Here is a 288,358-nt window from a genome sequence, read left to right as displayed (position 1 = left end):
GACCTTCATTATGTAAATGTGTAGAAATGGGAATTTTAGGCAGTGCAGTTTCTGCACTCACCCTGTGTAACAGGCCACATTTGTGAACATTCCCTTTCCTACACAAAGCTTAAAGAGTCCGTTGACTTCTGATTATCATAATGCAGGACATTGTCTATTGAGCAGCCAACTACTATTCTACCTGCAGTTGTTGGGTCCAAATCCTGAGAGAGCTCATGCCAGTTTGCAGTCATTTTGCTAGTCTTGGAAAGGCTTCATGATGAGAGGAACCCTGCCTTAGAGAGCTTGCCTGCCTGTTCTGCTTGACAACCAGTACCAGCCTCTGAAAATGCCAGTAAACGTCCGAGGCAGCCTCACACACAGGAGGTTTCCCCATTGCTTAACACCCAACCTGGAAATGCTTCACCTTCTAACTTTCCGCTAGTTTTTGTTTCAGCAAGCTTTCCCAGCTGGCTACGACTCTGGTGTTCATCTGCATTGTTTTAAAACTGACTTTATGTTGCTTTTATTGTGTGGTTGTAAATTGTCTTGGAATTAGCATGCAAGGCAATTCATAAATCAATAAAACAAACAAATAATATAGTGAGCCTGAATGAGGGCCAAATCACATTTGCTGTGCTGCTTCCCATTCTAAAGTTCCCATTCAAATTTTCCGTCTTAGGCTAAAATCCCATGCAGGTAAGAACTTTGGGGTAAGGCCTGTTGAAATTCTTAGGAATTGCTTTCAAGTAAACATGAGTGTGACTGGATTTCAAGACTAAAAGACTTTACAACCCTCATATGGTGAGGAGCGCAACAAAGCCTCTCACTTAGGCTGTCCAAATCTCACAAAGGAAAGTTTCCATGGGCTTTTATTCCACTCAGATGATGCTTGTTGTAGCGCAAGAAGCTGAAACTAGGTACAAGAGCTTAGCTGTCCCATGCAATTGGTCGCTCCGTCCTTGCTAAGATACCATCTAAACTTAGCAAGTATAACCCCAGCCCTGCAAAGACCCATCCTTCTACCCCGTTCTATTCATTTGACAAAGTCAGTTTTATGAGTAGGCTGAGCTTGTAAATGCAATTTAAAAATGCATGGAATGTTCCCCTTGTTCTTACTTGCCTGGCGTTGTTACAAGAAACAGATGGAATAGCAATAGGCCACCTTTTGCCACTTCCCAAATGAAGCCAGAGTGCAGCAGCAAAAGGTGGTTTTAAACCAGCGGTTCCGTGTGACACAGCCAGGAAAAGATGTGGCGTGTGTGTATGTGTAAACATAAAAGGTTAAAATGGCAGCCCCGTTGATGGGTTGTTAAGGGGACACTTTGCCTCCCAATGTGCCCTCTACCAGGGAGATCTCTCGTTAAATGGTAATAGAGTTAAATGGAGCAGCATTAGGAGCTGGTCCTGAAACAGATACCGAGAGCCTCCAGGGAGAGGTTGAGAATACACTGTTAAGCTATTTGCTGCTGAAGAGCATTTTGGAGCACTGGAAATTGTCCCTGTAGACAATGTGCGAAGCTACACATGTGGTGTAGTTATCCAAGTGATAAATTGCATTTATCATGTACTTTTGATCGACTCACCTGCATCTTGCCCATTAATCTATATGCGACGGGAGTATTTTTTTAATGCAGCCTCAGAGGGATTGTGGTTTCAGATAAACATGAAAATGCCTCCGAGATGTCAAATTCTTTTCTTGTGTTGTGGATTATATATATATATTCATTTATCCACATTAATGCAGGTCAGAGGTTTGTTAGGAAAATGTGAAGCATAAGAGGAAGAAATGGATGCACTCTGCATTCTTCATTCATTTTTCTAGGAAGTTGGAAATAAAGGCTGGGATTCATGAAACGTGTCTGACAAGGGGCACCGTATTTAAGATTAGGACAATAAAAAGAGACTCCTTTTACTGTTCAAAGGGCAGTCAAATCTTGCTCCTGGCTTTGCCACCCCCCCCCCCGCATGAAAAGGAAGTGTAGAATGGAATTCTGCAATAGGACTGGGGGAGTTTTCCATGTGAATTTTTAAAAAAATTTTGCCCCTCTTCCCTACCCCCCCCACCCCCAGCTCAAGGTGGCCTACATGATCTCCTCCCCTATTCCATTTTATCCCCAAAATAACTCTGTGAGGTGAGTTAGGCTGCAAGTCAAAGAGCTTCATGGGTAAGTGGGGATGTGAACCCAGGTCTCCCTAGTCCTTCTTTGACTACACGCTCTTGGTTAAATTGGGGAAATCCATTTCATTTCATTGACTGAAAAGGCATAGACTAAACCTGAGCAAAGTGAATGAGGGCTGCATGGGTGCTCTGACTGGCAGTGGCTCTCCTGGGTTTCAGGCACGAGTCCCTGCCAGCTCTACCCAGATGCCCTGGGGATTGAACCTGGAACATTCTGCACGTGAAGGATAAGCTCTACCATCAAGCTACAGCCACTTCTCATTAGGGAGGGTGGGAGGCAGCTGTCCCCATCACCCCCTTGGTTCAGATAATAACTGTTATTATTATTATTAAAATTATTTGTATACCACTACCTGTACATCTCAGGGCAGTTCACAACATAAAAATACAACAGAATAAACACAAAACACATAATAAAAATAAGAGCAAAATCAAACGAATAATCCCCTCCCTCCCACAACACGTTTAAAAAAGATACTGGATTTTAATCAGCCAAAGGCCAAAGGCTTGAAGAGGAACGTTTTCACCTGCTGCTGAAAGGTGTATAATGAAGGTGCCGGCATGTTGAATAAGCATGTCTATGGGACCCAGGTGGCACTGTGGGTTAAACCACAGAGTCCAGGGCTTGCTGATCAGAAGGTCGGTGGTTCAAATCCCTGCAACGGGATGAGCATAGCTGCCAAGTTCTCCCTTTTTAAAGGGAAATTCCCTTATGCTGAATAGGCTTCCTCGCGAGAAAAGGGAAAACTTGGCAGCTATGGGGATGAGCTCCCATTGCTCGGTCCCTGCTCCTGCCCACCTAGCAGTTCGAAAGCACATCAAAGTGCAAGTAGATAAATGGGGATCGCTCCGGTGGGAAGGTAAACAGTGTTTCCGTGCGTTGCTCTGGTTCGCCAGAAGCAGCTTTGTCATGCTAGCCACATGACCTGGAAGCTGTCTGCGGACAAACGCCGGCTCCCTCAGCCTATAGAGCGAGATGAGTGCCGCAACTCCAGAGTCGGACACGACTGGACCTGATGGTCAGGGGCAACTTTACCTTTTACCTATATAGCCTTTTAGTTCTCTCTGGTTATTATTTCCCTCCCACATCAACTCTTCCCTCATGCAGATTTTTGGCCCTCTTTTAGCCCTATTCCAATAGGCACTACAGTACATGAGTTTATTATTATTTATTTTAGGCATGGGAGAGAAAGAGATCTCAGAATGCATTTTCTATACGTAAGGACTAGCACCTTGCCGTTCTGATGCAAGGCAGCTAATGGAAGCGTTGCAAAAAGCAGCCAGGAAAGCACAACACATGAAAGCAATCGATTAAAATACCCCAGCAGTACGAAAAGGCAAAGTTCTGACCTTGCATGGCCTTGCCTTTCCCGCAGATCAACAGGGACATCTCATGGGTTTCTCCCTTTCCTCTTCCTTTCGCACGGTTCACAACAGTCAATAGAGACGTGCGCAACAGCGTCTGGGCCATTTTAACACACGGCTGGCTAACCTGGAGCCTGTATCCAACACCCCAACATTTGTGTATGTGTGCCTCCAAGACACCCTAACTCCAATTCCCTCCCACCCCTTTTAAAGGAGTAATTATTTTCTGTTTGCTTGTCTACCAGACACACTTTGGGATATTTTTTGGGGCTGTGTGTGTGTCTAAAACAGTTCCAGTTCCCATATCAGGCACTTCTTCTTACCTTTTAAGACCATGACAAGAAGATCTTAGAGCTCAGGAAGTGATGTGGAACTCCCCTTCCTGTTTCCCCAATACCTCCTGGCAATGGCAGTGCCACAGAGGGGGGGAAACATCCCTTTCAAAGTTAGAAGGCAGCTTCCTTCCCACTTCTCCACTTTGTTTCAGCACTGGTGTAGGAGGAAAGCTTCCTACTCTACTGTTGCCGGTTGGCCGGAGGGGCTTCTCTCTGAATGTGAGTGTACGGCTCGCTCCCTAACAGTGGCATGCAGTGAAATTTTCCATAAGGGAACATTTAGGGCCGGAGGGTGATGGGCAGGGGGCGGCGTTGTGATGTCCTGACACCGCCCACGTGAGCCTTGTGCCTCCCGCCCTAAGCTGGGCAGAAGCTTCCTGGGCTTTGGGAAGGAGGTGCTAGACTTTTATACTTTAATTCTGTACTCTAATTTGTCGGGAACATTTGGGGCACTAGCCTAGTCCCCTTAGTCCACTGACCACAGACCACTGCTGCCTAAATATGCGTGCCCTGTCCATGTGCCTGTGTGCCTGAATGTGTATATTTGTGGCTAATGTGTGTTGTGTATATGGGTTATGTGTAGAGCTGTATGTGCCCACTAAATGTGCTGGGGGGGGCAGGTGGTGGTGGAATAATAATAATAATAATAATAATAATAATAATAATAATAATTGGCCTTCTCGGTAGTGGCACCCACCCTGTGGAATGCCCTCCCACTAGAGGTCAAAGAGAACAACAATTACCAGACCTTTAGAAGGCATCTCAAGGCAGCCCTGTTTAGGGAAGCTTTTAATGTTTGATGGATTTCTGTATTTTAGTGTTTTGTTGGAAGCCGCCCAGAGTGGCTGGGGGAACCCGGCCAGATGGGCGGGGTATAAATAATAATAATAATAATAATAATAATAATAATAATAATATATTTATACCCCACCCATCTGGCTGGGCTTCCCCTGCCACTCTGGGCGGCTTCCAACATACATTAAAATACATCAAATATCACAGATTAAAAACTTCCCTAAACAGGGCTGCCTTTAGGTATTTTCGAAATGTCAGGTAGTTGTTTATCTCTCTGACCTCTGATGGGAGGGTGTTCCACAGGGCGGGTGCCACTACCGAGAAGACCCTCTGTCTGGTCCCCTGTAGCTTTGCTTCTCGCAGTGAGGGAACCGCCAGAAGGCCCTCGGCGCTGGACCTCAGTGTACGGGCAGAACGATGGGGGTGGAGACGCTCCTTCAGGTATACTGGACCGAGGCCGTTTAGGGCTTTAAAGGTCAGCACCAACACTTTGAACTGTGCTCGGAAACGTACTGGGAGCCAATGTAGGTCTTTCAAGACCGGTGTTATGTGGTCTCGGTGGCCGCTCCCAGTCACCAGTCTAGCTGCCGCATTCTGGATTAGTTGTAGTTTCCGGGTCACCTTCAAAGGTAGCCCCACATAGAGTGCATTACAGTAATCCAAGCGGGAGATAACCAGAGCATGCACCACTCTGGCGAGGCAGTCCACAGGCAGGTGGGGTCTCAGCCTGCGTACCAGAGGTACCTAAGAGGTAGAGCACCAGTCTCAATCCTAGGTAGAGCCCTGCCTGAAACTTTGGAGAGGTACTTGCCAACCATTGTAGACAATATTGAGCCAGGTGGTCTGACTTGGGGCAGCTTCTTAAGTGTGTGGCACTGCAAACTCCCAATAAACAGCAAAGCAGCAAATGCTAGAGACAGACTATAGTTTTAAGGACAGTGGAAGGTGCTATGATCAACCTGCCACTGACCCTAATATCACCCGTCTTGCTTTCTTCCCTAACAGATTTTTAAAGCACTGAAAAAGCTTGTGAAAATAGATGATGGCGGCATGATGAATGCATGTACCACGTCTCTATATCTTCAGCATGTTGGGAGGAGAGAACTCCCTCCAGCCAAGAAAGAAAGAAAGAAAGAAAGAAAGAAAGAAAGAAAGAAAGAAAGAAAGAAAGAAAGAAAGAACAGAAACTGCAGCAGAGGAGCTGTTGTTTGGACGTACCATTCTGGAAGCTGCTAAACTTTACAGATTTGACTGTGGAGTCTTAGCTGCCTTGCACTTGGTGGGATGAAGACAGCTCAGGGGAGAAAAGCAAAAACAATGTTACTGAGCAGTCCAACAAAATCATGTAGTGAATATTCCTGCCAGGCATCTTTATTTACACTTGTCGTTTCAATCTATAATTATTTTTTAAAGTTTTCTTCCCTTTTGGCTCCAGTTACTTATCACCTTGTTCTATATTTTGCAGCTGTCAAGTTTGTTAAGCTGGCTGCTGAGGCAACTGCACCTTAAGAAAGTGCTGAGGTAAGCTTTTCTCTTTCTTTCTCTCTTTTGTAGTTTAAAAGTTTATTTTAAAAAAACCATGCATTTTCCTATTGAAATTTGCCTTGTGCTTTGATAAAACTGAAGACGTGCATATTATAGGTGACCCCCCCCCCCCTTTTGGTGCACCTACCAAAAGCCCATCAGCTCAACTTCAGTTTAAATAAATAAATAGCAGCAATAATATTGGGTTGTATCCAAGTAAATTCCAGCTCAGAATAGACCCACTGAAATATATTTATTTATTTATTCATCTCACAAGACCTATATACCACCTGATTGTAATAAAAAGTATAAAACAGTAAGATTATCGGTATATAAAACCCCCGTTTAAGAATAATTTTTTAAAAACACAAATAAGATAAAAACCAGATTAAAATATGTGTCAGCATTCTAAATGTCTGGACAGATTTGCCTAAACAAAAATGTTTTTCAGCAGGTGCTGGAAAAAGTACAGTGAAGGTGCCTGCCTGACGTTAGTAGAGAAGGAATCCCAACTTGTGGATTTCTTACAAATGTGGAACAAGTATTGTATGACACCTGTAAAATTGCCAGTTTTGTAGATGGGAGCAGTAGAAAGTGGGCATATGTGGGGTAACACAATGTCACAAGTAAATGGAACTGTTAGTTATGCCCCTTAATTTTAGTGGGTCTTCTCTGAGTAGGCCTAACATTCAGTAGTAGTCGGTGGGCTGGCTGAGCTCACCTGACCTCATATTGGCATATTGCTGCTGCTTCCTGGGAAGTGGAAGGAAGAGGTTGATATGATGCAAGTGTATCCATGGGAGCACTGGATTGGATCCGCCAGGGCGATGAAAGGTCAGGTGAGTCCTGCTGATTGCTACCATTGGATACAACCCATTATCTTTAGAACCTTCACAATGCAAGAAGGGAACTAGGATCGATACATTGCAACGCAGTACATTTCAAAACAAGCAATATTAAAAAGCGGTAAACAAAAAATAAAATCTGTCAGAATAATAATTTCAAAATCAGAGATTTTGAAAATCAGAGAGGGATGTGTGACGTTCTTGAAGTAGGTCGTTCCAAATGTGTGTGTGTGTGTGTGTGTGTGTGTGTGTGTGTGTGTGTGTGGAAATGTACATTCCAGTTTTGGACTTTAAATAGTCATTGGAAACTGCCCTGGAGTAAATGTTCATAAAGGGTGGTTTAGAAATGCCTTAAGTAAAACCAATTAAAACCTTTCCAGCTGAACCTGGGGAGAAGGTGCAGGTCAAAAACAAATTTGCGAAACACCCTTATTGCGCTCAGATAAGCTTCCACTCAACATGTGTTTTCAGGAAAGTAAACCAGCAATGAATGATGACAAAGCAACAGAACTGAGCTCCCCCGCTGATGAGTATTGACAGTAGCTGCTGCTGACAGCTTTTGGCTGTTTCCAACCAACATGTTTCATTCCCTCAACCTCCATTGTCATGGGGAATAGGGCTATGCCAAACTGTTCGGCAGAGACAAGTGTAATGGCAAGTATTTGTTGTCTCGGTCTCTCTTGATTTGAAAAGGTTTTGACTGAAAGCATGCCTGGAGACTTAAGGCCAAGATTCCTCCCTGTGTTGCAGGCCCTTTAAATGAAGAATTTATATATTTACAAGCTTCTTTGCTCAAGGAAAAAAAATCACAGCATTTTTTTTGGAGGAACATTTATTCTGAATATGATTTTTAGTTACATTATTTAACCAACTTTGCAGGGCTGTCCCTACCATTAGGTAGAGCGAGGCAACTACCCCAGGCAGCAAATTTGGGAATAGCAGCAGGGCAACCTCCCAGCTGTTCCTCCTGAGCCTCCTGGCTGTGTTGTTCTGTGTGTCCCTCAGAACTAACCTACTGCCCTCTGGTGTGGTGGAGGACACTTATCTGCTGCTAGTGTTAGATGAGATTCAACAATCAGTCCATTCAGCTTCTGCATGTGGAATGGAGAGGGGAGCCATATTGTCTGTTGCCTCAGGCAACAAAATATCTTAGGCTGGACCTGCTACCTTGGCCATGTTCAAATGGCATCTGCATGCACTCACAGCTGAGCACTGTTGTTTTCCAAACTTGGAGAGCAGGAACACCCAAGAAAAAGACAGACACTTCTTCTCTACCCTAGTAGGGTGTGGCCAAACATGCAATTTGCCCAGCCTATGCTAATCCCAGTTGTTCACACTAACCATATGGAGCATCAGAACAGTAGGAAGCACTCTCCTTTTATGTGGCCTCTAATCATATGTAATAAGCCACCAAAGTCCACATTGGTCTCAATGAGTCTGTACTAGCCTCACTGAGATGGGTGATGCTGTTCCAGGGTCAACTGCTGCATGATCCAGTTGATATAGTAATTCCTGTGTTGGACGAGTCCTAGCACCTAACTAGTTCAGCAAGTTGTGAATTAGATGCCTTTTTAATGCTCATAAGAAGACCATTCTTGAAGCAGTCATCTCCTCTTCTTGTCTCCATCACCTTCTACCCAACATGGAGATTATATTATTAAAAAGGCCCATAAAATGGAGGGACTCTCTGTAGCACTGCATAGAGACACTGCAGTAAAGTTAGTTCCTACTTATGAGGAATGTGGAATCTGCCTCATATTGTGTCACACCTTTGGTCCAGATAGCTCAGATTAATTGTCTACATTGACTGGCAGCAGCTCTTCAGAGTTTTAAGCATCTTTCCTAGTGCTACCTTGGGATTGAAACTGGGACCTTCTGTGTGCAAAGCAGGTGCTCTGCTGTGGATCTGCTGCTCTTCCCTCATACAGCCAGGACTAGCTCCAGTGCTTAAAAGCCAGAAGTGGAGAACAAAACTCAACAGAACAAAGAGCTAGGTACAGAATGCACACGCTGCTTGCCTTATTTGCTAGTACAAATCCCATGAAAATATTTCAGACTCGACATGCCCTAAAAATGCTAACAAAGCCCCATGAATGGAACACTGAAATTTCATGTTCACACATTGGTAATGTGACTTTCCTCTGGGATTTGCGATTGAACTGCCAGGCAACACTTTCAAAACCTATTACGTGGTAATGGCAAAACTGCTTGATATCTCCAAAAGCTAGTCAGATTTGTCATGTTTACATTGCACTTGAATAATAGTTAGTGTGTAATTTTTGTTTAATTTTCTAGAGATTGTGGCGGCTTCTTCTTGTTTCGTTTCCCCCCGTGTAGCTGGCATTGCTGCATTTTCTGCATTTCACCACTTACCTTATTAATAGCTTTCTTTGTGTACAGATTCTGATTACAGAGTCTACTTTAAAAGTCCACATTAAAAAGCACAGCCAATTTAAATGGAAAACAAGAAATGAGCTGTCGTCACTTTCTTCCGCTAATAGGGTCAGCTGTGGTGGGTGGAATTTACATATCACTGCTGTGACTAACACAGATCCTGGCATGGGAGAGTGACAGTTTGGTTGGGGAAGGGAGGCTGAGCTAGAGGGCAAGGATATATAGGCCTTCCTGAAACATCAGGTTCCCTCATTGCGAGAAGTGAGGTTACAGGGAATCAGGCAGAGGGCCTTATTGGTGGTGGTGCCTGCCCTGTGGAACGCCCTCCCATCAGATGTCAAAGAGAAAACCAGTTATACAACCTTCTGTAGACACCTGACCGCAGCCCTGTATCAAGAACCTTTTAATCTTTGAGGCATCATGTGTTCTTTTATACTCTGTTGGAAGCCACCTAGAGTGACTGGGGCAACCCAGTCGGACAGGCAGGGCATGGGTATGCTGCATTTTGGACCAATTGGAATTTCTGTCAAGGGCAGCCCCACATAGAGCACATTGCAGTAATCCAGCCTGGAAGTTACTAGAGCATGGAGTTCAGTTGCCAGGTCATTTCTGTCCAAAAGGGGCCACAATTGGTGAACCAGTTGCAGCTGGAAAAAGGCAATTCTTAGCCTCAGATGCCACCTGAGCCTCCAATGACAGTGTTGAATCCAGGAGCAGCCGTGGATTTGCTACTTCTAAGGGACTGCAGCCCCATCTAAAACTGGCTGCTCCCCACTTCCCAGAGGTGACAATTCAGGACACTTAGCACACCTGCGTTTTCAGAGTTCAGCTTCAGTTTATTGGCCAACGTCCATCCCATCACTACCTCCACACCAGTCAACACCTCTCTGGAGAGAGAGCTATCCATCTCACATTGCCTCCTTCTGCAACTGCCATGGGCCTAAGATGATGGGCACAAGCTCTGGGTAGGCTCATGTGCAGAGAGGCAGTCCCCAAGATATTGGAGCATGGAAGCACAAAAACCTTTCTAAATCGTGACAGCAAAAAACGCAGGCACTGTTTGTCATGAACTGGCAGGACAGCAGGGACGAGGATCCCAGTGAGGGGCGTAGCCAGGACTGCGAGACACCAGGGCAAGCTGGGGATGGGGATGGAGAGGTTGGTGTAAGAAGCACTTATGGGGTGAGTGGATGGGGGTCAGTGTACAGGAACCAGAGCAGCAGGACCCATCTCCAGGTCCAGAGGGGCCTCTATCTCTCCAAACACGGTGGAGGGAGCAGCAGGAGAGGCCCTCTAGGAGGCTGAGGCAAGCAAGGGCCCACAGCTCAGCTCCCTAGCTGGCCAGGTGGGGCTTGCTAGCTCTGGGAGGAGGTGTGTGATTTCTCAGCTGGAGCAGGGGAGGGTCACATGCCCAGATGCTGCAATCAGCGCACAAAGTACAAAAGGGAAGCAGAGCTGAGGTGCTGTGTCTGCTCAGCTGCTCGAGCTTAGATACTCCAGGACCTCAACAAGACTTTGGACTTGTGGATTGACCCTAGGCTGTGTTTCTTGATTGACCATCTTTTGGACTCGACATACTGACTTGCTACCAGGTAGGCCATGAGTTCAGGACACTATTTTGTAAAGTAATAATGAGGTCCCATAAGTCTCATGTGTTTGGTTCTGTTTTGCCCATGGAAGAGGGGTTTTGCATTTCAATGGCTTCATATTGTTTACATTGGCTGGCAGTGTCCAGGATTTCAAGTATCTCCTAGCCCTATCTGGGGATGCTGGGGATTGAAGCTAGAACCTTCTGGATGCAAAGCAGATGTTCTACCACTGAGCCAAGACCCTTTCCTGGTTAGTGGCTGAACATATGCTCTGCATGCAGAAGGTCCCAGGTTCCACCCCTGGCTTCTTGACTAAAGCTGGAAAAAGGATTCCTGTCTGAAACCCTGGAGGAGCCACTGCCTGTTGGTGTGTAAGCAAGACGGACCAATGGTCTGCCTTTGTATAAGGCAGCATTTGGTGTTCCCATGTCAGTAGCCCTCCAAAAGTAAACATTACACTCATACACTCTTCCAATTGTAGAATTGGAAGAGACCCCGAGGATTGTCTAGTACACCCCCCCCCCCCGGCAAGGCAGGAATCTTCTGCCCAATATGGGGCTTGGCCCTGAGGTTAAGAGCTTCATGCTCTGACTGAGCCATCCCAGCAAAAGCTACTGGCAGGAATGGAAGGCTAGATCTTCTGCTGAGAAGACAGCTAATAAAAACCATAGCCTCATTTGGGCATAGGCTATTTGTTGTTGTTTTTTGCTAAGATTCTGAAGACAGTTGTTTGTGACAGGGTGTGCAAACAATTCCCAGTGACTATTTATAATAAGATGTTCATTGACTGATGTCCCTAAACCACAAACTTTTCCAAGAAGGGGGGGGGGAGGAACTATTCTTATCTTAATGCAAATCTTTATCACATCATGCACTTTGCTGCTTTTATCGTACTGTTATCCTACTACTGTATAAACATCAGCTTTCATACTGCATTTGCCAGACCATGTATCAAAACGTTTGCTTATCTATCATAGATAGATTAAACTTGAATGTATCAACAGCTCAGTTTTGAGGCTCGCTAAACTCAGGCGTTGCAGCAAGCAATTCCCACACTTCTTTGTTTGTGAGTGTATCATTGAGGTGGAAAAACACATGGTTTCTCCCTATATTTTTGAGATTGTATGCAATTTAGTGGGATGCTTAAAGAACATTTGATGGAGCAAGTAATAAATTCTTCTTCCCCATGTCACTGTTGTGGTGCAAGCAAATACAGCAGATCTGTACATGCTTCCTTGGAAATGCTTCCCCGTTGAGTTCAATGAGGCTTATTCCCAAGTTAGGTCCCATCTGCACTATATATTTGAAGCAGTGTTACCCCACTATAAGCAGCCATGTATTCCCCCAAAGAATACTGGGAACTGTAGTTCGTTAATGGTGCTGAGAGTTATTAGAAATCCTCTAGTCTTCTCACTGAGCTACAATTTTCAGAGTTCCCTGGGAAGAGGGACTGATTGCTAAACTATTTTTGGAATTGTAGCTCAATGGGTCTACTCTGAGTAAAACTCAGTTGAAAGGACCCCTGGACAGTTAAGTTCAGTCAAAGGCAACTATGGGATGCGGCTCTCATCTTACTTTTCAGGCCAGGGAGCCAGTGTTTGTCCACAGACAGCTTTCCAGGTCATGGGCCAGCATGACTAAACCGCTTCTGGCACACAGAGGACTGTGACGAGTGCCATTGAATTGCCGTTTACCTTCCTGCTGCAGCGGTACCTATCTATCTACTTGCACCGGCATGCTTTTGAACTGCTAGGTTGGCAGGAGCTGGGACGGAGCAACCCTGTCGTGTGGATTTGAACCACCAACCTTCTGATCAGCAGGCCCAAGAGGCTCAGTGGTTTAGACCACAGAGCTACCAGTGTCCTCAGTTCAATGCTACCTATTGAACCTTAGCATGTGATATATAATACCACTGCATGTATAATACCACTGCATGTGGTATTATGTTATTGAATTGAAGGATCACCCTATGGATTTGAACCTGCACATCCTCCAAGTGTTCCTATTTTTCAGGGACAGTCCCAGATTTACAGAAGCCATCCCAGTTTCTGATATGATCCTGGAATGTCCCACTTTCCTTACTTAGGACACCCTCATTTTCATTGGAGAAATGTTGGAGGGTATGGTAGGACGTTCCTGTTTTTGTTGGAGAAATGTTGGAGGGTATGGCGTTATGCAACCCCCAAACCAAGGCGACAAGTAACCATGCAACCTTTAGAAGACATCTGAAGGCAGCCATATATAGGGAAAACTAACAAAACATTAGTTTTATTATGTTTTTATATATGTTGGAAGACCCTCAGAGTAAGCTGGAGCAACCCAGTCAGATGGGTGGGGTATAAATAATAAAATTATTATTTACAGGTAGGTAGCCATGTTGGTCTGACGCAGTCAAAAAATAAATAAAAAAATCCTTCCAGTAGCACCTTAGAGACCAACTAAGTTTGTCAGGGCCGGCTCTAAGGCAATGCTGGGTGGCGCAAGGCGCCAGGGCGCCGGGCCGCCAGGGGAGCACCGCGTTGCTGCGTCTGCGGGAGCCACGCTGTGCGCTGTGCCCACAAATATGGCCGCGCTGGGAAACGGGTGTGTGTGTGTGTGTGTGTGTCGGAGGGATCTTCGCACCACAGCGCCAGGGTGCCATACCTATGACAAACATAGTTGGTCTCTAAGGTGCGACTGGAAGATTTTTTATTTATTTATTTTTTGAAAATTATTATTATTATTGTGGAATAGGATGTCCGTTTTTTCCTTGGAGAAATTTTGGAGGGTATGAACCTGGTACCCTTCTGCATGCAGACCTGAGCTAGATCCCAATGGTACCACCAAATGTTTGATTGCTTATCAAAGCTTCAACAGTATCACTGCATTTTTGTGCAACAGCCCAATGGAAGGGCTCTGACAGCCCTACCTGAAACTTTAATCAAATGCTGCTTTTTATTTGATATTATTGTCATTCTGGCATTTGCTGCACTCTGAGCAGCAGTGAGCTGAGAGGCTACAGAACAGTAGTCAGAATTTCAGATACGGTCAAAGTAATACTAATGGCTGTAGCAGATTTCCTCAGCTCGAGCTAAGAAGGGATGACTGCTTGAAGCCAGATTTTTGAAAGCCCATCTCAGCTGCATGAGATGGAAAAGCAGCCTCTGTGACACATTGATAGCTCTGGATGACAGACGTGATATTTATTGCCAAGGACAGCAAAATTTATATATGTATTAAAACAAATGCAGACACTGGAGAACGATTGAAAGCCGTGACAGGAAGTGCCAGAGAACAAATTTCTGCATGGAAAGGTTGCCCCAGGAAGTGACTTCAGTGAAATCCTGTTTTATCTGTTTTGATCTGAGGGCGATCTATGAGGACACTGGGGGAATTAATTTTGGAAGTGTCATTCCTTTGCTTCCTGGCCAAGGTTTCCAAAACTTTTAAAGGCAATGTCAAAATGACCTGATTGGAATGTGCATAGTTATTCAGGCACTGTAAGGTGCCTTTAGCCCAAATAGTGAAAAGAATATGGATCCCCCCATTTGTACTAATTTTCACCAAGAAGTAAAAATTGGAGATGTTTAGTCTCAGAAAAAAATGTGAATCGGTATATTTGCAGCATTATAAATGGGTAGCTGTATTTATGCCTATCTCCTAATATTTCCTTTAGCAAACAGCTGTAAAAAATTTATTTCGTTTTCCAGCCTAAACATTGCAGAACAGCCAAAAACAAATGAAAATGAAAGCAAATGGATGCGATCTTTAAATTTAAATGCTTTCAGAGGATCATTAATAAATACGCCACACATGGAAGGCAAGGAACAAACGTTTCAATAAGAGGAAAGAGGTGTTGATTGAAATGTGGAGCCACGCTCCTGTATTTGTTTCTCCAAGACAGTAATCTTAGCCCAGTGGTTTTCCACTGGCTTTCTGGAGAAGTTTGGGTTTCCTGGGATGCTTGGACATCTTTTCCCCATCACCTAGACTCTCCTGCAATACATGTTCTAGGGCAGTAATCTTCAACCTTTTCAGATCCTGGACCCACTTTTAACTCTTATCATGCATTGGGGGACCCATTTTTAAACCTTTTTACCACATATTTGCATGGTGGTAGTGCTCCTGTTGTGACTTGCTAGCAGGCCTCGACCCATCAGTTGAAGACCAGTGTTCTAGGGCATTCTCTTGGTTCACAAAGTGCAGTGCTGAGACCCAGGACCAGAGCTACCATTAGGTAGAGTAGTGTGGCTTAGGGTAGAGTAGATGCTGGTAGACCTGGGAGTGGTGAATGAGGCATTTGTGCGCCCCATGGCTTGTAGCCGTGCCTCCTAAAGTAGCCTACTATCCTTAGATGTGGAGGAAGACAGGGTCAACGTCATCATGTCGAAGTAATATTCAACTGCCAGCTCAGTTAGCTTCTGCAAATGATCATAGTATCGTAGAGTTGGAAGGGACCCTGAAATTCATCTAGTCCAGGCATCCTCAAACTTCGGCCCTCCAGATGTTTTGGACTACAATTCCCATCTTCACCGACCACTGGTCCTATTAGCTAGGGATCATGGGAGTGGTAGGCCAAAACATCTGGAGGGCCACAGTTTGGGGATGCCTGATCTAGTCCAACCCCCTGCAATGCAGGAATCTCAGCCAAAGCACCCATGGCATACGGAGTGTTCTGCTCTCCAATGGAGTGTGTGGCATACAAGGCTACCCAGAATCCTCCACAACACACATGGCTCCCTTGGCAAGACAGGACAATGTGGAATGAGTTTCTTGAAGCTAGAAAGCAACTTAGGTATTACACACCTCTTCTATGGCTTACTGCATAGCTACTCTTTGTCAGCAGGGCTATTTTGCTGTTTCCCCTTGTTTTCCTTTCCTAAAATGAACTCCCATTTGCCTTGCAATATGCATAATTATTTGTTGCAGCCATTAAAGTGTATGCTCAAACATGCTAAGAGGTTCAAAGTGCTGTGGTTCTTTTTTATGTGTTTCATGCAGTACTTTATTAGCAATTCCATGAGAAAGTTCTAAAATAACTACACACACACACACACACACACACACAGAGAGAGAGAGAGAGAGAGAGAGAGAGAGAGAGAGAGAGAGAGAGAGAGAGAGAGAGAGAGCTTTTATTCAAATTTTGGCATGTACCGGTACTCAAAAGGCAGATATCAAAAGTTGCTCTATACAGCCAAGTGATTATATCTATATCCATTGTTTGAATTATCAGCAATAGCGAGTGGTAATATTTCTGTTTTATTATACAGTTATAGCACAACTATTGGTACCCATGATATTCCAGACTCAGGATATCCACAACATTTGGATGTGTATGCCAGCTGGCATTGAACCCTTCATCATTAGTAAATGAGCCTCATCCAAAGCACATGTTTAGTTTCATAATGTCAGTGCACAGATGATGATGATGATGCATGGGTGACCAGGAATGGCAACGTACAACAGACTTACTGAGTCAGGGAAATGAGATGTCATCACATCCATAGGAGTTTTCAAGGAATGCAGTATCATGTATGTCAAGTAATTGAAACTGGAGTTTAGAGCAGAGGATTTTATACAGAGGCAATACATACAGTTTAATTACAAATGTTGCAGTGAAATCCAGGTTGATCCTGTTTCTCCCAAATGAGTTGACCACAATTTTCAGCTTGGCGTGGCCTGAAAGCTTGAGGAATGTATTTCCAGTAATTGCCAAGCCACTCCATTGTTCCTGTGTATGCATAAACACCAGGCTGTGATCATAGTGGTCATGCTTGAGTTGCCATCTGATATTCACTTCTGCTATAAGAATTGACTAATCTGGTTCATGGTGACGGAAAATTACCATTTATTCTGTTAGCCTTTTGTTGACTCCAGTGCCCTCATGCAGCTCCAGCTAGAATGTGAAAACAAAATCAACCTGTTAAGAGCTCTGGACACACAAATCACCACGCCTCTCCTTACACAGCAGGAAATCTTGTTGCTCCCTCCCGTAAATTTGGACAAGACTCAAATTTTGTTTGGTTTTTGGCATAATTTAGGCCACAACTTTATTGATTACATCAGGTGAGTGGTTGCATAGGCTAGCTCCCTGCACCGTTGCAGGTAGCGCTGACCCAGGGCTCTACCATAGGTCAGCCTAGGGTGATCACCTGGAATGGCGGAAAGCCGGGGACATGCTGTGTCCACCACCCAGATGTGCCCCTGGACTCGGGCACAACCCCTCTCAGGGTTGACCAAACCATTGAGTCCCTGGATTCCTTTAATGGAATACCCTTCACATAGGGATGGCGAGAGCGTTCCCACATCCCTATCACCTGAACCAGAGCCTATCTGCCATGAGAACACCCGTTATCTCTTACAACCACCCACACCTGTAACCAATCCCTTAACCCCGCTGACACGGAGGTCAGCCACAAATCATTCCCAATCACAGAAAGATGAATCCCATCAAGCCTGTAAAGGGATGCATCATGGAAGGTAATGCCTGAGTGACGGATCACCGTCCCGCCCAAGGCCAGAACCTTCTTGGCCACTGTGCTGTGGACATGCCTCCTGGCCCTCTTGGTGGCAGCTGGGCAGCAACTTCCTCTCCCTTCGCGTTGTGACAGAAGTTGTGACCAGAATATTTTGAGTCCAGGAACAGCTGCTTTCAACTCCTCCAGTCCTCCTGCATGCAGGTCCACAGGCTTAAGCTGGGAGCTTCCGGCAGGTTGTTCTCACCCAGCTGTACCACCATCGCCGCAGGCGTGGCTTCCGCAGACACCTTCCCTACACCATTGGAAGAAGCTCCTCCCAACGCATTCCTCGTCTGGATATCCAGCACAGTCTGACATGGTCAGGGAGCCTGAGCTTACATCCAAATCCAGACTCCGTCGCCCTCTTGCTGGCCCAGTGGACAATGCTGTGCCCAACTATCCAAATGTGCAAGGAAGGCGGACCTAGGAATGAACAAAATAAAGGTAGCAACTGCACCTCAATGCCGTTTCCAAACATAAACCTTGTATACTCCAGATTCCCAATGGCCCATATCCATGATCCTGTCTACGGACAGGCCCCAATGCACAGCAGTGGTAGCTGCCCCAGTACGGAAGGAATGAGGTGCAAACTCGCTGGCCGACAGGCCGCATGCTGCGATTGCTTTACGCATTACTGCAGCAAATTGATGCCTCTTTAAGAAGGACTCATCCTCGTGAACTAGGAAGGGACCATCTCCAGGCAGGCAAAGCAACAGATATCTCTTGGCATCCTTCACTGGACAAGGGCCAAGCTTACCAGTGGCAGGCAACCTCATCAAGGCACCTCTGCCCAACTGGTCAGTTTTTGAATTGCAAATAGTGAGCACAAGCTCATCATCAGCCAATTGAACGCCCTGCAAAAGTAAGCCCCTGGAAACCTTGTCCTGTGCTGACTCCAGCACCACTTCACCCACACGCAATGCACCAAAGAAAGCAATTGAGAATGCTGCTGAACAGAGTCTCGCCTCAAAAGTAGACCAGCAAATTAGCCTCAGCTTGCTGCGCATAGCGCATAACATGTCAAATGTGACTGGCCTCCTACCTGGCGCCCTGGATGGCTGCAATCTGGCCCAACCCTCAAGGGTCTTACGCACTAGATGACTTTAGGCCCCAATGCTGCATCTAATCTGATTTCCTCCCTGTAGTTTTGTTAAGGTTGCTGGCTCTGTGAGGGGTAAACTACAGTTCCCAGGATTCTTTGGGGGAAGTTGTTTGCTTTAAGTGGCGGAGATGACCTGAAAGCTTCCTTGGACCCCTCATTATCTGGGGATATACACAGGCAGTACAACCCAGGACACCCCAGTGGCTTTTCTTTTGATACTGTACTTTCAAACTATCCATCTGGCTGATGAGAATCGGGGATGCTGTTTAGAACAATGTTTCCTATTTACAGTGTGTATATTATCAAAGAGATCCTTGCAAGCATGCCCCATTATTCCATGCTAGTCTCCATTTTCTGTTTTGTGAAAAATTTCTTCATTTTTTTTAACCTAGTGTACTGATAGTAATTTAATGTGTCTGAGCTGTGGAAAGCTGTTATGACAGTTTCACAGGCTATTGCATATTTTTTTTCCTTCCCTATTTACAGACAAAAATAGAACAAAAATTGTTGATTGTAAGCGCAATGCATTATTCCGCTATCACATCCCCACTGTCAATAAACAGATCCTGTATAATTCTCATTGTCTAAATCATTATCCCTTTTAGATCTGCAATTGGACTGGTCTTCATTACTTTCCTTTCATGAATTAAATTGGATAATATTTCAAGTAGTTGAAGCATATGGTAGCAACACTTGAGGTTTTAGATTTCAGTTATGTCAACTATGGTATAGTGAAAGAGGTTTCTCTAAGCTATTATTTAGAAAACATTTCAAACATTTGCTTACATATTAACCATCTAAGAATCTCCTAATCAGCACAGCTATTGATCCGTAATACTTACAGAGCACACGTAGATTGACATGCCTAGAAAATATCTGCATGATTATCAGTGAGGAAAATTAGATGCCTATGAATGTGTCATTGGGTCAGAGTTACTCAATATACCTATGGATGTGCCATTCATCTAGAGATATTTAAGGGGCAGTCTTAGCTCTCAGAAGGAGAGAAGCACTAAGAGAAGAGGAAGAGCAGCTCTTGCTTCTGTTAACACTCATAGCCCAAAATATTTTGTTGTTTGAGGTAAAGGACAAGATGGCACCCTCCCCAATTCAATATACAGAAATGATCAACAAAAGAGGTTTAAAGACTGTCTCAAGGAAAATCTTTAAAAATGTAGTATAAACACTGACAACTGGGAAACACTGGCCTGTGAGCGCTCCAGTTGGAGAACAGCCTTTACCAAAGGTGTCATGGGCTTTGAAGAAACTCAATCTCAGGACGCAAGGGAGAAACGTGCTAAGAGGAAGGCACGCTTGGCAAATCCACACCGTGATCAACTCCCGCATGGAAACCAATGTCCCCACTGTGGAAGGACGTGTGGATCCAAAATTGGCCTCCACAGTCACTTACGGATCCTTTGTTAAAATCATGTTTATGGAAGACAATCTTACTCGGCTACGAGTGACATAGCTGCCAAGTTTTCCCTTTTCTCGCGAGGAAGGCTATTCAGCATAAGGGAAAATCCCTTAAAAAAAGGAATAACTTGGCAGCTATGACGAGTGATCACCAAAGAAAGATGAAGATACAGAAGTGAATTGGACTGGCAGTTTAAACGCTGGTGATGGGATGTTGGCCTCCACTTTACCTGAGAAGAGCAAGCTAGCCACTGCTTCCTGGCCTCCAGCATCTGCCACCTGAGGCAGCTGTCTCAGTCTGCCTAATGGCAGGGCTGGACCTAGGAAGAATAATTGTTTAACCACGCTGGGAATTGTAGCTCTGTGAGGGGAATAGGGGTCTCATAATAACTCCTAGCTCCCATAACGAGCTACAGTTCCCCAAATTCTTTGCGGGAAGCCATAACTGTTAAAATGGTATCATACTGCTTTAAATGTGTGGTATGAATGTGGTCTTAGCTCAGGCATGCCCAAACTGCGGCCCTCCAGATGTTTTGGCCTACAACTCCCATGATCCCTAGGTAACAGGACCAGTGGCCGGGGAAGATGGGAATTGTTAAAATTGCAGAAAATAATAGTATGCAACTATTATTGCTCTACATAAAACCTAAAAATTATGTTTATTAGTTCACAATTTAGCATACTGAGAATAAATGAGTCAAATTCCTATGTTTTCATCACTCGTAGTGAGGCAAAATTTCAATCTGTAGGAGCAGGGTCTAAATATTAACCGATTTGTCCCAAATTTGAAATTTGACTATGTTTATACCATACGCCTGATATAAGATCAAGGGAGGAAACATTTTCCAAAAAAAGTTTTTTATGACCCACCCTACCCTATACGCCAGGCACCCCCAAACTGCGGCCCTCCGGATGTTTTGGCCTACAACTCCCATGATCCCTAGCTATCAGGACCAGTGGTCGGGGAAGATGGGAATTGTAGTCCAAAACATCTGGAGGGCTGAAGTTTGGGGGTGCCTGCTATACGCTCTTACTCTGGAGCAGAGTCCATGGGAATCAGTGGGACTTACTTCTGAGTAGGCATGTACTGGATTGTTTTGTCGGGGTATTTTTTAAAACTGAACCCATATGAATATTGCCTCAGTTTGAAATGCAACAAATAATATGAAATGGGGTAAGAGTTGGGAGTCCATACTGTTTTGTATTTTAAATAGAATTGAGAAAGGCTATCGTTAAAGAAGTGGGGGCTCACACAGATTGAATCTTATACCCCTAGAAAATAATCAAAATGGCTGATTTGTCCTACTGCCTAAGATTATATAGTGGTAAATGCATTACTTTATTACTTCAAATAGAAAGGGGCTTAATGTCGTCTTGCTGAACTGCTGGCTCAAAGCAAATATAACACAAAAGTAGAGATTAGATTGCGGCACCCAGAACAAAGTTTATTTTTCTCCTCATTAGTAAGATTCCTGTGAATTTTCACTGAAAAATCAGACAGTTTTAGTTAAGCCGTATTAAACATAACAGAGAAAAATAGGGAAATGGTGAGATCAGAATCCTGCCCATTTCCTTTTTTCCTTCCCCCTTTCTCCGTGTGTGCATGTCTGTTTTCAAATCTAGATATGTTTTACGCAAGCAAGCTCAACCAATGAAAAAGTCTTCCCAGAGTCAAGCTCACATTCCAAATGCAGAGAAAGCAATTTCCATGCATGTTATCAAAAATGTGTTAAATGAACTAACATTGATATAACTTAAAGCAATTAGGAGCATGCTAATAACAATAAGGAAGCTTCAGCTGTAAATAATTACACTTGCCTCAAGGCTATTCTTTAATTCTTGGGTTGCTGAATCTATAAGCAATAATCAAACTGCAAAGCCAGTTGCATCGCTGATTTTGGGACAAGAGAGGGAGCAGGGAGGTTTGCTCATAATTTTATGAAATTTATAAATACATGTTTCCACCCTGTGCTGACACTGATGGTAATTTTGACCTTCAGGAGCGTTGGCCTGGGAGGCTAACAGCTAGCGTGTACTTCCATCGATCTGGCTTAGAGGCACCCAGCAGTTACAGAGATGTGTTTTTTTCATAAGCACAAAAGCTGCTCTCATCAGTGTGTGTGTGTATGAGAGAGAGAGGGAGAGGGAATGTGATGTAATATAAGAAGGGGGTTGCTGCTGTGACTCAATAAACAGGGACATTAAGAGGAAATGCTATAATTGCTGCTACCCACAATCTTGTTAATGAGTAATGTACAGTTCGGCCCCCATGCAATTGTGGCTAAATTGTTTGTACAATTTATTCAAGATGTCACAACTAACATTGAACAAAATGAAGTATTGTAATTGCAGCTATTACAGCCAGGATTAAGATTTCTTTAATTAGAATTAAGAAAATGGAGATAAGGGCCTTGGGATTGTTGGGTTGACAGCGTTAGTGCGGATGAAGCTGGTGGGTGGGAATGAAAGCAGCTTGATTTTGTAAAAGGAAGAAGGAGTCTTGTTCTTCCCTTTGATGCTTTAGGGCAGTGGTTCCCAACAGGTGGTCCGCGGACCCCCAGGGGTCCATGAGCTATGCCAGAGGGGTCCGCAAGATGCTATTAGAATAAAAAATATATTAAATATATTTCGTATGATAACAGATTTTTTGTTTTGGCCGCTTCCTGCATGAGCAGAGTCTAGCGCAAAACAAGAATTAGATAGAGGCAGTAGTTCTGCTGTATGCCGTTAGGTGGCACTTTACAAACACTACTGTTTTGCAAAGAGGCAGCGCGCGCATTCTACTAATGCTCACCTCCCCAAGATGCTTTGCATGCGTCGACTTCATTTGTGCGCTACTGCGCAGGTACCCTGTCTTCTCCATTCCCCTCCCTCCTCCCTGGCGCGCGCTGCCTCTTTGCAAAACAGTAGTGTTTGTAAACAAAGCGTTGTTTTTCGTGGAAGCTACAGTTCACGTAGTTAAAAATGGTAAGGTAAAGGGACCCCTGACCATTAGGTCCAGTCGTGACCGACTCTGGGGTTGCGCGCTCATCTCGCATTATTGGCCGAGGGAGCCGGCATATAGCTTCCAGGTCATGTGGCCAGCATGACAAAGTCGCTTCTGGCGAACCAGAGCAGCACATGGAAATGCCGTTTACCTTCCCGCTGTAGCGGTTCCTATTTATCTACTTGCATTTTGACGTGCTTTCGAACTGCTAGGTTGGCAGGAGCTGGAACCAAGCAACGGGAGCTCACCCCGTCACAGGGATTCGTCACAGGGGTTAAAAATGGACTGTTGGTTAAAAAATGGTTCATCTCATTAAGAACTTCAAATTAAAACTAACTGTATACTGATGGAGTACTCTGTTGTAACTGTAAAAAACGTATAAATATAAAATATAAAAAGACTCTTAATTTGGCTCTCACTTTTTAATTTTAGGATTAGGAATTAATGGGGGTCCTTGTCACAATAGCGGCTCGATGAGGGGTCCTCGAGAAAATTTTGTTGGGAACCCCTGCTTTAGGGCAAAACCACACACCTTGTGGAAAACAGGGTTCAAGTCCATACTCGGCTATGAAGCTCACTTGGGCTAACCTTGGGCCAGTTATTGCCTCTCAGTTTAATTTATCTCACAGGGTGATTGTGAGGATTAAACGAGGAGGCAGAGAACCAGGAGTTCCTTGGACGAAAAAGTGGGATACAAATGCAACGAACGAACAAATAAAACCTCCACAGTTTTTCTTATTTTCTTTTAAATAAGAAAACAGGGTTTCCCCCACCCCTGCATTTGGTCTGAATGGTGGTGCTGGAGTAGGAATTCTTTAGCCTTTTCCTCTGTGCTGTCTCCCTGATCTAAATGACCCCTGAAGCTTTTATACTGGCTGACTCACCCCACCCCACCCTGCAGGTATTTGGTCAACATTGGGGAAACTATAGTTTAGATCACAGCTTCCACCATCCCTAACCAGCAGGGCCAGTGGTCATGGACGATGGGAATTGTAGTCCAAAAACAGCTGGAGACTTAAATTTAGGAACCCCTGGCTTAGATGAAGAAGACAGTATACAGTGGTACCTTGGGTTACAAACGCTTCGGGTTACAAACGCTTCGGGTTATTAACTCTGCTAACCCAGGAGTAGTACCTCGGGTTAAGAACTTTACCTCAGGATGAGAACAGAAATCGCATGGCGGCTGCATGGCGGCAGCAGGAGGCCCCATTAGCTAAAGTGGTACCTCAGGTTAAGAACGGTTTCAGGTTAAGAACGGACCTCCGGAACGAATTAAGTTCGTAACCAGAGGTACCACTGTAGTTGGGAAATACTGTAGTTAAACATAATTCTGGGCATGGGTGCCAACTCCCTGGTGCCCTGGTTGCCTGAGCACCCACAAAATTCCCCATGAAGGGGCCGGGTACCCACAAATTTCAGTGCCAGAGCCATGCACGCTGCATGGCACCCCCAGCCACGGGGCCAAGCTGGCACTCCTGATTCTGGACCGTCTATGACTGTTGTTATGGTATATTTACATGCAAAAGCCAGGGAGATCTAATCATCCATGCCGGCAATTTTTAGGAAAATCCACGGGTTAGGTAAAATTGTGCATAAAAATGAGAGTAACATATGAAAATGCCCTGGGAGTCAGGAGGTGATGCTTTTAAAAAGAAAGAAAAAAGGTGGCTATCACACTGCCCTCTGCTTGCTTTGTTTTTCATTTGTGTTTACATGACTGGCCTGAAAAATCTATTGCCTCTCTTCTGCTATCAGGCACATGTTATTGGAAAAGATATTGTTTTGCGGCTGTTAAGCAATTAATTTTGAAACTGAATGAAAATTAGAAAGTCAGAGGCACGGAAATTAACCCTCCTGAACTTTTTAAGCCCAAAGTTCGAAAGGAGGAGTAGGGAACCTATAGTCTTGCATCTTTTGTTGGACTCCAACTCCCATCAGCCCCACCCTACTTGGCTGATTAGGGACAATGGGAATTCTAATCCAGCCACATCTTGAGGGTCACAGGTTCCAGACCCCTAACCATGCCTGCCTAATACATTCAAAATTTCTGAGCGCAGGTAGAAATAGGGTAATGCTCAATACGAGCGGAGAAATATTTTAAACTGCGCTTCTCAGACAAGACTCACTTGCTAATCTAATTTGGAGCAGTTTCCTGCCAAATCAATATGTGCCTTCTGACAAATATTATTAAATATCTGTTTGATATACCTATTTACAACTAGGGTTAATAATTTCACTGCTGCGAGATTGTAAATGCACAAACCAAACAACACGGGGGTTGGGGTTGGGGGGGGGGAGCTTGTACTGATGGGTTCCTTCACTCCCGGCGTCTGTGTGCCAAAGTTGGAAGACTAAGATGAAGAACATAATTAAGGAAACATATGAAGGCTAGCACGGGGTTTGAGATTAATTAGCTGTGCGTCAATAATCTCATCAATATCCGATTAACAAATGACACATTGCCCAATGAAACATATTGATTCATTCACACTCCACACTGTTAATAAATTGAAGCTGCTTTGCTAAATGAGAGAGCTGACAAAATAATAACTTCCTAAAACTTTCCCTGTTATTTGTACTTAAAAATATAAAGTTAGCCCGAAGTAAACAGAATTTAGCAGCCCTGTCAATTAGTCTTTACAACTCCTTAATGGAAATGAAGTGATTTTATCTCTTGGGCTAATATTAGCATCACAAATGTAACGCGTGGAAATGTCAAAATTATAATGTGGGTATTCCTGGATTTCTGATCCTAGGTTATGTATTCTTTATGAGTGGATTAAACTTAGAAGAATGCAAAGCTATTTTTATTTAAATTGATGCAATACACTTGTAAGGCAGGCAGAGGCTTTTTAATGCAATCCACATAGTATAGGATAGAAGGAACCATTCCTTTAAAACAGGCATCCCCAAACTTCGGCCCTCCAGATGTTTTGGACTACAATTCCCATCTTCCCTGACCACTGGTCCTGTTAGCTAGGGATCATGGGAGTTGTAGGCCAAAACATCTGGAGGGCCGCAGTTTGGGGATGCCTGCTTTAAAAAGTCAAGCCCTCTTAGTTAGGAATGGGAAGCTTCCAGCCCTAATTAGAACCATCAGGCCATTTTGGCCAAGCCATGCCCACCTGCCATTTGCCCAATGAGGGTAAGAGCTGTTTGACAGCAGAATGGTCTCCCTCGGGAGGTTGTGGACTTTCCTTGCTTGGAGGCTTTTAAGCAGAGGTTGAGGGGCCAGCTGTCATGGATACTTTAGCTGAAATTCCTGAATTGCAGGGGGTTGGACTAGATGACCCTTGGAGTCCCATCCAACTCTACAATTCTAGGATTCTAAGTTTCTCAGCAGTTGGTAACCAGCCCCGAGAGACAATTGTTCACACTGTCCTGCTGATGGTGGCCTGCTCCCCTTTGGCAGACTGCTTTCTCCAGTGCTATTTGAAATGGAAGACGCAGCAGTTTGGTCCATCTGCATTTTGCATTTAACTAACTCTCATTAGCTTTTTAGGGTCCTGTGATATGCTGAATAACTGGGAACACCTAATGATTTTATTACCCGTCTTAATATTTAGAGTTCCCAGTAGAGTCATGTAGGGTTCTTAATGGAACCATTATTTACGGGATTAAAATCTCCTGGCAAATTCCTTTCCTTCCACCTCTGAACTCCAATTAGTACACATTCAAAACCCTCGCTTGGAAGAAAAAGAGCTTTATATACTGTTCAACATTTATTGATGCTTTATGTAACGTGGCTTTAAAAAGTGTGCAATAAAATAAAAATAACACCGTTTAGCACTTTCTACCCTGGCTGATTTTGCAAAAGCTCCACTCTTTCATCCAAGCAGCCTTCCATAGGATTAATGCTTTCTAATAATTATGTCAGGGACCAAAATAAGGGTAGGTACTGTCTCAACATTTGCTACTAATAAACTTCTGGCTGGTACTACTTGATCCTGGACAGCTGCACTGACGAAGCCTCGGCTTTCTCTTTTTCACATTTTTGGCTTAGCAAAAGCATTTCTCAGCCAGAAGCCTTGGGAACCAGATAGTTGCATTCAGGTGCAACATTAAACCATGGTTTAACATTGTAGGAATATGCCTAAGCCATGTCATTGACCCGACACGCCTCCCTCCCATCTGTAATGGCCATGAGGAGATTGGAAGATTTCACTTCCATTTAAGATCAACAACAGTTTAGCGTGTCATCTGAACACTAAACTGTGTTTAATCTTAACTATGATTAGTGAAAGCTGGTAGTGGATGTTGTGGAGGTGCTTACTAGGAGGGAAGAGGCGGTGGGAAAGGTGGCATGGTGAAAACGCAAAGGCAATGGATTGGTGCCAGTGGTGCATTTTCAATGTGCTCACCTTACTGCAGGCTTCCTCAACCTCGGCCCTCCAGATGTTTTGAGACTACAATTCCCATCACCCCTGGCCACTGGTCCTGCTAGCTAGGGATCATGGGAGTTGTAGGCCAAAAACATCAGGAGGGCCAAGGTTGAGGAAGCCTGCCTTACCACCAGCACTACCATTTTTAGTTTTTCTCCTAGCTACATACCCACCGCCCACATTTGTCCCTGGAAAATGGGAACACTTGAAGGGTAGGCAAATTGTAGAAAAGCAATGCTTCAGCAGCACTAAAGAGACCAACTGAGGGATGCAACCGAATTTTCAGTCATTTGTTCTGGTTTGATAATGTCTGGTTCTATCAACCCACAGTGCAAATCTCATCAAAATCACCCTTGTGATGACTTTACTGTAATGTGAGAATTGACATTTCCCTTTGTGTATGGTTTTCACTTTTATTTTTATGTATTTATTTTGTTCATTTTGAGACTTTATTTGCTCTTGTTTTGAAGCATCGATGGCTAAACTTTCACACTCTCTATCCCACACGCTGGGTGTTATTTGCACCCCACAGCCTTTTGAGTGCTGTTAACTCATTCTCAGCCAAGATGGCTGACTTTGTGGGTGAGTGCTTGTCACAGTTCACCTAGGCGCAAATCCTTGGAGATCCCAAGTGCTAAATGCTGAATTGAAGTCATTAGGCACTTTGGGTGTTTCTCACCTGTAAGGTTTTGGCTTTTCACAACCTTTTGGCCAATTGCTGTTTAATCAGACCGGGAGACCTCAGAGGTTTTTTGCTAGAGAGAACATATAACTGAAGTATACACTTCTGCAGGAACAGCTCAGTCAACAGCACAGTTACTGACATGAGTCGCAATATTTTGAAAGCAGTTAACAAGGGCAAGGACACACATTTGCCTTTAGGGAATTGTCCTCAGAAAACCAGCAGCAAGAAAACCTAATTAGAAATGTTGTGGGGCGGGGGAAGAGAGAAAATACTGCTGTTATTAAAACTCCACACAGCAATTCCTGGAGAAAGAGAGAACTTTGTGAGCTTCAGCTGGTGAGTTGCTTTTCCTATCAGTTACCCAATAAGATTCCCACAAATAACACCAGGGTAAGTATGGAGGCTTACAGATAATTCACTCCATGATGAATTGGGGTTTGGGCTGGATGTTCAAGCTGCGAATCACAACTCAGAGGCCCAAATCCTGAAATGCTCTGTGATTGGGCATCCTGTATCGAATCAGAACACAGGAGCTCAGAATCCTTAGTCCAGACTCAAGCTCAAGCAAACACAGATCACTCAATAAATAACAACACCCATCTCCTTTGAATGAGTGAAGGTGGTGAAGGTCCTGTGTGAGTGCCTAGAGGCAGTTGGAGGATGTATGGTGGCTAACAGATTGAGGTTGGATCCTGAGAAGACAGAAGTACTGTTTTGGGGGGACAGAAGGTGGTGGGTGTGGAGGTCTCCCTGGTCCTGAATGGGGTAACTGTGCCCCTGAAGGACCAGGTGCGCAGCCTGGGAGTCATTTTCGACTCACCGCTGTCCATGGAGGCGCAGGTCAATTCTATGTCCAGGGCAGCTGTCTAGCAGCTCCATTTGGTACGCAGATCCATTGCCGCATACCCAGTTTCCTTTTTTCATTTATTTTTGACCCATGTTTATTATGCCCCCACTTGGTTCATATGCAACAGTAATGAGGGGCCAGTTCAGACAACCCCTGTGCTCATGGCCAACTGCCCAGATTACCCTACAGTTGCGGAGCACAGGTCCTCCAAATTCATTGCAATGTCAACCGTTGGTCAATTCACACTGGACAGAACTGTGGTAGCATGATCTATTTTGCCCCACATATGGTGCAGTGTGGACTAGAAACACTTCACCACAGCAACGCAATTGTCATGTGAATTCCTCCTAGCCATACTCAGTTTAAATGGACTGATATGGCACAGAGGTGACCTTCAGGTTCTGCTTTCAGGTTTTCCATAGCTATTTGATTGGCCAATGTGAGAACAGGTGGGTGGATGAGATGGGCCAATGGCTGAAACCAGCAGGCTCTTCCAATGCCCTTGGAGGGAGAAGCTTAATATGAGAAGCCTTCCTAATTAGGGCATAAGAATTGCCTTGCTAGGCCAGATCAGTCGAATACAGCAAATGATATCTCTGGAAACCTGCATACAGGTATACTGCCTGTATTCATGTGCATTCAGTTGAACTAGTATACTGCCTGTATACTAATATTGTTTTCAGGTCTTCTAGTGTTCCCCAAAGTGCACCAACCCCACACAAGAAGCAGGTTTCAGCAGAACCAAGGTACTTCTGATGTTTGCAGAAGTACAATTTTTTTGGGGTGTGGTGCTGGTTTGGAAACTCGGCAGGAAATCCTCACAAATAGTTCAATGAGGACTGAGCATGCTAAATGGATCCAGAATGCTGACTGATTCTGGAACATAGGAGCCAACCCTTCGCCGCCCCCAATAAAATATTTGTGGGTAACTCCCCCCAATGTTGATGGACATTGCCATTTAAATGGTGTGTGCGCGCTGCATCATATGATTGATGATGCAGGATGGGGCTTACCTAGCTCCCCCAATATTATATTCAATTTAGCACCCCTGTTCTGGAAGAGGGTGGCAGAGATGGAAGGCCAGTAGGGAATGGAAATGCAATAGAGTATCATCAGTGGGAGAGCTCCACACAATCCGGGTTCCACTTGTCAAGGCAAACATCCATAGACTGACCCAACTTGAATTACTCTAATTTTTTTTTATATAGATCATGTAGTCTAAAAGTGGCTCCCCCTTCCCCCATTTAGGTTTATTCCATGCATATCATTGCAGTTGCTTCCCCCACCCCTTTGTTGAGCACACGCAAAGGGAGAGCAAACATTTTGTTGTGGTTGTTGTCAGAACGCTTTCCAGCACCTGTCACTGTTGTTCCTGGGTTTGTAACTGATGTGCCTCCCCCTAATCCCTTTTCCGAGTACAGTATGTTCTGTGTTATAAAAACTCCAGTAAATAATTCATGTAAAAAAAAACACACCTCTGTAAATATTGTCAAACTGCAGAATAAATGATTTACTAAAAGGTCTCTTGGCTGAGCACAACAGCTTTATTATTATTACTTGTTCTGCAAAGCAATCCCTATCCCCCCCTTCCACCCTTCTCCCCCCCCCAAATGTCTCTGTTGGGTAAATGCAATTGTTAAAAACCACTTAGGTATATTTGAATCGACATAAATAATGAAAGAATCCTTTACAATATTACTAATTAAGCCACCTGGATGCTAGATTAAGAGTTGAGCCAAAGGTGCAATCGTTCTCCTCCCTTGAACTGAAAGGCCAGATCCTCTTGGGATGTAAAATAGCCATGCTTTGATGTTTTCAGTGGGGTTTTACAGAGGTTTGAGGACTGGGGCCTTTGCTTAGAGTAAAAAGCACAATTAAAGCTAAATATAAGACTAAGAGAGGCACAATCCTACATCCAGATCAGGTTGATTGGAGTGCTGCAGGATTTGATGTAACCCACTCACCTACCTGGATGATGCCACCAGGTTGCAATGAATTGTGGGCCCATCCAACCTTGCATGCTCTGGGGCTGCAGTCAGGGTCTGCAACAGGCCTTTGGGGCCAGCACTCTTCTTCACAGTCACAGGTTCTCATGCAACCCCCCCCATCCCATCCTGGTGTACATGTGTGTCCCTGGGGGATGAAAAAAAGGTCCAATGCTGTCTCTACAATTCCTATGGGTTTGCCACCCTTACCGGCAGGCCATATAGATATATTATTGTTTGTATTTCAACCTAGCCTTTCTCCCTTCCTCTAAAATTCCACGCGGTTGCTTTTTCCAGGCTGTGACTGTTAGTGCATGCTGCCTTTTCCTTCTCTAGTGTGAGGGACAGGGGATATCGCGAAGTCCCTCCCCTCCTGAGTTCAAGCCCATCCCCGAGCACAGGGGAAAGCAGAGAGAGTTCCGATTCCAGTGGAGAAGCAGGAAGTCGTGTCCGAGGCTCAGGCAAGGTAGAGGAGCCAGGGTCCCAGGTGGGACAGGAAGGGGCAAATAAGGGGGGGAGACCCATCCCCCCAACTCCGGAATTACGCAGAAAGAGGAGGGGAAAGAGGATGGGTCTGCCAAAGCTTTTGTGTTGGAGAAAGACGCGCCAAAAGCCATTCGGAGGTTCTGAACCTGACTGAACACATAGCTCCGTGTATATAGCAATGACTTCAGCACTGTAAATATGCAGCACCAATAAAAGAATAAAATGCAGAGCTGTGTAGAGTCGTTACTCTGAAGTAGCCCGCTCCGGCCACTGTGACAGCAACCTCCGAATCTTTTTTTTGGGCTACTTTGGAGTTGCCGGGATGAGTGCGTCAGAGGCGGAGAAATGGCGGCAGATCGCGGAGAAAGCCCAACAGGACCTGCAGCAACTGGCGCTGCAGGCACAGGGGGAATTAAAGGCAGCTAAAGAAGAAACCAAGAAGGTCCAGGAGGACCGGCTACAACTTGCGGAACAGGTGAGAGCGCTTCAGGAAAAAGAGCAGCAATTAAGGGCGGTGGCGGTAGAGCTCCAAAACAAGCTGGATGCCGAGAAAAACAAGGCGGGAGGGGCCCCCCAACTCCAAGTGCTGCCAGGAAGGAGAGCAGGGACCCTAGTAAGCAAGTTCAATGGAGACCCGAGGGAATATCATGGCTTTGAGACTGAGATCGTGTATGCTCTTGAGCTGCACCATGATGAGTTCCCTGATGATGAGCACAGGGTAGCGTTTATTGTGGAACACCTTACAGGGGCAGCCAGGGAGTGGCTAAGACCGTTAATCGCGACAAAAAATCCTTGCATGAAGAATGTCAAACTATTTCTAGAGGCTTTAAAAACTATGTATGCGTCCGATAGTCATATGGACCAGACCAAGGAGGAACTGCATAATTTAAGGCAAAGAACAATGACAGTTCGCGAATATTGGGCGAGATTCACCATGCTAGTGCACAGACTGGGGTGGGAACTGCACTCGCCTCCGATGGAAGCGGCGTTCTACCTGGGGTTGAATGAGGATGTGAAAGATGAGCTCTCGAGAGGTCCAAAGCCCAGTAATATGGATCAGCTGAGCAAAGCGGCTCTGGCGGTGGGGGTGAGACAGGAATCCCGGTGGAACGACAAGCAAGCAACGCGCGCAAAGCGGGCTTGGTTCCCATGGTCGCAGGAGAAGCCACTCCCCCAACAACCCTTCCAAGCCATGCCTGGGACCAGCCAGGACCAGGAACCCATGCAAATTGATAGCGCGCGCGGGGGGGGGCTTTTCAAACCCCAGCGGCGACAAGACGCAAGGAGGGAAGGGGCGGGAATTGCTTTCTCTGCAACTCCCCCCAGCATCTCGTCAGAGACTGCCCACATCGCAGAGAGTGGCAAGGAAAGGCGGGAACGGTTGTGCCCTCCCCCACTGACGTAGCACCACAGCAGGGAAACGGGAAAGCCTGGTTGCAGGAGACAAGGGGCAGCAGCCAGGCGCAGTCAGCAGACAACAGCCCCAGCCCGCCCACCCGCACAGCGCGGAGCAGAGCCAGCCCACCCCTCCCAGAGCAGGAGTGGTTCTAGAAGTGACGTTAACGCTCCCAAATGGCTATCCCCTGACAGTCCTCGCCTTAATTGACAGTGGTGCATCTGCCAACTTCTTCTCGAGAAACTTTGCAGAAGAGCACCAAATACAGCTTCTGCAGCTGGACTTTCCCTTGCACGTAGCCACCATTGACGGCAGGGAGCTGCTGGGAGGGGCCATCACTCATCAACCCCCCCCCATGAGAATGACGGTGGGAAGGCACTCTGAGACACTGGCATTCAACGTCACCACCATCTCAGACCCCCCCATCGTCTTGGGCATGAGCTGGCTGGCGCGCCACGACCCCTCCATCAGTTGGCACCAGAGATGCATCACGTTTGGGTCGGACTTTTGTCTGGAACATTGCATGCAGCGCCAACCAGGGGAGGGGCCTCCAATAGCCACGGTGGCCACCATGCACGTCAAGGGGGGTGAGGCGATACCCAAGCCGTACTGGGACCTGCAGGAGGTCTTCAGCGAAGCGGAGTCCGACCACCTACCCCCACACAGGCCTTTCGACTGCCAGATCAACCTGGTGCCAGGGGCAACTATACCCCCAGCCAAGCTGTACGCCATGTCAGATCAGGAACTGGAGGATCTGCGCGCTTTTATCGACAAGAACCTCAAGCGGGGGTTCATCAGAGAAAGCAAGGCAGCAGGGGGCAGCCCGGTCTTCTGGGTGGACAAGAAAGACACGCAACAGCGCCGTCTTGTGGTGGATTTCAGACGACTGAATTCAGTGACAGAGCCAGTGGCTTTCCCCATGCCCAGAGTGGATGATCTCCTGACAGCGGCACGCAGGGGCAAGATTTTCACCAAGCTAGACCTAAGGGGGGCGTACAACTTGATCAGGATCCGGGAAGGCGATGAATGGAAAACCACGATGTTCACGCCTCTGGGCTCTTTTGAATATCTGGTGATGCCCTTCGGGTTGCAAGGAGGCTCAGCATGCTTCCAGGCCTTCATGCACCACGTCCTGGGGTCCCTCCTCTTCAAGAACTGCTTGGTCTTCCTAGATGACATCCTTATCTATTCCAATGACCCAGTGCAGCATGTGAAGGATGTCAGGGAGGTGTTGCAGCGCCTGAAGGAGAACCACCTGTATGTGAAGCTGGAGAAGTGCAAGTTTCACACCAAAGAGGTGGACTTCCTAGGCTACAAGCTGTCAGACAAGGGGCTGGCGATGGACAAGGACAAGGTGCAGGCCATCCTGGACTGGCACAGCCCCAGGACGCGCAAAGATGCCCAACGCCTACTAGGCTTCGCTAACTTCTACAGGAAGTTCATCAAGAACTTCTCTCGTGTCACGGCTCCTATCACCGACTGCCTGAGAGGCAAGCAGAAGTTCCGGTGGACACCGGAGGCGCAAGCAGCGTTCGAAAGCCTCAAGAGGGTGTTCGCTTCAGACCAGCACCTGTTCCACGTGGTGCAGGATGCGCCCCTACGCCTGGAGACAGATGCTTCAGACAAGGCTTTGGGAGCGATTCTGTTGCAACTGGACGCCAACAGAGAGTGGAGACCCTGTGCCTTCTTCTCCAGGAAGCTGACCCAGCCAGAACGCAACTACACAGTGTTTGATAGGGAACTTCTCGCGATCCACGCTGCGTTCCAGCACTGGCGACACTTCCTGGTGGGCGCCAAGCACCCCATCCAGGTGTGCACAGACCACAAGAACCTGGAGTTCTGGAGAACTGCCAGGGTGCTCAACCAGCGGCAGATACGGTGGGCAGAGTTCTTCTCGAACTTCAACTTCTCCATCCACTACATCCCGGGGGAGCAGAATGTCAGGGCGGATGCCCTATCCCGCAAGCCAGAGTACATGGAGGAGGAGTTGCCACCAGCACCCAGGCACATTTCCCCCCCATCAGCATGGTCCTGCGGAGCAGCAGTGGTGAGCGAGGCAGAACTCACAGCACTGACAGCAGCTGATGAATTTGCCACCCGCATCTTCAGAGAACTGAGAGGGGGGAGGGAGCAGGCAAAAGACTTCACAGACCGCAGGGGGCTGCTTTTCTACAAGGGTGCACTGTACCTGCCCACCACCCAGCTTAGACGTAAGGTCCTCAAGCAGATGCACGACAACCCAACGGCGGGTCATTTTGGAAGGGACAAAACCGCTCACCTAGTCATGAGACACTTCTGGTGGCCAGGGGTGCGGGAAGATGTTAGAGACTATGTACGGGGCTGTGACACCTGCCAACGAGCAAAGGTGGTCAGAGCAGCACCAGCAGGGTTGCTGGAGCCATTAGCCACCCCGCACAGGCCGTGGGAAGTAGTGTCAATGGACTTCATCACAGACCTGCCGTCGTCCAGAGGCAAGACCGCAGTGTTGGTGGTGGTGGACCTTATGTCCAAAATGTGCCATTTTATACCGTGTGCCAGAGCGGTCTCTGCAGAAGAGACAGCCAAACTGTTTGTTGACCACGTATTCAGATTGCATGGATTACCTTTAAGGGTTATTTCGGATAGAGGCCGCCAATTTGTTTCCAGGTTCTGGAGGCGGCTCATGAACCTCCTGCAGGTGGAGGTCAGCTTGTCGACGGCCCGGCACCCGCAGACCAATGGACAGGCGGAGAGGGTCAACGCCATTTTGCAGCAGTACCTGAGATGCTACGTCAGCCAGAGGCAAACGGACTGGGTGGATCGCCTGCCACTGGCAGAATTTGCCTACAACAATGCGGTGCACGTCTCCACAGGGGTGTCGCCCTTTAAGGCCAACTACGGGCGCGACCTCAGATCTTTCCCTGAGAGGGAGGGGGAGGAGGAGGGCCCACAGGCAGAGGATTGGGCAGAGGAGCTGGAGACGGTGCACCAGCAGCTCAGAGAACACTTGGAGAGGGCCAAGGAAGCGTACAAAAAGGGGGCAGATCGCCACAGGCGACCGGGGGAGGTCATCAGGGTGGGGGACAAGGTTTGGTTGTCCTCGGAGGGCCTTCCCACCAGAGGGAGGTGCAAGAAGCTGGCACCCAGAAGGTTGGGCCCTTTCACGGTCACGCAGCAGGTAAACCCGGTGGCATACAGGCTGGCACTGCCAGAGAACATGAGGGTGCATCCAGTGTTTCATAGATCGCTGCTGTCGCCGTACAGGGAAAGCAGCAGGCTCCGAGACAGCGAACAAACCCCCGAGGGAGGGGGGGAGAGGGAAGGCAGGGAGCAACTCAATGAGGCCACGGCCATCCTTGATTCACGGAGAGGGGTGGGGGGCCTGGAGTACCTCATGGCATGGGAGGATGCTCCACCGTCACAGAATGAATGGGTCCCAGCCACTCAGATACAGGAGGAATTCCTGGTAGAAGAATTTCACGCCCTCTTTCCCCACAGACCCAAGCCCTGGCACATGGAAAGGGAGGGGGAGGGGGAGGAAGCACGGGAGAGCAGTTCACCATGGCGCTGGGAAGCGGAGTTTGAGGAACCAGAGGACGAGGTATGGGCGTCACCGAGATCCACCCAGTCAGAGGAAGAAGCAGATTGGCAGAACATTTTTACCCCCACCAGCTCTGACGCCACGGACTTTTTAGGATTCCCGTCCTCCCAGGCGGAAGGGGGGGGCTCGCAGGACTGGGGGGAGGTGTTCACACCAACGGGCTCGGAAAGTACTGAGTTCTTAGGCTTCCAGTCGTCACCGACACCTGGGGGGGACCTGGGGAGGGGAGAAGGAGAGCTTGGGAGGGGGTGGATGTGAGGGACAGGGGATATCGCAAAGTCCCTCCCCTCCCGAGTTCAAGCCCATCCCCGAGCACAGGGGAAAGCAGAGAGAGTTCCGATTCCAGTGGAGAAGCAGGAAGTCGTGTCCGAGGCTCAGGCAAGGTAGAGGAGCCAGGGTCCCAGGTGGGACAGGAAGGGGCAAATAAGGGGGGGAGACCCATCCCCCCAACTCCGGAATTACGCAGAAAGAGGAGGGGAAAGAGGATGGGTCTGCCAAAGCTTTTGTGTTGGAGAAAGACGCGCCAAAAGCCATTCGGAGGTTCTGAACCTGACTGAACACATAGCTCCGTGTATATAGCAATGACTTCAGCACTGTAAATATGCAGCACCAATAAAAGAATAAAATGCAGAGCTGTGTAGAGTCGTTACTCTGAAGTAGCCCGCTCCGGCCACTGTGACATCTAGCATAGAAAAGGAACGAAAGACTGGCTTTTCTACTCTCTGTCTTGTGTGGTGACACTTGGAATGTTCTTAGACTGAACTATGCTGATGGAGGGGGTTGGGATTCAGTGGGTGATGCCGTCCGCTGGTTTTCACCAGCCTTTGCTGCTATCACAGAAAATGGTCTACGTTAGTGGCCATGGGAGACAAATCTTAGGGGCCGTCGGGGCTTTGGCCCCCACAATAAAATATTTGAGGGGGCTGGGTCCCCACAAAGTTGATGGGCATTGCCATTCAAATGGTGTGTGTGCATTGTGTCATGTGATCAATTATGTGGGGTGGGGCTTACCTGGGTCCCCACAATATTTTATTCAAGTTGGAACCCTGTTAGTGGCCGTGTTGTCACCACCAACAACCAGAGCAGAGCCTTGAAAAAGGTTGTTACCTAAGATGGAGCAGGGATAGCCATGAATCCATTGCACCCTGAGCCAGCTGAGTCCCTAATCTGGAGCTGATGTAGAAAAATGTGGGTGGGTGGAGGGACCTATTCCCTTTCTACCTTGGTTGGCATGAGATGGCAGGGCTTCCGACGCTGCAGTTGCTTTGCCACTCACCACCTTCCCAGCTCCTGGTAGGACTGTTCTGCCCTTTTCTGACGCAGGAAAATGTTAAGTAGGTGGATTTTCCAAGTGAGAGGCAGCAGAAATGCTACCCTATGATTTGCCTGATGCAACCAGACAATGCAATGATCAAGTGCATGAAGCAATGTCACAGTGTTGAGTTTGCAAACATTATGATTTATGTGGAAATATATTACTCTGTGTTAAATAACTTATTAACATGCATATTTCAAAAGCTCATAGTCTGTTGTTGGATAAGTTGAAAGAAGAATGATTTGTTGTGTTGGTTAGCCTTAGGGTTGGTCATGTGTCAGAGCAGAAATTATGGTTTTGTCATGGTAAAAAAAAAAAAGAGCATAAAATTTTATGAAGTCATAAGAGTCATAATTTTTGTTCCAAAGAGTTATGGCTCTGTTAAAATTACTGCCTTCAGAAATTTAGTATATATTAGCTAAACAAATACTTTATAATAACATACCACGAATCACAACTGTATTCACACTTACAGCTTATTCCTAAACAAAGGAACTACCACACTTGTTGTGTGAACATACCTACTCATTGACAATCCACAGCAGTTTTTACATTCCTATAGCATCCTGGACTGTAACACTTTGGGCAGCAGGTAGGATATATACACCTTTTTTATTTTTGAAAAATACAATAAGCCCTTGGCTCAGGTACCTTTAACGTGCACATTTTCAGCTTGTAGATACATTAAAAAAATAAAAATGAGGCGGAAAGGGGGCAGCCATCTAGGAAAAATGACTTTGGCATTTCTGCCCGCCATTGTACCAAATGTGTTCCGACTATACACAATTCTGGCTTAAGGCGCAATTCCTGGAACATAACCCCTCCATAAGTTGTGGTCTTAGTGTAACCCTTAGCGCACAGATAAACCAAGTATGGCAAAATGAATGGGTAAGCCTGTTCCTCCCTGCAGGGGGGTGGCCCATCCTGTTTCGCCACCTGAGGCAAAATGGCAAGGTGCCGCCCTCATTCCTGCCCACCAAAGTCTTCCTTTACTGGAATTCCTTTACTGGAATTCCCAGGCATTTGTGGCATGCTGGAGGGCACCATTTTATCCCCAGTGCTGCTCAATGTCTATGCGAAGCCTCTGGGAACAGTCTTCAGGACATCTGCATGCTGATGACACCCAGCTCTATTGCTCCATAGCATCTTAATCAGGAGAGGCTGTGACTGTTTTGATTTGGTGCTTGGATGCAGAGGTGGGCTGGATGAGGGCCAACAAACTTGAGATTTCATCCTGGTATGACAAACTCTGTGGGTGAGCAGTCCATCCCTTGATGACAGCAGCTTCAAGTGAGGATCTGCGCACATGTGAGCAGACTATCACAGTGATTACATTGACGACAGAACTTCAAGTCTTCTCACATCGTCACAAACTACTTTTCAGGTGGAGTCTCTTCATACACTATGCAGCTCCCGGTGTTGCTGAACTGAAATTCCAGCAGCCTCAGCAAGCACAGCCAATGGCCGGGGATGCTGGGAGTTGTAGTTCACATCTAGAGGGCCAAAGGTTCCCTACACTTGGTGTACAGTTACAGGATGATAAGGAATGAAGAGATGATGCTGGCAGGCCCCACCCTTCTCAGGCCTCATCAGTACCCAGTCATACTGGGGGTCTGCAGTACGAGAAAGATATAAAGATATAAAGAGACAGCAGGGCCTTCAGTTTGCTCTCTTGTGACCCATTTGTAATTTACCCCTTTTTGTGATAACTCTTCTTAAAAGACAGGTGGGTACATCTTCTCCAGCTGACACATCCTCTAGAGGTTAGGCACCCCCAAACTCGGCCCTCCAGATGTTTTGGGACTACAACTCCCATCATCCCTAGCTAACAGGACCAGTGCCCTGGTTTCTAAAGAAGCAACAAAATATGATTTTAGTATTGCTAGGTTTTGTTTAGTTTAAGGACACAGCTGGGGAAGATTTTCAGCACGCACACACACAAAAATCCTGTCATCGTAAGTTGAAGTTTAACCTTTCTCTTTGGAATTTTCTTGATGAGACAACAGTGGCAACAATGGTCTTCCCTGAGGTAAATTTCCCACTTCAGCATAGAGCATTAGAGAGGTATGTGTGGAATAACGTAATGTGTGTGGGTCTGAGCGCTGTGCCAAAGTTATTGCTGCATTTGGTTACTGCTGTTGTGTAATTAACTCTCTGACTCAGATAAATCTTTCCCCATGAGAGAAAGTCATATGGGGCAACTCCCATAGTCAGTGTGACTGCAAAGGTGTGCCTCCCATATTGCACACCTGCTACTCATCAGTTAACAGCTGATAAAATCTGCCCTGTTCTCTCCTCACCAGAGTGAAGTGGTGAAGCATCCTTCTGTCACCGCATGTTCATCATACCAGGTCGATGGATGCTCAAGGGGGAAAAAATGGTTTATCAGCTTGGTTATCAGCTGCCTTTAGCATATTGTGCAAGGGTCTTCCTGGGGAGAAAGAATATATACCAGTATATATATACCGTATATTCCAGCGTATAAGACGACTGGGCATATAAGACGACCTCCAACTTTTCCAGTTAAAATATAGAGTTTGGGATATATGCGCCATATAAGAAATACAACCTGGCGTATAAGACGACCCCCGACTTTTGAGAAGATTTTCCTGGATTAAAAAGTAGTCTTATATGCAGGAATATACAGTGTGTGTATGTGCATGTGTGTGTGTGTGAGAGAGAGAGAGAGCGAGCGAGAGCGAGAGAGAGCGCAATAGCTTTATATGACAATAGCTTTATAACTAACTTAACCTGTTGGTCTTGACCCAGTTATATCTGGAAGGCAATTTTTTTTAAAAAAAAATGGTGGCTAGTTCCCCCCTCCCCCCTCAGAGAACAGGAGAGTGTTGTTTCACTCGCATTCCACTTATGGGCTTCCTATAGATATTTGGCTGACCACTGGGAGAATCAAATGCTTGGTCTGTGGCATAGCTGTCCAGTTCTCCCCCCCCCCTTTTAAAGGGAAATTCCCTTATGCTGAATAGGCTTCCTCACGAGAAAAGGGAAAACTTGACAGCTATGGTCCGTGGTATGAATGCAGCAGGTCTTTTCCTTTTACACACTCAGTGACCTACGGGAGGGACTTTGTGTGATAGAAAAGTGAATAATGGAGATTTCATATGACCTGACTTGCTACATAAGTATCTTACTCTTGTATTCTTGGTTAGAATACTGACCTTCACTATCTCAGTTGGTATTTAGCCTTCATTTTAGTACAGTTTTCCTATGCTGTCAGAGTTTTAGAGCATAGGCTACATCTGGGGTTCAAATTTCAGCACATGAGTGATTTGAGACAAACCTCAATTGCTTAGGCTCAGAATCAGTTCTGCAATATAATGATAAGATCACAGGTTCTTTCTTTCTTTCTTTCTTTCGAAAATTTCAGGACCAAAAACAAATGCATAAAAACAGTTCATGCACCATATAGAGATACACTATATTTCAGCAAGCAGCAAAACAAAAATCAGGCTAAAAACAGAGAGCTAAAGAACAGAAATAGCTCTGGCTAAAATCTCACCTAAAATGCATGATCAAATAGTCTTCACCTGGTGCCAAAACGACTGTTAACTTGAGAGCTTTTATTTCTATTCATTTTAATGTGGATGTTAAATTTGTAGGCGTTATTTGAACTCAAACCGAACTGGTGGCATAGGAATGCTTTAATAAATAGATACATTTTGTAAGGTCTACTGGCCTAAGAATTTATTTAATTTTTCAGTTTACTGGAGGTGTGTATACCTCCAAATGCTCCCTCAGTCGATCTGTCTCTCGGACTTCTAATTTTAATCAGCTCTCAAAAGCGAGTACATCTCACAACCTATTTGGGGGCCTGTCTGTGATGGAGTTCCCCTTTCCCCCCCTGATCAACATAGGATTGTTGCTTCAGGGATCCTGCACTCTGCCTCACAGCAAATGAGCAATATCCACAATGCCTCTCAGTTTACAAGCAGAACTGGCTTCTCTTCAGAGGTCTGTTGCTTTTTAAGTGACAAGGGCTTGCCCACCTATTCATATGGTTTTAGCCACGAAACTAGTTCACTTCTGAAGAAATGTTGTTGTGAGCTACTAGGCTAAATTGAAACCTGAGACAAATGAGACTTCTCATAGTGACAGAGGTTACTCTCACCTATGGCAGACACCAAAGATGCTGTCCTGAAAGTAACTTCCACGTCACGATTGCTATAGAGACCAAAACAGGGATAAAGTTTCAAAGAGGAGTCAGTAGCCGCGGCTCAGGTAAGGTCTTCTGATGATTCTTTAAAGCATTAAAAAACTGGGTTATGAATGCTAGACCTTAAAAAAAGCAAGCAAACAAAAAACAAAACCCTGGACGTTGCTTTCGGTGAATATGATACTGGTACTTTTAATTTATGTGCAAAAAACAATATGTGAACTTGCTGGAATTGAATATTTCAAATGCAGGTTGAAAGCTTTTCTATATTAACTGAGGAAGAGTGTCTGACATAAAACTGTTTCACATCCTCCTTTCAGTTCAGCAAAGGTTTTCTAATGAAACAGAGGTGATAATTGACTGGCAGAACGAACGGCGACATCTTCGTCAAATGTTGTGGTTTCTTAAAGGATGGTTCTGTATTGATCACTGTGTTTCGCAGAAAGGCCATCGTCTATGCTGTTTAGAAAACAAAATTGACAGATCTCAGTCAGCATGATCCATGCCTCTACACAAAACAAGTGTCCCTTCCCTTCCCTTGACTTACCCTTAAATCCTCAAATGGAATGGAAATAAATGCTAAAGGTTTTTCTACAGTTGTTTCCATGAATTTGCAAAGAGGGGAAAAATAGATAAATTGATTATTAAGTGTTTCTCAGCTATTGCTTAAGGGGACATTAAGCTTGATAAAAGTCCTTGGTTCCTGTTCCTCAGCTGGGCTCGATGTTCATCTGGGTATAGTTGGAAGTGTCAGGACTGCATTGCAGCTCTTGGGCCTAAGGCTAGAATTGCACACATGCCAACTGCTTTGAACAATCAGCAACCGATTTTACATATGGCTAAAAAAAAAAAGCAAAGGGGAGAGGAAGAGGAAAGTTGTAGCAGAGATGAGTTTTCATCATTATCTTGTATGTAAACTACAAAGGAAATCAGTTGGCGTGAAAGGATTGCAAAAGCATGAAGAGTAGAGGGCTTTACATATCCGAGGTCAGAGCCTCCGTAGAATCTCGGGATTCTTCATTTTATGGTTAAACTACAAGTTATGAGCAGTTCCTTGATTCTGCGGAGGATCTCAGTTGTATAATGTAGCTACGGAGGCTGCAGTTTCAAGTGGAAGAGTTATATGGGCGGGGGAGCAGACCCTCCAAGTGTCCGTATTTTCCAGGGACGCCCCTGATTTAGTGAAGGCATCCTGGTTTCTGATTTGATCCGGGCATGTCCCACTTTTTCTTAGAATGTCTTTATTTTCATTGGAGAAATGTTGGAGGGTATGGAATTATCCAACCCCCCCCCAAGCCGTCTGAGGGCAAGCCTGTATAGGGATTTTAAAAAAACATTTAATGTTTTGTTATGTTTTTATATATGTTGGAAGCTGCCCAGAGTGGCTGGGGCAACCCAGTAAGATGTGTGGGGTATACATAGTAAAATTATCATTATAGTCTGGGACGTCCCTATTTTCGTCGGAGAAATGTTGTAGGGTATGGGGGAGAAGGGATTGTTGACTCTTTCCTCTTACCCTGGTTTCCTACTGAAAATTGCCCTCAAGCTGTCTCTCACCTATTTGGTATGTTAGGCAGGTGGGGATGTGGCCGGAGCATTTTCAACCATGGCACCTGCCCTCTCGATTCCCCCGCCCCCAGCATGCCCACTTTTGTAAATACATTTAAAAAATGTGAAATTGTGGGAGACATGCACAAGCTTTTCTTCCCAGACTAAAATCTACTGTAAGTTGATATGCATTTTTTGTACTGCTGAATTGGTTTTATGACATTGCATTTTTAGTCTACCTGGTTTCAAGGGTTTAGCTTCACTTTTGAAAAACCTCTGATAAAATGTTTAAAACAAATGTTTTTAATGCAACTTGTGGCCAATATAACACAGTGCGAAGTTAGGCACAGGAGGTATTACAGTAGCTCTTCTATACCTTGCTATAACTCATTATACTCCTGTGTGATTCCCCCACCCACCCCCAGTGTATGAATATTCTGTTAATTACTGCAAAAGCTGTTGTGGTTAACACAGTTCTGAAGTGGGGTGTGTCACGTGTGTCATTTGCTTTGGTTGTTATACATGATAACAAAGGGTGACTTAAAACTATAGATTTGCATAGGAAGCGATTGCTTATCAGATTGTACCTGGTGAGTCTGACATTAATGCACCCACCCATAATTTAGTCACCTCCCTTGTGAACTGTGCACTCTCCGTTATCCTAATGTTCATCTTTGTGACTATGACAGTTTAGCTGGCTCGCTTCCAGGAATGATTCATCACCTGTTACCTCTTAGGACCGTATCAGTGGTGGTATATTTGTTGATAATAATTTCCTGTTCTCCCTACTCAGATGGCATGGGAATGATTAGATGTTGGAGCAGACAAATTTGCAATCTACCTATCTTGTTTCTGATCTTAGCATCTGAACTGCAGAAAATCTCCAGGGTTAAAGATGGTGTGAAACAAGGAAGCATAAATGTTTTCATCTCTTAAAAAAACCATGTTGCTATTACAGGTTTTCAGACTGTTTGTTTATTGTGTAATGCAGGGAGGGGGAATCTGCGGCTTTCCAAATACCGGACTCCCATCAGCCACCATGGTCAACGACCAGTGGTAATGGAAGTTCTAGCCTATCTCAGATTCCCCATCTTTGATGGAGAGTATTAGAATTCCTATGTCCGCTGTGTAGTGTCAAGTGTTTTTGAGCTATGGATGGACAAATCCATCCATCTTGGTTTCTCTCATTATCTCATTCCCCCTAGTCTTGAATTCCCTGCTGTAGGCCACCAGCCACCAAGTGGCATGAGCAGCAATTGTGTGAAGGCCACCTGCTTATGCCACTAAGTCAGGATAGAACTGCCTGCCTGCCTCTGCCATGCATTGTTGTGGATTGTTCTCCATCTCAGTAGATTAGAGGCAAAACCAGACCAAGACAGGTGGAGTAGGAAGAACTTTGCTGCAGTACTACATTGTACCTTGGACATAACGTGGCACAGTCGCTGTAAAGGTTGACCTCTAGTGCCGTGGACATTATATACATAATAACCAAGCGATTGGGAAAATTGATAGGTGGGAGTTTGTGTGAACCACAATGCAGTGATAAAACTATATCGCTGAAACTCTTATGGACTGAAACTACTTGGTTTCATAGAGTCTCGTGTAGGGTTCATACCCATAGGCGAGTAATATCCTGCCTTACAGCGCCTGTGATCTCTGGAAAACTGCATCATGACTCTGATGGTGAAATACACTGTTAAATTTAGGTCAGTGATTATGTATTGTACAGTACAATATCCTTGCCAACCACAGACATAAATTTTTATGGTTACAGGTAGGTAGCCGTGTTGGTCTGGATCGAAGTAAAATAAAAAAATTCCTTCAGTAGCACCTTAAAGACCAACTAAGTTTTTATTTTGGTATGAGCTTTCGTGTGCATCTGAAGAATCTGAAGAAGTGTGCATGCACACGAAAGCTCATACCAAAATAAAAACTTAGTTGGTCTTTAAGGTGCTACTGAAGGAATTTTTTTATAAATTTTTATGTTGGGGGTAGTAGTTAAGAGAGAAGTCAAAACGATCATGAATAAAACTCACAATTCACTTGTCATTCCTGAAATTTCACTTTTGGATTTTTTTTTTTAAAAGCTAACATGGACAAAAAGAAATGTGGTGTAATTGCATTTCCACGATTACAAATGTATTCATCTATACTGTAGAATCTACTGGGTCTTAAATGTAGCAGCCTTCTGAGAGTGTTTCCTTAGCACAGGTATGGGCAAAAGAGACCCTGCATATAGATTGTGTTATGTTGACCAGAACACTTTCATTGGTCTACATATATACTGAGGCTACAATCCTACCAGTAAGTGTGAATGCAGGGACTTGCTTTCTTCATGCACAGAACTAGGCTGTGTGTGATTTAAACTAGTTTGGAACTGTCATGACTGTTGCAATTCCTACTGAGGACTGTAATTATATGGAGATTCTGCAAGTGGCCTGTTAGGAATCTCTCTCCATTAAGGAACTAAAATAACCCGGGCTCTTTGGTGGCAGGGCAGCAGAGTTATGGCAATTAAAACACTTTAAATTTATTGTATAGAAAAGCTTTAAGATTCCTGAGTTATGCAGCTTCCATTTCTTCAAAGCAACTGAGCAGTTTTTGTGTAAGGCTTTGAAAATATGGCAGTGTCTCTTCACCAAGACTTGATTCTCCTTTGTGCCCACTTTCAAGTGTCCTTGTGGTGTCTTCAGACATCTAGTAATGTTCTGCCCCTGTAGTTCTGCTGTCTTGGGGGCAGGGAGATAGTTTCCCCGCTCCCCCCCTCTGACTGGCATGTTAAGTGTGCCCCAGAGCTGAGTGCCTGAAAGTGTGAAAGGAAGTAAGTGCTTTTAACAGGCACAATCTGATTTGTCTCCGTCAAGCTCTGGAGAATAAGCAGCAGGTGAACATAGGCAGTTCTTTCCAAACCATGATTTTTAACCCACCTGCCTCTATTGTCTCTGAGTGCAAAAAAAGCTGTTTGTTATCTGGGTGAATAAGGCACAGAATGTAAATCTCACACACATGTGACGCGTGTTTCCCCCATGTCTTATCTAGTGAACCTTCGCATTTTACCCAGTAATCTTTATTTAAGAATATTACTATAAAGATGATGTTTCTGGAATTACTACACACTTTTGCAGTAAGTAAATAAATGTCAAAAGGCCCAATTTTGATATATCAGAACAGTGATTTTTTCCCCAATAAAACACTAACATTACATGTCATATAAATGCTAGATTTAAAAGGGTTGTATGTATTGGAAAAAAAATTCACAGGAGCATAAGAAGTTACCCTACACCAGGAATCCCCAAACTCGGCCCTCCAGATGTTTTGGGACTACAATTCCCATCATCCCTGACCACTGGCCCTGTTAGCTAGGGATGATGGGAGTTGTAGTCCCCAAACATCTGAAGGGCCGAGTTTGGGGCTGCCTACCCTACACCAAATCAGACTGTTTCTTCATTTATCTCAATAGGATGAGTAGCAGTTTCCCACGGTTTGAGACAGCCTTTCCTGACACGACCAGGAGATGCTGAGAATTGAACCTGAGATCACAAACATGTGGTTTACATTGAGCTATAGCTTTTCCCTTATGGGAGAGTTTCATAACACAAATAGTCTGCACCACACCTTGAGAGACCCAACCTATATCCAAATAATACCTACATTACACTAATGTAAGTTTTCAACCATATGCAAAAGTAATAGTAATAAATGCCACACCAGTAAAACCAGGGTGCTCCCCAGGGGGAACTCACAGGGACTCAGTTCTGGCATATCTCAGGTGGGAACAAGGGAGGTGTTCATGGTGAGCTCTGGCACCTCTTTTTCCAGAAAACACCCACCTCGAATAATCTTTTTCAGGTTTCTGTAGATGAAAGGTAAAAACTTTGTTCACATGAGGTTTCCAGCAGACTGGAACTATGGAGAATCTGCAACAATGGGACCAGTGAATGAAACTATGCTGTAACATAACAAGCCAAGGTTTGAACGAGGGCCTGTGAGAAGATTTGGTGTTAACCATGGTTTACAAACTCTGGTTAACATGAACTCTGGTTAATGGTAATTATGGCTTAGTGCTACATGCAAATGAGATTAAACTCTAATGCTTAGGGTGGGAAAAAGAGTTTATCAGATTCTAGCTTGGAGTATTACTGTGAACTTAAATTAGTACGATACATGTACTATTGGATGTAATTTGGGTCTCTGTAGGTGCTTTAGGGAATGGGGCAGGCAAAGTTAAGCTCTTAATGTCAACTAGTTTCAATAGATAATTACTCATACATTTCTATCCAAAGCAATGGTTTCTAAAAGGGATTCACTTTGGCTGGATTGTGCCCAAACTCTTTGCAATACATTTTCTGAAGATCACATTGCTATGTTATTTAACATGTGGCATATGTTATATGCAAGTATTCTTTTGCTTATCATAGTGTAATGTGTTTCTTTGCAGGCTGGAGGGAAATGTGGCATCTTGGGTCAGGACAGGAGAACTATTGCCCCCCGCCCATTTCTTCCCTTCTCTCATCAAGCCTGCACATGTATAACTTGTAAAAATAAAAGTTTTCCACAGCCTTTTATGTGTTATACAGAGCAAGAGAAGGGTGCAGACCCCCATTGTCTTTCTCGGTTTTCAGGTCACCTTTAAGGGAAATCAAATTTTTAAGAAAGTGACTAACCTAAGCTTTCAGCTAAACCTAGAGGCAAATCAGTAACTTGATATGGAAATGTCATTCTGTTGCGTGTTCAGGAGAGTGAAGTGAATAATAGGAGAGAATTAATCCACCCACCCTCAGTCAGGCATCCATCTGGAATGCAATATTCCAATTGCTATCCATTAAGATTTTGCTAAGGAAGACTACATCAGTGGGACGGGAACTTCAAGGGCATTGTAAGCGGTATGCACAACATTATACTTTTCTTGGGGCTACACTGCAAGAAAATATATGAGAAAGGGGCTAGAGGTATTGGGGATTTCACTAAGCCCTATTAAGATAATTGCATGTAATTGGTTTTAACAAAACTTTCCCGAATGACAAAAATTCAGGGATGACAACTAGTAAGACTTTTGAAGCATGGGGAAAGTATTCTACAAGATAGATACAATTTTTTTTTTATAAAAAATGTACGTGCATATATTTATCCTGAATTTGGATCAATAAAGTGACAGTAAGCATCAATAAAGGGACACAGGTGGCATAGGGACGCAGGTGGCGCTGTGGTTAAACCACAGAGCCTAGGGCTTGCTGATCAGAAGGTCGGCGGTTCGAATCCCTGCAACGGGGTGAGCTCCCATTGCTCGGTCCCAGCTCCTGCCAACCTAGCAGTTCGAAAGCACGTCAAAGTGCAAGTAGATAAATAGGGACCGCTACAGCGGGAAGGTAAACGGTGTTTCCGTGTGCTGCTCTGGTTCGCCAGAAGCGGCTTTGTCATGCTGGCCACATGACCTGGAAGCTGTACGCCGGCTCCCTTGGCCAATAATGCGAGATGAGCGCCACAACCCCAGAGTCGGTCACGACTGGACCTAATGGTCAGGGGTCCCTTTACCTTTAAGCATCAATACCTTTCCCTTGTGCTGGTATCGCTTGGCATGTTTTGCATCAGGTTTCTTGACAAGTTTGCAGAGTACACAATAAATGCACAGGAAGAGTGAGATCACTTCCTTTGAGAGTTCTGACCCCCGACCTCCATGTGTTCGTTGATACTGGGACCATGCATATATAGTTTGGTCCTCTCTCTGTGCAGTTGGGAATCCTGCATGTTACAGTACCTTCAGAGTCTCTGCACCCACAGTTTGTGTGGCTCTGGGCACACAGAGCAAAGAAGCGCGATGGGGTGGGACAGCATGTGCAACCCCACATTCCCATTCCCAAGTTCCTTGTGCAGTGCCTTTTAAACACACAAAAAGGGATGCAATGGTGCCCAACAAATGTATCAGACTATCTGCAGAACATCCCAACGATCTTATGTAAGGGGATCAGCAGTAGTGGCTGGTGAGGCAGGCGGGGGGGGGGGCAGGCTTCGTTGTTCTCCCAGGTTCCCAACACAGCAGGTTGCTGTGCTTTACCAAGAGGGAGATGGGTGGGATGAGGGGTGTGGAACTTGGCATGCGGCATGGCAACAGGAGTGTCAGATTTACTCTGCTGCCATGTGCCACACTGCTCCGAGCTCCCTGTACCTCATCCCTCTTCTCTCCCTTGTGGTAACGCTCTGTTATGTATGCAAAAACTTGTGCAGATGTTTTTGGACTATAAGTCCAATCATCCCTGACCACTGGCCCAGCTTGCTGGGGCTGATGGGAGTTGCAGGCCAAAACATCTGGTAGGCAAAAGTTTGCCTGAATTTTCTTCTTTCAATGAACTGTTCCAACTCCCCCCCCCCCCTGCTGACAATTTTCTCCTTGGACATTGCAAGGGATTTTTCAGCCTGTTCCAGGGCACACAGTCAGTTTTTGTGAAGTACTGTTCCAAAACCTGTTGAACCTCACTGTTTCCATTACTGAGAGGATACCTAGAAGACATGTAGCCAGTGATTTTTCTTCTTCTAGAAAAATAGGTGCCCAGTACTTATGGTGAAGTTGTTCCAGTAAGTGCCACACTTTTCAATAACAAAAAAAGAGGTGCTAGTACTGCGTAGCCTTGATTACCCCCTGAAAAAGCACTACATGGCTGTCATTGTGACAGTAGGGGAGCTTTCAATCAGGGGAGCTTGTCTCCTGATCTTCTTATTGAGGAACCCCCAATAAGTTTCTGGGGAACCCTAGAATTCCATGGAACACCATTTGAAAATAGCTTATCTTTTTAAATGAGAAAGAGAGAGAGAGAGAGAGAGAGAGAGAGAGAGAGAGAGAGAGAGAGAGAAAGAACTAATTAGAGTGAAATTCTTATTTTAATTTTAGTGACAAAAGTTGGTCTTGTGATTTTGAGTGGCCTGTATATCTGCTTTAAGAGAGGCAGAAAGAAAATTAAGATGAGAACCACATCAAGTATTCTTTTTGTCTCCCTTGGATCAAGCCCCATAATATTGCAGACTTCAGCTTATCCCATAAACATTCCACAAAGCTGAATAAAATCAATAATCCCCCTTCTTCCTTTTATTAACAGTATATCAAATTCCTTCCCATTTTATTTCACCAAACCCACCTGCCAGTTCCGTTTTCATTTCTCCTAAAGATGCTTCTTTCATATTGCGTTGAGTTATGAATTCTTTGTGTAGAAAAGTCTACTCAACTGACTTACTGATTTGGATTTATGGCAGTGTCCCCTTATCTTTAGGCATATTTTGTATTGCAAAAGTTGATCAATGCAGCAGACCAGTCATGCCTCTACAATGGGTCCAGTCTACACAGAAACTTTCATATTGGATTAGGCTACTTTAGGCATTCACAGGAGTATTTAACCCCCTGGGATTTCTCTTGTGGGTAACTTTCTTTCTGAGCCTACATCATTGATCAGTAGATTAAACTTCATTATTTTCAGCCATTTCCCATTATTTTTGACGTCTTGGGATTTCAAAGAAGTGACTGGCAATAGGCTCTTCCGGATTAGCCCCATTATCATGGAACTTTATCATGCTGTCTAAATTTTGAAAAAAAACAAAACTAAATCCTAAGTACATTACTTAAGTTGTTTAACCTCTGAGTAAACAGCATGCTTTGCACTTAGAAGATTTCATGCTTTTCTTTCATAAAAGAAGAAATTCATGTAAATGAAGAGATGCCTCTATTGCAGAGATGCCTCTATTATGCAACAGGAACAACACACACGGTAGTTTAGGATGTTAAAACTGAATGGCAGATTTTTGAGGATTCTGTGGGTTAAGTTGTTCTGATCAGCTTTGTTCACTGTAAACACCAGGATTGATTTGATGAAAACAATGACAAAGTTTTGCCTTCGTTTGGCTCCCGACACAAAGCTCATCTTGAGCAGGTGAATGACAAATGCTTAAAAGCAAAGAGCAGAATGCCAGTACATTAAAAAAAAAAAACCAACCCCAAAAACTAGCTCAGGCAAGACTCTGCCCCATGAAAGAGCACTGGCGGAATAATAAAGTAGCTGAGCTATAGGCAGCTGTTGATGGGAAGGATATGAAGTCATCCATTTGCAGGAATGGTTGTGTGGATTGGCGTTAATTTCTCAAAGGCAATAGGGCACAAGAGGAGCATGAGTTGTAGCAGTCACACACACACACAGGTCAAAATACATTATCTGAGAATATTCAAATTAAAATGTTAATATGGATACAAATACAGATATCTAGAAATAAAGGGTTTTTTTTTAAAAAAAAGAAATCCAGTACAGTAATAAGAAAATCCAAGGTTGAGTAACCCACCAAATAGTCACACAAGAGAGTCCCCATAGTCGTCTTTCCCGCATCAAAATGAAGTCCCTTTCCTCCCATGCAGAAATGTGCATAGAGCAATTTTACTTAGAGACCTTTAACCCTGTGGTTGTTCTACACATAGCAAGTACAGGAGCTACGGGTGTGGACTGCAAACATGGCACATAAAAACTTTGCCTCTGATTTACTCTCCCAGTTTCTTCACTGAATTGTCTACCTGGGCAAGAAATACAGGAAGCTGCCTTATATTGTGTCAATCTACCTTAGTCTTACCTACACTATGGTGACTTCCAGATGTGGCTGGACTACAACTCCCATCACCCCTGGCCATTCGTCCTGCTAGCTGGGGCTGATGGGAGCTGGAGTCCAACATTTGAAAGGTGCCATGTTGGCTGCTCCTGGTCTGCAGCGACAGGCAAATGCTCTCAAGGGTTTCAGAGATAAGGCGTTACCTGCCCTACCTGGAGATTCCAGGGGTTGTTGACATGTGACCTTTTGCATGCATGCCTCTGTCATTATACCTCTCCCCAAATACTATGGTATTAAAAATGTCCCTCAGATATCATAGCTTAGAGCAGTGATCTCCCGATGTTGGCATTTTTCCAGAAATGTAATTTTCGGCTGGAGGTTTGAGAGGGCAACCATCTCTTGATATATTGCTTTCCTGGAGCAGGTTTTTGTAGCCAACATCCTGAAGAAGAGAGTTTCATATACTTGTATACCAAGTTTAACGATGGGCAAATTGGCCAGTTTAGGTTTCTGTTTCTCTTTTTTCCAGTCTTAAATTCAGTTCTCTGCATTTCCATGTGTCTGCATTAAAAAAAACACCTCACCCTGAAAATTCATAAGCATTTTAGTATAAATTTCCTATTTTTTTGCCTAATTTACATTTTTGGTAGAGCAATTTACTTTTGTATGTATGTTTATGCACACTTTACTCGAGTCCCCCCCCCATGTACCCATTACTTGACTAGAGAACTACTTCGCAAAATTCAGAGAAGTGCGAATTCTGAAGGATAGCTTTCAGTGGATTTATTGTTTCAGAAAGGGCAAATTAGGTTGGTCCATCTTTAAATAGCTCTCCCATCCTTAATCAAGGTTGTATATCAACATTTCCATAAGTATTTGCTTATAGGCAAGTGGCATATATTGCTCCAGATTTCAGTGGGAATTCTGAATTCTGACTCAAGTGGGGGACCCCCTGTCTTTTCAGTCGCAGTTTGTCATAACGGGAGAAAGCAGCATCTAGCAAATTGCTGCTACCCACAGGAGGCACTTGGCTAATTTCAATTATGCCCCAGATGACTGTAATGTTTTATGTTTCCTTCCAGTGAGAATGGATGGAAATAATTGCAGTATAAGATGTTTCAGTTATATGTATCCAGGCTTTCTCAATTAATTAAACATTATAATGTAAAGTGGATTTTCCTCCCTGCTAACAGTAACTGTGTATGAAATTGCCAGATGCCTTTTATGGTTCTAATTAGTGCCATGCAAAAACTGCCACAGCAGCATGTGGACAGTGCCATTAGGAAACCCAGTTTACTTGTGGGCTCCCGGTGCTGATGGCAGGACCCCAGCCATTCCCCTCCCCTGGCCATTCAGTGCGTGCAGCAGCCAAATGCAAACTAGTCATCGCAATGTGTGTATTGATATATACAGTCAATGTCAACTAGGATATAGAGTAAAATAACTGGGAGTAATGAGAATGTATAAACAAATAGTCTATGTTGTTTCATACTGACACATATATGACACTAATCCAGGAGCCAATGCCAGAGGCAAGGGGAGTACGTTATGAACTACTTGAGGTATTCCTTCTGGGACTGCTCATATGGTATGATTTCTGTCTCATTGCTTTCAGACAGACTGATCTATTACCAACAGTAGCTGTGTTTGTGGAGGTAGATGTGGAAAGAGGAGACCAGTGCAGAAGATTAAGCTTCTCCCACCAGGATTTACCCCCCCTTCAGATTTGTTTAATCAAAGGCCATTATGAAATAGGAGAATAAAGTATTGGTGGTGTGTTGCACAAAATTTGGTGTGTGTGTGTGTGTGTGTGAGAGAGAGAGAGAGAGAGAGAGAGAGATTACTCTTTTAAAAACATAATGTCCAGCAGCAATGCGATTTTAATGCCCTCATCCTAAACTTTCAGTTGTGAATTGTAAAATGCATGATTTCAGACTTCTAGCCATACTTGAAATGGAAGTTTTATTGCATTACAATAATTATATTTGATTTCAAGTCTGTTTGGACAGGATCTAGTTAATTTTCCATACGGAACTTTATTTTTCAAACAACAAATAATTTAATGCATACAATAATATATGTTACAGGATGTGAAATTCTAATTACTGCATATGTGCATGGGAAATCCATGTGTGTGTTTTTTTTAACAGTTCCTTTTCCTCCTGGATTTTTATAGTTCTGGATTATATTCATGGTGTGTTCCAGTTTTAGATGTGAGCTTGACTTTATGTTCCAGATATGGAGCAGACTCACTGGTAGCCTTAGGCAAGTCACCATTTCTCAGAGTTGGTTCCTCATCTTTTAAATTGCATTGAGAATGATCTGAAAGGATGGATGAGAAAAAGACTGAAAACTTTGTGCAGTAATAATAATAAAGAAGTTATTTTGCACTTTTGCTATTAATAGCAGTAAAAAACTACTCTCAGTTCCTTTGCTAGTTCCATTTGCAATTTCACCAACATACTAATTCTAAGTAGGAAATCCATGACTGAGACTGCATCCATACAAATGAATTATCCGAACATTGTATTTTCCCCTCTTGAAATCTGAGGGGAGCATTTGAACTGTTGAGAAAATGAGAAATGGGGGGAGCGGGAGCCAAGGTATAATTCCAGTGCACTTGTTCATGGTACCCATGGTTTGCACAATGAGCTCATTTTGTCCAATTTTTATTCTTTCCCCAACCTGGGTACACTCCAGATATTCTGAACCACTACCCCCATCATCACTAGCCAGCCTGGCTAGTGGTCAGAGATGCCAGGAGTTGTAGCCCAACAATTTCCAAGAAACCTGGATTGAGGAAGGGTGTTCTAGCTAGCATATAGTTAAGACATTCCTGTGGCTAAGAATGCACAGGAATGATGCAGGTGGCGCTGTGGGTTAAACCACAGAGCCTAGGACTTGCTGATCAGAAGGTCGGCGGTTCGAATCCCTGCAACGGGGTGAGCTCCCGTTGCTTGGTCCCAGCTCCTGCCAACCTAGCAGTTCGAAAGCATGTCAAAGTGCAAGTAGATAAATAGGTACTGCTCCAAGCGGGAAGGTAAACGGTGTTTCTGTGTGCTGCTCTGGTTCGCCAGAAGCGGCTTTGTCATGCTGGCCACATGACCTGGAAGCTGTACGCCGGCTCCCTCGGCCAATAACGCGAGATGAGCGCCGCAACCCCAGAGTCGGTCATGACTGGACCTAATGGTCAGGGGTCCCTTTATCTAAGATATTGAACGATGTATCAGGAAGTACCCAGTTTAAACCTTCCCTCCGCCATGAACTCACAACTTAAGCTCTTTCTGCCTCAGTCGTCCTTCCCCACATCTGCAGCATGGGGGAATAATATTGCCTTACCTAACAGGGCTCTTGTAATATATCAAATGAATGCATGTGAACACTTTTAAGTTTGCTATTATTGTGCTTTCCAGCTGTCATACTTGGAGTAGACTTATTGAAATCCATGAACATAGGATCTATGCCAATTAGTTGCATATCTACTACTACTACTACTACTACTACTACTACTACTACTACTACTAACCAATATAATATAGAGCCCCCAAATCACCATTCTCCTAATGATTTGCAGTTAGCACATCTGAGAAGCTTTGCAATCGCTGTCCATGTGGCACAGCCTCTCTGTTGCTTGATTTTCAAACAGCCACCTATTGATTAGTGTGCATCATGCACCAGTCTTGGGTCTCATCAGGAGTGTAGCATGGCTGCCTTCAGGCAGTCTGTTTATTGAACATTCATTCTGATTTATTTGCACACAGGTTATTCAGCACCTGCTGTTCCTTGAGCATCCATCCTGATCTGTTTGTGCAGAGATTATAGCTTCTTGTCAATCGTTACCCTACACTTTCTAACACCCTCCCCGTCACTTTCCTTACTGCAAACAGTTTACATTTGGGGAGGAAATAGTTTTGTTGCGCAAGAACTCTAGAATGCTTTAATCCACTTCAATCATGCAAACCTTCATTTGCCGGAGGAATGTCGTGGATCGCTGTCCCAAAGTCGTTTCCCACTCAAAGTCAAAATTTTGCTGTCTGGGTGTTTTGATAGCCATTCATCCACATGCATGTTAAATTCACAGTCATAGCACTGTGTGGGAGAGCAGTGCAGGAGGTATGGCGAGTAGTGTGGGCAAGCGCGCGCGGGCGGGGGGGGGGAGATCCGAGAGCCAAAGCAGCAGGGTAACTTTGAGTCTTTTTTTTTAATTAATATTTTATTAATTTTTCAACAAAAGATTAACAAGATTTTGAGACAATAAGAATAAAGAGAAATACAAAAATAGAAAATAGAAAAATACAAGAAGGAAACAAAGAACAAAAACATATAAACCAGTACATCTTATCTTCATCACAGTGTAAATTGGGACCTCCTCGGGTTCCCGTCCCATCCCTGTGTTTCTTATACACATTTCTAAATAGCAAATTCTACCTTCAAATAATCACCTTTGATAATACATCTCTTATTTTCCTGTTCTAAATAACCTCTTCAACTATTCCACAGTTTTATTTACCACTTAATTTCTAATCTAAAATATTACTTTAGCATACTTTTTAAAATACAATTTAAAATCTTTCCACTCCTCTTCAATCGCTTGTTCTCCCTGGTTGCGGATTCGTCCGGTCATCTCAGCCAGTTCCATAAATTCCATCATCTTCATCTGCCATTCGTCAATCGTTGGTAATGTTTGCTGCTTCCAATATTTAGCAATCAAAAGTCTCGCTGCTGTAGTGGCATACATAAAAAAAGATACCTTCTTCTTAGGGATCTCCTTTCCTACGATGCCCACTAGGAATGCCTCTGGTTTCTTAACAAATGTGCTTTTCAGCACATTCTTAAGTTCATTATAAATCTTATAACTTTGAGTCTTAACTAAGAATGCACAATGACCAGGCCTAAATTATGGCCACCATTGCATCTGCATCTGCTCTGGGGGATTTCTCCTCCTCCTCCTCACCCTCAAAAAGGAAAAAGGAAAAAAAAGTGTGCTACTTCTTATGGCAAATCATAAATAGTTTTTCTTTAAGTCCCCTAAGTTTTACTATATTTTATTCTGTTTTTCTGAAATGCTATTGGCCTGTGACAATAACAAATCCATTCAATGAGGGAATAGCTTTCCAAGGAAGACAAGCCCAAAGCAGCATTGCATGTGCAGAACTAGTTGTGAAGCATTTTTTCATCTTGGTTTCTGTGTTTCCAGAGCATCCATATGCTGAAAATTCACTTTCTAATGGTAATGCAAGTGGATGCCACTTGCTGTGCCTGTCAGTGTTGCCACATATTCCTTGGTATTCCCGATAGTGCCAACTTTCACTCTTGCTTAACTATTTCTCTCCTGATGAGATTGTGCCCCCACCCCAAGAACGAAGAAATGGCACTATCTCAGCTACGGCTTTGTTAGGACTGCTTGGAAGAAAGACACCCCCACCCCCACCCCTGGTACTGTTGCTGCCTTTGGCGATATCTTTCTCAAGTATTCTCTGCAAACAGAACTGCTTAACTTAAATTAGGACGAGGTCAAATGTGTGCAAGCTGAATGATCATTTATTTATCTAGGCTTTTTTTGTGTATGTTTTCTCTTGTAGGCAGAAGGACTTCTTTGTTTCTGTTTGTGCATCTCTGAGCAGGGGGAAAGCCATGGATAAGGAGGTAAGTGATTTCATTTCGGGGGGATATTTAAGATAATGTTTCTCCGTAATATTTTTTTGCTTCATAATATTATTCATAAGAGTGACAGAGAGGAAGCAGGCAGGCAGGCAGGCAGTTCCCCTTTTTCTGTTACTGCCAAGTGAAGGGGATGATTAACGAGAGTTGTAGACAATGTACTAGTAATAGAGAGAGAGGGGGCCCATAGAAGTTAAACAAAAGTGCCTTCAAGAATTTAGAGTATTCCCAGGGATCTATAGTAGAACCTCATTGTGCCTGTCTACTGTTTCTATTTTTGATTAGATTTATAAACACAGCACCACATATTTTCATGTGGTTTTGTAGCCCAGGGGCAGAACGAGATTGACTGCACTGAAACTGTGAGGCTTGTGAATTTCGGGCAAGGGACGGAGTGAAATAAGTAGTGTAATTGTTTTTGTGGAGTGACCGTGGGACCTCCTCTGTTCTGAATTACACATGGTTCAACCCTTTGACCTAACCAACCTCGGCAGAGCCTGGTAGATCTCCTAAAGCTGTGCTGAAAGGTCCTATCAGTGACATGTTGGAACATTATCTGTCATGCGAGATGTGTGCCAACAACCATATTAAACTACATTAATTACTACCGAGGCCCACATTTGTGACAGTCTCAACTTCGCTTACCCCCATCGTCATGTTGCTTATTGTTCAAAAAGGACGTACAAATGGGCCGTTTGTTGAATCAGAATATGGCGACAGGGTTTTATTTTAAATTGCACTTTTGGAGAACATTCATATTGGTTGCTCCCTTGTTCTTTTACACAAGTGATGATTTTTGTGATGGGGTGGGGGAGGGGGAAGAAAAAATGTCGGTAATAGGTTAAATAACTCTCAGGATAAGAACAGCAGTAGCATAGAAAGCGTTACATATTCTGTTGCCTGCATTTTTTTTGTGCATCAGAAGTTTGTTTGTTTTTTAAAGTGGGAAAATTGTACTGTATAGTTTTACAATGGACATGCTAGTTCATTATGACTGTTTCTTTAAAAGTTTTTTTTATGCCAGTTTCCTTAGAACACAGTGCCAGGAACTCAGTTTAATTACTTAGCATATTCATTAAGCCTGATAATTTTATATATGTACGTGAACGTGTGGCCCTACATCCTAGCAGGGCAATGCATTAAAAATATCCAGTGTAAGTATATAAGTTGAAAGCCTTAGCTTGAAATGGGTTTATAGGTTTAATTTGGACAGGTAATTTTATGATGAAGCTTAATTGTTTAACACTACACTGTATACAGGAATGTATAGATCACCTAAATCTAAGCATATATGTATTATATTCTGTGATACAGGACCACCAACATTTTTAATAGGATATAGCTGTAGCTCTTTTGTCATATAAACTTTTTTATATATATAAAAACTGATGTTGCCTTTTATTTTCCACTTGAGATGGTGCTAGCAAGCCAGCTACAAAAAAGAGAACAGCGAAACTACGTTTGACCCCACCAAGTGTCATTCTCATGAGCAGTAAACAGTTTGCTCTTCTTAAAGCAGGCAGGTGCAAATTGCAAGCTGTTTCACTCTGGCTGTTCTTCCTTAAATAGATGGAGTAATAAGGCGAGGATTGGCAGGCTGGTGGGAGGTTCTGTCTCCACCTGCACATAAAGGAAAGTCTTAATACTGTTGGACCAGGAAACTGCAGGAATTAAATACAGCAGTTGATGTACTGATACAATTGAGCTGGTTTACAGAAGGGATATGCACAGTGTTGTAAGAGATTGTCCATATTTATCTAGGGCGAGTTCTGGAAGCAGAGCTCTGTTTTATGTTTAAAGGCGAATGCTCTCACTGAAGTGAATGAAAACAGAAGCCAGCATACCTGTTCCTGTTTACCATCATTACACTCCTTAGAGCATTTCAGGCATTATTAAGTTCCTGGAATCCTACCAGATTGACAATATATTTTCCAGCTACCATAACTCTTTTGGCTGTATTCAGACAAGATCCCAAAGGCGAGGAAGACTGTGGGGCCGGGGGAGGAGGAGGAGGAGGAGGAGGAGGAGGAGGAGGAGGAGGAGGAGGAGGGAGTCCACGGATGAATCTGCTGAGCTAGTTTGCTGATGCTTCAAACAGTTGTTCATTTTAAGGACACCTCATTTAATTTCATGGAAGAGACATAGCATGCCAGCCTGTGTCTCAATCTAAGGTATGCATTTCCTAAAAGGAACTAAAACTCTGTCATTCCAAAGGCACCCTTCTTTTTGACTCCCAGCCTGCATAGGGACTGCTGTCTGGAAGTGGTAACTTTAACTTTAACTCTAAGCCTGCTGATGAGGTCTGTCTGTATGATCTTCGCCAAGCAGATAAGGGTAGGGAGACAGCTCAGAGCACAGCTTGTTTACAGCGGGACAGGAGAAAACAGCAAGACACAAATGTGGGCTGACGTTTTCATGAAGCACAATGGGTTGATCACAGATTCAATCTGACTGCCCTGAACTGAGCGATGATCCGTACAGTATGCAAAATTCACTTTCTGGCTGGTCTGTGCCCACCAGCTTTGCAGCAGCTTTTGCAGAACCCCTGAGCCATGGCTTTGAGTGGAACCAGAACTGAACACGGCTTTGTTGTGCCCAATTCCTTCTGACAACAATCACATTCTTTTAAAAACTTCATAGGTTTTAGTTGTCACTGGTTATAAATGAGGATTGTTGTTGTTGTTGTTGCTGCTGCTGCTGCTGCTGCTGCTGCTGCAATACTGGCTGTGTTCGCACATAGACATTATTACCGTGTTCCAGAATCAGTTTTACGAAAGCGTTCCATTTGTTTCAGTGACACAAGATCCCCAACAGAAATGACATTGGGTTGCTTTCTTTGCTGATTAAACTGTGCAGAGACAGTCTCGCCCTTCGAAAGGATTTCTCTCTCCTTTAAAAAAACAATTTCTAACACAGTGAGTGGGAAAGATGTCAGAGTGTCCCCTTAAAATATATATGCTGTTAATTTAAGGAGGGAGAAAATGGAAATAATCATTACATTAAAAAAGAAGACTTGAAAAGTGTCATACAGCTGCATTAGACCTATAAGACCCAGAGAAATGGGTCACTGAGTCAACATCTCTGCAGCAACCACATGCACGTGTTTTTGTGTGTGCTTTTTTAAAGGATAATTTTTTTTAAATGTTGAATCAAATTGCTGGGAGGGGGCAAGAGTAACATCAAGCTGAAGCCCTCTGCTTCTCCTGCCACCATATTTCTCTTCCTTATTCCCACCAGATGTAAAATCCACAGAATACTACAAGCAAAGACCAGAATATAATAAAAGTGTTCCGCACCAAACCGATAGTTTCAGGTGATTCAGCCAGCAGTGAAAATTTTAAAAAAGAAAAGTGTGGGAGGTTTTCACCAAATATTCTTGAAGGTGGGATGAAATTCTGAAATAGAACTCCCTGCAACTTTAATTTAGATTTCATCAACATGAACATTGCCACCAATTCCCTTAGAATGCCATTAAATCTTCCTAGTAAAGGTAAAGGTAAAGGGACCCCTGACCATTAGGTCCCGTCGTGACCGACTCTGGGGTTGCGGCGCTCACCTCGCATTATTGGCCGAGGGAGCTGGCGTACAGCTTCCAGCTCATGTGGCCAGCATGACAAAGCCGCTTCTGGCGAACCAGAGCAGCGCATGGAAACACCGTTTACCTTCCTACTGTAGCAGTACCTATTTATCTACTTGCACTTTGACGTGCTTACGAACTGCTAGGCTGGCAGGAGCTGGGACTGAGCAACGGGAGCTCACCCTGTCGTGGGGATTCGAACCGCCGACCTTCTGATCAGCAAGCCCTAGGCTCTGTGGTTTAACCCACAGCGCCACCCGTGTCCCAAATCCGAGTAGCTTAGCAGAATTGGCTTAGGTTTGAGATTGACACGGACACTGAGGATCAAACATTCTGCCTCTGCCACCCAAGCTCATCTGGCTGTATTTCTAGATGCTTGGATAGTTCAGCTGATTTTTAAAACCTGATTATATAACCTCCTTCTGGCAAGACATTTGCACACAATCACTGGCTCTCTCTTTTTCGAGCTTCACCAGCTAAGTACTGTTGTTGTTTTTTTAAAAAAATATTTTTTATTGTTACAAAATTGTACACACATAAATGATAAAATATGACATGACTAACAAAAAAATGGGTCACTAGGGGTGTAGAAAAAATACTAAACATATTATTTTATAGTACATAACGATGAGGCGGTTACAGTAAGCCAGTAAAATGAATTCTTCAATAAATCAACTTGGAAAACAGAGTACAGTGGTACCTCGGGTTAAGAACTTAATTCGTTCTGGAGGTCCATTCTTAACCTGAAACCGTTCTTAACCTGAGGTACCACTTTAGCTAATGGGGCCTCCTGAGCACCTGCTGCGCTGCCACCGCACGGTTTCTGTTCTCATCCTGAAGCAAAGTTCTTAACCCGAGGTACTATTTCTGGATTAGCACAGTCTGTAACCTGAAGCATTTGTCACCTGAAGCGTTTGTAACCGGAGGTATCACTGTAATAGGAGTGAGCTAATGAGTAGCGTCTGCTTATCTACACCACACTGCAATATTTGTTGTATTTCTCATCCATGTGCTGCTACATTTGTATATTTAATAAAACCACACCATGCAGTGTAAAAAATTTCTTGTTTTTTCTTTCTCCTCACCATCTTCAATTTTTGCGACAGCTCTCCCCTCATGGCTGTTTACCAGAATACATTATACCAGTGATCCATATTCATTAATCGCAATGTTTTTCCAAGCTCTGGCTATTACCATTTTAGCTGCTGTCGATAAATATGTTATTAATTCCTTACTTCTTAATTGGTCCATATCTGAAGCATATAAATTAAGTAAGGCTAACAAGAGTTTGGGGGATTGTTCGAGCTGTAATCTGAGATACTTCCTTCCAAAATTGTTCAACTTGAGGACATTCCCACCACATATGTTGGTATGTACCTGTAGTTTGGCATCCTCTCCAACATAACGGAGAGCTATTGGGTTTTCTATAAGATAAGCACCTTGGTGCTAAATACCATGTTATGTACTGAGCTGAATCCTAGAACAATAGGATTCAGAATCAGCGGGAGCTACCCAATCCAACTCCAGGTGGAAGTGAATCCGCAACCTGATTGGCCTGCTGGAGCAGCCAATCAGGCGGCTGGCAGAAGTGAATCCGCTACCTGATTGGCCTGTAGGAGCAGCCAATCAGGCTGCAGGCAGAAGTCAATCCACAATATAATTGGCCCACAGGTGTAGCCCTGAAGTAGCCAATCACGCAAGGCCCATTGTGTAAATAATGTATATAAGCAGATGGTTTTGGGAAAAGAGCCATTCGTCTTCTCTTCTTCTCCTTGATGACTATGAGCTGAATAAAGAGCATGAAATTCACTCTCGACTCCGAGTATATTTCACTGGCGACGAAGGTGGGATCCTGCTGAGCTGACCGCCACCACGCACTGCACCGCAGCACCGCCACCTGCTGCACCGCTGCATCGCACCGTGCATCCAGGCTTCAGCTCCAGGACCCAAGGAACCCAGAATGGCAACCGACAGCAGCTTCTTGCCATTCAAACCAGCATCAGGAGACTGGGAAGGGTACGCCGCCCGTTTCAACTTCCTCCTGCAAGCGAAAGAAGTCACCAACGATGCCATGAAGAGGGCGACATTCTTCAGCGTCTGTGGAGAGGAGACGTTTGAAATCGCCCGGGCTCTCCTTGCACCTAGAGATGTCGCTACCGTCTCTTACAAAACAATAATGGAACGGCTGAAGGAGCACTTTTCACCACAGCCCTCGGTGGTAGCTTGCCGAAATGCCTTCTACGCAAAGCGGCAAGCCCCGGGGGAAACCATAACTGGGTTTGTGACCTCCCTCCGCCAAGCCGCCCGGTTATGCAACTTCTCAGAGTTGGAGAACATGCTTCGTGACCGCCTCGTCGGTGGCCTGAGGGACGAGATGTTGCAACGACGCCTCTACGCCAAGAAAGACCTCACGTTCCAGATTGCTCTGGAGGAAGCCCTGGCAACCGAAGCCGCCGAGAGGTCAACGCAAGAGGCACGACCGGCCCCGCCATCCCAACCGAGGGTCTACCACGAAGACCTCACCGACGAATCCGAATCTGACAGGGAGGAAGTACACCGAGTACAGCGGCGCACTCAAGCCGCACACACACCACAGCAGCCTCGACGAGAAGGAGGGAACTGTGCAAGCTGCGGGGAGAACCACGAGAGGAGGACCTGTCGTTTCCGCAACGCAGAGTGCAGGCAGTGCAGAAAATTGGGACACATCGCCCGGGTGTGTCGGGCTCGACTCACCCGTCGACAAGCATCAGATGACCGACCCAGGAGCCCCAGGGCACACGGCACCATGCACCAAGGCAACTCGACGGAGATCACGGACTACCAGGTATTCCAGTTGCCCCATCCCAGCACAGAGAAAATTTATATAGAGGTACAGATAGAGGGAGCCCCATGCCGCATGGAGCTGGACACGGGTTCAACTCTATCCATAATCTCGGCCCGAACATTAAGGGAACTGTGCCCTAATGGGGGTCCCAAACTAAGGCCGGCCCCATTCACCCTCCGGGACTTCCAGAAACGTAAGGTCCCTACAATGGGGGTGGGGACCTTCAGGGTGCAATATCGAGGGCGAAAGCAACAATTGGACTTGCTGGTAGTTAAGGGCCCCTACGTTAGCTTACTGGGACTGGCATGGTTTGGACCTCTGGGGCTAGCCGTTACCGGGGTGAACCGCACTAGCTTACAAGTGGACGTGGACGCCATATGCAAAGAGTTTCCAGGGGTTTTCGATGGGGCATTGGGACGATATACAGGACCCCCCATTGCCCTACAGCTAGACCCCGCTGTACGACCCATCAGGCACAAGGCCCGCCGGGTCCCGTTCGCCCTGAAACCCCGCATAGACGAGGAATTGGACCGGCTCGTGGAGCAAGGAGTGCTGGAGCCGGTGCCCAACGCCCCCTGGGAAACTCCAATTGTCACACCCGTCAAGCCTAACGGTTCGGTCCGCATCTGTGCAGACTACAAATGCACCATAAACAAGGCTCTCACGGCCCATGCATACCCAGTGCCAGTGGTCAGCCATGTCCTCGCCACCCTGGCTGGGTCAAAAATCTTTGGCAAACTGGACTTGGCCCAAGCGTATCAACAGTTGCCTGTGGACGAAGCCACAGCAGAGGCTCAGACGATTGTGACGCACAGAGGGGCATTCAGAGTAAAGCGGCTGCAATTTGGCGTTAGCGTGGCACCAGGCATATTCCAGAATCTAATGGACTCTCTCCTTAAAGGGATTCCTGGCGTCACCCCCTTCTTCGATGATGTACTGATCGCCGGGCCCACACCAGAGGAATTTGAGGACCGCCTCCGCTCCGTCCTGCACCGTTTCCAGACGGCGGGCCTCAAGGTGAAGCGGGAAAAGTGTTTACTGGGAGTGCCGCAGGTGGACTTTCTGGGATTTAAGGTGGACGCAGAAGGGGTCCATCCAACCGGTGACAAGGTACGGGCCATTTGTGAGGCCCCAGCGCCCAAGAGCAAGCCCGAACTTCAGTCATTCTTGGGACTATTGAACTTTTACCATGCCTTCCTTCCCCATAAGGCAGCGGTAGCGGAGCCCCTACACAGACTCCTAGATAAAAGGGCCCCTTGGGTGTGGGGCCAGCGACAAAGGGCCGCATTCCAGGCAGTCAAGGACTTGCTCGTCTCGAACTCGGTCTTGGCACACTTCGACGAGAGGCTGCCAGTGGTGCTGGCATGCGACGCCTCTCCCTATGGCATCGGCGCTGTCCTGGGACACCAACTCCCGGATGGAAGAGAGGTGCCGGTGGCATACTTCTCCCAGACGCTTGCTGCAGCCGAACGAAACTACTCACAGATTGACAAGGAGGGTCTGGCAATCGTGAAGGGCGTAAAAAAATTCCATGATTTCTTGTACGGGCGGCCCTTTACCATAGTGACTGACCACAAGCCGTTGCTTGGCCTGTTTGCCCCCGAGAAGCAGACCCCCCAAGTGTTGTCTCCACGTGTCCTCAGGTGGTCAATTTTCCTTGCCGGCTACCAGTATGCACTAATCCACCGCCCTGGGAAGGCGATGGGCCACGCAGACGCACTCAGCAGGCTACCACTACCAGAAACAGGCCCCGACCCAGCGCCTGCGCAAGAGGTTATGACCCTGGAGCTGCTTCCCGACCGACCCATTCAGGCACAAGAAGTTGCGCACCATTCCACAAAAGATAGGGTCATCTCCCGGGTCCTGGACTGGGTGTGGCGAGGATGGCCCAGCAGCAGCCCCGGGCCAGAATTCGCTGGCTACACAAACCGCAAACATGAACTGTCGGCCCACAAGGGGTGCCTGTTATGGGGAAGCAGGGTTGTTGTTCCCCAGCCCCTCCGCAAAAGGGTCCTCACAGCCCTACACGAGACACACCCAGGGGTAGTGAGGATGAAGGCCCTTGCCAGGAGTTATGTGGGGTGGCCGGGGATTGACAGAGAGATAGAGGCCTGGGTCCAACACTGCCAGACCTGCCAAGAATCCCGCCCGGATCCCCCAAGGGCCCCAGTCCAGCCCTGGGAGTCCGCCCGACATCCATGGTCACGCTTACACGTGGACTTCGCTGGCCCCTTCCAGGGAAAAACATTCTTCATAGTGGTGGATTCCTACACCAAATGGCTGGAGGTCGCACTGGTACCGTCCACTTCTACGGCGGCAGCCATCCGGGTACTACGTAAGCTGTTTGCAACCCACGGGCTCCCTGACACCCTCGTCTCGGACAATGGAACCGCATTCACGTCAGAGGAGTTCCAGACCTTCACAGCGCAGAACGCCATCCGCCACATCCGTTCAGCACCATTCCACCCTGCCACCAATGGCCAAGCGGAGCGCATGGTGCGGACCACCAAGGACAGCCTCCGCCGCATAACACAAGGGGACTGGGAATACCGCCTTGCCGCATTTCTTCTAGCACAGCACAGCACCCCAAGCACAACGACGGGCCGGAGCCCAGCTGAACTACTCATGGGCCGGCGCCTTGCAACTAGACTGGACCGACTTCACCCCGACAGAGCTCAGGATGAGGTAGTGGTGGGGAAAGGCAGGAACCCCCGGACATTTGTGGCCCAGGACCCAGTGTATGCAAAGAATTTTGGGGCAGGCCCAGCATGGGTACCCGCCACAGTCACCAAGGTGACCGGTCCCGTGTCGTACGAGGTACTAACGGAAGGGGGGCAATGTTGGCGCCGCCACTGCGACCAGCTACGGCGACGATTCCCAGGAGGAACCCGGGAGGAGAGCGGGACAGAGGGGTCCCAAGGGGACAGCAGGGCAGTGAGGCCTGTAGAGCGAGAGGGGTGGGCAGGGGAAGCAGAAGCAGTAGGCACAGAGGGGCGCCCCGAGGCTGGAAGGACACCGGAACCAGAGTCACAACCTAGTGGTTCAGTGGCGCCAGACCAGACAGCCCCGGCACAGCCAGCAGCCTCGGAACACGAGCCAGAACCAGAACCCCTGACCAAGGAACACCCCAGGCCACAACGCACACGGAGGCGGCCAGCAGACCTTGGGGACTACGAATGCAACTTCCTGGGCAGGACTGGAACTTAGAGGGGAGGGGTGTTATGTACTGAGCTGAATCCTAGAACAATAGGATTCAGAATCAGCAGGAGCTACCCAATCCAACTCCAGGTGGAAGTGAATCCGCAACCTGATTGGCCTGCTGGAGCAGCCAATCAGGCGGCTGGCAGAAGTGAATCTGCTACCTGATTGGCCTGTAGGAGCAGCCAATCAGGCTGCAGGCAGAAGTCAATCCACAATATAATTGGCCCACAGGTGTAGCCCTGAAGTAGCCAATCACGCAAGGCCCATTGTGTAAATAATGTATATAAGCAGATGGTTTTGGGAAAAGAGCCATTCGTCTTCTCTTCTTCTCCTTGATGAATATGAGCTGAATAAAGAGCATGAAATTCACTCTCGACTCCGAGTATATTTCAGAGGCAGTGAGAGATTTTACTTTCTTGGGCTCCTTGATCACTGCAGATGGTGACAGCAGTCACGAAATTAAAAGACGCCTGCTTCTTGGGAGAAAAGCAATGACAAACCTAGACAGCATCTTAAAAAGCAGAGACATCACCTTGCCGACAAAGGTCCGTATAGTTAAAGCTATGGTTTTCCCAGTAGTGATGCATGGAAGTGAGAGCTGGACCATAAAGAAGGCTGATCGCCGAAGAATTGATGCTTTTGAATTATGGTGCTGGAGGAGACTCTTGAGAGTCCCATGGACTGCAAGAAGATCAAACCTATCCATTCTTAAGAAAATCAGTCCTGAGTGCTCCCTGGAAGGACAGATCGTGAAGCTGAGGCTCCAATACTTTGGCCACCTCATGAGAAGAGAAGAATCCTTGGAAAAGACCCTGATGTTGGGAAAGATTGAGGGCACTAGGAGAAGGGGACGACAGAGGACAAGATGGTTGGACAGTGTTCTCGAAGCTACGAACATGAGTTTGACCAAACTGCGGGAGGCAGTGCAAGATAGGAGTGCCTGGCGTGCTATGGTCCATGGGGTCACAAAGAGTCGGAAACGACTAAACGACTAAACAACAACAACAACAACCAGAGATGCTTGCTTTTGACCCCCAAGGATCTGATGAGGGAGGAGACCCCACCTCCCAATGGCAGAAGGCACTATGCCTGAGACCTCCCACCCTACAAACCTGGAGACAAAGGACTTATCCACACTTACCTTTGCTCTGCTCTTTACACGCACAGCCTACAAACTGTGTCTGAGCACCCCTTTTTTTTTTTGCTCCAGAGCTTTCCCCAGGAAAACCCTCTCATTAGTGATGAATCATATCAAGCATCAATCCAAGGAAAGCCCAAATTGACATTTGCTCTGGTTGAGTGCTAAAGAGAGGGTGTTGTTGTTTTTTGCAAGGAAAGCTTGGGGGCGAAAAACAAAAATTCTCAGACAAGGAGCTTTTTAAAGCACGGATCTGTTTCTGGAAAGAGTGGGGCAAAAAGTAGGCATGGATAGGCCCAAAGAGGATTCCTTGTCCAATCCTCCTGCATGGCCCAGTCTAGCAATGATGACATGGTATTCAATCCACACATAATAAATGCAGGCGGAAACAGCTGTGCTGCTGTTTACCACCTGCCTTATCTGGAAATAGAACTGGTCCTCTCACTAGGTAAAATGAGGTGAAAACTTCAGGTAGCAGATTCGGGGGGGGGGGGAGGCAACAAGATTTTTGGATGGCAGGGCTGAATATGACCATTCACACCCTCCCATGAAACAAAACCAAGCTGACTTGGTAAGGGTGTTTAATTTTGGTAGACAGGTGAAAGTTTTATTCACAGTGAATCTTTTACATGGGGTGGGGATTAAAAACTGCAACCCCCAAAAATCCATGGGGGTGGTGTGGGGAGAAGATAATTGCTTGGAGAGTAATATTTTCCCCACCCCACTCTTTGCTGGGAGCTTTCCTACCACATCCTTCCCACACGTAAATCAAGAGAGATTCTTTTCTCCCAGGAGAGAAGGTTGCACTTCCAAAAATCCATGGGGCATGCTACACCCACCACAACCAGCCCTTGGAGTAAAGGGGTCTTTGCTGGGGAGGGGGCCTGACATTTCTCCCACACGAAGCTCTCCTGGACACTCATGCTCTTCCCCATTTCCCTCTCCAAATTGGTAACAATGAAAGTTATCATTATGCAGTTTGCAGGTTTTCTCCCTTTAAAAGAGGTTATAATGCCTCCCAAGTTCTGGTGACATTTTTTGTGCCTGAAACGAAAGGTCAGAAGGATTCCCTCTCCCTCCACCCCCCCCCCCACAAACACAACACCTGGGGCTTGTTTCCTAATGACACAAGAGACAGGTAAATGGTGACCCTTGCTGTGGTGTTTGGGTAAACACGTGGAGAGGGGTGTGCATGCAAGCAAGCCTGAGTGCAAGGGCTTCGCTTGTCACCTTGGTGTGTTGAGTTCAAAGGTCTGAATGGCGATTCTAACCATGTTCAGCTCAACCTACAAAGATCAGAAGTTGAGTGGCCTGCACAGGGACATTAGGGGAGCAGAGGCTGTCCCTACCCTATCACTGCAGCCAACTCCCCATTTATGCGCATTGAAGGCATGTGCAACTGCACACGTGTGCATCACCACAAACCCAGAAGTGGCACAAAAACAGAAAAAAATGGCACGAAAATAGCATCTAGCCCAGGCACCCCCTAACTGCGGCCCTCCAGATGTTTTGGCCTACAATTCCCACGATCCCTAGCTAACAAGACCAGTGGTCAGGGATGATGGGAATTGTAGTCCAAAACATCTGGAGGGCCAAAGTTTGGAGATGCCTGATCTAACCACTCCACAAGCCTTTGCACAATTTTTAGTGAACATTTCCTAGTAGTTGCTGGCAGAGGTTTATATGGTGCTTTTGTCCATACATCGTTCCATTTATCCTCTTCAATGTTTATATCCCAATTTAATTCCCACCAGCTTTTTAGATGGCAGTCTGGGGGGGGGCTAAAACTTTTGCCTATCCCCCCCCCCAATGATCTAAATGACGCGATTGTATAAGGGTTAATAAGCCAACTCAGAAATTGAAACTGATAATGCTAATACCCCTACAGGAACACCAGTGGAGGTTGGTACATTAAAGCAAGTGGGGAAGTGCCCCTCCAAGCTCATTCTGTCCTCGGCAGCCCCCACCTGCCTCCATTCTTACTTCTATCCAGTCCAAAGGATGCCACTGGCTGCCAGCAAATGGAGCCAAGCTAGTTGGCTCTGCCTTTCATTTGTTGTAGCGCCATCTACTGTTGGTCTTCCAGCCTTCTTCCCTACCAGTCACAATCGGCACCAGCCCCTGTTGGAGTGAATCCTGCTCCTCCAGTACCAGAGGCCTATTCCATTGCCCCAGCAGCAGCTATTAATTCCTTTTAAAACAATAACAACCCAGATACCTTATTTATGGGTCTCCTACAGGACACTGAATCTGCCCCTTCCTGGTTGCTTCACCTCTGGATAACTTCTCGGCCTGGGAGGAACCTCAAATGCTGATGATATTTAAAAGTCTCATGCTGTAAATCTAGGCTAATGTTCAGTGTGATATGTAAGGCATTAAGAATGCAAGTCAAGTATCAGTATTAGTTAATTGTATTTGAATAGGTTCTTTATGACAGATCATAACTGTGAAATGCAATGAAACAGAGTCTATTTGTATAAAAATTAGCAGTATCCTGAACTTTTATTTTTTTTAAAGCAGGGATTTAAAGCCATGTAAACAAAATTTGGCAACTGAAGCTGATTTAAGACATTAAATGCCACAAGGTTAATGACACCCCCAAAGCATTTGGAAATATTAATCTTTCTTTTTTTGGAATGACTAAAATAATCAGAGAAGCCAACTATTTTTCTCTGTCTCTTATTTGCTTTATTGAATACTTATTTAGTGTTCATTAAAGAAAATGTATGCCTTAACCTGCCTGTACTATTATTTACTCTCACTTGGATTATAGTTTCATTATTTTGACAGAGTATTATTTGTGACTATGACATACATCATTTTATGCCTTTTCTCTCTACCATTCAGAGAGAAAGACAGAAAATGATAAATGATAATAAATATTTTAATTGTTCCATTCATGGCGGCAATTTTGAGGATGCATAGGATGTCGTTTTGTCACAATCTGACATTGAAAAATAAGCACTGCACTGAAAAGTATAATAGCCCTAGCAGTTTGTGAGTTAAACTTTTCTATTTAGTTACAAACATCATACAATTTATTCTGGAGTGAACTCATGAAGTTTGTAATGTGTCTGTGGAGAGGATAGTTGCAAAGCCTGTCCACATACAATAAATCATTGGTGGGGAGATGGAGGGGAAGGGTCTATTGGCAGCTCTTGGGCAAGAAAACCTCCATGGATCCTCTTTCCTGAATGTGTCACCCTCTACCTTACTGCCGTTGATGCTGCCCATTTGTTTTCTCTCTTCCTCTTGTCCCAAGCTGCCCAGAAAATGAGGGCAGGGAGCTCTTAGCTGCTGCCTGACAGGAGCAGGAGTCAGGAGCATGCCAACAATAAATCACACGAGTAGTGAAGAAACAAGGGCTGTTCAGGAGTGCCAGGCCTAATGGCTGTAGCAACTCTTCTCTGTTGATCTTGCCTCTTTGAGCCAGTTGTGGAGACTAAATGTTCCTCTCTTCCCACAGCTGCCCAAGTCTCCTCCCCCAGGTACTTCCTAAGCAATCTGAGACTCCACCGGTGCACCTGTCTTTGTTCCTCCCTCTTCATACCTCTTCTGGTTCTGGGAGACTAGTAGGAATGGAAGCTTGTCGCACCAGGAGGGGGAGATGCCCTGGCTTCTTCACCAGCTTCACACATCTCTGCCTCTTGCCCCCACCCTCTTCTCCTGCATCTGCATCTGCTTCTGCTTCTGGACTTCTCTCTGCCACAGAATCTCCCTGCTCACCAAACCCTGTTATCTCTTTAGCTTCCAATGCTTCCTTCTCAGTCTTCTCTCTCTTCTCCCTCTGACCATCCATTGCCATCCCACCACCAATCCCTGGGCTCTGAGCCTTTTTTCCCTTGGGTATTCCCCAGCTGAAGTCTCCCACCATTCCCCTGCATCCAACCAGTCCATGACATTGCCCCTCCATCTTCTTGCTCCCATCTAGCAGAGATGGCAGGAAAGCAAGCAACATCAGCAAGGAGCAGGAAGAAGACCAGAAAGCTAATTGGGCTGACAGTTGAGACATGGGTCTTGGCAGGTGTCTGAAGCTGCCCACCCCTGATGCTGGCCTTTAGTTTGTGTGGATAAATATGAAATTTCCAACTTGCTACAATCTATGATTGCCACCTTTAAGCTAGTAAATTATCCATGCAGCTCAGTGGATCAAGATAAGGAGGACCTATGGAATCCCTTTGCACCTTCCTTCTTTCCTTATAAGGTACTAGCAGCTTTGTACTCAGTATTGCTCAAGAAGTCTAAGAAACAAACAAACAAAAAGAGAACCAGTGCAGTTTTGAAAGGCTCAGTCCACCATCGAAATGATTCGAAATGGGGATGGTGGGGCTTGTACTTTGGCCAACATATTTTCCAGCTGATGGAGAAGTTTGAGATGACTCCTGTGTCTGACGGAATCTCCCACCTTGGAGAGAGGAAGATGCCATAGAAGAGGACTGGGTAACCAGAGTCTCAAGACACCTCACTCCTGCCTTCAGCTCACCACCAGTTGGAACACACATTCTCTGCCCACTACACAAAGGCTTTAAAATGCAGCAAATGTGTGTCCAAACCACTTCCATCACTCTATAGAATTGGTGACGATTTTTCCTCTGAGTGTTGACCTGCAAATGCCATTCTGAACACCTATAAAGCCCTTCAGAATGTTCAAAATGAATCACATACTTTATCTCAGCAATCTGTGCAAGAACTCTATAAGGTAGGCCAGTAACATTATCCCTATATTTTCAGGTTGAGACATGGGGGCTGGCTGAAAGTTCTCAAGTGAATTCTTTGGTTCAGGGCTATTCTTCATGGTAGCCCACTTTTGGTACTCAGATACTTATTATTGAGAAAGTTTTGCACACATACATTTTCCCCAGCTTTTGAAGCTTTGTCCTGAAACAATTTAAGTATGTGTTTTTAATGCATGATTTAAGATGAAGCTAGCTTTTGGGCTCCAAGTACTAGTGATGACAGCGAGCCCATTCATTTGCTTAAACCCAGATTTCGCCCAGTCATATATTAAGCAGAGGTGGGGGTACACTCTTGAGAGCAAAAATGATGCAGGTGAATGTTCCTGTGCCCTCTGCCCTTGGGATTGCATATATGTATTGAATAGTTCCTAGACAGATGGGTGACTATAAATGATGAAAGCCAAACAAACATATCCACCCTCACCGTGTGGTAAATGGTTAGATCCAACAATGAGACATGAGACAAGGCTGAGTTCCACAAAGACCAACCCCAGGCAGAGCTCAGGGGTCTGTATTTATTAGCAGCAGCTTTGACAGGTAAACATTAACTCACGATGTAACTTCCAGCCAATCACAGAGCAAACCTCATGCATAAACATGTACAGGTACAGGTCACTTCCTGCCAACACCCCAAACTTTCCGCCATAGAGGAAGTGGTGGACTGCACATCCCACACATCAAGTACCTGTCACATGTCTTGCTCTCTAAACACCCCCCTCCTCTCAATCTTGTGACTTTTCAGTACTTTTCCAAGCACTCTGCCTGTTTCCATTGTTTCTACCTAACCCTAGTTTGACCCAACCTGGTCTCCTCCTGTAAAACCTGCTTCAGCCAGATCTATCCCAATCTTTCCAGACCCACCAAGCCTCACCCAGTACAGCAGAATCCATACCTTCACCTCCTGACCTGTCACTGTACTGGCTTGCCAGTATTACTCTTCCTAACGTAGAGGATTGGCGGGTATGCCGCGCCATGTTTCTAAATTAACCCCCCACACAGCTTCTCTCTAAGACACTTTTCTTCCAGCTGGGCTCACTTTTGATAGTGGAGAGCAACAGGGTTGGTGGTTGAGAAAGAGAAATGGCATTAAGGGATACACTGTGCAGAAGCCAGCCACGAGCAGAGGGAGGATTGCCCATTCTCATCTGCACACTGTTTTATATGCCATTGGAGCTGCTTCTAAGTACAGTTCATTGGCAATAAATCTGGTCCTCTAGACAAGTCTTGTCCTCTGGTTTTTCATTGTTTGGGGTAAAGTGTCCAAAAAACCAGCATGTCAGTTGCTGGTGTAGTGGTTAAGAGTGGTGGACTCGTAATCTGGTGAACCGGGTTCGCTTCCCCGCGCCTCCACATGCAGCTGCTGGGTGACCTTGGGCTAGTCACACTTCTCTGATGTCTCTTAGCCTCACTCACCTCACAGAGTGTTTGTTGTGGGGGAGGAAGGGAAAGGAGTTTGCCAGCCACTTTGAGACTCCTTAAGTGGAGTGAAAGGCAAGATATCAAGTCCAAACTCTTCTTTTTCTTTTGCTAATTTTTACAAACACTGTGAGGACACAAGTGATAACCTTCTTTGGCACTGGCAACAGGAATCTGAAGAAATAAAAATGCATTTACCATTATAAACAACACTTGATGCTGCTTTCCCCCTATATCCAGTTCAGTTCACCGAATAGTGAATCCAAGGTCAAATTTTCCTTTGATGAAGAGTCTTTGTCTCAATTATAATACAAAATAATACAAAAGGAAGTATTTTAATGTGACCTTCATTTGGCATTTGTCTTAACTTTCCTTCTCCTGTTTTTATTTAATTCTTCCACTCTGTTGTTCAATTAGTGTTTGACCCCTTAGCGGAGATGTAAATTAAATGACATTTCAATGCCATCCCATATTTAAAATACTGTGTTAGTTGTGGATCATAAAGGGTAATCTTCGTTCTTAAGCTAATTTATTCATTTAACAATTTCCCTCCAGAAGTTCCAGCAGAAGGCTCTGAAACAAACTAAGCAGAAGAAATCCAAGTCGGCTGAATTTCTGATGGGTGAGCCTTGCTTGATGAGTTATTGCTCATAATTTGTGTAAGGATTAATTAACTAATTACAGACAAATGGCTGTGGGCAAAATTTTGCTCTTGCTTGTCAGGGTGCAATTTGTAATTATTTTAATCATTTATTCTCCCCCTCTCCTTTTTATATAAAGAGTTAATTTTAACCTAATTCTGTTTTGGTGCCGTTTGATGCTGATAACTCTCAAGTCTTTTCAGTAGAAGGAATTATTAGAAGGAATTTTCTGCTTGTCACTGTTTCGGGCGCTCCCCTGACCTTGCTGCTTCCCCTCCCCCCACCCCTGCTTTCCAATAGGAAAAGATGGGAGAGTTGCAGCAGAAGGCATTGCAAATCCAGCTTTTAACATCAGCAGCACAGATCTTTCAGCATATCAGACTTCAGAGGAGGAAGTTATTAGACGTGACAAGCCGGGTAGCACCCTTGCAGCTCACCAACAAAAACTCAGGCTGCAAGCCCGAGCTGAACCAAGAGGTGAGCTTTCACTCTTGATCACCGTCAGATTGAGTGACAGTGGTTATGCTCTTGATCTAACCTGTGCATTCCATGGTGTGTACAAGACATTCCATCCTGATGCGTTCCAATAGAAACCTGGGGTGCTAAAACTGGGAGGGCAAAATGATTGCTGAAAACATCTGACATATACATGTTTGAAGATCTTTTCCCCCTCTCTTCCTTTTATATTCACATCCTGTTCATAATTATTAGGGAAATGCATGGCGATCAGTGCCAGAATAAGCTTCATTGAAAGTTGCACTCTTCTGTCTTGCCTTAATATTTATGTTGCACTGAATTCAAGAATGCTGGCTCCAAGATTAGAGGGAATGCTTTTTCATTAGGTAACAACCACATATTATCCTTTCCCAGCTATCAACTGAATGCTGTCTGTCAACCAATATTTCCCCCTTAATTTATTCTGTTGTTTTTTTTACCTGTGTGTCTACAAAAGCTTATCACCAGTCATCTAATATAATAATAGAAAGCCAACAATCTTTTTTCAATTCGTCATACCTTGTGTTATGTTTGCTTCACGTTACGGCTTTTCAGGTTATGAACTTCCGGGATCGCCATGCTTGCATGTGCAGAAGTGATCTGCGCGCTTTGCACATGCGCAGAAGTGCTCTATCATGCTTCGCGCACACGCAGTACTGGCGCTCTACTTATGGACTTTTCAGGGTGCGAATGGCACACTGAAATGGATTGCATTCGTAAGTAGAGTTACTACTGTATAGTTTACTAAGTTTCAATATTTTTAACATATACAATCAAACCACCGTTTCAATGTTTCTCTTATTTTTATCAACTTCCCACCCCGTTTTCCATGGAGTTTTTGCTTCTCCCCTTCTGCTTCACTCTTATCTATTAAATCATAACCACAGTGTTATAATCCAAGAAAGCCAACAATCTTTTGTTGTTGTGACAACAGTGGCATCTCCTTTAGTATGAGGCCCTTGTATTTAACTTTGCAAGTTTGTTTAATGCCTAGCATTGCCTTACCTCTGTAATTTAGGCTTGCCATACGTCAGGAAAACTCCTGACGTGTCCTGGTTCCTGGGTGTAAAAATTGCGTCATGGCGGAATTTTGCTGAAACGGCAATATGTCAGGGAAAACCCGGATGTATGGCAATGCGATGGAAAAAGCAACGGAAACAGCTCAAAAAGCTTAAAATCACTACTTTGGGGGGAGGTTTCTCCCGAAAAAGCTAAACAATTTGGGGTTTTCCCCAAAAAACTCAACAACTTTGTGGGTGTCAGGAATTTTACTTTTTGAAATAAGGCAACCCTACTGTGATTGCCAACCTAGCAGTTCGAAAGCACGTCAAAGTGCAAGTAGATAAATAGGTACCGCTCCAGCGGGAAGGTAAACAGCGTTTCCGTGTGCTGCTCTGGTTCACCAGAAGCGGCTTTGTCATGCTGGCCACATGACCTGGAAGCTGTATGCCGGCTCCCTCGGCCAATAACGCGAGATGAGCGCCGCAAGCCCAGAGTCGGTCACAACTGTACCTAATGGTCAGGGGGTCCCTTTACCTTTACTGTGATTGCCATATTGTTTGCTTGTTATTTTCTTTAGCCTTCTTTAGCCTTACCTTTCTTCCCTCAAGGAACAGCTTGCATAGGGTTCACAGGTAGTCTACATCCTGGTACTGATCAAACCCAGCCCCACTTAGCAGCAGCAGCAGCAGCACAGTGGCTGGGTCATCTGCCCTTAGGCCAAGGGTGGGAAACCTGTGGCCTTCCAGGTGTTGCTGGACTTCATTCCCCATCATCCCTAGTCAGCAGGCCATCTGTCAAAGCTGATGAGAGTCCAGCAAGACCTAGAGCAGTGTTTCTCAACCAGTGTGCCTCCAGATGTTTTGGTACTACAACTCCCACTGGTCTTGCTAGCTAGGGATGATGGGAGTTGTAGTCCCAAAACATCTGGAGGCACACTGGTTGAGAAACACTGACCTAGAGGGCTATGGGTTCCCCCATCTCTGCTTCCAGCCACGACCTGAATTTCAGCATGCCTGATGAGATTTGTGCATTAATATGTCTATTTCATAGGGAGAAGCACCTGGAAAGAGTTGCATAATAGCTTTGAATTGACAGGTACTATATTCCACCCCCACCACCCCCGTATGCATTTCCTGATTGGACTTGCATTCTAAGAATTAATTTGTTTTGAAATGATGTGTTTTTAAAACTATAAGAATTCCCATGGGGAAGTAGAGCACTAGAAAATGAAAGTGCTAGACAAGTGGACCCAATGCAATTTTTGCTTGTTGGGGGGGGGGGAGCGGTGATTGAGTGAGAGTGGAGGTGAGGTACCAAGTGCATTGCTGGCGCCAAACATATTGCACTACTTTCCTTTGAACCACATCAGTGAGAATGAGAGGGGGAGGATCTCGTTGTCTGGGCAGCCCAGGACCTCCATACACACTGCCCAGGCTTGGGGCCCAGGGAGGCCACTTCAATGCTGCTAATGCAATGGTTTCTCTTCAGCCCTGGAGGTGCAATCGATTGTCTCTCAAGACAGACGGATGCAAGCAACAATTCCCGGGAAAGCGTATATTCAATAGTAGCCTTAGCCATTGCACCTCTATCATCTTCTCTGCTGAGTGAGAGAAGCCGTCCCACTTTCTGATTTGATCCCAGAATGTCCCACTTTTCCATAGGACACCCCTATTTTCATTGGAGAAATGTTGGAGGGTATGGAGTTATCCGACCTCCAAGCCGTCTGAAGGCAATCCTGTGTAGGGAAGGTTTTTAAAAAATGTTTTATTATGTTTTTATGTATGTTGGAAGCTGCCCAGAGTGGCTGGGGCAACCCAGTAAGATGTGTGGGGTATAAATAGTAAAATTATCATTATGGAATGGGACGTTCCTATTTTCATTAGAGAAATGTTGGAAGGTATGACATCCACACACCCTCCATCAATTTGGTACTGTGTTACAGTCACACACCCCCCCCCCAAAGTTCTGGCACCTATCAGGTGGGCGCAATTGCCAGTATAAGAGAACAAGGGGGGTGTTAATGGTGAGTTCCGACACCTCTTTTTCTAGAAAAATAGCACTGGTTACAGGGATTCCTTGCCCTTAAGCATGTCTCATGTTCTGTCTGGTTCCTTATGGATTGAAATTCCAATAGTTAAAACAGCTGAATCAAAACCGTATTATTGAATGGTGCTTATTAACAGGCTCAGTTAACACCAGCAAGTGTTTTCTGAGCCATTCAACACACAGCATTTCCCCAGGAAAGCCAGCAGGTCTCACACTGGCACAATGCCCTCTGCTGCCTGCAGTAAAAAAGAATTGCCAGCTAAATGACACTGTGCGTGCAGCATCGCATGTGCAAACAGGAGCAGATGCAGTCAGTTTTCCAAGGAGAGGGAAGGGAGGGCAGAAGCATGGATAGGGAAGGAATGTTCAAACCGTCCTAGACAGGAGGGAATTGAATCTGCTTAATGCTCATGAACATTATCCGGGACCTGTCAACAGTGACAGTTTTAAAGCAGAGCTAAATGTGGAGATAGGCACATAGCACTGAGACAGTACCACTCCCAGTTGCATCTGGGGAATAACCTGTCTAAAAGCTGCCTCACACCAGAATTTGCCTGCATATGGAAAACCAGCAGGCCAGGTAAAAGGTGAGGTGCAAAGCCTTCTTCTGCCTGATTCACAAGCCTTCCAAGCCGAAGAATTATGAGGCATTAGGTGCATTCAACAAAGTGATTTCCCTCCTTCAACAAATTCATTGGTCTATTCCCAGGTTTTATGAGGGAAGTCAATTAGCCTTTGCACACCTACAAACACTGGATGTTGGGTTCATAAGCCCTCTCAAATGTTATGGCCATGCATGGATGTCCAATGGGACAGGCATGCCTAGTGCATAGCTGCCAAGTTATCCCTTTTTTAAAGGGATTTTCCCTTATGCTGAATAGGCTTCCTCGTGAGAAAAGGGAAAACTTGGCAGCTATGGCCTAGTGGGCAAGGGGAGCCAATGTGGTGTGGTGCTTATAGCGTTGGGCTAGGACCTGGGAGACCAGGGTTCAAATCTCCACTTGGCCATGAAGGCCACCAGGTGACTTTGGGTCAGTCACTGTGTCTCAACCTAACCTACCTTGCAGGGTTGTTGTGAGGATTAAATAAGGAGGGCCAGGATCATATACATCACATTGAGCTCCTTGGAGAGAAAGGTGGGATGTAAATACAATAAATAAGCAAATAAATAAATTGGATCAGTTGGTATCTGGATTGGAATGTGGTTATTGTTATGCTTCTCCCAACACAATGGAATGGTTTTATTGAGCTTCTTCTTCTTCTTCTTCTTCTTCTTCTTCTTCTTCTTCTTCTTCTTCTTCTTCTTCTTCCTCCTCCTCCTCCTCCTCCTCCTCCTCCTCCTCCTCCTCCTGTCTTCTGCGAGGTACACTAGATTTTAAAATGAGATTCAAAAACACAATCTGGTTAACTTTGGCACAAATCAGAACTTAAATCTTACATGCTTAAAACTTGACGAATCTCCATGGAATCTCCTTCTATGGAAGAAGGATCTTTGCCAGATCAGTGTGTGAACTGATTGGAATAACTACCAGTACAGTAAGGCTGCAATCCTAACCCCACTTACCTGGAGTAAGCCCTATTGAATTAGGGAAAGCCGTCTTGAAAATATTATTGATGAAAGCAACTCCTGCCTTTCATGGAAATTGTCTTAAGATGTTTTCACAGTCTTTCTCGACAGCTTGCTCCATGCAAATAGAAAAGCTTAGCTTGTTGATCCTTAGACCTTGTCAAGTAACACCAGAGATAACTAGCCCCGTTACATGTATCCAGCCATCATATGAAAGGAGATAGCAAGAATAAGCAGTTTATATATTTTTTCCTAAATTAATCAACTCAGAAGACCATTATAAAGTTTGTAAGCTTCTTCTCAATCATGAAGGGTTTTTGACAGAAAAAAACTGCTTGGTTTTTAGCACATTTTAGGTCGAGGCTCTGGTTTTCTTTCTTCCGAGCCAACAAGAAGTACAGGAAGTGCCAAATAGCTCAGGTCTAAATCAAAGAAAATGTTTGCAAGTGTTCCTAAAGCTGCTTCTGTGTAATGTTAATGCTGTATTAGCATTTAGCTTAACTGCCTGATTATATGTGTTGTGTAAAGAAGCAGAACACAAATTTCTCAGTGGACCTCTTCATTTGCATGTTATATGCTTTCGCATATTTCCAAAAGCAAGTGAGTAATTAGTTCCCAATCTATTCATGAATTCACATAATTAGCAAAATGCTTTTGGTGCTTGCTTAATAGAGATGTTAGTGTATTTAAAATTTTTAAGGAAACAAACAACAAATCAAAACGGCTTCATTTGCTGATCCATTGCTTGGGTTCCATAGCATTTCCTTAAAATAAGGGGACCTTTGGCAATCAACATATAATCAATAGTTGTTTGTTTGTTTTTTAATGTAGGTGTTGAAGCCAAGCCTTTCTAGCATAAAATATCTGGGTCTGAAAGCTGTCTTCTCTCAACTCAAATGCATATGGATATCCTATGATTACTCAGTAAGAAGGCAAAGGTGCTTTGCACATACTCAAGAGTTTTTCCCCTCTCCACATGTTGGAGGAGAAAAAGAGGTTCTGGAGCTGAGCAACTGCTCTAATAAAACCATCTGACAAACAGTTTAAAGCTTCCCTAAAATGTGTGGTACCCAAGAGTTTTCTCAGTCCCTGCCTAAAACACAATCCTAAGTCATATACCTAAGTCATACCTGTGAGGTATGAGTGTCACCAAAAATGGCTGTCTCCATTATCAAGGCTCCAAGTTACAACTGATATAAGCAAGCAGTGCTCATAGGAGAGCCAATGTGGTGTAGTGGTTAAGAGCGGTAGACTCGTAATCTGGTGAACTGGGTTCGCTTCCCCGCTCCTCCACATGCAGCTGCTGGGTGACCTTGGGCTAGTCACACTTCTTTGAAGTCTCTCAGCCTCACTCACCTCACAGAGTGTTTGTTGTGGGAGAGGAAGGGAAAGGAGAATGTTAGCCGCTTTGAGACTCCTTCGGGTAGTGATAAAGCGGGATATCAAATCCAAACTCTTCTATAGGAGCTTCCTAGTTCAATGGTTACTTCCCAAGTCAACACTGGACTGTTCCCCCTTAACACAGTGTTGCCGGCGTTGATATAACTATCCCAAACATAAACTAAATCAATAAACACTGGGTAATGCATGCTAAAATGTATTCTGCTTTATTTTATTTATCCCCTTATACCAAAAGTCTCAAGGTGACTTACAATAAAACAAACACTACAAATCAAATACAACAGATGTTTTCAAAATATATATTATGTCAACAGTAGCTAAAACACGCCAGTGATCATATAATAATTCTCAATATATTAATCAACCCTACCTCTGGCTAGCTACCAGAATAACTAGAAACTGACACAGGAAGCTGCCTTACTCTGAGTGAGACCCATTGGTTCATCTACCTCAGAATTGTCTACGCTGACCGACAGTGGCTCTCCAGGGAGGAAGAGACAGGGAGTCTCTCTCAACCCTTCTTTGAGATGTTGGGGATTGAACTTGCGACCTTCTGTATGCCAAGCGGATGTTCTGTCACTGAGCCGTGACTCAGTAGAATAATGCAAGAAGAGCGATGCAGGCTTTCTTTGAGTTTCAGTGAGGCAAGACATGAGGTTTTGTCTAATTTTGCATTGCATCTAATATTCTGTGAGAAAGCACATCACTGACGTTGGTTATGGATTCTGCTGCCCATTGCATTCCAGTACAATCGGTGAAATGCTTTAGAAGCCCTTGAACGTGTAAATAGACATTCTGCACATGGATCTGGTGAGATGTGCTCAGGAGCAGTTTTCCAGATGAACATGTGGCGCTGGATAAGGAAGAGGAAGTGCAAAAGAATGGTGCTCACATGGTTCTTGGTGCTGAACAAAGAAACCCAGTGCTAGGAACCAGTCAACCCAAGTATCCCACCCATGATAGAAGAAACATACATGCAATGATATACAATAAAAAAACATAAATCTCAATTTAGCAGGAAACATGCGCACAACTCACAGCTTGGGAGCTCCCACGTAGGCAACTATTTATTTGGGAAAATAATAATATTAAGGAAGCAGTTCCTACAAAATAATTTCAATGCCTATCTTTCATTTTAATTCAGATTGTTACTATTTTTTTAACCACTATAGGTTAAAAAGCATACTATAGTTCAACATGATTGGCTGAGGGTGGATCCTAGGCCTGTTTCTTATGCAGCATTTGCAAGTCCATGTATAGGGATGGAGGACTCGCCCATAGATATGCATTCACCATTTCCTCTTCTAACACCCAAGTGAATTATTCTGCCAACCTCTGAAAAAGAGCATGTTCTCACAGTGGTTTGTGCTAGAGGAAAACAATTACGCTGAATAAGGTAGACTAGCTCTGTTATTGCGGTACATAAGACTTTGATTACATACTGCCAAGATTCATACCAGCCTAGTAGTTGTTGACAGATAAAGTAACAAAAATGAAACTCATTTATTTTTTCTTTATTGAGACCTCAAGGTAAAGCAAATTTTCAGGTCTTGTACTTACTGCATGGAAAGAACAGAGCCTGACAGTCAAAGTGTGCTGGTCCAGAAATCTAAATTAAACCTAGTTTCATATCAAAGTTTCATTTAGTCTCTGAAAAGGAGCTGCTGCCTGGATTACTTTTTTAAAAAAGATCTAAAACAAATATACTGTGGATTGCTGCAGTATGCCTTGGATATGTTATCCTTGTCACATGTTTGATTCTTGGAATCCCCCACCCCCTTAAAAATATAATTGCAGTGTAGTGTACACTGTTTTCATACATCCGTTTTCCAAAAGTTTGTTCAATATGCGGACATTGTTTTTATTTCATTCTCATAATAAAAACCATCAACAATAAATGTATTATTAATTATAAATTGCCAAACACATTAATGGCGTTCTACGGAGTAACATAAACCAAAAAACGCCAGCTTCCTGCTGCACATAACTTACAATTGCAACAAGTTTATGTGACAAGGGGCTCAGAACCATTTATGAGACTTGAAGATCAAATGTGATCCTTTACCAAGGCTGAATTTTTTAAGGGAGGGAGATTCGGGCCTCCCAGTTCTTCACAGGTATATCCACTGCTATCAATATAGGTAGTTCTTAAGCAGGTACACCTACTGATGTCCGAACCCAGCACTAGGATTGGAGGAGAAATTAGATCCAGTTTGCATTTAAAGATGGACCTATCAAATCCGCACTTTCCTGAACTATACATGAACCAAAACGCAGCCATCCTTCACCCAATTCACTTTTCTCTGAATTTTGCAATGCAGTTCTCCAACCCAATTGCCATCTGTCCGTCTCGGGAGACAATGGAGGGGTGCTCCTTTGAGGGTGAATTCAAACTGCTGTAGGGTTACAGCACCTGCTGTGGCTGTAGAGACCAATATGAGAGAGACGTGTTTTGTTGCAGCTGGGACAGATGAAGGCATCCGGTTTCTTCTCTCTGTGCTCCTCCCAGTCAGTGGTCATTCCTTCTCATGTCACTGCTATAGATACAAGCCTGACTGTATGTTTCCAGGCACTTCAGTTGTCTGCAAGGAATTTTCACAGGGGGGGGGGGTTATGTTACCAGCCTTCCTGTCACATCTTTGTAGCACAGACATGGTCTGCCAGTGGACTTGGTGACTGAAGCTCTCCCCATAGAACACGTTCTTGGGGATCCTGCCATCTTCCATTCTGTGGCATGACCAAAGCAGCGTAGACAGGAGTGCAGGAGGCAGGAGTGCGCTGAGAATGTGGGAGAGCACATCTTTGTTTGAGACTCGGCCCTAGTAATGTGTTATGAAAACATTGGGGTATTTTGGGGGTGTTTTCTGCAAAGCAATGCATGTATTCGCGCAAAAATGCGTTATTTTAGAGGAAATTGCTTTGCATAAATATTTATTAGGCAAATTTGCTTTACAAACAACGTGCATATAAGGAAATATGCACACTAAGCTGTTGATGACGTTCCATGAGGATTTTTAGTTATTTATCTAAAGATTGCAAACTGATGTGGAAATGTGGAGAACTGAATTTAAGATTGGAAAAATTAGAAATTGAGGGCAACTGACATCAGATTTGCCCATCCCTGTTCTACACTAATGGGGGCTCCTGCATGGGGGTCAGCACTGAAAGCTACTAGGAGTTTAGTACAAATATGACCTGCCACAATCACTTCTTAATGGCCAGTATCCCTGTATACCAGTGGTAGCCCCTCTCTGTGACTGGATCAGGTGCAGCTCTCCACTTGCGCCACAAAAAAACCCCTCTGGGCCAAGGAGCCCTCTTGCAGGACTAGAGTATGGAAGCCCATAAAGATAATATTGTGTGCCAGCAGCTGTATTTCCTTTTATCAATTTCATTAGTTCCTGCAGCACTCTGTATGGCTAGCTATGGAAATTGAAACTGCTAAATGAGTACTTTTATTTCATCAAAATCATTCTGCGGATGCTGAGCCCAAGTTAATACAATTGCTGTTCAGATTAATGAGGCAGCGTTTGCAGCTTCTCCTCTGTAATTAAACACTTCCATGGCTGGCAATAGCATTAAAGATGCGCCAGATGTTGAAAGCTCAGTGGTGAAACTTAAAACTGTTAAAATTGAAGGGGGTCACCTGTGAAACACAATCTCCTTAACAGTCACTTTCAGAGCCCATCTCAAGAATAATTTTGGTTTAGGATTAGGTTTTAGGTAGCTTGTTTCTTTCTTTCTTTTTATCAACCTATCATCTACATTTGAGAATTTTCTCATTAGGTTCTGAGCAAAAGTAACATAAACTGAACTTGTTTCCAAAATTACCTTTTCTGACCTTTCCCTAGATGATAATTATGAAACCAGTCAGCTTAGAAGACTTGTTTTTAAAGAAATCTTATAAAGTAGTAGCAGAAATGTCCCTCTTGTGTGCCGGTGTCAAATTTCAAAATTAACATTTTGGTTCATGTGCTTCTAATAATCACTGACCCTTACTTCATGTACTTTCCACAGGAAATGAATGCAGCAGAAATTACTTTGACCCTCTGATGGATGAGGAAATAAACCCAAGGCAGTGTGGGATGGAGGTCAGCAAAGAAGGTGAGGTGGAATTAAGTATGTAATTTTTGTGTCAGAATATTCTTTCCCATTCATGGAAATGAGGTGACAAAGATCACAAATTCGGTTCCATTTAAATATCCAGCTTACAATTTAAATTATAAGTATTAGCCGCTCTAAATGTGATGGAAAGCCTTGGTAGTCTTTGATGAAGGACAGTGTGTTAGCGGGCAGATACAAGCAACTCAATGTGGCCTGGCATTTTGCTTACAGGTTGTGTTTAAAACTGAGTTTCATGAGTGCAGGCATAGAGTGGAAAAACACCCACCTAAGCATATGAGTTAATTAAAAATGTTTAAAATACCTGGTCAAGACTAGCATAGCAAATTGTATAATTTCTGCAGGCCTGGCTTTGAATAACGCTACCGCAGAACTAAATTATTTTGACTGTGCGGGTTCACGATCAGGATTTTGTTGAGAAAAGACAACAATCAAGCATTTTCCTAGATTTTAAATCTCACAGTGGGGGATGTTATGTAGAACAGGTAGAATAAGTGTCTTAATTTTTCTCTTTTGGAAATTTCCTTTCGCCAATGTAATTTCAGCTAGGTTGCCAGGTCACATGACTCAGTGGAAAGGAGTTAGGATAAGTCCTGCCCCGACTAATCACTGACCAATCACTCCCCAAGAATGCCCATTTTCCAGTGTGTGTTCTGCCATTCCTGGCTCAGCTGGCTTTCCCCAGCTCAGCTGGGATAAGGTAGTTACACTGAGCTGGGATTGAGGGCTTATACTGGTGTAGCCTGGCTGACCTAGGAAGCTGCTGGTTGAGCCAGACTTCTGCCACATCCTAACTTGTTCATTCTGGAGGATCTAGGTTTGGATTGTACCGCTAGATTGAATTGCTACCTATATGAGAAAAGCCATAAGAAAATCTCTTCCCATTCCAAACTCAATAACTCACTTCTATGGTCAACCAAAGGACACACAATTAAGATGTGTGTATCTGAAGAAGTGTGCATGCACACGAAAGCTCATACCAAAATAAAAACTTAGTTGGTCTTTAAGGTGCTACTGAAGGAATTTTTTTATTTTACAATTAAGATGGATAATGCAAAAAGTGGGTGTGAAACCTGGGCCTTGCATATGGACTTCCATCATTGACTGTCTTGTTGGAGGCCCACCCTTGTTATAGAGGTACTACTTCTTGATTTCCACCAGTTGCTGCCCTTATACATTAGTTTGCAACAAGAGAACCTTCCTTCATCACACCCCAAACTTCCCTGTAGTCAGTCTTCAAATCCATCAGTCAAGGATGTGCCTGATAACTTACATGCAGACACACAAGCACACAGTATTTCCATTACTTGGGCATATAATAAAGGGTGATGTGAAACAGAAGGAACAACATGGCCAGTGTTTTCAAGTTGACATGCATAGAGGCTTAGGCTAATTTGTTCTTGTGAACAGGTTCCATGTGACGTTTCCTTGCTATTCCAAGACATCATTCAATTATCAATTTAAATCCAGCTGAACCATATCTCTACCAGCTTAACAGAGAGCAAGAAATGCCACCCTAAAGTTGTTCAGAACTTGCCATTTATAAACCTCCAAGGGCGGGAATTTCCCTTGTTGTGGTATAACTCAAGGCCACCACTGTATGTGCCCTTGATATCTGAATGTGACAGATGGACCTTTGAAAGCCATGATCTTCCCTCGCAGTGAAGCAAGCCATATGGTTCAAAGGTCTGTCAGTCTATCTTGCCATAAAATGTGTAAATACACAGAGACTTAATACAACAAACACCCTAAATCTTCCAGGAATGTTATCAAAGACCCATTCAAATATTATCAACTCGGTGTCCGCAGCCTGTTGGAACGGGAGACTGAACAACGTAAGATGAATATTAAACATTCCCTTGGGTTGTTATGTGGAACAGACAAAAGCCCTTAGAAAAGTCCGTCCAATTTGTTCCTTTTGTTTGACTTAATATATTAGGTCTCCCTGTGTCTCGGGGAGCCATATCTAAATGGCTGTCTTTTTGAATTTCTCTTACCATGTCTCTGGCACAACTGTCACTTGAAAGCCATGTGAAAGTCCAATTTACTAAGGGTATGTCAGCCATGGCAGGCAGCCCCAGGTTGGTTAAGATCTACAGAACCACAGCACAAGACTGAGCTTTTCTTTATTCCAGACGTAATTACTTTGATCAGCATGAGGCCACAGATTGGAAAAGAGAGCTTTGCATAAGATGTGTCCAGAAGACACAGTTTTATTTTTGAAGAGCCCAATTTATGATACATGTTTCCTCCTTCCATCACCCCTGCTTCTCTTCTCCCTCTCTCTCTCCTCCCTCCCTCCCTCTGGAAGTTTAAACATGTGAAAAGATATGCGGGGGGGGGGGGGGGTTAGCCTTTTTAACCTTAGTGTTTCTTTTTAAAACATATCCTTTGCTCATAACCCATTTATATATTGCACTGCTTCTGGGATGTAGCAAACAAAAAGCCAAATGGGATTCCCCCAGGGAGTCAAGTCTATAGCAGATCTTACTCTCAGAAGTGGAGTGGTCAGCCTGTGCATCTCCACCCAGTTCTGCCCAAGAAAGGAAATGGCAAGGTGACCAGATGAAAAAGCACCTCCTATCAGGGAAAGCCAATCTGGAGCTGTCAGGATGTTGTTCCACTGGATGGCATTAAACCTTGCTGGCACGGCCAATAATCGAAGAGGATGGTTGCCCAGCAACATTGGGAGAGCACCACATTGGCTACCCATACTTTATACCTAACATTTATAAAACTCCCACATCTGGCTTGCTTATGGGTCTGATCAGCTAGTAAACCTGACCCTGTCACCTCCACCTTGGTCTAATGATGATGATAATGACAATAATAAGAATTTTATTATTTATACCCCGCCCATCTGGCTGGGTTGCCTAAGCCACTCTGGGTGGCTTCCAACACATATAAAAACACAATAAAAGATCAAACATTAAAAACTTCCTGATACAAGGCTGCCTTCAGATGTCTTCTAAAGGTTGTGTAACTTTTAATCTCCTTGACATCTGATGGGAGGGCATTCCACAGGGAGGGCGTCACTACAGAGAAGGCCCTCTACCTGGTTCCCTGTAACTTCTTCTCGCAGTGAGGGAACCGTGAGAAGGCCCTCAGAGCTGGATCTCAGTGTCCGGGCTGAACAATGGGGGTAGAGATGCTCCTTGAGGTATACAGGCTGTTTAGGGCTTTAAAGGTCAGCACCAAAACTTGAAATGTACTTGGAAATGTACTGGATCCCAGTGGATCCTCTCAGAGTGGTGTTATATGGTCCCAGCGGCCACTCCAAGTCACCAGTTTAGTTGCCACATTCTGGATTAGCTATAATTTCTGAGTCAACTTCAAAAGTAGCCCCACATAGAGTGCATTGGAGTAGTCCAAGCTGGTCTGAGAGAGCAAAGGTTTTCTGTGACTGTAAGTGCTCTGCTTCTTAAGGATTACTGATTCCTGCCCTACTCCATATCCCAGCAATAGACTGTTATTGGGAGTGGCCATTCTGTCTCACTTCCAATATTGCTGTTGCCCTTCCCAGCCTTGTGGAAGTTGCTGGTGTCCAGGAGAGTTGTTAAAGGTGTAACTCTAGCTACACTTACAAGGGAACAAGCTCCACTGACCACAGTGGGACTTAAATCTCAGAAAACATTCATTAGTTTGCACTCTAAATGCTTATTACGTGCTGTAAGGGTGACTCCCTACAGGGAGCCAGCACCCATCATCTTGACGTCCACCTTGCCAAGTACAGAGAGCACCAGTGGTTCTGAAGCAGCCAGAGGGGGAGGAAGAGACTTGGAGGAGGAGAGAAATCAGAGGGAGGAACAATGGGAAAGCTCAGGGATGCAGGCAGATGCTCAGGGATGTTGCAGAGCCAGGGCACCGACCACTCAGGGAGGAAGCTGAAAGGGCATCGCTCCTTCTGGCGCAAGAAGTAAGAGTGCCGCAACGCAGGTGAAGGGGGTGGCATTTTGGGGTGCCCAGACTACTTTGCTGGCATAGGAACAGACGTACGCCATTGACGAATTCTGATTCGGGATGAGAGGTCATGTTTTAAGCTGTCTCTACACTGTAAATAAATAGCACAATAAACGTCTTTGAAGACAAACTGGACTCGGGCAGAGTTACTCTAGAGTAGCCACGACAACCCTCTGACACGTGCCATGTTATATACCCACTTAAAGGGTTTTTGAAATTATCCAGACTTATCTGACCTCCATTACTTCTCTTGTTTTAGTGCCTGTGAAGTTGGATGAGAAACTCCTCTATGACAAACTGATGACACTTCTAGATGAAGAGAATAGAATTCTGGTGTCACATGGTAAATGTCTTTCATTCACATATTTGAACTGTGTTTGTTTTTTGGCTCATTCATGTATAATAAAGGACTAAGAGTTGGCTCACAACTTCCCGACCATCATTTAGTTTCTCGTGCCGATGTAGGAAGAAGTTATGGTCCTACAGATGTTGCAGACCTTTAACTGCCATTAGTCCTGTCTGTTGACCATGGTGGCTGGAGCTGAAGGGAGCTAAAGTCTGAAAAGATCTGGAGGGCCAAATGCTCCCCATCTTTGCTCTGTCCAACTTCTCTGCATTTGATACCTGAGAGGTGAAGTGTGAATGGTCCCTGCCAAAAAGAACTGTGTGCTTGAGATGCTCCACAAAATTGGTCTGTGGTGGTCCACCTTCAACAGCAAATAATGTTTTGCTGTTGTAGTCAACAAGAAATGAACATATGTGTGTGAGACCAAGCCCTATGTCTAGGTGAATTTTCATGACTTCTACATAGAAATCATTAACCATACATTGGTCACAAAATAATTGCAAGCAGGCACATGAATCCATATTTACAAGCTATTCAACAAATGCATCAGGCCCCTAAACCATACTGAAAACTAAGACGATGCAATACTGTGTTAAAGCCAAAGGCCAAGCAATTTTTTGTGTGTTTTGCTTTTTTGCCAGCCTCTTAATTTTGCACCCTCAGACAATTCCATTTTTAAAAAAATCATAAAATGGTAGTTGTTGCTGCCACCACTCAAAATTATCACTTAATAATGAATATTTAATATTTTATTTCTGCCCTCCAGGCATCTGTCCTATATTACCAATATATCCATTTACCAATCGTGTATAGCACAAAATAATGTCCAAACTACAAGCCTATACATCATAATCAAACTAAATTTCACTGAGTTCAGCGGAAATTACTCCCAGGTAAGGGGCTACAGGACAACAGTCCTAAGTGCATAGGCAGTTACAGAGTGTACAAATTTGGAGGTAAATTAGTGTAGCTGACAAAACTGGTTTATTCACGAGAAATCAGAACACTTGGAATTCAAAATATACCAGATTAAAAAGCTCTGTATCCCTTGGTGGTAGGGTTTCAGCACAGCTTTGGTACTCAGAAATTGCTGAACAATGTTAACTGGGCAAAAGTTAAAATGTACATAAGATGTAGATATTGGAGTCAGTTCTGTGTCTGAACGTATGTAAGGCAAATAACTTAGATGTGACGTTTTCCCACAAAGTGGGGGGGGGGGAGGGAGTAGACAAATCTAAAAACATGGATTTCTTTTCATGTAACCCAGATGAAGTGAGATGTGAACAAACTGGTTGCTGTCATCTTTTAGTGATCCTAATATGGGAAAATGAGCAAAAGAATCCTTTTGATTATTTGTGACTTAAACTTCTGTAAGTATCAGAGCAAAAGTCATGTTATGGTTTGCAGAAGAGTATGTAGTGTTGTAATCCAAAAGTCCTGCAAAATGCAAGCATATGCTTGTAACAGTGAGAAGAATCTATATATATTAATGCTGGAATGAAACAAGACTATTTTGTTTCATTTCTAATTTTACTATTGCCCAAAAGGACTCCAATTTTTGCCTATTGTTTTGGTCCAAGCACAGGACTTTAATGACCTTGCAGGCAAGAATTCTGCATCAGCCTGCATTTAAAGGTGAAACAAGTAATATGTGCAAACAAAAGAACCTCGGGTTAAGTACGCTTCAGGTTGAGTACTTTCAGTTTAAGTACTCCACGGACCGTCTGGAACGGATTAATCCACTTTCCATTACTTTCAATGGGAAAGTTCGCTTCAGGTCCGCTCTGGTCAGACCTCACCTGGAATACTGTGTCCAGTTCTGGGCACCACAGTTAAAGAAGGATATTGACAAGCTGGAACGTGTCCAGAGGAGGGCAACCAAAATGGTCAAAGGCCTGGAAACGATGCCTTATGAGGAACGGCTTAGGGAGCTGGCAGGGCTGTCTTAAGCGGGTCGGGCGCCGTGGTGCGCGGATCGCTCCGGTGCCCCCGCCCCGTTTCTTCCCGCGGCTGGTGGGCGGGCGCAGCGTGCAGCGTGGTTTCCATGCGGCTTTGCTGTGCAGCGCCCCCCTGCCGACCCGGCGCCCCACGCCACCCAGCCTATCCCTAGAGCCGGCCCTGGGAGCTGGGTATGTTTAGCCTGGAGAAGAGAAGGTTAAGGGGTGATATGATAGCCATGTTCAAATATATAAAAGGAGAGGAGGGTGAAAGGTTGTTTTCTGCTGCTCCAGAGAAGTGGACACGGAGCAATGGATTCAAACTACAAGAAAGAAGATTCCACCTAAACATTAGGAAGAACTTCCTGACAGTAAGAGCTGTTTGGCAGTGGAATTTGCTACCAAGGAGTGTGGTGGAGTCTCCTTCTTTGGAGGTCTTTAAGCAGAGGCTTGACAGGCATATGTCAAGAATGCTTTGATGGTGTTTCCTGTTTGGCAGGGGGTTGGACTGGATGGCCCTTGTGGTCTCTTCCAACTCTATGATTCTAGGTTAAGTACGTTTCAGGTTAAGTACGGACTTCCAGAACCAATTAAGTACTTAACCTGAGGTACCACTGTACTAGGGTCAAGTGTGCATATAAAGGCATCTATTGGTGAAAACAGTGCTTTTTTTTCCTAACAAAATGTTTAGAGGTACTCTTATTATCCTATTCATATTGAAATACTTAGATTCACAAAACGTTTATGGGTATGTCCCCCCAGAAAAAAAGCACTGGGTGAAAATAACATACAGAAATGAATTCTGTTATGGGAAATTGTATACAAAAATGTGTATATTGATGTGGAATGTGGAGAGCCAAATTTAAGATTGGAAAAAAAATGAGAAACAGAGAGAAACTGAAATTGACAGATTCACTCATCCATCGCTGAAAGGCATGCTGAAGCTTCATCGTTCCACTCCACATGTTTATGTGCCCTTTTCTTGTCTTTGCTGGTTGCTTGAAAGTTTGAGTCAAATGACTTTGCCAGGCATGATACTAATCAGTCAACGCGGCAAGGTGTTACCGTTCTTTTTGCTGCACCACTGTATACATCCATAACATTCCTACAGCGACATTTTAAAATTAAACTTATTTTGTCGTGTATTGCATCTTGTTGGATGTGAACAGTATCTTAGAACTACAAATTGCGAGAGAGAGAATTTCTCCCGGCAAAAAGAATCTACTGCATTCTTTCTTTTTCTAGAAAAACCAGATGAAGACGCTTTAGATTCTGTGTGGCCTGCTGGCTTTACCAAGACAAGTGGACTTTGTGAGGAAGGTGATGATGAAGACACACTCCCTTACATCGAGCAGTTTGAGAAGAGTGTCCAAGACGAGATTATTCTCCTTGACAACTTTCCACTGAAACAGGTGAGCGCCGAGTACCAACACCCCTAAGGGAGAGTACACCCAACGGGCTCTTAAACATGCTCTGTGGCGACAGAAAAATGAACATCTTTTGGCAGAGAGCCGAGGGGGATGGGTTGGATGAGAGCCAATAAACTGAAAAAGACAAAAAAAGACAAAAAAAGAGAAGAAGACAGAGATGCTGTTTGCAGGGGTTCCTTCCCTTGGATCATGGGATTGCTCTGGACAGGAAAAGCATGGAGGAATGGGGCACCCAGTTATGGTGGTCATGGTTGGGGAAAGCCTGACAAAGATGGGTCATGTAGCAGAGGATGAAGGGGCAAAGTGAAGTCATAGCAGCGAAGCCAACCCACCACTCCCACCGCTGTGTCCTTCTGCTGCCTTACTCCTCTCTCTCTTGGTTACTGGCAGTGACGTCCCCATTAGGAAGCCACTTAAGTAACACTGCTCCATTCTTCTCTTGCCCTACGAGCTGCTACTGAGAGGGGCTGCTTTATCCATGAACAAGGGCTCTGTGGAGCCATACTGGGGTGAGGCTGTCTTCTTCTATTTGTCCCCGTGTCAGTTTCAGCTTATTGGTTAATTTTTCTAGTAAGGCTGTTTCCCATATTATTTGGTGCCATTGGTCCATGCTTACTCCTGACAGGTATCTCCCATACCTGCCAAGTCTCCCGCTGAAAAATGCAGGATCAGCAGCGCGTAGAAGCGACTTCCGGTGCTGCTCTGCTCGATTTCCGGTGCCCACACATGGGAAGAGTGGCACCCAAAATGGAGGCTCCCTGGCAGGTAGCAAATCCAGGGGATTTCCGGGATTTTTCTCCATTTGGGAGAACAGCAGGAAACAGATTAAAATCCGGGGGTTTCCCGCGAAAAACGGGATACTTGGCAGCTAAGGTCTCTCCAGTGTCTGGTCATGGTGTTTCTGGCTACTGAGATTAAATGGGTTATGAGTTCTTTGTGGTGTAAGTGGGCATTATTGTCTTGGAAGATGTTTAGTAAGGCCAGTTCTGGGGTTATTTCTAATGTTTGCTTGGTTATTTTACATATTTCTCGTATGGTTGTCGTCCAAAACACCCACCCACCCCACTCACACACGAAACAAAGATCACCACAGCCAACCACAAATGAACAACCATACCCTAGGCCAACCCCAACGTTTCTTACCTCCAAAGGGAACACAAGCGAACAGCAGAGAACCTGCACAAGCAACGCTGACAAAAAACCCCACATAAATTAAGTAAAATAGAAACATCGTCACCCACCCTCACCCCACCCCCACCCATCTTTTCCCCATCTACCTCTTTTCCCCTTTTCTTCCCAATGTCTCAACAAATGAAACTGATTTGTAAAAATGTTATGAGAGACATTGCACATATTTTTGTAAATCAAGAAAATCTTTAATAAACAAACAAACAAACAAAGGCTCTGTGAGTTATACAATTCTGAGCTCCAAGAGAGGTTTGGTTATTAAGGGTTTAGGTGATTGCAATGTTTAACTGATGCATTTAAAATTTTTACATTGTAATATTGCATGCTTTTAAAATGTTTATATCGTTTTATCATTTGATGCTTACCATCCTGAGCTCCTTTAGGAGAAAAGGAGAGAGGAACATTTAATAATCAGTAAAATAAAATAAACAAATGTCTATAATTGTGAGTTGCCTGGGGGACCTTGTATAAGCATCACATAAAATCATATAACAACAACAGAACAACAATATAATACCGTAATGTTGTGAAATAAAATTCTGTCCCTTAAATATAACACTAAAAATCTTTAAACTTTTCAAGAGCATCATCATGTTATGAAAAATAATAATTATGATACTACGGTACACAGTCTAACAAATACATAGAAGCAATAAATTCTCAGTCTAATGCCTTTTTATGCCATGAGATATACACGGGTTTGATTTAATTTTTTTTTTTAAATGCAGCCATCAGTAAAAGCTAATTTTTACCACAAAGTCCCATGCCGTAGCCTATCACAATAGGCATTTGAATGTTTATGAAGTCTCATCTGTAACCATTGAATACCTTTCCTTAACTGGCAAGGGAGGGTTTGAATCCACATGTAATAGAACATATAGAATTTAATTAGCTCTTAATAGTCGCAAGTGGAAGAGATAATTATTTAATTGGGTTTTTACCTTTTTATGGTAGTCTTAATTGATTTGTCACTTGCCTTCAGGTACTGACTCAAAGGTATTACATTACTTAACATGATACCTTGGGGGTTTCTACCTCCTGCCACGATTGTCTGCAATCTTCTCCACTTGGACATACCACTACCCCTTAAAATAGAAAGATATGCAAAGATAGAACAATCTAAAAATAAGCTAGTGGTAAAATATATATTGCTCTGGTTTTGACAGTGGGAAACACCAGAGATGCATAATGTTAGCGCCTTTATCTCTCCCTGAACCAAACAATTTTGCCTCTACTGTACAGTAGTATTCAAAGATCCCCAAACTGTTTTATATTCAGATAATCAGATAGTCAAGCAGATATATCCTCTGTGTTTTGTTTTGTAGTTTTGAGAAGAACCTGTATTCCACCAGCCCTTTGATGTAGTTTCCCATCTGAATTCATTTTCAAAACCCTGCCTTTTTATTCGCAAATATCACACAAATAAAACAGACATAAATAAACATCTAGAAATATCTATATATGTGAAAAATAATACTTCTAATTATGCTTTCATGTCATTAATGAGTTTGATAGCATGATTTGACAGTGTAGTTATTGAGAAGTTCTGTTCAATTCAATGAGACTTAAACCCAGGTAAGTATGTTTGCAACCTAAGAGTACACTCTAATCCAGGGGGTCAGCAAACTTTTTCAGCAGGGGGCCAGGCCACTGTCCCTCAGACCTTGTGGGGGGGCGGACTATATTTTGGGGAAAAATATGAACGAATTCCTATGCCCCACAAATAACCCAGAGATGCATTTAAAATAAAAGGACACATTCTACTCATGTAAAAACATGCTGATTTCTGAACCGTCCGCGAGCCGGATTTAGAAGGCGATTGGGCCGCATCTGGCCCCCGGGCCTTAGTTTGGGAAGCCCTGCTCTAATCCTAATTACCTGGGTTTAAGCCCACAGAATTGCCTAATGTCTGAGTAGACATGGTGTAAGGTATCCACCATTTTTCTGTCCATTTTGGTTTAACTCTGAGCTTATTCACACTTCCTCTTATCATAGAATCATAGAGTTGGAAAGGACCCTAAGAGTCATCTAGTCCAACCCCTTGCAATGCAGGAATCTCAACTAAAATAATAACAATAATTCATTAAATTTGTATACTGCCCTGTACCCGCAGGTCTCAGGGCGGTTCACAGGATAAAATCATGATATAAAAACACAGAATACATAATCAAAATAAAAACAAGAACAACCCAATGACACTCTCCAAAACAGATGGCTACCCAATCTCTACTTAAAAACCTCCAATGAAGGAGAGTCCACAGCCTTGCCCTGTTGCTTTTTCCAAGGGAAATTATTTATTTATTTATTTATACCCTGCACATCTGGCTAGGTTTCCCCGGCCACTCTGGGCGGCTTCCAACAAATAACAAAATACATTAAAATATCACAGATTAAAAACTTCCCTCAGCAGGGCTGCCTTTAGGAAAACCACTCTTTAGTGTTCAAGCAGGCAAAATGGCAATTCAGGTTTTCTCTGGATTGACCTTTGCTCTGATAAAGAGTGGGATTTCCCTGGCAAAGGAGTAGGGCAAGCGGAAAACCACTTTTTTATTGCGAATTTATTAAAAAAAGAATTTGAATAAAGGGGGGGGACCCATCGGCTCGCGTTAATAATAATAAAATGGTCATCCATCTTAGTTTACACTTATGGCTTGATATATTCTTGCCAAATGTCCAAACCAAGTTGAGTTTATAAAAAGTACATTAAAATGTAGCATGGGTTCTACATTTTAAGGAAGTGGTGGGTGTTTATCCTTCCAGCCTCAGTCTAAGTCTCTTGGTGACCACAAAGGCTCCCCAAACCCATTTTTGTTATCCTTCCATTAACACCCATACTACAGGAATATAATTTCAACATACACAAACATCCTCAGATATCAAGGGTTTTGCCAATTTAAAATTAATACAGACAACAGCTTCAGACCACAAAGAAAAAAATAACTGCATATGCTCACATCTTATGCCTCAGCAGTTATTTCCAACAACATATCTCCAGCAACTATCTGTATTAGAAAATGGCTTCCTATAAAGACATTGTAGAGTTCAATATGCAGTGCCCAAAGCATGCTTTTATTAATATTAATGCTGTTAATATTAGTATATGGAAGACATGAAGATTTCCTCAGAAAGTTTCTTCCTAAGTGTTGACGAGCAACGTAACAACATGTACAGAACATCAGCACAATAGCTTCACACACACACACACAAAACACACACACAACCCCCCCACAAGTCTGCATGCTGTATTCTAGTGAATATTCTGACTACAGAAATTGCTTTCTCGTGAGGGAAATATTAGTATTTTTAAACTACTTGCATCTTCTTTATCTTGTACAAGCCCGAAACGAACAGTTTTATATTGCAATTTACATAACTGAATTGGGGATTTGTTGAAGAGAAGTGATAGAAATGTGTACATGCTGATTTTCTTTTTCTGAAGACAGAAGTGTTGTTTTTTGTAAATTTTTATGATCACTCAATAGCTATACTATATGTACCAAAAAGATTCAATTGAAATCAATGTAAGGTTGTTCCCAGGGCAAATAATAGCTGTTGGGGTTTAATCAGGATAACAGTACATATACAGTAAGGGTTTAAACCTTCCCAATGCGCCGGTCTCAGTTCTGGTCCACCCACCCTGCCCTAGTCACAGTTACTATTTCAGTTAAGAACTAGACACATTAACTGTACTCACACAATTATCATAATGCCCCGTTTGGGTGTGTAAGAGAACTATATCAAAAACATGCATATTATAGGTGGAAGGGAAGATAGTCTTTTAAAATTATGTCAATGTCTTTATGAAAATGTGCAAAAAATTGTTATACTAAAAAAATATGCTTATTAGAATTCTAAAAGTTCAAATGTTTTTTTGTATAGGGTTTAAAACATAAAGGCATTTTCCAGCGCACACAAGAGTTCAGAAGGCGGCTTCCTAAAATCTTTCAAAGGTATGTATTAGTAACAGAAGTCTTTACCCCTTCCATTGCTTTCTACCTGAGAATCTTCCTATATATACCACTGCTATTAACGTAAAACCTTTGCTAGCAACTGTCAAGTATGGGAGTTCCTCTCTCCCTTCTGGTAGCTCAACTATAAGAATTAACGGAGCGTTTGGTAGATTTATAGTCCTTTTACTACAGCATTATTTTGCAACCACAGACAGGCAACCCTTCACAAGGCTATCAGTTGCTTACTCTGACTCCTCCCCACTTCCACAGCAAGAAGCGTGCCAACGGAAGTTCCTCCCCCCTGTGTCTCCTTTGTGCTGTGACATGCTTGGACCTCCAAGTTCAGGGGGAAGGGAGGGGTTCCCCCCCCCACTCTCTATTGATGTATCGCCCAGCTGCTCCCTTCCTTCTGGTTGCTTAGCTACTATCTCATAGCTGGGTAGCTCCTCTCTCAACTGAGCAGCTTCTGTGTCTGCCTGTCTCTCTGCTTCTGGAAATGCTGGAAGCAGGGGTGGGTGGGCGGGCGAATATCCCCCCTCCTCTTCTGTTAGGAGCTGATCTCCCTGTGATTGCATTCCCCAATCTTCTGATCCAGACCAGCCCCTGACATCAACTTTAGTATTTAACTTTTGTTAAAACTTGAGTGCAGTTGACCGTGGCTTAAACCATGAGAAATTGTAATGCTGGTTTCTATGGGCCCTAGTGCAGGGCAGTAATGCTTGGTGTGGTGAGGCAGAGCTATGGGGCCCACCTCCCATCCCTGGGTGACACTGCAGCTTGTCTGGGTGGGGTGGGACAATGGCGAAGCTGAAGCTGTATTGGGGTTCCACAGACACATTGGCAGAACCAATCAAACACTCCCACTGGTCCATCCATGCAGTCTCAGGGCAGTCTTGACTCCAACACAGCCTTGCCCCATCTCCATCCTGATTATCTGCTGTGTAACTGGTACCAGGATTGTGGCTCTACTGGTAATAGAGGCGGCTGCTGATACAGAGGAATATAGGTGGTGTGACATGGCTTGCTTCTTTGAAAGATTAGGGTTTTCATTATTAAACATACCACTTGCTTTAGTGGTTTTTGTTCTGTATTACCGTGTCAAAAGCCTCATCTTTCCCACCTAAACTAGCATGCTGCGGTATACTCTCTCCTGTACTTGCAGTGCTTAATGAATTGGAGAGCACAATCCAATTAGGAATGGGACAAGGTTTCTTAGGCTAAGGAATCACTCTCCAGATGATTCTGTGATTGTGAATTCAGCTAGAACAACATAGTAGCAGCAGTGCCTCATTTACAGAAACCTAAATGGCTGGGTACATTTTTAGCCTTCCTTATAGGCCTTAGATACTTCTGTGTTCAAAATTAGAAAATGTCTTCTACTATGTTTCAGAACAGTAGGTCACCTCACCTCCTTTATCTAGCCTGTCTTCCCCATAATTGTTGTAAGTCGCTTTGGGTTGCCTTGGACAAGATAGAGCAACTTAACAAAATAAATAATAGCAATGGTTGACATTTTATAGAAAATAAGCACAATCTAGTACCACAGAACTGGACAGGTTTCTTCGCTCTTTACCAGAGAGATGAGTGGAAGACCATCTGTATTCCTGGGCTGTTTCCTCCTTTATTTTTGCCACTCAGTGCTCTAGCATGGTACTCTTAGCTGTGCAAATAGGACTATAGTGACACCTACTGATGAGAAAGCCAGTTCTGAAACGTAGTTAACCCTCAGCAAACAAAAAGTGGGGAGGCAAATATTTAAATCCAAATCTGCACCCTCATAACCCTCACTTAACCTACAGCTGAAAGATAATCAGTTATGCTGACCCTGTAATCTCCATTGTCTTTCCAATAATAGAACTGGCAAAATTTGAGAAGATAGCCAAAATGTATTACTATGGCAATTCAAAATGCGTATGAGGTTTCACCGGTAGGAAAAGAGGCTAAATTGATTGCTATTCACCAGAATTCAACTTCTGGCTATGTGAAAGAAAAAGGAGAAAAATGTTGCACCCCTAAAAGAGATCAAACAGTGTAATGAAAACTGTTTACCTTCATAATTGTGTATTAGCTGCTAATAAAGGCAATAGATACAGTAGTTTAAAAGTAATAAAATCCACAACAAAGTGTATTTAATTTTAAATTGAATTGCAAGCAAATGGGTGTCCTAATGAACCCCTGTGTCAATGTAGCTCTAACCAAATTAAGTGAAATAATTTCCATCATGAGGAAACTAAATAAGTACAAAGTTTCAAACAGACCATTCTTCCTAGGAAAAGAGATTTTCTCTTTTAAATAGTAAAGTTCACAATACAAGTTGACTCAATTCCACTTTTAGGGCAAATTAGGTTAAGCTTTGTCTAACCTTCAGGTCAAGCTAGAAAGGGATGCCGAAAAAATCCTGAGGTGTTTATTTAGGACTGTGTTTCCCATACTCTCGATGGCTGAAGCATTTTCTCTCTCCATCCCCTGCAATTAAAATTTGAGGCACACTTTACTATTACATTTGTAAATGCTTACTTGTGGAATATGTACTTGTGATATACCAGGCAGCTTCTTCTGAGGTCATGCTTCATCTAACCCAGGGCCGGCTCTTCATAGACCCCTGGTGGTGCAGTGCACCATGGCGCGGGGCTGGTAAGCTGGGCGCTGGCCTGGGAAGGAAACCAATTGCGCCCTGCGAGGGCGGGGCGGGCGGCGGAGCGATCTCCGCCCCTCAGCACCAGGGCGCGCGATCTGCTCAAGATGGCCCTGATCTAAGCTAGAGGTTAGATTACTGCAATATATTAAATGTGGGGCTGCCTCTGAAGACAATTCGGAAACTTCAAGTGGTACAGAATCCAGCGGCCAGGTTGCTCATCGCGGTTAAGGCAATTTGAGCATATAATGACAAACCTGGCCCAACTGCCAATTAGTTTCCGGGCCCAGTTAAAAGTTCTGGTTTTGATCTATAAAGCTTTAAATGGTTCAGGACCACAATCCCTCAAGGACTGCCTCTCCCCATATGAACTGACCCAGACCCTGTGATAGTCATCTGAAGCCACAGACTGATTTTAGGAACACAGATACTTGGTTTATCTTGTGCCAGCTTTAGGGAAGCTTTTTAGTTGGGTCAGTGTGCAGAAAAAAACGGCTGCAAGATTTCCCCTTGTTCATTATTAGTCTTTGGAGATGATTCACACAATCATTTTAAAATAAATAAATAAAAACAGTCAGCCCTTTTTGGTCAAACTAGGTTGAGTGTGAGGCTTTACAATCTTCCAAGTAACTGCTTATAGGAATATATATTGCTGGTTTGCAGGTTTCCAGCAAGAGTTTGGATGAGAAATTGTCTGAAACTGAACACAGTCATCTCTTTCTGTAATATATATATACTATACTCTTGCTGTCTCTCTCTCAAAAAGGTGATGTCCTGCCCCTTGTGGGAATGTTGTGGGTAACAGGAGATGATATACGATATTGATTAATATTATCCTTCCTAACTCACGCTAGCAAGTTTCTTCACACAGCAGAGTGCATTTTTACACACCAAGAAAGCTGGTTGCAGACTCGTGCAAGTCTCTTAAGAGTCTCCTAAAAGAATAAAGAAACAACAGTCTTATTCATAAGTAACAAAAAGTAGTTTTACTCGCGATCAGGCAGAGCACAGTGTGATTCCTGAAGGCAGGCTTTAGGCTTAAAGTTACAAATATGTACAAACAAGTTTACCCCATATGGGAGATAACCTAGGGACTGCTGGCTGACAGCCAGCAGTGCAGTCCAGGTGAAGCAGGAAGCAGGCAGGATGAAAAAGAAGGAAGGTGGCTACGTGACTTGGCCTTTTACCAGGTCTGGAAAGGTCACGCCCACCTACTAGTCACATGCAAAAGGAAGGATGCTCCAGCCAGGTGTAACAGGAAGTTCAGCAGGCTGGACCAACATTCCCCATGCAAGTTCATTCTAAGCAAACAGGAAGTGTTGTACTTGACTGCTCCAGTGGATTACATCCCACACCCCTCTTGTTTGATCTATTCTTAGTGACTGATATCCAGAGGTAAACAGCTCCTGAACACGGAGGGTTCATTTCAGAATCCTTTCAAATATTCTTAAACCCCTCCTCTAAGCCCCCTCCTCCACCACCACCATATATCAAGTATTTATGATGTGAGAAGAAGTGTTTCATAGCTTGACGCTACTTCTTCTCAATGGAAGTGGATGGTCACACTCTAGTTTGGCCGTGAAGATAGCTGGCCTGTTTCTATGCACATGTGGGTGGTATCTCCATTCATGCTGTGCTGTTGTTCCAGCACCAGTTCACTGGTGGCTTCTCTTTCCAAGTTGTGATGTTGCCGCAGCACCAGTTGACTGGTGGTTCCTCTGTCCATGCTCTGCTGTCGCTCCAGCACCAATTTCCTGCTCTGTCTGGTGTACAAGCCTGTTTTGGCTCCCTGGGTCCTGTAAGCGAAACCTCATGGCCATGGGCCAGTAAATATGAGCTTAAAGTGCTTGCTGGATTGTGGCCCATTGTGTTTTTGGCACCAGTCTAGACTGACAAATGGAAGTTGTGCCATTACCAAAGTCATCCCATTTTATTCCTTCTCTACCTGTCAAAAGCTAAATATCCATCTGCCCTGAACAGCAATACTCCCTTCACTGCCGCATTCTTTAAAAAAAAAAACATATTTAAGGAATGCATTAAAATGCATGTAGGATTCAAGGGTCAACACTTTCTTTAATTTATGCATTCTATTAAATTTCCTACCCTCACTTTCCCTTTGCCACTGAAGCAAGGAAGAAAGTCGGGCATTGAAAGCAGCACCGAATGAAGGAACTGCAGCCAAGTCTAGTAACCTTGCAGGACTGAATAATGGATCTAATGGAGCAGCAGGTCTTTGCTGGGAGGTGAGTCTTTGTGTGTGTCTACTCTTTTTCCTGGGACACAGGTGGTGCTGTGGGTTAAACCACAGAGCCTGGAGCTTGCCGAGCAGAAGGTCAGCGGTTCGAATCCCTGCGACGGGGTGTGCTCCCGTTGCTCGGTCCCAGCTCCTGCCAACCTAGCAGTTCAAAAGAACGTCAAAGTGCAAGTAGATAAATAGGTACCGCTGCAGCAGGAAGGTAAACGGAGTTTCCATGTGCTGCTCTGGTTCGCCAGAAGCGGCTTTGTCATGCTGGCCACATGACTTGGAAGCTGTACGCCGGCTCCCTCGGCCAATAATGCGAGATGAGCACCGCAACCCCAGAGTCGGTCACGACTGGACCTAATGGTCAGGGGTCCCTTTACCTTTACCTTTACTCTTTTTCCTAATGTAAATTGCAAACTGACTAGATCAATTATATTCACTCCCTCATATGAAATCCCTTCCCTTCCCATTTTTAAAAATAAACGTATTAGTTTTTCATCAGGATTAAACGTATGCATCCCAGCAGATGCAACTGGATGCTTAAATAGAATGTCTAAAAGCATTAACGATGAATCATTTGGGCAAGGCTGGAGTTCTTCAAAACACTTCCTCGGCACTGGCCAAGCAAAGTCTTTCTGGGGGAGATGAGGGAAGGCGGCGTTGCGCCACCATGTAAATGAGACAAGCTTGAGATATGATGAATCTCCTATCTCCTTTTCCTACTCAACTGACACTCGCTTTGAGGGAAGGTTGTAAATGCAAGAGAGATTGTGGTATAATTCCTCAGACTGGCGTTTTTGCCCCCCAGTCACTATTCGATTATCTTCCAAATTGCTGTGTTTCAGAGAGATAAAGATTTTTTATGGCTTGCTGACTTGAAACAACTAGGAGAGCCAGAAAGAGAGAGGGCTAACTGGCCATGCATAGTAATTCCATTGGTAAATGACAAAATCTTTGTTTGTATGACATTTCCAAAATTACTACAGAGGATGAATCTGAAATATAAAATGTCACATTTGGCATGCAAAACTATCAAAATATATTTCAGTATAAAATTCATAGAGGCGTTTAATTTAGAATGTGTTTAATAACTCAGACTGCCTGCATCAGTAATCCTGCCTTGAGGTTTTAGAAAGATTGTCTTATTTCTTCATTCACATAATGTTAATTTTTCTCATGTGTGTGTGTGTATATATATATATAGTCAAAAATATTAAGGTTAAATCTCCATTGTTAATTATTATTTTTCTCATTTAAATTAAAATAATTGTCATTCAGATTAGTTTGTTAAGTACGGTTTGCGTTGAGGAAAAAAAAAACCCAGAAGAGGTTTAACTGCTTCATGTGTTTATTTAACTGCTTAATTTAAACTCCACAAGCTTTCTATCTATATGGAAATATGTTGTCTCTTTCAGTATAAATCCAAGGTTGAATTAAAAAAAAAGGAGGGAGATTATTGGCCACTATGGGCTTGGATCATGAGGCTTTGAAACACTTTGGCAAGTGAAGCATATTAAAATAATATGCTGTGTACTGTGTGGTACCTTCTCTCACAACTGGTTGCTTTACCTTGGAATGAGCAAGGAAACGCTCCAAATGGCTACTGTGGTGATTTGTGGTGGAGTCCTAACCCCAGCTGCTACCCAGTGAACTTAATAGTGGGGCTGCTGCCACATCCATAGCTTCACTGAGCCTCCTGGTCAGGAGAGTTCATGTGCAGAAGGCAGATTGCTGCACCTGCAATTGTACTTGGTTGCCACCATGTGATGGCATTGGGCCAGCTCAGGATCCAAGCGATACTGGATTGGCCCGGGCCCTCCCCTTCCTCCTCTTGAATGTCCTGCATGAAGGCTGCAAGGAACCTACTGGAGGCCCACCTGCCTGCTGCCTATTCAAAGGGAATGCAGTGTGTGAGAAATTCAATGTGACCCCAGGGCTTTCTTGAAACTTCCCCCACTTCTAGCCATCATAGCCATAGAACAAATTGTGAAAAGCTGCCAGCAGTATGCCTTCATGTCAGGAAAAGTGTGCTGTTGCCCATTGCTTGTGGGTAGCGGAGAAATGCAGATGTGATGATATCATTTCACCCTCCCGCAACTGCATGCTCTCAGGCAGGTGTGGCACAGGGGTGTATAAACCTGACCCCATAACACAAACCCGGGACCATAATCAACTCACAAATCCCCTGCAAGATTAGGGTGCCTCTTGACCCAACTCTTTAATTTCAGAATCAGTGAAATGATTGTGTAAGAGACAGGCCAGCATTGTTTCTGGGCACAATTCAAAGTGTTGGTGCTGACCTTTAAAGCCCTAAACGGCCTCGGTCCAGTATACCTGAAGGAGCATCTCCACCCCCATCGTTCTGCCTTGACACTTAGGTCCAGCACCGAAGGCCTTCTGGCGGTTCCCTCGTTGTGAGAAGCCAAGTTGCAGGGAACCAGGCAGAGGGCCTTCTTGGTAGTGCCGCCCACCCTGCGGAACGCCCTCCCATCAGATGTCAAAGAGAAAAACAGCTACCAGATTTTTAGAAGACATCTGAAGGCAGCCCTGTTTAGGGAGGCTTTTAATGTTTAATAGATTACTGTAATTTATTTTTCTGTTGCAAGCCGCCCAGAGTGGCTGGGGAAACCCAGCCAGATAGGCGGGGTATAAATAATAAATTATTATTATTATTATTATTATTATTATTATTATTATTTAGTAGATGGAATTTGTAGTTTTACAGAAAAACACCATGGGGTATGTATGATCCAAAGCGGTGAATGAGGAGATACAAATATCATCTAGAATTCCTTACCTGTGCAGACAGAGTTTGCTGACTGTAGCTTTATTCAAACGCTGACAAGAAGAATTTGGTGGCTTAAAGTGGGGAGGGTCTGAATTTGCACACACAAGTCTTCAACATCCCTACATGCACTGGGCACATGCATTTGAAAACCCCAGAAGATCTGAATGGCATTCATAAGCATGTGCAGCTCATTGCTCATACAAAACCTGGTAAGGCCATGGGAAGAGCAGGCACGACCTGACTAGAACCAGATCGCTTTTGATTATGTGCTCTTACTTTTGCAAGCCAAGTGTGTTCCTCTTCTATTTTCTCCCCACTAACACCCATCTATTCTTCCGTTAGATTGACTGGTCTCAAAAACCTCAGCCCATTCAGATCCAGCTGAAATGCTTACGTGGTGTTAAAGACAAAGTGCCACAAGGCAGCTATGTTCTCAAGGTTTCCCTCCGCGGACAGCTTGGTGGTAAAGTGCTTGACTGGTCTAAAGCAGAGGGTCAGCAGTGGGCTGGAACCACACTGCCCGTCAGACACCATGGGAATTTCTATGATGTGGAGATCTGTTTTCACCAAAGTGTACACACAGTAAGCAAAGTTTCTTCAATGTGCTCTCTTTTGCTTTGATGGTTGAGCATTTAGAAAAAAAAAACACTCAGTGATTTCTCCTTTGGGCTACATATACGTATATTGAATACAGTCCGTTATGTTCCTGTTAAAGGTACAGTTTAGGTACTTGCAGGCTCGTCTTTCCTGCCCCATCCACCCCAATGCAACCTCCTCCACTCATTTGAAAAATGCCAAATGAGATAATGTACTATATCATGCAGCGTTGTCAGCCGAGTTTAGATTTCGTCTGCATTTTTCTTATCTATGCAGCTTGTCAGCTATGTAATTCGATTTGGGTAAAGTAGCTTTAGAATAATAAATGAATGAGTGGGTGTATATATAATCCTTGTCTGAGTTTTGAGCTTCATTGACCCCCATTTGCTAAAAAAGCAGCATTTGGATTATTTTGGAATAAACCCAAGCACACTTGAGGCTCTGTTTTGCGACTGAAGTATACATAGATATTCTGATCCCCGTTGCATGCTGCGTGGGGCAGAATTGTTATGTGCCATTTGCTCTGGCGGCATTGAGACAAATGTCTGCAACTGGTTGAATCATTTGATTTGGAAGAAATTTGTCTGATAAGCATGAGCTTCCTCCCTGCTCCTGAATGATTTTGATTCCTGCGGAAAGAGCCTCGTGCGATTGCTGTTATTTAAAGCCATATACAGTGCTTTAGTGAATAAATTCATGGATAGGGAATTTGTGACCCTCCAGATGTTGTTGGACTACAACTTCTAACATGCCTCACCATTGTCCCTAATGTTGTAGTCCAACAACATCTGGAAAGTCAGTGGTTCCTCACAACTGGAATAACTGTTGCTCATTTGTTGATCGGAGAGGAGAGCAGAGCAGAACAGCCACTGTGAGCTGATGCATTGATACATGTTATGATTTTGTGTGTTTAGACCCAGAGACCTCCCCCCTAAATAAATTCACACTTGACTCAAATTTTTGTTTTGGTTTTTGGCAGAATTTAGGCCACAACTTTATTGATTACAGAAAGTGAGTGGTTGCATAGGCACTGGTTCGACTAGCTCCTGGCACCCTTGCAGGTAGTGCTGACCCAGGGCACCAGCATAGGTCAGCCAAGGATAGGCGAAAAGCTGGGAACATATCATGTTCGCCACCCAGATGTCCCCCTGCACTCAGGCATGCACACAACCCCCTCTCAGGGGTTGACCAAACCATTTGAGTCCCTGGATTCCTTTAACAGAATACCCTTCACATAGGGATGGCAAGACCGTTCTCCCATCCCTATCAACTGAACCAGAGCCTATCCGCCACACGTGCACCCGTGCTCGCCGCCAACCACTCACACCTATAACCAATCCCTTAACCCCGTTGACACAGCGATCAGCCACAAATCACGGAAGGTAATTTGTGGCCCAAGGCCATAACGTTCTTGGCCACTGCGCTCTGGATACGCCTCCTGGCCCTCTCTGTGGCACCTGGGAATCGCTACCACGCCACACACCTCGCTGCAACAGCTGCGACCAAAAAAATTTGAGTCCAGAAAGAGCTGCCTTCAACTCTTTGAAGTCCTCCTGCATGAGGGTCCACAGGCTCAAGCCGGGAGCTTCCGGCAAGTCGTTCTCACCCAGCTGCACCACCATTGCCGCAGGCGTGCCTTCCACAGACACCTTCGCTTGCACTATCAGGAGAAGCTTCTCCCAACGCATTCCTTGTCTGGACACCCAGGAGACACACATGTGGTCGGGGAGTCCGAGCCTGCGTCTGAATCCAGACTCCACCGCCCTCCTGCTGGCCCAGTGGACAATGTTGTGCCCGACTATTCAGATGTGCAGGGTAGGCGGACCTAGGAATGAACAAAACAACATTAGCAACTGCATCTGAACATAACCCCTGCATGCTTCAGATTTCCAGTGGCCCAGATCCTTAATCCTGTCAACGGACAGGCCCCAATGCAAGGTACCACTGTAATGGGATAGTCTTATGATCATAATTTGCTTTTCTGGTCTCAGTGTAATAACAGTTTTATAGCTTTAGTGCATGTAAATTTTGTTTTCATCATTTCCCTGTCAAAAGTATTGTATTCTTTCTATTTATTTATTTACATTTATAGGCCACAGTGTTTGGTGCAATCTACATTAGGCAGTTTGCATATCCTGAAAACACAATGCAATTCAAAACAAATCTAGACAACTTAAATAACAGCAGCACACAATTATTTAAAAAAGAAGGGCCAGTTAAAAATAAATAAAACAGCAGTATAGATCCCAGCTGCTAAAAAAAGAGCTATACATTCTAAAACAGCTCTCTAATTTAAGCTCATCAAATAAAGGTCTAAATTAGGAAAAGCAGCTTAAAATAAATAGGTTTTAAAAACCCGCTTAAAGATTTTGCTGAGTTTTGCTCTTCCTGAGCCTTTTTGCTGTGCTTCAGATGTGTAATCTTTACCTGTTCCATGCTTGTTCTAGCTGTGTAATTTCTCTGCTTTTTTTGCTGAAATAGTTAAATTACAGTAAAAGAGTGGATTACTGTACACACTGTAAGTATCGGATAGCAAAACTATTGTGCATTTTGTAGCTATGATCCCTATAAAATAGTGGGGTTGGGGCCACTTGGCTTGGTGTTTCAGCTGTGAGCAAAATGCACCCTACATATGTTCAGAAGTACCGTACTTTCCTTTCTGGAAAAGGTTCCAGGGAAGACTAGTTCCCTATCATAGATATCCCTGGTTTGGTAGATATGCCTGGTAAAGGCAAAGGTAAAGGGACCCCTGACCATTAGGTCCATTCGTGACCGACTCTGGGGTTGCGGCGCTCATCTCACTTTATTGGCCGAGGGAGCCGGTGTACAGCTTCCAGGTCATGTGGCCAGCATGACAAAGCCACTTCTGGCGAACCAGAGCAGCGCACGGAAACGCCGTTTACCTTTCCGCTCTAGCGGTACCTATTTATCTACTTGCACTTTGATGTGCTTTTGAACTGCTAAGTTGGCAGGAGCTGGGACCGAGCAACGGGAGCTCACCCTGCCGCAGGGATTCGAACCGCCGACCTTCTGATCGGCAAGCCCTAGGCTCTGTGGTTTAACCCACAGCGCTACCTGCATCCCAGATATGCCTGGTAGAGACCCCATTAAGCTAAGATTATTCGGTGGGTAATGGAGGCTAGGAGAGCCTATGAGCATGCAATCTGCTTTGGGGAATAAATACTAGGAATAAAGGAATCTGTCAACTGTGATTTTTCTGTTCCTATTTTTTCAGTCTTAAGTTCAGTTCTTCACGTTTCCAGATCAGTTTCATAAATGTGTGTGTGTGTGTGTGTGTGTGTGTGTGTGTCCTTATAAAAGTTCAGCCGTATTTTAGTGTGCATTTTTGTTTGCAATTTTGCCTAGTGTGTACAATTTTTGCAATTTGTCCTAACATGATGAACATTTGTATGTTACTTTAGTTAATGTGTGTATTTTATGCATATAGGTGGAGACCATTTTGTGCATGTCCAATTGGCGCAAGACCACCAATGCATGTACTGTTTTGGCCCCGGGAGGTCCTTATAGCTTCATATTTTTGTACACTCCCCCCCCCCCCCCGGTTGGAGGAATGCACTGCTAAATTTGAAAAAATGTGGCTCTCCAAGGACAGCTGCATTTTGGCTCATTTATTGTTTTCAGAAGTACAAATTAGGCAAGTTCACATTAAAATGCGAACTGAACTGAATTTCTCATCCATCTCTAATATTCAGATTTATTTATTTAAAATTTATATACTGCCCTTCATCCAAAATCAACCTCCCCCTCCTATTACTAAATTACAATAAAGGAACTTCAGGGAAAACATTCATGTGACAAAGAATGTACTTTCACTCTTAAACAGCAAATTCTTTGGGACAAGGACGTACCTTTTGCCTATTCCATTCTGTAATGAGCCTCAAAATTGATGGTGCCGTAGAGATAAGAAATAAAAATAAAGCATAAAAGCAATCCTTAGACTAGAATGGAGACATGGGTAGTCTGTACCGAAAGGTATATGTGTGTATATTCCAAAATGTATTTGGGACGCCTGTTCTTGGTGGATTAAAGTTGGTTTGCAGCTTAAACTCATATTGCCAAGTTACGATTGACCCTTAGAGAAGAAGTTCACCTGAGCAAATGGGAGTTTAGTTTTTTCCCTTCTTTAAAATGTTGTCCAGCAAGTGCAGAAAGACTAAGATAGGTGAAATGTAGTGCTCGTTCCTTGGGATTTGTTACAGGAGAAAATACCAGACGGCTAATGTGAAGGGTAGAGTTTTGTTTTCATTGGCTATAATGCAGAAACTGGGGTACAAGACAAATAAGGTGAAAAATAAAACATGCATGCCTGATGTTGAAAGACAGCATGCTTGTAACTAATACATTAGAGATATTGTTCCAGAGCGCTACATCCTTCCAAAAATAATAGTTCTCTCATGTCGACAAAGTTTGTGTCGGCATGGGTTACCTGCTGCATACAGAAAGTGCTGGTCATGTAAGCTAGAACTGCCTGGGGGCTAGTCTGACTTGAACGTCCGACCTTTCCCCCAAAATATTTTTTGTTCATTAATCAGTGCTTCTTGCCTAAGCTTGTTAGTTTCCTTTCCTTCTCCCTCTCCCTTTCACCATCCCCTTGGCTTAAATTGTCAGGTTCCCTTAACTCTTGAGTGATAGCAGCGAGGTTTCATTTGAATGGTTTCCTGTAATCTTCTACAAAGGCATGACGGTTGGCTGTCTTTAAAGTAAAATGTCGGGTATACATACATGTACAGCAGCATACAGCATAAGGGGGATGGGAGGGAAACTTGATTTGCAGTTGATCACGAAAGCTTGCAAGGGAGGATCAGTTGGATTGGGGATTTGGGGGGTCACTGGGGTGGTGTAAGCTTCACGGGAGTGGGGGGATCAGAACTCAGTTTCTTCTTCCAAGAGATTAATGCTCTTGAACCCATGTGGATTCCTCCTTGGTCATACAACCTGTGGTTTTATATGGCCACACAAGGGACTCAGCTACAGTAGTCAAGAAACAGCATTTTGGATGCAACACCAGATAGGGGGGATTATAAGTGATTTTCCATAACGTTTTTTCTTCTGTTACAGTATAGTGATTTAATTTCTGACTTATTTATAGCATGTTCTTCCCCCTGTGTGTAGATCCAACCAAGGTGTACATGCCTGTGATTAATCATTGTGGCAGTTCATTTCCTGGGAGGGGGTTTATGAAGACCCAATCATGGGGGAAGGGAGAGACTGTTCTCATATGGTTTTGGATCTCATGCTAATGGAAAGAGATTTTTAAAAAATTTCAATGGAAGAGGGTGTGTCCCCCAATTCCAGTCACACCTACCACACAGCATTATAGCTCTTTCATAGGTTGACGTTCTGTGGTTTACCATACCCATTCATCCTTTCTCAAACTTAGCAAAAGTACTGGTATGTATAAAAAAAGTTCCCAGACAGCTATGAACATAGCAACAACTATCCAACAGTAGATACCCATGACAACCACTCCAAAATGTACAGTTGTCTAAAATCAGGCATAGGCAAACTCAGCCCTCCAGATGTTTGGAGACTACAATTCCCATCATCCCTGACCACTGGTACTGTTATCTAGGGATGTAGTCCCAAAACATCTGGAGGGCCGAGTTTGCCTATGCCTGAGTCTAAAATAGCAGAAGGGATTGCCATTCTTTTGGGAGCTTGTTTTAGCTATTCTGCTAATAGGCCATTTTCTAGTAAATGGAAATCCAATTCAATGCACTGTTGCATACTGTGAAATCAGTTAAATATTATATATATATATATATATATATATATATATATATATATATATATAATCTATATATATAATCTATATATATATATATATATATATATATATATATATATATATATATATATATGTATGTTGTGGTTTTCGTTCATAAGCAGCACAGCTTTACTAATAATGTAGGGCACTGTTATTAGGCTTGGTTGGCTTGATTGCCATAAGCTAAACAACTCTGAGATATATTTATTCATTCTGAATTATGGGCCTAACATTTGGTTTGACACCAGGAAGTGATTATTATGCTTGCTAGTTAACTGACTGCTCTTTTTTGGGGGAGGGGGCGTATTGTATATTTACTGATTCATAAAAATTCTTAGTCACCTGTCCTAAAAATAGCCCAAGGAGGTATGCAACATTTTTAAAATAAAAAAAAATCCAATATCCAATATATAGCCAATAAAAATGCAAAATAACAATAAAACGCAGTTATGTTATTGCTAATATTGTATTTGGTGTAGTAGATAGGTGGCAAATTCTATAATATACACCATGGTCCATAATATACATCAAGGTCCCAATTTTTTAATAGCATATTTTTTGGACAAGAAGAATAGAAGGTGTATCACAGACAATGTACAGCTTTATGTTGCTATCTTCTCTTTGAAAACCTATAACATGTTCACAGCACTGGCCATTTCATATGCCTATAAAGTTCGCAGCCACTGATGGGGAGGGATTTATATATCTTTAGATTTTTAAAAAGGTATATCACCAGAGTTAATATTAATGTGCCAATGTGGCAAGGTAGCAGTGCTCTAAGTGTAGCAGTGCACCATTTTTGCTTTACTTAAGGGAAATCCAGGGTGAATAAAACGGCAACTTTTCAAACATGACATTTAATCCATGCATGTAAATCAAACTGTGGGAGGAATCTATTATTCATTATTAAAAGGGCACCATATTTTTATTATACTGAAAATGAAACCCAAATGCTGTGAAAAATTTAGTGGCTTCTCTTGAAGTTTCAAGACACTTATCATCCAGTCATTGAACTGGTGCTGGCACTCATTTTAAATTATAGCTACCAAAATAATAAAGTTTTAGGCCTTGGAAGGAGTTGGAGAGAAGCCTGATCAATTTCACTGCAAAAGGTAAATTTATTTTTTTTAATGTAAGGCTCTTTAAATCCATATCACGGTACAGGTCCTCGGTTATGCTCAGAATTAGATCAGTATGAGAAATATAGTTCAAATCCATGTCATTATTAGTCACACCCACAATTTCCCCCCTGAAGTACTCCGTGAAAGCTACATATATCAGAAACTGATTAACATGACCCAAGGTATTAATTCTTAAAATATGATGAGACCAACATTTCCTGAGCCTCTATTTTCTCTATGTCAGCATCTAAATAGGAGCTAAGGTGCTTTTAATAGCAGCACAATGAAGTATTATTAGTTAAGCTAGAGGTTTTTTATTATTATTATTAATAATAATATTCCTGCACTATACTCTTAACACAGCTTACACAATACGGGTGAAGGAAATGTTTAGTGCAACTGAAACGAAGCAAGATAGGAAGGACTTTTAAAACTCAGAAATACTTAGGCTGCAGTCCTGGACTCACTTACCTTGGAGTAAGTCCCATTAAACTCAAAGGGATTTACAGTCAACGCTCGGGTTGCGAATGTGATCCATGTGGGAGGCATGTTCGCAACACGCAGTGTTTGCAACCTGCAGCGCTGCATCTGCACACATGCAGGTCGTGATTCTGCGCTTCTGCGCATGCACAAAGTGCGATTTAGTGCTTCTGCGCCTGCGCGAGCACCGAAACCCGGAAGTAACCCATTCCGGTACTTCCGGGTTCGGCGCGGTGTGCAACCCGAAAACGCACAACCTGAAGCGTCTGTGACCCCAAGGTATGACTGTACCTCTGAATAGACATGCATAGGATTGTGTTGTAAAGACTGGGTTGAGTGATGTGCAGTTTCACATTTTGTTCTGGTGAAGTAAAATATTACTCCTGACAGAGTAGAGTATATTTAGGAAATCCATAAAATTACACGAAGCAAAAATATTTACCTCTAGTTCAAGCTTTGTTTTTTTCAATATTCAGAATGTCATGAGTATTAAGTAGAATTCAGTTCTCCCTTTTGCATTTTCTGCAGTGTCGAAAAATGACTCTATTTTTTGGCAAGAAATTCAGGTCTCAGGAAAACGTTGCCCCCACTTACCCTCAGTGATGTCACATGGCCAAAGCAGACATCACATAGTGTTGTGATGTCATTCTTCTCATTATTCATCCCCTCTCTCAGATTCTAATCCTTAGCAGCAGGTACAAAGCATCTGAAGAACATAACAACTTACAATAACTAACCTCTTTGACCAAATATACCTAAGCCAGAGAACGAATTTCTCAATAATAATCTGTTCACTGCATAACCTCTGAATGGGTGGGACCATTCATATCACTAATCCAAGAAATGGCAGCCAAAGAAATATAGAAGTAGATGATTAATAGACCTGAGTTCTCAACCTTTGAGAGATATTCAAGCTTTTAACATATTGCATATGTAACTCATGCTCTAGTTAGAAATAAAAACATGCTTTGATCTTTGTTCTTTTCCCAGTTTTGTTCCTGTCTCCTCCTTTCCAGTGAGGCCAGGCTAGCACCTAGATATAAAAGTTCAGGAGAAACCGAGGCCAGTGATATGAAGGCCAAAATGTATGCAGTCAGGGTTAACAATAGCCATGCCTTGCAATGCTACTCCCTGCTGGTCATAGAAGAGAGACAAAAATATTGGCAGCAGATGTTTTGAGGGCAAGGCAATTGCCACCAGATGTGGAGGCTAAAGCACACAGGATGCAACAATTATTTTCCTTTATCTAAAAAAGACAAGGGGTTATATTTTTATGGTGCTCTTGCCCATTTCCATTGCACTGCCTGTGAGATTACAACAAATTCTGCTTTAATGACCCTAATACTTTGTGAGAATAAAGCAGAAGCAATGTTGGGACCTATGAGGCATTGTCCCCACTGCTGAGAAGAGGGTTGGCTCTTATGCCATGATGGTCTTGAGAATGTTTCTGCACCTGCAGCTGTGCCAGAGTTGATCTAGATGTGATGTGGGAGATGCTTCTGCAACAAGGAAGGGTTGTACTGTTGAAGTAAGGGTAGCAAAATCGTAGCTAAGAAGCTCACATCATATATATGAGGGACACCCTTCTTTGGAAATCAAACCGATGTCCAGACTTTAACATTCAAAAACTTTACTTGCAGATGAATTGATGAATTAAAACATAATATTTACAGTCAATATTTATTTGACCAAACTGTTCGAGGCAGTAGAAGACAGAAGTGCCTGGCGTGCTCTGGTCCATGGGGTAACGATATGTCGGACATGACTAAACGACTAAACCAACAAACAACAATTTACAGTCATATGCTTACCCAAGCATGGGCCTACAGTTTCTTCTTCTAACCTCAAAATTTCCAAACAACTGTATTTTCCTCCCTTTTCAGAGCTCATCACTCAGCCTTCTGTATCTCAGTTAGGCCATACCTTGCAGCTCCTATGAGAGATTTCCACTTTCGCCTTCTCCTGCAGTTTTGCTCTCTTTCTTCCAAACAGAGAAGCAGCACTCCAACACTCCATTCCACTTAGCAGTGTTCACAGTGGGTTATAAAACACAGCCATCTTGCTTCACATAAAATGGAGTCTCTCCTTCACTAGATACCTCCCAAGTGACCAACGTTAGTGAGTCACATGAGAACTACTAGAGAACTCTCTGGGATTCAGTTACCAGCCAATCAAATTTCAACACATAGTAATGCCTACAAGCATTTACAATTTCAGTGAATAAAATTACCATACTGAATATGTACCTCAGTCAGCTTTGGGTGTAGAAGGTCTCAGATTTCATTCCTGGTGCCTGAAGATAGCACTTGGAGGGCCCCTACCTAAAACCCTGGACAATTGCTACCCAAGCTTTCCTTCCATCCTATATGCTTGGATCTATTTGGTGAATTGAATTCATGTTTGATTTCACCCATGCTTACTTCTTCTTTTTCCTTTGCCTTTTCCTACCATTTAACTCTTATTCTTTAGCATTTCCCTCATGCAATAAGGTCTGGACAGAGCTTTGTTCAATAATCCCTTAGTGCCATGTTCATGGAAATTATAGCTACCTCATCTTGTTTCTTCGCGTTCATTTGCACTTGACTTACGAAGAATATGGTCTCACAAAGATGATTTTTAGAGGCATTAAAATGAAGATTTTATTGACAAGGAACAATTGGCCACAGATTCAGTAATATTGAAATTTGATTGTATTGTTATGCTATATAGTTTTGGGACTTGGTAGATGCTGATCTAATTGTATGGCAGATGTTCAAAAAAAATCACCTCATTATGTGTGCTGGGGCTTTGTCATTTTGGGACTCTAAAAATAATGGGCTTTGTGCAGTACTCTCTGAAGTTCAGCTCCTTTGGGGGGTGGGGAGAAAACAAAGAAAAAAAGTATAGATTTATCTCTCTTTTAGCCACAAAAAACCCAAGAGCAAGTTGGACTTCTTGGTGGCACACTTTATAGAAAAATCCCCCAACTGAACCTGCTAATTTGAAATATTCAAATAGATCTCATTCTCTCTCTTGAGCATTTCCATGTTGTAATGCAGTGGCATATGGGGAAGTAAAATATATTTTGACAACAGAATTAATATAAAGCTGTTGATTTTGGAAATAGTATCAAGAGATGATTCTTAGCTCAATATCTTTTAATTCAATTAAACGCAGCGCTATTCGGTACAACGCAAGGAAGGAATTGCATGTCTTTATTCTCAGTTGCTGGTGCATAATTTGAGGAGACTTTTGAACATGAATAAATGGAGCATAAACTGGCATTTGGGGTTAAAAAAATACTTCAGGCTAATTTAATCCAGGTTTCTGTAACTACATAGGAGAAGTTAGTAAGGCAGACAAGAAAGATGAACTAGGGGAAGGATGATAGTTCTGAGTGGCGGAGCACGTGCTTAGAATGAGCTCACTACCTCTCCTTATCTCCTCCCCTTACTCCCAGAAATATAAGGAAATATCTTTGCTAACTTTATTTGAGAAGAGGGAATCTGCGATCCATTCCTCCATTGAATTCAACAAAGAAGCGCATGCGGAATTTAAATAGAACTTGTTGCACGCACGAGTCTAGGACCCAAGTAGCCAAATGCCTTGATAAGGGACATATTCTGTTAGTAATTTGATAACTAATGTTTTTAACCTCCCCATGGGTTATTTATTGAAAAATGGTAAATCTGGTTTAAATGAAACTCGATCCTGTCAATGGCTTAGGAGCAGCTGCTACGGGGTTATGGCATTGTTCTGCGGGTGCTTCTGTTTCATCTTAAGCGTTCACAAACCATTCATGTAAAGTATGCCTATACACAGGAGTGACACTATGTATACACTTTGAAAAGAAAGGAACCTTGAAATGTTGTTCTCCCCTGTTATCAGTGCTTAGTTGCATTTTTTTTCAGCTGAAGCAATGCAAGTATAACCATTTGATTATCTGAAAATGCTGTTTCTGCTGCTCTGTCAAATGGCTGGAATCCAAAGCTCAATGAGGGAGCTTCAATGTGTAGGGGGGGTACCTAGGGGTTGGGTAGATTAGCCTCCACCAAGGGTGCAGACCCGAGGGTGGGGAGGGCACAAATTTTGTGCTTCTCCACTCTGGCTTGAAGTGGCTAGGAGCCTGTCCACAATCTCCCTGGGACACTCCTCTGCTTTTCTGGGTGCTAACATCTCCTTGCCACAGGAACAAGGGAGCCTAGTGACAGAAAGAAGCCAGCAGTACAGTGGTACCTCTGGACATGAATTTAATTCGTTCTAGGGGTCCGTTCTTACCCCCCCCCAAACATTCACATCCAGAAGTGCCTGTTCTGCGCATGTGTGCATGGCAGTAGCCCACTTCTGCGCATGCGTGTGCGGCGGAAACCTTTCTGTTACTTCTGGGTTTGCCGCATGCGTAGCCTGAAGCATTCGTATCCAGAGGTGTTCGCAACTAGAGGTACCACTGTAATCACACTAAGCACACGTTGGAGTTAACTCTTTATTAGCAAAAACAACAACAACAACAACAACAACAACAACCCCAGAATCTGCATGGGAGTGTCACGCCTAAGGAGTACAGCAGCTCACCTCTGGCAGGTCTTGCCCCCATAGTGCAGTTGCTGAGAGTATAGGTCCTCACCTTCCCACAGAAATCTACGTACCTGCCTCTCCAGGGTTTTCCCCAAGCAATCTGAGACCGCTCCTGCATGAAGCTAACCTCCTCCACCCTCTGCATGCCTCTTCTGGTTCTGGGAGACTAAGGAGGAGGGGAGCTTGTCGCAGCAGGACAGGGAGACACACATGCTTCTTCACCAGACAGACTCATCTCTCCCTCTCAAATTTATGTCTGCTATTATCTGACATTGTTTTCAAAACCTTTCTTAAACTATGTTGGCATTCTTCCAAATATGCATATAGTTGATTCTTCCTCTTTCCAATAGGATGTTCCAGCCAGAAAGGATGGGAAGCCTGGGGAGATACTTCTGTTTGAACTCTTTCTCCTTCGTGGGACCAATACTTGCATTGACCGAGTTGTGGGCTGGGGAGCATTTCCTTTGTGTAATAATAATTTGGATACAGTGGATGGGAAGTTTAAATGTCCTTTCCTCAGAGGCCACTACAACTCTCAAATTGATAGGTTCCAAAAAATTGAAAAATGGATTTCTTCTGACTTGGATCACTGGTTGTGCAACCTCTATTTCCAGGTTTGTAGGAAGCAGCATTCCTAATCTGCATCCACCTTAAGGATGCAATTTTTATGTTTACAGCAAATCTACCTACCTATTTGTTATAATATATCTTTAATGTTATTTTAAGGTTGAAAAGCAACATTCATGTGAAACAGTTTCCTTCTTACAGCAATAATGGAAGGGATATGCTTCAGCAGTGCAACTTGATGAAAGTCCATCTTTCTCAGTCTTTAAACCAGGGGCAGCCAAGTTGTTCAGAAACCAAAGCCCTGTTGAAAATATGTTGTGGCTATATTAGGCTGTAATGCAGTATTTAAAACAGTAAGACTTGGAAATTGCTTTCATATTTGAACTTCAAAGTCAGTTTTAAAGGACCCATTGAGGCTTGTGGCTGTGGGGGAATAATTGGATCATTGGATTCACAAATTGACGGACAGTTGTGTCTTTAAATTATTGCACTGCACACTGAGAGCATTTAGAACAGGAATTATGTGAATTAAGAAGAAACTAATGAGTGGCGGACCCCTGCAGTGGGCGTTTCCACAGAATTGTAGATCAACCTTTTTGATTGAAAGTTTGAGAATATTAGAAGAATAATTTTGCATATGGCTGACCTATTCATATAACAGGGTTTTCTCTTATCAGATAATTAAACTACCGCGGTATTCAGATGAGCAGAAAAAATACGAGGCAGCCCTACAGCTCTCTTCAGACCTTGTATATTCAAGCATTGCTGAGAAGGATAGAGTCTTGAAGAAGGAAACAACAGGCGGACTACAAGATAATGGACTAAAAAGTTCATGCCTACCATACTGCCAATCAAGATCTTCTTTGGCCTCACTTCAAGGTTAGATACTCTTTGTTTTTTGTTTTTAAATAAATCAGTATCCACCAGGAAACAGGAAACATATCGGGTATCATTTATTGTGAGGGATACGTCACCTTGGTTTTCATATTTTAAAAATTCTCTTCCACCTTCACTCAATGCTGGATATTAGAAAGTTTGACCGACTCAAGCTTTTCACTTATTTAGTGCTCAGAGAGTAAGGAAGACATGGATAACTGCCTGCACTATAAAGACAGTTATAATGTAGTCCCTCCTTTTCCATGGATAGCGCCTCAGCCATGCAAAGAAGGGAGCCACATCTGCTGTGGTAGAAAGCACCATTCTCAGTTGAGTGACAAGCTCCATCCAAGTGGTAAGATGATCAAGGATGGGAATGGGGAACCTGATGTCCTCTAGATGTTGCCAAAGTCCATCTACTATCAACCCAGCCAGTGCAGGCAGTGGCAGATGAAAATTCTAGGCCAGCAACATCTGGAGGGCACCAGGTTCCCTTTCATGATCGAGGTCAGCCTTCCTCAACCTGGTTCCTTCCAGGGACTACAACTTCCCTCAGCTCCCACCAGCATGGTCAATGGTCAGGGATGATGGGAGTTGTAGTCCAAAACATCTGGAGGACATCAAGTTGGGGAAATCATTGGACATGAAGGCCATGATGTGTCCATGGATTTGAGCGGGGGGGGGGGGGCAATTGCCACCATAAAATACCCAAGGGCAGTTTCAGTAGGCATCAAGGTCTTCATGCTTTCTTATGTCTACATTAGCCCATAAATGCCCTGGTTTTGAAACTCATGTACTTATGCCATATGAGTGTCAGCTCTCAGCATCCCAACTGTCACTCTGAATGCTCATGCTCAGAGTGTGCCACCAGGAACCAGACAGGGATAGTCGGAAATGAGGCTGTGTGTGTGAGAGAGAGGGGGTTCTTGCTGTTTTCTACTCTAACCCAGGAGCTGGCTTTCAAAGACCTTTAAGCAGTATATTTTCCCAGTTAGATATATAATCCTTCCCTGAAAGTACATGTGTATGTATTGCATATGTCATGCTACACCATGTAAATGTACAGATATAGATGCACAGCACTGTAAGATAATTCTGCGACTGGCATCCATGTGCAGTTGTGCATAACAAAAGGTAAGATGTGTTGAACATCAAAGCCTTACACACACACACACACACACACACACACACACACACACACACAAGTTTGCAACCACTGACAACAGAAATCCTTCAGAATAATTTTCTTTATCATTTGTTTTTATTTATTTACTTGGAGCCTTCTTTATAGATATTATTAGCTGTTAATATCTCCCTGTGGGTTTGTTTTCTAATATATAACAGTGCCGTGCTACAATATGCTGTTTCTGCTGGTGATATGTTGCTAAGAGATTTAATAATGGGCAAACAAACACAACATGTGGTAATCCATTTCAAATTAAAAGTTTATTAAACACCAGCTTGATGACTTTCTGGCTATTTACAATTAAAAGACCAAACCTTAGGGAACTGGGGACCATGTGACGAAATGTACAGCGTTGCCATTTCCAACAGAACAAATGCATTTATGATCTGCAGCAAGCTGTTGCCCATTGATATATCTTATAAATACTGTATTTAATCTATTAGGACACAACATAAAACTTTGCTAATGCTGAGATGCAAGTCAGAAAACGTAAGGAAAGGCTCTTGCGAATGAGGAGGGTGCTTACAGTCTTTAACATTCGCTGAGGTATTAGAACAGTCCAGTGCTTTTTTTCTTAAAAAGTTTAGGGGTACTCTCATTTTCCTACTCATATTGAAATACTGCCCCTCAATGAGGCCAAACTTAGATTCACAAAATGTTTAGGGGTATGCGTACCCCTGTGTCCCCCCTAGAAAAAAAAGCACTGGAATAGTCTTATAAGAGACTAATCACTATATAATATGCTTCATAATGCTGGCAGAAAACATATGCTGCCTTTCCATAGTTCAAACCATGCTCAAGGAGGCTTACAACGTGAAAAAAGTACATAACAAAATAGCCATAAACAATAAATAAAACATCAGAAAGCTATCATGTTTAAAGAGAAGAGAAGCAGATCATTCAGGAAAATGATTTTTTAAAAAACAACAACAACAATAACACAGGGTAATGTTTAATGTAAGGAGTGGGGTGGTGATTATTCATTTCTTATCAAGACACAACACAATCTGAAGGCAGCCTTTTTGTGAAATTCAACATGGGCCCCAGACTAGATTCTAATAGCAGGTGTCTTGGTTGTGAAAAAGACATTGACAACTCATTCACACTTGAAAGTTGGCAGTGGGGGGTGGAGAGAGATTCTATACCTGGAAAGTAATGTGGTGTTTTGCAAGGAGGAAGATGTTCGGATAATCCACTTTGCTGTGTGTTCTCAAGTCTGAGCACCTTTTGATCTCTGATCCAAATTCCGTCAGGTGATGCATTTATCATAACATGAGTTGAGCCATCTCATGTTGAGCATCTCCCTGCTGTTCCTTCCTGTTGAAATCTGAAAGCATGTCTATCCAATTAAACTGCAAGCAAGTACCGTGTTTCTCATATTATAAGACATGTCTTATATTTATTTTTTCCTCAAAAAAACACACTATGGCTTATTTTCAAGGGATGTCTTATTTTTTCCTCCTCCTCCTGCCGCGGCCGGCATTGCTGCTGCGCCTATCACTATGTCTTATTTTCGGGGTATGGCTTATATTCCTTGAATGCTTAAAAATCCTGCTATGGCTTATTTTATGGGTATGTCTTAAAATATGAGAAACAGGGTAGCAGGGGAAATAGAGAACCAACACAAAAGCAAGGAAGTGATTTAGCAGAAGTTGATTTCTCTCACCACATGTTTAATAAACTAACAGACACAAATCCAGCCCAACAATTTATGCTGGAGAAATATATGTCATTAGGTTGAGTGTGACATGTGTAGAAAATAGGAGCGGACACAGTTTCAGTCTGTTTCTGTTTGGTACAGCTTCTCTGTCTCTCTTTTTTCAGTCTTTTGTTCTGCACTTTTTATTTCCTGGTACCTTTTCCACCCCACCCCCCTTGCTACTTTCCATAGGAAAACCTGATCTTTATTGCTGAGTTGGAGCAAACAGCAATTTGGGTTTTCTGCAGCGGGTTTTCATGGGGAAAGTGGTGGCGAACCCCCCGCCCCCAGTTTTTAGAACTGGACTGGAAACCCCAGACGTGTGCCTAGAAATGAGGGATGTAAGGGTGGATGTATTCAGCTCTCCACGTTTCTGCAGCAATTTGCAGATTTTAGTGATTAAAATCCTCAGGAATTTCCCTCCAGCCTTTTAGTGCAAATTTCTCCCAATAAACACATATTTGCATATGGTTTTGACTAATGTGCACATTTTATAAGCAGTTTCTCCCAATTTAATGAATCGGTTATTTTCACTGATGTCTAATATTTGCATTTTTGTAAACGTTGCTCAGGTGGAGAACTGCATTGCAAAATTTGGGTAAGTCTGAATTACTAGTAATTATGCTGCGTATGGCAAGTGTAGAAGCTAAGAGTTCTTCCAGGTTCTTGTTTTTCTAATTTGAAACTCAGTGTGCCACATTTTTGCATCAGCTTGCAACATCTGTCGGCATTTTACCGCACATTTCTACTAATACACACATTTTCAATGCAATTTGTACGCAATTTCACCAATACATGCAAGAATGCATACACTCTAGTACACATTACTGGACATATTTTTTTGGATGGAGAACCACATCACACCATTGGGAGACTTGCTGATTTCAAAGACTATCTGTGTTGTGGGTTCACATATTGCTTCATGATGCATGTATTAGGTAGATCCGTCTTTAAACGCGGGTTGAACCTAATTTCCCTCCCACCCCTTGATTTTTTTGTTGCAAGGACCTGCTAATGTAGAAGTCCTGTCATTTTAAAATGATAATAGGAACAAAACAATAACAGTAAAATATTTTTTATTGTTTATACCCCACCCATCTAGTTTGGTTTCCCCAGCCACTCTGTGTGGCTTCTAGCACATATAAAACATAATAAAACATTTAAAACTTCCCTATACGGCACGGTGGCACTGTGAGTTAAACCACAGAGCCTAGGGCTTGCCGATCAGAAGGTCAGCGGTTCGAATCCCCGCGATGGGGTGAGCTCCCATTGCTTGGTCCCAGCTCCTGCCAACCTAGCAGTTCGAAAGCACAAAGTGCAAGTAGATAAATAGGTACCGCTCTGGCAGGAGGGTAAACGGCGTTTCCGTGTGCTGTTCTGGTTCACCAGAAGCGGCTTTGTTATGCTGGGCACATGACCCGGAAGCTGTACACCGGCTCCCTTGGCCAATAAAGTGACATGAGCGCTGCGACCCCAGAGTCGTCCGCGACTGGACCTAATGGTCAGGGGTCCCTTTACCTTTATATAGGGCTGCCTTCCAATGTGTTCTAAAGGTTATATAGTTCCTCGTCTCCCTGACATCTGATGGGAGGGTGTTCCACAGGGTGGGTGCCACTACTGAGAAAGCCCTGTGGCTGGTTCCCTGTAACCTCACTTCTCACAGTGAAGGCCCTCGGAGCTGGACTTCGGTGTCCAGGCTGGAATGTGTCTTGGATTGCAGAACTGACAGAAATAGACTGGTAGCATTTGTTATTGTGATCTTGGGCACTTCTGGTGATTTTTATTATTATTATTATTATTTGTAAAGGTGTGTGCATAAAAGTGCAGAAACACCAACATGCATGCTGAAAATGGGAGAAGGAAGTGGAAGGTGTGAGAGGAGCGACTATGGGAAAGGGAAGACAAACACAGCATGGATACAACTGGAGAGTATGGCAAGTGGCAAGAATAGCAACGAAGATCCATGATGGGGGGAAATGGAAACTATGGAAGCTAATCAGATACACAGCTAATCAGATACATTGGATCTGAACAACCCTTTTGTGGGATAAAGCCCCCACGTGGAAACTTCCTATGATATGTCATTGTTTTTTGAGCAAACAAACCAGCCAAAGTGTTCCATTTTAAGGGAAGCACATGCTGCCCGCTGCAAATTAAAACAATGCATTCACATCCATGTGTACACACACCTCATTCGCTTTAGCTGGACCATGCCATGGCTCGTCTTTCTCTGGTGGCCTCACTTTTAATGCACCCCATTTGGTTTCAGCGAACAATGTTCTCATCTACTGGAGGGGCAGTAAAAAGCTTTAAACAGTTGCGCGGGGCTTTTAATGGTAAATTTGTTTTGACAGAGCTGTTTTGCAAGGGCCTGGGCCATCCCGAAGTGATGGTGGCTGACAGTGCTTTGCTGTTCTCAGAGCAAAGGAACATGTGGAAGGAATTGTTCTTTTACATTTCACAGCTTGTTATTTCCTGCGCAGGGCAACCTTTGACCTCTCCGAGAGATTCTGACACCCATAAGGGAAGTATTCCCACTGTTGAAAAGGAAGTGGGAAAGCAGTTTAATGCTGCAGAAGGTTGGGAACAGTGCGTGTCAAAAGAAACTCGGACGAAAAGAAAGGACCAGCTCTTGAAATGTTTCCAGCAGGTCAGAGCTTTTATCGCTCCGGATAATTTGCTAACACTTTGAAAATAGATTTGCTTTGCATATGTCTTTCGATTACGAAAACACACATCTCTCCCCCCCCCAAATGATATCGTCTGTCAATTATTTCACTAGGCAGGCGAAGCCACGGACAAGTTTAAATCAAATGTGAAGGATCAAACAGAGCCCTGCAGAAAAGGTACAGAAAGGCCATGCCGCTCTCTCTCTCTCTCTCTCTCTCTCTCTCTGTGTGTGTGTGTGTGTGTGTGTGTGTCTAGGCTCAATGTGTTTGCAATTACAAGGTGTGTGTGGAGTGTACTGACAACATCAGATTAGAGGTGGTGTTTCTATGACATTTTTACACCCCTTTGCATTTTATTTGCCGGTTTATATTTGCAGATCATGATGTCTCCCGCTCTCTCCTTTCTCTCTTTACACCAGTATTATTAGCAGCATCTCTTTGCTCGAAGAGGTCTCTCTCCTTCCCCAAATGGCTTGCCTTCTTCATGATCTGAAAATCATTTTGCAGCTCAGATGAACAGAATAAACTCTCATCTTCCAGCAGCCACCGGAAAATACTTTTTTAAAACTATTGTACTGTTTCTGTGTGTGTGGATTAGAACACAAATTTGCAGATTATGCCACCTAATCCATAATAAACTGAGCCATGCCTTTAGGCCTGTCCTGTACTTAGGAGGAGTGGTCCAAGGGCTTCCTTCTGCTAACCTTTTACAGCTGCTTAGAGCAGCTAATACTTCCTCTGTGGCTTTTAAAAAATATGCTCCCAGGAAGTGACACTCCACATTATGATGTATGGTTACTTCCATGGAGCATTTTTTTTATTAAAAAGTTTCTTTTAATTGTGCGACCATGGTGGATTTACTAGCTATTCCAAGCAGCTGTAAAATGTTGAAAGAAAGAAAGAAAGAAAGAAAGAGGCACAACTCAGACCGCCTTGTGATTTTTTGGGGGGGAAGTGAGTGAGGGAGGGAAATGAGGGTAAAACCCAGTGGATTTTTGAGGACCCCCCTCCCAAAAAAACCCCCATTCACCCACAAATGGAACAAGACAGAGCTGGTTTTATGCACATACGTGAAATTAGCATGGGACTGAAATACAGTGGTACCTCTACTTACGAATAACTCTACTTACGAATGTTTCTACTTACGAATGGAGCTCCGTCCGCCATCTTGGATGCGGTTTAGATAGGATTTTTTTCTACTTACGAATTTTTAGATAGGATTTTTTCTACTTATGATTTTTTTGCTCCCAATGCATTCCTATGGGATTCGACTTACAATTTTTTTCTACTTGCAAATGTGCGTTTGGAACGCATTAAATTCGTAAGTAGAGGTACCACTGTAGGTTGACAACTGATCCACTCCGTACTCCAGTGAGCCACCAGACATGGCTTGTGGACTTCATTCAGGACGTTGGGCCACATTGCTGGTTCTGGAATGGATCTCATGTTCAAAGGGAGCTAAGAGGGGAGTGTGAAGCTTGTATCAGCTGGAAAGGCCCTAGGAGAAATGACATTTATGCTCACTAGCTGACTTATGAAGCAATTGCTGTGGAAATGCAGCAGGCTTTTCCTTATTCCACTTCCCATTCTATACAACTTCAAGGGGGCTATGGCTTCCAGCATGCAGCATGCTTCTTTGTCTCTGCTGTATATATAGGATGTAAACGTAATTACTTGATAAAACGCCAGAAGCTGGCCCTATCAATAATTCCTTATAGGCAGTGTTTCAAAGGGGTCAGTGACATTTGCTGAAATAAAGGAGTTTGTGTCCTCCATTTCCCCATGCCTAGATAGATTGTGCATGGGTAGGGTCTTGGGTTCGGGCAGATAATATCATTTTACTTATGTCACAAAAGAAATTGGTGTCTTGTCATTTCAGTTGCTCTAGCCTGTTTCCTAGAAACTGTTCTCTAATAAGAGCCTGGAGTACACATCACATAACAAGATCCCCACCACAGGAAACAACAACAGAAGCAGCAGCAACAATTATTGTTATTATTTTAAAGTGTGTGTGTGTGTCACCTTGAGCTCCTAGGCGAATTGCAACATACAAAATAGGAAATACAATAAAAACAATCCATAAACAAAATTACATAAGAACACCAGTGGTTCGGCTGGTGCCTTCATTATATATTTTTAGGCGCCAGGCGAAAAAGTCCTTCAACCAGGCCTTTGGCTGATTAATATTCTACAGCCTTTTAAATGTGTCTGTGGGAAGGAGGGGGGCGTACTGCTTTGCTGTTTCGTTTTACTTAGTGAATTCCATGCAACATAGGCCACTTTTGCCTCCAGGGACAATGGTGGATGTAGCTCCAGACGTGATCCTCCCGGGTGAGTGCAACCCTCTCTAGATCCAATCTGGACCAAGGAACCATCTACAAACAGCATCTTCATCTTGTTTGGCCTCAGCTTGTTGGCACTCAACCAGTCCATTTCTGTAGACAGGCACCTGGCTTAGAACATCCACCACTGTATCTGATGAAGAAGAAAAAGGGAGAAATAGAGTTGTGTGTCATCCACATATTGATGACAGCATGCTTCAAACTCCAGATGTCCCCACTCAGCATGTTCTTGGGGATATTAAATAGGATGGAGAATAAGATTGTCCTCATGGAACCCCAAGGGGCCAAACACAAATCCCCCAGCACCATATTCTGGGGCCAACTGTTCAGGTAAGAATGGAGCCACCACAAAGCAGTCTCCCAACTCCCAACTTGGATAGCTGTTCCAGAAGGATACCATGGGTCAATTGTATCAAAAGACACTGAGATGTCCAGGAGAACCAATAAAGCGTCCCTCCCTTGTCTCCCATCATAGCTCAAGATGAAGTCCCTTAGCTGCATTCTGGAATGGTACAGTCCTCAGAGGACTGTACCATGCCCTTTTACCTGATAATCTGAAATCTGCCTTTAATCTTGTAAAATCTGTGGGTTTAAGAAAATGCAGGAGGCCAAAGAATGTAATGATTTTGGAGCTGACTTACTAAAATGATTACAGCAAAGTGGCAATGTTGGATCTCCCCTCCCCCCCCATTGTTTTTCTAAGAAAGCAGAAATATTTATGTTTGGGTATGGTTTATAATTGTCCCTAGACTTGTCAGTGGGGTTTTCATTTTAATTACAATTTCTAGTGCAGCTGTTCTACTCCTTCCATCATCTCATAGTTGATAGGGCATCTAATTAGCACTTTATAGCATTTTGCGGTCAATTATAAAATGTTATAAAAAAGAGAGAATGCAGTTTAGCAGAGATGAAATGTGCAATTCTCATTTTTTTCATGGGGCTAATTTGCTGAGTAGTAGTGTGTATATGAGAGGGAATTTTTACATAGAATTTTATAAGCCACATTTCCTCTCTAGCAACTATGAAAAACTCCTATGATAAAAAAAAAGTAGTCTGGAGCCGTTAGATGTCTTTCTGATTGCTGGCCCTATTAAAATCTTCTTAAAGTAATAGATAGGTTTAATTCCTCAAGCCAAAGAAAAATTATAGCATCTTAAGTATTTTCCACATTTATTATACTGATGTGCCTGTAGAAAGAACAGAAAGAAAAATCCAAGAAAGAAGCAAAATCTCTTGTATTGCAAGTTTTAAATGTACGAAGCTAAGGTTTACTTAATTAGAACCTCCAGGCAATAAAGGAAGCCTTTTTTAAATTCTGTGAATCTTAATATGCTAAATAATGCAAAGCTTCAACTCTTCAAGCATGAGACACACATCTGGCCGCTTAACATTTAAATTACGTGGGGAGGGGGAGGGGAAGAGAAATCCCTTCCACTTCTGAGGTAATTTTCTTGAAGAAAAGAATGGGAAATGTATTACAACAAAATTTAATTTCATTTCAGATTTTCATTGTGTTTAATTGCACAGCATTTTTTTTAGAGCATCTCTTTTTTATTTATGACACATTTTCTTTTCTCCTCCTGTAATTTTTTTATTGATCTTTAATTTAAGCAGCTCCTCACAGTTTATGGCTGCTGAAGAAGTACATTGTGTTTTACCAGGAAATCTATCTAGAGATAAAAGTAATGAGCTCAGTGATACAGAAAATAAAGGGAAGAATACAAGCTCAAAAAAGCCTCCACCAACCAAAGCACAACCGCCCACAGGAAAATCGTTCAGCAACAGTATATTCAATTTGTTTCCCTCTCCAACGTCTCACTCAGGCATACCAATCCTTCCTTTCCCCCTTTCCCCTTCATCTCCAGGCTCTCTGTATTTTGTGGGAACTCATATGAGAAATTTAGGTATACTCAATGAATACGGATTAAACCACCCTATCAAGCTGGTGCCACAAATACATATTTTTTTTATTAAAAAAATGTATTTGTGGTTGGGAAGGTGATGGAGAAACCCATTGAACAAATGATTAACAGGAAGATGTACAACAACCACTGCAAAACAAATCAGGATGAATTCAGGATCAATGCTGGTTGTCATATAACGTCCCTGCAAACAAATGAGAATGAATGTTCAGTAAAGACCATAGCCCAACCCTCACGTAAGCATTGTGCAAGCAAATCAGATTATTTATTTATTGCATTTATACCCCACCTTTTCCTCAAAAGAGCTCAAGGTGGCATACATGGAGTGGCTGGGGCAACAAATATTATTTTTGTCCTCCTCAGTGAATCCCCACAGCTACACTGTGAGGTAGGTTAGACTGAAAGACAGTAACTGGCCAAAGGTCACCCAATGAGCTTCATGTCAAGTGGAGATTTGAACCCTGGTTTCCCAGGTCCTAGTCCAACATGCTAACCAGTACACCACACTGGCTCAATAAATAGGTCATCTGGAAGAGTTTCCCCTCTCCCTCCCTCCCTCTGTTCTGTTGCTAGAGAGGCAGAAGCACACAACAATGGTTACTAACCATGGAAGCTATGTTCTACCTCACTGTCCGAGACATTATGCCATTGGCCTGATCCAGCAGACTGGTCTTAGGTTCTTAAGTTCTCTAACACCTAGCTTTTTAATTAATATTTTACAGACTGACCTAATTTCCTTTGAAGAAGGAAGAAAGTGTTATAAAATGGTGGCACAACAGCACAGGTGGTGAAGGGCTTTCCCTCCTGTCAGTTGCCTCCGCCACCAGTGTAGTCCGGCAATGGTTTCTCAGCTTCTAAAACAGAAAAAATAAAGCGGGGGGAAGGAAACTCTCAAACAAAAAGGCCCCTTTTCCGGGTTCTGACCTGTAGGTTTGCCTTTAAGAACTTGGGAGCCTCTTTTAGAAATCCTTATTGAAGTAACCCGGCGGTGAACAGTAATGGTGGGTGACTACTAGGCCTTTTCTGTTGTGTGGTCTCAGTTATGGAAAACTCTCCTCAAGGAAGCTTGCCCACCCAAGACATTTCACTACCTAAGGCAAAGCAGTAACTGGCACCCCCCCCTTTAAAATCAAGGTGTTAGTACCTGTTACCCATCCAGTAATTCTGTCACCTGAGGCAATAAATCAATAAATATGACACAATGGAAATATGGCAATAATAGACTAAATGACTAACAATTGACTGTCCTTTCACGATACCCATGATACTTAGATGTGCACTCAGAGCTGCTTATGATGTGCACTGAAAGGTTCTGCCCAGCGCTGGATTTGGAGCCCCAAAAATTAAAAAAAGAAAGAAAGACTGGATATACATGAAAAAAAATCATTTTAAGTTTGAGTTTAATAATTATTTCACTCTTTAATATACTCCTTAATTGTATTTCACTATTAATGTACTTCTTAATTGTATTTCAGTTCAACAATTACTTTGATAAAATACATATTTTGTTATGTGCAAATGACTTTACATACCTATTAGATCCATAAATTACCATATAGCATATATATTCAACACAAAAAACAGTGACAATTTGTTGCTGACAAAGGACAGGTAGACATATAAAGGGTCAAATTACCTTCAGTAGCTTAGGGCCTCATCAAACCTAAATCTGGCCCTGCATCTGCCCTGGGTTCGGTGGGCCTACACAGCCTACACAGCCTCACCGTTCCCCTCATGTGTACTTTGAATGCATCAGAGGGGAGTTATCTGAGTTCTACTTATTCATCATCAGCAATGTCATGGACACCAGAAACAAAACAGAAGAGAAACAAAACAGAACAGACACATGAATTTTACTACTGAAATTTGGGTCCCTTGCTAACCCTATGCCTTTGAAAAAGCATCTCATGCAACAGTTGGTTAAGTGCTGCATGTTTCTTTCCAAAACAAACAAGCACATAATTTTGATGGGTTTAATACCTGAATCTCTTTTCTTGCATTTGTTCCAGCTCATGGACATTGGCGATGGTAGGCTGCTGTGCCTGTTCGTATTTTTGTTGTTGTTGTTGTTACTTGTTTCAGTTTGTGAACATTATAAGCAAGTTCTTGAGATATACAGCAAAACAGGCAGCATACTTGAGGCTGAAGATATAAATCTTAAATTATTTAAAATTTAAAATTTACTAATGGAAACAAGTATATTTTCAGTCATTTGAATTACATATTTCTTGTGCTTTCTCTGCTTAGGAAATGAGCCATATCCAATCAACTCTGGTTCATCTGATAAGAATTGTGATCTGGTCCCAGTGAAGGAAGCTCATGGTATATATAGCAAGGTAAGGATATCTCTATCATATCTATCTATCTATCTATCTATCTATCTATCTATCTATCTATCTATCATCTATCATCTATCATCTATCATCTATCATCTATCTATCATCTCCAATTGCCTTATGAATTGCAGTTATTTCAAAAGGCACCCTTGGCTTTCAGTGGAGGTCTTTTTGCGCATCTGGAGGAAAACTGCTGACATTTTGTGAACCCAGCAATGCCAGTAAAACTTTTTTATGGCTCAGAACACACCTTTTCCCCGCTCTGCCAAAGACTTTGGCTAAATAAATCCCTTAACAGCTCACCAATACCTGCCAATCTTTGAAGTGGTAATTAGCTGGTTATTTTCTTTGCTGAACTTTTACGGTTTATTGGGTATTCTCACTTCTGTTTCTACCTGCTCCCTTCAAAAGGGTGTTTGGGTTTTAGAGTCCATCATACGATGACAGTGAAACTGAGCAATTCTCTTCTGGAAAAGGACCAACCCATCAAAAACCATTTTTAAATTCTTGTACTTTTTGCATTCTTTTTGCATCCCCCCCCCCAAAAAAAAATCTCTCTGGAATTTCATCACTAGACAAATACTTATAGGCATGGTTTTCCTCCTCCTCCTCCTCCTCCTCCTCCTCCTCCTCCTCCTCCTCCTCCTCCTCCTCCTCCTCTTTGGCAATCACTCATAGTCAAGTAAGATTGGCTTCCATAAAAGCCTCTCCCCTTTAAGGGTATTCCGTTAAATGAATCCGGTGGTCGTGGTTCCTGTCCGATGCCCAGGTGGTGGCTAGGACCGTGGCTCAACCCCCGGTGACTCTAGGGGAAAGCTTCCAGTTGATTTGCATCAACAAGCTCCCCCTACAGGTTGTTAACCCTTGTGTGACTCCCGACAGAGCGGGCAGGAGTCAAGTATAGTCTGTTCAATCCAATGCCTAAGCCAATACCACTCACATTCTGTAACCAATAAAGTTGTGACCTTTTTTTTAGCCCATTAACCTAAATACTTGCGTCCATGTGTCTTATTTTATCTCCAAGCGGGGGTGGGGCCTCGACTCACAACATGGTCTTAACAATGAGTCCGTACGTGACCGTGGAGGCCAATTCTGGATCTACACGTCCTTCCATGGTGGGGACATAGGTTTCCGGGTGGGAGTTGATCACGGTGAGCGTTTGCAAATGTGCCTTCCTCTTAGCTCATTTCTCCTTTTCGCCCTGAGTTCATGCTTCTTAAAAGTCTGTAGGCATGGTACCAAACACCTAATATTTAATATGCTACTAGATCAAACACAAGGTGCTAGGGATGACCTGTGAAGTCCTATGAAGCTCAGGAAGTTAATATTTGAAGGGCTAACTTCATAAGAACATAAGACTGTTCTGCTGGATCAAGTCAATGGCCCATTTTGTCCAACATCTTGTTCTCACAATGGCCAACCAGATGCCTATGAGAACCTGATAAGAACGCCCCCTTCTTCTCTATTAGGGAAGTTCATCCAATACAACTCTCAAACCAACCCACTGCTTGTATGAGCAATAAATCCATTATTTATGATAATGCAGTATGGTTTCATGAAGCGAAATAGTTCCAGAGCAATAGTAGTAAGTGGATGTATACTACATTATTTTTCTTTTGTTAGCTGCTCCAGGAATATGATTGAAGGGTGGTATAAACTTAAAATGAATTAATAAGTTGGTCTAAGTTAACTAATTAAATTTGGATTGTTTATATTGGCATTTGTTAGGTACCTCAAGCATTTGGAGGGAAAGCTTCATAAATAAGTATGCACATAGCTAAGCAGTTAAGTGGTGTTTATTTCAATGGGGTTTAAGTGCACCTCATTTTTTTCTCTGAGTCATGTCCACTGTACTTTTAAAACAAAACCCAGAAAACAAAAGTACCCTTGCTGGAGGAAAATGTAAGAAGTTACATTTGGAGAAGGAGAGATGTTCAGAGCCTTCTAAGGGACTTCCATGCCTCAGCCTAATTACTGCTATTTTTGTTCTTCTGATGTTTTGTTGGCCTAAAGAGCAATGCAGTGACATCTTATTTGATGTTGTTCAGAGCATTGCGCTGTGTGTAATTAAGTTATTAACGTATTGTTATTAAAGGGCACAAAGTGCTTATGCCCATGCGATCATTGTGAGAAAGTAAAAGCTTCCTGGAGCCACACCTTCATGCCTTTGACATAAGATCTGGTTCTGAGTCATGTGCATGATCAAACACAACCCAGTGAAGTTCACGTATAATCTGTTTTAATGCCTTTTTGCTTTGCATCTTCAACGTTATAATTCTGACTCATAGGTTTGCAGAGAGTGTGTCAACGCTTTGCACAGGCAACTCGTTTTGAAATCTCAGACTTCTTGCAGACCTGCATGTGCAACACTATGCTGCGTTCAGATGACTTTGCCGAAACCCCTGATTGCCGCAGGCTCACACACTCCCTCCCATAGGCACCAACTCCCTGGGGCCCTGGGGCCCTGGATGCCTGAGCACCCACAAAATTCCCCATTAAGGGGCCGGGCACCCACAAAATTTCAGTGCTAGGGCCATGCACTCTGCATGGCACCCACGACCCCGGTCACCCACGGTTGCGATACCAAGTTGGCACTCCTGTGCCCTCTTCCCCTTCCCTCTTCCTCTGCATACTGTTTTCCTTGTATGTGGATGATATCCCTTTCAAGAGGCAAAAAGGGGCAGTAGTAACTGGGAACACCTAAAACAGGAGGAGTGAGGCTAGAAAACCAAGAGTACCTCACAGAGGGTACCACTTTCCTATTTAAATACCGCCCAGCAGTGGTACGTCCAGCATGGGTGTAGCCAGGACTTTTTTGGGGGGGGGACTTTTTTGGGGGGGAGAACTGATGTGATTGGTCAGTTAAGTATTTCTATGGTTCTACTTGATCTAAAGGGGGGCAGCTGTCCCCCGTTAGCTATGCCCATGGTAGGTTGCGGTGGTAGGGGAGCAGAGGCCCTGGTTTACTCCAAGTTGTGACAATGCTGTGCTTGTTAGGGCAGAGATGGGGTGAGTTGGGATGGCGGCAGCCCCACAGGTGCACCTGCAGGGTCACCGCTGCCTAACCAAAGCTCCCCTGGCCTCACTTCTGCCTCACCCCAACCACATGGCAGCAAATGAGAGAACATTGACTGCCTCCACTCCCTGCTCCCAAATGAGCCGCCACTGTTGTCTAGAACCAATCCCCAAACATTGCTGGACTACAACTCCAAGCAACCCTGAGCATTGCCCAGGCTGGCTGGGGGATGATGGGCTTGCAGTTCAAGAATATTAAGACATTATTAACCAACTCCAGGGTTGCAGGTGGTTGCACTGTGGCCTAGACCAATGCCTATTTTTCTCTGTAATTATGTTATATGCCAATCATTTTGCAGAGAAAAATCAAGTTTCATCACTGTGCAAGGCCACTTTGTATCACATCTGCTCTAAAGATATATTGCCCGGGCTGAACATTTAGGGTTTTATTCCCCATTTCTTAAGCAATCCTTGCACCAAGTGACGAATTGGGTGCACTTACAAAGACAAAGAAGCAAGTGTGTGAGTGAATGCTAATCCAAATTCCTTTGCTATTTGTGTGTTAAAACCATGGTGCTGCACTGCAGAGTTCGCTAGATTATTTCAAATCTATAGAGTAGTTCCCCAACAAGGCCATTCAAACAAGAGTTGTAAAATCTCTAGTGCATTGTTGTGGCCACTTAATCTCCCTTATTTATGACTGTTATTTTTAGATGAACCAGAATGATCCGAGCAACGTGTGTGGCCAAGGAAGTCCTGGGACTGGACTAGACGAACCAGCTTTCCGTGTAACATCTTATCTGGAGGAGTTAGAGAAACACAGATTCTCCGTATGGTGAGCAAACTGATTTTTTCAGTTTGTTTTTGGTTTACTCCTGTAGAACTATGCAAAACACGTCGTTGTTTTTCTCTTTAGGTCAGGGTGGGACGGGGGGAATAGAAGCAAAACTATCTAAGGTAACATGACAGTTGAAATAAGTGGTGGTTTAGTACCGGGACTGTTCATTATTTCTGGAATCAGAAAATACATTTCATTTCTTCTGTTGCTGGAAGTGATGCCGTTTGAACCAGCCATAAAAATGAGTTCCTGGCCATTTGTGGTTATTAAAGACCCCCTGGGCATTTCTTTTTAAAAGAGTAGCTGCACAAGTAGCTGCTCTAACCACAAGATTCTTGCCAAATCCTTATTTTATATTCTGCCAGCCTCAGTATTTTCCCTGGAGTTTTCAGTTAGACAAAACATGCTGCCTCCTCTCTCTCTCTCTCTCTCTCTCTCTCTCTCTCTCTCTCTCTCTCTCTCTCTCTCCCTCCTTCCCTCCCTCTTTCCTCCTGGCCTTGGAGTGGCTGCTTCACCTTATGAGAAGCATCTTACAAGAACTCCTAATCTCTTCAAAGCTAACAATTTGTGCAGAAACATTTCCTAGACACTTATTTTTTCAAAGAGAGAGAGAGTGAAAGAGAGGAAAGGACCACTATGAGTACGTGATGACATGTCCTGCATAATAAGGCATGCATATCTTATTTCCCCAACCCAAATCCATGTTGCAAATTTCAAAACAGAAGCGACTGAAGTGGCAAAATGCTGCCAGCCCCCTTTTCTGCCTGATTTATTAGACATGAGGTACATGCCCGCCTTGGCAGTTAGGATTTCAAACAATCCCCACTGGCCCCATGTGGAGCACTTAAGAGCACAATTAAGGCTATTGCTTTCGGAATCTGATTATGAAATGATGAGCGGGCAGGAAGAAGTTTAATAAGGAAGTAGGAGTGGGCGAATCTGTCAATTCCTGTTTCTCATTTTGTTCCAATCTTAAATTCAGTTCTCCACATTTCTACATCATTATTTGCAAAAAAATATTAATTTAAAAAGATCCCCGTGAAAATTTGGCAGCATTTTAGTGCAAATTTATCCTGATACACACAATCCCTAATATTTACAAATCCGTTTCCCCTGATAGAATGCATTTTTGTACACATGACTTGCCTGGAAAACTGCATTGCAAAATTCGGTGTGAATGTCAAAGGATGGCTTTGTTTCAGTTTGCGTATTGAAAGTGCTAATTATGTACATTCACCTTTAGATTTGAATGGAATCAAATCTCTGTTCCATCCCCTATGAGAAGGATTGATCTTTGCAAATAATATTTGTTTGATAATCAAATATTATTATTTCTTATTTATGCGATTCACCCTGCCCTGCCCAGCTCTACCCCTCTCTTACTTGCTCTACCCTAAATCCCACTGCTTGCCTATTGACTACTGGCCTACCTTAGATTCACCAGCTGCCAGGAAGGTTGCTATCAAATCAAAAATTGGGAACTATAGTCAGTGGCCCACCCATACCATGCCCCAGCAGAGTGGCTTGTTGAATTGTCACTCAGAGCTGTTGCTTGTGGAGCAGGAAGTTTCCAGTTCTATCCCTAGCAGAAAAGCAGGGACTAGTGGCTTTGTGGGGAGGGAATGATAGCTTAGTGACAGAGCAGTACTGCATGTGTCACATGTGGAAAGCCCAGGTTTGGTCCCTGGCATCTCCAGTTACCAAAAGTTTGGGCAGCATGTGATAGCCAAATGCTTCTCTGTCAAAGACCCTGGGGAGCTACTGAGAGTAGATAATGATGGGTTATATCAGGGTTTCTCAAACTTGGCTTTCCAGCTTTTTTTTGGACTACAACTCCAATCATCCCTAGCTAGCAGGACCAGTGGTCAGGGATGATGGAATTGTAGTGCAATAAGAGCTGGAGACCCAAGTTTGGGAAACGCTGGGCTATATGGACAAACAACCCTGTATAAGGCAGTTTCCTATGCACCCCATCCCTTAAAGGCTCATATCTAACATCCCTGTACCCTAGAGGCAGAGGCTTACCAAATCGGTGTGTTGCCGCACAAAAATTCTACACAATCAACAAAGGGCTGTCTATTATTTGTCTTCTTCATTTCTCTGCTCCCTCACTGTCTCCCCAACTTGTCTCTGAAGGGTTGCTCCCTTTCTCTGATCCCAGACCTTCCTCTACTAGTTCTTTAACAATATATTATGTTAGATGATTAGAGACAAAAATAAAAATAAAAAATAATGGGGCTCTAGGTCTAGGAGCTTTTTAGGTTTCCATAAACATCAGAGTTTTAGATACTCTGAGATGCAATCTGAGCAATTTCCTTGATCTTTTACTGGAGCTGGTAAATCATTTATTGGGGTAGCCTTTTTACAAAATCCTGCTTTAAAAAAACAAACCCCATAAAGTCTATTTATCATAAAATGCTGTACTACCAGCCATCTTCAAAGTGATACATGTACTGCATTAATTATCAGCTTACAATGCCTTGAAAATGGTTTGGGCTTTTTCAGTATCCTGGCGCCCCACTATCTTTGCCTTGTAAAAAAATAAAATTGAAAATAACATAAAATTGGAATACAGGAGCCAAGAAGTGTGTATTTTAAGACAGGGTTTTCCTGAAACTCTTTTTTTTTTTGAAGTGATTGCAAAAACTACTACTCTTATCACTGCCAATATTTGTCTCCATAAAGCTATAATTCATAGCATACTTCAATAATATGTGAATCCCTAAGTGGACAGGCCTTTATAATCTTTATAAAATGAGTCTGCAAACCCCAAAGGACATACAGAGCCCAATCTATTGCTCACTTACTTCAGAGGCACTAAGACATTGAGCTGGATCTGAAGATGGGCTCAGTGGAGTTCAGGGCCGGCACAACCATGAGGTAGATGAAGCAACCACCTCGGGTGGCAGGAACAGGGGCAGCAGATTCCAGTGTATATATTTACTCCCCCCTTGTTCCTGGTGTCATTCTTCCCACCCCTTTTTGTCCCTAATGGTGAAGAGGGCCACCATTTTGTGGTTTGCCTTAGGTACCAAAATGTATTGGGCTGCCCCTGGGGAGTTCCACTCGCAGGGAAGAAGAGGGCGGGGTGATATATTTTTTATTTTTTGCCAATTCTGCCTTCCCTCTGCAGCCCCCTGAAAAAGTGCACCAGATGACTGAGGAATTTTCCAGAACAGGGCAGGAGGTGGCTGTGGACAGTGGTGGAGGAAGGGGGTGCAGGGGATGCGGGCCGTCGCGGGTGTCATCACTGAGGGGGTGTGTGACAAAATGACAAAAATATGAGTTTAAAAAGATGATAATAAAAAAATTGGCTCACCAAACTTTTTAGTTCAGTCAACAAACAGAACGAAACACAGCTGGCACTAGTCGCCTCACCATGGGGGCCGGCACTTACTGCGGGGCCTGTAGTGTTCCCAAGCCACGTGTCTCTCCTGGGAGTGTTGTGGTGGCTTGGGCACCTGCAGGTTCCGCGCTCCCTGAAATAGCAGCATGAGACTTGCGTCTGCTCTCCGCCTCTCCAGCTGCCCTACAGCTGAGGGGGAGGCGGCAGAGAGGCTCCATGCAGCCCACCCTGCCCCTGGCTGCAGGACGCACGGGCCACACCTGCATAGGTGCCAACTTCCAGACTGAAAAATCTGGGATCGGCAGCTGCACGGAACCAGAAGTAGCACTGCGGCCATTTTGGAACTGGGCAGAGCGACACTGGAAGTTGCTTCTACGCATGCTCTGCCCATTTCCAAAATGGCCACAGTGCCAGAAATCACTTCTGCGCATGTCCAGAGACTCCAGACATGCACAGAAGGAGCCTCCCCGGGCCGGTAAGAATCCGGGGGATTTATGGGGGTTTGTTAAATCTGGGCTGCCAGCGGGAAACGGCTGGAAAAACGAGGGTTTCCCAGGGAATACGGGAGACTTTGCAGCTATGCACACCTGGCACCCGAGCGTCTAGCTACACTGCTGGCTGTGGAGGAGGCTGCAGGGGAGTGGGGAACTGGTGAAAATTGCTGAACTATCCCTATCCTCCAGTGAGGAACCTCTGCTGGGTTCCAGTTCGCTCCGTGAGCAGGAGCCCTTATGCTGATGTAGGAGACAAGAGTCTTCAGTGCCCAGAAAACATTTCATTTGATGACTGCAGAAAACTCTCACCTTCTCTGTTTTTTGCCTAGAAACTCAATTCTTTCCCCATTCTCAATAATACAGTACACAGTATGTTTAAAGAGGTAAAAATACAGTTCAGCTACGATTGCCCCCTATATTTTCCCGGTCGCAATATTTTTCTTGCATTTTGTTCAATTGTGTTTCTCTTGTATGCTGCCTGTGGCCAATGGGAATTGTTAGCTTGGAGCTCCGTAGCAGGTTGTAGTGGCAGCAAAACGTACCTGACCTCCCATCACTGGTGCAAGAGGGCAGGGAGGTCCGCACAGTGCCAATGCATATATGGCACCTCCTATGGGTGCATTTGCACTGTGCCAACCTTGCTGCAGTCATATCCCTCTCCCTCTCCCTCTCCCTCTCCCTCTCCCTCTCCCTCTCCCTCTCCCTCTCCCTCTCCTTCTCAATAAGCCACAGTGACGTGGGTGATGGTTAGCTCTGCCTACTGCTACTGCCACAACCTCCAGGGGGTGCCAGCTTGGGGAGGCTGGATTAGCCATTGTCAGTGACGCAGTTCCATTAAACCATATTGTACTTGGCAGTGTACAAAATCAGTCTTAAAACTGGCACTGAAATCACAGTGTTTAAAAACCATCAGGTTTATTTCCACCTGCTTCCCATAGGGGACACATGAATCTGAGAGCTTGAAGGAAAGCAAGAGTTAATTGTAAGCGCTGCAGTGCCATGGTGACATTGTTTTTAACAAAAACAATAAACTTTCATTTTTTATAACACACAAGTGATTTGACATTGAAATAAATGCAGATGCTTCTTTGCACAGTGTATTCCCTGTTGTGCTTTCTTAAACACCTTCACATATGGTTTGCCTCATTCTTGTGAAACTGCTTGTTGTTTCTGTCATACAAACAGAACAGATTGATTTTACACTGAGTAAGTAGGGAGCAGAATGATTTATCCATTGGAAGCAAATGATTGCCTGCGTGTTCAAAATATTTGAAATTAATCTTGGCTGCTTGAAAAAAATTTTCTTCGGATTCTTCCTGAGATCTATTTTACATTTTATTTAGACTATATGGTGTTTTGTTTTATTCTTTAAAAGGGGGAAAGTTTCAGTGTTTCAGCTTCACTTCTGGTCAAAATGCTACCATTTCTACAGATGTCCGAATCATAGGTAAAACTGCCTGAACAAGAATAAGCAGTCAGATTTTGTTTTGGTTTTGTGTAAATGCCTGTAAAGCATGTCACACTCTTAAAGAACTTTCCCCCTGGCTTCCATACAAAATTCATTCATTTTTTCATTCATTCACCTATAAACAATTCTTCCCTTGCCTTAACTTTGCTTCTCACCTCTATATGCATGTAAACTTTATAGATGATCTCATACACATGATATGTTAAGGTAGTTTGTCAGCAATCTTAGGTTTGTAGGATAGTGATAAGAATGGTGATGATCACTTTTCCCCCTGGCATGCATACCTAAACTTTCTTTTCTGGAAACTGCCTACACAGGACAAGTGCCCTGTTCCCTATCTGCTTTATGAAGCTCTCACGTGTAAAACACATTTTGATAAAAGAGCTTTTTTTAAAGAGAAAAAAGGGTGGAAAATAGTGTTTCCCATTGAAAAATGGCCTTATACCACAACTCCTTTCTGCCCTTTGTTGTTGTTGTTTATTCGTTTAGTCATGTCCGACTCTTTGTGACCCCATGGACCAGAGCACGCCAGGCACTCCTGTCTTCCACTGCCTCCCGCAGTTTGGTCAGACTCATGTTAGTAACCTTGAGAACACTGTCCAATCATCTCATCCTCTGTCGTCCCCTTCTGCTTGTGCCCTCCATCTTTCCCAACATCAGGGTCTTTTCCAGGGAGTCTTCTCTTCTCATGAGGTAGCCAAAGTATTGGAGCCTCAGCTTCAGGATCTGTCCTTCCAGTGAGCACTCAGGGCTGATTTCCTTCAGAATGGATAGGTTTGATCTTCTTGCAGTCCATGGGACTCTCAAGAATCTCCTCCAGCACCATACTTCAAAAGCATCAATTCTTCGGCGATCAGCCTTCTTTATGGTCCAGCTCTCACTTCCATACATCACTACTGGGGAAACCATAGTTTAACTATACGGACCTTTGTCGGCAAGGTGATGTCTCTGCTTCTTAAGATGCTGTCTAGGTTTGTCATTGCTTTTCTTCCATAAATAAATGGGTTTTTTTTTGTTTTTTTTTACACCAGTTAATGAAGATATTCAGGTCTGTTGGAGTATGTTATTCAAACAGAGGTGCCTAAACTAGGTTCATGATGTTATGAACCTGGTTTAGTTTATGAGTTGAGTTTCTGCCATATGAACCTGGTTTATTTGCCTCTGTTTAAATAATATGCCTCAATGTACCTGTAGTGTATATTCTCCTTCTCCCTCTCCTTCTCCCTCTCCCTCTCCCTCTCCCTCTCCCTCTCCTTCAATAAACAAAAAAGGGGGCACCCCCATGTATTCCATTGAAATGAAAGCTCTGAGTAGAGGTGATCTTGGTGAGAACACAATCAAACTCAGCCTGAGTATCTTACCAAGGCAGCTGGGGAGATGAAGATTGAGATGACCAAAATTTATAGAACTGACTGTCTGTAATCCAACATGACACAACAGATAAGGTTTCAGATATCTTGCAACTGGGAGAGATGGAGGGAGAGTGATTCTGCTGTGCAGATGCCATATATATAATTTATATGATGAAAGGACACATGTACCAATCTGGAGTTAAAGGAGATCCACAATTTTCAAATAAACAATAAAGCAGATAAGTGTCATATTTTAGTTGTGGTTCACTTTCATGGCTGAAACTATCGCTTGGGTAGTTTCGCAAGGAAACAAACGAATGGAACTAAGTGCCATAATTATTGTTAATGCTTGTTGCTTTAATATGTAGACAAAGCATACTGGGAAATAATTTGGTACCTAAAACTTTCTGCTATTCATCCCTTTGGTGGCTTCCCCCCCCCCAAATTCAAATTTTAACAAATAAATATATACACTGAGTCAACCTCAAACCACAGTTGAAGTATTGATGAACATGCTCCAGAGTTACCTAGACTCTCATTTCATTTCAGCTATGGACATTCTTATGGGCCATCGCTTTGAGATCCTATGGATTTAAGGGGAGGGTTGTTCCTCAAGTGCATCTATGTGACCATGGAGTAAGGAGCTGTCTTAGAGATGGTAGTGTCTGTCCTTAGGATGCCCCAAATACACAGCCTGTCTTGCCAGTATGACAACAGATCATTTTGTTTACCAAAGCTAGTTCTCTGCAGTTTGTTAATGAATAACTATCCAGATTCAATGACTTCTGGTATCCCTGTAGGTTGACTTCACTCTCAGATCCACCAGTTAGCCACAACTCTCGGTGGTACACAGGATGACCAATGGCAGAGCAAGCCTGTAGGAAGCTGCCGTATACCAAGTCAGAACATTGGTCCACCTAGTGCAGTATAGTCTGTCTACACTGACTGGTGGCAGCTCTCCAGGGTTTCAAGCAGTGTCCTCGCAAAGCCTTACCTGAAGATGCTGGGGATTGAACCTGGGACCTTCATGCAAAGCAGATGCTCTACTACTGAGCTATGGCCCTTCGCCAATTTCCTGAAGTCAGTGGATGGGACTGTAACCATCTTCAGGTGCATGGGGTGGGGTTAGACCTCACAAGTCCCATCCAGGTAAGTGAATCGTTGTAATGAATAAATTGCTGCGTGTCATCCTCAGCTTTTCATCCCCAAATTGGCAACAACTATCTGCTTCAAAGGCCCGCCGAGAGGATGGTTGACATGAAGGTTGTGATGCATTTCATGTGAAACCAAATAAGTGATGCAAATAAACAAAAAGGAACAAGAAAAATCATGTTAAGCCCAACATTTCCCTTTTAAGAGAACTACAAAACAAAAGTGCTGCAAGGAGCTTCTGGCTCTTATTAAGGGGTACAAGATTAAGCTACAGCACTGCAAATATTTGGGGAATATTAATTTGCATGTGAGTCAGAGTTGTAGCTCAGAGTCTATTCATTATGAAGAAATCCCATTTACTGTAATAGGATTATTCCAGAGGATATGCTAGTACCTGTAGAATCATAGAACAACAGAGATGAAAGAGGCTTCAAAGTCATTTATTCCAGCTTGAGGGAGGTTTCTATTAGTACAAACATTCCTATCGGTTCAATATCATCCAGATGTTCTGTAAGGTCCCATTTCACCAGGTTAGTATGAGCTGTAAGAAGAGAGACCATGAGGAGCGTGGGGTTGCACTGCTCAACAGCAGATCACACAGTTTGTATGCAGATGGCTCCTGGCATCTCTATTCAAGAAGAACACAGATAGTAGATTTGGCCAGGCTATCTAGATGAGATCTTGGAGACCTGCTGGGAAGACAGCTAGATGAACCAATGGCTTATTTCAGTATAAGAGAATTTCATATATTCATGAATGCTAGAAGTGCCTCCAGGACAAGTGTCTTAGAATTCAATTCCCATCAACCACCCAGACAATAGCCCAATGGTCAGTTCAAGCAAGCAAGCAAACATTCACATGCTACAATGAAAGGCGAGAAGGTCTGCGGAATCATCAAAGAGAACCCCTTCTTCACCTTAAATATGGCAGTGTGTTGGCATAGGATAGGGATCCATCAAGCTGTGCTCCCCCACCAAACAGCCCCATTTGTGGTGCAGCGGGTCATTGCACCTGCCAGTTAACCGGAAGGTTGGTGGTTCAAGCCCACCCAGGGACAGCTATGGGCAGGATTCCTACATTGCAGGGTGTTGGACCAGAGGATCCCTGGGGTCCCTTTCAGCTCTACCATTCTATGATTACAAGGGATGTGCTTCTGTACATTATCATTAGTATATCTCATACAGCACCATCAGCACTCAGAGCCATCTATATAATCTTGCAGGATCAATAAACACCTTAGGGGTTTCTAGCTTATATTGGTTGTACACCATCAAAAGCTCTAGGGTTTCCTTAGAGGATGATGGACATTTCCTGAGACCAGCTGCTCTGGGCCATGGGTCCTGTGGGCTGGATATGGAACATCCACTTGATCAGAGTTGTGGACCCCCAGGAGAGGAGGGGCTTCACTACAACCCTTAATTGTGTGTCGTGGGTAAAGGGGCAATAATGTATCATGGGGGCAGGGGGATTGGCTCTTGAAGTACAAGTCAACAGATTTCCTTTACATTAGCTACTCATCCCATATGGATATTTCCCCCTCTGCAGAGAGTCTTGCAATTCCTAAATGTGCCCCAAGTTCAACCCATACCTCACTCCTTTCGTCTTTATTTCCAGTTCTGGTCCAAAAGTGATCTTGGAACATCTGACTACTTGGGGTTAGTGGGGAGCAGGGAATGTTTTTTTTTTTGTCTTTGTAGATCTTCCTGAAATGGCTCTGGCAGGCAGAAGAGAAACTGGGAAGAGGGCAAGAGGATAGGCAAATGGATTATACGTACAGGATGTGTTTAAAGGCCTGCTTGTTCAGTTGTGAATAAAACTATACTTTATCTGTCTCTTGATTTAACAGGAAGCCCTGCAAACTGGGAATTTGCAGCAGTTGTTCATGAATGTTACAGAGGTGTGAATTACATTCTCTAGCTGAGCTTTAAAGAGACGAGGGAGCGCACTGGTGTGATTTAGGCAGGCGGTCGGTCAGGGGGCGGGCGGGGGGGGGGGGCTCCTAGTGCTCATTCCTAGATCTTGCCCACTTTTGATTTTTAGTTTTCCACTGAGGTATAATGATTGAAAACACTCTGTGCAGTTTGCTTTTGCAGGATTTAGCTTGGCCGTGTGAGAGACAAAATCCTCTGGTTCAGTCATCCTTGCTTGCAGCATGCCTGAGTGCTGTTTTTTAAAAGTTGTTTTTTCTCTGAGAAACAACCGCTTCCCCCTTTAACTTTTCAATCAAAGTGTAAAAACTAATGTCTCCCTATCAGATATACTGTACATGGTGGAGTATTTTATAGAGCTTTAAATTAGCATCTGATGTTTATCCTAGGCATTGCTTGCCTGTAAAGCCAGTCCCCTTTGAAATTCCCTTGACATTAAGGAAGTGCAAGCACCTTGAGCAGCTATGTATACCATATGAGATGGAGATGGTTCCCTAATTTTATTTGTTTTGTCCCTCCTCTCAAAATGTATACTATCTGAGTGTTCTGTTGTGTTTTGGCACTGTTGGTTTTTTTTTCTGATTGAAGTGCCCAGATTCAAAATCTTCTAATTTGAAGAAGCATACTACCAAATGGCTTAAAAAAACACAAAACCTTTTAATACAGACTAAGGAAATAGGATGTTCGTATTGCAGTAATGACACTGGACAGAAACTAAAAGGAACTAGAAGATAAAGTTGAAGTGTGGACCCTGAGACATTGACCAAGTCCACACATAATGCTAAGCCATGTTTTATTAAACTATGGTTTATTAAACATTATGTGCTAACCTTGCCCAGCAGCTTGACTATAGCTTGTTTACTGCCCTCAAACGATGATCTGAAGCCATGGTTTGTTCAGAGACAGATTTAGAGCAGCACGACTGGTTCTGCTGACCTGACCTGAGCACGAAACCTAGGGGGTGCCTCAGGGCATCACAACTGAGCAGAACAGAAAGCAAGAGGCTGGATGAGGGTGCCAATCATTGGCCTCACACAGGGTGTTGCTGAAATTTGAAAGACCAACGTTCATCCCTGGTTTGTTGATGGCTAGTGAACCTTGACTTGTCTTAACTATTGCATGTTGTTATGTGTGAACTCAGCGCCTTTCCTTAACCAGTTTGTTTCTCTACCCAATCCCAGATGCATTCAGGCTTCCTCTTTCCCAGCACACAGTCCACTACTGTTAGGAAGGCTCCTTATGGATATGGTTAAAAGTAGGCATAGGTCTTGACCAATCTGAACAAAACCAAGAAACACAGCTTACAATCATGGGGACTGGGAGATGAGGAAAGGGAAGGGAACTAGGTAAAGCTGAAAAAGTTTGGCTCCTGCAGAAATTCAGAGGGTTGGAGCATTTGGAGGGGGTGAGTAGAGGTGGAGCTGTCCAGTGAATACAAAACCCAAGGGAATGAAGAAAGTAGGAACCAAAGGTCACAGCTATAGGGAAAAGACACTCTGGTGGGCATGATATATAATACAGAAGATGATCTCATTAAGGACAGGGCTGGGAACAGTGGGCATTACCTGAAAAAGGATTCAGGTGATGAGTTGCACTTGTTTTACCCCACCCTTCTAGTGCATTCACATTACTCAGGGCAGCTTACAGTGATTAAAATCTAAGCAACCCCACAAAAGGAATACAGCAGCAGCTTAAAAATAGAAACTGGCTCAGCAGGTAAAAGCGTTTTAAAATGTGCTGCCCACTTGATGGAGTTACAGATGTGAATTTTGGCTCCTTTGCAGACGGATCCTATGATTCAGTGCTCCAGGGGGAAGAAACATCCCAGAAATGACTCTGGGAGTCGTAAGGGAGATAGTTTTTGAACGTGGGACTGGAGGACCAGGTTTACACAACAGCCCATCCCCACTGCCACCTATGCAAAGCCTATGCACAACAGCCATTCCATTTCTTGCTTGAGAGATGCTCACACAGAATCTTTGCATAGGAGGTGCACAGTACCCACATGAGACCTGACATTTCCTCCATTCATCCCCACCCGTTTATGGAAGAACATTACTTTCGACTAAGAATGCATATTTATTCTTTTTTCTTAACCTCTGCTTCAGTGCATTCATGACAAGATCGTATGGGTATGTAGCTGCGTTTTAACAGTTTTTTAATTTCAGTTGTTGCTTGAAGCACTGTGCTGGAAATTAGACACTTTTAGTACTTCAATTATTGTTGATTTATTCCTCATTCTTGTAGATACAGTGAATGTAGTTACTCAAGGAAGGTTATCTAATTTTGAATGCCAAGCACCAAATCTCAGTGTACATCTTGGCAACAGCAAGAAAGACTTATTGACTTGAAATTTGTCATGCCAGCATGAGTGCCTTGTAGCATTTTCGTTTACTGCTTTGCATTAAATGGGAGAAGACAGGAAAGGAAAAAAGCCATTTCTTTTCCAGTCTGACACTGGACTTATCCGGGGTGCTAAATTATGTCAAGTCTTTGTTCCCAAATGGTGACCTTTGCTGAGCCCTATCTCGCCTGAGGTGAGCAGGATCTCAAGGGATCTTTCTTGAGGTGAATATGATATTTCTCTTTGTCTTTTACTTGACCTCCTTGGGTTAAATGGGTTTGAATTTAGCTCAAGTTCAAGCCTCCCAAAAAGGAAAGCAGCTTGCTTTTCACTCTGAATTAGTCCACAGAAGTTTGCATTACATTACATTACACTACATTACATTGCATTACATCCATACTTTGGCACATGATTGCATACATGACCATCACTCCCAGTTCAATTCCTATGTAGCTGCAGCTTCCTGTCACACAGCAGTCATAATGAGCTCTGGGCTTGGGCAGGTCCATGCTATGAACTGTCCAGCTGTGTGATGTAGCCTGCCTAAATAGTTTCCCCAAATTGTAGTTTTCTGTATGTCCTTTTCTTCCCCATCCTATCTCCAGGCCACAGAGGAGTGATTCAAAATGTTACACTAAACGGTGATGTGTGTGTGAGGATGGATGAATCCGCCCATTTTGGATTCCCTCAATTTCCTCCCCCGCCCCCAGTCCTTTCCACACCAGTTTGAGATTTATTTCCCCCCTTTAAATCCTCATGAAAATTAATCGGCAAATTTCTCATGATAAACATATGCTTGTATGCAATTCCTCCAAACATAGTGTATTTTAAAAGTTATTTTCTCCAATATATGCATTTCTACACACACTTTGCCCTAGTATATGCATTTTTTGGTACACACATCTTGGATGGAGGACTGCGTTGCAAAATTAAGAGAAGCACGACTTTTGAATGATGGATGTGTTTTTGCCCATGCATTGTTTTAGTCCACATTGACACTGCACATTTAAAGCACTATGATACCACTTTAAACAGTCATGGCCTTCCCTCAAAGAATTCCGGGAGCTGCCGTCTGTTAAGCATGGTGAGAGTTTTTAGGAGACCCCACATTCCACTCTCAGAGCTACAGTTCCCAGAGTTCCCTGAGAAGAGGGATTGACCATTAAACCACTATTGGAATTGCAGCTCTGTAAGTGCCAGTAGATAAATAGGTACCGCTACAGCGGGAAGGTAAACGGCGTTTCCATGTGCTGCTCTGGTTCACCAGAAGCGGCTTTGTCATGCTGGCCACATGACCTGGAACCTGTACGCCGGCTCCCTCGACCAATAATGCGAGATGAGCGCTGCAACCACAGAGTCAGTCATGGCTGGACCTAATGGTCAGGGGTCCCTTTACCTTTTAAGGGAATTGTGGCATCTCCTAACAACTCTCAGCATGCTTAACCAACTGCAGCTCCCATAATTCTTTGAGGGAAGCCATGGCAGTTCAAGGTGGTATCATAGTGCTTTAAATGTATCGTGCGAATGCAGCCTCAGAAAATGTGAATTAGAAAGGCCTGCCTCTGGATGTGAACTGGAACAATTTCCCCCTCATCCTCATATGTGTGGCAGATAGAAAATATATGTACCAAACCACCTAAATGAACACCTCTCATTTAATGGACATTTATTGCTCTCATCCTCCTGAACATATTCCAATGTCCGTTTCCTAGCAGCACATTTGTTTTCAATGACCTACCAAAACGCATCCTACAGCTTTGCTAAATCATCCCCCAACCTCCGAATCTGGCTTCTTTGTATATGCCACATGTTTTTCATTAGCTTTTTTTTTTTACTGTTTTCCCCTTCCTTTTCTGTAATAGCTGACACATATTTTTCAATTGCCTGGGAAACAACAACAACAACAACAACCCTGTAAGCTGTTGCAGGACACTATTAATAGGTTTGCCTCCAACTGAATAATATATGGGTGGCATAGCACATGTTTAGTCTTTCATCCTTATCTGTTTGATCATTACTTCCAATCTGCTGTGTGAGAAATGTGACTGGCATGTTGTCTGGAGTAAATAGATGCTGCAGGTTGAGATCATTTATGCATGGCTTGAATTTTGATGAAATTTTATACTGCCTTCTGGGCTAAATATTTAACCTAAGCGATTGTCCCAATAATTTGGATGAATCAAGCCTTTTGAGATGGAAATTTTACCTTCCATTATCTCCCGTGCTGTTTACTATAAAACCTTCTGTGAGTGTTAGGGAGCAAATTAAAAAAACAACAACAACACCTAAATTTGTTTTGGGTACTTTCCTCTCTCTTTTAGTTCTATGAGTTATGAAACATGAAGTCAAGCGGAAGTATGGAATGGAAGGCTGTTCACTGATTCCTGTTGAAACTAAGGTCTCCAGCTGTTTTTGACTACAACTCCCATCATGCCTAGCTAGCACAACCAGTGGGAATTGTAGTCCAAAACAGCTGAAGACCCAAGTTTTGGAAACCCTGCTCTACATGAAACATTCCCCACAAGGAAAAGCAGGCAAGAACCTTTCGACCTGATGTGCCCGCTTTATGTTTGCAAGGGTGTTGGTTAGTGGGAGAAGATTAAAAAGTTATAATCTCCAGCCTGAAGTGGGATCTCATTTCCACTTCATTCTGCTGCATGCACAGACCCAACCTAAGAGAATGGTACTCCTGTTCTACACCAAATGAATTTGACCCAGAACACTCTCCCCTGGCTGTATATTGCAGAGAAAACCAGGAAACAAACAGACTCTTGTGTCCACCATTCCCAAATGTCTTAGTGACGATGCTCTGATAGGTTTCTGGTGGATATTAAATCCCTGAGGAAACATTGCAATTCTTATCTGATCCATCCTCATGGTAACCCTGTGAGATAGTTCATTACCTGCCCCATTCTCTTGCTGAAGAAGTCAAGGACAGGCCTGGATCTGAGCCACAGTTTCTCATGCTTTCTCTGAGCAACACTCTGTCAATTATGCTCTCTTTTTCAAGCTGTTCTCTACATTTATTGGTTCTGCATGCAAATTGGGATTTACATAAGAAGCAAAGCCCCTTTTACATGTGTCGACACACTAACTATCAGACACAGACGTGCATGCAGGTCACTGATTTTTTCACCTACCATTCACTGCTAGAGATGCTTTTTGGAATACGTGGGCATAGTTGCTTTGCTATTTAATTAATTGGCAGTGTGTCTGCTTCTTTCCTTTCCTTTCTTTTTTTTTTAATAGGAAGTCTTTACGCCAGAAGCAATGTTTGAGATACTGGGAACATAAGCAATTAGCAAATTATGGTATGTTTAAATGAAAATAGTTTCCTGGCCTAGCACAATGAAGAAGGCTTGCAGCCATGTTGTTTCTTCATTAAACAAAATGACAAGGTAGCAATAAGTATCTCCTATAGTATAGACAAAATTAATGACACAGCAATCATATGATAAATCATCACAGTTGGTGTGTTCTGCAGCAGAAAAACACAGTTTTGTGTCCCCATCACACAACCACATATTGAATTTCACAGCAGGTGTGAAGCAAATCAATGTTGGCATTGACTACAATTAGAGTGACTTTTCTTTTTTAAAGCAGATTCCTTTTAGGAGTGTGGGGATGGGGTGGGGAAATACATTCACCATGCAATATATTTTATAAAACTTTTTCATTTCTTACCACTTTATGGAATAGGCAGTGCCCCTCGCTTATTCTGATATTCTTATTTATTCATTCCAGGGACACTTTTAATAGGAGAAACTGTGGAGTAGTTGCCCCAGGCAGCAGATTCCAAAAGGGACACAATTTTCCTGCCCCAACCTCTCCCATTTTAAAAATGAGCAGAAGCCTGGGGAGGGTTTTATTTTGGCTTTTCACTTCTTGTATTGTTGTTGTTGCTGCTGCTGCTGCTGCAGGCAACTCCCCATTTGCAAGGGGGTTGCATTCCTGGCCCCCACGCATCAGCGGAACATGCATCAACTGGCCCCACCCTGTTACGCCCCCAAACGCTTTCATAAGCCCCAGCCCCATTCTGCCCCATTTTCCAGTTACTTCAGGGTCTGTCTGTGGTCGTCAATCGGATGCACATAAAATGGTCTCTGCCTGTATTAGTAGTAGTAAAAAAGTAAAGGTAAAGGACCCCTGGACGGTTAAGTCCAGTCAAAGGCTACTATGGGGTTGTGGCACTCATCTTGCTTTCAGGCCAAGGGAGCCAGCGTTTGTCCACAGACAGTTTTCCAAGTCATGTGGCCAGTGTGACTAAACCTCTACTGGTGCACGGAGGACCGTGCCAGAGTGCCAGGAAATGCCATTTGCCTAGTCGTAGTAATAGTAGTAGTAGTAGCACCATTCTGAAGGTAATCAGCCCTGAGTGCTCACTGGAAGGACAGATCGTGAAGCTGAGGCTCCAATACTTTGGCCACCTCATGAGAAGAGAAGACTCCCTGGAAAAGACCCTGATGTTGGGAAAGATGGAGGGCACAAGGAGAAGGGGACGACAGAGGACGAGATGGTTGGACAGTGTTCTCGAAGCTACGAACATGAGTTTGAGCAAACTGCGGGAGGCAGTGCAAGACAGGAGTGCCTGGCGTGCTATGGTTCATGGGGTCACAAAGAGTTGGACACGACTAAACAACTAAACAACAACAAGTAGCAGCAGCAGCAAAAAAGTGGGGAAACATACCTAGGGCTCCTCACAGTGCCAGGTCAGAGCATTTATAGCAGGCTTCTTCGAACTCGGCCCTCTAGATGTTTTTGCCCTACAACTCCCATGATCCCTAGCTGGCAGGACCAGTGGTCAGGGATGGTGGGAATTGTAGTCTCAAAACATCTGGAAGGCCGAGTTTGAGGAAGCCTGATTTAAAGCACGAGGATGGGCAAGACAGGTGTCAGCAGTAGACCCTGACAGAGTACCTGTCCACAGTACACAGAGTACCTGTCCAACTGCACAAGGATGTCAGATGCTGACAGTAGCCCAAACAGCTGGCAGGGACTGTTGGCAGTGCCCACCTGGCCTTTTCGCACCAGCTTACCAGGAAAGGGAAAGGAACATGGCAGGGAGGTCAGTGCTGTGCAGCTGCATTGGCAGACCTAATCTTGTGTTCCCTCTGATGCATCCCCACAGCACTAACCTTTTTGCTGCCCCTTCCCTCTCTGTCCAAGTGCAGTGATTCTGGCACGGTGCTTAGATTTCCATCCTCCACTATGTGCAAGTTTGGTATTAATCAGTGCTCATAAGATTAACTTTCCTTTATATTTGTTAACTGTGATTATTCTGAGGGAGACAGCATGCCCAATTGATCATTAGTCATTTTTAGTACACTGTTCTGCCGGACTCTTTCTCTCTGCGTGAATTTTTATGTCCATTAAAACATGTCTATATGTAACTTTATTGTTTCTGACACCTAAATGTGTAGAATTTATTCTCATGAGCTGGAAGCGGTCGTTCAGCTCTGACATTTTAAGTATGACAATAATCCAAGTAATTGTCACTCATTCACTTAACTGGAGACATGTTTACTTCCTGAGAGAACTAATTAGAGTACAGTGTTACTATCTTTTAATTGCAAAAAGTGTTTCCTTTTGTTTTCAGTTTTGCATTATGCCACTGTTCTTCACAGCTCACGAACCTTAAAGAATCTTTTCATAAATGACACTCTACTGCCACCTTCTTTGTCCCCAGAACTCTTTGATATCTGGTGAAATCTCAGTATTCAGACATCGTTCATCCAATTAGCCGAGCTTCCTCTGTTTGCCAGCTAGTCTGAGATGTTTGAAAAATTCAGTCTTTCCGAATTTTTATATGAAATGACCTCATCTGCACTGCTTGCCTTAAACTGTGGATCAGAACTTCCACATCCACTGGATGTCACAATTGTGATGCAATTGTTGTCAGTTTAAATATTTCAAAATATGCATTTAAGTAAAAATGATAAGAGAGGAAAAACACATTTAGATGCTATTTTGGGAGAAAACAAATTTAAATACATATCTTGTGAGGATTTTTTTAAAAATAAAATGGCTGAATAATGAAGACCAGAATTTTGAGTAATAGGATGCAAAAAGTGATATTGACTAGAAATAGGTATAGCCACTCATCCCAGATCTAGTCTCACAGCAACATCACTCTGTGGAAGCAGTATCATAGCTCTCCTAGACAGTATCCAATGTATACTTTCTCAGTAAATCCCATTAAACCTTTCTAAGTAAATAGCACAGGCTGCTGAAATTCCTGATGTTTGGTACATTGCTCACACCCAATGCAATTTTTTCGCTTTTTTGTTGCTGTTGGTCTTAATATGTTTTAGTGATGTGCCCCTCAAATTATTATTATTATTTTGTATCCTGGAACAGAGTCTTTCATAAATCATTCAATAGGACTATGACTATTAGAGTCCAGAACTGTGGAAATAATGACACTTTGTTTATTACCACATTTTTTGGTTCCATCCTTCTTTCAAGGGAACAGTAGTGTTTACGTCCTAAATGACTTAGGCCCCAAATACCCGAAATACTTCCTTACTTTCAGACCCCCTTGGTAGTTCCTACAGCCTCAGAAGCTTGGTGTGTGTGTATGCAACCTAGAGCTGTAGCTAGGGGGTGATGAGGTGGGCACAGGCAAGGCCCGTCCCCCTCACAAAATTGGCTAAAAATATGTCTATAAATAAAAATAGCAAGGTGAAGTGCGTGAGGAATTGAATGGGTGGAGGGGGGTTGGAGGAGAGACGGAAAGAAGAGCTAATTTGTCCATGGTTAGGGGGCGCAAGATCAATCTGGGAGAGGGCATTATTTGTGCAATCTGGGAGAGGGCATTATTTGTGGCAGCCCGTAAATTGTGTAACACCCTCCCCACAGAGGGTGTCTGGCATCTTCATCACACAGTTTTCAGCAAATAGAGAAGGCACACCTCCTTACTCTGGATTTTGACACTTTTAAGATTTACACTTTTAGGTCCCACCTTATATCAGTGATTGTACGTTGTTCTAAACTGTTTTAACATTGTGTTTCAATTGTTGTCACCTGCCCTGGGACCTTAGGTTGACGGTAAATGATAATCATGGTAATATCCTCGATTTCCCCCCAAATTGCTGTGTGGTCAAGCTAGTGAGAGGCCCAGAGTTACCCAATAAGCTTTGTAGTTGAGGAGGGATTTGAAACCGAGTCTCTACAGATCATGTTCAGTTCTCTGTCCACTGCATGGCACTGGTTGCTGGAAGTTGGTGAATCTGCCCCTTGCAGGAACCTCTTAACAATGCATGCTTTTAAAAGCATCTGATGAGAATGCAAACACACTCCTGAAATGCAAGATTAATATCTTGTAATCAAGCTCAATTCTCCAATCTCAAGGAAGGTATTTTCCCAAACAAACTATGAGAGTTGCCGGCATTTATTTCACTGAGACTTGTGTGGGTGTACTGCTTGAAGAGATGGGTTGCTGGAGTGATTATTTTTACAGCCCTCTAACTCACTCTACACTTCCTCCCTACTATTAAGAGGTCAGCAATTTGGAGACAATATGAAAAGCACATGGAAAGATTCCAGCAGTCATAAATGGGTTTGCTTCAGTTTCTGTGAAACAAGCCCTTTAAAATAAAGAGAGAGAGCATGAGTAACTCGATTAAAGGCAATTGGCACATCAAAGCATGGAAGATACAGTGAATACACTATTAAACATCATGAATTAAGTTTTCTTTGTATCATTATGCATATCTAAGCTGCTTGGCTCTAGCTAATTCAATAAGGAGTCAAATGTCCTGATTTCGTTCCAAAAGCGGCCAATGAACTATCGCTAGGATAGATCCTAATGCACTAACAGGGCAATGCAATCCTATGCATGTTTATTCAGATGTAAAATCATAGCTGCCAAGTTATCCCTTTTTTTAAGGGATTTTCCCTTATGCTGAATAGGCTTCCTCGCGAGAAAAGGGAAAACTTGGCGGCTATGGTAAAGCTCACAGTGATTAATGGGCTTTACTCCCTAGAAAGTTTGTTTAGGACTGGAGTATTCCTGATTTTTAATATATAACTTTAAAGAGAAGGAAATAGGAGTGCTGGCTTCCCGTACCTGGCATCCTCAAAGATGTTACTGGATTGTGGCTCCATCTACCCTCCTGACCTGATGGCAACTGGAGTTGCAGATGGAGGAAGCAGTCAGTTTAAATTTCTCTCAGTTTCTCATTTTTTCCAGATTTAAGTTCAGTCCTCTACATTTGCAGGTGAGTTTGCAATCATCTTAAAGAAGCTCTCATGAAAATGAATTAGCATTTTATTGTGAATTTCTCCTAAGATGCACATTTACCCCAATATAATCCATTTCAGTTTCATGAATATATGCATATTTATGCACACTTTCCCTTAGTATAAGCTTGTTGGTGCATATTACTGGCTGGAGAACTGCATTACAAAATATATTTTTTAATAATATTTTTAATTAGTTTTTCCAATTTTACCAATTCTTTTAAAATACAGTCCGAACAAATCTCTCATATCTGTTGACCCTTCCATGGTGCTCTTTTAATCCCTTATAAAGCTGCTATGTTACTTATATTTTATCTGTTACAGTGGTACCTTGGTTCTCAAACGCCTTGGTACGCAAACAACTTGGTACCCAAACACTGCAAACCCAGAAGTAAATGTTCCGGTTTGCAAACTAAGTTTGGAAGCTGAACGTGCTCCATTTTTAGTGTTACGCTTCCATTTTGAGTGCCACACTTCTGTTTTGAGTGTTACGCTTCCATTTTGAGTGTTACGCTAAGGTCTGTCTGTTTTTGCTATTTATTTTGCTTTTTTGTTTTTGCAGCTTTTTTTGTTTTGTTTTTGTGACTGTGTGGAACCCAGCTCAGCCACTGATTGATTGATTGTGTGACTGCAGTACATTGTTTATTGCTTTCATTTTATGGATCAATGATCTCATTAGATAGCAAAATTCATGTCAAATTGCTGTTTTAGGGGTTGTTTTTAAAAGTCTGGAATGAATTAATTCATTTTGCATTACTTTCCCTGGGTAAAGCGCGTATTGGTTTTGGAACGCTTTGGTTTTGGAACGGACTTCCGGAATGGATTAAGTTTGAGAACCAAGGTACCACTGTGTATGCATTAATTCGAAATTATTAAACTATAAATTCTCTTCTGTTGCTATACTTCAAATCCTGCATACATTTTAACGCAACCATGATATTTTTTCCCAATTATTCCACAAAATATTTCCATTCTTCAATAATGTTTTTCTCATTTTGTTCTCTAATTCTCAGAGTTAGTCTAGTTATCTCAGCATATTCCATCGTGCATTACAAAATTCAATTTTTGCGGGCGCTGTCCTTTTGTTTGAGTATTGTTTCAGAAGGCCCAAATTTAGCTAGCTTCAGCTTTAAATGCAAACTGAATTGCACCTCTCCCCCGCATTTCTAGTTAGGAGTCCAAAGGCATCTGCAGAGCAGGAGGTTGGGAAAGGCTCTATCAGCGTATCACAATTCATAGGATTCATTCAACAGCTCTTGCCTTATTTCCCTGCAATGATTGTTTTTAGGGCAATCTGAACCTATTCTTTTCAGGTCCCTCTACTTTTCTTCTTTGCGCTGGGAAATTTGGTATCACATGTGACCTCCAATAAATGCCATGAGGAACTCTTGACAAGTGCAGTAGTACATTTCATGACCCCCAGACACAGAAAGATGTATAAATCACCAAGGGAGTGTCCCCCCCCCACTTTCCTCTGTACTGTATTTCTTCTTCCACTTCAAGAATGTGCTGAATGCCTCAAAAGCTCTGCAAGGAAAGAAAAAGTGTTCTATGGCTTTGCTGAATGAAAATGGAATGTATATTGACAGCAAAATAAAAATAAAATATGGTGCCCCCCCTTTTAAAAAAAAGGAATGCATATTAGGGGGGGGGGAGAGCTCTGGGAACCAAGTCTGAAGGGCAAGGGCAAAATGTTTTTGTAAACTCCTTAGAATCAGATTCATAGCTGAGTTTCCTTTTCATTATTTTCTTTTTGAAAGAAATATTTCAAAAAACAAACAAACTCAAAAACCCACCTCTTTTATAGGAAATTATAGCCCAGTTTGTATGATGGTATCTTAACAAATAGATATAAGAAATATCAACTCTAATATTAATAATATTACTTAATATATACTACGTATTTTAGTGTGCCATCTACATGGTCACATGTAGATGATGAAGACAAGAGTGCTGTATATCATAACCATAAAATGCATATTTCCATGAAATAATGAACAGATTGATATTTCTTGCATTTGCCGCTGCTACAATATGATAACAATTCCAGAAAATACAAGAGAATGTTCCCATAATCTTCCTATGTGCTTCCAGACCCAATTCAAGGAGGTGATGCTTGAAGTCAAATCCAGTTGAGTTCAACAAACTAGCACTTAATGTGATTATAAACCAGACTGTAGGAGAGCCAGTGTGGTGTAGTGGTTAAGAGTGGTAGACTCGTAATTTGGGGAACCGGGTTCGCGTCTCCGCTCCTCCACATGCAGCTGCTGGGTGACCTTGGGCTAGTCACACTTCTCTGAAGTCTCTCAGCCCCACTCACCTCACCTGGTGTTTGTTGTGGGGGAGGAAGGTAAAGGAGATTGTTAGCCACTTTGAGACTCCTTCGGGTAGTGATAAAGCGGGATATCAAATCCAAACTCTTCTACTTCTTCTTCTTGCTCTTTGCCACACACCAATCAGAACTCGGCTTCAGGAGATCATGCCAAGAAAAGATTGCATCTGATACCAGATGTCCCATCTGGGTAGGAAGATCTGAATTGAAGAAATGTTTTCCTAGATTAGTCATTGATGCCAGGGTCATATAAATGCAGTTAGAGGCACCAATATGGGAATGGGAAATTTTTGAACTATATTTCCCATCATCCCTGACCAGCCAAAGGGGGTGATTGGAATTAGAATTCAGCAACATCTGGAGGGCAAATGATTGTATAAATCTTTCGAAGGGAGAATGCCACAAGTGGGATCTGCAACAAACTGTTGCAGTTAGGGGTGGGGGAGAGATCTGATTCAGTTCGCATTTAAGGCCAAATTTATGAAAGCCCCACTTCCCAACACAATATAAGGACAAAAATACCGCCATCCTTTGAAATTATCTGAATTTTGTGGTGCAGTTCTCCAACGAACCAGTGTTTACAAAAATTCACATTCTAGCTAAAATGAACATATTAATGAAGACAGTATACCAAAATGTGTTATATCGGGAGCAGTTGTTTTTTAAAAATGTGTACAATAGCCGAAACTACACACAAAAATGCATTAGGGGGAATTTGCACTGAAATACTGGTGAATTTGCATGGCAGTTTTTTTGAGAATAAAATTTGCAAATTGCTGCGGAAATTGGGGAATTGAATTTAAGACTGAAAAAATGAGAAACTGGGAGAACCAAAATGGGCAGATCCTTCCATCCCTCGCCCACCTGAATTCGCTAATGAAACAAGCAGGAACTGCAACCAAATGTTGCATTCTGGAGTACGGGGGGGGGGTCAGGATTCCAACCACTCCTTTCTGTCCTCCCTGCGCTGAGTTTTCTGTTTCTTCCTCCATCACTTAGCATCACTTAGCACAATGGCCATTGTGCATATTCAGTTCAGAGTCAGCTGTTTAGGAGGGACCCCCAATAGATTCCCCAAAATCCTTTTTGTTCTTCTGCAAATCTTCGGCTTCCTCCAAGGCCACTGATACTTCCCTCTTGTGTACTGAGGTGGCATTCTAGCTACACGATCGAAAAGGCACTCGTAGTCTGAGAATTGGAAACCGAGGAAATGGTGATGCTATTCGTTTCTAAACTACCTGGGTAATATTGTATTGAAGCACAGGACAGAGTTCTGGGCTTGGGGGCTTTGTTTGTAAGGAAGCAACTCCCCAAGAGCAGTCGAGCAAGCTTGTGCATTGTCTGAATACCATAAATACAGCCAGTATCTATTGTGTCATATAACAAGCAAACAAAAAGAACACTGCATAAAGGCTTGCAGTTTCCTCCCTCTTTTCCTTTAATGCAGGAAGACCTGATTTCTGTAAACAACCCCCTAAAGGTACTCTCTACCAATCACAGCCCACTGCAAAATAGATAAGGTTCTCTTTATGTATCCACCATGTCTTGATTGTAATTTCTATCATGGGTGACATTCTGGTCCAGTTCTATCAGGTACATTCTGTGTGAGTCCTTTAGAATACTGTGATAAAACCCTGCTGAATATAGGATCATTTTGCCTTAGGGAAAGAGAGAGAGAGAGAGAGATTGTGTGTCAAAGTGCGCACAGTTCAAGGTGGATTTCTCATCAGATTTTGCAGTGCTGGGACATGTTAAAAAGAATTTTTTTTAAAAAAAAATAAGAGTGGTTCAAAAGGAATTAAATCTAGTTTTCAATGGCTGGATTTTCTTCAGAGCCATCAGCCCAAATTACACTCTGAAAGAGTTGACTAACTACAATAGCTCACTATAAAATGGAGAAGAAAAACTTAATGCTGGTATTCCATGATGCATTTTAGTTTACTGAAATTTTTCCAAGCCCATTTATCTTCCTCTTACCGATTGAACTTCCCCTGCTAAAGAGATACATTGAAAAGAGTTTTAAGTATAGCAAAATCTGTCGCAAATCAATTGATTCTTAATAACGCTTGTATCTCCTCTGATAGAAGCTCCCTCTTTACTTATTTAATGCTTCTTAATAAAATAGCACCGTTGTCTCAATTTTGAGAGACAAGTCACAATAAACATGGATAAGATTTGCATTTAAAAGCTTGCAAAATTTGCTCAGATAAATTATTCCCCCTGAACATTTGTTTCTCCCACCTACCAACAGCAAAATATTATGTTAAGCATGGGTGAAACCAGTGTTAATGTATCTGACAATGGTTAGAGTTCAATACAAGTAGAAGATAATGCCATGGACTCTAGGTTCTTTGACATTTCTCCAGTATTAGAACACCAAATCATTTAAATGTACTTGGAAAGGTGCCTGGTTTTGATTTCAAGGCTGCTAATTAGGCAGAACCAATCTCATTGAGTATTCTGTTCCAATATTTAATTGCATTCACTATTTTTGTTTTATTTTACAAACTTTTACGATCTAAACTTTACGCTTAAAAATGAGAGCTGCTGTAGCATAGTGGCCTGGAAAGTGAGCTAAGAAATGCCAGTTCAAATCTTTCATCAGCCACCAACTCATGGGGTGACTTGAAGCAAGTCAGCTTCTCAGCCTTAGCCCCTCAGTTGCAACAGAGTATTGACAATTGTGACCTATCTGATCAGGTTGTGGTGAGAATTTATCTGAGATAATATTTATCTGTTTGCTTGTTGTATTATCTGTTAAAGGAATATATATGCTGCCTTTCAAAAAGATATACCACAAACGCATAAAAGCAAAATAGCAAGTAAAACTGAATTATAAAAATATTAGGGGCTGCCGCACAAATTGCAGCATGATGGCATCCTTACAGTTTTATTATATAGTAAGCTATATTAAAAATGCTGTGAAAAGATATGCAGTCTCCAGAGTTGGAAGCAATCTTTCAGCAGCCATCTCATCAGTTCCAGATAGGATAGTAGAGACATAATTCTCTAGTAGGTTAGCAGCCTGCTGCATATCCACAAATCATGAGAACTTTTTGAAGCACCTAGGCAGCAACTACCAAAAAGAACATAGGAGGCAGGGGATAAGATTACTCTACACAAGCAATGTGGCTATATTACAGTAGAAAGGGGAATGTCGACAGTAGCGAGACTTGCTAACTTCAGTGGGTTCTTCTGCCTTTTTGCCACGTAAATAAAATAAGTATATAATTTATTTGTTTAAATTAATTTAAAAATTATTCAGAAGTTACAATGCAGCATTCTCAATGAATATATCCCTAAATAAGTATTTTATTTTATTTTTTTTAAAATGGTTTCTTTTTCCATCTCTGGAAGTTGACAAAGGTGACCAGAATCCTAGCCGCCATGGCCTAGCTAGCTATCCCAGTGATGTTTTCTTCACAGAATTGCTCTACTTTTGCTGTAAAGTTCCAACTAATACTGAGGGGGATCTTTCATGACAAGCAATTCCAGAGTCTCTTCCCCAGTGCCCTGCAAGCAAAGATGTGCTTTTACTTCAGGTTGCAGCTGGTGTTTTAGTGAATAATCATTTCAGGATTTCAAACAGTATTTAGTTTGGAGGAAGATGGAAATTTCCCCCCTCTAGTTAAAGCAAATGTCCTTGGGGAGATAGTCTGTGGCAAGGTAGGGAAGGTACAACATACCATATTCAGAGGATTCTCAGAGCAGAAGCAAGTCTCCTTATTGTTGTTCTTTCCCCCATCTTTTCTACAGAATGTTTCGCTGTAATTTTTTAAAAAATGAAAATGGGTAAATTCTGTAGATGGTTTACCCCCCTAGGATATTTCATTTTGTGTGTGTCTGGTTGCCTTAAATTGGAAATGTGTTTATTGCTTTATTGCATCTACAAGCCTCTTTCCTGGTGCTCGGTACTACTTTAATTCCCTAAATAATATGTTTAGCATTAGAGGTGTTTCCTGATCAAGGTCAAAACCATCTGGCCACTTAAGTACGTTGCATGCAACCTTCTTGCATCCCATATCTGGTGGACTGAGTCTTAAATAGAATTCAAAGAAACAGAAAAAGGAGAGAATTTTAAATGGATTCTATAACTGGTGAGTTTTTGTGCTGTGTGTGCGCACACACATACGCACATTGAAACATGGTTCATTGCATCAAACATGGGTGCAAATGTTTCAGTCTGCCATCTTTATTCAAAATGACACCCAACACCAAAACATGGAAGAAGACAGTCACCTTCACCTTGGGAACCCTCATGCTGAGTCAGGTGGCAATATTTCAAGAGGCGTTCAGGTCGGTGCACTTGAGACTCATCACACCAAATTGGTCAACAGTGTCTTCGGAACCATCCAAAGTGGAGGAGGCTGGACCCATGATGCCAAATTTAGTGAAGGCCTTTCAGATGGTGTAACAATATCTTCAGTGGCTTCCGAATCAGAACACATTGGACCTGGCATGCCGAAAGTCATGCCAAAGTCACATTTTGGTCTGCCCTCTTTATTCAAAATGGCACCCATGATTCAAACACTCCCACTGCAGAAACCCTTGTGCTGATTTTGGCAGCAATATCCTGAGAGGCAGCTGAATCTATCCAAAAATGGACAAAGCACTTTCTGAAATATATAGTAGAAGATTATACCAGGTTTTCTCCAAAGTTGGTAGGGAAATATATTTTTATGTAGACAGGCCTTCAACTCAGACCATAAGCTGATTTGAAAATGTGTTGCAATTGGTTTCTGCTGCCTATTTTACTGTTTTCGATTATGCTTTACCTGACTTGTTTTTATTGTTTTTTACTTGTCTTTTTAATGCTTTTTGAGGGAACTCCCAGGGAGGGTATGCTGACGGACTGCTGGGTGCTGAAAACTGCCCTTTCCACCTGTACAGGCCTGCCTGCTAAGACAGAAATTCACTTGTTCTCTAGGGAAGGGAGAGGAAATTGGTTCAGTTTGCATTTTAATGTAAATGTAAAGGGACCCCTGACCGTTAGGTCCAGTCGCGGACAACTCTGAGGTTGCGGCGCTCATTTCGCTTTACTGGCCGAGGGAGCCGGTGTATAGCTTCCGGGTCATGTGGCCAGCATAACAAAGCCGCTTCTGGCGAAACCAGAGCAGCACACGGAAATGCAGTTTACCTTCCCGCTGGAGCGGTACCTATTTATCTACTTGCACTTTGACATGCTTTCAAACTGCTAGGTTGGCAGGAGCTGGGACCAAGCAATGGGAGCTCACCCCATCGTGGGGATTCAAACCGCCAACCTTCAGATTGGCAAGCCCTAGGCTCAGTGGTTTAACCCACAGTGCCACCTGTGTTTTAATGAGAACCTACCTATTTTGCACTTCCGCCCAAAAATTCATGAACAATGGCTTTTCATTCAGTCTATGACTGAATTCATCACTGTTCTATGAAAATCAGGAGAGTTGTCAGCCCTCACTACCGGTATTATCTCATGTATGTTTCATGGACATCAATAATCTTCTAGGCTTTCCAGTCTTTCATTTTAGGAAAGGTGGGTAGAGAAGAGTTAGCATCATATGCCTGGCACTGCACCTTGCAAATGTTTCAGCTACAAAAATAAAAATAAAAATCTGCATTTTAGGTCCACAGGTAAGCATCCCTCCCCCACCATGTTCCGAGTTGTTCCTGTATAATTCCACTTTAAGATAATTGAGTTGCCCAAGTGTAACTGAGGGCAGAATTTCTCCTTCAGGATCTTTAACAGAGTTGATGAAATATGAGCTAGAAATAACACAGCTTGAGTTTTAGATTCCATGCTGAGTTTACATGCCTAGCATTTAGGGCGGAGGGGGGGCGTATATATACTCATAAATTGAGAAAATGCACTCTGGAACTCATTGGGATTCGGTATATATTGTGCTCCATGCTATCAGTTTTACAGGCAATTCCCCCCCCCCCCCAAGTCCATTTACACTTGAAGCATAATTTGGTGGCTCGACTCTTCTGTTTTTCAGCTCAGCTTGATTTGCATTCTAATAGGGCATCTTTAGGGTCAGATCCTTCAGCATTCTTCATGTCAACAGATGTATGCCTTTTCAAGAAATCGGGCATAGTCCATGTCATAGCAATCTCTTAGGTCATAATCAGCAATCTGCCTTGGGCAACTAAGGAATCATGCATTCCTGATACCCAGCACCAGTTCAGGAGTCTAACCACAGTGCTCTGGATCAAATGAAGTTTTCCAACACTTCTCAAAGATAACTCCATACACAGTACATTACAAAGAGGGACGCAGGTGGCGCTGCGTTCTAAACCACTGAGCCTCTTGGGCTTGCTGATTGGAAGGTCGGCGGTTCGAATCCCTGCGACGGAGTGAGCTCCCGTTGCTTTGTCCCAGCTCCTACCAATCTAGCAGTTCAAAAGCATGTCAGTGCAAGTAGATAAACAGGTATCGCTGCGGCGGGAAGGCAAACGGTGTTTCCGTGAGCTCTGGCTTCCATCACGTTGTTCTGTAGCACCAGAAGTGGTTTAGTCATGCTGGCCACATGACCCAGAAAGCTGTCTGCAGACAAACACTGGCTCCCTCGACCTGAAACTGAGATGAGCGTCACAACCCCATAGTCGCCTTTGACTGGACTTAACCATCCAGGAGTCTTTCACCTTTACCTTTTACATACAACTAAGGCATGCGGGACGCAGGTGGCGCTGTGGGTTAAACCACAGAGCCTAGGGCTTGCCGATCAGAAGGCCGGCGGTTTGAATCCCCGCAACGGGGTGAGCTCTCGTTGCTCGGTCCCAGCTCCTGCCAACCTAGCATTTCGAAAGCACATCAAAGTGCAAGTAGATAAATAGGGACCGCTCCAAGCAGGAAGGTAAACGGTGTTTCCGTGTGCTGCTCTGGTTCACCAGAAGCGGCTTTGTCATGCTGGCCACATGACCTGGAAGCTGTATGCCAGCTCCCTTGGCCAATAATGCGAGATGAGCACCGCAACCCCAGAGTTGGTCACAACTGGACCTAATGGTCAGGGGTCCCTTTCCCTTTCCCTTTTTAAGGCATGTGCTGCTGTGGGCAGATATGACGTATCAAGGGATGGACAAAGTACCCACAACAGCCTAAGCCATGCAAAGGCACCCCAGCCACAATGGCCACCTGCACCTATGCCTGTTACCACCTTGCTTCATCCAGGTAAACAGCAGTGATGCCATTATCAAGAGGATGAGTCTGGGATACTTCTATGTGCACTTAGAGGTCTCGTCTCTCTGCATCTGGTGCTTCCCTTTACCACCTCCATCTCCTTCCTCTATCATCTGACAGCTGCTGTTCTCTGGCCCATCCAGTGGTGGTGCAGGATCAGTTCCTCTCCTGACCAGCCAGTATGCGCTGGTGATGCTATCTCAGGTCAGACATAGCTAGGCTGCTTGATGGGAGTGGTGCTCATTTCCCAAGCTTGCGTTGGCAGTATTCACCCCTATGATACGTGAGAAGCTCTCTGTTATGAACCAAAGTCAGAAGGGACAGAGCACACCATTGTTCTTCTTTTTAGGGGGAAAGATTTGTGCATGTCAAGAAATTGGGTTAAATAAATAGGGATCCGTGTGTAGAAGGCACTGGTTATTGCGTTTCTTCATAGGATACTTTTAAAAACAGTAACAGCAGCAGCAGCATTCCCCGCATGCTTCAATACCAAGACCTTTAGGCTTTTTGAATGTTCAAAGTACAGCACCGATATAAAAATAATGCTACAAGTGTGTTGACATCCTGCTTGGCAGCCTGAGCTGCTTAGTCATTTTAATCAATGGAGATATGCACAACAGTTAGAAGTTTCCAAAGGTCAAAGAAGCGACTGTCTTTTCAGCTTTGAATCAGCAAAGATTTTCCAGTTTCTTGCAGACATAATGCCAAGCTTGCATCTGTGCGTCTGCCTTTTTTCTTTGCTTTGAAGAAGCAGAGTAATTAACTAAAGGGCAGATCACACCACATTGAGCAGTAAATGATTGCACAGTGCAACTTCCTTTCTGCTTTCTCTCTCCTATGACAGCCAGTTTCAGCGCAGCTCTCAGGCTGGTTTATATATAAAAATGGGCCAATGAGCATCATAGAACCATTAAACACTTAACTCATTGATTGTGAAACAAAAATCTATACAATAGCGCTGGCACAATTATTCCCTTCTGAAATGGGCCTTATTGCTAATACAGAGAACAAATAAGCTATGCAATTAAAGAGATCCTGAACTCTCCCAAAAGGTTTTTTTGTGTGCTTTTGCATCATTATCAGCATTAATTAATTTGTTCAGGGTTTTAAAACTGTGGTGGCTTAATTTTTAACCAACGGCACATTTTGTTGTAATAGTGCCATTTAGAACCTTTAAGAGACCAAACAACAGCTGACTAGCCAAAGCTTCCCAAGGATATCTCTCGTTTTATGATGAACAATCTTCTATCTACTGCTTTTTATAAGTGCCCTTTTATAACTGGCTTGCATTTGTGACATCCTCATTCATTTATTTTATTACTACCATTAATTATAGTTTTGAATGTTAGTTTTGGAGGTCTCCTGACCTGCCTCCAGCTGCATTGCTGCTGCACACCACGCTAGAACAAGCTGTATGGGCAAGGTGGCAGTGAGGTCAGCATGATGCAAGTGCACCAACAGGAACACCGGATTGGCTCTGCCAGCACACTTGCCCCATGCAGCCTTGCTGCCACCTCTCCTTCCCCTTCTCTGCCCCAGTCTGCAGCAGCATTGCAGCCAGATGGAGGTCAGGTGAGCAGCATAGCCTCACCTTGCCAGTTGTTCCTCCTCTTGGTGGTTTTCTTCTGTCCTTCTGCATACTCCTAACTTAAGTGTCACATAATGCATTTTCAGGCTTAGACTGTTTGGTTATGTACCCACTCATTCCTCACCCACTGCCATCCTTGGCAGCCACCTTTGTGAGTGGCCTCAGAACAGGCCAAGGGCGTCCCAGATGCAGAGTTTACCTTTCATGTAGGGGAGACCCTTGACACCTCTCTCTCTGTAATCAGCAACTCCTTGTTCTGTTCTGTTCCCTAAATACACCTGAATAAAATGGAGCAGACTACTTCAAATACAAAGCAGTGCTGGATTGTCAAATAGGCAGAGTTGGCACTGGCCTAGGGGCCCCATGCCGTTTAGGGGCTCCACAACAACAGATCAAAATAATATTGATTTGATCTTGAAAGAAAATTACAATTAAGCTTTCTTGGTTCAATGTTATCTCACTAGAGTGCGTGCACAAGCCCACCCCACCCCCTAAGGTTTCGACTGCCTAGGGACCTCCACAGGGTTTAATCCAGCACTGATACAAAGTATATAAGGCATTGTCAAACAATGTGCGCATTCATTTTCATGCTAAGAGTCCATTGTGTTCAACTATGATTGCATCGTCTTTCCTATCTCTGCCATTGCAGCTGCCACCCTGCGGTTGAAACAAGTGTGTCCACAAGCATCACAAAGCACCTCTACTTTGGTGTATATGCCATCTTTTCTGAACTTGGAAGGGGACACTGGTATTCCTGGGACCTGTGGTCCATTATGCTGCTAGTGGTTTTGCTCTGGTTTGCCCGACTGTATCTTCATTATTTCAGCCAGTGGGTCTTACTTCACGCTATTTCAGTTCCTGTCACGAAGTAAGTATGGAAATGAAGGTACGTTTTGGAAAACACAGCACTATGCTACATAATGTCACAAAAAGAGGCACCATAACTTTTGCATCACCTTTGGGTCTATAGGCAACCAGCCCCATTCTTATTTACTTCCCATTCATTTGGTTAATTGTGAAGATTGGAATGGTGGTGTTGACTGTCTATGAAAGCTGACAGCAGAAGTATCTTATAGCCATCTCATTCAGTCTCTGTCTTCTTCCCACACTACTGAATGAAAAACTAGCCAATAGGCAAAGAGCTTAAAACCAAGCCTTTGTGGTCTGTAAATCAATCCAGAATTCAGGCAGCAAATCCTATACTTGATGTTTTGATATCTTTCACAGTTCTGGATTTTTCCTCCCTTTGGTCTTGGCTTTTGAGAAGTGTCATGGCTTTGGGGCTGGACTCCCCTAATTCAGGGGATGAGATCAGGTATTTGGAATGAGAAAGGGAATTGCCCTCTGGTCCAGCCCTAGGTGTACATGCAAAAGTACCAGCACCTCTCCAGGAGCATAGCTGCCAAGTTTTCACTTTTCTCGTGAGGAAGCCTATTCAGCATAAGGGAAAATCCCTGTAAAAAAAGGGATAACTTGGCAGCTATGGAGCCTCTCCAGCCTGAGGACTCCAGCTTAGAAGCACTAGTGGAACCACAGTCTCCCCCACTATGTCAGAGTCAATGACTGCTAAAGTAGCTGGGTCCCTTTAGTTCCTTTCATGGAAGATGAATCTGGCTACTGAGATAAAGCTGCAGCGCCTACTTAAAGTTCAGTTTGACGATGACTGCTGCTGAAGCAGTATTTCAACTCTGCAGTCTAAGACTTGCATGGAGCTGTCCAGGGTTTCCACTGAAACCGTGCCTTGCAGGGTCACAACATATCACTGCTCAAAACAGAACAATAGGGCCACAGCTCCCATAGATCAGAATGTCTTGATGACAAGGCACGGGAGATAAATTTACTCACTCTGCTAAGAGAGGGTGAAGGACATGCCTTCTGAAAGAGCACTAGATACCTACATGGCCCTCACTGATTTCTAGGATATTTTTTTCTGAGTGTGCCTTAAGAGGCACATGCGTGCCCCCCCCCAATTCTGTTCAGTTATGAATGCATAACAAATCCAGAGTTGTATCGGTGTTCCTCCACCTATAGGAGGTTCTTTGTTCCTGAGGAGGCATGGAGTGAAAACACAGAGATCTGATTTCTGTAACATTCCCATTCTCCTGTGTCACTTACAATGTTGTTCTGAAGCTCCCCCCCCCCGCCAGCCCTCATAAGAAGATAAGGGGCCTGCAGAGGGAGAAATCACATCCCCCTTCCACTCTACTGGATCAAAGCAACCTTTCATCACTGGAGAGGCACAATGTGATAAATCTTTGGGCTGCTTTCTTTCTTATTAAAATGCACAACATAAATAATTGTGTAAGTGATGTATACCCATCAAGTAAGATAACCTACCTGTCTCTTGAACCCTCTGCTCCCTCTTTTATTTCCAGATTCCAGTTCTATCCTCATACCGTGGATTTGTGCTACCAGAACTCTTTGGTACGCACTAGTGAAGAGTTGGCCATGATTGTGGTGGGACCTTTGACCTTGAACACAGTGATGCTTCTTATGGTTCTGATGAGATGGGGCTGTCAACTGTTGTTTGGCTCATTCCCTTCTTACTTGTCAAAGCTGATCATTGCTTGGGGACTGTGGACAATGCTAGACCCTTTGGCAGTGTTTGTAGTGGATGCCTTCCTGGGGGTAAGTCACTTAAAATAACTTTGATATGAGTCCTTGATGTAAAAGTTTGTTTTCTTCAATGACTCATCAAATGATATGAAATTGAAATTCTACCCCTGGCGACAGCATACAAAAGTCTTCTTCTTTCCCCCCAAAAAATAAAAAATAGAAAATTTTATGTTATTGATCACAGTTTTGATGGTAAGACATATAATCTCCCTTCTCCCTACTGCTCCCCAATAAATAAAACAAAAACGAAAAACATAGATTTAAAAACAACAACGTTAAAGTGAAATGCTCCAATGATTGCAGCAACCTTAGAGATGATGGCAATATCACAGGAAAGCTAAGGAATATTTTCAAAGAAATGAACTAAAAATAATGTAGTATAACTTCTGTCTCCCAACCCCCTCACCCAAAGCAATAGCTGCATGGTATAAAATGTGTAGAAAAAATGTGGGGTTTTTTGTTTTTAATAAAAACTTTGACAGTTGTAATGCCAAACCTTTGCTCTCATCCATGTCTACAACTTCTTCAGGCATTATATTGGTACTGCCTTTTTGCAAGTGGGGAAGTAATGTTCTATGCACAATGCCACTGGATGGTTGTATGGAGGGGCTGGTTGTGCTATTTCTCCCCTCTCTTTTAAGGGAGAAGGAGCATAGAAGTGGGCACCAATTGCATGAGGTTGTGGGTGCATCTGCTTCTCTACTGTGCAAAAAGGAGGCACTCCCAAGGCAATCTGTGAACTGAAGCAAAAGTAGCCCTTTCCAATGCTTTCAGGAGGAAGGAAGAGAATTGGCCAGTGGCATAGCTGTCAAGTCTCCCATTTTTTTGCGAGAAACCCCCGGATTTAAATCCGTTTCCCGCTGGTCTCCCGAATTGAAAAATATCCCGTAAATCCCTCGGATTTGCAGCTCCTGTCGGCGCCCGCAGCCATGCCCCGGCTGGCTGCTTGCTCACTTGGCTTCGGAAATCACCTCTGTGCATGCCCAGAAATGATTCTGGTGCCCAGACATGTGGACACGGGCAGCCCGGCACTGGAAGTTGCTTCTGCGCATGTCTGGATATGCGCAGAAGCGACTTCCGGTGCCGCGCCACCACTGATCCCTTATTTTCCCTTATTTGCCTATCCGGAAGTTGACGCCTATGGCCAGTGGAATGGACCAAGCTTGGATGGTTTTAGCCCTAATTCACACATAACTCATGTGCAAAGCATTCACAGTTTCAAGCTGGATCAAGGCTGCTCTTTTCACATGCACAACCATTGTTGTCCTAGACACTGTTGCCCTTTGGGATCGGTATGGTGGCAGGCAAGGAGACCAACGGTAGGTGGAGGCAACTAATTCTAGTTTGGTCCCCATCCTCCTCCCTGCTCAGTTTTAAAAGGCCAACCCTGAGACTAAGAAGGAGGAAGCTGACTTGCAGTCTCACCCCTGTTGTTGTTTAGTCATTTAGTCATGTCCAACTCTTCATGACCCCATGGACCAGAGCACGCCAGGCAGTCCTGTCTTCCACTGCCTCCTGCAGTTTGGTCAAACTCACTCCCTAGTCTGGTTTTAAGTAAGAAGGCAGGCATGTGGAGGTTGGCTTGGCGCAGGCTGAGGTTGGTGGGGCAGTGATCCAGTCACCTTAATGGACCAGCACTCCATGGGCACCAACACTGCAAGTGGTACATTTATTTGCATCTTATTTCACAAAGTGACGTGAAGTATGAAGTCCATTATAAAACCAATAAAACAATAAAAAGGTTCATGCCTTCCATGTAGAATGAATCCCAAGAGCCACCAACAGCACTGTCCAAATGTCCAGGAGGATAAAAAAAATGTATCTGCATGATGGCACCTGGAAGATGCCAAAGCAGGCCTTTCTAGGGAGAGTATTCCACATGGAAAGGGCTACCATGGAAAACCCATTCTCTTGTTCAGCATGGGGACACCAGTCTTTGTGCAAGCAGTTGCTCATGCACAGATGCTCCACATGATTGGAACATCTAACCATGGCTATTTTTGAATATCTGCTGGCACAAAGGAGTTTGCATGCACCAGCAGCTACTCGAAGAGCAGAACTAGCCCGGTAGTTTGGGGTCAGGGGTGGGATGTGAGTGCAGCCCTGCTCCAGCTTGAAACTGGGTGTATTCTGCATGCAGGTAGTGTATGAATAGTGCTTTCAGGATAGGTAAGGAATCAGAAACAAAAATTTGTTTTTCTGTCAGATTTTCCCCAGGGCTCTCAGCTCAGCTTGCCAGTTGCCTCCCGCCACTAACCACCTGGGGTCTGTGGCGGAGCCTTGGCAATGCGCATCTTAAACCAGGCAGTCAGGACAAAGCAGCAGCATCCTATACCCTGGGAACCAGGTTTAACTAGAAGATTCCTGAACTGCTAAGACTTACACATGTTGGTAATAAGCGGCATCAAAAAAACCCAAAACATTATTTGCCGATTTACTCGCGGAAATATTGGGCCGCATCTTTTCAAATTGCTGTTGATGTCAACAGGCCAGGTTTCGCCCTATAGATATTGTATTTGCTCGAACATGCATTAAACACTTAGCAGAACATAAGAGCCCCTGCTTCTGGCTAAAGCGAACAAAGAGATGAATTTGGATAAATTGCCATCCTCTGCAGCAAGTTCAGGCAGAAACAGATCTGAGAATTGAATGTCTGTGACCGCTTCTAATTTGACTTTGATAGAAAAATACATTGCGTTGAAAATTGCCAATATTTTCCACCAAAACTACCCGCACAAGGAACGCATTTGACTGAATGCCACGCAAAAGGGGCATATCCCGTTTCAGAATGAAACCGAATCCCTTACATGTGTTTTCCATATTTGTACTTGCAATTTTGCTTCCCGCCGTTGGCATTCCTTCAGCTGCTATTTCAGATTTACTTGCCAATCAATTTATTTTAGATCAAGCATTTTAAAATGTTATGTTGTGGTAATGTGACATGAGTTATTTTAATGATCTAATATCTTTTTTAAAAAAATTCTAAGTGGACTTAGCGCTTATGAAAGTTGACAGATTGATAGCCCTGGAAAATAGGGACCCATGTTGACTCACTTTCATTTATTATTATTATTATTAAAGGGGAAAGTACAGATCACTTGACAGTGCACTTAAAACACAAAACAAAGAAAAGCAATGACATGTGATAATAAACAGTATAAAGCAGAAACCCCGTCCTGCAAATATCTGAGGTTCTGTTTCCTCTATAAATAATTAGGCGCCAATGTGATTATATACTATTGCTTGGCTTTCTTCTGTATATTCTGTTTTATAGATTATGTTGGAAAGCGTTTTGGGACTGCTATGTAAAATCAAGGGTGGCCCATAAATAATAAAATAACAAGAATGATTGGTTTTTGAAAATGCAGGCTCTCCAAACAGGGCCAAGGCAAAACTTGGCAGGTCAGGAATAAACCTAAGGGAGAATCCAGCTTATCAGAGGCTGAACCTGACAGAATCTGTACTGGCTTTTTAGGAGGACTGGGGCGAAGGTTCTCAAATCAATATTTGCAGTGGTTAAAGAGAGGGTGAAATTGCCTACCCCCCCCCCCTTGTAAGTTTGTAGTGTGATTTGTGACACTCACCCAGGAGTGTCTCTCCCCAGGTGGGGTGGAGCTGCAGTAACAGCCTCCCAGCAAGGATGTTGCTGCTGCTTACAGGGAGGGGGAGGCGCAAGCTCAGGGTGCACTTCCGGAGCCAACTGTGTACTCCTGTCCCTGTACCTGGACACACCTGCAGGCCACTCCTCCAGCTCCCCTGGCCTCCATTTGGCTGGTATTGACATTTCCCCTCCTGACTGCCATGCAGTGATGCTACATCACATCAGTGTGTCATTCTGGGGGTGTTCGGGGACAGTGGAATGGCACATGCCAGCAAAACGAGGCTAAAAGATGGCTGGTGGGGGTCACCGCCTGACCACACTGAAAATCACCGAAAGGGCCCTTCTTTTCATGTTCTGTAAAGTGGCCCACAGGGGTGAGAAGGGGTTGTTTTGGCCTTCGGGCCATAGTATTGCTTATCAGATGGAATATACCATAGTTTCTTTTCAAGTCAGACCATGGAAACACTGAGTGGTCAAGCTCACAGCAATTGCATGACTTCTCAGTCCTAAATATGGACAACTCCTCCAGCAGCAGGAGAGAGAAACCACCTACCACAGTGCCATTTCACTTTAGTGTTGCTGTCAACCTTTAACTATCCCTGTGAACCACCATGCGCAATGAAGTAGAAATGATAACACCACCATGAGCATTTATTGATTGACTGACTTACCTTCTTACTATGCTCTCTCTCTCTCTCTCTCTCTCTCTCTCTCTCTCTCTCTCTCTCTGTGTGTGTGTGTGTGTGTTTCAGCGTCTTCACTATGCTCCAGGCAAACCCATTGCTGACTGTGCCAAGATGTACTGGCTTTTTTTAAGAATTGAAGAATCTGGCGTTCTGGGCATTTTGATTACCCTACTGCTTTACACAATGCTGCTTCTCATTTCGTCTACATCCCTGTACCTGTATTTTGTGAGGTAAGCTCTTCTTTCTTTTTCACTATGTCAAAATGTAAGATTCTTTCCTCTGTACCCAAATGGCCAGCCACGATTTCATCAAACAAAATGGCACAAATGCTGGTTTTGGTGTAGCAAATGTACCGAGAGAAAAAGAGAGAGAGAGAGAGCTTCTTAAACTTGCTTTAAGTTTAAATTCAGGCCTTTGAACAGCTATTTACATGGAGTGAGTAAGAATAACAGCCACAATGTGATTTTCCCTCCTGCTCCATTTCAGGCTACTGATGGCCTGCAGGAGGGCTGTGCAACATGTTGTGGTCTAATACTTTTTTGGGCTAATTTAGGGGACTATCCAAACCCCACCCATCAGCCAGCTGGGGCAGGTGGGGGCCAGGATAATTGCTGAACCAGCTTGGAACTGGGGCAGCAGTCAGGCCCACTGACATCATGCAATGGCACAGGGACTAGCTCGATATCCAGTAGACCTCTACCCAATTCCAGAATGCCACATTTCATGATACTATTTGGGTTGTACCCAGCTAAGTCACACTCAGAGTAGACTCAGTGAAATCAACTGATCAGATGCACCCACTGATTTCAGGGGATCTTCTCTGTGTATGACTCAACTGGATACAACCCTTTGTCCATTTGTATGCATGAAATGCAAACAGAGCACAGACAGTGAATCAACCGTGATACAGTTGTAAACCAATGGGTATAATATCAGTGCAATTGATGAGTAAGGCATGTTCGCCAAAGCTTACGGCAAGTGATTTGGTGCCTAGATTTTGTTCATAAATAACAGTCATAAGAATGAATGAATGATTTATTTCAGCTTTAAGCTCATATAAACAGTCCTAAGTAGTCCTTAGAATGCTAATCCACTCTATTAGGTTCCCATTGACCTGAACTTCCTTTTTTAAGGTGGGTGTGGAACTATGCATGGTTTAACATTACATGACTGTTTCTCTCTCTTTCTCTTCATTGAAAGTAGCAGTAAGATAGGGAGAATCAAGAGTGGAACCCTTGCACAGATCAGCCAGTGGGGAAAAAAATGAAGCTAATGCTAATATCAACAGAAATGTGTGCTCTAGCCAAACAATATGAATAATTTTTTTTCAGAATGGCAAATGAGATTGCTAGAGAGGGATAGTTTGCACACAAGTAAATCATTCCTGTCTTTATATTATCAGAAGCGCCATTGCATCAAGTGGGGCAGGGGGAGGGAATACGCAATATAAAACCCTACAAAGGGAATTCAAATCTTCTACATTCCTGCAAGCTGTACACAAGTCCAATGTACTGGTAGTCTAGTTAATTAGTTTTTGAGATGTTAATGCCTTCTTAATCATTGACTTAATAGTTTCGAATGGCTTCATAAGTTTTAGCTGCTGTCGTTTATTACTCAGGAAAATTAATTTAAATTAAAACATTTGTAAGGCAGATTTTTATGAGAATATTATGAACATCTTCATTGTCTGGGGAACAGGTGTGGGATCATCAAAGATTCTTTCCCTTCTGGATCAATCTTTGCATAATGTTTTACAATAAAGGAAAAAAGGTACTTCATTGGGACAATGCATCTTTTAAAATTCTTCATAACAAAATAATAAACCAAAGCATGCATGACAAAACTGGTTACATTACAGAAGCTTTCCCAAGCATTTCGCTCCGTGGAAGATACAAAGCACACAATATAATTATACCTGGATTTTTAAAAAGAAACACTTTTGTTTTATTGTGCACGGAAATGTCTATTGATAAATGCATTTCTGAGTGGCTACGGAAGTATCTTGTTGCACATTAAGATATTTAGGCTTAATGTGCACATAGACATTTTTGTATACATCAACTTTGCATCTTTTGCCCATTTATACTTCAACACAAATCTCACTGAAATGCTTTTTATACATGAAATTAACTCAGGACTTGCAAACTTTACCTGTTTTGGGTGGCAAATAACCAACTGTGGAACTGATCCCCCAAAACTACTTCTGTTGATTATTTACCAGATTTGCCTCCCACAGGCTAGAATGAAGCTGATAATTAAGGCTGCAATCCTATCTGTAGTTTCTTGGGAGAAAGTTCCATTGAACTCAATGGAAATTACATCCAAGTATCTATATACAAATTTGTGCCATAAGATAATTAGAACAAAGCCAAGATCCTTCCAAGAGCTTAGTTCCTTTACAGGTCTAGCTAACCTTGACAAAGGTTAGTTGCAAATCAATTAGGATATCAAGGATCAAATAGAGGAGAATGGAAGACATATGCAGATATGGTTCAACCTAATGAAAAGGATTCAACATTTCTGCTTCCAACCATAATGATGTGAGTGAATGAATAAATGAATACATATATCTGCCTGACTTAGGAACTTTAGTCAGGTTTCCCCACTCCAGTTATCAGGGAATGGGGATCCAGTTCTCTGCATGATTCGGCATTTTTATAATTTCGATGTGATTCATTCCACAGAGATGATAGCACCAGGCAGAACTCACTGGGGAGAGCATTGTCCAATCAGGGAAACACAACTTAAAAGGCTCCCTGAGAGATTTTGTGAGTTATCATCTCAGTCCTTGCCAGAGACAGACAGGACTCATCACCACCATAAGCTTCATGAGTGGTTTTGTTGGTCATACATTTATTAAAAATTGAATTTAAATAAAAGGAATGAAAATAATAATAATATGAGAGCTAGGTATTTCTCTTCTTTCATTTGATGTGGTTCCTACTTCAGTGTACCTGTTTAATGATAATACTTCATTGTAATATTGCTTCCTTATTTTCTTTTTTGTCTAGATTTTGGCAGTATAACTTTTACAGTAGTGAAGGGTGCTTTTTTCTGCCTTTCAGGATGCACAATGAAGGCTGGTTATTGGATATATTCAAAAGGATTCAGAGTGATGAGGCAACTTTATTTGTTCCATTTGACCTGGAAATCTCCAACCAAGAGTTGAGCTACATTGTGAAAAAGGCAGAACAGTGGAGAGGAATCAATGGTGAAAAACGAAAAGTGAGTACCATCAGAGCTTTGCAGCATGTTGGTTCAGGGGTATCTTTTTTATTATTATTAAAAAGTTGATTCATCTTTGAATGATATAGGGATGTTTGAGGAATTCATTTGTTAATTCTGGTATGAATTGACCCGATCCACATACTGTATTTACTCGAATGCCGTGCACATCTTTTTTGCCCAACCAAGTCGCAAAAATTAGGATGCACATTAGATTTGATGGTGCCAGCAAATACTTTTTTGGTTTCAAGGTTTTGAAAGTTGAGGTGCACATTAGATTTGATGGCATATTAGATTCACGTAAATACAGTACAGTGGTACCTCGGTTTATGAACACAATTGGTTCCGGAAGTCTGTTCATAAACTGAAACGTTCATAAACTGAAGCGAACTTTCCCATTGAAAGTAATGGAAAGTGAATTAATCCGTTCCAGATGGGTCCGTGGCATTCATAAACCGAAAATTCATAAACCGAGGTGTTCATAAACCGAGGTTCCACTGTACTATATTATGAAAGTTCAGAAACTGGGTTTATAAATTAGTCAGTGAAATGTCCAGTATTAAGAATAGCGGCATTGAAAGGCATGATGAGAACAAGTTGACCACTGAACTGACTCAGGGATCTGGGCAGGGAGAATCACCTAAAGGCATTTATCAGGAATCAGGACATGGGAGAGGAAACAAGACAGTGGCTCAAGGAGGCCAATTCATAGTCCACTTACTATAGATCAACACACACTTACCTGGTAGTAAGTCTAACTCACCTCAGTTGGACTTTTATCTGAGGTGCATTGGGCCACAATGTTAAAGTTGTTGTTGTTGTTTAGCCGTGTCAGACTCTTCATGACCCCATGGACCAGAGCACGCCAGGCACTCCTGTCTTCCACTGCTTCCCGCAGTTTAGTCAGACTCATGTTGGTGGCTTCGAGAACACTGTCCAACCATCTCGTCCTCTGTCGTCCCCTTCTCCTTGTGCTCTCCATCTTTCCCAACATCAGGGTCTTTTCAAGGGAGTCTTCTCTTCTCATGAGGTGGCCAAAGAATTGGAGCCTCAGCTTCAGGATCTGTCCTTCCAGTGAGCACACAGTGCTGATTCCCTTCAGAATGGAAAGGTTTGATCTTCTTGCGGTCCATGGGACTCTCAAGAGTCTCCTCCAGCACCATAATCCAAAAGCATCAATACTTTGGCAATCAGCCTTCTTTATGGTCCAGCTCTCACTTCCCTACATGAGAAAACCATAGCTTTAACTATGAGGACCTTTGTCAGCAAGGTGATGTCTCTGCTTTTTAAGATGCTTTCTAGGTTTGTCATTGCTTTTCTCCCAGGAAGCAGACGTCTTTTAATTTCGTGACTGCTGTCACCTTCTGCAGTGATCATGGAACCCAAGAAATGTTAAAGTAGTTAAGTAGTTAAGAGAGCCTGCCAAAGCTTTCAGTTTTCAGGAAATCCCCATAACATGTAGACCAACCGAGAAATTTGTTGGTGGGTTAGGTGGGGCAGTGGCATTTCCATTATTTGGCTGGTTAATATGGAGGCAGTGGGAGTGAAAAACTAGTAAATGTGGGGATTCTGTCTAATAAAATAGCACTGCAGCTAAAAGGATGCAAAGTCTGTAAAGCTTTAACTGAGAAAGATCAGCAGTTTGTATAAATATATGGCCTCACTTGTCACTGCTATAAACATCTGGTGCTGTTCTAATTATTTTCCAGTTTCTTTCTCAATGAGAGTTTTGACCCTGGAAAACATAATAAAAAGGTGAATGTGTCAATTGAACAAGCAGATACTGTACACTTAGCCGTTTGTGAAGTCATTAGTGCCTGAAAATCTCCTTTGTGAATTTGGGTGCTTAATATTCTCTGTATGCTCTCTCAATGCTCAAAGATTTGGTATTTTAGTATTTGGAATTTGAAGTCCATTGATATCTGGTTTAAATGTTTAATATCTGACCATCAACATTTGTGGAAATCAGCATTTGTCAGTATTTAGCACCTGGTATGTAACAGGAGATTGTGGTAGTTTTCAAACTTTGTACCTTCAGGGAAAATTTTATCTTTAGGAAATGCTTTCCACACAAATTTGCCTGACAAAGGACTATAACCTCTTTCAGAATAAACTCAGTATGCATTCAGTTCACCATAAGAGCTTTCTAGGAAAGATCTAAGAGATTACAGGAGAGTTCAAGGATGTCCATATTTTTAAGAGAGGAGCAAAATGAAGCCAGGAAATTCAATCCCAGTCAGCCAGCTTCAGTTGGGTTGCATCCAACTATGCATGTTCATTAATTTCAATGGATCTACTCTGAGTAGGACTAGCATTAGCTACAGTTCAGCATCTGTCATCTGAAGGGCAACAAAATCCACAATAAGAACCATCTTCTCTTATTAAACCAATCATATTAAACCTAATTTCTACTTTGTATGTAATGATAGTTCTGTGAGTGGTACATATTAGTTATGGGCAAACTTACCATGTCACAATCCAATGGTGCAAATTAACATGAAAACTTATTTAGTTCAAGTATTTAATGAATTTATATGCCACTGTACACATATGCACTCTTCCCATGGTGGCTTACAGCATACACAAATTATATATATATATATATATATATATATATATATATATATATATATATATATATATATATATATGATACCCCAAAATGCACTAATAATAATAATAGCAGGATCTTTTTTTAAAAAAAAAATTCTTCTATTTAGCACGAAGGTCTCCAAGTACTTTGGATGACACCAAAGAATATCTTGGGAAAGTAGCATGTGTGTTATAGCATAATATGGCAGTACTTGTTCATTTCCAATATCTCACTGTCCCGGGACCTTAGAGTGACAAACAGGTAATTAATTAATTAATTAGGAAACATCTGAGCATGTGCAAAGTTGGCAGAGACTAGCTGCTTTGTCATTCAGGCTACATCAATTAACTTTCGATCCAACTAAATTTTAATTTACAAAAAGTTCATTGGATCAAAGTCGAGAATGATAAACTTTTGATATACATCTTACAAACTGACTTAATATTGGCTTTTGGCATAGCTTATAACGGATTCCAGAAAGTACATACATACATACATGCATACATAATTTTATTTGCATGTTGCATTTCCTTAGTTAAAATCATGCTCAAGGAGACTTACAATGTGACAAAAAATGCTTCATTACAAACATAAAATCGTCATAAACAATAAATAAAATATAAAAAGTACACAACCAAATTAAACAATTTCCCAAAAATATTAATAAGATCTGAAATAAAGAAACAAAAAATTAATATCGTAAAGCAGCAGCAGCCCCTCCGTACCCTGTAAACAACACCCCAACCAAAGATTCTGTTCAGTAGCTTCAGCTTTTTGCAGCCAAGATGGTCTCTAGCCTTGCATCAGCCTCAGCTTTTATAGCTGGAGTAAGTCAGGGCCCCGCCCTCCAAGACCAGTTGGAAAAGGCCCGCAAAGAAGGCATCATGACTTCCAGGACTCACAACCAAGATGGAAATTTGAAAGAAATCCTGTTAGAAAGTCCATCTCAGGTAAACTTTCCCCAGAAGAGAGCACAGCTCTGGAACATTCTCTAGTCTGAAGGACAAATCTATTTACATCATTACAAATCTATGGACACCGATCTTGACCTGTTCCTTCCTTGTATTTATTTTATTGATTTATATCCCATCCTTCACAGCTTCCGAGGGCAGCTTGATTATTGTGCTCAATAATGCATGACTAGGTGTTATTTGGAAGCAATCCATTGCGTGATGTTCCTGAACAGACACTGTGGAAATCTGTGTTTCCAGAGCATTGGAAAGCACCGAGGTAAAACCAGGAAGCAAAGCTCCATCAGCATCTACAGCGTTCTCCCTTTTGTCCACATTCCTTCTTTGGATCCTTCCCTTCTCTGTACCTTGAGACCCTCCCATGATACCAATGCAATTCTTGCAGTAGGAAGGTCACGTGGTACCTGGTGCAGATTATTTTTTAAAAAAAATTGCCTGCAAAAATGGTTTTATGTTATTTGGTATTTTCTTACAAAAGAATGTGGATTCTGAGCCTCTGATAACAAATAGGCGGCTATGGACAGATACTTAAATCTATAGGATGGATTGTGTTTTGGTTATTTTAAAATTATATTTATATTTATACATTACTTATATTTATTTTATATTTATATTTTATTTATAATTATTTTTTATTCATTTAATAAAATTTATTTTAAAAACCCTGAAAAGTGGTTTACCAAAACAAAAAACAAAAAATTCCCACAGCAGTAAAATCAAGAAAAATTAACAATCCTACTTTAAAACATTTTTGTTGTTGTTTAGTCGTTTAGTCGTGTCCGACTCTTCGTGACCCCATGGACCATAGCACGCCAGGCACTCCTGTCTTGCATGACTTCAACTTTCTAAGCATCTAGGTATGCTTGCCTAAAGAAGAATGCTGCCCCAAAAGAGCCTAGCAAAGGCACGTGCTTTGTTGAAATTTCAGTCTTAACGACATAGGAAAATGGGCAAGTAAACAGCTATTTTCGTGGAGGAGGGTCAAGGTATTAACCGATATGCATGAAATTTCATATGTAGCTATATAATCCCTAGTATATTAAGATAAGACCTTTGGAGCAGGCTTTTTTAAAAAAATTTTAAAAGCTTTTTTATGAACTGCCCTAGTAGGGCAGTATTTGTTCCTTGGTAATTTGTCACCCCCTTTCATGATGGCACCTGGGTCGGACCGCCCCCCCCCCCTTTTCTACGCCCCTGGAAACAACATCTTGTTTTGGAAATCTTCCATTGCTGTTGCTGCAGCAGCTTGTGCTTCCTATAATAAGGCTCCCAGGGCAGCTTCTTAGGACAGAAAACCCCTCCCTATTTTGCACATGAAAATAGGGACACACTTGTTTACATACAACACCTTTATTCTCGCACCAAAGTATACTTCATGAGACACACAAAACACTCCACATCTCTGCTGACATCAAGAGGAGGACTTGCCCAACACAGCACAACTTCAATGGCTGCAGCCCTTCCTCTTTTGCCCTCAGGAGTTGCCTGCCCTTGATTCTATGCCACACTTGGCTTGGTGGTTTGGCCTCCTCTGCCCTCTCAAACATGGGCCCCCTGATAAGGAATATTGATGGTGCTGACGGCACCTTCACCCCCTAGAATTGGTGCACCTGTCTTACAGGTAACAAAAAAGATCACTCTCTTCCATGAAAAAAGTGGGCTCTGGAGTGCTGAACCAAAGCTGGTGGGCTTTAAACCAATGCAATGCCAGTAAGGGGACTGTGGGTGTCGTGGGGACAAGACCAGCTTAATTTATATATTAAATATTGGGATTTGACAGAGGGTGGGGCGAATAGCTGCCAAATCTGAAATAGAGTTAGGTAAGGACTAATCAATGGAATGTGAGCAAGTAATTAAGTAGTTCAGGCTGCAATCCTGTGCACACTTACCTGGAAGTCATTCCTATTTCATTCAATTGGACTTCTGTATCGGAGTGCCTGGCGTGCTCTGGTCCATGGGGTCACGAAGAGTCGGACATGACTGAACAACTAAACAACAACAACAATAGGGTCACACGCCATGCCTTGTTGATTTCAGTGGGATTTTACTGTGTCTCTGGATTATTTTTTGTCCTTATCTGCTTGCTTCTGATTTTTATTCTCTAGATTTAAAAAATTGCCTTGTAACGGCATACTTTAAAATATGCTTAATTTCCTTTTATTAAATTGATAAATGCAGCAGTCGAGGATACATTTACAGTATAATGAGAATTTAAGGCTTTTCTATTTCATAATTTTTACATTGTTCAGACAAGCAATTTGTCATTGGCAGAAAGACAGCCATATCATAATTTTCAAAAGTATTTTTAGCCATCCATTAAATAGGAAAAAAGGTCACTTTCTGTAGTCAAGAATCACTCTATTAAAGTAATTTGCCAACATGCAAATGTTGTCACATTCCCATCATTAAGTATTTATCAAAAGGGTTTTTTTAAAAAAAATTTTTTAAAGAGAATATATATTAATAAATGGGCAGCTAGCAGCTGGAACTGAAAGTCATATTTTGCAACTCTAATGCTTTTTACATCCTTAATTAGATAGCATAAGGTTGATATGATTAGGTCAGGATGAAGTGTTTTTCATTAAACCAAATTTTAGAAGTTGTACTCATGATTCACCCTTGCAATTAAATAATGGGACAATGAATTTTATATCATTGACCTAATTATTCCCCCATGGAAATGTATACATTTAATCAATGTGTGCCTTAGGACCTTCATTAGCAACAATGGGATAATAATATTTTGAAGTACATAGATTGCATGTCTACAAATGTATTTGTGTTCTAATTGTTGGTGAATGAGGTGAATATTGAATGGGATTTCAGTTCGAGACCAAATTCATTTACACTGCAATTGTCCTCATGCCTACTCAGATGTAAGTCCCACTGAGTTCAATGGAACTTAGTCCCAGGTAAGTGTCTGTAGGATTGCAGTCTCATTTCGATGCATATCATGGGGTAACCCTAGACACATATGACCTTCATTTGTCAGTGTGCCTGAACTGTGCCATTTAATTCCCCATTTATACATCATCATGTTACATGAAAAGTAGCTAGGTTGTCTACCAGTTCCCAAGGCTGTTACAGGTACCAGTTCCCAAGGCTGTTACAGGCTGTTACACATTGAACAGTGATGGGGAAACTGTGACCCTCCCAATGTTTGTGTTGTTTAGTTATTTAGTTGTATCCGACTCTTTGTGACCCCATGGACCAGAGCATGCCAGGCACTCCTGTCTTCCACTGCCTCCCGCAGTTTGGTCAAACTCATGTTAGTAGCTTCGAGAACACTGTCCAACCATCTCATCCTCTGTCGTCCCCTTCTCCTTGTGCCCCCCATCTTTCCCAACATCAGAGTCTTTTCCAGGGAGTCTTCTCTTCTCATGAGGTGGCCAAAGTATTGGAGCCTCAGCTTCAGGATCTGTCCTTCCAGTGAGCACTCAGGGCTGATTTCCTTCAGAATGGATAGGTTTGATCTTCTTGCAGTCCATGGGACTAGTCAAGAGTCTCCTCCAGCACCATAATTCAAAAGCATCCCATTATCCCTAAATACTGGCAAAGTTGGCTGGGGCTGATAAGTGTTGAAGTCCAGCAACATTTGGACAGCCTCTGCTGCATACTTGGACAGAGAGGGGAAGGACTGAGGCAGTGGTGCGGTCAGCATGCTGTAAATGCACTGGTGGCATCAATCCGGTGCTCCTTCTGGCATGTTTGCACATTGTCCAATGAAAACAGAGATGAACCTGAAAATATCAGTGCATCAATTCAAAGCACGAGCTCTTCATGTATGCAGAATTCCCAACTCAGTTTCTTTGAAATCCTTGAACGACATCGCTTGAACGTTACCTCCTCGAAGATAACAGGACAATTTCTCCTGGAAATGAGACTGATTCATGAGACTAGGGCTAATTTTCTAATTCTAAAATGAAATTATAGCAAACCATAAAAATTAGCCGGCAGTAATTTTTTTAAAAAGAAAATATATTTGTAATTAGGTTGAACACACAAAATTACTTGGGGGCCTATTATCGACACAATTTTTGGCACTTTACACTAATTTGCATTTATTACTCTCAGGCCAACTTGTTAATATGTTAATAAATAAGTCATTAATATATGTTATTTAATTGCCACCTATTTATTCCTCCTCCATAATGCATTAATTACCTGTTAATAGTTAAGGGCAAAATCCTTGCATTGGAAAGGATATAATGTTGCCTTCCATCGTTCAGTTGCAAGAGATATCCCTGTGATCCAATAAATTCAACATGGCTTTTTAAGGATCTGGAGAACTTAATAATTGGTCCTCCAAATCTACGTTGGGCATGTTCCATGTAAGTATCCAGATGGGGTACTGATTTTGCTACTGCATTTTCCCCTCTTTTGCTGCCAATGGTGCACTCCAGCTTTTGTTTAAGGGAGGGAGGGAGCGAGCGAGAGAGCACACCAGGCTCCTAGCAGTGATATTTGCAGAGAAAAACTGAAACCCTAAAAATAAAGAACGCAATGCTTTGCCAAGTGAAGTCAATCTTTATTTATGGATTTCACCACTTTGCAAAAAGAAATTAGAAAAGGAATGCCATCACAACTGAATAAAGTATTACAAATAATTTAGAATCAAAAATTAAAAGCTATGCAAAAATAATGTACAGCAAAAAATATTACCCTATTTTTTTAAAAATATATATATAATTTGGTTATTTTCCATTTAATTTTCGCAGCAGCGCAGCAAATGTATTTGCTGAATATGCAACCTTATAGAATAACCATATGATTTTCTTGTTGGCTGAAGTAGATGGTTTCCCTTTTCAATCATGGGGCATAGGCATGGAGCATAGGCAGTTTTATCCAAGCAAAGCAACGAAAGCCACACACCAACATGGTGCCAGACACAATGTAGAGAAGGGTTTACCCTTTGGGTTCCCTCAAGCATGCTGCCATCTTTGCTATATAAACAGTGACACTTACCTCTTAAAAGTAAGAAAAGGGGAGGAAGGGGCGAAGAAAAGAAAATGAAAACCACGATTATAAACAATCAGTCACTAATATTAGCTTTCATTTCCCTGTGGTCCAGTAATCAGAAAAAGTGAATATCTTTAAGAGGTGGGAGAACAGCTTTGAGTGGCACCTGGAATTAACTAGACCAGTGTGGCAAAGATCTCTGCCATTAAATTCTTGGTTCAAAACCTACAAACACTTCTTCTTCTTCTTACATCTGTGTATAAGGGAAAATAGAGATTAGGAGAAGAAAATTAAATGCAGGCTGGACAAAAAACGAGATTCATTTGCCCATAAAACATGTTAGGAAGTTTAAAAAACATTTTAACAGATGTGCACACACAAAGGACCACTTTAATAAATTATCATAATGAAGAATGAATGTTGCCCACCAGTAACCTAATGGAAACAGTCTTGCAGGTTGCAGCTGCTGTTTGACTCTGAACAGTCCTATGTTGGTGGCATGATTTTCCTATTTTATGAATAATGAGGAAGGGAACAGAATAAAACAGGCTTAAAATACTCCAAGTATAAAATACTCCAAGCCATGGATTCCTGCATCCCCAGATCAGATGATTGCATGGTAGTATGTTTGTGGAAGAAAAATAAATATGAGAGAGAGAGAGAGAGAGAGAGAGAGAGAGAGAGAGAGAGAGAGAGAGAGAGGCAGCAAGCAACAGCTCTCAGGACCTGCTCACAGCATCCTTTACTTTGCCACACAATATCCAATACAATGTGCAGCCGTTCCACACTACAGACTCGGGCAAAATGAAATGTCATGGTGAAACACAACAGGATTTTGTTTAGGAGAAAAACATTTGTGAACTTGATGTTGGAGACATTTTCATTGCTTGCCATTCATTTAAATTTAAGGAAAACTATGAAAATGTTAGGAACATTTAGGTTTCTAAAATTTGCTGGTGATTCTTGAAAAAAAATACTTGAAAATCCATAATGAGCACATTAATTATGTAGAAGCAGTGATGCAGAAGAACCTAATTAATTGTCGTCTTGTCAGCCTTCTGATTCCCATACCTGGAAGGGAGGTGTTAATTTCCACAATACTTAAGCATATATGCAAACTGTTTCACTAGAGCACTTTGAGTGGTGGCAAAGGAGAAACACACTCTTCTGTCATTTTCTGTCTCCTCTGCTGTAATTAATGGGATGTTCTGTTGACATGAGCTAATAGCTTTTGATCAGGGCCTGCCTGTCTGTTGGGCAAATGAAAGATTTGTTCCAGTGGTGGAGGCAGCAAGCATACCTGGGAGAACAAGTAGCCGCTGCCAGTGCTGATGCCAAAGGCAGCCAAGCCCAAAGAAGGGGAGACCCATTGATTGCATCTACTGGTCAATCATTATATGCTAAATCGTTTCCTCCCATTTCTGGGTTAGAAGGTGAGGCATTGTGCTGTAGGACAATTGTGCTGGGCTTCTGGTCTTTTATGAAGACCATTTGTGATCATGGACAAACCTTGAAAATCCGCATTGAAAAACATTTAGTCCCATTTCTTCTTTAGTCACAATTCCTTCACGTGTGCCTGCCATCAGATGCTTGGAAGAAATAGCTCAATGAAAACCAGTTTTTTGCTTGCTTGTTGTCAAGGCTATAGAAAACAATCCATTTCATTTGCTCTCAGGGTGGGGCACTGAACACATTTCATCCAATATCATCTGACTTACATTAATATTTGATTCATAGGCATCCTGTCCACAGAGATTAATTAGCAAGCAGGTCTGAAGTGTGCAAGTGAAAATATGATAATTAGTTTTCTGACAATGCTAACAGTTCAACACTTCAGATTGCATGATGGTTTTGCATTTAAGGAAAGCAAGCAAATCTCTCCCAAGCAGACTTCTGTTGGTTTGACATATACAGTGGTACCTCGGTTTATGAACTTAACCCATTCTGGAAGTCCGTTCTTAAACAGAAACTGTTCTTAAACTGAGGCACGCTTTCCCTAATGAGGTCTCCCGCCACTGGTGCCCTTCTACCGTTCAAATACCGTTCTTAGACCAAGGTAAAGTTCACAAACCAGGACACTACTTCCGGTTTTGCGGAGTCCGTAAACCAAATCGTTGGTAAACAGGACTGTCCATGTACCACAGTATACATGGAGGCTCAGCCTGGCAGGGACACCTCCTAGGCAAGCCCCATTGAAGAAGAAGAGATGCTCCTCAGTAATTGTGGTCATAGTCAATAATAACTTTCTTAGGTCTAATAATGTTCTTCCTTTAGGCTGCAACCCTGTGCATATCTACATGGGAATAAGACCACTGAACATAGTGAGACTTACTTCCAAGTAAACTTGCTTAGGGATCATGTAATATAATTCCGTATATTGTTTTCTATGCTTTCTGTACTAGTCTCCAGTAAACAGGGAAATCCCTCAGGATATTTTCCATTTAAAACAAAATATGGCTGGAACTTTAGAATCCAAGTATAAAAATAGCTAGCCTCCCACTTTTAATAGATGCAACTTTTGGAATTGATTGTTCTAGCGACTGAACAGCCAGTCCAGGGTCCATTAGGTCAATGGTTCAAGTATTACATCATGGTCTATTATAATTTCATATATTACATTGTTTCCCTTCTGTGTGACAAAACCACCAATGAACAATTCTTAAACCCCTTAGGATATTTTGTTCCTATTTGTTTTACCAATGTTTTAAACACTTTGAAATGCTTATATAAAGATAGCTAATGCATATGTGTTTCTGCACATGCCAATCTATCATTAAGAATGCTTGGAATCAATTGATCAAGCAAATCTGATCTAATCATAACTCTTTCAACTCAAGAGCTAAACTTTAATGAACCGACGGGAGCAGGAAATACAAATCAGATCTACTGCTCAATTAATCCCAAATTCTTTAATTTAAGCAGATCTAGGATCAATGAAATATGCATAACAACAGCTCAAACAAATTGGGCTAGGGTTATAGAAACAAGATTGTAAAAAGAGGAATATTTAGCTCCCTCTGAGTTATGGCTATTTCCTGATGAGGTTGAGGACAACTGTTCATCTCCTTTAAAATGTTTCTGGCCATAACACAGGATGGCATCATAAATAGATTGAGCAAGCTGCAAAGTAAATTATTTGAGTGTTTGGAACAGGCAACTCTAAAATCCAGTGAACCCCAAATTCTTGAATTTAAACAGATTTAGGGCCGTTGAAGTAAATCAGAATGCATACTAGCATTCCAGGCAAATGGGGTTATGGATTGGGCTGTCAGAAGCTTTGGAAAATATTAGCCATGTACAAAGCAGCATTAGTGATATACACAGCAGCATTTAACTGAAAAATCTGGAGCACATTCTAAGTTTTCAGATAGCTAGATGTTTCGATAAACAGAAATGCTGATTACCTGAGATGGGAGACATAGAGATGGATGGGCGGCAAAAACCGAATTCAGATAATAATCAGACATCCAAGATCAAGATTTGCATAAAAGAAAAAATTGTAGAAAAGTGAAATATTCATTTGAAATGAAAGGCATGAGGAATTCTGTTTGTTTGCAATAATAAAGACAGCTCCAGGAATGTGTATTGTCCATAAGAATGAGTGAATCTGCCAGTTTCAATTGCTCTAAGTTTCTCATTTTTCTAATCTTAAATTCAGTTCTCCACATTTCACAGTTTGTGATTTTTTTTAAAGAGTTCTCATTTTCTTAAATGTGTGAATTTCTTTTAATGCGCACATTTTATATGCAATTTTACATACGTACACACAGCAATTTCACCTGATATAATGCATCTCTGTTATTTTCACCAATCTATGCATTTTTGATGGATATCTTACTTTGGCGTATGCATTTTTTCACCTATTACTTGGATCAAGAGCTGCTTTGCAAAATTTGGAGAAGTGCGGATTTCAAAGGAGAGCTGTCTTTCTGTTTACATAATGTTTCAGAAAGTATGAATTAGGCAGTTTGGCCCTTAAATGCAAATTGAATCAAGATTCAAGATTGACTTCAGATTTCCACTCTTCATACATATGAAGCAAAAAGAGGGGGGCACTTTGTAATAATGAAAAGTCACATTAGGATTTTAGCTTCCACTTTCAACCTTATCATCTTTTAGCCTGCTTAACCATTGCATTAGACTACAATTGTTCTTCTGACAATTTCACTATGACAATATTTCAGAAGTTACCTGGGTAAGCAAGCTCCCATATTTCCATTGAAACAAGCAAAGAGAATATACAGTGTAAGATCTCATTCAGGAGCATTATTCTGATTCGTGACTACATTCCACGCGTCTAACCTTGCAGCTGTCCAAAGGGTTAGGTGGGCTTAACATGAGTCTACAGGTTTTGTCTGTGGTCTGGTTTTAATGAACCTTGAAAAAGTTGCCTGAGGTTGGTAGGTCCCCTGACAAATATTAAACAGCTGGAATAAACAAGCTGTTCTACTCGAATGCATAAAACACCCCACATTTTGTTCTGCAAGAAAAATAAAACAAGCAAATGGGTGATACACAGTATTCTGACAGGCTTGGCAGTAAACTCAAAGTAGAACTCTTGCCTTTCCAGGGCAGGAAAACTTTCTTTCACTCAAAGCTAATCAGCTTCATTTAAATGAATGAATGAATGAATGAATGAATGAATGAATTGAATTGGTAACATTCCCCTTTAATTTACCTTGTTCCTAGACAGTTTAATAAGGGCATTAGACTATGGCAAGTGGAGTGCAGTTCTGTGTAGGTTGCCTCAGAAGTAAGTCCATTGTGTTTAATGAGGCTTCCTCCTTAGCTAAGTGTGCCTAGACTGGCAGCCTTATCCTGCAACCCTGAACATTATTAATAGAAAGTAAATCCCACTGGTGCTGTGGGATTCACTTTGGTACAAACATGCCCCAAGGGTCATCTAGTCCAACCCCCTGCAGTGCAGGCATCTCAGCTAAAGTATCCATGACAGATAGCCCTCCAACCTCTGCTTAAAAACCTCCAAGGAATGAGAATCCACAACCTCCTGAGGAAGACCAATCCACTGTCGACCAGCTCTGACTGTCAGAAATTTCTTTCTGAGGTTTAGTTGGAATCTCCTTTCTTGTAGCCATTGGTTCAAGTCCTAACCCCCAGAGAAAACAAGCTTGCTCCAACTTCCATGGGACAGCCCTGTAAATGAGATTTGGTGAGCTTTTTGGAAGGCCTTAGAGTTGATTCAGAACTGTAGGCCACCTGCTTTCTTCTTGTCCAGGCTGTTAAATGCTTGTAGTCAACTGGTTACGTCTGGATTCTACCACAGTTCCAAAACCGGGTACGAAATGTGTATATATTATATGTGTGTATGTATGCACCTGTTACTTGTATATTGTGCCCTTCCTCCAAAGAGCTCAAGGCAGAATACATTCTGCCTTCTCATCTTATTCCCAAAAAGAACCCCATGAAGTTGGTCAGGCTGAGGCCCAAGGCCTTCCCAGCCTTCCCATTCTAACCACTATGCCATACTTGCTCCCACAGAAAGCTTTATGAAAAGGAGTGGGAAGAACCATTTCGGGGGAAATTGTGTGAATCAGATATCCATGAACATTGTCCCGCACATGTGATGCCAGTGTTTGAGAAGGCAAAATGGTGAAGCTGAGGGGGAGGTGCAAGTGGAAACCTTTTTCTCCCCACAAACATGGTTTCCCCTTGAGCTTTGGGTCCTCAGTTTGTTCCTATCAGTTCCCTCAATTCCCCACTATTATCTGCCACATTTCAGCCCCCTTCCTCAACACATGCCATCGATCAAGGGTCTTGTTAGCAAGCCCAGTAACTAGTGCGGTGTGCATACTTGTAAATTACCCCAGGAGTTAATTAAGGCCTAGTTTCCCCATCCCTGTAGCCTCCACAGCACTTGAGCCCATGTAGTTTGTGAATGTTTCGTATAAGAGTCTCAAACAATTAACACTTGAAGTTATGCCTTTTGCCTTCTTTAGCTCCACGGCTATGTTTGGTAGTCCAGTGGATACCCAGATGCAAACGTTAACAGTTACATTGGATTATGTTACTAGCATCACACCTAGGGGTGAAAGACCCTCATAAATCCTCACTCCTGCAAGCCTGAGATTGATTAAAAGGATCTGTCTTGAAGTGATTTCCAGTTCCTTCCTGAATTTGCTGGTCCCTTTCCAAAATCAAGCCAACATACCAACAACCAATTTAATAGGACACCTTGAATAAACGGTACAAGCAGCGGAAGCTGTGCATGAATAATTATCTGCTAAAAGAATATTATTCAGATTCATGGAACTGGTAAGGAAAGATATTCTTCAGCAAGAGTTTTTAAAAAAACACCAACTTTGCTTTTATGACTCCTATCACTGCAACATATCCAACGGCATTTTCGCTTGCCAAAGCTAACACTAATTTGTACGTACCAATTGCAGGTAATGTAAAGGCCAAGCAAAAAAGCATGTATATAGGCAACTCCTGGTTTAGACACAACTGGTTGATGTGCTAACGCACACACGTGCATGGCGCCAAACCTCAAAGTGACCCCCAAAGTCACTAAAACACCACAAAGACTTCACTGAAAGGGTGGGGTGGGGGGGCAGAACAGAGATGGGGCGGAACACTTTTCATGGGCTGTGCCAACAGGCATGGGGTCTAGAATGTAACCCCTGTGGCAAAACAAGGATCGCCTGTATTTGTTGTCATTGGTGCAGCTAGGGCTATTTTAGCCATGCTATGGTCCCTGCCATACCTGTGTGGGACAGGTAAATATTCAACTAGGCCAAAGCAGACTTGCAGGCACTAGGTTGTCAGGGATTGCAAAGTGCCATGTAGCTACTGAGCCCTGAAGATCAGATGAACATCCATGTGGGCAAAAACAGCTCACCTGCCATCATTGTGACAGCAGGTGATTGACAGATGGAGGCTTTATGTTAGATGCTTATTTAAGAATGGTTATTTTAGAAGTGTCATTTGATTTCATATATTTTAACATACGAAAACGTTTAGTTAGAAGTGAAAACTGCACGCAAGGAAAAAATGGTACTGACTAAAAGAAATAGCTACAAAACAGAGAGCTTGGTGAGCAAGACAATTTCAAGGAATTCCATTTTGCTTTTGAGAGGGTTATATATCTCACAGAACATTGATCCACAGGCAAAAGGTCCACACCTTCCCTCCCACTGCAGTTGATCTCCCACATTTTAATTAATCCTGCAAAATGAAATTGCTCTTTTCTACAGGAATTGGCTGCTGTTCTTCCTTGTTTTTCTAATCTCCCCCTCTTTATGTTCAAAGCCAGGTGTCCAAATAGCATGGCCAAGGAAAGACCTGTGATGAATCAGCTCTGAAAACTGCAAGATGACACATTGCGAGGCCATTTCCCCCCAATAGCTAGCACCCAAAATGTCCTGACATTGATTAAGCCATTGTAGTTCATGCAGTAGAGCTGCTGGGTTGATAATGATTTCGATGGGGAGCAGAGGCACAAAGAGATATATGTATTTGGATTCAGTTGCCCTCTGAATTCTTGTTGTTGGTTGCTGTTGCTGTTCATCTCCAATTTTTCAAATGAATTTTAAATGTCACCCGTCGGATAAATACTGTCCCGCCACAGCATGTCCTAAGTTTGTAAATCTTGATTAAGAAATAATTAAGAAAGGATGCTCCAAAACAGGCATAGGCAAACTCGGCCCTCCAGATGCTTTGGGACTACAACTCCTACCATCCCTAGCTAACAGGACCAGTGGTCAGGGATGATGGGAGTTGTAGTCCCAAAACATCTGGAGGGCCGAGTTTGCCTATGCCTGCTCCAAAAGGATTATTTTACTAATTAAATTGTAATGAGGAGTGGTGGAGGCACACACCTGGCAGTGGTGTCATCACTGCTGCCTAGCAGAATGGGGGTGGGTTGGGTCAAAACAGCATCACCTGTTAGGAAGCAGCCTTACACCATATCAGTTTATTGCCCATTTAGCCTAATATTGTCTTCTCTGACTGGCAGCATCTCTCCAGGGTCTTAGCAAGGACTTTTTCCTATTGCCTCCTACCTGATCCTTTTGAGCTGTAGATGTCTCCTTCAGAATCCATCTCTAATTTCCCAGTTGTGCATGGATCGACTTGAGTTATTCAGCTCCTTTTTTCTGCATTCACTTCCGGCGCTTGAACCAGAGCCTTACAATGCAAACCAGCATTGCTCGCCTTTGAGTCAAGAGGGAGGGAAGCAGCATGATGGGCACCTGCCGAGCTAAGGATCAGAGATGAATAGAGCCCATATTGATTTGGGTATAATGGAGTGTATAAGAAAAATGGACCAGTTTTGTCTCAGGTATTTTCCTGGGGTATTAAATTGGTGGATTAGTTGCAAACAGCAGTCCTGATAAAGTCCCCTGTCCATCTCGATGGTTGGGTCTTTCTATTAAAATGACACATAAATAACCTATTATGTCCCCCACCCTCGGAAATTCAAATGCACCTGTCAACTTGATAAAGTGCTTGCCTGGAGGGAAGCATTGTTTACATTTTCACTCCATTCTTCTAAAAAAAAAATTAAAAATGGGGTAGATTCTAATTATTTTTCCTACTGTAAATTAATGCTGACTATGATGCTTAGCAACTCTCTTTATTCTTATATCTTAGGGAAAGTTACATAATAGAACTGATCCATCATGTATTATGCAACAAGCATTTTATGACAGGCTTCCTTGGGATCTTATTTTGCCACTCTTCATAAATAATCACTTTTGTTTCCTTCTTCTCCAGCAGCTGGAGGAGACTCTGTTGGCTGGTGGCTCAGAATGGGTTTTGTTTGCAGTGGAAAATGGAATTCACAGACATTTACCAGCCAGTGATCTTTTGCATAGAGTCATTACTGAAAGTGCACTCCACTAATAAAGGGCATTGCTCTAACAGGCAGTTGGTTAGAATAATGCTAGAACAGTTATGTGTGTGTGTTTCCCTGCAAATCAAGCATATTGAATACAGAGATAACATTTTCTCCCCTCCATCGTATATTGGAGATGGAAGTTGCAAAGTGGATAAAGCAGGTTAGACTCAGAAAGCACAAACAGACTCACCTCATTCACAAAACTGAAAGGTACTCTTGCGGCAAATTTTGCTGTCTGTATTAGCACAGATGGGCAGATCACTATGGCTTCTCTTAGCAGGCTAATAGGAAGTCAAGGTCTTCACAAAAGGATATTCCATATCCGTCAACATTTATCTGATGGAAATAGTGATTTCCTATTCTACTACTACTACTACTACTACTACTACCCCACCCATCTGATTTGGTTGACCCAGCCACTCTGGGTGGCTTCCAACACATAAAAAAACATCATTAAACATTAAAAAAAGCCTTCCCTATACAGGGCTGCCTTCAGATGTCTTCTAAAGGTTGCATAGTTACTTATCTCCTTGGCTCAGGGGTCGCATCCATACTCTCCAACATGAAAAAAGGGACATCCTACCATACCCTCCAATATTTTTCCGATGGAAATAGGGACATGCTAAGGAAAAGTGAGACATTCCAGGATCAAATCAGAAACTAAGACAGCTTCTGTAATTCAGGGACTGTCCCTGGAAAATAAGGACACTTGGAGGGTCTAATATTCCTGGTTCATGGATGGTTTCTTAATTGCCTGAAATTCTTAATTCTCGTTTTTTTAGAATGTGACATTGATCAGAGCTAGTAGGGCAGGGAAACATTTGGGCACAATGTGAATCTGGATACAGGTCAAGGCCAAGAAAATGGATGGAGAGGCAGCATGGCTTCTGCAAGTCCTGTCTAAAAAATGTTTTGGAGTTCTTTGAGAGTGTATGGATAAGGGTGAGCCAGTCAACATGGTGTACTTAGACTTTCAGAAAGGTTTTGAGACAATCCCCTCCCAAGATTCGTGAGTAACCTTAGCAGCCACTGGATAAGGGGAGAGGATAAGCAGGGTCGGCTTACCCATAGGTGCTAGGGGTGCGGGGCACCACGCCAAGAGTCCGGGGCCAAGATTTGGAGTCTGGGGATTGAAGAGCCAGGCCAGCTGACAGCCGCTGCCGAGCAGAGCAGAGCCCGTCAGAGCAGCTCAGGCTTTTCTGTTGTGGGCACTGAGGCAGCCAGCTGGCTCCGCCCTCCTGCGCGCTTTCCTCCCAAGCCTCTGCAGGAAATGCTCTCCTCCCGCAGCGGCATAGGAGAGAGTTATGTGCCCACCATCCATATGGCTGGAGGGCATGCAGCTTCCCTCCCAAGCCTCTGCGGGGATTGCTCTTCTCCCTCCACCTGCAGCGGCATGGGAGATAGATGTGTGTCCCCCCCCCAAAAGCTCAACAACTCTGAGCTTCCCCCTGAAAAAAGCTCAACAACTTTGGCCTCCTCCCCCCCCCCCAAAAAAATTGGGAGCGCTGGGCAAGTTTTTTTGCCCCCCGGTGCAGCATATGCTAAAGACAGCCCTGAGGATAAGTGGCAAAAGAATGAGAAACAGAGTAGGAATAAAAGGACAGTTCTAACAGTGCAGTAGTGTAAGAAGTGGGATTCCTCAAGGATCATTCTTAGAACCAATACTTTTTAACTTGTTCATAAATAACCTGGTGTTGCAGGGATGTATCAAGCTTCAGGACAGACAGAAGGAAATGTTTTTTTTTCACACAGCACATAATGTATGGAATTGAGTACACAAATTGCAAAAGCTCATTTGCCCTGCATCATGCATCACCCACGTTTCATAATTTCAGGCCCTCGTTAGTGAGGTTGTACTTCTGATCCTTGGGAATGTGACTGAAACTTTTTAAGTTACGAATAAATAAATATTATCAAATAAGCACACATTTTTATTTGCCTGTGGCTAAACCTGAAAGGTTGGAACCTGCAGAGAAATTTCCTGCAGAAAAAGTGTGCCGTTTCTCAGATATATGTGTGCTGTTTGCATGAGTACCTATCTATAGTGAGTAGAAGGGATTCAAACACTGAACTTTTGCTTGGGATTGATAAAGGTATCTGGCAACACATGATTTATTTATTTCTCACAGGGAAATGTTTTCCCTGCCCTTCAAATAAGTTCCCAAGGTGACTAAGTCAAGCGAATATGTAGCACCAGGGAGCTCATTTGCTCAAAGCCACTATGTTCTGCTTTTTATGCTTCAAGGGGAAATACAGTCGTACTTTTCGGTTCTTGAATGTTTTTCAGAAGCCAAACATCTGACGCAGCTTCCGCTTGAGTGGAGGAAGCTCCTGCAGCCAATCGGAAGCTGCGGTTTGGTTTTTGAACAGTTTTGGGAGTCGAACGAACTCCCAGAATGGATTAAATTCGAGAACCAAGGTTCCACTGTAAGTGGATCTTGGCTTTGAGACCAAGTGGAGCAAGAATGGAGAAGGTGTGTGTGGCCAGAGAACACTATTCTGCCACCATTTGGTAGCTTCCCCTTGAACTTCAACCCTGATCAAACACATTGGTTTAAAAGGTCATATGGTGTGTGAGGAAATTTCATGTGGTCTGGAAAGAATCTAGTAAACTAGGACAAAGAGCACTTGAAGGCTTCCCACCAAAACTCTCTCTTGGAATGGACAAGGGAACCTACTTTCTACTCTGCCATGGGACCTTCTGAAACCGCTAAATGCTCTCTAGTATTTAGCATGTATGGAATGAAATTTCCCCAACCTTTTATGTATTCTCTAAATGACTCCCCCCCTGCCCAATCATGAAGGAAAACAATGACTACCAAAATGTTGTTGGTGTGGGAAAATGCATCACATTCACAATGTAAATCCATGTGAAGTTTGCTAAAGAATGTGGGCAGGTTGACATTTACGATCCTTTCTCTCACCTCTTCCCTAACAAATTGGCACAGAGCTGAGAAGAGAAGATTTGCACTAGAAAGCCCCATTTGAGTGTTATCTTGGTGTTCGTACCTTGTAATATTTTGCAATTATAACAACTTAAATCAACTGCAAGTGCATTCACATCAGGCTTAATTTCAGCCTGAACTGCCGCAGCACAATTAAAAGCATCATGCTTCTGTTTTAATTAAACAACCCTGTGAAATATTCAGTGTTTTGAACCTGTTCTGGCCTGCCTCTTATCACCGAATTATTGCCCTTAATTTGTTTTTTCTGCTGAAAGATGGATTTCACTTTAGGATTACTGGATACTGTACTGGCATTTTGTGGTCTCTTGTCAGCTCTTATGAATCTAGATCATAGCTGTCTTCAATGCCTCTGACATGTCCTATATGCACAGTCTCTTGACTAGTCTGTCTCAGCAGATTTATGAAGCCACATTTGGCCTATGAGGAGATGAATGGACGTTTTTGATTAACTTCACGACAGAGATTCCATATGACAGCAGAGTCTTCTGCTTGGCACTTACTTCAGGTTATTCAGGGCACATTAGAGATAAAGCATTCTACTCCTTAACAGATATGCATTTTGAATTATTCAATACTGAATGGACATATCACTTTAAAGATATTCCGAAAGACACATCTCTCAGTTTACAGTGGATTTCGTACTCCTGTTTAGAAACGGAAGGTTGTTTTAAATGAAAAGTTGTGCCCTTTCTGGGAAATAAACTTCTTCTTCTTCTTCTTCTTCTTCTTCTTCTTCTTCTTCTTCTTCTTCTTCTTCTTCTTCTTCTTCTTCCCTATTCTGCATTCTGCAGCTGCTAGGATATTCACAATTTAAGCCTATGCAAGCCTGCTAAGTAAATCCTATTGAGTTCAATGGGGCTTGCTCTTATGCAAGAATGTGTGGGATTTCAACCTATGGGCTACACAGTTAAAACATACTACTACTTTAAACAATCATGGCTTTCCCCAAATAATAAATTCCTCTTCTGGTGAGGGAACTGGTGAGGGAATGTGGCCTGAGGAGAGGGAGCATGGCTGGGAAGGGGTGTGGCTTGGGGAGAGTCACATGGGCCAGATAGATAGGCCATAGGGGGTTCCATTTGGCCCTCATGCCTGAGGCTCCCTACTCCTCCTCTAGGCAAACTACTTGTACTCTTCCATCTCCAATACAGTATAGAGATAATACCGCATTGGCCCGAATATAACCTGCACTCAAATATAAGCTGCACCTTTAAAACTGGAAGGGAAAAGAGAGGGGGGGAATACCGAGTATAAGCCCCTCCATTCCTTGCTGCTCCTGGCTGCATACTGGGGGGGGGGGAGAGGGAGCCGTGCTGCATTGCTGGTGGCCTTTCACCTTCCTTGCTCTGTCCCTTCTCAGCCTTGGGGGAGAGGATAGAGGACAACGCACAGGGCTGCCACTGCTTTGCCACGCTCCTGGTGCTGTTTGCCCCATGCTCCTGGTTGCATACCGTAAGGTTGTGAATATAAGCCACACTTTAACTTTTCATGGTTGGAATTTGGGGGGAAAGTGAGGCTTATATTCAGAGCAATATGGTAATATGAAGTTGCTTCCGAGGGTTGTTGTAAAGAGGACAACAACAGAATGCTCAGTAATATCATTACATATAATTGAGTGGGCAAAATGGATATCCCAAAATGCACTTCAAGTGCAATGTATATTTAGAAACCAGAGCTTCAAGGCTATATTTTTAACCACAATTTCCAAGAATCTAAAACATTATCGCTAACAGATTTGTACATATCATGTCTTCAAAATCCAACTATCAGAGCAAAGTGGGCGATTTTTGTTGTTATGGTTGGTACTTTGAGAAATAAAGTTTGGCAGCCTTAGAAAACGAGATCCTGGAAGTTTTCTGATTACTCATGTGCAAAGCTGATTATGAGATTTACAGCTTTGCTAAAATTATCACATTTCAATTCCCTGCTGTAATTTATTTCAGCATTAAAACACAGCTAGGCAACTTGTATTAACTTCAAAAATAAATAATAAATAAATAAATGAGATGCCTGACTCCAGTCAATCTATAATGTTTGCTAATGTCGTCCATCACATTTATTTATTTGCCTTGACAGGCATGTATACTTTGCAATTGCAAGTATAATGAATATGATTAATTTTGCCTGTGGTCTGTCTTTTGTAGGATGAATCTTATTGATCCCGAGTTTCTTTTAAAAATTAAGTTAATTTGACTAAGGTAAAATAGCTGAATAGGGACCGAGCTCATGGAAGGAATGAAATAACCATATGATCTCTCCTTCACTAGGTCATTGTCTGTGATTATATCTGGAAAGACCATGCCAATAAGCCTGGTGTCTCCGGCAGTGGCCTCCATCTTCCAAATGAAATCTTGAAATCTATCGGAAGCTCCGGAGGGGTCACGGTTCATGTATCTATATACACAGTTCATCTTGGGGGCTTCCAAGAACTGTACAGGCACTTCCTTAGACTGCCTAGTGGTGCTATTGTAGAGGTAAGTCCCAACATGCTGGTTTTTAATGTGATGCAAATTGTTACAGCCAAATGCAACCATAGGCCATTGTACAGTGTATTCAGGATCATTCTGCACTCGGATCTCTAAACTGGTCACTTGGTAGCATTCTACACAAATCAGTCTCCGTAGTAAAGAATTCATATACTGCCCTATACCTGGAGGTTCACAGAATAAAATCAAGATATAAAACCACAAAATACATATTAAAAATAAATGTTAGGGGACCTTTCGGAGGAGATCTGGGAGAAACGGAATTGTTGTTGTGTCAGGAGAAGTATGGTCATGTTCTTCTTGATGTCACTCGTTGTGTGTTTGTGCTCCTACCACACATATAGGAAGCAAGTTGTCTATTCAATATTATTTTCTATTTATCGTCTGCGTGAACAATTTCAGTTAGGGATTAGGATGGAGCAATGTGTTCCATGGGAAAATGTGTTGTTTTGAGAGAGAATCTGAATTATGAGAGAAAGAGGGAGGGAAGAGGTGAGGAATATATAGTGATGTGTGCTTGAGAGAAGAGGGGAGGGAAGGATGGGGGGGGGGAGCTGCTTGCATGTGCTGGAAGGAAGTTGCAAACTCAGTTTCCCATGGATTGGCAGTGGCCTTCTGGGGTTTTTGCCTCTCTCAGGGTTGAAGCAAGGACTTTCTGCATGCAAAATTGCCACCTCCCTAAAAACAAGTCATCATTTCAGTCACAGTTCTTCCTTTTTAAATTGCCTTTTGAGTTGTAGCATTTTAAATGCATTTGGAAGCCATGCACAGAGCCTTTAATACTGGTGATGCATTGTGATAACACAAATATGACGATTTTTGTTTGTTAGTTATTATCTTGGCTTCTGCTGCCTTCAGTTGATTTCTTATTAAGAGGGCAACAATAAGCCACTTTTAACTCAAGAAGATATCGGTTTCTTATTAAAGGGTAAGTAAAGCTTAATGTTGCACAGAAACTTTCTTTCTTTCTTTTTTTGGGGACAGCCTGCTTTTTATCTAGTTTTAAACAAAACAAAACAAAACCACCCTTAAGATTGAATCACTCTAAACACAGAGAAGATGAAAGGGAGATCTTCCCTACCCTCCACAATTGCTTGAAACGAAGCAAGCGGTAATAAGATCAGACAGTCTGGGTAACTAGCCTATTACTTCAGGAAGCCGTTTACATCCATCCATATGCTGTGCATGATGCTTAAGCTCTTGTGTCTGCCTTGGAAAGTGAATAAAATCATCTGGGCTTATTTGGAATGCAAGATCAGATACGGTATGCTGAGTGACACTTAAAAAGAATGAAGCGGTAACTGTAGCTTATTTTCCGAAACAGTCTTGACACTAATGCTAAATTATAGCTTGGAATCATCTAGCATTTTTACCTTTATGAGGAAAGGCTTTTTACATATTTAACATAATTCTAGGGAAAATATACTGGCATTATGTATAAAGATATGTATACTGTAACCAAAGGGCATGTATATTCCCCAGTAGAACACTTTCCGCGATGTTATTGCCATTTGGTGTCATTTCCTAACAAATATAAAATACGATCGGTAAACAAACTAGACTTTAGATTTAAGCTGACAGCTGTTCCTTCAGAAGCAATATTCAGATATTTAATCTAAGGAACACCGAATGTGTTGTGGCTGTTTGAGAAAACTGTACTTTTATAAAAATGAAGGGCTGCACAATTTGGCGCATTGTTCTTGGAACTGGTAAGGACATATCAAACAGCTCTCAAATCGCTTACACATTAGTGGCTGGTGAGTGCTTCCTGGGAAAATAAACAGATTACCTAATGCTTTATTTTGAAAGCAATTCACTGTATTTAGATTTGGACTCTTACTCCGAGTACCACGAATGAGATAACCCATGAACAAGGCCATTGATTATACTGAAACGTTGTGCGTAGTGAAAGCAAGCCCAAATGTGTTGGTGGTTACGTTTGCTCACATGCAGTGGAGCCCCAAGTTAAACGCTTTCTGCACCAGAAGACTGCACATTCATGGGAGGGAGGGAGGACTTCTACTGCAATCCAAATCAGAGAACATCAGAGATGATTAAATAGCCTAATGCAGGAGCTAATTGGCCCTTACTTAGATCAATTCATTGACATATGAATGGCTGAAACCTTCACAGAGAGGATACCCTGAACAATTTCAAGGCATAAACGCAAATGATATGTAAGTCTGTAAGTCATAAATGAAGAGCTGTGGACCCAGTAAAGAAAAGGGGAGGCATCACCTTCTGATGAAAGTGAGATGACCATCCCTGAATATTGCAACTAGTACATACTTGTGGCCAGCTTCAATGTCATCTCACAAGCCCCAAGCATTTCTGATCAAGGTGGTGATGTGGTGGATGACCCTTGCTCCAAAAAGCCTGGTCAAAATTAAATTAAAGGGTTCAAGAGAGCTTAGATACATGGTGTCAATTTCAGTAGACTGCAGTACTTTTTTTTAATGCCTGAATCACCAAGGTGCCACAAACTGCTTCACAGGTCCCTGCTTCAACTCACACAGCCATATAAAGAGGGAGTGTGTGTTCACTTTACCTCAGACAAGCTAAAATCCTTCTGATGCACTGTACCTCTGCTCAGCATTCAGGATTCACTCCAACCAAATGCACACACCTAATTTAAATCAGCTCCAAATCTCTGGGACTAGAGATCTATGAAGGGACTAGGCCTCTCTAATAGACTATTATTCACATCACAGTCATCCACTGACATTGTTGTGGTTAAACCAGGGATGACTTATAATGATGAATTATGAAGTCTCTCATTCACAGTGATGCAGAGCACAGAAAGGTGAGACACATACACATTTTGGCAAGGAAGTTGTAGTGTTCATTAAAAAAATTCAGATGCTGTCTCACATAGGGTTTCACCTCCCTGTCTCATCCCTGGTACTGTGGGAAAGGGTTTGATAAGTGGAAACAACTGAACTAAAGATATGTCTGCATGGCAATTTTGAAGACAGTTGGGATTCTCATCTAATAGTAATCCAAATAGCTGAAGCCTCTTTTGGCTTAAACTGTACTGTGCTTCAGGGGCACTACCTAGGGAAGACTGGGCAGGGGGCAACGGTAAAGGGACCCCTGAACATTAGGTCCAGTCACAGATCACTCTGGGGTTGCGGCACTCATCTCGCTTTACTGGCCGAGGGAGCTGGCATACAGCTTCCGGGTCATGCGGCTAGCATGACTAAGCCACTTCTGGCGAACCAGAGCAGTGCACAGAAACGCCTTTTACCTTCCTCCTGGAGCGGTACCTATTTATCTACTTGCACTGCATGCTTTCAAACTGCTAGGTGGGCAGGAGCAGGGGCCGAGCAACGGGAGCTCACCCCGTCACAGAGATTTGAACCGCCGACCTTCTGATTGGCAAAACCCTAGGCTCTGTGGTTTAACCCACAGCGCCACCCACATCCCTGGGGGGCAAGGACCCCCCCAAAAAAAAATTCAAAGAGCTGGATGGGCCCTCTCAAAATTCTGTGGCGGCCATGCACACACGCTATGTGGTGTGCTCAATTCACATGCGTATGCTGCAGGGCTTGCACACGACACCTGCTGATGTCACATGGTCCTGGCACCCTCGATTGTGGGGGCAAGGAGGCATGCTTGCTGTTGTTTCTAGCTGCTTGGAACAGTTCCTAGCCGTCAAGTAAGAAAGCAAACCTTTTAAAAAGGTAGTCCTTGGTACCTTCTTATGAGGTGGCATAAGGGCTGCCTTTTAAAAATGTATGCCTTATTGCTTAAGGCCTGGATGCTATCAGACAACCTGGCTGCCACCACAACCAGCAAACAAGTGTTCAACGTGACCCCAGAATTGATGGGGTGGAGTCATGTGTCCTCCCTCCCAGAGAGGTTGTTGGAGGAAAACAAAACAGACTGCCCACTTGGTTTTGGTAACACAATGCGTTGTGAGATCTGTTCATTTGGAACAACTTGAAATGTAGCTGATTCTTGTACACTTTGTGCATTTTCCAACATGTGTGCATGCAAATTAACATATGCAAAAGTAACCGCTACATTTATTTCTCTACTTTAAACTCCTGCTCTAATGTTTATATTTGGGAAATACAAAATGGATGCACTTCTGAAGCGATTCCATTCCATTTGATTAATGGCTCCTGAGTGAGGAGGAGCCTCGACTTGATGCTATGTCTGTTCCAGAAAGCAAACATAAATTGTGATAGTAAAAATCAATGTGCCAGGATATTTAATTCCACATGGGCCTTTTACAGATGAGGGGAAAACTTTGCTTTGTGGTTCATTCCAAGTTTGATCCAGCATATATCCACAATCCACATTCTTAATGTTTAAATGCTTCAAATATTTATTTAGCATATCTTATTGCTGATTCAAGTTTTTTTTTTTTAGAAAAAGCAAAAAAGGCAAAGATAATTACCAAGGCAATATTAGATATTAGCTCAGTTTACCTAAACAAAAATATAACCTTTTCAAAAAGTACCTTGCAGCTACATAGATTGACAAAAACACATCAATTATAATTTTTACTCACTTTTATAATTACACTGTGAAGTGAACTTTTGGGTGAAGTTGATTAATTAAAAGGTTAGTGCCATTGAGTCACTTTCAGAAGCAATGACTTGGCCTTTAATTAATTCAATATTGAGACTATGTCCAATATTTATGTATATGTTTATGTTTATATTTGTATACATGCTACAGTTTATTATATGCAAATTTGTTAACAGCTTATAAAATGTGATGTGATTACTATTATTATAGTTCTTAACATTTGAGTTATATATCATTATTAAGTTAATTAAATTAAATATAATTAGTAAGTAATATATACAGTAATTATGAATTTTGAAGATCAGTCTCTGCATGAATTAATTTTTTGACATCCATTGATTTCAATGCAGCGTTAAGTACAAGCTTATTCTCATTTAATTTTTTTTAAAAGAGATGTGGTAGAGTTTGTGAATTTGCTGAATCTATTAAGAGATCTAGCCCATGTCACCAACTCCAACACAGTTTGTTCATTTCTTCCATCAGAATGGTGCACTCACCTTAATTGGTCATTGTCTTATATGTCCAGTCTCTACACCTGATGGACCATCCATGAAAGCAAACTCCAGTTTGCTTATCTTTATATGGGTAATGAGGACACCAATTGTGTTTGCCTTGACATACCACATCAGTCACTCTCCAGCAAAGCCTGTAGCACCAAATGATCCTTGATGTAGATTCTAGGTGAGCCTAGATGCAGCATGACAATGGGTCACAACAATCTTATTCTATATTTGAATCACTCATCTGCCACATTTTTCCTACATCCAGTGTATTCTCAAAGCCAGTAGCTTCCCCCCTTTGTTTCATATACTTTTCTTACCCACTTGCCAACAGAATCCTACAGAAAGAAAATAGCTGAGCATGAGAAATACAGTTCCATTCCACTATATTTATTTCTTAGAGCTGAAGCAAAACCTAGGTGAATTCACCTTTCATGTGGAGTTAAGTCTTCATTTGCCACTGTACATGTTATTAGAGACTCTGTATGCACACTCCCTCTATAGTGTTTTGGCAGGGCTGTTAAAAAAATTGCTACAAAACACAGGAGCGGAATTCAACCATGAAACCCAAATTGTACATTAGAAGGGAATCTGGGTTATTGCCCTGACAGTACCAAATTTCACACACAAAAGAGCTGCTAATCTGTAATTTAAACAAATAAATAAATTGTGCCCAGAGTCTGCTTACTTTTGTTTCTTTTAACTTGATATCGCACTGGACTGTGCCACAGCCAATGAGCCTGCACACTGTATTTTTCAGGCATTTGGTGACATTAGTGGAATAAATTTCATACGCAATGAAGGGGGTGCACTCGTTCAGGAGCACATAAGTGAAACGGATAATGCACTGGGAACGTCTTCTGAGAACAAGCTAAGGGAAAGAAGAAAAGAATACAGGTATTACTTTCAGTGACTGCCGCTCTCTTGTAAACATGGAACAGAGTGCATCAGAAGTGATAGCGCTGAGCAAAAGCTCTCCTCCTGTTTTGAAAATCTATCTGGCTTATGAACGAAAGCATCTACAGCCCTGCCATTCATGGTGGACACAGTGGAAGGGGAGGAGGAGGGCAGGATGATTGGGTCCAATCCAGACCTGATGACTTTGAGGTTGGCTTAGCATCCAGTGGATCCTGGGCTGACTCAGCCCTGACTCCTCCCTGCCCTCAGAATAGCCCCAATTTGTGGACTTTCCACTGGTGTGGATAATGCCAGTGGGCCACCCGCCTGCTCACATGTTTGGTGGCTGGCTAGAGGCCAACTGAGCTGGGCAGAGAGGCACCCCCAATAAGGGGGATTTGCATTCCTGCAGTATTGCTGCAGTATTGTGTGCACTTCCCTGTGAGTAAGGCCCATTGAATTCACTAGGGCTTACTCCTGAATAGACACCCTAGGAGTTGACTTAGCTTGTACAGTAGTGTTTCCAGCAGCCTTTCCACTCATTATGGTGGCTTCAAGTCCATGGCCAGGGAACATACGTGAAATTTGTAAACACCATGACCAAGGCTGGATGATGTGGAATAGGCTGTAATCTGCAGAACACAGGAAGTTGCCTTATATAGAGTCAGACCAGTGGTCCATCTAACTCAGTATCTAGCAGGGCTCTCCAGGTTCCACACAGGAGTCTTTCCTGGAGATGCGAGGGATCAAACTTGGGGCTGCAAAACAAGTATTCTACCACTGGCTATGACCCTCCTAGAGTAAGACTCCAGCAAAACTGACCTCCTGCACTAGCTGTGATATATGAGAGCACCTCCATTGCTACCTGTGATTTACAGCATACTCCAAAGAGGGAGCCTACAATCTCTTCATTTTTAAAGGATCTACTGCAGATGTGTGAGTGTCTGAGATAAATGAGATAAATGGAATTGTAATACAGAGTTAGAATTTTATTTAGTGTACCACATAGGGACCTTGGAGCTCCTCTAGTACAACACCCTAACCTACTGTAATCAATTTAGAATCTTACAGCACCCATGGCATATAGATGCCCAGCTTAGGGTTAAGGAAGCAATTCAGTCCAGCTCACATTTTATAGTGAATTTACCTAATCTGCACTTTCCCAAACAGCTACCATCTGAAATGTGCACTTCTCAATATTTTGCATGCAGCTCTCCAGTCAAAAAACATGTACGAAATGCATGTTTTCCCCAACCTAACGTTATTTTCACTAATGTATGCATTTTAATGTGCACAAATGTGTTGCATATGGGGAAAATGCTTACCAAATGTGCCTATTAGGCAAATTGCACGCAAAAATGTGTCTGTTAGGAAATGTGTACTAAAATACTTACGATCTTTTGTAAGGACTTTTAAAAAAAACGATGTGGAAATGTTGCAAATGGAATTCAATTGGAAAAATGGGAAACAGAGAAACTAAAATGGCCCAACTGTAGCCACTCCTTAAATGCTTTCAGCAAAGCAGAGCCCACTCTTGGCAGTCCAGCAGGGAATTATGTGAAGGGTATCTGAACACTCCACACACAGAGAGCCAAAAGAACTGGAAATTTTAGGGTAAATTTTACTAGTGAAAATATTAAAAGAAGTGGAAATTGGTGGGACAATGGTGGTTGGCAAATGTTATGGTCTAAACAACTCATTTCCTTTTCATTTTTAGGTGAACCTGTTGTCTTCAGTAGCTAAATAATCAAGAAGAGCACTGCAAATGCATCTTGATTCATATGACAATCTTCATCAAAATCTACTAATACTTTTTTATTGTGTACATTTATTATTGTATTGTATGATGCAGAAGGTAGTGCCCTCCAAACTTGTGACTGACTGCAGTCCAGATTTGGAGTGCTTTCTTATTGTGTTTTTATTGCAAGGGCTTTTTTCCCTATTTTAGAATTTATTATATTGACCCTTGGAACCACAGAATGTACTTCAAATTTATTTCAGGGTTTTCCATAATGTACATGGGGAGCTGTTAAGCCTCAAAACACATGACAGCATGGTTTGGTTCTGAAAAGTAAGCAAGCAAACAAACAAATATGGCAACTGCCAGGAAATCTTCCCAGATGCTCAGTAATAGGAATATGCTGATGATTTTGCCCACAAAAAGAAATAGAAGGGAATAATGTGAAAATGTACGTGAACTTGTATTTTGGCAAAACTTTCCAATGTTTGCTTTTAGAACTTGACCTTGCAGGTTATTTTTTAAAAAAGCATTGCATTTTGGATTTAGTTGCTGGATTTTAACTTAATCTTAACCAATATAACACTTACAATCAATGTTGTCAGTGTAGATGAGACTGAGCTAGATGGTTCTATGGTCTGACTTCTTAGGGTCCTACTGCATGAGTGAATTTCCTCTCCTCCCCCTGCAGCTGCCCCCCTTAGGATGCCCCCCTGAATCTGCTCTGGATAGTCCATTGGATACAACCAGGAGAATTTGCTCGAGAGATGTATTCTATAAACAACTAGCTGCCCCTGCCACACATTGTTGTGGTTTAGTCTGTTAAATGGGCCTTCAGAGCCCCCCTTTTGACTCCTCCCCCCCACTCCAGGCTTATCCCTGTGATCGGCCCCACCCTGTCCCGATCCATGACCTTTCCCGCCTCCTCCTCCACCCACCCCCACCCAGGGGAGCCCCCACCTCTATTCAGCCTAGTCTGCAAAGCCAAGCCGAGGTGCTGTGGAGTGGGAAGCTTTCCTACCTGCAGTACCAGTGTAGCCGCAGCTAGAGGCCACTGTTGTGTAAGGTCTCCTGATTCTATTTTTCAGCATTCACTTTAGGGTGAGTTGTGTGTTTTTGAACATGGGGTTTTAGGGATTTTATATTTATGTAGTTTGAAAACAAAACTAACCTGATGGATGGTGAATGAGTATGATACATCTGTGAACCCAAGAACGCCGTGTTTTCCCAAAATTTATTAAATTCAGCTGCAACATGACAATTTTTCTTCTTCTCTCCCCCCCCCATGATCAAAGAAGCATCACTGTATCCTAAGGTACTGCCAGCCTTGAGATTTCATGTAGGAACATCAGGTATTGGAGGCACAAGTCCAGGGTGATGGGAAAGGAGCCTGGAGACAGATGTTGAGTAGATTATCAGGGGTCTTAAGCGAGGCTTGGAAAGTCATGGTCTTGGTGAGTCATGGCTTGGCTTACTAGGATGTGCAAAGCGGGTCGGAGAGAGACTGGAAAACACACAAGAAAGCTGAAAAGCGGAGGGCTTGGAGAGTGTATGGAGAACATCATGGACAAGGTTGTTGCCCAAGTAATGACCCAGGCCAGGTCAAGTGGCTGCCTAGATGAGTGCAGCTATACCAGAGCATCGTAGGATAATACAAATGTTTCAGCTTTTTCCAGGGGGGGCTTGTCCCATGCGACTGGCACAAACACAAACCAGAAAGCTCCTTCTTCTAGTCCCTGTTGCTCCTGGGAAAAGGAGCTCCATTCAGTGGGAAGAAATGGCATTTGGATCATTGGAAGAATCTTTTAAATGGGAGCAGGGACCTCCCCCAAATCCTTGGAATGACATAGTGAACACAATCCAATGATTCATCAAGTCCTTACCTTACCATTTTAATTCCCATGAATGAGAAAATAACAAACCACACTTTTAAAGTTTTGCAGTATTATTATTTTTTTGGGGGGGGAGCATATCTAGTCCAACTGATATAGATTTGAATATAGATTTAGATCTGTGTTATTGTTTCCTAAATCCTGCATGAATCCCATGGAGGTGAGGTGGGAGGTGGGAGCCATTGATAAGATACGAACAGAACAGAATTTGGCTCGTAACTTGTACAGATTGTATTCTCCTCTGTAGTTATTAGCTACCTCATCCATATCACTTACTTATAGTCACGTAGTAATTGCCTGCCTATGGTGGCATTCCTTTTTACAATTTCCTCCTGTATAACTGAATATATGTAGTCATTACTGAAAAGTGTAAATAAAGAACCCTTTTAGTGCCATAGTATCCCTAGGTACCCACTGTGCTCTTATTGTCTCTACAACATACTCCCGCATCTGCAGTTCTGGTCTATTATAGGATAAAGTCATAAGTATGAATTAAAAATTAAAATGCTTGTTGTAGACTGGAGAGCAAGGTCTATTAAAGCATTTCCAGGAGAAAAGCTCCCACTGCACCTAGATGGATGGCAGTGAGCACCAGTTAAAGCAAGTGGATGAAAAATTAGAGATTTTCATCATTCAGTTAAATATAGTGCTAAGTGGTATGTGCTAGCATTAAAAGCAAATTACTTACCACTTCACCAGTCACAGCATGGGAGCGTTCTATTGGAAGCCGTATTTTTCAGGAATGCTAAGGCATTGGTTTTATTAAATAAATCAGCTGGTTACACTGATGGAGCGAGCTGAAGGAATAGCAGGATGGAAAAGATGTGTGTGGATTATAATCTAAGAGGGAGAGAGGGAAGGAGAAGGAAATACCTAATTAATTGGTGCCCAGCCAATTAAGTACCATTATACCTATTTCACTCTCAGCAACGCAACCCCTAGACACCAACAATGGCGTGTAACGTCTACCTTTTTGTGTTTTCATCAAGAGTTTTGATATTGCACTTGATCCCAAACCGCACATTTTTGTTTAGCATTCTATCTGTTCGGATCCGACCCACACATCCGTGAGCACAATTGTGATTTATGTGCAGGCGGCTGAGGAAGAAGATCATCATTTGTGTGCTCAGCATTGACAGCAAAGGAGTGCAAGATTTCAAGCAGGGTTGAAAGGTTAACTCATACAAAAGTAAGCTATATTCACTAGGACTGTGCCTCGGATTGGCTGAATCCTGAACCTCATTGGACCTGTTTTGTGAGATCTCAGCTTGGGCCAGGTTGGGTTGCCTAGAGTGAACTTGGACTGTCAGGTGGGAAGACTTCAGTTCTTGTTTTGCATGGTGGAATTTTAACCACCCCAAACTGCCATACATCTTATGCCACGTTTGTGTGGGTCCATTCTCATGTGTCACGCTCCATCCCTACCAGGCTTTATGTGCTCCAACCCTCTAAGAAGCAATGCTCAACACACACACACACGACACCACTTATCTGTCTGTGTCTGTCTAAAGCTTCTCAGCAGCACACTCTCTCTCAGTGTTTTGTCACACTGTGAGATCAAGAATCCAATATGGGGGTGTGTGGATAGGAGCTGGTTTTATTCTCAATGCAGCAGAGGTAGGAAGCGGAAGCGTTTTTACCTTCTCTCATCTCAGTTAATAGTTGACATCCAGTCTGCAATTCATGCCTGCAGAGCCAACTTAACCTCATTCCTCTGTTTTGGGGTTGCCTGAAATATATATATATATATATATATCTGCAAACCTTGGCGTTCCTACAAGTCTGCTAATCTGTGGGTGGTACTATTTCAAACGCATATGAATCCATGCTCAGATAATCTAGTTGCTTTTCATATATAAAAGTATATATGGGAAAGATTCCATGGGGTAGACATTTTATGCAACACTGCTTTAAACAACCATGTATGTCGGAAGGGAGAAAATTGTATTTGTTATTTTTATTACCATGTAGTGTAGCCATTCCTCTTTCTTTCTCTGTCCTCCTTCTCTTTCTTTCTTTCTTTCTTTCTTTCTTTCTTTCTTTCTTTCTTTCTTTCTTTCTTTCTTTCTTTTTCTTTCTTGAAGACTCGTGTCTGGTTATGCCAATCCTGTGACTTACACTAATAGGAAATAATGACACAAGGCTGACTTAACGAGACATAATAGGCTACCTTTAAAGATTGTTCAGTAGGAATGTGCACAAACCTGGCTACTTGTTAAGGAAGCATTTGATGTCCCTTTCCTGCATTGTCTTAACTACTGTCGTACTCGTGCACATAGCTGCTTCTTACATGGAAAGAATGATATAGCTATTCTAGCCATTTCTCACACAACCTAAGACGATCAAAACCAGAATTCTGACCATTTGCAGGATGTTAACACTTGCAACCAGAGAACTTTTTGTACTGAGGGAACAGATACCACGTACTTTAAAAAATATATATCACCCAATCAATACTATTATTATTATAGTAAAATTATTACGCACCCTTTAGCAGCAGGTCCTAGACTGGGTTACAACAACTTAAAATTAGAAAGGAGTTAAGACATAGACGCTTCTCAGAGCAGCTTTCAACAACTAAAATACAATTTGGTGAAAAAGCACTATAAAACCTGTTAGCATTATACCTCCTATTATGTAAGGATTCCCCAGCTGGAAATGGTCCAGGACAGAGATGGGGAACCCCAGACCCTGTAGGCCACACTATACATCCTTCAGGACCAATGGTGGCTGGTGTCCGTTGGGGCAGAAGGCAAGGAGACCAACAGTAGATGGAGGCAGAGCCAATAAGAGGCAGAGCAACCTTCTGACTGATAGGAAGAAAGAAGGTGGGCAGTTGAGGGTGGGTTGAGGTTTGTGAGGCCTAATGGCCTCCACTCCTTTGGACTTTCCACAGGCCAGAGGTGGTTTTAGGGTTGCATGACCAGTTTGTTTTGGCTGGGAGTCCTCATAAGGGAGCTGTGAGGGGAGAGACTCCATCAGGTAAGGCCTCTTTCCACCTGCCTTTCCCCACCCTCTCAATTTGTATTGTATTATTTTATGTACTGTGGCTTGCCGTTGTTTTATTGATTATAGCTTAGAAATTATTTATTATAACTGCTGAGTGGATTTCTGCTTAACTTTTATATGTTATTATTATTATTTAATACTATTCTAATGATTGTTGAATGCTACTTTTTTATATAGGTTACCTATTTAAAAGTTAGGTTTTATTTTTGTATTGCATTAGATTGTTATAAGATGTACATTTTTTTTGTTTCTTCAGCTTGTAAACCGCCTTGAGTATTGTAAGATAGAAAGACGGTATACAAATTAAAAATGATGATGATGATGATGCTATAGAACTGAGCGCAAGAGGTGGGGGCGCCAAATTTTAGCATTGCTGAAATTTGAGAGCCCAAAGTCCACCACTGCACAGGCCACATACCTTCTTGAGCCACACCTGCTTTGCATACCTGCTCACCACCCACCCCTCCACCCTACATGTCCTCACAGTAGGAATGCCTGAAGAGGACTAAGGTTGTCCGTTAACAGGTACCTTGCGAATCTTCACCTGGCCCTTTCCAAATGAGGATTTCATTGAGCTTTTCTGAAGCCTGAGGAGGAAAATGGCTTTCATGGAAATCTTCAGACAAGACCAAGAGCACCGAATGAGGGACTACGTTGTCTGGTACAATGTGATTGAATTTAAATTCATTCTCCTAGTACTGAAATGGGAGCTTGTGTGTCATTAGGTTGTTACAATGGTAATAGTCTGGATTTCCTTTTATCGTCTTTATGGGGATGACACAGATTTATTTTCCCTCATCTGCAAACTCAGTTGTGCAATTTCAAAACTGACATGGCGCTTATCAGAAGTTAATAATTGGCTAGCACAAACCATTTGTTTGATAACACGGAACTGTTCGTTTTGGGTTTCGAGAAGCTAATAGGCACAGCTCTTTCTCTGACATTTGATTTTAATGGTTGTATTGTTGCTCCTGTCTCTGCAGTTAAACGTCTTGGTTGTTTTGCTTGACTCCAGGTTTTCTCTAAAGAAACACAATTTTAACTCCTCGGCTGCTGGCACAGTGTATTGCATTTGTAATTCGTTCATGTGATGTTCTGTTAAATATTCCCACCATAGAAAAAACATTGGTTTGCGATTCCAGATCAATGGCATGGGAAACCATTCAAGACACTGGGAAACTATTCAAGGGATCCTGTATGATTCATGACACAATGCCATGTAGCCAGTCATAACTGACTGTGTGATGATGTCATTCAGAGCAAGGAATGACAAATTAATATACTTTTTTTTAAAAAAAAAGTTGAAAAAGAATTTTTCCCCAGAACTGCCCAAACTGTTAAAAAGAAAATAGTGGGATTTTCTTGGTTCAGTCCCAGTGACAACCAGTGCTATTTTTCTAGTGCCTGAACTCACCACGAATGCCCCCCTTGTTATCTTATAATGACAATGGCACCCACCTGAGAAGTGCCGGAACTGAATGTTGGTGAATTCCGGCAGGGGGGAAAAAAGCCATTCTTGTTAAAATGCAGTGTGTCGGAAGAGATGGAAGCAGACCCAGCTTAGTTGAAGTTTTTATTTTCTGTATTAATGATGTATCAAAAGGTGAGACAAGAATCAATAAAAGAATACGTCTTCCATTCAATGATACAGAATTTATATACATACACAGGGCAGCTTCTCAAATCTTACACTGCACTCTTATAAAGCTCTACTTGGTGGTGAATTTCATTCAGTTCAACAGATGAACTGGTTAAAAATGAACAGGGCTGCAGCCTAAATTCCAGCTATTAAAAGCAGTGGGCTCTGCATTTATTTCAAATATTTCATTCCACTGAAAGCAGTCATGTTCTTCCTTTGTGCACTTTTGTTTCATTGTTCAAGTCGTCGTTGCGCAACAGCTTGCTCTTTTTTCTCTCTTGCCAAACAAGACTTTCCTTTGCAGAATGCTCACCTCGTTATAAATGGCCATAAAGCAATTATGCATAATATGCTGCTAGCTGCAAGATACTAAACCTGATTGAACAATAATAATTCAGTGCAATGTGCCATTTTCTGACTTCCAAGTTAATGTGCATAAGGCAGACAAACCATTGTTCTGTTGTAATGCTTTAGACCACAACTGACAGCAATTTATACAGAAACAGGCAACTGAAATAGGGCAAACGGATAATAGTAAAGAGAGATTAGTTTAGGATGGACATTAAGGGATTGTCTTGTCCCTGTATAAACAAAATATTTCATATAATTCTGTTGTCACTTCCTTTCTGAATATTTATTGGCTCAGCTTTGGAGTCTTCCAAGTGGAAAGATGTTCTAATAATCTTTCTCCTTCTTTGAAAGTAATTAAGGCTGAATAAATAGTGTTCTATATTTACCACTATGCAGTTAAACATGCTTACAATCATGCCAAGGGAATTAGTTAAGGCTTCAGTGTTTTATGGCTACCATTTTGTTCACAATTGCAGTATTCCACGTCCACAATGTCTGCTGATGAGAAGGCCATCCTAATCTTGGGTTAATCCCCTATGCTGTTTTCATTTGAGACTGGGAGAAAATTCCAGTAACAAGCATTCAAACAGCAATTTGGATTAGAATTTCCTTTTCCACATTTTAGAGAAAAAAAGGACACAGTACTTGCTTTTGCCACTCTCTATTTCCCTTAAATTGGATTTTATTATTATTTAATGCATTTCTAACCCACCCTATTGCTTTTGCGAGGCAGTTTACAGATTTTTTTTAATAAAAAAACCCACTGAGACCATCAAAACAGAATCGACATCGTTTTCAGTAAAATGCAATTTTAAAGTGAATAAAATATAAAATACAATTGAAAATTGAAAACGTCCAGCAAATTTCCCCCCTGTGCAGAAAAAAAGTTACAGAAATTATTTTAAAATCTACCAATAAAGAGGCATGTTGATTTTGTCTCTGTCCCCACCCACTGTGGGTAGGTGGGTCCCAGAAGGTTGCCCTGCCTTGCAATAGAACATAAATTCAATCTGGGCATTCAGAATAGGATTTAAATTAACACATGAGATGGGAAGAATATGTTTGAGTCCTTTAGCTCTGCACCTCCATCCCTGTCAGGCTCCCCCACATGTTCCAGAGTGAGTATCTGAAGTGGGGAAGAAACTTACAAGTCCTTATGGAAGTGCCAACATACCTCCGAACGTTGATTTTCCAGAGTTTCAAAAATGTGCAGGCCTCTCCATTAGTCAAAGAGGTATTCCTTTGTAGCCAATAAGTCTGGAACATGCAGAGGTCAATAGTAATAAGGATGGGGTAAGCAGAACTAGCATGTTCATGCACACTCCTCGCTCGTCACAAGTAGCTTTAAGCCCTATTTAGAATACCTAAACCGGGGTTTTCCCAGTAGTGATGTATGGAAGTGAGAGCTGGACCATAAAGAAGGCTGATCGCCGAAGAATTGATGCTTTTGAATTATGGTGCTGGAGGAGACTCTTGAGAGTCCCATGGACTGCAAGAAGATCAAACCTATCCATTCTGAAGGGAATCAGCCCTGAGTGCTCACTGGAAGGACAGATCCTGAAGCTGAGGCTCCAATACTTTGGCCACCTCATGAGAAGAGAAGATTCCCTGGAAAAGACCCTGATGTTGGGAAAGATTGAGGGCACAAGGAGAAGGGGACGACAGACTGTGTTCTTTCTTGAAGTTACGAACATGAGTCTGAATAAACTGCGGGAGGCAGTGGAAGACAGGAGTGCCTGGCGTGCTCTGGTCCATGGGGTCACGAAGAGTTGGACACGACTAAACAACTAAACAACAACAACAAACCGGGCTACAGGCTCTCTCTCTCTCTCTCTCTCTCTCTCTCTCTCTCTCTCTCTCTCACACACACACACACACACACACACACACACACGTCCATTTGAGGGGCAGCTGCTCAGGTTGGGGGAGAAATCTGATTTAGTTCATATTTAAAGGCAAATCTATAAAATTTGCAGTTTCCGAAACAACGGGAGAGCTGAAACACAGCTGCCCTTTGAAATTTACAGCACAGTTCTCCAACCACAACCAGTGTTTACAAAAATGCATCTATGAGGCAGAAGCATGTGCAAAAACGAACGTATTTGTGAAAATACAGCCCATTAAGAGAAATTGCTTGCAAAAATTTTTACATTACTGTAGTCAAAATGGCATACACAAATGTCTCTATTAGGAGGAATTTGCACTAAAATGCTGAAGAGTGTTCATGTTTGTTTGTTTTAATCTTCAAAGTGCTGAAGAATGTAGAGAGCTGATTTTGAGATTGGAAAAATGAGAAACTGAAAGAAATGAAATTGACAGATTCTTCCATCCCTACTAGCTGCAAACGATCTTGCGGGGTGTACTTATATTATCAATGTGTTTTCGCACACCTGTTTATCACATTCACACTTTATCAGAAGTATAATGTGCCTTTAGAGTCTTTATACACATTTTATGGTCACCATGGAGACCCCTGAAAATCACTGTTCTCATCCTGATCATTAATGCAGGTTTTGCCACATCATACTGGGTCTTCCCCTTGATGGTGCGCCTAAATAAAGAGACAATTGACAAGAATTATTGGTGGAAATCCCAAGATAATAACCAGATATGATTTGCTTATTTGAAAAGACATGATGTCAGATATTATCAGTGCTGGAAAACCACTTATGGTAGTGCATGAGAGAGTCCTATTATGTCATGTCTTTAGAAATCCACATGGACCTTTAAAAATTCATTGGTTTATCAATGCCATGCATATTGTCTCTGCACCAGTTTGCTGATTTTGCTACATACACAGAAAGCTTATATTATAGAAAAATGATTAACTCCATGAGTAATCACCAGCTACAGGTAAATAATGCAGATGGATAGCTTCATTAAGGAATCAACATGGGGTCATTAGAAGGTTCTGGTCTCTGCCCCCGATCTTACAGAAAATATAGTTCTCTAAGCCACCATTGTGAAGGGGCGATAAAATATCACAAGTAGACTCACATTAAGCTGGATAATATGCAGGCTGCTTGATTTGTATTGAATATGTGTCTGGTGGCTGAAACCCACTGTAATGAACTTGCCCACAAATCACAGCTTAATGGGAATCTACTTATACATATTGCTTAATTAAAAGTTGTGAGCTTATTAACATGTGTCTTTGGCACTGAGCTTTGGGGATGTAATCTCTGTGCAAATAAGACTAGGTTGTAAAAGTTTTATAGATTGACAATGATATTAAATTCCACACCCCAATAAGCTGTTATTTTCCCAAAGAACAGTTCAAAATCTGTAAATGTACACAGCTCCAGTGTGTTGGTTGACTAGCTTCTGTAGTATGTAGGACCCAGGGTCATATATGACTCAGATAACAATGTTACCCAGTTTTGCTGCACCTTTGCTTGGTACTCAGGCTGCAATCCTATCCTAGCTTACCTGTGAGTAAGGTCCATTGAACACAGTAGGTCCTACTTCTGAGTAGGCATGTTTGGATTTTGCTGCTCTTGTCTATTACTTTACACTGCATTTGGTAACTCTGCTGGAACTCCCATTGTAGTATCCACAAGTAGCAACAGCAACGAGTATTTTCATAGTACCTTATTTCCCCAAGTACCTTATTTCCCCAAGTACCTTATTTCCCCAACAAAACTTGAAATGGGGGGGGTTGAATATATGCATTTTCAAGTCTCACACTGCTTTTTATGGGTTATGAAGGCATAATTTTGATTTTCCTTTGTATGGGAGGGGAGTATAAACAGAAACAGTTGGCTCCAGAGGAAACTGAATGATGATTTAGTCTTCATTGAAACCCATGGGACAAGTTAGTCCCACTCCTACAAGAGGTAGTCAAGTCATGATAAAGGTGCCTGCCCTTCCAGGTAAGTAGTGGGACCGGCAGCTGTGTGCGTAGACGCAACTTCCGGTGATGCTTTGCCCATCTATGGGCACCAAAAATGGGTGCCGCCAGCAACGGAAGTCGCGTCTACGCATGTCCGGAAGTGCATAGATGCAACTGTCGGTGTCGCTTTGCCCATCTATGGGCACCGCAAATGGCCGGTGCTGACACTTCTGGACATGCGTAGATGCGACTTCCGGCTCTGGCGCCGGCCATTTTTGGTACCCATAGATGGACAAAGCAGGGGGGAAAATGGCTGCTGGCAGGAGCGGAATAAGGGAGAATAACGGGAGACGAACTGATACGGGGGACCACCGGGAAACGGTACGAAAAAATGGGCGTTTCCCGGGGAAACGGGGTACTTGGCAGCTATGATCTGACTGGTCACTGCAAGATAAACCTTTCACCTGATCCAGCAGGGCTCATCTTATGATCTTATGACTTAAATAAGTTTTTTTAATTTAAAGACTAAAGGGTGACTAACTTCCTCTGGATCCACTCCTTCCTATGAGGACAATTTGGAATGACTCATATTTGGGCAACAGATTGGATTAAGCAGATGTTACAGTTTTACAGATGTGGTTCACACACTTTGTACTCTTGAGATAGATGTTTCCAGTGGCTGTGACAATTAAGAAACTCCATCTCTTCCAAACCCTCCAGAGTCCAAGCCGAAGCATCTTTTGAAAGCACAGTATGGCCTTTCTGTTTCTATTGGCATTGCAAGATCCGGGTGAGATCAGTGGCTGCTTGAATTTACAGCACAATTCTAATTACATTTACACAGAAGTAAGCCTCGTCAAGTTCAATTCTGAAATGCGAGCTTTCTAGGAACTACAGCCATAACCTGCTTATATGTTACTCTGATGCTATTCTAATGGATTTTATCTTGCTATTTTTCATTTGTGATCCACCACAAGTCTCATGAACGTGTGATACTCCTAAGGAGTGACAAAGCAGCCCTCTGACTTCTCATGGTCATGGTGTTTCTTTAGCCTTTCCCCCTTGTGGAGTATAAAGCATATTATGGGCCAATATGGGTCTACTCTAGGAATGGGGAACCTGATGCTGTGGAACTCAACTCTCATCAGCTCCAGAGAGCATGACCAGGAATGATGGGAACTATAGTCCTGTAACATCTGGAGGGCCACTGGCTGCCCTTCCCAGGGAGCTGATACAGCCACCCACTCCTACTCTTTGGAACTGACCATGCATGTAGGAGTGAAACCAACAGGAGGATACCATGGTGAATAGTAGCAAATGCCACTGAGACATCCAAGAGAATCAACAGGATTACGTACACCCACCCACCCACACCCACCCACACCATTATCTAGAACAGGCATCCCCAAACTGCGGCCCTCCAGATGTTTTGGCCTACAACCCCCATGATCCCTAGCTAACAGGACCAGTGGTCGGGGAAGATGGGAATTGTAGTCCAAAACATCTGGAGGGCCAAAGTTTGGGGATGCCTGATCTAGAGGAACGCCATCTATCAGGGCAAACAAGGCCTAGTCTTCATGCAATCTACCTTTCCCACTTCTTTTAACATCTATAGATCACACTTCTTCTCGAATATTTAGTGCAAAAGCCCCAATGGTACCATTTTAAGTGAGACAACTCCGAATCACAGAAGCCAATCATGGCTACTGTTTGCATCCTGGAATGTCCCGCTTTTTGGTCCGACGCTCTGGCGCAAGTCCTCACAGCAAAGCACCGGATGAAAAGATGCTCATTTTGGCACGAGTCATTCTCTGCTGGTTTCCCAATTTTGGGTGCAAAAATATTGGACGTTATGTTACTGTGCTTTTAAAGCTGAAGGGGTGGGGGAGATGTGGTTTACAGAGATGTAGGAAACTGAATAAAAATAATGTCACTGGTAGCTTGAGAAAGAAAGAAAGAAAGAAAGAAAGAAAGAAAGAAAGAAAGAAAGAAAGAAAGAAAGTGTCCTTAATATTTTTCTTTTGTTTTAACTTTGAAGGATGCGGCTTGTCATTCCTTTTTCAACATCTCACATCCTTGCAGCAGCTGGATTCATTCTTAAAATAGGAGTTTCTTTAGCCAGACAGATGTAGCACTCATCAGAAGTTAATTTGCAGGGATATTCACATATGCAAATCATGTCACAATCCTGAAATGCAACCACGTAATGAGTGGAAAATATTATACCCATAAATCATACGACCACGATCAACAACATTTCCATTGAGCCAGGAGAAATTTGACAGTCTTTATAACTTCTGCCGCTTTTAGCCAGTGAAAACCTCTGCGTTTTTGGAGTCTGTGTTACATTGGTGATCTTAAAAGAAAAACCCCTCAAGTCTGGCATGATGAGTCCTCAAGTGCATTATAACTTACCAGTAATTACATTTCAACATTTCTGCTTTCAGCAGTTGCTGTTTTATTCATAAACATTTAAACACTGGATCAGGTATAAAATAAGAATGTTGGCAACAACAAGGCTTAATTTCATTAACTATTAGGTAAACTCCGTCTTGCTTCTTCAAATAATCCTTGGTTTGAATGCTAAAGATGTAATGAACTTCACGGTTCACAGCATCTGACATTGCTTAATTAATGGGTGCATTTATAGTACATAGGCCTTGGTAATTGATTTATATGCATGATTTGCCCATACAGCTGTTAGTTCCTGTAGGAAAGTCATAATTCAAATGTAGACATATTTTCTAGATATGAGGAAGACAGACAGCAACAACAGCGACCAACTACTTTCAACCTGACAAACTCCAAATTTCAAAAGCGTGCTAGACAATTAATAGCATAGAGAAACAATGACTATCACGGGGGGGGGGGGCAAACCATCTGAGTCATCCATGTACTGGCTTTTTTTTTAGTTACTGCAGAACATTAATCTCAAATAGAAGCCGTTTCATCATTGAAGCAAAGATCATTTGCTTTAAGGAGCCAAAATCATTTTGAGACCATCAGCACCTACATCACAGATAAATATAACCTGAATCCCAATTACTTATGTCGAATGTGGGTCACAAATATTAAATTTATTTAGCTATCACAGTTATTTATTTATTAAATTTGTATACAGCCCTTCATCCAAAGGTCAGAAGGCAGTTTGCAACATTTGAATTTAGTGATGGGCCAAATGATCCACAAGCCAAGGGAAAGCTAACACCTCGAAATGTAATGTGCGCATATGTACATCCATTTTTCAACACTTGATTCAGTGATTCAGTGTCAGCAAGAAATGACGCCATGGATATGAAAAAAAACGAACCAAAGACACCAGTTAAATCAACAATAAGTATGTTAGTTCCTGAAAGGCAACCCCATGAAATTTAAGCCGCGGATTGCACACAGATCAGGGAATTCAATAGATCCTACGGGTTACATGTTTGAAATCCCAAATTGTGTGTGTTGAAAAGTTAATTCCTAAAAAATAATGGGAATCAGAGTGGGAGGAGGTCATCTGTGACATTTTTCTAAAAAAGGGGGATGGAGAAGAAAAACAGCCACTTCTGGATTAACCATTATGGCTGAGCTAATACTACATAGTTCCTGGGTCTTTCTAGGTTCTACCTACCGGTAGTAATCACTTGCTGGATAACAACCAGCAATTGCATGAGACATAATCCCTTCACAGAACCTTTTCCTCTCCTCAGACACCTGACACTGTTAAACTTATTTTGAAGCTGCTTAAAGGAAGCAATCGCTAGTTTGGGGCTAGAGGAATCAGCTATCAAAGCACTTACAATACAGACAGTTTGATGGCATTTACAATGTTGGTTCAGTTTCCTGAACGCCTTTGCTTGCTCCAGCTGCGTTTTGAATGCTTTCATTTCATTTTGAATGCTTTCATTTATTGTTAGCAACAATAAATTGTCACCTTCCATACTTTCATGGGAGCTTCTGCATTGAACTCTCCCTGGGAGATACAGCATGGCAAAGGATAGTATTTCCATTACAAGCTACAATCTGGTTCCTGTCTTGTTTTCTTCACGTGTGGGTCTAACATACTTGCTCTTTTTGATGATCGTAAATTGTCCACAGATTTATCTGACTCCTTTGGGTCTAGGAGAAGGGCCATGGCTCAGTGTTAGAGAGCAGACTTTTCAAGTAGAAGTCCCAGGCATCCCCAGGTAAACTGGGAAATATGCTTGTCTGAAACCCTGGAGAGCCATTGCCAGTCAGTGTAGGCGAAGCTGACGTAGATGGTCTCACCACAAGGCCACTTCCTATCTTCCTATTGTGTGGGGACGTGGGTGATGCTGTGGTCTAAACCACTGAGTCTCTTGGGCTTGCTGATTGGAAGGTCAGCGGTTCGAATCCCCGCGACGGGGTGAGCTCCCATTGCTCTGTCCCAGCTCCTGCTAACCTAGCAGTTTGAAAGCATGCCAGTGCAAGTAGATAAATAGGTACTGCTGTGGTGGGAAGGTAAACGGCGTTTCTGTGAGGTCTGGCACTCGTCACGGTCCTCCGTGCGCCAGTAGCGGTTTAGTCATGCTGGCCACATGACCCGGAAAACTGTCTGTGGACAAACGCCGGCTCCCTCAGCCTGAAAGCGAGATGAGCGCCACAACCCCATAGTCGCCTTTGACTGGACTTAACCGCCCAGGGGTCCTTTACCTTTACCAAATGAATGAAGAATTGCCTTGGGCAGCAACATTCCATCACTCTCAGAGAGAACTGTCCAGAAAAAAACACATGGCTGCTCCCCAACAAACACTTGCTCTACTCCAGCCTTGGCTAAGCTGGCGCCCTCCAGATGTTCCCACCAGCCTCAGCCAGCAGAGTGGTAGGAGTTGTAGTCCATCAACATCTGGAGGGCACCAGCTTGGTGTAGTCTATTCAAAGCACTTATGATGGAAAAATTAACCTGGGGAGATATTACTAAGCAAATACTCCTAATTAGGTTTTGCTTACAGAAATATGGATCTGTATTCTCCAATTCTCAATGACTTTATACTTGTCCTTCCTCACAAAGGTAGGACACCCTTTATGAAATATTTCATTTCAGCCCCCCTTATCATTTCTGGCAGCTTTTCTGTCCCCCAAACAATTTATAGCCAGTGATGACCAGAAATGTCTTCATCTTCTTCTTTGTCTGTTTAAATCTCTCTTCTAACTTTATGCTTTCTCTCTGCCCTTAATGGATGAGAAGTTATGAAAGTGTCTCTGTGTTTGGGGGGGAATCTGGTTCTATTCTTTTGTTCCCTTCATAGCTGAAATAAATTTAATTGCTTTGGACCCATGGGGCAAGGTGGGCAACAAACACTGAAATTGTCCTGTTTCGTTTCCATTTCCCAAGCGTTTGTGTTGTGCCTTCTTTACAGAGCAGCCATTCTCGCATTTTCCTTTGGGATGCTCCACATTGTCATTCAGGGCTTCTGCAACATGTAAACTGGTTTCTAGGGAAGAATTCTTCTGCCCTGTAAAGGAATTAAAGCTAATTCTGTATACAGCATATTTAAAAACTATTAAAAGGCAATCATATTAGTAATCCTACAGATGATTAAAAAGCCATTTTCTAACATTCTTACTGGAGGGTCCTTTAAAAATAATAATTGCAGCAATCAGTCACAGCTACCTTTTGCTTATTTGTTGTGTTATTCGTATACTCTGAGTACAAGTTGCAGGATGCCCTCTCACAAATTTTTGGAGTGTATGTATGTGGCTGTTTCAAAGAGCAAGGAAAACATCTTAGAATTAAATAGTATTGAATAATTGTTTTGTTGTTCTGCTCTTTTTATAATAATTCGCTCCAGAGATTTTCAACCTTTTTGAACCCACGACACATTCTTTCTGTGGCACCCCTTTGGGGCTCAGGAGCCCAGTTACGTCACCCCTTGCCTGCAGAGCTGGAAGACTCTCACTCATTTTCAAACACCCTCCTTTGTGGTGTGTTCCCTCAGCCTCCTCTCCTCTTCCCTCTCCTTGGGAGTCCTCCGGGAAGCTGCTGCTACTGTCCTGGTCTCTGAGCTGCCCCACCACCCCCCACCCCAAAGAGTGGGGGCACCATTTACCTGGGGAGCTTATAGCCAGGGATGCTGCAACAAACAGCTGTGCAAGCCTTTGGGAGGTAGAAATGTGTGATAGGGCATCAGAGGAGGGAGGGGAGGAAAGAGAGACAGAGGCCAATGTTGCTCGCAGCACCCCTGACCATCATTCAAGGCACCCCAGGGTGCCATGACACACTGGATGAAAGTCACTGATTTCCTCCATTTGTGATTCTATTGCCAGTCTAGGAACACTTGGGTTTGAAAGTGTGTGTGTGTGTGTGTGTGTGTGTGTGTGTGTGTGTGTGTGTGTGCCTTTACCAAAGGTGTCATGGGCTTGAAGACACTCAAACTCAGGACGCAAGGGAGAAACATGCTAAGAGGAAGGCACGCTTGGCAAATCCACATCGTGATCAACTCCAGCCTGGAAACCAATGTCCCCACTGTGGAAGGACGTGTGGATCCAGAATTGGCCTCCACTGTCACTTACGGACTCATTGTTAAAACCATGTTTATGGAAGACAATCTTACTCGGCTATGAGTGATCGCCAAAGAAGAATTAGGGGGGTATATGTGTGTGTGTGTGTGTGTGTGTGTGTGAGAGAGAGAGAGAGAGAGAGAGAGAGAGAGAGAGAGAGAGAGAGAGAGAGAGAGAGAGAGAGAGACTAAAATGCAGAAATGAAAAGTAAGGGCATTAATGAAGTTGAAGATTTACCTAAAAGTTAGGTAGCTCCAAAAAGTCAAACTTAGAAATGAAAAGCACACAGAATAATCTAGCAGTATTGATTTACGTATAAAATCTCCAAATCTGACCTTTCAAAAATTAATTCATTTGAATTTTGAACTTTAAGAACTTTGTTTTGCCCTTCCATAATGAGGGGTTTTAGAATACCAAACAAATTGGGGTTTTTTGTTACAGTATTTTATGTACATTTGCTCTGAGCCGCTCTGAATATGACTGTTGAGGATGAGGAATGCAGCAGAAGCAGCAGTCAATTAGGAGCTGTGATCTACAAGAACTCTATAAAGTCTGCTCAAAACAAATCATCTTTGAAACACCAACTTACAGTTAGATGTTTTATACAGTGCTTTCTATTATAATAGAATAAATGAATTTAAGCTGCCAGGTGAATTCTGAGGACTGCATCTAACTTTGCGGGGGACCGCGCAGAACAATTAAAACAAGAACTTGCTTAGCAAAACAGGCAAATAAGACTGCATTTCCTTAGATCTGAGGAAGATTCCTACACTGTGGCGTCAGTAAAACCCTCCTGTTCTAGGTGTGGGATCTCAAGCAGAGATTCTCAACTTCTTCATTCTGTGCTTTGTCCAGGCACCAATCATCAACAGAGAAGAATGCAACTTACAGGTGGCCAAGAGATTTTTCATGAGACTAGAATTCATGGCCTGAGTTCATTGATGGTGGTCTAGGAAGAAAATAAGAGACATATTGGCTGTAGTCCTTTATCTTTCTGGAAAGCACTTGAGATAGCAGTGTGGTAAGATAACCATGCACTCTGATCCAACAGGAGGAAAACCCTGAAAAGCGCTACTCAGGCTCTACGGAGGAACATGCAGGGTCCCAGTTAGAATCTTTGCCACAGTGCACACACATACAACTGTTGGTGGGAGGATTGAATCTAGAAAGTTATGCATCTAAGGAAACCTCCACATCTGTTTTGGAGGGTTGGGGGAGCCTGCTTTATCCCAGCTGGTATCTCCCTTGAATTTGGAATGATTTTATGCATGTGCCTTTGTTGTTTTGAACCATTTTTGTTTATAATTGTTTTTAGGTCTATAAATGCTTAGTCAGAGATTCCGACTAAACATCAGGAAGAACTTCTGAAAGTAATAACTGTTTGACAGTGCAACAGACTCCCTCGGGAGGTGGTGGACTCTCCTTCCTTTGAGGTTTTTTAAAGAAGAGGCCATAGCTGCCAAGTATCCCGTTTCCGCCGGGAAAACCCCTTTTTTCTTACCGTTTCCCGGCGGTCTCCCGTTTAGTGAAAAATCCCGGTATTGTCCCTTAAATCGGCTTCTGCCCGGCGGCCATTTTTCTGGTGCCGCTTTGCCCTTCTATGGGCACCAGAAAATGGCGGTGCCGGCGCCGGAAGTCCCTTCCGCGCATGACCGGAAGTTGCGTGACGCGACTTCCGATGGCGATTTGCCCTTCTATGGGCATCAGAAAATGGCGGTGCCAGCGCCGGAAGTCGCTTTTACGTGTTTCCGGTCATGCACGGAAGCGACTTCCGGCACTGGCGCCGCCATTTTCTGGTGCTCACAGAAGGGCGAAGCGCCACCGGTAGTTGCGTCACGCAACTTCCGGTCATGCACGCGCTGCCGATCCCGGATCTTTATGTCCCGAACTTGGCAGGTATGGAAGAGGCTGGGTGGCCATCTGTCATGGATGCTTTAGCTGAGATTCCTGCATTGCAGGGGGTTGGACTAGATGACCCCTTGGGGTACCTTCCAACTCTACAATTCTATGATTCTAAGTTCTATGCAATTGCCTTCACTCTTTTCATATACGCAAGTGTTTTATATATGAGATTGTATTGTAAACTGCTTCAGGATGCCCCATTGTAGCGGTCACTCTGACCTGCACATCACCACTGGACGGTTTACGGTCGATTGGTGATGTGCCAACTACAAAATAAACACCTCCACCAAAACACCACAGGCCAGGATACGGATAAAATAAAACGAAGTTGCTTTATTGTGTGTTCATATGCTTAATGGTTGCAGTACAAATCTTAGGTTGTTCTAAATTTCAGATGGTTCCTATACCGGCCTATTACCTCTAATTATAAATTACCGGCCTATTACCGCTAAAGTCAACTAAGTAAATATTTATTAATAATCTCACAACTTTGTATCCCGTCTGACTAAATCACCACCTATTCTCCTTCCTCAATATATTAAACCAGCTCTCTCTGCATATAACCAGCCACTCCTAGCTCAACACCAACTCCCACTCCCTCAACCTCAACTGACTTAACTGCCACTCGGGAGGGGTTTTTATCCCTGGGCTGAGCCCGCCCCTGAGGGTTCTATCTGCTCCAAGCTTAACCCCTCACATGCTGGGTCTTGTCTAGGTGGCGAATCGCCACACCCATGAGCACAAAAATGAAATTCTTCATCATCATCATGAGTTTGGCCTCTTTGGGTTTTTTTTTTTATAAGCACCAGATAAGTTCCTCTTACCAAGTCCAGGAGAGTTCCTTAACCTTAAAATGGTATCAATTCAAGCTAGGCATTGCATGCTATGCTCCCATGCACTGGCCAGCCTTGTTTCTGCGTACAAAAATTTTGTAGGTATCTGCTGAAGTTTGGCAAAGCCTGAGAGAACATGTATAATGGAAATGACAGCCCTGGCCCTCCTATGATTTTGTCATTTCCCAAGCTAGATAATTTTACCCTCTCCTCCTCCTCCTCTTCTGTGTTATTCCTAAAGAAGAGGCATGCCCTTGATAATCACATCAGTTACAAATATGAAGCTATGATTGCTACAATTAAAGTAAAACACAAAAAGAGAGAAATGAGTAACGAAACAGCAATAACATGCCGAGCAAATGGTATTTATCCCGTCGAAGGCTTCCCACGTATCTGAGAAGGAGCAGAAGACTGTAATGAGGAGTCTAGTGCTAAATATCGCATAGAGTTGAGTTCTATGCCATTACAGTAGCAATATTATTACGGCTTTATTTTTTTTAATTTCAAACATGAACATATTTCTCAATCTTCTCTAAAAATGACCTTTGGGAATAACAGTAGTCTAGCAATTTTGTTATTTCTCGTGCTGCATCAGCTTATGCTTCCAATTAAGAAGAAACTATATTGGAAAATGTGAGGAAGCTCTTCCAAGGCACCTTGTTTAGATGCCTTATTAAAGGATCTAGAAAGGAGAAAAGCAAAAGCTCAGGCCATGATATGACTTGGGGTGCTATCGCTGAAGTATAAGTACAAGGGCCTTCCATTTGATAGAACAACTTTGCCTTGTGTTTTCCCAGGCAACTTGACTTCCTTTGGTTCTGCGTTTGAATTTGCTGTCTGGGTCAACATTTAAGGCTAGCATCTTTGAGAGCTCCCAGATAGCAGATGGGAGCTTGTTAATGTAGCAACAGCAAGGAAAGGTGAGCACAACAAGTTAAAAATTCACAGCCAGGTAATAAGACTGCAACAGGGATTCACTCCTTTAGCCTGAATATCACCATGCCTTTCAGTTAGGGGTAGATGAATAGAATTGTTGGGAGGCAGAGTAAAGTTATTGTCAAAGATGTATGATTTGTTGCTTGAATGGTGTACAAAAGATGAGTTGACGAAAGATGTGATGATAAGATGGGCAAGAGATTTTGGGTATAATATTGAATATGATGCATGGTTGAAATTATGGAATGAAACAATGAAATTCACTGCATATACCGCCTTGAAAGAAAATGTTATGAAAATGATGTATAGATGGTATTTAACACCAGTTAAATTGGAAAAAATGTATAGAACAAGTAGCAAAAAGTGCTGGAAATGTCAAGAGAAATTTTTCATATGTGGTGGACATGCGGAAAGGTGAAAAGATATTGGGAAATGATATATAATGAATTGAAAAAGATGTTTAGATACACCTTTCCCCCCAAACCTGAAGCTTTTTTATTGGGTATAATGGGAGGGGAAATTGCTAAAGAAGATCAGAGATGTATGCTACAACCGCGGCAAGAACTTTATTGGCCCAAAAATGGAAATTACAGGACTTACCGACAGTTGAGGAGTGGAGGACGAAGATGATGGACTATGCAGAACTAGCTAAATTGACCCATGTGATCCAATACCAGGGGGAAACAAGGTTCCAAAAAGAATGGAGTAAATTCATTGAATATATGGAGAGGAACTGTAGAAGTTTAAGGACACTTGCAGGACTGAAATAAATCCTACGAATTGACTTTGAATAAGTAGGTAAAAGAAACTGCGGGATAAGAGTGGAAAAACAAAGCCGAAGGATGGGAGGGCGGGAAGTCTTAGCTCGGTGGAGTGAATTATATTAAGACAGAAGAGTATAAGATGCAAGAGGTTGTGTTATGTGTGTAGTTTTGTGTGTGTGTGTGTTTGTTTTATATTTGTTAATTTGTGTGTTTATGTGAAAACCAATAAAAATCTTTATGAAAAAAAATATATCAGTTAGGGGTAGATGAACTTAACCAATTTCAGTTTTTTTCAGTTTATCCTTTTTCTGATCTTAAATTTGGTTCACCATATATCTACATCAGTTTGCCTTAAAAAAAAAAGTCCTTGTGAAAATTCATGAACATTTTAGTGCCCATTTCAGCTAGTATATATATTTTTGAATGCAAGTTTCCCCTAATCAATAAAAATTGGTATATTATTTTCATTATATGCCTTCTTAGGCATGCTTTCTCCTAATATATGCATCTTTGGTTGGGGAACTGCCTTGCAAAATTCAGAGAAGTGCATGTTTTGGGAAATGCAATGAGGTAAGTTTGCATTAAAAGGTGAAATGAGCCAAATTTCTCCTCCAGTCCTACTATAAGCTAACAGTGAGGGATCGCAGACAACTAGTTCAGTTACAGTATCAATCGTGTTCAGTTCAGTACCCTGCTTCTTCTCATTGGCTCTGAGCTTTGAGCTCACTCTCATTTGCCTTCTTGAAGATACCTTTCCTGTCCATGTGTTCACTTACCTAGGAGTAAGTCTCACTGAATCCAGTGGGACTTATTTCTCAGCAGACATAGATAGAATTGCGTGGTTAGATAATTCTGGGGCGCTGTGTGTGTGAATGATAACCACACACACAAAATCGTGGAGAATATCACTTGCGTGCCGAGGCCCGCCAGAAAATTCCCCCCAATAACTCAGACAGACACATTATTTTAGTTTTTTTTGTTTTTGGCATAATTTTGGCCACAACTTTATTCAAATTACAAATTGATTTGAGTGTTGGCCTTAGGCTTTGGTTAATCTTCTGCCCCACGGTGGGACAGGACCAGCTCTGACTTCCTGCAGTAGGAAAGTCAAGTAAACACCCCATGGTGGAGGAGATAGCTGAGCCCAGGCAATCTCCCCCACCAGAAATGTTCCCCAAGGCTCGTGCTCTGTATTGGCCCCAGCCCCGCACCATTGCGGGGGTGTAAGGACTAGAGCCCCAGAGCCCCAGGATTCCTTTAACGGAATACTTCTATAGGAGCAACACTGAGGGGCATGCACCTCCATGCCATGCCCCTCCCAAACTCATCAACCAAAGCCTAACCCGCCAACCTAACAAGTTGTGACTATTGCTAAGCAGTAGGCGAAAAACCAAATGGCAACAGCCAATCAGCCAAATGGAAAAAATTCCTACTGGCCCCTGAATACAGGCAGCGCCATAGCAAGGTCACTCTAAACCAGCAAAGAAAAGGAGGTGGGCGGGAGGGAGATTCAAAATCACTAGCCAGGATGAGCTGAACTCGGAAACGCTGAGTACTTAAGCACTCGACCTGTCAATCAAGAAATGGATACATGCAACTTAGCCCAGCAACACTCAGCCCTCCAATCATCTTCTTCCTTTTACTTTAGACCCACCCCTTAACACACACACACAGGCTTTTCTGCTAGTTTCCGGCCGCAACACTCATTATTCCCTATGGGGTTAACGAGCTTTGCCATTGTGACAAAGAGGATGTTGGATTTAGATGGGCCTAAATCTGGCAAGACTCTTATATTCCTAATGTTTTGAGAACATTGTGTATAGCGGTCTTCTTTTTTTCAAGGATGCATGTGGACGACGAGCAACTGAAAAACTTCGGAAATAGTATCAGAAATATGGTCTTTTTCTTTGTTCTCTGATGAGAAAAATGCCATATTTCTGTTCATTTGTGGTTGCAGATCCATAAGATGCCCTTGAGATCTACTGAGTTCATTGCGATTTCAGGCAAATTCCCTAGAAGGAAAGCAAGCAAACAAAACCCAAAGTTAGGTCCTCCACTGTTGCTTTGCTAATGTGTGTCGAAACCTAATGGTAAAGTTTCGTTAACCCCCCCCCCCAGTGTACCCATTAAAAAGTTCTTGTGTGTCAATTTTTTGCAAGGCTCTTCTAAGCCAAATCTGGTTCCAAAATAATACTTTCTGAAGTGGAGACCTTAGCCTTTCCTTGCTGCTCTTGCACCCCTATATCAAAGCAATCATGGCAAATGAAATTATAAGTAGCCCTCTTAAGTATCAAGGCACCAGCAGGGCCTGCGAATATTGGAATGAATCTGACCTTTTACATACTAATGTTCCATAGCTGCTAATAATAAAAAAAGTTTTTTTCCCAGAGATGGGAGCCAAAGAAATATTACTAATACTTTAGAAAGATGTATGTTTTCTGCCTGCAATGAAACAAGAAAGGTCAAATTCACTCATCTCTTTTTTTTTATTGTCTAACTTCTCACCCCTTTGTTGTACTAATGAAATTTAAGATATCCTTCATGATATAACTGTGAGAAGAAAGGGGGGGGCTAAATTACCTTCATCTGGCTTCATTCCAGTATGCTATAAATGAGGTAATTGTCCTTGACTATAAAATCTGCATTTTCAAGACTTAATTGCTATCATTACATCTTTTTGTAATTCTATTAATTTAACTGAATGGAGCGTTTGGTTTTATGGTTAAAAATTTGCATTAAGGCATTGTACATCTAAATAGAATTTTAATATTTGCATCAAAACCTCGGTACAGTTATCCCTCAGGATCTACATAATTTACAAAGAATAAAATAGCAAGCAGGAGTACTTTAGGTCAACAAACTGGTTTTCTTAGGTGAATATTAATAGAATTTGCTATTACTGGCAGCATGCAGTCATGTGATAAATGTTTTTGTGTTGGTTCCGAGAAATCGTTTAAGCATACCATTCTGGGCTTTTTCTTTTTCTTTTTCTAAAGGGCATAATAATTAGTGGAAAATGCATTACTGAAGCTGAACTCAGAATTGGGTTGTTGCTTATTTTCTTGCTTAAATTTCAACATATGTATAAACGATGCTTCAAAGAAGCCACTGGATTCTGCTTAGGAGGTTCATAGTGCTCAGAAGTAGCCAGGAAGATGAAAATACCGTAGCAAAAGAGAAGGGTGTTGTTTTGTGCTCACCTGCTACTCAATCCCTGGCTCCTTCTGCAAGCTACAAATATAATTCACGGCTTGTTATTTTCTGTATCTATTATGGAAATGTTTCCCGCATGCTCTTGAATACCCTCTTGCCCATTGCAAAAACATGTGGCTTTTTTCTTAATTGACTTTTCTTTGAATGTGGAACCTTTCTGCAAGATTAACCAAAGTACATTGATGCAGTAAATGCCAGATAATCTTTCACCCAAGCAGCTCCACACTTCTTGCCAACATAAACTTTCCAGGCAAAGAATTGCCCTCCGTTTTTTGTGTAGCAACATTAAGTGGCTGAATGCAGTTTCACTTGGCCGAACCTGTGTACGATAAGACTGCGAGATATAGTCGTATTTAGTTGTGCTTTAGAACGTGGATTCCTGCTCTGTAAACCAAAATGATTAAAAGGAATAATGAGGATTCTGCTATGGGGGGGACGGGACATAATCCCAGATATATAGCATATAATTTATGAACTCTCCTCTCAAATTGGGATCAGCAGGTGAATGCCTTATGCTAGATTCCTCACCTTGTGAAGTTAAATTGTTGAAGCTATTTTCTGTTTTAGTGCTGTTGTTTAGACCTGCTCCATCATTATCTGCTACCCAGAAGGCAGTCACAACTTGTTTTGAATCAAAAGGCCACTAATGGATACCGTTCACATTTTCTCGGTCCTTTGGGGATGCCCCTCCATCTCCTGCTTTTTATTTTAAGGTTAGGGTTTAGATTTGTTTAATGTAATTTGTGTATTCATAAACTGCCTTAAGCCCTATAGAAATGGAAACCTTTTTTTTGGTAAACAAATACAAATAACGGTACCTGAAAAGCAAAGTAGTCTATATACAAATACAAAAAAAGGGATCATACTGGCTCACTCAAACTAACAAATTTCCAAGAAATAGACAAAAATAAAAATGTATGTGCTGCAATCTAGGAAGAAATAAGAATAAGCGTGTCTTGTTGAAATAACAGAGGGTGGGAATAATATGTTTATGATCACACCCGTTTACTTAATTAAACTGGAATAGCTACCACTTCCTGGTTCAGTACTCATCATCATTAAAGCAGATTAAAATTCCAACCTCATACATTAAACTGTCCATCTGTCTATCACTTGTTCTTGTAGGGGTATGTGTATTAAGAAGCCTTTCCCTGTGAGTACACCTCCCTAGGTGCATGCTGGAATCAGTGAAAGTTTAATTTGCTCCACAGAATATTTATGAAGAATCTATAACATCAAAACAGCTTGTTTGGGTGTTGCCAGACGTGTCATTGCTCCACATTTCAGCCAAGGATAGGCTGCCATCAGCCTTTTCGCTTAAATTGTATTACTGTATTTTTCTGTGTATAACATGCCCCCATGTAGAAGACTCCCCCTAATTTTGGGAACTCAAAATTAAGATAATTGGGAGGGGATTGCCCAGAGTTGTTGAGCTTTTTTTGGGGTGTGACCCAGAGTATGGGTGGATTGCCAAAAATCGCTCACCCACAAGGAAGATCAAAATGCCGCTAGCACGCATCACATCACAAAAGGCAGGTCCACTGTCCCCTTGCCGACAAAAGCAGCAAATTGGCCGCCCAATTGCCGAAGCGACAGCCAATCAGCACCAGCCCTTGCCCTATCCACCAATAACAATCTCCGACTTGTGGCAGCAACCAATCCCATGTCCTCACAATGCACTATCCGTGTACAAGACACCCGCTCCCTTTTAACATTAATTTTTTACTAAAAAAAAAACACCCCTAGTCTTCTACATGGAAAAGTATAGTATTTTTGTCATGGCAACTCAAAGACATTTACAATATTTTAAGCACAAGCAATCTGAAAGACAGCTCTGTTTTTAAATAACTACATTAAACCATCCCACCCAATAGCCAAAGGCCTGATGAGATCCTTTCAACACTGGATCCTTTAAAGCAGGCATCCCCAAACTTCGGCCCTCCAGATGTTTTGGACTACAATTCCCATCTTCCCCGACCACTGGTCCCATTAGCTAGAGATCATGGGAGTTGTAGGCCAAAATATCTGGAGGGCCGCAGTTTGGGGGTGCCTGCTTTAAAGTTCAAGAAGCTTATGAAGCCTCCACAGGGTCATTGCAAGTAAATATTACAGGCTATACCACAAACATCTGTGCATCAAACATAATCAAGACATTTTTCACTTAAGGCGGATTTTTCAGTTGTACTTGAATTATTTCTCACACTCACAATTCCCTTCGTTTGTGGACACCATGTCTTCAGACCCAGCTCCATCTCTTCTCAACTTGAGTGGTCCTTTTTCTGTGTGTGGTGGGAGCATAGTTCTCAACGAATGTGTTAACCTGAGTGGTTTGAGATGTGCAACCTTTCAAAAATGCTAGGAAATGTATTTGCAGCTATCCGGAGTGGCAAAGCATAGCTCACATAACATAACGGCCCTCCAGAAATCTGAGCCTAGGTGTTGAAAAAGTGAAGGCATAATAGCTCTCACTGGAAATGTTATTTCTTTTGGTTACTTGTTCCGTACCAAAATTAACCAGTGAAGCTTTGAGAACAAAGTGTTGTTGTTGTTTTTTACTTTTTAAATATACACTTATCTGAGAGTTTTGTTGCTTAAATATGTTAATGTGACATATAAATCTGTGTGGGTTCCTGGGCTCCTTTGGGAGAAAGGGTTGGATATAAAACAAACAGAACTGACAGTTTTCTTGCTTGAATGTATTAATATTTTACATTTCAACTTTTTTTCAGGTAGCTTCTCAAGCCCTTGAAATTACTTATGAGTGGCCTGTAGTAATCTACTACAGGGGCCAACCAAGGCTTTCATTTCTTGCCTGTCAAAGTCAGAGAGCTATGAAAAGATGAGCCAAATCAGATTTCGGATGCTCTTTTCCTAGCTTCATTTTAGTGAAATACAATAAAGAAGCATGGGTTCATATTCCTTGTCTTAGATCTACGTTCCAAGGTCTTTGAATCGCTTCACATCCTGGGTGGTGTTTCTATGTTGTCCTTTAAATGCATTTTTCTCGTTTGCAGCTGTTCACTCCTATGCCGTCCCCTCCCTGTGCCTCTATCCTCCCCAATTCTAGGGCATCCTTTTCTCTGTTTAGTATTTAAAAGGCAATAAAAGATCATGGTCCAAAGATTCTAAAGAGCAAACACGAGTGTCACATATTTCTACTCCTGCCACTCCTGAGGGTTATTTCAGACGGAAGCTTAATATTTCAAATTGTCTGTTCGCAACAGGTTCGTGCTGTGTTTTAAGCCTGTCGGGTTTTCATTGGAAAGGAAAACTCCAGACTCAATGCAAAAATAAACCCCCAAGATCTTATTTTGATGTCAGTAAGGTCAGGTGGATGCTGCGAAAAGTCTGCATGCATGAGCATCCCGCACTAAGCAGCTGTCCGAAAGCAGCCCGAGTCTCGTGTAAAGGCGGAGAGCCAAAGTGCACATCTCCTTCTGGAAATGTACACACCCTCCTGATATGGAGACAGAACATGCACACCCACACACCCTTTTGCACGGAAATATGCAGGCTCACATGAAGGCACCCAGTGATAGCAAAAGAGAAAGCACAAGTGCCAAACTGGAGATGATGTCAGGCGTGGAGAGTCCTCTCCCGCTCCAGTAGCATCAAAGGCAAGAATAACAAGCAGTTGGTATTTTATACTCCTTTTTATTCAGTCATCTGGTTGCAAGACAAGAATCCATGTCTCCGCACAAAGAGGGACGTTGGCTACTCTGAACACCGCCTCTTCCGTCCCCAACAACATCCTGAGTGCCAACGGAGTCCCACCCCTCTGCCTTCTTTGTTCTAGGATGCGGAGGGAGCGATGGGCCCATGGAGATGGAGGATCCCCCATACTCTCCAGGGAGGTCTCTGCCAGCTGTGCTCTCACCTCCCCTTCCTCCTCCAGTATCTCGTAGCTAGGCAATTCTTCCTCAAATGCAGGGCCGGCTCTAGGTAGACCCCCGGTGGCGAGGGCGGGGGTGCCGGAGCGATCTCCACCCCTCAGCACCAGGGCGCACGACCTGCTCGAGACTGCCCTGCTGAAATGGTATAGCCCCCCTCTCCTCCTGAAACTGCTGTAGGCAAGGGGGGGCAAAGCTTTCCCCTCCCCCTCCTCTTCGGAGAGAAGCTGATCAGACTGAGTACACACTTCCCAGTCTTCCTGTTCTGACCATTCCCTAACAGATGATAGGGCAACCCCATTTGTCGAAATCTGTGTCTGCCTCAATCCCAGAAGGATGCCTTGTGGGAGCCTGATCTATAGAACAAAGGGGGTGTCAGGAGTATGGGCAGGAGTCAGGCTCTGGGGCCTGTAGTGCTTTGCAGGACTGGGGCATGCCTCAGCTTATGCTGGAGAAGCAAGGCGTGGCCACACAGGTGAAGTCCTCAGCTTGTGCTGGAGAGGCAAGGAGTAGTCACCCAGGTGAGGCCACTTGAGATCTCACTGCACCTGGTGGCAGGAGCTGGGAGGGATAAAAGCCCAGCATTTCCCTTCAGCTCTTTGCCACAGCAACGCTATCCTTGCCTGGTTGCATCTGGCCTCCTGCTCCTTGGACCCCTGCCTTGCTGCCGCCTTGCCTCTTGTTCCTGGATCCTTCGCCTTGCTCCTTGCTCCTTGGACCCTTGCCTTGCTGCAGCCTTGCTTCTTGTTCCTGGATCCTTCGCCTTGCTCCTTGCTCCTTGGACCCTTGCTTCGCCTTCGCCTTGCTTCGTGCCCCGTGGACCTTCGCCTCTGCCTTGCTCCTCAACCCTGCTTCTTCACCACCATCTTGCCTCTGGTCCTGACGCCCGCCGACCGGACCGTGACAGGGGGGGTGCAGCTAAAGGGTTCTGAAATGGTCTAAAACCCCTTCATTATCTTCCTGTAATCTTGCCCCTCCCCATGTTTCTCCACCCCTCAACCAAGTTTACGATCCAGAACTGACGAAAAAAGGGTGTCATAGCATGGGAAATGAAGTTGCAGGCTCAGCATCACCACTCAGCTGCGTACACAAATTTTGCTTTCTCCTACCTGTGTGGGCCTAACAAATGTTTTATATATGATTGGGACAGATCTGGGTTTAAACCAATAGGTCTCTTGCCATCACGTCTAATTTAGCATTAGGGACGGATGACTCTGTTGAATCTGGCTTCTCCCAGTTTTCAGCAGGCCACATATCTGCATCAGTTTGTGATTTTAAAGCCAAGTTCTCATGCAAATGTGTCAGCATTTTAGTGTACATTTCTCTTATTATACACATGTTATGCCATTTTGCCTAATATATGCTTTTTATGCTCACACTTGTTCCCTGGTATACCCATTTTTGTACACGTATTTTGGCTGGAGAACTGCATCGCAAAATTTGGCTTTTAAAGGATAGCTGCGTTACATTTTGTGTATTGTGAGCATTAGAGAGCAAATGCAAACCAAGCAGATTTATCCACCACCACCACCCCAGCTTTGAGTCAGTTCCACTTCCTCTGTTGTAATGTTTGAAGCAACTCTCAGTGCGCAAGGATTTAGGCATCTGCAGCCTGCCAGTTTAACAATGTTGAATTGTGGATATTCATGAATCTTTTGAAAAACCTGAATATCATTGACCATCCACTATGCTACTGAGGAACAATGAAGTGAGACAGACACCAATGTAATGCAAAACATCTGTCAGGTTTAAGAAGACAGTCTCCGTTCAGATGGTATCTCCAGAAAGACATATAAACATGGTGGACTTTGGTATGCAAAAGTGATGAAATGCATTGTAACAACAATCACTGCTCTTTGTTTAGAGTTCATGTCAGATCTGACACGACTATGAGCAAAATAAATCGGGCTTCCTCGCCTCCTTGCAGATGTTAAGTGTGTGATCAAATGCAGAAAGCAAGAAAATTGCTTCCAAATCTCATCGCACCACAGGAGCGAAGTAGCTAGAGCAAAATGTTGATGTTAACTGGCGTATATTTTGTTACGAGCGACATGGTTTAAATGCATATCCAGTATATTATGTTAGCGTTCCTCTCCATGACTGGAACTTTGGATGACTGAAATCATGTGGTAAGTGCGCATTGTGCGAGAAGCTCCCCCTTCATGTCTCTACCTCACTGACAGGGCTGATGAGATAATGTTCTACACCATCTGCACCCACCACATGATTCCAGCCATCCAAATGTTAAAGAGAAGGTGCCAGAACTAGCCAGAAAGGAACAGCAGTTTTCCTCTTGTTATATAACAATAGTCCTTGCAATGCCAATTTGAAAGGGCAACAAGGGGACCACTTTATTCTAGGTGGCCAAATAGGAAGGATCGAGGAGAAATTCGATCCAGTTCTCATCTATAGGCAAACACACCAAATTTGCACTTTCAGAAGCAATATGCAAAACAAAACAAAACCAACCTTTGACATTCAGATTGTCATCTAGTTTCCCAGCTAAGCAATGTGTATGGAAGGGCATATACTAGGGTCAAAGTTTAGGGTGGTATTCAATTTTTTAAAAAATGTGCAGGCAGAATGACTTCCACTTATACAACAGGACTTCTTGTCCCCCTCTTCCCCCTGCACGTCCCCTAAGAAAGTGAGCTCTGCTGGGCGACAACACAACCTCTTTTTCCGGCAATCTGAGTCACTACGTTTCCTCAGCTCACCCTTGTTATACCTTTACCAAGCCCTATTGTTTGTTCTTTTCCTCCTTTTTTGTGGCCATCTCTCTACTGAGAATGCATACCAGAAAAGGAATGGAATGGGAGTATTTATAACCCAGAAAGCTTTCTGTCTCCAGACATTAAAACAGCAATAATCTCTCTGGCACTCTGGGTGGACTCTTTTTTTTACCTCTGCAGGCCCAGAATCTCCGGGTAGCCTTCACCGACCATTGTAGGCCCACCAGCTCATGGTTATGCGCCATTGAAGATGAAATAATGGCAGAAGCACTGCATTTCAGCTTCCACGCAACCTCACTTTCCTCAGCTGTTTTAGTACCTTCTCTGCAAGTCTGTTGGATGAAGTATCTCTGCCAACCGAGTTCATGGGCTATAAGAGTTGAACTGTACACTATACAGGGAAACGTGATTCTACAGAATGGAGGGAGGGATGGAAGGTTTGCTATTGTTCCGCTCTTGCTACTGGAACACTCACAGCTGCTTGATTGTGGCAGCTGCCACTATTTCCATTCCAATCCTTGTATATAATCATCTTCATCATTTCCCACCTCCTCATTGCATAGGCATTATTGTGCATGAAATAGCTGTTTTTATTGTACTGGTGGTGTTTTTTTTGTTTTTGTTTTTTGTTTTTGCAACAGTTTAAAAGTGTCGCATTCTGCCATACAAGCTAAAATGGAGCTGTGGCTCAGCCACCTGCAGATGTGAGTTCATTTCAAATTCGAATTTCAGATATATTTATGTTTAAAGGGCAAAACTGAAATGCTTTTACATGTTTGTTTACTGTTGTTGTTGTTGTTGTTGTTGTTGTTGTTGTTGTTGTTGTTACTAGGGACAGTGTTTGCATATCACCCTTTTTCTTAAGGGAACCGGAGTCAGTCTGCAAAACAACAACAACAACAACAAAATACCACCATTTACAACTGCTTTGAGGTCTTTACCCACTTTGAGGTCTTTTCTTACAATCAAGCAGTATATAAATATTATGAAATAAACAATAAATAAATACACCAATTGTAAAATCATCTACAAAAAATGTAAGCCAGTATAATGCACCAGAACATTACCACACTGCTGGACACAAATCAAATTTATCTCCCTGCAAGCCTTGTTCATAAATATGTCCACCACTGACACCTAAAAGTGAACAACGGTGAGGGGGGTGGACCATAATTCCATGCTGGCTAAAAAAAATTGTTCAAATTATTATATCTATATCTGTCTATATATCTATAACTATCTTCATCTTTCTGTCTATGCAATAAAAAGGTAAAGGGACCCCTGGCCATTAGGTCCAGTCGTGACCAACTCTGGGGTTGCGCACTCATCTCACATTATTGGCTGAGGCAGCCGGCGTATAGCTTCCAGGTCATGTGGCCAGCATGACAAAGCCACTTCTGGCGAACCAGAGCAGCACATGGAAACACCGTTTACCTTCCCGCTGTAGCGGTTCCTATTTATCTACTTGCATTTTGACGTGCTTTCGAACTGCTAGGTTGGCAGGAGCTGGGACCAAGCAACGGGAGCTCACCCCGTTGCAGGGATTCGAACCGCCGACCTTCTGATCAGCAAGCCCTAGGCTCAGTGGTTTAACCACAGCGCCACCTGGGTCCCTTTGGGTCTATGCATTACTATATTTATAACTGTATGCATCATAAATTAAGGGGACAAAATCCCCCACAAACAGTCCAATAGGGAAACAGCGGCATTGTGGAATGTTGAGTGCCAATAGGAAAGGAAAAATGGAAAACACATGCTGAGATGTTTACAGTGGCAGAGCTTCATGCTCCGGCACCGGGGGCGTCCTGTGGGCATGGTGCACCACCCACAGGGGTGTGGCGTGCGTCCTGGGGGCATGGTGTGCTGTCTGCAGGGGCATGGCGCCCAGTGCAGGCGGGGGGCAGCCGTGATGGCACCCCACTGGGATCGCACTGCTGGGGGCGGTGCTCTCCCCCCGCACTCCTCTTCCTCTGCCAGTGGATGTTTAGAACCCTGAGCATGATCACTTCTGTTAGAAAAAGAATACACTTGCAACATTTTGTGGCAGATCTCCTAAGTAAGGCTTTGTTGTTTCCAGGGGTGCCAACTTGAATAAAATATTTTGTCTTTAACGGTTCCGAATCATGCTGTTTCCTTCAGAGTCTGCTGAATCATAAATGCAAATCCACATACATCGGGGCCGGCTATCTTTTCACTCCTATCCACCTTAAAAGTGCACAGTTGTCTTCTGCTTCTAGCCAGCACACAGATCCTCTACTAAAAGAGAATTAATAAATGATTATGTTTTAAAATTGAACATTGTGAGAAAGTTGGTTTAGTTACTATTCCCCGCCTCCACTGGCCTCTGTTTAGTGCTGATCAATTCCCCTAATTCTCCCACTGCCATAAACTACACTCCTTGGTGCTGTATTTTTTGAAAGGAAACTACTTACAATAGGCATTTACAACTGTATTCTCTTTAATTAGTCAGCACTATGCTGCAGGCACAGCTCCATTTGCTTTCAAGATTTGAGAATGTTAATAGTACAGTAGATCATTTTAATTATTATTGGTTTAATGCTGTGTCTCAAAGACCACTGCATGCAAACCCCATGGAAATGGCCTGAAGTGACCCAAAGGTTGTGTTATATTGTAAAAGCTATAGTCCCGTTGCTTCAATTTAAGGTTTACCTTCTTCAAATGTCACTTTCTGCTTTTCCCCTGTAGACACCAAAATAAAGAGACAAGGCAATTCAGTGGAGTTAACAAATGGCCACAACTTTATTGAAGGCAGCTCTTGTATTTGTAAATGGAATAATTAATCCATTTATTTTTAATCTCAGTGCCCCAATGAAGGGAAAGAATGGGAGGCATTAACTACTATACAGCTCATTCAGAAACAAGAGTTCAGCAAGAGTTGTTAAAGAACAGACTTCTAGGGAGTCCCATTCCCCCACTAGCCCTGGACAACTAATTTAAAGAACCAGCCCCACCATTTAATGGTGCCTCAAGGTGTTCATTGAAATCTCCTCTACCATCTTTTACCTCCAGTAATCTTGTCACTAGCAGCCAATCTGAGTTACATTTGTGATTTCATAACTAGCGGCCAATCTGAGTTACATTTGTGATTTCATAACTGCTTGCCATGCCCCAACACCATGTGGAGTATGTCCCCCGCCCACCAAAAAGCTTCCTGAATTTCCCACAATGCCTCAGAGTGATGCTTTGCCAGTGGCACTCCCGTACATTGTAGGAAGTGTAAATGGCAACTCAGAGCTGACCCAGTGCTCATTTAAGTGATGCTGTTGCCTCATACCTCCAGCCACCACCAGCTTGGCCCCCTGCAGAGAAGAAGGCTCAGCCAAGGGCATTATGAAGATGGTTCTGGTGCTAGACCTGACTTAAAGCATTTCCAGTGTCACAGTCCACGTCAAGCCTGCAACTTCTTCTCTTTTTCACCAGTTATGGGTTTAGGGCACATCCTGCAGTTTGCATTGCCGGAGTTCACATTTTGAGTCCTCCTCACTTCCAATTCCTCCCCACACCCACATCCACCACCCCACATGAGTTCCCAGCATTTATCCAGCACTTTCAAGTGTCCAGATCACTTCCTGTATATTATCTCAAGTCCCCTTGCAACAACCCCATAATATCTTTCACTATGGTTGTCCCCAAGCAGTAGATGGGAGAACTAAGACTAAAAAGAGATCAAAAGGCCACCAACATGCCTTTGTGAGATTTGAAATGCAAACTTTATCACATACAACTAGCAAGGTTAGCTGCGTTGATTCTCAAAATGGCATGGGTTGCAAAAAAAATTAGTTTTATTCCACAGAATTTTTTTAAAAAATGAAGGATTTCCCTCTGTCTGTGCCTTCGGTCAATGCAGAAACTTGAATCGATGAAACCATAAAAGGATGTCAATGTGTGACAGAAGGGAGAAATTGATGACAGCCTGAGCAAAAGTTATATATTTTTTACTCCCTTTGGTGATGAGTGGGGGCTGAGGGGAAAGGGGAGTGTTGTACAGCCATTCTGCTCAGCTTTAGGCTCATTAGTATCCAGCAAGTTTCTCCTCTAAATGACAAAGAGTTTCACTGTCACCAAAGAGAAATTGCTGCTGACCTTAGACCCCTTTTTGGAAAGTAAAATAATGGAGCGCAGGAGCAGGGTTTGATATTTGACCGAATCCTACACAATTATCATGCATGTGTATATAATAAAATTAATTCTGTGTCTCTGCCTTGTAGCCTGGGGCAAGCGGCGTACAATCAGTTTTGTATGTATAATAGATCACAGAGTTGTTCATGAATAATACAAATGCACTGAGCAGATACTGGTGAGTGAGGATGTTTGTCTTTGCTTGGAATCGAAGTGAACATGTAATATTGTGATAATATATATTTGATGAATTCAGGTCTGACTTGCCTTTGCCATAGCCTGCTAATTCCTCGACAAGGGTTGCCACAATAATTGAGTTTCCAATAACATTATGATTATTTCCACATGATAATTTAATTGTGGATATTTTTTTAATATTGTAATATTGTAGATTTGTGATTATTATGCATTTGCATGCAGATCTTGGTGGTGACTCGCAGCAAATCCCTACATTTATAACTTAATTTCCCATATTATTGCATATATTTTGGGGGGACAAACTCATTAATGCAAACTAAAAAGAGAGAGGTCTTTTTCGTCATTCTGCTTTTATTATAAATGTCTGGAATCCCTGCTCATTTTTTAGACTAGACTGTCGTAAGTAAACAAAAGGCGATCCTAATTCGTTGTTGGATTTGTTTAATGTAATAACGTGATTATCAAACGCGGCAGATTTGTCTAATGTAATTGGGAGGCAATCAGGCACAAAAAAATTCTTTATAGGAAACCAAACTTATGAGCCACCAACTTTATCCTGTGTGTGTTTTGTTTCCTCTGTGCATAAACTCCTTCCTCTCTAAGGCCCATTTAAGATAATCAAATTCCGATGCCAGGTATAGAGACCGAGAGCTACGTATCTAATAAGGCAGATGGGTGGAAGGGTAACATTATGGGGCAACGTTTAAATCTGAGACCGTGCAGCACTTAATAATTGGGCTCATGTCTATTGGTCTATCAGCCAGAGATTACTTTTAAGCTCTGAGAGCAACTTGTTCACAAATGATGGAGGACTCAACATTTTCAGACCTGTTTTGCCAGCCAGTTCATTTCCATATGTACAATCTAATCTTCCCCGCCACCCAGAGTCTTCACATCTTTGACTTTGCTGCCCCTTTAGATCCCAATCCTTCTACTGCCCCCTTCCAAATCTCTCTTACTCATCTGTCCCCTTGCTCCTCTCCTCCACAGCATCTCTTCCTTACATGCATGTTTTCCCCACAGCATCCCTTTCTCTTTAATCCCGCCTTTCATGAACTCAGTGCCTTCACTAGCTTTCTGTCTTCTTCCTTTCTAGGCCTCTGAGTCTACTTCTCGTCCTTCTCTCAGAGCAGCGCCAGGGCTGCTGTACCTCTAAAAACAGGGCTGCAGCATCAAGCACTATAAAAAGCTCAGGCATGGTGCCATTAACGCCAAGGTTGCCATTTCAGTGCCCATCCTGGCCACCTGCATATTCCTGCATTGCAGGGGGTTGGATTAGATGAATCTTAGGGTAAATTCTACAATTTTATGATTCTGTGATTCTATGAATTATGCTATCATTATCACTTTCAACCAGGGATGGTCTCCATTTAATGGTACCTCGAGTCAACAGTGTGATGCAGCAGCTAAAAAAGCCAATGCAATTCTGGGCTGCATCAATAGGAGTATAGCACCTAGATCAAGGGAAGTAATAGTACCACTGTATTCTGCTCTGGTCAGACCTCACCTGGAGTACTGTGTCCAGTTCTGGGCACCACAGTTCAAGAAGGATACTGACAAGCTGGAATGTGTCCAGAAGAGGGCAACCAGAATGGTCAAAGGCCTGGAAACGATGCCTTATGAGGAACGGCTTAGGGAGCTGGGTATGTTTAGCCTGGAGAAGAGAAGGTTAAGGGGTGATATGATAGCCATGTTCAAATATATAAAAGGATGCCATATAGAGGAGGGAGAAAGATTGTTTTCTGCTGCCCCAGAGAAGCGGACACGGAGCAATGAATTCAAACTACAAGAAAGAAGATTCCACCTAAACATTAGGAAGAACTTCCTGACAGTAAGAGCTGTTCGGCAGTGGAATTTGCTACCAAGGAGTGTGGTGGAGTCTCCTTCTTTGGAGGTCTTTAAGCAGAGGCTTGACAGGCATCTGCCAAGAATGCTTTGATGGTGCTTCCTGCATGGCAGGGGGTTGGACTGGATGGCCCTTGTGGTCTCTTCCAACTCTATGATTCTTTGATTGTCTCTGCTTTAGCTTGGGCTCATCCTAAACTCTCGGACAATGCCATGCCTGATGATAATGTGGAGGTGAGCTTGTCCCCACCATGTTTGGAGGGAGTGGGCACACCTCTCCTCCAGGATCAAGGGATGGCAATTTTCCTTGGCTGCTCTACAGCCAATAACTGGGAGCACTGCATTACCCTATTTAAGGGTGATGCCACCTGACAACTGCAGCTTCTTTTGGCAAGCCCAACCGCATGCTCTTGAGCAACAAGGGATTAGCCAGTTGCCCTTGAGGGGGCTGAGTAGGATTATTGGTTTTTTGTGCCCCTTGATTAGCCAATTGGGGAACCCTTTTTCACCTGCTCCATACATCTATGGATTTGGGGTGCATAATGTGGGCCTGTTTTTAATATGTTATATGTAATGTTCGTGAGCTCCCGTTGTTTGGTCCCAGCTCCTACCAACCTAGCAGTTTGAAAGCACGTCAAAATGCAAGTAGATAAATAGGAACCGCTACAGCGGGAAGGTAAACGGCGTTTCCATGTGCTGCTCTGGTTCGCCAGAAGCGGCTTTGTCATGCTGGCCACATGACCTGGAAGCTATAGGCCGGCCAATAATGTGAGATGAGCACGCAACCCCAGAATCGGTCACGACTGGACCTAATGGTCAGGGGTCCCTTTACCTTTACCTAATGTTTAATATATTATTTTAATATTGTTAACATTCCAGTTCTCTTCTCTTAGGCTGCTGCTTCCTTCATGCATCAAAACGAATGGACAATAGAATTCCGTTCAGCAACAAGCATGCTGAATTTCTCAGAAGAGACTTTTCTGAGGAGAAACTCTTGTGCGATTGCCCTTTCAAGCGTACTTGGCAAAACCCTCTCCATTTTCATCACCCACAAAGAATATGGAGAATTGTGGAAGGCCTTTTTCACATAGCCCTGCATTTCCCCTTTGAGGAGATTTGAAAGGGTGCCCTAAAAAAGCCAGCCCCCCCAAAAAAAAACCTTGTTAGTATGTAAGGCAGTTCCCTTCCCTTTTCCCCCCTTCCACACTGCATCACTGCCAGTCCAGATATGAAAAGCTGCTGAAGAAATTTGAGCTACAGGTGTTCTGTAAGTACAAGCAGATCTGTTGTGACGTTAAACCTTCTTGAGTTGTTTTTAAAGTAAGCTAATCCACTTGCTTCAGGACACAGGAAATGCATATGGGCAAAGACGCTCCCTCAGTGACATGCAGCAGTGGAGTGTGAGGTGGCCAATAGCTCTCAGACGGTGATCTCTGGTGTGAGAAAAGAGGTATTCTAAGCAAGCATGATTGGACCTGTTTTGATATGTGAAATTTTGGAGGGTGCACCATGCCTTCCAGCTACCCTGCCTCTTGGCTCCCTGTCTTCAGGTGTCTTCCTCCTTAGATATCCAGCCTTCAGCCTCCTTTCCTGCCCAGCAACAGTCCTACCTTGCCTGTTATTTCCAACAGCTTACAGTTCTGCCCGGCCTTGGATCATGTGTCACCAACCGGCAAGGGCGTACCCACCACGGGGCAAGTTAGGGCAGCTGCCCTACTCTAGAAGCCAGCTGCCCCCCCCACAAGGGCGTACCCACCGTGGGGCAAGTGGGGGCCGCAGGCTGCCCCTCCCTAGAAGCAGGGCTGGTGGGCAGAGGCGGAGCACAGCCCGGCGGAGCGCGAGTTCGCCATTTCCGCCGCGCCGCGCCACGGCGCACCCTCCCTCCAGCTCCCCGGCGCGCCCTCAGGCAAGGCCAAGCGCGGCGGGGAACCAGAGAGCGCGGCGCGGCGGGCGGGAACGCCAAACTCGCGCTCCGCTGGGCTGGGCTGGGCTCTGTCTCCGCCCACCAGCCCGGCGCCTCTGAGTGCACTTTCCCCGCCCACTTTGTGGCCCCTCCCCTTCCGTGCCTTGGCCCCTCCCCTTGCCCCCCCTAGTTTTGATCCTGGGTACGCCCATGCCAACCGGGCTTGTATTTCTCAAAATGGCCTGTTTGTCAATATTCTATACCAGTCGCTTGTGAATCACAAAATCTACAAAACTGAAATTACAGTCCCGTTCTGCCACTGAACCAACTTATACCCAGAGTCAGAACAGTATTACTGAGATAATGTGGTATTTTGAAAGCTAAAAAGCATTGTTTGTTTGTTTATTGTCAGCAGTATTGGTAGTACAGTGGTACCTCTACTTACGAATTTAATACGTTCCGAACGCACATTCGCAAATCGAAAAAAATTGTAAGTCAAATCTCATAGGAATGCATTGGGAGAAAAAATTCGTAAGTAGAAGCAACCCTATCTAAAAATTCGTAAGTAGAAAAAATCCTATCTAAACCGCATCCAAGATGGCAGACGGAGCTCCATTCGTAAGTAGAAACATTCGTAAGTAGAGTTATTCGTAGGTAGAGGTACCACTGTAGCCCAATATTAAGACTTGTAAGTCTGCCTTCCTTCACTGTAGATTCACTTCTACTTTGGTTCCCTCATCAGTGCTAGATCAAACACAAGGGGTAAATCCAACTGTGCTCCAGAAATGTACAAGAGCAAAACAAGAGTTCTGCCCCGCCCCCATGTTCTCATGTTTCTTTGGTAAGATGAAATTTGAATATATTGACAATGTCATACATAGTGATGCCACTGGAAGGAGTAGCCATACTGGTGATATTTGGGAGGAAATAGTTCAAATATTATTACAGATCATTACCCAGTGAAAGAGTCTTGGGGGGGGGATCCTTTTCCATTCCTTGCTAAGGGCAGACCATCTTAATAAAGGGGGGGAAGGAGAGAGCAGGGGGAGAGGGAGAGAGCAAGACTATTTCCATGAGCTCAAGTGGGATTTCCACCCACTTTTTTCTAAAGCTACAGTCTCCTGTTCAGCAAATTGCTTTTGTTACCAAGAGTCATTGCATTAGCTCTTTGGGATATGGCAATTTGGGGGTGGGGTCAGCTGTTCAAAGGGGAAAAGAAGGTCAAAATTTTCACTAGGCCAGCACAACCGCCTTGGGTGAGCCTAATGACTTATTTGGATCCCAGTCAATATATCTTATATGTCTTTAAAGTAACTCTAGGGGCTGGGTGTGTCCCTCTCTGCCCAACAGAACCTTTTCATTTTGGCAGTAGGGACAATCCCTTAGGAAAGAACCTGTTTGTGCTTATAGATTATTCTTGCTGGTTTGGGACTTGTGTAGACATTTTAATACATACGGCAAAACTGCTGAAAGCATGAAACACAATTTAATTCAAGAGCTAACTTAACAAACAAACAAACAAACAAACTGCCCAATCAGCAGTCCTGTTGAAGAAAATAACACTACTGAAGAAGTAAGTGATTTCTTTTTTTTTAAAAAAAAATCCAAGACAAAACAACAGAGCTGTTGCTGCAGCAAAGATGATTTACACCCTAGAACAATCTTCTGTTCCTCATGGATTGTTCTTCCAGATTTGATCCAACACAAGCAAAGGGATAGTGCACTGGGAAGATGGAAAGCCCCCCCCCAAAAAAAAAAAATCTGAGGGAAGGTAGCCCATTTAGGAGAAGGAAAACTCTTCCACTGTCCTGCAGGACATCTTCAGAAAGGCTAAGGTGCATTCCATTGTCTTTCAAGACAGATGGATGCCAATAATGGAGAGCCAGCAAGGTGTAGTGGTTAAGAGTGGTGGTCTTGTAATCTTGCGAACTGAGTTCACTTCCCCACTCCTCCACATGCAGCTGCTGGTGACCTTGGGCTAGTCATATTCTCAGTCTCACTCACCTCACAGAGTGTTTGTTGTGGTGGAGGAAGAGAAAGGAGATTGTTAGATGCTTTGAGACTCCTGAAGGGGAGTGAAAGGTGGGATATCAAGTCCAAATTCTCCTCCTCCTCCTCCTCCTCCTCCTCCTCCTCTTCTTCTTCTTCTTCTTGTTCTTCTTCTTCTTCTTTCTGACTACCTTTCCTTATGCGGCCAACTCAATACCCTCTGCACCCAAGAAAGAGGCATCAGTCAGCTTGGGGGAACATAGGGTTACCTCTATGAAGACAGCATTTGAGTTGGCAATTCAATATGAGAATGCACCAAATTCTTATAGTAGTAATGACTAAAAAAGAAAAAAAAAGAAAAAAGTCACTCACCAGCACAGGAATCTGGAGCCATTGGTTAGGGACCACCAATGTGCAGGCATTGGTTGACATAAAATGTAGCTTCATCTAAGTCTGACTCAGTGGTAAGACAGTTCCAAGCATTCCCAGTGTTCACGTGGGTAATGCAACATGTTTGAGCCAGATCCAAGTGCTAGTTATGTGGATGTGTTTGAAGAGTGTTTAACATTTGAAGTTTCTTGTCAATTTGTTGGGAAATTCCCAAATGAAAACATGGGGTTCCTTGAAAAGCAAAAATGATGGTAGCCTCTCTGTCATGTATCTCCATTGTCTATCATGGACGGAGGAGAAATTTGATAAAGTTTTCATTTAAAGATGAATCTGTGAAAATTGCCTATTATGAAACACTGCCAAACTTTGAAGCTCACATTTCTCTGAATTTTGCAATGCAGGTAGCCAACCAAGTAATAAATGCAAAGATGCATATAACAGGGTAACGTGTGTGTTTTTATAGTGAAAATAATGTACAAAACATGTTATGTTAGGCACAAATTGTATGCAAGATGTATATATTAGGCAAAAAAATGCTTACAAAAATGTGTATATTAGGAGAAATTTGCACCTTAAGGTCTTTGAATTTTCATGAGCAAATTGATGTGAAAATGTGAAGAAATGAAGATTTTTTTGGGGGGGAGAGAAATAAGAAACTGAACAAAACTGATGTTGGCAGATTTGTCTATCACAGGTAGGGCAGAAGGTAGATCATGATAGACTGATAGATCATTGGGTGATTTGCAGTAGATCAACAATTGTTTAAGAGCAACGACAACAGGACTTTCCCCACCTAAAGTAGGCTGCTGAAATGTAGAGAGCAAACCTGGACTATTTTGTGGAAGGACCAGGAGCCCAGTTCAGTGCTGATATTGAAAATGACTCCCTAGTCTCAAAGGCACACTGTCCTTTAATTCTAATGGTATGTGTTTTGCACCAGGCTCTGATTCAGGTTCTTGGGATTCTTGCAAAAAAACACACAAAGTAGATCCAACAAACCTGATGTCTGTCCACTCCTCGGTTATAGTATTATGCTAGAGAAATAAGAAGACAAAAACAAAACACTCTAACAACATAAAATGAATGGCACAGCTCTGGAGCTGTGTCTCTAATTACTGGTTATCAATCATTGTCAGTTAATTATCATTAAAGCTGCTTTTTAAAACATTTCCCTCCTGAGAGCCAGGCGTTTTGTGACCTTCACAAAAAATAAAAAATCCTAGTTCCTTTCGTTGCTCTGTTTGGAATTTGTATGTGAAGAAGAGAGAGGGAGACAGGGAGACTTTAAACCAGCAACTGCAATGAGAAACATTAAGACTTCCAATACAAAATATTCACTTCACAGAATAATATTGATATGTTCAGTTGGTTCTTTGAATGAGGCCTCTCTCTGATCATCTTTGGCAACTGAAGGCAGTCAGAAGTTTCAAGGGGCACATCTTTTGCAGGGCCAGTTGCCCTGCCAAGAAGGAGCACTGGAGATTTGTATGGAAGAGCACCCACACATACAGGGCTCGGGTCTAAAGCTGCATCATGGCTTTTGTAAGCACATAGTACGCAACACTTGCTCCTCTAGTGCTTCACCAGTTTGCTGCTAAATTCAAGACTTTTACGGTATCACCTTTGTTAGTTATGTTTCCCTCCAGCCCTGCCACTCTAGAAGGCGGGCTAGTAGCTGCCAGTCATTAAAAAAGTCGGTAACCATAGCACCTTGAGCTATCAGTCATATAAAAGTCTAGAGGTGGTTGTGTCTTCGATTGATACCTCACAAAACAGTGCTCCATCTGCTGTAGGTTCAAAGGCACTTAAACCACATCCAGAGAGGTGACAGCCAGAAAGTGCAAGGTCACTTTCTGTCCCTCCATCATCCAAAAATGTACAACCAGTTTCATTACACATTCTTACATGGGGAGGTGGATTGTGAGGCCATAAATAGAGCAAAATGGTAGGTGTATAGCTAAACTGACTGAGATCTTCCTTGGAGGTGGAAATACACATTACACTCAAGAACGTAAGAACAAGCCAATGGCCCATCTGTCCAGTATCCTGTTCTCACAGTGACCAAACAGAACCGCTCAAGCAAGATTCGAGCACAAGAGCACTCTTCCCTTCCATGGTTTCCAGCAACTAGTATTCAGAACCATTGCTGCCTTCAACTGCAGAGGAAGAGCACGGCCATCATAGCTTCGATAGTCCTCTTCTCCATGAACTTGTCAGATCTTTTAAACCACGGTTGGTGGCCATCACTGCCTCCTGTGGGATCAGGTTCCATACCTTATGCATTACATGAAGAAGGAATCTCTATGCTGAGTTATTCCCCTCTTTTTTAAAAAAACCAGATCACTTAAGTTGCATCATGGCATCATCACGTGTCCATAGATTCCCCCCAATCTCCCCCCCCCCCGACGATTTCTTTCCCAGCAGAGAAAAATGTATATAATGACATCATGCTCACAAGTTACTAAACTAGCAAAAGGCACAACCAGCCCACAATAAAAAAGGATAACTCATCTTTTAAAAGAAAAAAAAGGCAGCCAAGGAGAAAACCTACACTACTTCTCATTTACATATGGTGACATTTTACAGAAATATTGTAACATTAGCAGTGGCGTAATGAAATTCTGCCTATCAGCCATGGAAGGAATAATGTTACTGTAAAGGTAACCTGTTCGCAGTTTGTTATCAAGAAAATATTCATGCCAGGAAGCATACATTTTGGAAGGAGCATTAAGACGTGTGTGTGTGTGTGTGTGTGTGTGTGTGTGTGTGTTTCCCCCTTCTCCTTTTAATTCCCCCCCCCCCGGGCTATCCATCTTCCCCTAAAGATTTACTGCATGATCACTCCTTTTACATGCTAATTATGTGCAGGTCTGGTGAATTTGTTAGTGGTGACACTTCAGAGACCCTGTGGGACTGCAACTCATTATGTAGCAATGTCCAGATATATCAGATATTATTAGCTGTCATTAATCTGCTGTGGAAACATAGAGCGCTCAACCTGAGAGGGACCAGGAAATAGAGTACAAATGAAGTCTGGTGTGGCCCTGGCTCCCGAAAGGTCAAAGGGCAAAGCAGTGGGAGGGAGAGGCAGAGCCCTTTAAAGATCCCTTTGTGATCTCGCCTTATCAAAGAAAACCTCGAGGGAAATCCACAGAAGCAACGCTTAAGGAGGTGATGGGTGGAAATCTGTGGCGATCTGTAAAGAAATGCTGACAAAAATATCATAGGGGCACAGGAGGCTGGGAACTTCTCCTGCACAAGCTCCATTGAAAGGAATGGGAGCCAGCCCTGCTCTTGCAGAACTCATATTCCTTTCAATGGAATATTACAAATATTAAACACCGTAAGTGTTCATCCAAAGAGTGATGGGGATCATCCAAAACAACACATAATATCTACCCCCAGATGAAGACGGAATAAAGTGGATTTCAAAGATCATTTGCAGGCTTTCCTCTCTGCTACTGAGCTATATTATATATATAATAATAGTTAAGCATCCATGAGGTGTCAAACTTTCAGTGTGGCACCACAAAGCATTAGGCAGACACATTCATTATACTTTTTTAGACATCTGCCAAAATCTTTTTTTATCACAGTAAGCCTAACCAGACATATAATTGAGTTATGCATACTTGTTGGGGTTTTTTTTTAAAAAAAAATATCTGCCAATTCGGAGCATTATTCAATTAAACTATTATGCTAGCCATTGACTTTTAGCTGTGCAATGCAGCTTCCCTGCCCTCTCCTCTCCCTGTGTGCCCCTCCCACTTCCCCTAAATCTGCTCCAGAGGGTCAGGGGAAACCCCAAAGCAAATTTAGGGGGCACATGGGAAGAGGAGAGGTTGGGAAAGTTACATTGCACAGCTAAAAGTCACTGCACTAGTGGAACTGTTGGTTAGGCAAATACCACCCTTTACCTGTTTCGTATTGATAATTCTTTTTCTTTTACACACACACACACACATACAGTCATACCTCGACATCCGAATGACTTGACTTCCGAAGGTTTCGACTTCCGAAGTCAACAACCCCAGAAGTCTTTTCACCGCACACGCCGCATGCGCACGTTCTGTGCCTGTGCAGAAGCAGCGTGTGTGGTCGACGCATGCGCAGAAGCGCAAAATTGCGCTTTGCGCATGCACAGAACGGGTGCTTCAACAACCAAAGACTTTGACTTACGAAGACGGCTGCATAATATAATATTATGCAGTACACACACACACTATCCCGTATACTTCAGATCTACCGGTACTCTTCCTCATTTCCGATGTAAAAGCAGGGTATAATCCCTGCTTCACAAGAAGCCTCTTAACGACAAGAGCGGGGGAAACAGACACACTTAAAATGGATGGAAAATTGGGAGTAAATAACTGTAAATGATTATTAAAAAGTAAAACGCAAAAAGAAACCCAATTGTAAACACCATCTTTAAAGCACAGAATAGGATGTAGCTTCCAGTCATAAAGGTAACTAAAACAAATGCCCTATCAATGCTATTGTAACAGCAAGCTATTCACACTTTATCTCTGTTGTCTTTTGCTTATGCATTTAGAGTTGAGAAGGTGGCATGGTAACCCAGAGTTAAGACACAGTTCGAAGGTCTGCTTCCAGACCTTTAAAGGTAAAGGTAAAGGGACCCCTGGCCATTAGGTCCAGTCGTGACCAACTCTGAGGTTGCGACGCTCATCTCGCGTTACTGGCCGAGGGAGCCGGCATACAGCTTCCAGGTCATGTGGCCAGCATGACAAAGCCGCTTCTGGCAAACCAGAGCAGCACACGGAAACACCGTTTACCTTCCTGCTGCAGCGGTACCTATTTATCTACTTGCACTTTGATGTGCTTTCAAACTGCTAGGTTGGCAGGAGCTGGGACCGAGCAACGGGAGCTCACCCCATCGCGGGGATTCGAACCGCCGACCTTCTGATCGGCAAGCTCTAGGCTCAGTGGTTTAACCCACAGCGCCACCCGCGTCACTTTGTTATGGGCAAGGAAAGCTTGTCTGATCAGCTTGGTAGAATGTGGCCAAACACACCAACACAAGCTGCTAATAAAAATGCTCACAGATGTTGGGAATTACCCCGTTCTCTGAGACTTCTTTTTCAGCCTGAAAATAATCTAAGCAACCTTTTGGCATGGGTATCTGGCACATTAATTAAGCCGGGTTCTCCTCCCACCTCAGACCTTGTGTTGAAACTTTGATTAACCACTCCTGCATTTAATAACTACAGCCATTAGGTAAGCATGTCTGCCTTGCAGGTGTGCAGTCCCTCAGTTGCTACGTTCAGAATTCTGGCATTAATCAAAGCTAATGTCGCCTGCCGATGCCAGAACACATGCCCATCTTCAATCACGAGCAATGGGGGAAAGCAATTCTGCCATGATTTTCTACGGCATGATGCTGAATTGCAGAATCTGGAGTTTAGGATATAATCTAGCCCCTTTGCATTTGGGTGTATGTGTGTGTTGTTTTCCTGGTGGCATGGAACCAAATAAATGTCCTTTCCACAAGGACTGGCAGTATTCCTTTTGCTATGGAATATTTGCAGGATTCATTTGAAAAATAAACATTCCCCAATTCAATGCCACAATGTACATTTTCACACTTGGACGACTTACATTTTTATATATCTCAATTCCAGAGGGGGGAATAAACTAAAGCAGCAACAATATACATACGTATTTCGGAGTAACCTCAGCTGGGCAAAGTGATACTTGTTTTCTTTGTTTAATAAAATGTTTTGTAGGATACTGTTGAGCTATTGCTCTGAAATGGAACTAGCTAGTAAAGATTGGTGATTAGATTGATCACAAGATCTTGGTATCTGGAGGCATATAAATAAACAATATGAGACCCCTCAAAAAATCATACTGTGTACTAGGCTACATTAGGGACCCAGGTGGCGATGTGGGTTAAACCACAGAGCCTAGAGCTTGCTGATCAGAAGGTTGGCGGTTCGAATCCCTGTGACGGGGTGAGCTCCCGTTGCTCAGTCCCAGCTCCTGCCAACCTAGCAAGTCATCCTAATATAACGCATAAGTAGGCAAGTCATCCTAATATAACGCATTTTTTGTATGTTATTTTCTCTTACATACTCACAAAACTCAGATAAAGCTGGGAGCTTCTGTTTTCCAGCCGAAGCACTCTTACTATAAGATGTAAGCCACCTCGGCTTTATTTGGAAAGGTGGCATTTAAATGTTGAAAAATAAATCAACAAATCAAAGCCACTGGCTCCTAAGCCTTTTCATTCCCACAGAAGTAAAAGCATCAAGGATTCTGATCATATTTGCTGGATTCCTGTCCCTTCTGGACATGGTATGAATAAGCAAGCACTGGCAGTTTCTGCTCCCATTTCTGTTTCCACTCAACCTCTCCAACGTCCCTATTCATACACGTGCAGAGACAGGTTGTATTTGCATTTAGCATAACATGTGAACTTGCCTACAGTCATTGTGAGTCCCCCCCCCCCTGCTTTGAATCCTGTTGTGAGTGGCAGGAAGAAATTCAGAGATTTCTCCAAACCAAGTTTCTCTCTCTCTTTTTTACTTAACTGAATTTTCACCGCTCCCCATCCTCCAAGGAAGTGGGAACGAGTGAGGCTGCCAACAGCTCCACATCCCTGTGACCTAAACACCAAACATCAGTGGCTCATTATGAGTAATTCTAGGTGTTGTTTATGCATTGATGAAGCCTTGGCCTCCTCACTCTTTCCTTTGGAAAGCTGACAGAAATCAGGCCAGTTGAGTAATTGCTATAATGCTCTTTCCCCTCATGATATCGGCACTGAATCTTCCTTTGTTGGCACCGCCGTCTTATACACAGAGTTTTCCCAATGCCAAGTGAGCTGTATTTTGCCAGCATCTTCGAGTGGAAGCACTAGGCTGGGTGCGGGCAGGGGCTGGGTGAGGGAAGAGGAGGGAAACAAAATGTTGTATTAATTGAATGCGCGCGCACACGCCATACTGAAAGAAGCCTAATTGGAATGGCTGCATTCCGTACTAAATATTCAAAACTTCCAATCTTGTCAAAGTAATGGAATAAAGCTAACTTTGCATTTGCCTCTCCATCCGCCCCCCTTTCAAACACACTTTAGCTTTATCCTCACCTACTACTTTCCAAGCCAATGAATTGTAAAAGTCCCCTGATGTAGCCATGCAAAACATCAACCTTTACTTCAACGCCATCTTCATCCTTTGGTGCATGAAATTAAATGGCTACTGAAGTTAAGTGAGGAATGAATCAAGCTCTGCAGGATGTAGAAAATGTAAGTCCAAGAAGAGGGGTGTGTGTGTGTGTGTGTGTGTGTGTGTGTGTGTGTGTGTGTGTGTTTACATACACTGAAGGAAAAGTTTCCTTCACAAGCCCTTTCAACAAATGATAAAGGGTTGGGCAGTTATGAGCTACATATGCTTTTATAAATTATAACTATTTTTAGGGGATATTCTACTTACAAGTGACCCTCGTGGGTTGGGAAATATCCACCACAAGCCAGAACTTGCACATGAATTGCAGTGAGAGATAGAAGCCAATGGTGGTATTCCACATAACTAAGTTCAGGCTATTAATTTCAGTGGTTCTACTCTGAGCAAAACTTAACTGAACAGCAGTTCAGTGTGAGTACAGGGCTGGCCCACCCATGAGGCAAGAGGTGGCAGGATCCACGAGGGTAGAATATCCCAGCATAGATCTTTATTCCAGTTTGCCTCACGTGTCAAAATGTCTTGGGTCAAAATGCCCTGTTTGAGTGTCACAGAGAGTTGGGAAGTTAAGGGTTAAATTACATAAAATGCCCACAATGTTTAAGTTTGATCTTTTTGTTGCTGTTTCACCCCAAGACCCCAAAGTTCCTTCCTGCCATCCATCCTCTCTATTCCTTCCTAAATTGGTAATCCTAAATAATTAAATAAGTTGAATACAGTGAAATCACCAGAGACAACAAACTATTTTTATTATAATATATAATGCCTCCTATATAATGTAATTGGAAGTTTCTTTATGAACTGGTAAAATATAGTAAATATTTTAAAAATATAGTAAATATCTCAAGACGTTTCTCCACATAGCCATGTTCATTTTCCACATGTCTCAATAAACCCTAACTGGTTATCAGAACAGATGAGGACAAATGATATTAGGACAAGATTTCAAATCTGATTAGGCTAGACCTGCAATATTTTTTTTCCTTTTTCCTTTTTTTTGTGTGTGTGTCTGTGATTCCATTATAATAACCAGAAGGTAGGGAGGAGCTTTTGGCAAGAGGTTTCAAAGGCATTTCTCTTATGCACATAAAATAAATGTTTATGCTAATTCAGAAATTGCTCCACACCTATAATTTCTTTCTATAACCAAGACAAAGCTTTGGGCAAAATTTCCAACAGAATCAGTTTTGGCTGCAGAGTTGTGGTTTCAGTAAAAAGTCATAAAAAGAATTTCCATGTGTAATTTCTTTATAGAGAAGTATCTGAAGGCAAGTTGCATGTAAGATTATCGGCAGATTTTAAGTCTATGGTAAAAAGGCTCCATTGCAAGAAAAAAGTATAGGAAAAAGCAATAAATAATCTCATGGGCAAATATATTTGTATGGCAGGGGTCCCCAGACTAAGGCCCGGGGGCCGGATGTGGCCCAATTGCCTTCTAAATCCGGCCCGCGGACGGTCCGGGAATCAGCATGTTTTTACATGAGTGGAAAATGTCATTTTATTTAAAATGCATCTCTGGGTTATTTGTGAGACCTGCCTGGTGTTTTTACGTGAGTAGAATGTGTCCTTTTATTTAAAATGCATCTTTGGGTTATTTGTGGAGCATAGGAATTCGTTCATATTTTTTTTCAAAATATAGTCCGGCCCACCACATGGTCTAAGGGACAGTGGACCGGCCCCCAGCTGAAAAAGTTTGCTGACCCCTGTTGTATGGCTTCTATAATAATGTCCCCCACACCTGTGACTGGCCACTTTGTCCTCTTGAATGGCTTTGCCAGCACAAATAGGGGAGGCACCAGTGGAAAGCTAAGAGGGGAGAGATGGGAATGCATTGTATTTTGGGAAGGTGCAATATTTCAACTTGGAGAGAGGTTACCAAATATCCTTCATGTACCTAAGAACTGCCTAGGAAGGGACCTTGTTTTGTTTTCTTCTGTGCATGGATGGGGGATATGCAGTTTGCCTTTAAACCTGAATTTAAATTAAATTCCAAAGCAGTTTAAGGACGGAGATACAGCTGTCCTTCAAAATCCACACTATATCCAAATTTTGCAATGCCCTTGTCCAACCCACCAATGATTAGAGAAATGCATAGATTAAGGGGGAGTGCATAAAAGTGAATGTACTTGTGAAGATAACATAGAAAAATGCATTATATTGGGAGAACTTGCTTGAGAAAAATGCGTACATTGCACACAATAAGATTAGGAGAAATTTGCACAAAAATGCTGGAATTTTTCACGTTCTTAACAATAATAATAATAATAATAATAATAATAATAATAATAATAATAATAATAAATTATTTATACCCCACCCATCTGGTACAAATTCCCGCAAAAACGTGGAGAAAAACATTGACAAATTGAGAGAACGAAAATTCAAAGATCCTTCCATCCTTGAAAATGCAATTGTCTTTCCAACATAAGCATTTGCTACAGAAGTACCCACAACTAATCACAGATCCATTTGCATGTCTACCAACCAAGGGCAAAGAATGCCATATTGGATAGATCTTGAAGTATGGGAAGAATAATCAACGCAACCATATTTTCAGCAGCTTTTTATTGTATGTTTCCTGCCTTGCACCTTTGGGAGGAAAGGCGGGATATAAATATAAGAAACAGATTAAGAGATAATGTGCCAGCTACAAAGGGAGCACTCCTGTTGCGAGAGCCTCTGAGACAAGTGGGCTGAGCCAGAAGATTCCTGATGCAGCTGGACTGTGGCAGCTTAATTCCCTCATCCTTGGCTCAGCCTCATATAATGCTGACATATCTCCACTGTCCCAGAGTCAAGGCCCACAGCTCTAAAGTTGCTGCCAAGCCTTGACAATGTGGCATTTCTGGGGCTTGGTGTGGACAGGTAAATTAAGCTGGCAAAAAGGGTGCTGTAAATGCGCTCTACGTGGGGCTACCTTTGAAGGTGACCCGGAAACTACAACTAATCCAGAATGCGGCAGCTAGACTGGTGACTGGGAGCGGCCGCCGAGACCACATAACACCGGTCCTGAAAGACCTACATTGGCTCCCAGTACGTTTCCGAGCACAATTCAAAGTGTTGGTGTTGACCTTTAAAGCCCTAAACGGCCTCGGTCCGGTATACCTGAAGGAGCGTCTCCACCCCCATCGTTCTGCCCGGACACTGAGGTCCAGCGCCGAGGGCCTTCTGGCGGTTCCCTCACTACGAGAAGCCAAGTTACAGGGAACCAGGCAGAGGGCCTTCTCGGTGGTGGCACCCACCCTGTGGAATGCCCTCCCACTAGAGGTCAAAGAGAACAACAATTACCAGACCTTTAGAAGGCATCTCAAGGCAGCCCTGTTTAGGGAAGCTTTTAATGTTTGATGGATTTCTGTATTTTAATGTTTGATGGATCTCTGTATTTTAGAATTTCTGTTTTGTTGGAAGCCGCCCAGAGTGGCTGGGGGAACCCGGCCAGATGGGCGGGGTATAAATAATAAATTATTATTATTATTATTATTAAATCCAGTTGAAAGGAATTTAGATCTGGTGTAACTTTTATGCTGGTTTAAGTGATGTCACCTTGCTTTATGCCAGCTTCTTGTCTATAGGTTTAATCCCTAAGTGATAGTACAGAACATCAGGAAGCATGAACACATTTTCAAAGGATTGGGACCACCACCAACAAAAAAAAACAAACCCTCATTATGCAAGCAATCAACTGTCTTCAGCTCATGTTTCTTTCCCTACACATTTCCAACAAGTGGCGTCCATTTTGCTAACATGGCCACAAACGAAGAACTATAGCTGAAGAGAACTGAAGGAAAGCGAGGGAGGAATCAGGAGCCTGAAAGAAAAGTACAGATGAAATGCAGACATGAGGGCCCCAAGAGATGGGCCAACCATGAGCATATTTCCATACACATTAGCACCATTTGGTAAACGCCCACTAGTTAGAAATAAATATACTTTTAAAGCTAATTCACAGGGGACACCAAGTATTTTTGTTCTCCGTCTAAGTTAGAGCTGTGTATTCCATTACAGATCAGGGCCTGAACCAAACTGGTTGCTGAAGCAAAGGCTCCAAGCCATTCATGAAGTGGTTTGAACTGTCAGATACCCTTTGCAAAGCCCAAATGAGTGCTTAGCAAAAGCATTTTAATCTTCAACATTGTTATCTAAGCTGACACTTACCATACTTTGCTGAGCAAGAAATGGCTTTCTAAAATGTTCCACACCATTTATGGGTGGCAAAACTAGAGAGGCTGCTCTGCTGAATATTTTTAGGGAAGAGAGATGAAATTATTCAACAGTTTTCCCCCCTCAGAAAACTCTATTCTGGGTAGTTTTGGATCATTTAATGTTGAATGAAACTCTTATCGTTATTTTCATTGGTGGACAAAGGAAGCTGTAGGTTAAGAGAGGAGGACTTGAAGGAAGAGAGGCAAAGCTTATTGGTTTCCTCAACAAGATTGAAATAATATGAAATGTGAAATGAAATAGATTTATTAAAACCATATTGGCAGCTGCACAGGCCTACTGATTAGGGTTGTGCACTAGACTCAGCTGAGTCATAAGTCCAGAACTGAATTGGACCTAGGGGGGGGGAGGTCTAGACATCATTCAAGTTGGAGGGGGGGGAAGCCCTAGATCAGGCACCGCCAAACTTCGGCCCTCCAGATGTTTTGGACTACAATTCCCATCTTCCCTGGCCACTGGTCCTGTTAGCTAGGGATCATGGGAGTTGTGGGCCAAAACATCTGGGGGCCCACAGTTTGGGGATGCCTGCCCTAGATCACTGGAGGGCAGGTTGGATGGCTAGAGGAGAGGCAGGCATCAGGCACAAAACCACAAAAAGGTTGGAAGGGACCCACCTAACCGGCTGCATCTTTCTGGGAGAAGGTAGGAAGTCCTGTCCAGTCTTGCCTGATGCTACAACTCCAGAATGTGGTCTCCCCAATCCAGGGCCCTCTTATCAGGACGCCAGGGTGAATCAGCAGGGGTTGTGCCTCTGCCCAGCCCTATCAATTACTTCTTTATGCTATTTGATCTGATGGACTCTTTCTCCCTCTTTTTTCTGAATGTCCTCTCTTTCGAACCAGTACTTAAATTATTCACTTTCTTTTTACATATCCAATGAGGCAGATGCTCCCTTTACAGTTTGTTTTTTTCCTAAGACATTTCAGAGCTTTGGGCCATTGCTTTCTTTAATCTTCTATTTGAATAGTTGTAATGACTTTGGTGGCAGGAAAATAGGAATCAGTGACTACATTTATCTTAAATAACTGTTATCACTTTTCTTGATGATCCTGGAATGTTCCAATACTGTGTGATCTCCTTAATGTAATCTGTATAGACAAGACTTCAGTTGTCATTTTGTCTGAGAAAAGATCACAGCCCTTTTGGATTATATGAAGTGAGAACACAGCTTGTCAAAGGGAAGAAAGCAAATATCACTTTGAAGAGGCTTAAAAATAAGAGGTCTCTAACTGAAACCGACAAAACGAGAAGATGTCAGTCCTGTTAACCATTTCAGTCCAAAAAAGAAAAGAAAAAAATCTCCAAGGTTTTCTGTCAAAGAAACATGTGGTCACTATGATCAATTTGTGGGCACACCCCAGAGAATGAATTGAGACACAACTGTTTGAGTGAACTAATAATTTATTAGCTATTTATAAAAGGATCTCAACTAAACACAAGTGGGCTGGAATTTTTTTACTCCCAACATAACTAGCTTCTAAGTAGGGTAAGCCATCCAGGCTCCTGCATCTGAGAAAATTGATCAGTACCTCAGAGGCCACATGTTTAGAGGTGTTGTAAGAGGCCTTTCTGATCTACTCCTTTCTTCAGGTCCCACAAGGAACCTATACCCTACCTCGCCCCTGAATCCCATTGACCTGAAAAACAAAAATCTCAAATTTGCCATCACCTCCATGTGCACACCAAATCTCTACCTATCACTGTCTTTCTCTGCCCAACCCTGCCTGTAGCAACCAAGCGAAGTCTATTTGTAGTGGCAGAGTGGCCTTTAGCTTCCAGTAACAAGCTTTCTCTACACAGAGTAGAGAAATTATTAGAGTCAATTCTATGCTCAGGCAAAGATATATACTCAACCCTAAAGCTGCTATGTGTGCCATATCTCAGGGAGGGGGCCCCACGAAAATGGGGAGAGTGGGCTGCAGGAGTTCAGTAGCACAGGCGTTTCTAGTCCTGCCTCCTCAACCCAACTCTGGCATAACATGCATCCTCACACCAAATTGTCATACCTTTCCACGTTCTGGAGGTGCTCATAAATTTGCCTCCGACCTCACTATGGCAGGCAGCAGAGGACTCACTTTTATATTTATTTTAATTGGGTAAAAATCTGATTTTCTTTATAAGCATGTGAGATTTCCTAGGATTTCCTAAACTTGGGTCTCCAGCTGCTTTTGCACAACAATTCTCACCATCCCTAAGCACTGGTCCTGCTAGCTAGGGACGATGAGAGTTGTAGTCCAAAAAACAGTTGGAAACTGAAATTTGGAAACCCTGAAATAAAACACTATAAAGCAAGCTGAGTTTCTACATTTTAAAAAGTGCTGCTTTAATTAAAGAGAATATGTACTCATTCTGAAAACTCACTCCTCTCAATGAATATGAGCAATTGGACAATTATTCAGCATTCCATTTTATTCCAGTTCCATCTTATTCCACAAATTCCATACCCCAGTTTCTTAAATTCCAAAGAATAATATGGAAGGGTCATAGCTTAGGCTTACAGCACCTGATCTCCATGCAGAGGGCCCTGGCCTCAATATTCAGCACCTCCAGGTAAGGTAGAGTTAGAAAAACTACCTTGCCTGAAACTCTGGAGAGCCACGGTAGCCAACATGACAATATTGAGCTATAAGACTTCCTAGGTTTCCTTCTGTTGAGCTTGAATAAGAAGCTGTAGGCATTCCAAGTATGTTTGACTTTGTTAAGTAAGCAGCAACAACTTGCCAGACACATTTAGGACAGCCAAGTGGATCTGATCCAGAACTCTGCCAGTGATCTGATAGGCACATGGATCTCCAAAGTGAGTAGGGTTCCCTGTTATTTTCAATGACAGAAGCAATAATGCATAGCAGAGCCATACATTTCACTGAAGCGGGCAGGAAAGACTGAACATGAAGAATTGCCATTTAGCTCCTAAGCATGAAGCACAGGATCAGGGTACCTTTCTCCTATCAATACCTTGCTATGAGGAACGGGGTTTTCTGAATGTATAGTTGGAGGACAATTAAAATGCCAGAGATACTAATAGAAGTTAATGGATGGATGTCACCCAATCTCCCAGTCAATGCCCTTAATTCAATGTTATTTCTTTAACAAACTGTGCTGTCTGTTCTCATTAAATTGTTCAATTTGGCACAGGCAAGTTACAGTGCCCTTGAAACCATGCAAGAAGTGCTCTTCATATGCCACTTGACAGTAGCTACATTAAGAGGTTTTGCTTTGTTTTTTTCGCATAATAGAATTGCTGTTAGTACCTTTGCTTCTAATGTTCCTTCCTGCCTTCAAAAAGTCCTGTTGTCTTGTTATTTTAGCTCCCCCCTCTTGAATACAATATCAGGTGTGTGTGTGTGTGTGTGTGTGTGTGTGTGAAGACAATTCATTTTGTTCTGTTTCAAAATTGTCTGAATCTTTGGCATGGTGTCTTTTGGATGATACAAATGAGAAATCTTTATTTGAACACCGCAGACAAAATAAACGTATTATGCCTTGATTCCAAATCACAAAACTCAGATGTTCTCAGAGTTCATGTTCTCTTTTTCTCTCCCACTTAATTCTAACCTCTCCCCTCCACAATTCTTCCCATTTATATGACAACACAAGTGAGGAGAATGCTGCTGTGCTCATGGCCTCCTTGCAGGCATCCCATTGGCACTTGGTTATTTTGACTGGCTAAGATGCTGGGCTAGATGAGCCTTTGATCTGATCTTGAGTTCTGAAGTTTGGGAATGAACAAGTGTCATAAAAGTTCCACATTTGGTTCAGAAACAGGTTGCAATTATGGTTGGAGGTGAAATGCAATTCTCTTAGCATTCGAAGGTGAAGCTGCTTAATTCTCACTTCCTGAGCAATACGGAAACATAAACTCAGTTGTCCTTCAAGATTCATAGTTCTCCAAATCTTGCAATACAGTTCCGCAGCCATATGGTGGGGTGAAAAAGTAGCAAAAATATGTCAAGAAGCAGCAAGAGGAATAAATGGACAATAAACATATAAAAACACACGATGTAGGGTAGATACTTTTCTGCATCCTTCAAATGTGCAGATTATGAAATTGAAGACCATTCAGTACAGCCCTAATTATATAATTACTAAATACAATTCTTGTTATGAGATACACTGTATGAATCAGGAGGACACCAAGTAATTCAAGAGTGTCATTGACTACTTTCTGCTGAAAGGGTGATTCCAATTTAGCTACAAAATCTTTCAGCTGCAGTACAGTTTCCTTGTGGACCAGAGGAAAAAAAATATCTCATTTACTTGGGGAAAATGCTACACACTAAAAGTAGCAAGCCATGCAGCTTTGAGAGGCAATCTACTCTGGGCATTCTCCATAATAATGAATGTATATCATTCTCTAATTAGCCCCATTAAAATAATTAGAGATTCCCATGTCAACTTCATCAAAGGCAGCATTTGAAATAAGAAGAGAGAAAGAAAGAGAGCCCACACAAGCGACCTGAGTTTGGGGGCTCATGATACCACAGGAAGGGTGGGAACGTCACTCACGATGAAGATTAATTATCATTGTTTGATCAAGATTGATCTCCATAGCATTATGCGGTTTTCTTTGATCACCTTTGCCTGGTGAGAAATGCACCTTCTTTAACAGCCGGCAGGTTGGGAAAGGTGAGAAATGTTCCTGTTGGGTGGGGTTTGATAATAATTTCCCTACACCAAAAAAAGCTGCTTGTAATAGAATGCTTAAAAAAAAATCAGTTGCAGCTAATATGCATATAATAGATGCTACGATAAGCAAATGGTTTTAGGCCTCAGGAGCCGAATGTTTTCCTCTGGACATCTCTGTGTGGCCCTTGAGACTGTCCCCAGGCCATACTGCTGCCTTCTCCAGGCCTGCTCTGCTCCTTCTGGGTTGCTTTTATCTGGCTGGAATGTATTTGTGAACCTTAATAATGCCTTTTGCTTGCTCGCTCGCTTGGATGGGTGGGTGGAAGGAAGGGTGGGTTTGTAGAAATCCTTGGCTTTTCTGTGACTAGATACAACCTACTGGAAAGGTAAGAGGTCCGTCCATTCTTCCAATCACTTTTGCTCCTGCCTCAACCAACCACCAGCACACAACCCCTAGAGTAAATGGCCCTTTTGGCTGAAGAAACACCACAATGCATTTGCTCGTGATGGAGACAGTTAATCAGGACCGAGCTTTCTATGCTACCTATGTTGAAATGAGTCCGACTACTAGTGGACTAAGAATCAGGAGATTTGTTTCAAATCTATTTTCTGTCCTGAGGCAGAAAATAAGATAGCCCGAGGCAAACCTCATCAGCCTACCCTACAAGGCCACAACCACCACTTTTTCCAAATACAAAAGTCTATCCTCCTAAGTGTGCAGTGAAAGAATGGAGAGAGCATAGCTGCCAAGTTCTCCCTTTTTTAAAGGGAAATTCCCTTATGCTGAATAGGCTTCCTCGTGAGAAAAGGGAAAACTTGACAGCTATGGGAGAGAGGGTCACTAAACTCCAGTAAAGCGGTCTTGGCAGGCTCCTTATTTCACACTGTTTATATTTTATTTCACAAATTTCATCGAGGTAAGGCCTCTCATGGAAGTACCATATCTGCAAAATGGGGAGGAGGGTTGTGGGGATTCCAAACTGAATTGCGTAGGCTTTACAAAAGCAGTGCATCACACCCTCCAAACTATTAATGTGCAATCGAGAAGCAAACGAGGAAACCAATAGAGCATGCTTGTCACCAGTTGTCATTTTGATGATCAATTCACACCTCCAGCACAATAAGATCAACCCCTGCAAGTGCACTAATGACCCCCAATCCTTAAAATGGCCAGAGGATTAGGACAAGGATAATGTGTTGTAAAGGTGCTAATGGAAAGGAGGGTGGGCAATGTGGAGGGAGATGGTCTTGTTTCCCGGGAGGTGGCGACAGTCAGGGTGAAATGAAACTTCCTGCCTTGTTACTCCAATGAGTCCTGGCTCCCAGTTGTTGCTTGTCTTCAATACAAATTGCTTTCGATGCTGTCGTTTCAGCTGGGTTAATGCTGGCAAGCCAACAGAGCATGGGGGAAAAACTAGGCAGTGCACACACTGTTCTGCAAGTACATGCCTGATAGTGTGTCTCTTTTTGGTCTTTTTCTTCTTCATGTAGCAGGACTCCTGTAGGGATTCTGTACTTTCGTCAAGAGTGGATCCTGTAAACGATAGCCTGTTTCTGCACATGGACCATTGTTATCTGAATTGTGTAAAAAGTTTCATAAGCACTGGCTTCTTTCAACCAGCCTTTCACATAGGGACACTGTTTCAGCAGTTTCTCCTGCAGCGCAATGCTATTGAGAGTCAACATTTGCTGTGAAATTCTCCCCTCTGTACATTTCTTAATGCTGTATGAAGCCTGCTTCCCCAATACGCACGCAGAAATCCCTTTCACCTCCTTTCTTGATATTATGGTAGAAAATATATGGAGTAATTTTTTCCCCTGTGTTTCTGAAGTCTGTTCAGATTTCAATTATCCTGTTGTAACATCCGTGAAAAGTCACTAAGAATGTCTGAACTGGATGTACATTAAGACACTAGCATCCATTTTCTACATTAAAGGGTTTCGCCAATGCATCACACACACACACACACACCCCACACACACCCCACACATGGAGAGGAAGTCTGCTTTATGCATCTCTTTGAGTCCTGAAACATTGGCTTGTTTTCTTTCACGCTTGCCAGATTGCCGAGGAAAGTTAGGACGAGCGCTGTTGTCTCTGAGGTCACCTTGCTATTAAGACTTCAAATAGCAGAGTGCTAATGTATGCACACATGCAGAGACTGCTTTAACCCTCCGCATCACACTGCCACTAAATCGATTCATTGGCTTCTAATAAAACAACACAAAACTGGAGAGCTGCTCTCCCTCCCACCCGTCCAGCTGCAACGGGGTGGAGCGGGAACATATGCTTGCATGAAGAAAGGGGTGGGGAGGGGAGGGCAAGAAACTCTCTCGAGTGACCAAACAAAGCAGAAGAAAAATGTCTTTGGCAAGGCATGGAATGACTTAAGCACTCCATTGTATTGACTATGAATGAGTCATCATTGTACATGCCTAGTGCGAGGGGATGCTCTGTGTCCTTGATTAGCCACCTGATTAACCAGATTACATGGGGGAAGCCATGAAGGTAAATAAGGCCGGCCTTCTGTCACTTCCTCCCTCGGGCTAGGAAAACAAGGTGCCTGGAGCCTGCCCCATTGTCACCAACTGAAAGAGGGACAAAGCTCAGCATAAACGCTGCAGTTGCAAATGACAATAAGTCTCAGGAGGGGAGCCCGCTTGCCTCAAATAGCGTGAAAATCTCTATCTGGTCAGCCACACAGCAGCGTACGAAAACCTTTTGCCAAAACAGGGCCCTGTACCCTCGCCTTGCTTCACTGTTGTTATTGTGTTGTTGTCAAAGGCACAGATCAAGGCTGGCTCTGTGAACTCTGCTCATTGAGAGTACAGGCCGAGACATATCTGCCTTTGAGTCTGTTAACATATTAACCTCCCTTCTGCCATTTTTCTCCATCAGTTGGTGTCCCCTGGCTTTGAATCTTGCTCTTGGAGACAAATTATCTTTCACAGCTAATTGGTTCATAAACAACCCATCAAACATACACTGATTTGACTAAAAGTGTTTTATTTTTAAATAAGTGTTCCGCAAAGAGAAGTCTTTGTCATAGGCTAACCCAGCACGCCAAATGGCAATATTAGATTGGATTCTAAGGTGCAAAAAGTCATTCTGTGAATGGAAGGGCCTTTGTTCAAGTGGAGACTCCCCCTAATGTTGAGAATAGTAATTTAATCCACTGAAATTGTAAATGGTTGTATGCATAATTATGTGTTTAAATATGATTGGTTGGTAACTGAATTCTAGAGAGTTCTCTAGTAGTTCTCATGTGATTGGCTAACGTTGGTCACATGGGAGGTATCTAGGGAAGGAAAGACTCCATTTTATGTGATGCAAGATGGCTGTGTTTTAGAATCCACTGTGAACACTGCTAAGCTGAATAGAGTGTTGGCGTGCTTCTCCTCTGCTTGGAAGAAAGAGCAAAACTGCAGGAGAAGGTGAAAGTGGAAATCTCTCATAGGAGCAGCAAGGTATGGCCTAACTGAGATACAGAAGGATGAGTGCTGAGCTCAGGAAAGAGAGGAAAATACAGTTGTTTGGAAATTAGAAATTTTTGAATGTTAAAGTCTGGACATTGGTTTAATTTCTTAAGAAGAGTATCATTCGTGTGTGTGTGAGAGAGATTTGAGCTTCCAAGCTGCATTTTTGCTACCCTAACTTCAATGCCTAATACCAAGTATGGCCCTCTAGGCATCTCTTTCCAGCCCTCAGAACTTTCCCTCGCCTCAGGATATACACCAAAGCAGTCCTGTTCCACATCCTCCTCCAGTGCTTTTGCCTGGTTGGAAGGTATCCTTGAACACATGTCTCTTGCTTGCCTGGAGGGAGGGGTGCAGGAACAAACCTGAATTTTGCGTAGCTGGAATGTAGGCAGAGGTAAGAGTCGCAGCTGTTGCTCTACCCAATTCTTACACCTGGCCCATGAGGGAATAAAGGGTAAAACCAACTCATGGTGGCTTACAATAAAAATAGAATAAAATACAGTAGAACTTACCTCTGTTCCAATTCACACTTTCCAAAACAAAATGCAAATTGAAGCATGCACATATCCGAATTTTGTAATGCAGTTCTCCAGCCAAACAATGTTTCAAAAAATCACTATGGGACTATGGGAAAGAGTGCAAAAATGGGAATATATTAAAACAAAAATGCATTATATTGGGGAAATGGCTCGGAAAGGGTGTACATTAGTCAAAACTGCATTGAAAATTGTACTTATTGGGAGAAATTTGTCCTAAAACGCTGGTGAATTTTCATGATTATTTTATTTTATTTTCTCAAAAAAATGCCAATTGCTATGGTGGTAATGTAGAGAACTGACTTTAAGATTGGAAAAATGAGAAGCCGAGAGAACCAAAATTGACAGATCCTTCCGTCCCTAGATGCTGCTTAAGTTTTTCATTGCCTTGCAGCTATTGGACACAACAGAGCATCTTTCCAGGCCAAGCATTGACAACCTTGGCATAGCTGTTGATGCTATAGCTCTGGAAAGTTTCATCTATGAAAAAGATGCTTTGCCACCCCACAGGTTGCCTGTTAAATCTGTATTGTCAGGAATGCTCTAAGTAATACTAAAGCTGACACGGTGCAAGCAAAGAGCTGACAGCTTCACTCCAGTTACAGCTGATTAAAGGCTGCTAAGGCCTGAGGGCCTGTCTCGAAAAGAAGAGGACCAGGCAGAATTCTGCCAGAGCACTTCCAGCTTGCATATTTTACCTAGGATGATGTGGAAGAGCTCCAGGTGCTACACTGGGTAATCACCTGTATAGCCACCCTTGGAATGGATGAACAGGGAGGCACAAAGGAGGCTTCCAAAATGCTCATTAAAACCAATGGTTTTCGCACAAAATGTAAAATAACAATAATAATAGGAATCTGCTTACAATTTGAATGGCCTTTATTGAAGATTAAGATCATTTCACAATTAAAACTAAACTTATGAAACCCACACCTTCCAACACAATATGAGAATTGAAAGGTAGCTATCCTTCGAAACTGGCACTTGTAGTATTATTATTATTATTTTTCTGGGCAGCTTTCAGCATATACAAAAACATAATAAAACAGGATGCAGTTCTCCAAATAATGTTAATAAAATGCATAGATTAGGAGACAGTGTGCAAAAATGAATATATTAATGGAAATGTGCACATTTATTGAAGCCACAGACAAATATTTATTTATTAGGAGTGATTTGAACTACAATGCCAAAGGATTTTCATGAGGATTTTGTTTGTTTTTGTTTTTTAAAAAATGATGATGGTGATTATGATGATAATTGGAAATTGTTGCAGAAATGTAGAGAGCTGTGTTCAAGATGGGAAAGATGAGAAACTGAGGGAGCAGAAACTGACACATCCTTCCATCCTTAGTAATGAACAATAATGTGTTTGAAACCAAAGAGCAAGAGCATATGGACACTTAACTCAGCCAGTGTGGTGTAGTGGTTAAGAGCGGTAGACTCGTAATCTGGTGAACCGGGCTCGCGTCCCCACTCCTCCACATGCAGCTGCTGGGTGACCTTGGGCTAGTCATACTTCTTTGAAGTCTCTCAGCCCGACTCATCTTGCAGAGTGTTTGTTGTGGGGGAGGAAGGGAAAGGAGAATGTTAGCTGCTTTGAGACTCCTTCGGGTAGTGATAAAGCGGGATATCAAATCCAAACTCCTCCTCCTCCTCCTCCTCCTCCTCCTCCTCCTCCTCTTCTTCTTTTTCTTCTTCTTTTCTCTTCAATGCAAGGCATTCGAGCAACAGGAAAATGACAGCATCTGTGGAAGAACATGCTACACAAACAACTTTGTGTATTGGAGTCATTTGTGCTTCACTAGAAATGTGTGGATTTGGTAAATGGGAATTCTGTCTGACTTCTTTGCTTGTCAATATGAGAATATTGCTTGAACAATATAGGAAAAGGTGAGGTGTAGTATTTTAGATATGCATAAATAAACACATGGAGTCCTTTCCCTGACCGCTCAGCTGAGCTTCCTCCTAGGTATGCGTATGTATCGTTGTGTTATAATTGTATATCCCACCTTTCTCCCAAGGAATTGGGGCACCACAACCACTACCCCGTTTCATCCTCTCAACAAATCTGTTGAAGTATATTAGACTAAGAGGTAGTCACTGGCCCAAGTTCACTGAACAGTCCTAATCTGACACTCTAACCCAAACTTTCCCAACCCAGTGCCCCCAAGATGCCAATAGGCTCCCAACCTCTATGGGCACAAGACACCAAAGTCAATGGTCAGAGATGGTGGGAGTCATGGGCCAATGGCACGTGGAAGCTAATTGGGGAAATGGAGCAGGTGTCCCTAAGTCTTATACTACCCTGGCCCTTACTAGTCTGGGCCGATGAGGAAGAAAAAGTTAACTCAAGTGACTAGGTGATTCAGAAAACCAACTACAGTGTATTGGTACTAGATGTCCGTTTTCTGAAAGACCCTTCTTTCTTTGACAGTGTTTTAATGATAAGCCTGAGATTTATTTTTCTGTATCTTTACTGACAAAAAGTTGCTGTTCCCAATTCACACAATCCCTCCTGGGGATTGGGTAGGTCTAATTCACACATGGATATTTGATTTTGGAAAATCCCTGTGAAGTGACCTGCCCACGAATGCTAGATGTTAAGTTCAAGAGCACAAACCAATGATGGTGGCATCTGTGTACTTTTGGAGAACTTCCAAGTGTCAGAATCTATTTCTCCACATTGACTCCAACATCATTGTTGTCCTTTTGAATGAACTACAGGCCAGATTTAATGAACCCATTTGACTAGCGAAAGGGGTGCCAACTTGAATAAGATACTGGGGGGGGGACCAAAGGGTAAGCTCCAACCTGCATAACAGATCACATGATGTGGCACACACCAATTGAATGGCAATGCCCGTCTACCTGGGGGGGGGGGGCACCTCAAATATTTTATTGGGAGAACAAAGGGACCTCGACCCCTAGGCATTGGCTCCTATGACTAGCAGGATCCAGCACAAGGACTCCTGTTAGCGCAAATAGGGCTTTCTCGCCTCTGCCCTGCACGCCCCACGCCCTCATCCACTCGAGAAGATCAGGATCAGAATAACCGTCAGAACAATAGTGGATGGTGGGGAGAGAATAGAGAAAGTCACCATTGCACATAATAGATTAGCCACCGTTACATGTAAACAGCAGTCTGTGCAGGCATGCAAACTTGGGTAATAAATTAACACAGTTATTTTTTAAGAAACTTTCCTGAAATAATTAAAGTTTTTCCCCCCATTAATGTAACCAGGAGCTTTCCATTAAACTACACAGGCACAGTTCTCGTCTCCTAAATTTCAGTTCTAGTTTATTAGTGCCGGAGGGCAGATTTTCAAAACTACTGATTAAAATGAGAGTGAGAATATTTTGGCTTAGCACTAATACTTTTGAAAACATTTACCGAAATAGTAACTTGTGGGTTGAAAATGAGAACTTAAAACAGGAGTACAGCACGTCAAAAGGAGAAAATGTCTGTAGTGCCTCTGTGTTGAGTAATCCAACGCTATGTGTTTAAAATGTTGCTCTGAAGCTTTGTATAAAAGGTGATTTCTTTTTTAATTAATCTTAGATAATGCTGCCCTAGCCACTTTGATTTACATAATTGGAAATCAGACTTTGAAACACCCTTGAGGAACACTTACCAGATATGCAGCTACCTGCAAATGAAAAGTGTAAAGGGGGTGAGGATGGGCGGAGGATTAAAAACTTGCTCTTCCTTTGGAAAATCCTTCAGTGACTAACCAAGTTTTTGTATTTTGCTCAAGCCGATCAACAAAACATTTTATAATCCCTGTACCCACATCTAGACTGCAAAAGCAAACAAATCGATGTAGACTTCCACACCAGAAGCAATGGAAAGGCAGACTTCTAATATCTGGCTAGGATAAAAACAATTAAATGTGTAGTCATCTGCAAGGAGTTTGCACTAGTCCAATATAATTTTTGACTTGTTCTCTTTGTCCCCCATTATATATTGGTAGGTATATTTTTGGAAAAAGAAGCGTAAATCTCCCTTGAAGCCATGGAAATAGATATGATACGTATGTGTGAATGTGTCTGAATGTGCATGCGCACGCACACACACTTTTAATTTACATGCAAAGTTCTTCTTGCGCAGCAATTATTGAAAGGTAGTATGAAAATAAATTGCCCATACCCATGCAGAAGATTATTGACATATATGGTGATATGCCCAGTGCTACTATATAATGATTTTTTGAATCAAAGGAAAGAGAGAATGATCAAAGGTGCAACACTATATCCCAGGCATGGGGAATATTTTGGCGCTTCAGACATAGGAGCCAACTCCTAGGGGCCGTGGGGCTTTGCTCCCCCAATAAAATATTTGAGATGGGCACTGTCATTCAAATGGTGTGTGTGTACCACCCATGTGATTGATTATGTGGGGTGGGGCTTACCTGGGCCCCCACAATATTTTATTGAAGTTGGCACCCCTGTCTCCAGATGTTGCTGAACTACAAACTTCACCATCTCCAGCAAGCATGGCCACAGGCAAAGTTCTGCAGCATTTGGCGAGTCAAAGCTTCCCTATGCCTGCTGTATTCAGTGACTCAGGCTGAGGGGCTATAGGACACAAGGAAACCCTCCTCCCAATACTGGCAGAATGTGAGATACACTGCTCCCATGTCAGATCTGCTGGTGCAATTGTGCAGCTACATTGGCCCATTTCTGCTAGTGTAGAAGCCAAAATGGAGTGAGATAATAATAATAATTTATTATTTATACCCCGCCCATCTGGCCGGGTTCCCCCAGCCACTCTGGGCGGCTTCCAAAAAAACAGAAATTCTAAAATACAGAAATCCATCAAACATTAAAAGCTTCCCTAAACAGGGCTGCCTTGAGATGTGGGGAAGACAGTTGAGGAACAAAATACTTAAGCCAAAGCTTATTCACATTGTGACACTGAGGTGTCCCCCAACAGCTGCAGGACTTCTACCAACCTAGTGGATGGAAGAAGAAGAAGAAGAAGAAGAAGAAGAAGAAGAAGAAGAAGAAGAAGAAGAAGAAGAAGAAGAAGAAGAAGAAGAATCACTGTTCCCCATTGCTTCACATCCTACTATAAAGAACAGATAAATAGAATTGATACATAGCCCAATTGAGTGAAATTAAGCAAATCTGTCAGATTAAGACCGCAATGTTAAACACACTTGCAAGGCAGTAAGCCCCATTGAACACAGTGGGTTTACTTCTAAGTAAACATGCACAGAATTGCATGAGATGAAAGGCATCATAAAGAGGATTCTTCTGTAGAATCTCAAGCTTTTATTGAATTTTGGAGTATTAAGCATAGCATTATACTTGGTTTTCAATATAGAAAATGTTGACTTTTATTCGTTTCTTTTGGATTTATAGTCATTACAGTGGGTGTGGTCCCTGTAGGGCCAAGTTTGTAAGTTGCTGCTTTGGTGAATCATGGGATCAGGATATTTGTGAGGTCAGAAGGACTGTGGTAAAAGCATATACTGTACAAAAAGTTTCACATTCAGCCCTCTTTCTCTTCTAAAACGGCAGTTGTGTGCAAAGGACACTCCTCCATTGGAAGGCGTACACTATTTGAAGCGCTGTTTTCCCCAAGTCCAGAATAAAGATATTGAGTCATAAGATTTCCCCATCATAAGATGGGTGGGGTATAAATAAAAAAAAATATTATTATTAAATTATTATTATTCAGAAGCAGATCAATTGCCTTGTAGCTGCCCAGCAACAGCTGCTTACCTAGACAGCCGATCCAGCAGGTAATCACTTGGTCAAAGTCACCCCACAATCCTGAGATGCATTCTATTTCTATTTAAATTACAGCATTCACCCCCCCCCAAAAAATGTGCAGGCATGGCCAAACGTGGCCCACCGGATGTTTTGGGACTACAACTGCCATCATCTCTAGCTAACAGAACCAGTGGTCAGGGATGATGGGAATTGTAGTCCCAAAACATCTGGAGGGCCATGCTTGAGTCCTAGTGTATGCAACTTTTAGGAGCACTAGATGGTCTGAAGTGCAAGACAATTTCCTGGGAAATTAGTAGGAACGATTCAACTTGATTAAGGTTTCCATCCTATACCCACTTTCCTAGGAGCAAGCGCCATTGAATTCAATGGAATCTACTTTTGAGTAGACATGTATAGCACAGCACTGCAAGTGTAGTTTTTCATGGGTGATTAATTAAACAAGAGTGCTTCCTCCATTCAAGAACAGATCAAGAGTGGTTCAGCCATTCAAGAGCATTCATGAAATAAGAACACTCCCTCTCTCCTCCCCCACCCCAATGCCTGAGTTCACATGGTATGTTTGGCAGTAGCTTGGCACACATTTACTTTTCTACTCGTCTCCTTTGCCTATAATCTAGATTTATGGTGCGTCTACCCTTTTCCTTCATCTGCAAGGTCCTGGGACATTCAGGTAGCCAATCTGCCCTTAAAATATGTCTCTGAGGAAATGGTGCTAATTAGTATTGGAATTTACAGCCTTCCATTTTATTGACTTGTCCTACTTTCTTCAATAATTAAGTAATGAGTAAAGTAATGAGCTATGTTAGTCAGTCATGCTGTTCAATTAAACAGCAAATCAATTATTGAAAATAGTTTTGGACAGTTCTTATGTTGCCATGATGTGTTTGACAGCATGTAGGTCTGCTGCCTATTATTTTATACGGATGGATTCATCCCCGACGTGTCAGAAAGAGCCACTGCATCTCCCATCTCTTGAGCCTGCCAGTTCCTTTTAATGTCTGTATATAACAAGGAAAGCCACAAATAAAATCAAAGCTTAAAATACTTCTGATTATTTCGCATTATCACTGAAAGCAGGCCTATGCAACTTGTGGGCCGCCACACCACCTGTGCTGTGGCCTGCTTAATAACTACCATGTTTTTTGCAGAGCTTGATATATGGCAGGGAAAGGAGTGTCCTTAGGAGAATTCACAAATCCCACCACTCTCTGACTTGCCCCAATTTCAGCCTCATCATCGTCTCCAAACAGTGGCTAAGAGGACTGTAGCAGGAAGTTAGGAGAGTGAGGAGGCTTATATATATATATATATATATATATATATATATATATATATATATATATATATATATGTGTGTGTGTGTGTGTGTGTGTGTGTGTGTGTGTGTGTGTGTAAAAACTGGCCATATCTGTTGATTTCCACTTTCCACTGAAACCGCTTGAGCGATAGCAATGAAATTTGGACACAATGTCACATGCCACTATGCGAGTGTTCCTAGCTGCATGGGGTATACAAATGTCACACCTGCGCAAGGTAAAACCCCGTTTTTAGGGCCTAAAAAGTCAACCAGGAGACCCTGTCGAGCATGCTGGGAAAAGAACCATGTTACAAAACATCGCCCTCTAGTGGCAGCTACACTGGTACTGCAGCTACAAAACCTTCGCCCTCTATTGGCGGATACACTGGTGCTGCAGCTAGAAAACCTTCTTTCTCCACAGCCCCTCAGCTTGCCTTTACAGACTAGGCCGAATGGAAATAGGGACTCGCCTGGGTGGGGGTTGGGGGGAGGAGGGACGGGATACGTCATGGATGGGGGGACAGTAGGGGGAATCACAGGGATGAGCCACAGCAATGCATGGCTGGGCCAGCTAGTCTTATAATTAAGCACTGGTCCCTGGTTTTATTTATATTCCACCTTTTTCTCCAAGGAACTAAAGGTTCTTTCCCTCCTCATTTAATTCTGACAACAACACTGCAAGGTAGGTTAGGTTGAGAGGCAGTGACTGGCCCAAGGTCACCCAGTGAGCTTCATTGCTGGGTGGGGATTTGAGCCCTGGGTTCCCTGGTAATAGTCCAACAGTCTAACCACTACACCACCATACATAACCTGCACTCAGTTTGGTGAGTCGCAAGCTATGTAGCCCTGGATTTGAATGCCTCCATGCAGTATTACCTATGGGGTGTATAACTGGCTGGTCGTCTTCTTCTTCCCCCTTCTCTTCCTCTTTCAATTCATCATCTTCATCATCATCATCATCAATTTCAAGAGGATTTATAGAAAGAAAGTCATCAGAACACATGGATTCTACAAATGGATCCCCATCATGCCAGAAGAAATGTCTACCAAGAGGGGGAAGGATTTTGCTGCATCTAGTTTGGCTGGATTTGGCAAAGTGACCAGCGTCTCAGTTCTGAATGGCTTTCTTGAGTACATTCCTAAACAACCTGGAGATTACTTCTGAGTAAACACATTCAGAATTGCTCTGCTCAGAAATGCTTTAGGATTTTTGAAATTCAGTCAGCAGGAAGGGACCTGCCAACTAAGCCTGTAATGGCCCTAAGGTCACCCAGTGAGTTTTACAGCTGCAAAGAGATTTGAACCCCACCGCCTCAAGTTTTGTGTTTTAACTATTACACCACATTAGCCCTTCTTCTTAATTAAACTAAAGTTGAAGCTCACAGAGAAAGACGTTCAAATCCGTATGCATCTCTGACATCCACATGTCTAGATTTTAAGAATTAGTGGGGTCAGGATGTCTCTCCATCGCAGCAACATTAATGAGCAGTTGCATATGCTTCTGTGTATTGATTCCCGTGATTTTGGGCAACTGTATTAGAACTCATGCATGTGAGCCCAGATGGCCGCTGGAGAGCAAACATCAATATCAATTTTCATCAATATCATCAATATCAATTTTATTGAGATCTCCTAATCCTTGCCCACAAAAAAACTTTTAAGGCAGGGAATTAGAAACATAAAGGAACATATGAATAAAGAAAATGACTGTGGAAACATTTAATAATTCCAGATGCACACCTAGGTGCTTGGACACCTGGTAGTATGGCTTTTGTACTATGCCAGTTAAATCTAAAGAAACAAACCCAAATTAAAATGATGCTATAGAAGGGGCCCAGGTGGCGCTGTCGGTTAAACCACTGAGCCTAGGGCTTGCTGATCAGAAGGTCAGCGGTTCGAATCCCTGTGACGGGGTGAGCTCCCGTTGCTCGGTCCCAGCTCCTGCCAACCTAGCAGTTCGAAAGCACGTCAAAATGCAAGTAGATAAATAGGAACCACTACAGCGGGAAGGTAAACGGCGTTTCCATGTGCTGCTCTGGTTCGCCAGAAGTGGCTTTGTCAGGCTGGCCACATGACCTGGAAGCTATACGCCGGCTCCCTCGGCCAATAATGCGAGATGAGCGCGCAACCCCAGAGTCGGTCACGACTGGACCTAATGGTCAGGGGTCCCTTTACCTTTATAGAAGATCATAGAATCATAGAGTTGGAAGAGACCACAAGGGCCATCCAGTCCAACCCCCTGCCAATCAGGAAACACCATCAAATCATTCCTGGCAGATGGCTGTCAAGCCTCTGCTTAAAGACCTCCAAAGAAGGAGACTCCACCACACTCCTTGGCAGCAAGTTCCACTGTCAAACAGCTCTTTCTGTCAGGAAGTTCTTCCTAATGTTTTAGGAAGGGCTGGCTGGTTACAGTGGAAGATCTTCCCCAGGCTGGGTCTTACTGAGTTTTGCAGATACCTTTAGTTAGATGCCTTGGCCTGGCTTCCACATTTGTGAAGATCCAGACCGACAGAACCTTCTGCCATGGTGCATGAGAATTGCAGGTCGTGAGGAGGTGCTGGGTCCACCCACAACATGACAGCGATGTGATTTAGAAACACCCTGAGCATGAAGCAGAACAAGGCCTAGAACTGGGTGCAGAAAACAAAGATCACTTAAGACAGGAGTAGCCCATGGGGTGCCTTCCAGATGTGATGAGACTACAACTCCCATCATTCCTGTACATTGACCATTTTGGCTGGGGATGATGGGCATTGTAGTCCAACAAAATCTGGAGGGCACCATTTTGATGACCCCAGACTTACGGTATTTGCTAGTGGATCACATGAAAAAAAGGCCACAACTAGCTGCAAGCATGTCCTTACTTAGACACCTAATTCATGTCTTCACAAGCTCATTGTCATGTGGAATGTAAAATGGGAATTGGGCTTCTAAAACACACAGCAGGAAATCCCATTGTAGGTGTTCCACAGCTTAGGAATGCCAGTCACTTCTTTCAAATCAGAACAAATGAGACATGCCGTTGCTGCTCAAACAGCAAGCCAAAACAAATCAAAGACAATTCAGAAAAGAAAGGCAACATCCCGTTTTGATTTCCAAACAGTTCTAATTCAGCATTTGTGCTGTTAGCCGAGCATACGCAAAGAATGCAAACATGCCCATATGAATTAAATTACAATTTACATATGAATTACATTAGAAATACGAGCCACACTAAAGATATAATTAGTGTTATCCTGGGTTACATGAAGGCTAGTAAAATTAAATAAGAACAATTTCAAAGCCATGTTTGGTTTTGCCTTTTCAACAAAGCTGGTTTAATCAGGGATAATGGATGAAAAATACACTACATATAAAAACGATGAGCAACATATTGTAGAGTATTAAACGCTGTTGCTGAGATAGCCATCATATCTAAGGGAATGTAAGTAGAGCATTTAATGTTCAGAACAACCGACCATTGTGCACATTCATCAGGCCTCATGGAGAATGCATACATAGTCATTTCAGGAATTGTGCACATTTCTTGGGCAATATACATAACCCCCAAGAGGACTTGGAGAAAGTGCATAAAGCAACTGAATTTTGTAGGTTGACTAAATAAGATTTAAAGGAGCATTAATTTGTGATTCAAGCTGACCAGAAGAGCAACAAAACAGGTTGAACTACAAACAGGAAGCTTTTGATTAGCAGTGGGAAGGCCTTTGCTTCATGGCGTTTACTTGTGAACAGACTTTATTGCAAGATCTTGGTCATATGCAGTGTGTGTGTGTGTGTGTGTGCGCACACACACACACACACACACACACACACACACACACACTATTTGGGCACCACCATTTCCTAAAATATTAAAATAGCATGAAAACACTATTAAAAACAATGCAATTTTTTATTTTTTATTTATTTATTTGGTTTTCTTCAAATTAAAATTTTACAATCACATATCCAACATACACCCAAAAACAAGATTCCAAAGAATCTCCTGGACTTCCCTCCTCCCCTTTGTGGGTCCTATTGTTAGTCATTTCCTCCTGGATCTTTTATAATAATCCAAATCCTTTACATCTCCATTATATCCAAAATTCACCATTAAACTACAAGTGTTATTCCAATCCTACCTACGATTTGTATCTGAAGAAGTGTGCATGCACACGAAAGCTCATACCTATGACAAACTTAGTTGGTCCCTAAGTTGCTACTGGAAGGATTTTTATTATTATTATTTTGACTACGATTTTAACTGTTTGCAATGGTTTTTAAGACAAATTATAAATTTCCCCCCTTCCTTATTAAAAATTTGGTCTTCCTGATTTCTGATTCTTCCAGTCATTTTTGCCATTTTGGCATAATTCGTCAACTTACTCTGCCATTCTTCTCTGTTTGGGACTTTATCTTCTTTCAGTCTCTGGGCCAATAACATCTGTGCAGCCTTGGTCGCATACAATGCAAAATAATGCAAATAATCATTTAAGTGAACCAGCTAACAAATTTAAGCAGTTGCAAGGGGCTGTCGGCATAAAAAGGGGTCTACCTGGAAAATGTGCCAAATGTCTGCTGGAAGAGTGTGCCAAATTTCTAGTGGAGACCAATTAGACCTCTCTAACATGGGGGACAGCTAGCAGCCAGCAGTGGTCCATGTGGTCATGTAGGTGTGACACATCTGCTCTCTCAGCTTCTGAACACTGGTGCTTACTTGAGGGATGGAGATGTTGTTGTTTAGTCGTTTAGTCATGTCCGACTCTTCGTGACCCCATTTTCCTCTAATTGGGAGGAAATGATGCTTCAGCAGAGCTAAAGGCCTCTAGAACAGAAGCATCAAAATGCTACAGACTTTCATCACATGAATTCTGTCCCTCTGCCTATATCTTTCAGATTTCTAGCAGCAATCTGCTGGACAGAACCAGTCCAATTTTGCTGCCCAGAGTGATGGTGGAAATGGTTTCCCCACCCAATCCCATATAGATAAACCAATGGACTAGCAGTCAAATCTCATTTCAGTACTCAATGAGGCAATACTTTTGAGGGCATCCTTGCTGTTGAAACAAAGGGAATGTAAAGAAATTCCCTGAAGCTTAAGAAAAAAATGGGAAAATTCAGTTATTTTCCCAATGAGTATGAGGGAATTGGTTACAGGTAGGTAGCCGTGTTGGTCTGGGTCGAAGTAAAATAAAAAAATTCCTTCAGTAGCACCTTAAAGACCAACTAAGTTTTTATTTTGGTATGAGCTTTCGTGTGCATGCACACTTCTTCAGATACAGTGAAATAGTATCTGAAGAAGTGTGCACTGTATCTGAAGAAGTGTGCATGCACACGAAAGCTCATACCAAAATAAAAACTTAGTTGGTCTTTAAGGTGCTACTGAAGGAATTTTTTTATGAGGGAATTGTTGGGCTTTTCCCAGGCCTCAGGAAATTTCCAGAAATCTTAACAAAACTTTTTTTTCTTCCCTCAAAATCTTTGTTGTTTGACCCAAATAGCTCTACCACTCGACCTCAAAAATACCCTACCTCCCCCCCCCCCAGTGTCATTGAGTGGCAACTGTACCTGAGAAAGATACCCGGTGATACAGGAATTATGTTTCTCTTTCATCACCTTTACACCAGCATATATTAATTTCTCCTGGCATGTGTACGTTTAAATTTAAATGGTCTCTGGCTAAATTTTATCTCCTGTAAATTTTATTTTCTCTACTTCACATTTTTCTCTTGGGTTGTTTCACATGGTTCATGTTTTAATCATACGCTGCCTTGAGGGTCTTTGATAGAAAGACAAGAAATAAATACCTTTGTAAGTAAATAAGAATTTACACTTTACTACAATCTGACAGGAAACCATTAAACTGGGGAAGAGGAACCTGTTGTCCTCCAGAGGTCATTGAACTACAACTCCCACAATCCCTTTGGCCATGTTGGCTGGGGCTGATTGGAATTGGAGTCCAACAATATCCAGCAATGTCCCCATTCCTGCCCTGAACAGACAAACGGAATAATTAAGCACTGCATTGAGAGCACGCCTTGAGTTGCCACCCATGGTTTGATCCTGAGCCTTGCACCCTTGTTGGCCTGTTTGTTTGGCCATAACTGCCTGGGGCCCAGAAAACAGTTTCTTAAGAGTTGAGAAGTCAGCCGTATAGTGAGAGCAATGTTTAAATGCCACCCACCTAAAGGCAACATACCTGTATGACACAGCCTCAGCCAGCTTTTTTTCTGCAAGAGCTATGGTTTATGAGCGCCCAGGCTAATGAGTTAAAACTCTGGTGACCATAAAACTGAAATATAATTGTGACATTAAAGATGCCTATATTCGAACTTAATTATTAATTAATTTAATGAGAGGAATAGGAGGGTGGTATAAAACTGCTAATTAAACGGCTCTGTAAAACTGCAGACAGCAGAGGATTTACCCAATGATGAATCCCACAACAGCATTTCAGCTATATCAATATTCTGCTAATATACTGTATGCAAGAGGTCCTTGGTAATATGCCGCTCACAGTTAAACCGATGGGGCAGGCGTGTAGAGTGAATGAAAATGAAGGGCACACAAAAATCCCCAATGACATACACCTTGAAGAGTTTCCCAAGGCCGCCCCCCCCCCCAGTTTGCAGCATTTGCTGAAATTGGTGAAATAAAGTTTGACGTGCAAGGTTTTATTTTATTGTGTTTTATTTTATAATGAACACAACCTTGCCCTTGCACCGACAGATGTACCCAACATAGACCGTACTGCTTTTTAGCATCAGTATTCCCACACACACACACACACACACACAGGTCAGTGCTGTTGTGGACAAACGGCAACAGAGACAGTAAGTGCCTGTGCTTAAAATATTGCTCGCATGGGATGACTACTCATAGTAGCTGTGCAACACGGGCGTTGCGAACTCGCACAAGATCACAGCTCCAGTGAAGAGAAAACTAGAAAAGTTGCAACACTTTTCACAGAAGAGAACAGAAACAGTAATGCTGTGTGAGATTCAGGCTGCATACACACCATATATTTAAAGCGCGCACACACATACACAGAATCTTGGCTACTGCAGTTTGCTAAGGGCGCTGAAAATTGTAGCTCTCTGAGGGGTAAACTAAGTTCCCATTATCTTTTCTCCACCACCTCCATCCCTATCCCCTTTGCAAGTCAATGGAGTCATCTCCACTGTATCCCAAAAATCCTTTGGGGTGGGGTTGCTGCATTTCCACCACCACCAATTACCCTATTGTACCCACTCCAAAGCGATAAAGTCTACCATTATGGCAGAACCACATAAGCTATCATTCTGAAAATTGGTGGGCTTCATACCCTCAGATGGGGGGGACCATGCTTACAAATTGCATCCATTTCTTGCAGAAAAGCCCCCCTGGGATTAATCTGCCTATGATCTGGCAGGTTCAATCTACCTTGGAGGGACACCCCTGCCTGTAAAGTTCAACCACTTTGGCCAAAAGTTATAGCCATTTTTTTTTTGCTTCCTCATTAGAGTGAATGGGGAATATTGCATACAAAGCAGTTCTGAACCTGGAGCAGAGATTGAAGTGGTGCTAGAGCACAAAGTGATTCAGAAACAGATTAGAATTTTTAAAAATGCACAGATATAAGGCGAACCTTGGGGCCTATGCTATCCCCTAATGTATACATTGATCACCAAGCTGATGGCTGTACATACCTCGCCTTCAGGTACTAAACACCTGAGTGAACAGGAACATTTTCAGATGGTAAAAGGGAACAAAACACATCTCGCCAGGGAGGGAGTTCCATAATTCCTACCTCCTCAGGTATTTTATTGAAGGGTTGTGCCTAGCAAGGGCATGAGTTAACAGGTGAGAGGAAGAGAGCTCCCATTCTGCAGCTCTCAGCCAAAGGTGAATAGTTGGAGAGTGGGATGGCCTCAAGAGAGAAGAAGGCTGCATGACCACCCCCTTTTATAGGGTCTCCCAGGGTCACGCCCACCTACCTGGTCACATGCAGCGGCAGGAAGCTCCAGACCAGGTGTGACAGGAAGTCCTCCTGGCTGTGGAGTAACACGCCCTTGCATGTGCACTCTGGGGAAACAGGAAGTGTTTTACATGTCTGCCTATGTTACATTCCATACGGGTGGGCATGGAAGTACATTGAAGTTCCAAGTGTAAATGCTTGTGCAGGTCAGTTGATACCAGGATTTGGAATAACTAAATTCCTTAAACATCACTATTAAGTTTATGGTTCCTACATCATGCAGCCCATGATCAACTGAGAGGTATGGTGAAACAACAGGATGCGGGTGGCGCTGTGGTCTAAACCACTGAGCCTCTTGGGCTTGCCGATCAGAAGGTTGGCGGTCCAAATCCCCACGATGGGGTGAGCTCCCGTTGCTCTGTCCCAGCTCCTGCCAACCTAGCAGTTCGAAAGCATGTCAGTGCAAGCAGATAGGTACCGTTGCGGTGGGAAAATAAACAGTGTTTCTGTGCACTCTGGTTTCCATCATGATGTTCCGTTGTGCCAGAAGCAGTTTAGTCATGCTGGCCACATGACCCAGAAAGCTGTCTGTGGACAAACATCGGCTCCCTTGGCCTGAAAGCAAGATGAGCGCCGCAACCCCATAGTTGCCTTTGACTGGACTTAACCGTTCAGGGGTCCTTTACTCTTTTACCTTTACCTATGGTGAAACAAAGCAAAAATCCCTCCTGAGATTAAATGCAAGCAATCCTTTCCGTTTGTGATGGTTGACTTTTATTTACTTTTAAATTTAGCATCTGCTTTTTGATAAGCTTCCAACAACATGCTACAAGCGTGTGTGACATTGCATTGCAGCAGCAGGGAGCTCTTGCCCCTCATTATATAGATGAATGTATGCTTGGAGGACAGCATCACTATTTAACCTAATTTAGATGAAAATGTCAAAACAATGTCTTCAGAAGACTACTTCACCTGAACTGTAGTGAAGTCTTAGTGACCATCAGATATTTGAAGAAAAAAGGAAGGAGACTTTTCTAAGAGGTTACGACAATCAGAATATATCCACTGAGAAAAATCGCATTGCTTCCAATCTCCATTGGCCGCCAACATTTCACTACCACTCAGGTGAAGTGCCCTTGCCAATAAATTCCTTTGACATCCTCAACTAAATGAGGAGAACATTCCAACAAATCATAAGGAAAAGCCTCTGTGGTTCACCTAGCTATTAAGGACTGTTGCTTTCTGTACATACGCAATTGCTTAATCCGGCCAGTTACATTTCAAAAGACAGTCCTTATTAGGGCTGAGATGAACATGCCAAATTCCCCCTTCCTCAAAATATTTATTTATTGTGAAGGAGAATTGTTAATCAATCCATACTCAGATAATGGAAGCAACTGGATTTGTGTGGGTTATTTTTTTGTTTTTGGTTTTGTCCCACAGCAGTTTTGTACCATTTTTTAAACTCCATCGTGCTGAGTTCCTCAGAAAAGATCAGATACATCTACAGGAATCATTTATGCACCCAGAAATATATATTTAGGATGTGAAGCACAAAGTAGGAACTTCCACACTTAAAGGATTTCAGTAAAGGATTTACACTAAGCCTTTTTTTCCCTTGGCTCTTCCTGTTAGTTCCCTATCTGTAATAATATATATTGGAAATAATACAAAATGTCACATTAATATTTAAGTTCATTAAAAAGAATAAATAAGGTTACAGGTAGGTAGCCATGTTGGTCTGGGTCGAAGTAAAATAAAAAAATTCCTTCAGTAGCACCTTAAAGACCAACTAAGTTTTTATTTTGGTATGAGCTTTCGTGTGCATGCACACTTCTTCAGATACCAGTGTCTGCTCCACATGTTAAACTACTTGTAGGAAGTAGTAGCTCACATAATTTTGGCTATTATGAATCAGCCCTGGAATTATTTCCCAAACAAATATTTTCATCTTGAACTAAATGTTCAAATTATGGATATGCAGGGAGTGGGCCGAAATCTGTTCCACATTTGAGCTCTTGTGTTCTTCATTATTCCACATTTTGGGAGTTACTGCTCCCAACCAGAGTCCAGAGATTGGGAAGCATACTTCTGCGTCTCATGTTTGGAAACTACCCAACAAACCATAAAAAATATTTGCCCTGATCTAATGATGATTTGAGACCAAAGGAGCTCCAGAGCTGCCCCAAAGGCAAGTGCTTCTCCATATAGTGGGACAATTAAGTGGCAAGTATACTCACATATAAGGGACACGGATGGGACTGTGGGTTAAACCACAGAGCCTAGGGCTTGCCGATCAGAAGGTAGGTGGTTGAAATCCCTGTGACGGGGTAAGCTCCTGTTGCTCGGTCCCAGCTCCTGCCAACCTAGCAGTTAAAAAGCATGTCAAAGTGCAAGTAGATAAATAGTTACTGCTATAGCGGGAAGGTAAATGTTGTTTCCGTGCGCTGCTCTGGTTCACCAGGAGCAGCACTGTTATGCTGGCCACATGACCTGGAAGCTGTACGCCGGCTCTCTCGACCAATAATGTGAGATGAGCGCCGCAACCCCAGAGTCGGTCACGACTGGACCTAATGGTCAGGGGTCCCTTTACCTTTACTATACTCACATATGAAGGAGCTCTAGTGCACGTTGGGCTCTAGATCAGAAACAGAGCCTGGAAAGTTTATTGTCAGAAGGAATATATAGTTCAAGTTCAACATGTCCAAAAAGGGACTAATTCCCATTAATTCCTTTAAAAAACAAAGGTTCAGATTTGGTCCATATTCAATTCAAGTTCATTCAATTGATCCTTGGCTATATATATATATATATATATATATATATATATATATATATATGTGTGTGTGTGTGTGTGTGTGTGTGTGTGTGTGTGTTTTTATAAAAAAATGTTTAGGGGTACTCATTTTCCTACTCATATTGAAATCCTGCCCCTCAATGCGGCCAAACTTAGATTCACAAAATGTTTAGGGGTATGCGTACCCCTGCATCCCCCCAGAAAAAAAGCACTGCATATATATAGAAATAAAATAAATCAGAATACTACA

General features: G+C 42.9%; 1 protein-coding gene across 1 annotated transcript; it reads left to right on the top strand.

Annotated features, from left to right (window-relative positions):
* Window positions 1-75,080: 75,080 nt before the first annotated feature.
* On the top strand, window positions 75,081-211,641 carry LOC118090247 (uncharacterized; the record flags this gene model as incomplete). Its single annotated transcript, XM_088675166.1, has 21 exons — window positions 75,081-75,153; window positions 75,473-75,649; window positions 85,701-85,787; window positions 90,025-90,108; window positions 93,246-93,460; window positions 98,546-98,616; window positions 103,380-103,494; window positions 106,624-106,863; window positions 119,172-119,435; window positions 120,066-120,267; window positions 125,633-125,799; window positions 125,932-125,995; window positions 132,330-132,418; window positions 136,147-136,268; window positions 168,322-168,540; window positions 170,048-170,300; window positions 174,642-174,805; window positions 177,641-177,800; window positions 200,414-200,620; window positions 206,432-206,568; window positions 208,286-211,641. Coding segments are annotated over 21 exons (3,114 nt in total), but the record flags the coding sequence as incomplete, so codon positions are not given.
* Window positions 211,642-288,358: the final 76,717 nt, after the last annotated feature.

The sequence above is a fragment of the Zootoca vivipara genome, chromosome 8 (assembly GCF_965207765.1).
Source record: "Zootoca vivipara chromosome 8, rZooViv2.hap1.1, whole genome shotgun sequence".
Classification (NCBI taxonomy): domain Eukaryota; kingdom Metazoa; phylum Chordata; class Lepidosauria; order Squamata; family Lacertidae; genus Zootoca; species Zootoca vivipara.
This window is presented reverse-complemented; position numbering and strand designations above follow the sequence as displayed.